Source organism: Stenella coeruleoalba (assembly GCF_951394435.1).
Source record: "Stenella coeruleoalba genome assembly, chromosome: 7".
In the NCBI taxonomy this organism is placed as follows: Eukaryota; Metazoa; Chordata; class Mammalia; order Artiodactyla; family Delphinidae; genus Stenella; species Stenella coeruleoalba.
The window spans coordinates 18,739,490-19,027,847 of record NC_137153.1 but is presented as its reverse complement, the minus strand read 5'-3'; the positions used below and the strand labels follow the sequence as shown (position 1 = coordinate 19,027,847).

At 44.1% G+C, this 288,358-nt stretch overlaps 4 protein-coding genes across 11 annotated transcripts; 1 reads left to right on the top strand and 3 right to left on the bottom strand.

Annotated features, from left to right (window-relative positions):
• Positions 1-14,073: 14,073 nt before the first annotated feature.
• On the bottom strand, positions 14,074-59,083 carry CCDC25 (coiled-coil domain containing 25). 4 transcript variants are annotated; one of them, XM_079925622.1, is made up of 10 exons: positions 58,968-59,083; positions 54,189-54,236; positions 48,401-48,440; positions 43,667-43,718; positions 37,507-37,582; positions 33,386-33,489; positions 32,981-33,183; positions 23,721-23,766; positions 19,854-19,908; positions 14,074-18,920 (listed from the first exon to the last, which is right to left on the bottom strand). In XM_079925622.1, exons 1-9 carry the CDS (start codon positions 58,993-58,995, stop codon positions 19,879-19,881), a joined length of 627 nt encoding a protein of 208 aa, XP_079781748.1. In that variant the 5' UTR covers positions 58,996-59,083; the 3' UTR covers positions 14,074-18,920; positions 19,854-19,878. The 4 variants fall into 4 exon arrangements, 3 of the variants coding, with proteins under 3 accessions (XP_079781748.1, XP_079781747.1, XP_079781749.1); XM_079925621.1 differs by having other exon boundaries at positions 14,074-19,908; XM_079925623.1 differs by lacking the exons at positions 54,189-54,236; positions 58,968-59,083 and adding an exon at positions 50,542-54,149 and having other exon boundaries at positions 14,074-19,908.
• Positions 59,084-59,926: 843 nt separating this feature from the next.
• ESCO2 (establishment of sister chromatid cohesion N-acetyltransferase 2) lies at positions 59,927-87,786 on the top strand. Of its 3 annotated transcripts, none has more exons than XM_079927094.1 (11): positions 59,927-60,577; positions 61,707-61,775; positions 62,542-63,370; positions 66,671-66,764; positions 72,278-72,335; positions 75,075-75,201; positions 76,305-76,436; positions 77,605-77,694; positions 78,391-78,534; positions 82,795-82,970; positions 86,295-87,786. In XM_079927094.1, the coding sequence occupies exons 2-11, from the start codon at positions 61,723-61,725 to the stop codon at positions 86,425-86,427; spliced, it is 1,836 nt and encodes a 611-aa protein (XP_079783220.1). In that variant the 5' UTR covers positions 59,927-60,577; positions 61,707-61,722; the 3' UTR covers positions 86,428-87,786. The 3 variants fall into 3 exon arrangements, with proteins under 3 accessions (XP_079783220.1, XP_079783219.1, XP_079783218.1); XM_079927093.1 differs by having other exon boundaries at positions 59,927-60,738; XM_079927092.1 differs by lacking the exon at positions 59,927-60,577 and having other exon boundaries at positions 61,296-61,775.
• A 12,015-nt stretch (positions 87,787-99,801) lies between these two features.
• PBK (PDZ binding kinase) lies at positions 99,802-128,257 on the bottom strand. The gene is made up of 8 exons (XM_079926602.1): positions 127,731-128,257; positions 124,435-124,512; positions 119,624-119,717; positions 115,058-115,200; positions 114,206-114,375; positions 111,726-111,855; positions 101,281-101,457; positions 99,802-100,645 (listed from the first exon to the last, which is right to left on the bottom strand). The coding sequence occupies exons 2-8, from the start codon at positions 124,490-124,492 to the stop codon at positions 100,446-100,448; spliced, it is 972 nt and encodes a 323-aa protein (XP_079782728.1). The 5' UTR covers positions 124,493-124,512; positions 127,731-128,257; the 3' UTR covers positions 99,802-100,445.
• Positions 128,258-155,927: 27,670 nt separating this feature from the next.
• On the bottom strand, positions 155,928-281,121 carry SCARA5 (scavenger receptor class A member 5). Of its 3 annotated transcripts, none has more exons than XM_079927777.1 (9): positions 280,763-281,121; positions 276,805-276,925; positions 256,363-256,491; positions 212,773-213,447; positions 202,537-202,617; positions 200,378-200,476; positions 198,408-198,464; positions 176,286-176,480; positions 155,928-156,416 (listed from the first exon to the last, which is right to left on the bottom strand). In XM_079927777.1, exons 2-9 carry the CDS (start codon positions 276,917-276,919, stop codon positions 156,403-156,405), a joined length of 1,365 nt encoding a protein of 454 aa, XP_079783903.1. In that variant the 5' UTR covers positions 276,920-276,925; positions 280,763-281,121; the 3' UTR covers positions 155,928-156,402. The 3 variants fall into 3 exon arrangements, with proteins under 3 accessions (XP_079783903.1, XP_079783905.1, XP_079783904.1); XM_079927779.1 differs by lacking the exon at positions 155,928-156,416 and adding an exon at positions 162,854-165,844 and having other exon boundaries at positions 280,763-280,774; XM_079927778.1 differs by lacking the exons at positions 155,928-156,416; positions 176,286-176,480 and adding an exon at positions 193,497-193,921.
• Between the last annotated feature and the right edge of the window lie 7,237 nt (positions 281,122-288,358).

The window sequence follows — 288,358 nt, the reverse complement described above, 5'->3', positions numbered from 1 at the left end:
TGAAACTATGTAAATACCCTATTCTTTGCCAAACTTTCAATTCTTTCATTTACATATTTATATCAATATGGACTCTAGATTTCCTATTTTATTCCATGGGTTATTATCCATTGTGATCACTGTTGACTTTGAGGCTCAAATTGTCCCAGATATGGCCAGTACGTGCCCCTTCAGACTAGCTTCTGTGTCTCTCTGACTTGTACCCATTGTATTCCAGGCTCATCTTGTACTTTGCCTGTCCCAGCTGTGAAATAAGTCATTTCTCCAAAGAACACAGTTTCCTTTACTGTAGAATAATACTTAGAAACCAAGATCAGGATGCTAAAACGGCTTATTGCTTTATGGGGCATCTTCATTCACAGGACTTCTATCAGTGGACAGAGCTCGGGGAGATTAAACTTGTACACGTACACACACATCTATATTTGTCTCTATGTCTATATCTATTTGTGGGAAATAGTGAGTTCAATTCCGATCCAACACTACAGGGTCCATTCTGCTTTCCCTCCTTCTGCATTTGTAACATCTTTCTCCGGGGGGTTAGGCAATCACTCCCATTATCCATAATATGTTTACTCATTTGGCCAATTTCCCACAGCGTCCCATAGCTGCTTCCACTTCCTCTCCTATGGCAAGCCCTCTCCCCACCCTACTGGGGCTCTGACACCCATTCCAGGCTGCAGCCACTGACTGTCCCCATGGGCACTCTCCTCATCCGCCCATGCTCCAACACCCAGCGCCAGGCTGCTCCTCCACACAGGCACCATCCTCGTCCCAGTTGGCTCTGACCACACGCTGGCAGCCCACTCTTCCGCAGGGACACCCTCTGCACCCCAGGGCTCCCCTATCCTGATCCCCCCCAAGCGTGCACCTCTTCCTCAGCTGCACCTCATGGCTTTAGGGGTGAATTGTTGAACAAGAGAAAAGAAGACAAATAAAGGAAAGAGTTAGAGGACAAGAAAGAAAGAACAGTTACTTTTTTTGTTTGTTTGTTTTTAACAGAGAGGAAAAACTTCTGGAGTATATATACTTCCAATCCAAATTTAGAAGTATATAATTTTACTTAACTTCTTTGATTTCATATTTTTATCCTTTTTCTCTTAAGCTAAAGATCTTGATTCCTAACCACATCAAAATGATTATTTACTCTACCTTACTATATGTTTAACAGTTTCAGACTAACAAAACCAATACTATTGCAAACAATATGATTGGTGAAAAGAGTTTAAGATCTTTTAGAGTTCTTTTTATCCTAAGGTATTCCCCACTAAGGGTGTACAGTCAAATTACTATGTTTAGGTCATTTAAAATAATTACTCTCAGTGTGGTTAAGCCTCCAACTCAAAATGCAGTTGTATATTAGGTTTCATTTTGCTTTTGTATTTTCAGGATAACTAGAGAGAGAAAAGAGATTTGAGTTGGTAATAAATTTTGGCAGAAAGAACACTCTGAAGGAGACTAGTTCAGGATGGGTGGAGGATAGAGGGGAGAGGTCCAAAAAGTTATGAGAGGGTCATAGAAAAGGACTGAAAAGCCACAAAAACCATATAACCTCTTTGGAGAGCAACTTGGCAATATCTACCAACATACATTTGATACTTTACTACCATGTAATATTTATCACTTACTGTGGACTTAGCATGTAAGTCTGTGTGTAAAAACATTTGACTCAGAAACCCATTTCTAGGGATCTATCCCAAAGACACACTGGCATAAATATGAAAAGATAACGTGTTCAAGGCTGTTCAATGCAGCACTATTTGTAATAGTAGAAGATTAAGGATAACACTAACATCCATCAGGATGTCAAGAGACTCATGAGGACATAGGGCCGTGAAGGGGCCTGATAAACCAGAGTTTGAGGAAGCAGAAACCATGAGGAAACAGAATTTACGAGGGAGAAAGAGAGAGAGGGAGGAGAAAAGAGTCAATTTGACTAGAAGCTTCATGAGGCCAGGCAGGAATCGTTCTCAGTTTTAGTCGCTGGAGTATCTCAAACACTTAAAATGGTGCTTGGCACACAGTAGGTGATCAATAAGTATTTATCAATATACTGATAAATGAATAAGGTAGCAAGGTGGGGGAGAAAGAGTAGCACTGACAGAGAGACGCAGGAACAGAAAACCATGCAGGGCACAGAAAGGACACTAAGTGAGCAGGTTTTCCTCTCCCAGCCAGCCCACCACGTTCTAGTGTGCGTGATGCAAAGTCTCCTGGGATCCAAAATCCAACTCAGGGGTTGAGATAAGTTCTGCCTTTTTGTATATTCTACCTTTTGTCTTCTAGAAGTATTAGAATTAAAAAATGTGGTCAGGGCTTCCCTGGTGGCGCAGTGGTTGAGAGTCCGCCTGCTGATGCAGGGGACATGGGTTCGTGCCCCGGTTCGGGAGGATCCCACATGACGCGGAGCGGCTGGGCCCGTGAACCATGGCCGCTGAGCCTGCGCGTCCGGAGCCTGTGCTCCGCAACTGGAGAGGCCACAACAGTGAGAGGCCCGCGTACGGCAAAAAAAAAAAAAAAAAAAAAAAATGTGGTCAAACTTCTGGCTTTTTTTCTGTGGAATAGAAATGATTCCTCTGTGCAGCTTAAATGTGCATTTCTTCTATTATGAGTAAAGTTGATCAGCTCTTTATATGTTTCATAGTCACTTGTATTTTTTGTTTTCTGTCCCCTTAATGTCCTTCTTGACATCCTGATTTGGGGGAGCTCCATATCGCCTTTGGGAACAAGATAAGCCCGTCTTATTTACTTTACGACATAATTTGGTTTTTATGGTTCAAAAGATAATAGTAGACAGGCACGATAAGGTGAATGGTAAGTAAAGCAGCTTCCCAAACAATTCCATTCTAGGGTTCTGCTCCCTCACCTCCACTCCATACACACACTTTCCCCAAATTAGCCCAAACCTCACAAACAATAGGAAACGTATTCATTCCTAGCAACACCATCTGGCCAGTTAGTCTCACCGTCTCCCTCACCCCACCCCCTCTACCAACTTGTCTCCTTCTGACTCAAGATTGCAACTTCAACTCTTGCCTGGATCTCCAGCCTGCCAGACTGCCCTGCAGACTTCAAACTTGCCAACCAACCCTCACAATTGTATGAGCCAATTCCTTAAAAAGAAATATAAAAATATTTACGTGTGTGTGTGTGTGTACACTGGCTGAGATGGCCAGTAATGGTGAGTCACACAAAAATGGTATTTAGAGCAGATGGCAGGGAAAACCCAGTGGTTGCCTATATGCATAAGATTGAGCAAATAAGCAAATAAATCGATGGTAATGGGAGTCAGGTTTCTCACTGACAGAGAAAGTAGGTGTAAATATGAAAATGGGAAGTGCAAGAATAAACCCTGTAGTATGGATTGAAATTGAAGTATCAGTGTGAATTCATGGTTTGATAGATAGATAGGTAGGTAGGTAGATAGAAAGACAGATAGATAGGTAGATAGACAGATAGGTAGATAGATAGAAGATAGATTAAAAATAAACGGAGATGAAGAGGTACATGTGCGTTCTCTGTAGTACTGTTGCAACCTTTCTGCAAAGTTGAAAGTGGTCCAAGATAGAATTACAGAGCTCCATAGAGACGTAGACACAGATACAGGTATAGAGATGTAGATGGATATATAGATAAATATATATATAGATGATCTATATATAGAATGGATATATATATAGGATATATATATAGAATGATACCCCCCCCTAAAAAACAACTAATAAAAGGGGTAACCTAGGGCAGCTGGGCATGGGAGAAAGGATAGATGCAGTCAGGCAAGAGGATAAGACTTTTCAATGTAGATCTTTTAACATAATTTTTATTTCAAACCATGCAATAGTATTAACTACTCGAGAAATAAACCACATTTAAGAAGTATAAAACGCAGCTCTGACCATGTCCCTCCACTGCCTGAACCTTATCGTGGCACTTGGTTGCGTCTGCCTGTCTGTCTGTCTGTCTCAAGTCTTCCTTGTTATTCTCCTCTCCAGTCACACCCCTCAGTCCTGCCTCCCCAGACCCTCCCTCAGGTTCTATTATGACCACAGACATTGATGGGCACCAAGTACTCAACGCTGGGCCAAGCCCTTGACTCATGGATTATCTGATTGCAAGGTCCTCTGCCCCTATGGCCTTGGTTCTATGGCAGACCCTCTGCCCAGAACACTCCTCCACAACCTGGTATGTTTGAAGTGATCCTTTGAATCCCAGATCAAATGCCACCTTCTTGTGGAAACTTCCCTGCCCCAGGCTACTAAATTGCCCCCTCCTCTGAGCTCTCAGGGCGCTTTTTCATCTAGTCACTTGTCAACTTCAGGAGTGTCTTTGGGAAAAGTCATCTACTTCCCAAATCCTTAGGCAGTGCCTGGAAAGGTCAGGTGTCCCAGGCGAACATTTATCTAATTCATCTGGACTGAGAAAAATGTTCCCTAAAACATTAGACCAGCAGTAAAGACCTTTTCCAGGGAAAGAATGGATTTCAAATGAATTTGGGAGTCCTGTGACTCATAACAGAGACCTAGAGACCAGAAGTTTGAGGAACTCCCATTCCAGCTCTACTGTTTTCAAAACCTAAGTTGGATCAATGGTAAAACTCTAGACCCCCAGGGGAGTGGGGAAGTATTTCTTGGGAAAAGTATAGAGAACAGTGGAATGATTCATTTACACCACAAAAGATGCAATACCAGATATGTAAGCTTCAGCTTTTCACCAGCTGAAGACAGAAGGACTGGGGGTGCGTGCTCCACGTCTCTCCACTCTCCTTTAGGACTAATCAGAATTTCAAAACACCTAGATGACTGTATAAAAGCAAAAATCTTGGGCTTCCCCGGTGGCTCAGTGGTTGGGAGTCCGCCTGCCAATGCAGGGGACATGGGTTCGTGCCCCGGTCCGGGAGGATCCCACATGCCGCGGAGTGGCTGGGCCCATGAGCCATGGCTGCCGAGCCTGCGCGTCCGGAGCCTGTTGCCCCGCAATGGGAGAGGCCACAGCAGTGAGAGGCCCGCGTACCACAAAAAAAAAAAAAAAGAAAGCTTACGCCCTTATCTTCTCTCCCCTTCTTTGAAGTAAGGTGTCCGTACTCTTATAACTAACTTCAGAAACACAGAAAAAAATTCCTATGTTCTTCTTTGGAAAGCGAAAGTATAATCACTTTCCCTCACTCTAAATCAGCTAAGCTCAGAGATCCAACAGTGTCAGGACATTAATAGAAGATCGTTATGTTTGGAATGTCATACCTTAGAAAGTATTTTAATGCGAAGAAAAGCTACTTCACCTGCAAGAAGAAATGCAGGTTGTTCCATTCTGGGAGATTTTCAGGACGTGGAGTTTTTGAAGACAGAGACAGCAGCAAGCTTGATCCTATCCACACAGGGAGAGACGGGAGGGGTAATGATGATACTTCTCAGAATGGAGATGACGCCTAGGCTGGGTGATGCTGAGCAAACCACTTTACTTCTGAAGGTCTCGGTTTTCTCATCTGTTTAATGTGCATAATAGCGAAGGGGCCTTAAGGATTAAACAACACTATATTTGGCACTATATATAGGAGGTGCTTAGTAAATGTCTGTTGTTTATTACCCTGTTTCTGTCTTCAAAAACTCCATGTCCTAAAAATCTCCCAGAATGGAACAATGTGCATTTCTTCTTGCAGGTGAAGTAGCTTCTCTTTGCAATTGGAGAAGCAAATGTAGTCAATTACAAACTGTCTCCATTCCCAGCTGCCTTTAAATAGCCAACCCTCCTCGCTTATTTAGGATTTCTGCCATCAAAACGTCTTGGGAAATAAGAGATAAAAGACACAGTCCTTACTCTCTGGGAACGAGTAATTGCTTACAATTTACTTTGAGAAGTGGAAACATACAGGTCATTGCAAAGAACCAGGGAATAGAGAGGAAAAGCAGGTGACTCAGCCTAAAGATGGCTTCCTGGAGATATTTGAGCTAAGTCTTCAAGGATAAGCAGGAGTCGGCCAGGTCAAAGGAAGAGAGGGGCCAGGGCTCTTCCCCAGGAGAGAGCAGCAGCTGGGGAGGTTATGGAGGTGACAGGAGACACTTGGTGCTCAAAGGCGGAGCTTCAGCTGGGTAAGGAAGGACACCTAACCCTCTCTGTCAATTGAGAATCAAGAAGGGCCAGACGGTCCTGATGCTGGAGGCCCAGGCTCCAGCCTTGCCCAAGGCAGCAGAAGAGTCCAGTGAGTAGCAGGAGCTGCGTGGAGCCAGAGCCGTGCACACGCTCTCCGGGCCCAGGTTTCCACTTTGTCCTTCATGGGAGCTTTAGGCTCAGGTCTTCCCAGACCCTCTTTTGGGGTGTGTATGGAGGGAATAGGCACCCTAGGCAGGACCCTGTTCTCTCCCCACCATGCTGAAACTGCACACCCTAGACTGGGACTCAAACTCACAACCTCCCAGCTGAAATTGCACACCTGGTCTCAGGACTTAATGAAGCTCAGGTTCTTTATGTCTTGTCGCAGAAGGAATTCACTGAGAGGTAAAGTGATAAGAAGTAGATTTATCGAGAGAGATATATAGGCCCCATAGACAGAGTGTAGGTCATCTTAGAAGGTGAGAGAGGCCCTGAAATATGGGGTAGTTTTTTTTTTGCGGTACGCGGGCCTCTCGCTGTTGTGGCCTCTCCCGTTGCAGAGCACAGGCTCCAGATGCGCAGGCTCAGCGGCCATGGCTCACGGGCCCAGCTGCTCCGCGGCATGTGGGATCCTCCCAGACCGGGGCATGAACCTGCGTCCCCTGCACTGGCAGGCGGACTCTCAACCACTGCGCCACCAGGGAAGCCCAGGGTGGTTAGTTTTTATGGGCTGGGTAATTTCATAGGCTAATGAGTGGGAGGATTATTCCAACTACCTTAAAGAAGGGATAGGAATTTCCAGGAATTGGGCCACCGCCCACTTTTTGGCCTTTTATGGTAGGCCTTGGAATTGTCACAGTGCCCTTGGGTGTGTCACTTAGCATATGCTAATGTATTACGATAGTGTATAATTAGGCTCAAGGTCTACTGCAAGTCAAATCTTCCGCCACCTTGCGCCTATTCGGTCCTCAATAGTTTATTCATATGTCATTCTTTTAAAGGTTGTGCCCTGCCCACTCCCCTCCTGTCTCAATCCCAGCCCTAGTCAGGTCCTGCCCCTTCCTGGATCTCTCCAGCAAGGCCAAAGGTCATCACCCCCCCCCCAAACCTCTGGGAAGAGGAGGGATTTCTCCCCCAAAACAGGCCCATTTTCAACCTCTCCAATCAGGTCGTTGCAGGTCTTTCCTAAGCCCTGGTTGGGAATCTTGCCTCGTTCTCCAAGTTTGGGGCCTGGTGGGCCTGGGAGGCAGGTCAGTCATGTATGGATGTGTGTGGCAGGGGGGGTGAGGGTAGGCCATTCTTTTGTGCCTACGACTGGGTAGCTCCCAGTTTGGGGCAGCCTGAAGCTGATACCGTTTACCAGGAGGCCCTCTTTAGGAAAAGGTGCATAACATTACAAATGCAAAATTAGACACAGACCTTGGAAGGGGGTCTGTGCAAGTGAGGTGACCCCACACATTAAGCATCATTGGTTTCATCGCAAGCCCTCTAAGACACTCACCACATCCTCCACCCACTTTGGGAGTGGGGGTGGGCTGCAGAAAGAGTACAGGCCTAGGACCCTGATTCAGTCCAGCCTCTGCCCTGGATAATCAAATCAGGGCATATCTCTGTTCTGGCTGACCTCTAAGGTACTTCCCAGCTTCATGAACAAGGCCACTTAAAAACCATCCAAGTCCCTGTTACCTTTTTTGGAAGCTCCAGCCCATCTTACATTAAATGCAATAAATTTTTTTTTGGCCATGCCACGTGGCTTATGGGATCTTAGTTCCCCAACCAAGGATTGAACTCATGCCCCCTGCACTGGAAACGCAGAGCCCTAACCACTGGACATCCAGGAAATTTCCTAAATGCAGTAAAATGTATTTAATTAAACATAAACCCATTAAATATATATTTGGATTTGCTGTAAAATTTGGAAGCTGTTTTTAAACTTCACTTTGGGAAGTGTCATTCATTCAGCAAATATGCATTGCATGCTCACTCTGAGTCAGGCCCTGTTCTAGATATTGGGGTACAGAGTTAACAAAAACCCCTGCCCTTATGGAGCCTATGTGGGCTGGGGCCCAAGAAACAGATACAAAAAATAGATAGTGTGGCAGATGGTGATGAGTGCTGTGGAGAAAAATAAAGCAAGAGATTAAAAAAAAAAAAAAGCAAAAAATAAATTAAAAAATAAAGCACGGATGGGGATGGGGCTGGCTTATTGCTCATAAAGGCCCTGGAGTTTGGTGGTCAGTTCTGACCTTTGGCAATGACTGATGAAAGATCAGTCACTAATTGGGATTAGTGGTGGCCTCTGATGAGACAAAAATCAGTGAGACTGGGTGTCTTGCCAGGAATACTCAGGACTCTGGAGCTCAAACTTAATTCAGGGATGATTCAGCGGTTCTTTGGCTTTGATTAACTCAAATAGTTTACAAATGAGTCCAATTTCTCAATAATCAATGAGCATTGCTAACTTAGAAGTTTGAGATGAAATGTTTGTATGCTAAATCTAAGCATAAGGATGGCAGACGACTATTACATTTGTAGACAGTAGTTGAACATGTATTTGTGTGCTGGTTTCTATTTGAATTTGGTAGCCCATCCATGCTGTTAAAGGTCTTAGACATTTCGTCTGCCCTGGGAAAGCTGGCAGGAACTGTGCTGAATGGGTGACCTGCCCTGGTAATGACCTCCTCCCATTGGGGCAGGTGCTCTTTGGTCGTGAAATTGAATAAAGACACAGGCAGGCCCTGGGTGCAGGGCGCCCATTGTTTTTGTTCACATCTACCCTGGGCTTCACATCTCTAAAAGGGAGATCGTATTCATGAACTACCATAGGGTAGTTTGAGGTTTCAGCAAGGTCACTCCTGGCCCTCACAGAGGGCTGCCAACTCTTTTTTAAAGATTTTTTTTTTTTTGATGTGGACCATTTTTAAAGTCTTTATTGAATTTATTATAATATTGTTTCTGTCTTATGTTTTGGTTTTTCGGCCATGAGGGATCTTAGCTCCCCGACCAGGGAATCGAACACACACACCCTGTATTGGAAGGCGAAGAGTTAACCACTGGACCACCAGGGAAGTCTTAGGCCTCCCAACTCTTGGTGCCTTCAGCTCTATTATCCACAAAGCTCTCTTTGAAAAACCATCCATCAGCTCCCCTGCTACATCCTGCAACTCACCAACCGGCCTCCGCCCCCCTCCTGAAAGGTTGACTCCTGGAACTGCTGTCACGAAGCCCCGACCTTCCAGCTTTGTCACAGCGAATTTTCGTTCACTCTCAAACCCTTTCTCTCCTTCACCCTCCTCCTTAGCCAAAGTGGTTCTCCCCTGTCCCATGGGGTCATCTCCCACTGCCATCACACTCTATGGCCATGCAGGGAACTCTGCCTCATTCTCTGCTGAGACCTCCAGGCCCCGAACGCATCACCATCCCCTGCTCCTCCTTTGAAGTTCATCTGTTTCTGGCACTTTCCTCTTCAACTCCAGTGGCTCTGGCACCTAATGTGAGCCTGGCGCCCTGACCTGGTCCGTGGAGCTCGCCTGCCTGGGGATGCCCCCCCCCGAGCCTGCTCCCACCCTGACATCAACCCTGGGTCCGTCTTCAGCGGCACGCAGCACCCCTTCCCCAGGCCACGTCATCACCCTACTCTGTGTCCATCCTCCCGGCCTCACGCTCGGTGGCTTCCCTTTCCTACCATAACCATAACCCACTCAGCTCTCCGCAGACCCCCAGTCACATCTCCTGTCCCGTCTCCCCCGCCCACTCCACTTTCATGCCGTCTGATTTCCTTCCCCTGAGGGCTGGAGCCCCTCAGCACTTTAGATGCTGCCCTTGCCAATGGCCTCAACTCTTCTCAGTTTACCCCTCCGCCCCAGACTGTCCTGTCTTCTCTCTCCTCTCCTGTTCCTTGGCTGGGAGTTGGCTGGTGGAGAAAGTTATCATTCCATGCTAAATGGACCGACTACGAAATCATTCTAACTCTGCCACTTCTTCGGCAATCTGATCCCTTTTCCCATAATAGCACGCTTTTCATTACTCCAGGGACTATCTCAACCTTGGCCTTCCGCTCTCAAATTCTTAATACCGCGCCTATTGCCAATTTCTTAAAATTACTTCACCTACCACCTTCTGGAAGCCAATCTTTAAGAGCTTTGTCCTCTTCGCATCTCTGCAGTAAAATGCCTTCCTTGTTTTAGGGGATTAGTTGCCTCTGATTCTCTCCAAGTCCTAACTTCCTGGTCCAGATCAAGGACACTCCAGGTATTGAAAACTTGCGAAGGGGGGGGTCTCTCAATGCTGTTTGAGAACTTGGAGAAATCATGGAAAGCAACAGGTCAGAAAACATAGTTCTGATTTTTCAAAGGTCGAAGGCGATTTCCCACAACTATAGGCTTGGTGGGCTTGCCCTCAATCTCCGACAAAACCATGGAAACCAAAAGCCTGCTTTATGCTCTTTAAGAAACAGTAGAGCAATGACTTGGAGCCAATACACGTTCTCTAAGCCTCATTTTGACAAGTCTGCTGGACTGGTAGATCAGGAAAATGTCATAAATATAGTTTATCTGGATTTCAAGCAAGGTTTTGTGCGGGGGGTTTTAATACTAAAATATAGTTGATTTACAATGTTGTGTTAGTTTCAGCAAAGTGACTCAGCTATACATATATATATATATTCCTTTTTAGATTCTTTTCCAGAATATAGTTCCCTGTGCTATATAGTAGGTCCTTGTTGTTTATCTATTTTATATATAGTAGCAAGGTGTTTTTTGATAATCATGTGAGCAAGTAGGAAAATACCGTCTGAATTAAAGTAAAACTAGGAGAACTAGTTACTGGGTGACTGTGCCCAAAGAGTGCTAAATAATCCATTAATCTCAGTCAGAAGGGATGTTTCTAGAAGTTTGCTGAAGGTACTACCCTGAGATTTACCCATTCAACATTGCCCAAAATTTTTTGGATGATAATATAGAAGGAATACTTACAAATATGTAGATAATATTTATAAAGGGTTAGAGGAGATAATTAAAGCCAGAATTAACTCAACGCTAACAAGATATCTTTAACAGAGAAAATTAATTAAACACATAATATTGAGTGAAAGAGGCAAGTCATAGAAAAAAAATCACAATAAGATTCCCTTTAGGGGCTTCCCTGGTGGCGCAGTGGTTGAGAGTCCGCCTACCGGTGCGGGGGCCCCAATCAAGTAACTTTCTAATAGTCAAATGGCTTTAAAAATTCATGAGCTTCCCGTCTCTGGATGCATTCACGCCGAGAATGGAGGAGCTCTGTTACGGGTGGTTGGAAAGGACACAGAAGAGTACGATTGGTTGAAATAATCTTTCAGGTCCCTTCCACCTCCACGGGCTACGGTTCTATGAAATTCCATGATTCAGTGCAACTTGTGCATTATGCCTGGGAAGGAAAGCGAGAGGCTGATTCTGAAACAAGAGAGATTTGTTTTCAAATATAAGCCTTACGTTTTGACAACTTTTTTTTTTTCTTTTTGGCTGCACCACGTGGCATGCGGCATCTCAAACAGGGATCGAACCCGCGTCCCCTGCTGTGGAAGTGTGGAGTCTTAACTATTGGACCACCAGGGAATTCCCCCACCTTCTTTTTAGATCGATACATGGCATTGGTTTAGAAGGTTCGGGCACCTTCTACCCCGCATTTCTGAGAATTCAATGGCCAAGAGCTTTGGGACCCCACCCCCACCAACAGAAGCATCTCTTTTCCTGATGTGCTTCAAGATTCTTGGCGCTGGAGGGGTCCCTGAGGTCCTGTGTCAACCTCCCATCCAACTGCAGGAATGCAATATGGGCTCAGAGGGACACCTGGAACTACAACCGAACGGAAGCTGACTCATGCTGTTCTCTCCTGCCACCTTCTGGCCCTTCCCTTCATCTCCTGCTTCTTCAGAATGCTGGAGGTGTCTACTCAGGATAAAACATTTCCAGGAGGCCTCTGCCACCCAGAATTCCTAGAGGGGAGGGACCCTTCCTATAAGGGGAAAAGCTTGGAGGACTTCCAGTGGTTCTTGCTAAATCTAGGAAAAGCATAAATTCACAGATGACAATGAATGGAAGAGACCTTAGAACTCTTCTGACCCAGAGCCCTCAAACTGATAGCCCATGGGCAATGGACAGCCCATGGACAGGTCTGATTGGATCTAGCAGTGCTGAATAATTTTGAGCTACCATATACACATTTGGAAATTTGACTTAAAAGCCAGATTTGTAATGTAATTTGCTATCAGATATTCGTGAAGTCTCAAAACTCAGAGCAGTAAGTAGTTGAGTATATCCACATTCTACCTGCAAGACACACCAACAGCCAGATTACAACAGTGCTTATCCCAACGGACCCCTCCCATTGGCTCTTGTAAAGGAGGACCAAGTGGTAACCCTCCTTAAACCTACCTTTCTAGCCTCTGCCCCACCCTTAGAGGAGCCAGCTGCTGGGGGGCAAGGGGAGCCCAGGGAGAGCTGGAAGAGGCAGAGTGAAGAATCAGACCTGAACCAGAAGGTGGGTTGAAGTTTGGAATCCTATTTGTGGTTAAAGTTTGGATTTAAATGATACTGGAATTTTTTTAAATTTATTTTTTATTGAAATATAGTCGAATTACAATGTTGGGTTAATTACTGCTGTTCAGCAAAGTGACTCAGTTATACATACATATTTTCTTTTTCCTATTCTTTTCCATTATGGTTTATCACAGGATATTGAACATAGTTCCCTGTGCTATATACAGTAGGACCCTGTTGTTTATCCATTCTATATAAGACTGGAATTTTTAATACATAAAAGGAAACTGTAATTTAAAAATGTAACTGTTCCTATCCTGGGAAGCGGTCAGAAAGTCATGGAATCTGACCTATTCATCCAACATGTCATCCAAGGGTAGGGAAAGCAGACCATTGTGGAAGGTGAAATTAAAATGCTCTTCTTTTTCCCCTGTCAAGTTCAGCTCCTTCAAAGAATGTTCTTCATTGGCTTGTCTTATGGAACTTGATTTCCCTGGAGCAATTCGCAGCTGGAGCTCAGCGGCAGCTGCCCCCTTTAGAAGAGCTACCCACACGTGGTGCGCACACGCTTGCCCACCCCGCCTCACGGGCCCTCATTCCCATCACCAGCCTGCCCCCCGTAGCACTGGGATTTATAATCCTTCCTCTAGTCCTATTCCTTTCTCCAGTGGGCAACAGGAGGCCCAGAGGGGTCAAGTGACTTGTCGTTAAGTCACATAGTAAAGGAGCTGGGTTACATCCTAAAATGCACACTCCTAAAGGTAAAAAATCTAGGGTGAAAATGGTGTACGGCTCCCGTTCCTTCATGCTATGGGCATATCCTCACCCACGCTAGATCTTCTCTCCCGTCCTTTCTGCCATAGTAAGAAGAGGCGCTGGGATGCAGGGTAGCTAAGGTAGCAAGCTGGGGGTGGGAGACAGAACCGAAGGGGGGCTGGGGTGCTGACATCCCGAGTTGCCTGAGGCCAGTCCTGTTCCCACCCCCTCTCCACCCCAAAGCACAAACTGAGATGAAAGTAAGCAGTTTTCTTTTCCTTTGTTCGTTCTCCACTGCACTCAGATTTTAACTGGAACTCGGGAGTTTACTGAGAGAGAACCCGTCCTGTACCTCCGTGTCCAGACAGAGGTTGTTTCGTGGATGGGGACACCAAGACACCACTTGTCCTCTCGTTCCTCTCCACTTCTGAACTCCTGACCTTCCCCTAAGCCCCAGCGAGGGGTGACTCTGGGAAGGGGCTGGGCATTTTCTCTTGGATTAAATGCCCCACGAGGCAGAAGCATAGAGCAGTCCCCCCATACTCCCCCTTCGCTGAGCCGCTGGTACATCCGGGCTGAGAAGCAGGCCGAATCCCCGAGCTCAGCTGAGTCCAGATCTAGACATTCTGCCTTTAATAAAAAACTGGTACTACTGGTAGCCTCCAAGAAGGGGAACTGGGACCATTTATCACTCTACCCATATTTTCTTTTAAGTAGACTTTATTTTTTAGAGCAGTTTTAGGTTCACTGCAAAATTGAGTGGAAGGTACAGAGTTCCCACGTACCCCCTGCCCCCCTCACATGCACACAGCCTCCCCACCATCAACATCCCTCACGAACGGTATGTCCATTACGGCTGATGAACCTACATGACGCGTCATTATCACCCAGAGTCCACAGTTCGCAGTTGGGTTCACTAGGTGTTGGACATTCTATGAGTTTGGACAAACGTATAATGACGTGTATCCACCATCAGAGTATCATCCAGAGTAGTTTCACTGCCCTAGAATACCTGTGCCCTTTTCTACCTTTTAAATTCTGAATTTCTAATCACATAAAGGGAAATATTTTAAACATTCTTCCCAACTCAGAATCCCCAGAGATCCAGCGGAGTTCAGTGGTGCTTGGAGGGAGGAGTCGACATGCTGAAGTGAGGGAAGGTTTGTGTGTTTCCTTTATCCTCTTTAATCCCTGATATATGAGCAGTTGTCTGGACAGATGTGAGGGAGAAAGAGTCCTGGTAATCAGTGTATTGTCCTGTTCACGAAGGTCTTAACGACAATAAAGCCCTAATCGATCACTGGACTTAAACATGGCAGCGGAACGCTTTCCGCCACGGCAGGAGCAGGACCTCGAAGGGCCTCGCCGAGGGGCGGGAGGCGGGCAGGAACACGGGTTGCCCCCTCCCTCTTATTGAAAAAGGAAACATTTTCCAACCGTAGGCACTAGTACAGCTTTTCCTGTGACTAAATTTAAGCCTTGACTATTTCAGACCTTCCATCCTTTTCCTAAGACTCTTCTTAAAGCAATTCTAGTTTGGAAATAAGTTATGTAAGCCTCACTGGGTGCAGAGTACGTTAACCAAAGAACAAAAATTTCAGAGTTTTGAAGGGATTAATATAACGAAGCGAGGGGCTCCACAACTGAAGATAATTCTGGCAAGGCTGAGACGGATAAAAGGCCATTGCTCGAACTGTATTTTTCTCTTGACATTTCTCAGTCTGCAAATTTAACCTGTTGACCCTGAATCTGACTAAGAGCTAAAACGGTTCAAGTTCCACAGAACAGCCCTCAACACCTGGAAAATCCCATTCTCATAAGCATATCCCAGAAATCATAAGCAAATGTTGACCTTCTCTCTACAAGGCAAAGTGCTGAGGCAGAAACCAAAATGCCAGCAAGAACGCAGGCAGCCAAGCCTTCACCTAGGCAGGATGTGAAACGTCAGGCCACTCATCTTATATTTTTAATGCAGTGGTTACAGGATGGGGTTGATGTGGGATTGAAAAACAATACTGACTTTGGAGAATTCCTTTTTTTTTTTTTAGCCTTAAACACTGACACCCACTCACCAGGGTTGGGTACTAGCAAAAGCTACATGGGATTCTAGGGTGAGCGTTCACTTCCCCTGGCCTCTGTTCCTTGGCTGTCAACAAAAGCAGAAAACGCCTAGTCAGAGCCCACTGGCGCGTGCCAACACAGAGACCTGTTTCTTATTTCATCTGGCACAGTACAGAACTGCAGTCATAACCACTGAGGTGGAGAGCTTGGAGTTCCTCCAGTAATTGACACCATGAAATCGGCAAGACAAAACAAAGCAATCAGTTGTGAGAAAATGGAGGTATGTATATTCTAATGGTAAGCCATGGTTAACACGTGGCGTTAGATAGCTATTTGTATTTTCAGTGGACTCCTGAGTCCACCAAGAATATACACGGATCTCTACATTTTTCTATATGAAAAGTCTGGTTTCAACCTACATTCCCCAGATAGGTTGCTTTACTCAAAACCTTAAACCCCAGGATTCTAGTAGCTAAGGCAGTTAAAACCAAAAGGGCGCAGGTATTGCCTTGACTAGTGACAAACAGAACCCAGCATCCTCTAATAAACATTTAAGAAGTCAAACATGCTTTTTATAGCTGGGAGCAAAGCCTGACTGTTTCTGTGGCTCCTTCTATCCTGATACCTCCTGCCAACATACTGGGTAACATTAGAATAGGCACTGTCACAGAAGGGGTGACTCTATAAACAGAACGCTGGCCCAGAGATACGACATTCATCAGTGATAGCATTCCAGCAAGTCTACATGTTTTGCACCTCATTCCAGGGTCAGGGTCTCAGGCAGACCCCTAGGAACTCTAGGGGGGTGGGGAATGAGTCATAGACTTCAAATTCTAGGGCTCAAAGATCACGGCCCTCAGGCTCTGAGTTCTTCAGTTCTCTTCCTGGAATTCTTGGGCCATCTTCCCTTTACTGTAATTTGCTCTCTTCTTCCTGCTAAAGGGCAAAACTGACTGCTCAAAGGGCATCATCTCAGGTAGCCGAGAACCTCCTTCTTCCTACATGCCTAAAATAATTACACATCCCATCAGTGAGACTGCATCATGGAGGAGAAAAGTAAAAGTGAAATCCCCCCCACACACTTGGTTCTTCTCAAACTATCAGCTTGTATTCTAGTTTACATATCATTCATCCAGAACATGATAAAAACGTGGGTGGCATCATGCATGTCGTTTGTGAAATGATATAACGCACACGAGTCTCTTGCCCTGTGCTGGGCCCATGTGCACTTGGCAGAGAAGAGCTCTCACGAAGCCCAACTTGAACGTGAGCCTGCTGAAGCACCCGCCGTGCTGTCCTCATTTCCCAGCTGTCACACACTTGCTGGAGTTAGATGGGTCAAGATGGACATTTAGCTTGGAATTTAAGTTTCTGATTTTATACTTTTGAGTACAGCTGGATATTTTCACAGTCTACTTTAAAATCCAAAGGTTGCCCACTCAGCTTTACTATGATCATTCTGAGTATGGGATTTATTATTCACAATGCTGTACTTCAAATCAGAGAAAAGCGGCTTCAATACCACAGCTCGGGAAAAACTGGAAAGTGTTCCATTTCTCCATCCTGCTCAGTTTTTCCCATAACCTGTTCCAGCTTGGAAGACGAGAGTTTCCCGTCTCTGACGGACGCAAATGTGGGAAGAGGAGCTTTGCTCCTAAACAAGAGGCTAGAGCTGAACTCTCCTTCTCTAATCTTGCTGTATGTGTGGCTCTTACCTTCCTTCCCAAGTGGGGGAAACCATTGGCACTGAAGAGTTAAAAGGTTCACCAAAATCTGGGCTTCAGAAAGTGTTAAAAACAGCACAACAGGGCTTCCCCGGTGGCGCAGTGGTTGAGAGTCCGCCTGCCGATGCAGGGGACACGGGTTCGTGCCCTGGTCCGGGAAGATCCCACATGCCACGGAGCAGCTGGGCCCGTGAGCCATGGCCGCTGAGCCTGCGCGTCCGGAGCCTGTGCTCCGCAACGGGAGAGGCCACAACAGTGAGAGGGCCGCATACCGCAAAAAAAAAAAGACCCAAAAAACAAAAAACCCAGCACAACAAAGAGATACTGAAGGGGTTCAACTACAGCTTAGTGCCTACTTTGCTAAGGTCAAAACCTCCTATATTTTGGTAAACATCCTAGTCTGTTCCACCACAAGCTCTGTGACAAACTTCCCCTTGCCCAAAGATCATGACCCTAGGTCAACAAAGGTGGATAAGAAATAAATTCTCAAGCTACAGGAATACAACAGAGTTTGTGAAGTAAATTAAATGATAATGTGAACCTCACCTGCACGCAGATCAGAGTAGGGAAACTGAAGGCAGAGCTGGAAAGAGAAATCCTCTCTATGCATGATTTGATCAAGGACACAGCTCATAAAATTGCCAACAATTTGGAATTTTCCTACAGGAAGTTGAGGAAACATGCCAATAGCAAGAAGTGAGATGACTTCAGTGCCAAGTTTGACCGGTTGGCACTGAACCAATGTCCTCAAAAGAAAAGGACGAAGCTTCCTCTGGGACCACGGGAGCTGGGGAAAGAAAGCTACCCACCGCACAGAGGTGGGAGGAGACCACCACAGAGCAGCTAGAAAGGTTTGAGCGCCAGGGATTCAGAAGAGAGACCTTGACATTTGAAACCAGTGTCAGCTGAGAGTTAGGACATGTGTACGACGTGGACCCCAGGATCTCTCACACTAGAGTAAAAACAGATGTATTCTTCAAAAGCTCTCCCCGTATATGTTATCATGTGCGGTAGAGAGGAGTCCTTCTTAAGCAGCAGAGAGAGCTGAGGTGACAGCGGCGATGTTAGAAGCAAAGTCTCCCCATTCTAGACATTTGCAGCAGTTTGCCTACAGTAACCAGGCAGGAGGGCCACCTAATTAAAGAAGCACAGTTACTAATTTACACTCAATCCAGAGTGTGTCTGAGAAAGGTCATCCACTCTGACCCAGTGGGCATCTGGGGGAGAGACACATTTATCAGTGAGGCAGGAAGATTACCCCGTAGAACCTACCAGTTTAAGCCTATATAATAGATGAGGTTTTCACAGCCCGATCACCCTCAAAACTAGTTTGGGGAAGGAAATAACAAGCTAAGAATTTATATATCAGTATCCTCCCAAATAAAAAAACGAGTCTTTATTATTACATTTCCAACTCATAGAACTCCAGGCTGAATATGACTGGACATATATACACACACAATCACAAATTTCTGGAGTCATCTCCCACACCCCTTCTCACAATTTGGCCGAGTTATGTCTCAGGAAATCTTCCAGTTCAACCCCATACACCAGCTTGGGATAAACAGAAACCCTGAAGTCTTGTGGTTTTACCCGCCACTCCAAAGTGCTGTTACAGGTGGAATATCTGCTGGAGGAGGTATTTTTGCTGGGTTAGAATACAGCTGCAGACTCTGCGTGTGGTTAGAATGTGCGTCTGCATGCCTTCTGACCTGCAGGCTTTGTGCCTTCCCCTTTCATTGTCTTGTCCTATCTCTTGCCACATGGGTTGCCTTGCAGGCTGTAATAAAAATGTATCTTCTATTCAGAATCATCCTGGAGGGCAGGTGGTGCAGATGGGTAGGACGGCTACATATTAAGTTACTGAGTCTACAATTGAGAAATCTGCACTCTGGGGTTCTAACTCAAAATAAATATTATTTCAAGGTAAATAAACTACTTGGCTGGCTAGTGAAATGCTTAATTCTTTCTAAAACCATAACTGCCAAGTAGACTTGTGCTTTATGCTACATCCCAAGACAAAAATCAGGTAACCTACATCTTCAAAATGATCCACAGAGCATCCCTTCCTATTTCTCCCCTCACTGCTGAGAAATGCCTCTGGAGCCTGAAGTTTAATATACGCAGCTGGGGTTACTCGGTGCTCAGGTAAAAATCGCCAAAAGGCCCAACCTTGATTAACACCAACTATTTATTTAAGCCTGATGGTACCTGGATGGAGGCTCTCAATGGGAAAAGGAAGGATGTAGCACGTGGAAGCTTGGACGAGCTGAGGGCAGCTCTGCTAACAGACTCACAGGGCACAATGGGACATGACCATTGAAGCCAGCAACCTTCTGAAAACATCACTATCACCTTCAAAACCCATGCTTTTTTTTTTTCTAATCAGGAAATCGGGGGTGAGGGGAACATTCCAAGAACAAGGGCAGCCAACCTTCATGAGGTACCAGGACATGCTCTGGCAAAAATATTTTCACCTTCCTAAAGTTATATGCTGTCTTCAAGTCCAACTATATTGTGTACGTGTGTGTGTGTGTGTGTGTGTGTGTGTGTGTGTGTGTGTGTGTATGCTCCTTTTCTGAAAGCAGAAAAGGGAACAATTTTTTTTAACTCCGAAGTTGGTAATATTTGTAGAATATTATTTTGGTTGGTTGTTGTTTATGACTCAGAACACAGATGAAATCAAAACTTCTGCAACTGTCCCTAAATTCACATCTTTAAAAGGTCCTTTTCTCCATTCACATGAATTCATCTGAATCATTGCCGTCCTGTAGGAAACAAAACAGTGAAACCATAAAAGCCTTCGAAATAAATAACTTGATTAAAAAAATTTACAATTAGTATTAGGTAACAAGCCTCCTTATGCCGAACTGCAGAATTCAGAGTAAAAAGTAAAATAATTATATTCACTCATTTCTTCTCTATCTTTAACTGCTAGTTGTTTAGAATAGCTACATTAGCAGCTATATTCTCTAAGGTGTCATTACATGGCCTGGATTGCCCAGCAATAAGAGACCAATGATTCCCAAATTAAGAAGTAAGGCCCAATGACTTAGTATAAGATGTAACAAGAGTGACCGAAAGGAAACGTAACTCTTCCTTCAACAAATATACCATAAAATGAAACCAAACAAATACTGCCTCAATGTTTTAATGCCAACAAAGCTGCAAATATGCAAAAATATTTTTGACCTAAATTCCATTACTTTGAGCCTCAGGGTTATCACGTATCTGTTATTTCACAAGATGGCTTCTTTTCTTTTTTTTTTGCGGTACGCAGGCCTCTCACTGTTGTGGCCTCTCCCGTTGCGGAGCACAGGCTCCGGACGCGCAGGCTCAGCGGCTATGGCTCACGGGCCCAGCTACTCCGCGGCACGTGGGATCTTCCCGGACCGGGGCACGAACCCGTGTCCCCTGCATCGACAGGCGGACTCTCAACCACTGCGCTACCAGGGAAGCCCTTTTTTTTTTTTTTTTAAACTGAAAAAAGTCAGCAGGAAACTACAGGCTAGGTATCAAGTTAGCTGGCTTGCCAAGCTTTTGATGAAAAACATCTTACATGATGGTGGTATATAGTGTAAACAAGTCCTGAAGATCAAGTACAAAAGTAGAGCCCCAAACTCCTTTCTGGGCTACTGCACACGCTAAGAAAACTGCTCTGGATGCCAACATTCACTAATAATGTGACTTCCGGGACATTTGCTTGAAAATGTCATAACTTGAACACAACACTGTTTTGACTTCTCTCTCTTTCCCGCTGCTTTATACCTCACTTGTTAGAGAGGGAGAGGACTTACGCTTATAGGTATGCTATATGCTTTTCTCCTTAATAACTCGTATTAAAGATGGGCAGGGAAATAGGAGGAACAGGTGGAAAACAGTGATTTCTGTGAAGTCTGGTTTGATCTCTAGTTTCATTCAGCAGGCTTCTCTGTGCTTCTCTTCAATTAGCACAACGAACTGAGGCCACAGTAAAAATGCCTTGGATAATTGTACAAAAAGAAAACTAATGTTTGTAGTCTATCCACGCACCAGAACTCTGACTCCCTGAAAGTTCTAAACTGAAATAACAGCATTAGGGATGTTGAAAGAGTCAGCCTGCAACTTTGAAGGTCAGCTTTAGATGCCAAACACTGAGGATGTTTGTGTCCCCAAAACTCACTAAGATAATGTGGCTTGGGGCCAATCCAAGTAAATTACTCCCTATAAAGGCTGTGGGTTAGATCTGCAGAGTTGCCATGTGTCTGGGGATCTGTGTTTGGGATTAAAGTAACGTTTAAATATAAGCTGCGATCCAAGACTTGATTTGGACAATTTTTGTATTTTAGATTCCCTTTAAGAGTCAATATGTTTTTCAGCGTAGCAAAATAGGTTTCTTGTCATCCACTTAAAAAGTGATATGCAAATAAAATGTCAAAAGTAACTGCTGATGGTTCCTGATGCCTAATTTAGAAAGATTAGAAAGAAATTATAGATTGAAGAGAATTATTCTACATAGGAGAGCAAAAACTCAAAATTAAAACCAACCTCAGAGTGGAAGACTAATATTTTTCCTGATGAACTTATATAAGCTAAGTTAAAAATTAAGTCATATCTTATGTAAACACCAGCCTTTGACTGAAAATCAACTGATCATGAGGCCAAAGTGGATCAAAAAAAGGTCTGCGTCCCCTTAACAGAAGACAGTTACAAAGAGAATGAAAGCCCATCCTTTTGAAGTATGGGGAAAAGCTGTGTGAGTCCTACCACTGAGAGAGAGAGACAGAATGGAAACACCCAATGCAAAACTTCTCAGAAATTTGAACCCGATTCCAACCTGGGCCTCAGGAACAGAGGTAGCAGCAATGGGGGAGAGAGGAAAGGCAGAAGGGTTAATAATCCTTTGGTCTACAAATCTGACTTCCTAATTCTGGACCTTTTAACATCCGTAGCTATATTATGGTGGTGTTTGTATACATATGTATATTTGCGTGCGCACACGCGCGCATGTGTGTGTGTGTTTATTTCTTAATTCCAAAACAACATTCAAACTTTGAAAATCCATGATGAAAATGCCTAAGGTCATAACATAATATACGTGCCAGATTTCTGCTGAAAAGTTGTCTCTAAATAACAGGAAACTTCAATAGCAACAACAATCACAACAAAGACATTAGATTTGGGTTATGTTAAAGACTTCTGCTCAACTGTTAAACTGTTTTCTAAGAATAGTTTCCAGAAGGGATTAAATACGTCTCATCTTCTGATACTGATACTCTGTGTGTAAATAACAACTAAGGACTACAAGGATAAGAAATAGTAATGACCGTTTATATTGTCTAAGTCAAAGAAGAACTTTCACACACGTGACCTTGTTTAAATTTCAGAACAGCCTCAGGAAGTAATATGTCTCCTTTTATTGCTGATGAATACTCCTTCTGAGAGGTTAAGTAACTTTATTAGTCTTATCCAATTAGTAAATGACAGTTTAAGTGTCTAAACTTCAAATTCAAGGTTCTATTTAATTACATAATGCTACTCTGGAATTTTTCAGGAATAAATTATGAAGATACATCTCTGACTCATAAAGGAGACTCATAAATTTAGTTTTTCAAAGAGACAGGAATAAACATATTGTTCTTATCCATTTTTAGAAGGATATATAGCTATGAACAAGGTGTAAAATCCTATTAACAATTATAATTCATGCACTGAATATGGGGTTTGGCTAGGTAACCCTTAAGGGACCTTAAATTCTGTTATTTCCAAGCATCTAGAGCAGTTCTGTTTAACAGTATTTTTTGCTGTGACGGAAATGTTCTATTTCTATACTGTCGAATATCATAGCCACTAGCCACACATGGCTAGTGTGACTGAGAAACTGAATTTTTAAATTAAATCAAATTAAATGTAATTTAAATAGCCACATGCAATGAGTGCCCAGTGCACTGGACAACACAGATCTAAAGCATCATACATTATACTATAAACATTCAACATAGCAAATATATCCACCTAATTTCAATTTTCCGCAAAGACTGTTCAATAATAGCTAAATTGTACTATCTCTAGACACTTCAAAATAAATTTTGGGAAAGACACGTGGATCACCATTTCCCTTTATCGTAGGTCCTGAGGAACATGAAGACAACCAATACTGCTGTTTAGACTACAAATAAGATCTTTTGTTTCATTTAACTGAAGGTGATAATTTTGTCCTCGCTCAATTACAATATAGAATCTACGGTCACATTAACATAGAACAGTAATAGATAAAGGCACTTTTGCATGCCTGCAACTAGAAAAGAGGGGAATGGGGAATGGGAAAGTCCTATAAATACTAACAGACCTGCACTTCACAACAGACAAAGTGTAACAATCTCTTTCCACGAGGTGACCTACTTAAAAACAAACACAAGGCAAAGTCCACAGGGAAGGGGGGGCGGTCAATGTCTAATAGAATCCACCTGAGTGTATGACTGTTGCCAAACCACGTCAAGCCATCTGCAACATGTGAACCAACACCGGCCAGAAACTCGGTCATTAAAAACTTAGTGAATTATTTCAAGGCACAACATTAGAGCAAAGAACTTGAACATACCTGATTTGAAGACATATTCTCAACTTTCATTAGTGATGAATAGCTCCTAGAAGAAAAAACACATTTAAAGGTTATTTGGCTGCCAAGTAAGTATCTCATGAACCTTTACCAGGTATCTAGCAATGCTGAGGGCCTTTCGAAGAAAATATAATCCCTGCTGAGCTCAAGGAGATTGCAACATATAAAGGATAAATATCTATGACAATAAATAACATGTGCACTACACTTTATAGTTTACAAACACGCTTGCTCACTCATATCATGTCACTTCCACAATAACGGTGAGGTGGTGGCATTATTCAGATGAGGAACTTCATCTATAGCCAAGAGCAGACATGATTCAGACCTGAAGTACACTGTCCAGACTATAGATCTACAGGAATTCAAAAGAAGAAACACATTAGTGTGGAAAGGGCTGTCGGGGTACTCTTCTCAGATGACGTGTAACCCAAACTGAGCCTGACAAGTAGGGAGGATGACTGAGGAGGGCAGATGCAGAGATCGGCATGAGCAAAGGCAAAGAGATGGTACTTACAATGACATTTCAAACCAACTCAAGTGGAGTCTGAAAGCCAAGTAGCGGGAAATCAGGCCGGATGTGTGGGGCTGTTACCTTGTCCTAACTATGTGAGTCAAAGCAGTGCGATCAGCAGGAAGCCACAGTACATGATTGAGTAGACAGATGAGATTCGACAAGTATTTATTAAATATCCATGATGTATAAGACCCTGCGCTAAGCCTGGGGAGAAAATGGAATGGGAAGAAACGAGAAAATGATGAATAAGACAAAGCCTAACCCCAAAAAGCTTATCAGGAAAGGAAATAAGACCTATTCAGTAGTGGCTACATAAAAAGTTCTAGTAAAAATGCATAAAGAGACAAAGGAAAGTAAGACCACATAATACCAGTGTTTTAAAAAGTGTAATCCGGGGACTTCCCTGGTGGTGCAGTGGTTAAGACTCCGTGCTCCCTTGGGACTTCCCTGGTGGCGCAGCGGTTGAGGGTCTGCCTGGCGATGCGGGGGACGCGGGTTCGTGCCCCGGTCCGGGAGGATTCCGCATGCCGCGGAGCGGCTGGGCCCGTAAGCCATGGCCGCTGAGCCTGTGCTCCGCAACGGAGAGGCCACAGCGGTGAGAGGCCCGTGTGTCAGGAAAAAAAAAAAAAAAAGACTCCGTGCTCCCAAGGAAGGGGGCCTGGGTTCGACCCCTAGTTAAGGAACTAGATCCCACATGCATGCTGCAGCTAAGAGTTTGCATGCCACAACTAAGGAGCCGGCGAGCTACCACTGAGGAGCCTGCAAGCCACAACTAAGGAGCCGGAGAGCCACAACCAAGGAGCCTGTGAGCCGCAACTAAGGAGCCCATGTGCCACAACTAAGGAGCCCACCTACCACAACTAAGTAGTCTGCCTGCCACAACTAAGACCCAGTGCAACCAAACAAATATATTTTTAAAAAATAAATTTAAAAACATAATCTGTAGCAGAGACAAGAGAGGGAGAAGGGCAATTAAGGCAAGGAGACCAGTTAATGACAACGGTACTTACCATTTACCAAGGACCCTTTACTTGCTAGGACCTGTATTACGTGCTTCATAAATTACTGCTCATCCCCACAACCACCTCCTAAGGCAAGGGATAGCAGCAGGCCCACTGTACACGCAGGAGTTACGGAAGCTGTCCAAGGTGTCACAGCGAACAAGTGGGGAGGGAGGTTTTGAACCCAGATCTGACTCCCAAGTTTATAGTCAGGCCATCGTGCTCCAGTCCACCGCAATATCCCACCTTGAGGGCATGAACGCAAGGGGTTAACGGCTGTGCCGGTAAGAAGGGATAAATCTGAGAGGAATCAAAGATGACACCAAGGTTTCTAGCCTGAGTGATCTGAAGGAAATAATGTTACAACTGAGAGAAATGGGAAAATGTTGCAAAGAAGATGTTCTTGGTTTAGGACAATGTCACACTTGAAGTGATGGTGGGACAACCAAGTAAATATGAACTGTAGAAACTGGAAACTGAGGACCGGAGGGAAGGAGACTTGTCACGGACAGAGACAATGAGCTGGGAGACACCCAGAGAGAGATAGTAATGATGCTTGTAAGAGTCAGTGATATCAATAAGATATAAATGGACAGATAAGATCAATAAGTTGCATGAGCAGAAAGAGAAAGCCATGTTGATAAAAAAGTAGTTAAGAGCAGAGAACCTCACTTCCAACTTTATTTTAAAATCACCTGTGAAGATTAAAATATCTTCAAGCGCCCAGCTGTGGGCATCTACGAGCCAGGTTCAGGAACCACAGGGTCCGAATTTCCACTCGTATGAAAGCAACACACAAATTACCCTTCTTTAGGCCACATACCTCCTCTGCGCTCCAACCCATTAATCCAACTGCCTGCCTGACTTTTTCGGGGGATGCCTCAAAGACACTTTCAGATTCCTATGTCCATACCCAACTCATGGTCTTCCCTCCAACCAAAAACAGTTTGGTTCCTTTCCAGCATTTCCTAGCTCAAAGAATAGCACCACTATCCATTCCATTTCACAAGCCAGAATCCCCGCAGTCATTCTTTTCCCTGCCCCTCCTCTGAATCCAATCTATTTTCAAATCCTCGTCCAGTTTTGAAAACTATTTCTCATTGGTCCAGTTCTCTCTGCCTCCACATCACCACCACAGCCCAAGCGACTAACTCTGTCATGTGGACAGCTACTGGCCTAGCCACTCCCCTACCTGGCACCCTTTCCAATCAGGTCAGTCACATGACCTTTCCAAAACACAAACCTCATCACACTACCCCTGACTTAACACTCTCCAGTGACCTCATAAAACCCTCAGCCTGAAGACAAACATGACCAACAAGGCCCTGCTGGACTAGCCCTTGATCCCTGGGCTCCCTCTGCTCCAGACGTTTGGGTCGGCTTTTAGTCCTGTGATGTGGTCTTTGCACACACGGTTCCTTCTGCTTCCGGTACTCTTTCCACTGCCCCTGCCCTTTTAACTAGCAAAATAGTTTGGATCTTAGCTCAAGCATCACTGTACCAAGGGAAGCTAATTTCAGTTACTCATTCACCTGTAATGTACTGACGAGTCACTCACTGCATGTGCAAAGCACAGGGTCGCATTCAAGGAGATACAGGAATGCAGAAGTGCTGCTTTGAGGGAGCTTATGATTAAAACAAAGACCTGTGGCACAACACAGCATTATTTATGGAAGGCAGCAGCAGTAGTGTGTGAGAGAGAAACAACAGGAGGTACAGTGAAAGCAGCCACTTCTACACCTGACCATACCATCCTTTCGATCACTGGTCTCACCATTACCTCCTTGACACGTCGCCAATAAACCCTTCCGACAAGTTTTCTCCTTCCTAATATCCCAGGAAACCTACAGTCGTTCCTTAGCACTTACAGCATGAAATTCTGGACTAAACAAAACCTTTTAAGTCACTCTCCAATGTACCTAGTTTTTCATTCTTTTATTTGCCTTTGAATCACCTTGACTCAGGTCTTGCCAACCTGGGCATTCTTTGCCTCACAGGCAGCAAGCTACAGTAGAAGTGTGGACTTCAGAATTACAGACTTGAGTTTGAATTCCTGCTTTGCCACTGATCAGCTATAAACTTTCACACGTTAACCTCCTTGCTAAAGTAATCTCTGCCCCCAAATCAAGTTCATGCCAATTCTCAGACTGACGACATGCTTACCTGTGACTTGCCATCTTACCTGGGTCTTGTACTTTCCTGACTTCAATCACCTGAACCTCAGGTTCCAATTCTGATCTCTGAGACTCCCAAATTTAAATATCCCCATCTCAGGTAAACTCAGGCCCCACCCTTGGTCTTTTCTGATCTGGTATTGACTTGCTTGTTTCTTCCGGTTTCAATGTTCAGATGGTGAGCTTCATTTTGATGTTAATAGATGTTTGTTACAGTATGACAAAAGCCAAGTAAGTGAACACAAGATTATACCCTGAGAAAAGCATAATTTGAAAAGAGACATGTACCACAATGTTCACTGCAGCACTATTTACAATAGCCAGGACATGGAAGCAACCTAAGTGTCCATCAACAGATGAATGGATAAAGAAGATGTGGCACATATATACAATGGAATATTACTCAGCCATAAAAAGAAACGAAACTGAGTTATTTGTAGTGAGGTGGACGGGCCCAGAGTCGGTCATATAGAGTGAATTAAGTCAGAAAAAGAAAAACAAATACCGTATGCTAGCACATATATACGGAATATTAAAAAAAATGGTACTGATGAACCTAGTGGCAGGGCAGGAATAAAGATGCAGACGTAGAGAATGGACTTGAGGATATGGGGGCAGGGGGCAGGGGGGAAGGGGAAGCTGGGACAAAGTGAGAGAGTGGCATGGACATATATACACTACCAAATGTAAAACAGATAGCTAGTGGGAAGCAGATGCATAGCACAGGGAGATCAGCTTGGTGCTTTGCAACGACTTAAGAGGGGTGGGATAGGGAGGGTGGGAGTGAGGCGCAAGAGGGAGGGGATATGGGGATATATGTACACATATAGCTGACTCACTTTGTTGTACAACAGAAACCAGCCCAGCATTGTGAAGCAATTTTACTCCAATAAAGATGTATTAAAAATAAATAAATAAACACAGCAGGTAAGCAGTCTGTAACCATGAATCCAACTACTGAGATGAAACTGACTACGACACATTGGAGGGAGCCACGGACACTCTTCCACAGAATCTGTGGTGTCCCCTGGGAGACTCACAGGTACCTGCCTGAAGGACCTCTCCAAAAACTACATGGAAACTGAGTAGAAGCTGTTCTGCTTCTCTAACTTTCCAGGCAAGGTCACTTCTAAGGCTCTGACTACTGTCAAAACCTATGTAGACTCTCTTTTGCTACATCCTCTTACTCTATGTATGGCTTACAGTGTAGCAGGTACGGAAAGAACATGCCATGTGAGGCTTCCTCCCTACACCTAACCCTATACAAAGATTCTCTAAACTAAAATCCCACGAGATACTAGGCTGACAGGGCAAGTGTGAGCTAAAAAGCTGTCTAAAGAGCTAACGAACAAGATGGGTAAGTGAGAATTAATATGTGAAGCCTAAATAAGGGGAACTTTTCATTATTGTGTGAATGAATAAAATGGTTAATAGAAGATGTTAATATACTGCTATCATTTAGCCTCCACACTTTGGCATCCTCCCAAACAATCTAAATATTTCTTCAAAAAACTACCTAAAAGGATGATCTTTATGTAGACCTATCTACATTATCAGATCACTGGAATTTCTGCACACCGAGGACAAGGGTAAAGTACTCATTTGCAAGAACAAGATGGAGTTCTGTCTCCAGGGGCTGCTGCTCGTTTCATCTGAGAAGGAAGTTGGTGCCTTCTGTGTTGTGGGCTTTCTTCTGTTCTGATCCCGAGGCTAATGGATATACTCCTGACTAGAGTTCAGAGAACCTGGACTATACAATGACAATTCCATCCATTTTTTTTCTCCTGGTAGAAATTAGAAATGAAAAGCTTACTGCCATTCCTGTTCAGAAAGTTGAAAAAAGGAGTCTAGAGTCTAAATAATGGCTTTAGAATTGGAAAGAAGTTGGATATCTTCTGGGTGTGAGGCTGTTAAGGATTTCTTCCCTGAAATCATCTGGAAGCACTGGGGATACTGTCCAGGATGAGACTATCTTCTCAGTTTGTCTGTAGAATCCCCTGAAGACTCAGAAGTCAATTTTCTTCAGCTATCACAGCAACTAAATTGGACATTCCTTACCAGATGGTCCAAACAAAAGAATCAACTGTTGGTGAAATTTAATGGTATTTTCCTTGTCAGAAAGGCAAGTGAAAGACTTCAGAATGAGAAGATTTTGTAGGCATAGCCTTTGATCTCTCGGGTGGAAGAGTCAAAGACAGAAATTAAAATGATGCTAGCACTGCAAGTGTATAAAAACAGGTTATAGAACAAGTCCGAAGCTTAGAGCTTTTTGCTGGAGTTTCACAGAAGCTGCGGAATGGACTGAACAGAGGGCAGAAGAGAGTGGTAACAGTGTGTGTGAGCTTGAGAATCAGACCGAGACAAGCTACGTGCCTCTGAGTGAGTTACTTAACTGCTCCTCAGTCTGTTTCCTCTTCTACAAAAGGCAGATGATCAAAACATTTGCCTCACATGGCTACTGTTAGGATTAAATGAGATAATGCAGTAAAGCACAATACAGTGTTGGGCAGATGACAAGTGTCCAAAAATGTTAGCTAATCTTTCTTATTGAATGTTATAAGTAGGGACTTCCCTGGTGGTCCAGTGGGGAAGACACTGCACTTCCAGTGCAGGGGGCCTGGGTTGGATCCCTGGTCTGGGAACTAGATCCCACATGCATGCCACAGCTAAGAGCCCACACGCTGCAACAAAGATCCCGAGGGCCACAACTAAGATCCGACGCAGCCAAATAAATAAATATTAAAAAAAATATAAAGACCTTACAAGTCTAAAAAAAATGTTGTAAATAAATTAAGTGACATTATATTTCTAACATATAATATTATGTCTCTAAACAACATTACGGTAGAGTTTTAAGAGGCACAAAAAGGCATGTTTTCAATTTTTTCTCCACTCCGCACTAAAAGCAAAAAGAATAAACTAGTCTAAATCCTGTATCACTCAAAATTCCACACATTTTTCAAAACTAATGGTATTGGTAATTTGTCTTTCACTCACAACACAAAATGGACTCACAATTCTACGTCAAATTGAACGTTTAAATCTCTGCATCAGTCTGTCTCATGCTGGCAGCTTATAACTTGGGGTAACACTTCCGGAGTTCTCCATTTGAATATTGTATTGTAAATGCAGTCACTCACCCTGTTTTAGCAGAACCCCCAACAGGGACGCGTGCATATGGATAACGAATAAATACCAGTGCTTGATCATAAAACCTCCACTCTGGCCCAATGATCTTTCTAATAATCCAGGGTATTCCAAGGAAACTAGGTCAGGACAGGGCAAGACAGCTCATATTGATCCTATGCCCTTCCCAAAGGAATCAATAACTTTTTTTTTTTTGGTATACTTATCACAAATGCAATCTATGGAAAATAGTGGGAAAAAATCTAGGAATTCTGTGACTAGAAGTGGCAGGATTAATTTCCTTCTTTCTCAAAGAAAAACTGAGGCCCCTTCAGGTATAGTACTATGCATCTACGGAGAGTCAGTATAGTAGGCAGAATAATGATCTTACTCAAATGTCTACATCCTAATCTCCAGAACCTGCGAATATGTTACCTCACATGGCAGAAGGGACTTTAATTAAAGATCTTAGATGGGAAGGGGTGGGATAGGGAGGGTGGGAGGGAGGGAGACGCAAGAGGGAAGAGATATGGGGATATATGTATATGTATAGCTGATTCACTTTGTTATAAAGCAGAAACTAACACTATTGTAAAGCAATTATACTCCAATAAAGATGTTAAAAAAAACCCAAAAAAACATAAAACTATACAAAAACAAAGCTCATACGTATCTTCTTTAGACTTCACCCTATGGAAATTTAGAGTTGTAATAAAGAGAAGACTATAAATTGTCATGAAGACTGCTTGACACAGTGAGAATGGAGCTGATAACTTGGCACTCTGAAAAGGCATGGAACCTGTCTTGGTGAATAATACTGAGGAATGGAAAAAGAGAGTGGATAAGGTAAGATGATGAAAGTACAATGGTTCATTGTGTAATACAAGCAGGAAGAGAAAAGTAGTTCAGCTCTAGAAGTTCTTGTGAACCTGAGAGCATTGAGATAAATGACATTTGCAAGGACTTCTGGGAAGATGCTGAAATGAAAGTGCCCGGAATGCTGTCCAGCTACTACTCAGCACTATTTTTCTAAAAACCAATAGATTCCAGAATTCATTCCCTTTCTGTTAATAGAGTTCCTGTGATTTCTCTCCATTTGTGTCCAATTCACTTATTTAAATTTAATTTAAAAGAGGTTTGATGTTCAATTTACAAAACTGAATAAATTTTATCATTTTAAAATAAAATTAAAATTAAAAAAGATCTTAGATGGGGAGATTATCACGCAGTATCTGGGTGGGCCCAACGTCATCACATTGGTCCTTAGAAGCAGAGAAGGCTGTGGTCAGAGAGGGGGCCGTGACTATGAAGGGGCAGAGAGATGCACTGTTGCTGGCCTTGAAGAGGAAGGAGTCACAAGCCAGGGAGTGTGGGTGGCCTCTAGGAGCTGGAAGGTAAGCAGATTTTCTCTTAGAGCTCCAGAAAGAAACACAGCCCCGCAGACACCTTGATTCTAGCTCAGTGAGAACTATTTTGAACTTCTAACATGAAGAACTGTAAGATGATAAATCTATGTCATTTTAAGCCACTAAATTTGTGGTAATTTGTTATAGTAACAATAGAAAACTAATACAATCAGTATTTTCATGGCCTTATACACTAGAATTTCAGGATCCAAGATGTGTTTTAACTACTATTTATTGTTTAAAAATGCTGTGTTTTGGAGCAGGCCTCTCCACATTAATTACTTTAAACTTTCGAAATCTATAAAAGAGAGGTTTTAAAAACAGCTTTTAAGAGTTACTAACACTGGCCTTTAGAGCTGAGACATTTTCATTCAAATACCATAGCTAATGTAAAACACTCAATATAGTATCTCTTCTTTACCTGAAGATGTTTACAAACCAAACTAAGATTAAAATTAGTTATTTTATTTTGTACACTCTCATATCCTGCCCCTATAAAAGGGCAATTCATTTGACCAACACATTAGCATAAATGCCTTATTCTAACTCATTCAAGGCTTGGAGCTCGTTATATGTCCCTTCATCTACCAGAATACCAGAATACACTTGTCCCTCGGAATCCATGGGGGATTGGTTCCAGGACCCCCCTCAGATACCAAAACCTGCGGATGCTCAAGTCCCTTATAAAAATGGCATAGTATTTGCATATAACCTACATACATCCTCCCATATACTTTAAATCATCTGTAGATTACTTATAATATCTGACACACTGTAAATGCTGTGTAAATAGTCATAAAGGTAAATGCTATGTCAACAGTTGCCAGCACAAGGGAAATTCAAGTGTTGCTTTTTGGAACTTTCTGGAATTTTTTCCACCCCCAAACATTTTTGAACCATGGTTGACTGGATCCGTGGATACACAGGGCCAACTGTACCATTCTTAAGGGTTAATCCCTAATTAAATCAGCAGTGCAGACTCTCCAAGGTCAACGTCAGTACCTTAACTCCAACATACCTAAGTTCGTCCATCTCCCTCTTCTTTTTCATCTCTTCCTTTTCTTTCCTTTTCATTTCCTGAATCTGGGCTTTCTTCTCATTCCTCTCTTCGCGGTCTCTGCATTCTTTCTCTGCCTCTAGGTCTGGGAACCGCTCCATTTTGGTCTTTTCCAATCGGTTCAGGATCTCATTCACTTTCTTCTCTACTGTCACAATTTTCACCTTGAGGGAGATGGAGAGAAAAAAAAATACTGAATCTTTATGTTTTTTTTCTTCCCCCCAGAATAGGGCAGGGCTTTCCAGCAGCTTAGCAACCCAGCTTGATTCCCTTTAGGAAAGAGACATCGCGCTGAGTCCTCAACAGCAGAGACAGACACCCACTCAGCGCCAGGGCACTGCCACCTCCGGTGATGTTCACACTTACGTCCTTCTGCCTGTGAAAGCCTATCTGTCCCACATCCATGTCGGCCGTTTTCTTCAGGTTAGACCACGGGGTATAAACCACATTGACGTTGTTCATCTTGCAGCCTGCCAAGAGAGACTGTCTTCAACATGTGGGGAGGAGGACGCTGAGCAATGCATCCCCTCACCCACAGTTGTCACCATAATCCAACAAAGGAAAAGGCTGAGAATGAACAAGCCACCAAGTGTTTGAAACCACAAAATACTTTTCTTTTAAAAAAGAAGCCACCCACAAAGGCAAATGGGAAAGCCGACCAGCAATTCAAGCTAAAGTATTCTGATGAAAAGCAGGGTCAAGAGATCAGCTTCAGGGATCTTTGAGACTCTCTAAAATTGAATGCAAATTTTATTGTATGTGTTTTTAAACAGAAAAGGACCAAACAGGTTTCCTCAGATTCTCAAAGGAGCCCTTGATGTAACAAAGGGTAAGCAGCAAGATAAAGTGATTCAAGACACCGGCTTCTACCCTGCACTACCACAAACCAGCTGTGTCGCTTTGGGAAAATCCCCATGGCTCCTGGCGTCTCATCTGAAACATGAGGAAACTGGACTAGTTTAGTAGAGCTTTTTGGTTTTTGTTTCTTTAGCTGTGGAACCTCTTTTACCAAAGAAAACATAACAAAGTAATCAAAGCAGAGATGCTCTGGAGGAAAGGGGTGCCAGGTATCCTGCTCACCCCTCCTCCTCTCCCCTCACCACCCCCACTTCGTGTTTCCCCTCCACCCCTGACAGCCTCCCAGGCGGCTCTGAGAATCACAGTTTAATCACTGGTCCAGTGCTCTCTAAGGCCCTTCTAAATTAGATGGCAATACATTTCAATGGTTATTAAGTGACCATGTACACTGGGGAAATCTGGTGAACACGACCTTACCTAAGCGATCAGTTAACATCGCCAAAACTGAGGCAAACTGGCAGCATGTGCCTCCTGACTGTAATGCACAAGACTTCACTTACATAGTATTCCTGCCACAAAATGCGTAATGTGGTCCTACTGAACAGGAAGCATCAGACCAAGCCAAAGCGGTCTCCACTCTAAAAGTGTCAACGTCTTGAAAGACAAAGAAGTGTCCAGATTAAAGGAGACCAGCGATACATGACAAGTGAATAGAACGTATGATCCTGGATCAAAAAAAAAAAAAAATGCTATAAAGTGACGGTAGTGGGACAACTGAAAAAACTTACATATGGACTCTGTATAACAGTATTCTACCGATGTTAAATTTCCTGAATTTGATCACTGTAATGCAGTTGCTTACGACAGTGTACTTCTTAGGACATGCTGAACGGTCATGACGCCTGTGATTTTCTTTCAAATGGTTCAGCTAAAAACACATTGCGTGAATTACAGGGAGAAGGCAAACAAATACGGAAAAACTGTTGATTCTAAATTTTCTTTCAACTTTTCTGTAGGCTTGAAATTTTTTTCAAAATTAAGTAAAAAAAAAAAAAAATCTCCATGTGCAAGGCACTGTGGGAGATACAAACACGGATCAGATGATGGATCCTGCCTTTGAAGGTTAAAGGAAGGCAGATAAGTACATAAATAATTTCAATGAAAATTAGAAGTTATCAAGTGATATTGGAAAGATACAGGTAAAGAGTTAAGGGAGTTCAGAGAGGGCAGTGGTCACTCAAAGCTGGAGGAAGGAAAAGGCTCCGTGGGAGAGGTTAAGTTCCTTAATTCTTAATTTCTTAAATTCAGCTTCCTCATCTATAACATGAAAGTAATATCTTACTTCAGTAGAGTTGATAAATGAACAATTTGTAATGTTCTTGGCACAGTGCCAGGCATGTAACTAACATTCAATGCTAGCTGTTATTACTATTACTATAACTACAGTGTAGCCCTTGAACCTTAGCTCGAATCTAGACATGTGATGACTGAGCAGGAGTGTAACACTGAGGGCAGAGGGAACAATACAAGCAAAGGCACAAAGCAGGAAACCAGCAAATATCTGCTTTGGCTGGAGTATGAAATACATGAAGGGAAACAAAGTCTGTGGTCAGATCAGAGATGCTTAAATGCCAGCTTAGGAAGTTTGGGTTTAACTGTAGAGGCAAGGTGAAGGGTGTCACAGACAGTGTCTAAGCTTTTAGAAAGTTTAATCTGGCAAGAGATTATAAAATGAATAAAGAAGAGGCTGACCAGATTCTATGACGACAAACAGCGCTGAAGGTGGTCAACCAGGGAGGGAAATATTTTAGTAACACAGTGACGCAAATGTAGTGTACTTAGCAAATCTCACAGCAAAGACAATCTTCTTCACTCCTCAGCATCCTCTGCTATTGACTCCTGAGAGTGAGACGCTTGGGCTTAGCTCCTTATGAGTGAGCTATCCCTGTGGAAGGCTGAAGAGGAGAGAAGAGTGATTCAGTGATTCAATGACTCTTCCTCTTTTCTGTTTTCTTTAGAACTAGTAAACTATAAAGGGATTAAGAAGAAAGAGGCCGGGCCAAGAATAAGAGCAAGAGTCCAAAGCTCTTTTAATAAATTCACATCTGCTAGCCAGGGGCACGAAAACACATTAAAGAGGTTGCAACACACAAGGAAGGAGGATAATGACGTAGTTTCAATTTTTATTATTTTTCTTTCCATAACCAAAGATTTTAACTGGAAATCTGAGGAGCTCTTCTTCTACTCATAAAAATGCAATGTCCTAAAACTAACTGCAATTTAATGATTTATGGAGTTGAAAATGAATGGCTCTGTAAGACAAGACTTCCAGTTTCTTTGGCTAGGCACCTGATTCAGTAAATCTGCCGAGTGAGATGCAGGAAACGCAGCCTAAGTGATGGGGGAGGGAGCACACTGCCCAGCTCTTCTATAATCACCAGCTCCCGGTACCTGCCGTCGTCTCTGGTCTGCCCCATGCTTATCTTCTATGCAAACCGTATTTTTTCCGAACCCTCTGGATCACCCCTCAATTTTATATCAAACCAAACTTACCTCTACCTTATCTAGGTCCATGTCCTACAACTAAAATCCACTCTACTAGCTCATTTCTAGCAGAATACCATCACCCAGCTCCCCTTTATAACTGCCTCCTCCACTCCATTAATTGTCCTTCTTGACCTATACTGACTTGACAAATTAAATCTTGTACAGTAGAACTAAACCAGCACCAAGGCCAATACTGCAGGTCCTACTTAAAACATGGAGGCCAATTGTCTCAACACTCTTTGCACATTAGAATCACCTGGAGAGCACTGTAAAAATACTGATTCTAATGCATCACCCTAGACATATTATTTAAGATTCTCTGGGAGATAACAAGATCAACGGACTTGACACCTTCACAATTTACAGAGAGAAGAAAGTATGGAAGGAGAGAAGGAAAGAAAGAAAAAGTAGGAAAGAGTAATTGGGAGACTTGGGTTCTAGAATCTAGTAAAAAGTAATGGAAACAAAGACATCAACCAACATTACAAATAAAGCCATGAGACACATCTCTTGCTTGGCAATTAACACAATGTAATTTCCAAAAGTCTTTCTACAAGTAACGTTAGGGGTAGGCAGGTCTAGACAATTTTCTTTTTTTTTAATTAATTAATTAATTTATTATTTATTTTTGGTTGCATTGGGTCTGTTGCTGTGTGCGGGCTTCTCACTGTAGTGGCTTCTCTTGTTGTGGAGCATGCGCTCTAGGTGCACGGGCTTCAGTAGTTGTGGCACGTGGACTCTAGAGCTCAGTCTCAGTAGTTGTGGCGCACGGGCTTAGTTGCTCTGCGGCATGTGGGATCTTCCCAGACCAGGGCTCAAACCCGTGTCCCCTGCATTGGCAGGCCGGTTCTTAACCACTGCGCCACCAGGGAAGCCCTAGACAATTTTCTATTCAAGGTAAAGAAAACAGGGTAAAAAAGGCTTGAGATAGGGCCATGAAAATTAGAGGGGCTGGGAGGTTGGCTTTCAGGTCTCTGACAGGTAGTGCAACTGCCATCTTAAAGAACAAAACAGGGGAAAGGCATATTACATGTCATTCCCTTGACTCAAGCTAAAGTCAGTAATATGTTCTCTAAGATGTAATCCATTTCAGACACAGAGAAAGTGGTGCTAATTCTGAAAACACCTCTAGGAAAACTGACCTTGAATGCTATTGGCCTTCACAAGATGGGCACAGTCCATCAGTACTTCCTTTGGAATGTCTTCTATTTTCTCCCCCTGAAACACAAGAATAAACCAAATGGTCCACTACCTTGTCACTGATCAATACTGGAGCACTTTTATAGGGCTTTGCTACCTTACTAGGCACCATTTTATTAAAAGCAGAGGCTCTTCAACTGTATTTCAAAACATTGAAAAACGAAGTCCATTGTGGAAATGTTTAAGAGAAGGCAGTAATATGGAAAATCCTGACTTAATAAGTGGGGAAGAAAACAGGGTATGAAAGAAAATTACTAAAATATTAACTGTATTTATGTCTGAGTAATTTTTCCCTCTTCTCTTTCTTACTTTTAGAAACCTTGTGGAGAAATGGTGCCTATTTTTGGCAATGGGAAGTCTTCTTAGCTGAGGTCCCTACAAACTTGCTCTCAAGAGACATCTTATAGTTTTGGGTCTCCATGATCTGGTAGGTCATCTACCCTCGGCATTAGTCAGGAACCAAGCTCCTGGTGTGTTAGATATAACCTTCTACTGTAAAAGAGAAAAAATACTGCTTCATTCTCTTTACAGATACTGTATCAAAGTCAAAGCTGAATAAGCAAAGCCATTCCAAAAGAATAAAAATATCTGAGGCAAGAGCTAGTGGAAATCAACTCAGCACTTGGCTGTTAGGCATGGGATTACTGAAGCACTTCTGTCTGGGAATGCAATGTTTTATCTACCTAAATAGTTGAGATAAATTAAGTTTATTCCATTAGGTTTCTCTTTTTTTCCTTATTTTAAATGTTTCAAAATGGAAATCTCAATTACCTAAATTTTCACCAAAAAATACGTGATTTAAGTTTGTCACTACGTTAACGCCACATCTCATCCTGTGAGATTCCCTGACCACTTAAACAGAGGAATCTGAATTTACCATCTTGATAACACAAGGTCATCATCATGAGTATCAACCTTTACACTAGGCTCTAATATAGTGATAGTGATGCCTTCAGGGGCATCTAAAATACACAGAAGCTGACTGACCCTATACTAAATAAATCAAATAAATAATTAAAAAACAAAACAATAGCTACCACTTTTTGAATATCTGCTTTTTGAGTGCTAGGTACACTAAATAAATGGCCATATGAAATGGATAGTACTACGCTCACTTTGCCAATGAAGAAAATGAAGTTTAGCGAGGTGAAGCAACTAGGCCAAACTCCCCAATATCTAGTAAGTGACAGAGCTGAGAGATGAGCCCAGGACTAACTAAAGCCATGCTCTAACAATTGGCCCCAGAGTGTGGTGCTTATGGAGTTTCTGTGGAAACGTACAGCTTCTTGGTCCTTGATATCAGGCTATGTCACAACATCCCTTCTTGCTACCTGTACCTATTGCTTTTCCTGAAGCAATAGCCTCTTCTTGTTTTGCTACTTCTAATATAATATGAGCAGACCAAATAAAATAAAATAAAATAATTCAGCTTAGCATTATGCATAAAGTCAGAGTAAACAAACTCTGCGTGGAGAGTGTAAGGTACTCTCCACATGTAAAGGCCAGAATTTCGACTGTGGGCTTTGTGCCATCTGTGTTAATGAGATAAGCAACCTCTTGATAAGTGAGATTTTTTTCTATAGGTTTCCAAAAATCAAATAAGCCTAGGAAAAAAACACTTGTTGAATATCCATGATCTTCAAGGCTTGGGTTGAATTCACCTGAATTTGACAAAGAAAGAATGAACACACATAGTGCTTAGCACGTGCTAAGCACTGCTAATAATGCTTAACTGAAGCATTATTCTAAATGCTTCAGTTATGCTAGCTCATTTAATTCTCACAACAACCCAGTAAGACAGGGACTGTCAGCTCCCTTTTACAGATGAGGAAACGCGCACAGCTGAATAACTTGCTCAGCGTCGCACAGCTGGTAAGCAGCAAGGCCAGGATACAAAGCTGGCAGTTTGGCTCCAGAGTTTGGGTTCTGAACTACTTATACTTAGTCTCACTGCATCTCCAACACTTACTTGGTACCTACTAAGTGCAAAGGGCTATGTCGTTTACTGCAGGAGATCAACCAGGTAAAAGTTCCTTAAGGAGCACATATTTTTATCTAGCACATGATGTGCTTCCAAAAGAAAATGAAATCAAACTCCTGTTCAAACAAGGTCTAACTGGTGGTAATGTGAACTTGGGACTACCCACCGTTACTTCCATTTTCTGATGCAGCAGAACCCAAAGGAAAAAATTTAATCTGAACCAAAAGAAAAGTTGGGAACACCATACTTTATCTTCTCTAGACTTAAAATAGTTCCAAAATGGCAAGAAGTTGCCTAGGAAAATTCAGAATTTTGTTCCAGCAAAGAGCTCACAATCTTCCTTTTTTTTTTTTTTTTAACAACACAGTTCTCAAAAATATAAATAGAATAAGTAAAGATGTGGTAGAATGTTTTACCTTGTTAGTAAATTAAGGAGTAAATATTATAAGCATAATGAAGTAGCATCTTGTATTTATTAAAATGGTCAAAAGGTTGCTATTTTTCTGAAGTTATACAAACCCAAAAAGTTTTTGGAAAACCTATATATATCAGGTAGCATTTTAAACCAGCATAATATTTTCAAAGGGCAATCTGGCATAAAAGGAGTTATCAAAATGTTTTTATATTTTGACCCAGTAATTTCATTTCTGAGAACTACTCTAAAAAAAAAAAAGAAAGAAAAGAAAAGAAAAATAGAAAGTAGTTCATTAAAAAAATATTTCTTGTTGGGGATTCATAACGCTGAAAACTGTAAACAACTTATATTCTGACAACGGAGCTTTCAAATTAACTGTGGCATATTATCAACTCAAAGCAGCCAGTCAAAACAATAAATATGAAAATAATGCAGTAACGTGAAAAAGTTTGTAAACTGTCACTTTAAAAGTAATACAATCTTTTTGATATCGAGCTCCAAGAGCTGTTCATGTATTTTGGCGATTAATCCTTTGTCCGTTGTTTCATTTGTAAATATTTTCTCCCATTCTGAGGGTTGTCTTTTTGTCTTGTTTACGGTTTCCTTTGCTTAAAAGCTTTTAAGTTTAATTAGGTCCCATTTGTCTTTTGTTTTAATTTTCATTACTCTAGGAGGTGGGTCAAAGAAGATCTTGCTGTGGTTTATGCCAAAGAGTGTTTTTCCTATGTTTTCCTCTAAGAGTTTTACAGTGTCTGGTCTTGCATTTAGGTCTTTAATCCATTTTGAAAAAACCATAATTCAAAAAGAGACATGTACCAGTGTTCAGTGTAGCACTATTTACAATAGCCAGGACATGGAAGAAACCTAAATGTCCATCGACAGATGAATGGATGAAGAAGATGTGGCACATATATAGAATGGAATATTACTCAGCCATAAGAAGAAACGAAAATGAGTTATTTGTAGTGAGGTAGATGGACCTAGAGTCTGTCATACAGAGTGAAGTAAGTCAGAAAGAGAAAAATAAATACCGTATGTGAACACATATATATGGAATCTAAAAAAAAAAAAAAGGTTCTGAAGAACCTAGGGGCAGGACAGGAATAAAGACGCAGACGTAGAAAATGGACTTGAGGACACGGGGAGGGGGAAGGGTAAGCTGGGACGAAGTGAGAGAGTGGCATGGACATACATACACTACCAAATGTAAAATAGATAGCTGGTGGGAAGCAGCTGCATAGCACAGGGAGATCAGCTCAGTGCTTTGTGACCACCTAGAGGGGTGGGATAGGGAGGGCGGGACGGAGGCTCAAGAGGGAGGGGATGAGGGGATATGGGGATATGTGTGTGCATATGGCTGATTCATTTTGTTGTACAACAGAAACTAACACAGCATTGTGAAGCAATTATACTCCAATAAAAATGTATTAAAAAAAGTAATACAATCAACCAGGGGAAGCCAAGGTGGAATGCAGACTGAGACAAAAGAACCTAAGTGTGTGACAGACATCACTGAAAGGCATGAGGTGGGGAGGGCAGGGAGCAGCTGACAAGTAACTTTGAAAAACAGCATTTTGAATGGAAACTGTAATTGCACTGTACTTTAGTTGATAAAGTTGTTTCTTATGGGGATACAGGCTAACAAATCTGAAACCACTTCCATATATACTGGATTCAAATAAGCAAATGATGGTGGATGGTGGGAGCCAGGCTTCCCACTGTCTGAGAAGGAAGTAATAGATAAGCAAGGAAGGAATGTGAGAAAGGCCCCTGTAGTAATGGGTTCATCAGAGACACCAGTCATGTTTCGCTTACTGTAGATACAGAAAAAATTATGCATACGAATTACTAACACGGGTTAGTATACATACACCTATTTCCTAGCTCTGTCACATGAGAGGGCCTAGAAGCAATGATACTCTAGTAGCAATGAGCACACCCAGAGTCCAGATCTTGATTTCTAAATACCATTTCCCAATAAAAGAAACCAAAGTTCCTCAGAAATGGCTGATCCTAGAGCTGGAGCAGGGAGAATACAAGATGAGCCTGGAGCATCTTGAGTCTCAGAAAGTAAGGAAGTGCTCAAAAAGTAAAATGACAGGAGCATGTCAAAGGAACACAAGAGGGCTTCCCTGGTGGCGCAGTGGTTGAGAGTCCGCCTGCCGATGCAAGGGACACGGGTTCGTGCCCCAGTCCAGGAAGATCCCACATGCCGCGGAGCGGCTGGGCCCGTAAGTCATGGCCACTGAGCCTGTGCGTCCGGAGCCTGTGCTCCGCAACGGGAGAGGCCACAACAGTGAGAGGCCCGCGTACCACCAAAAAAAAAAAAAGGAACACGAGAGTCAAGCTGGAAGAGTCAAAGCAGGGACAATTTTAGCAACAAAATGACACAGTACTGGATTATAACCCAAAGTAAAAAGTAAATGTGTGAGTCCATACTGATATAAGTAAATGACTGAGTTAAATACATGGGAGAGAAGAGACGAATCTTCCTTACAGAAGAATTCCAAACAATATATGCAGGTACTCCCCACACCAGGACGTGGAGCTCTCCCCCTTGAGTACAGGCTGGACTTAGTGACTTGCTTCCAAATAATAAAGTATGTGGGGAGAAGAGCAACTCTTTAGTGAAAAAACCTGACAAACATTACCCTGGCCAGGAGATCAAGGTTAACACCATCAGTGGTAAGTCCTATTAATGCATATACCCCTGACATGATGGGATAAGAGCACTTCACCTCTGTGCTATTGTTCCCCCAAACCCGTAACTCCAGTCTAATCATGACCTGATCAGTACTTCTCAAACTGTCAAGGTCATGAACAAACAGGGAAAGAGTGACAAACTGTCACAGACCAGAGACTAGGCAGACATGACAACTAAAATGCAATGTGTGACGCTGGACCAGATCCTGGAACAGAAAAAGGACATTAATGGAAAAACTGGAGAAATCCAAATAGAGTGCAGATGTTAGTTAATAGTGATGCATCAGTTCTGGTTTCTCAGTTCAGACAAATCTACCACGGTAATGTTAAGATGTTAGCAATGGGGAAAACTGGACATGGGGTATATAGGGACTTGTACTACCTTTGCAGCTTTTCTGTAAATCTAAAATCATTCCAAAATAAATATTTTTAAAAATACTCATAACAATTATCCATCCCTATGATTCAACTACACAAAAAACAATAGATGGATATAAAGACAGATTGGAAAAACAGTGGTTTTATGTGACTAGGGAACATTAAATCTTTTCCCTTTACTACGATAATGCTGTTTTAAACCTCCCAAAGCAGCCCCTGATAACTAGGAACATATATGCCCTTGGTGAGGCAGGAGAATCACATGAGTCTGAAAAAAAGGAACTACAACATGATCTTCCTAGAAGAAGACAAAGTCCAGTAGTGTCAACTGAAATGGCAGGGAGAGAGAGCAGAGGTGACACAGAGCACACCTCAGCTGGCAGGACAGGGCAGTGCTTCTATCTGGGAAATATGTGCTGTGTCCCCTTCCAAGCCTCAAAAATCACCAGCATTGCCCTTAGTGATTTCCTGGGTTGGGGGAAGACATCTCTTCGTTTGCTAGTTTGTAGACTTTTGTACATATTTATTACTCTAAACAATTTATTTGCCCCCAGAAAAGGACAGAGGACAAGATAGGATGCTCATCACTACAGAAAGTCACGAATCCATGTTTAAATCCAGTTACCTTATGTAATCGAAGGTATACATGAGCCGAAGAGAGTTTGTCCACATGAAACCTACAAAGAATGAAAACCACTTTTAGCACGAGGTACAAGATAACCATCTCCTCAGGCCACCTGCATTTATAGCATCCCAATCCAAAAATATTAATTCAGTGCCTACTGCACACTGAGCACGATGGGGGGCAGAAAACAGTCACCACCTCCAAAGAGCTCACTATCAACTGGGAGAGGTGAGAAAAACATGGAAAGATCTGCAGCTGTGTGAGACTAAGTACCAAGACGAGTACAGGAGGCAATGAATGTTAAAAGCCCAGGGAAGGGTGATTTTTCAAGTGAGAAAGAGCTATCAGTGACCCAAGGCTTCAATGATGAACTGAGACTTGGTGGGTCCCAAGCTGAACCACGGGACTTAGAGCAAACACGGGGAAGGAATTTTAGGTGAGAAGAGAAGGGAATGAAAGAAGTCAGCAAGACTCCAGGGTTGCAAGCCTGGGAGACTCACAGGACCACTGACAGTAACATCTTACAGTTGGAGAGGGAGCCAGTTTGGCAAAAAGATGACAGGTTTGGTTTGGGAAATGTTGAGTTTCAAGCGATGGCAAAACAATCCAAAGAGAATGTCAATCACGGAGATGGAAGAGTCAGGTGAGGACTGAAGCAGTAAGCAGACCACATCACCAAATGGGTCAGACCAACAATTCATCCAGCCTTACCTCTGACAATGACACTAATACGCGTCTCCTGGGAAAGCATGGTGATTGCCCTTTATGACGCTGTCCTAAAAATATTCAGAATGCCCTCTCACCCCAGTATCCTAAATATACCTTTCATTAAGGCTCTATCATTCACCAATTTAATTAAATCTTTTAAAACTTACTTCTTTTTTCACCTAGTTCAACGTTTGGGGATTTTAAGTTTTGCATATTTACAATTCACCAAATGAAGTTGACCCGCTCTTTCCAACACCCAGAGAGGCCTCCAGAATGCTAGTGATTTCTGTTAACTTTTCTCTTCCTTAGTCCTTTCCTTTCCAGACTGAGGAATGTTCAGTAAAATCCTAAGGAGGCAACGTCACGTCCCATTATGTATTTCTTTAGACATTTTCTTAGCATTAATGGATTTTTTAGAGCTGAAAATGGTTACACACTCATACCTGGTCCAAGAAGTAGGCAGTGTGATTCTATATAAAGGTCAAGATTTGCTGTTTCTCATGCCCTCTTTAAAAAGGTTAAGCATCTTGCTAGTCACTTTGGATAAAGAAAATGTTTACACATTTTTGGCAGTCTATGATGACTCTAGGTCTTATGCCTAACCATTAGTGACAGCCAGAAATGAATACAACATCTTAGTTTGATTTATTTTTCTTCTGCTGGTTCATTTACTTATTTGCATTCCCACGTAAGAGATTCCTACTGATTATCATCTGCAGCTTGGCGTTTTCCAGCCAGAAAATGTGTTTTTTTGAAAATCTGGAAATTATACCTCACTGCTCTGTTTCAGAATCTTAGGAAAATACCCCATTAGTAAGCAAGCTCAATTGAGAAAACTTCTCCCATTCCAATTTGTTTTAAGTTCTCTATTTACAACAACTCTTTCCTACATACCCATAGTAGCTTGATTGTATTCTGATTTTCCTTAAAGGTCTCTGATGTGGAATTTTATCAAAAGACATACACAAGTAGTTTAATGTATATACACACTGGGTTCATACATAGGCAGTCAAAGTCAAACACACCCGGGAATATCACTGCTGATTTACACCAACTTCAGGCTTGTAGGTACACCTCTACAAAGTGCAAGGGGAATGCAGGTCCCAACGGTGCTTTGGTTGAAATGTAAAACGAACAAAAAACTCAGTTCTGTAAACAAACTATTTTGAGCGAGTTTCCTTAAAAAACCTTCCAAACCTCCCAAAATGCTCACTCCAAGTTTAAATTATGCCCACCAGTTCCCTAGTTCCCTCTCTTCCTTGTTATCTTCCTCTCCCTGCTTAATCACTATTACTCTTTATTGAATGCAGAGACTAGAAACATGAGCATCCCTGACCTGAGAATGTAGAGATGCACGGGACCCCAAGCTGGGTCGTTTAACTCCTTAAAGTGGGGTCTCTGGAAATACTACTCATTAGGGGGTTTGGAAGCAGTGAACACACACTCTTTGTATTTTCCTTTGTTTCAAATGAATTTAGTTCCACTCTCATTTAATCCTAGAAAAATTCTTTGCTTAAAAGCACCTTAGGAGGTTTCCTGGTATAAACTGAGATGTTGACATTCCCAGAGGTTAAGTTCCAGGTTGAAAATCTGCCCTGGAATGTAGATCAACTGATTCATTCTCTGCACGCCCAGGAATGTTTCCAGGATTGACAGTTTATTAACTGTAACAGGTCTTGAAATTTACGGCTATGCCAGCTCACATCTGACCTAGGATAGCTTCTGGAAATAAAAGTCAATCACTTCCGACAACAGACATTAAATCTCAAGATTAAAGAGTGTCGAAATGGCTGTTGGGCAGCTATAGACACCAGTCTGGTAAGTGCCTTCCAGAAGTCTACCTTAACGAAACGAAAAACCCAAGTCATGATACATGAGGTGTAGGTTGTAAATTGGAAATTTCTCTTCCACTTAATTTTTTTTTAAATGTCAAGTAAAAGGATGTAGTGAACTGACTTTCATGGTGCATCTGAGTATGTAACCTTTCCTATGCAGGTATTTCTGCCCCAAACCTTACAGCAGGTAACTGCGTAACAGGTGTGATCATCCTTATCTCTTGTGACAGATCTGGAGATCTTTGGGGCCCTAAGGACAACTGAAATAATCCAGCCAAGGGTGACAGGTACTCAAAATGGAGATGACCAGAATGCAGTTACTGTGAAGAAATGTCCAGCAGAGATCATTTCCAGACAGGCAGAGAGCTAGTCAATTAGAAAGTCCACATCTATTGAACACTTACTATGTGCCAGGTCCTACGCTAGGTAGTGGGACAGAGCAGTAAACAAACCGGATGGATCACTGTCCTGGGCTGGGCGGGGGAGGCAGGGGAGCAGAGCTTATAGTCAAGCGTCCTAGGAAGGTAAGCAGCACCCGATGCAGAAGCCCTGAGCAGTGCAACCTGCCCACCTGAGGTATGGGGGCACCAAGCAGTGTCTACCTTCATGACATATTTGAGTTCAGAAGATGGGCCGCTGTGCTGGAACAGGGGGTTGATTTTTTTTTATCAGCCTTTAAACTTCCTCAGGTTTCTAGTGCCTCTTGGTTCCTGGAGTGTGGACTTCAGAGAGGGCAGACAGCCAGGGAAGCACTTCCACGGGGTTAGGAGGCGGAGCCTTCAAAATGAGGTAGGCTGGAGCCAGAGAGGCACCCTTCAGTGGGCTCCTGCAGGTAGGCCCGGGGATCCGAGAATGGCTACATCTAGGGAGTAGCTTAAGTTAGTCTCTGGGCAATATCTTTCCTATCAGATGTCCAATGCTGCATACCTTACTGAAAATCAGTCAACTCTTCTAAAAAGTGGCAGCCTAAGCTCTGTCACTATAGGGAATTAAGTGAAGGATCTGGGCCCAAACAGCCTGAGGGAAGACAGAAACAGGGATCTAGAACTCGAGCTGGCTGGGGGCCAGCAATGACCCGAGTGGAACTGTTCAGTTTCCCTTAGCCTGAGTTTCCTCATCTGAAAAATGGGCATGATATTGGTAACTATTTCACAGGGTTGTAGTAAAATGCAATGTGTTAGTGGAGGTAAACACTCAACAGGATCTGGCCTACAGTTTATGTGTTTGGTCAATGTCCATTACTACCATCACTAAAGCCAACAGGATCCGAGTGTTTCTCCTCAGAGACGGCATTTGGTAGGGGGGTGTTAGGAGTTGTAGAGACCATATCCCGCTCTACAGTAGGTAGAATTAGGCTCCAGGAGAGAGACATCACAAGGGTTAGAGGGAGTGGTAGAAGCTGCAGCTAGAAAAAGAAAGCAAACTGAGTATGAGAGCATTACATGAAAGAAAAAGAAAGTAGCAGGAATCCATGAACTCCTCACAGGTTTTGGGTTTGAGCTGTAGAAAAGCCCATATAGCATCCCAAGGCAGTTAGAAAAAGAAAAGAATTCAACTAAAATGAAGGGTTTTTTTTTTCTGCATTTGTTTTGTTGTTTTTTTAGACTGGGTTTGGTGAGCAGCAACATAAAATTATCTTGGAAGGAGGCTAAGAAAGAACATATTATCATTTTTGAAATTTCCATAAATTCTTTTAGAAAGAAGGGGTAGGGGCTGGATCAAGCCAGGGTTAAACTCTTTGTTGAGAAGACAAAAGGGAAGCCAGTCTGTGTTTTCTTTAAAGCTGGACCTGGTCAGATGCTCTACCTATTCCACCGACGTGGAAGCTTGCATCTATTTTCTTCACTGCTTCTTGTGAAGCCTGTATCCATCCACTCAAAAAGAGCGGTCTGAGTGTGTTAAGTGCAGTGGTCTCAGTAACCTACTATGAGGAGACACACAGGAGGTAAAAGCAAGCCTATGTTCCTGAGACCTTTGCAGTGAGGCCCGAGATCTAGCCCTAAAACCTCATTCCCAGTTAACGTGGTAATTATAAATGAAGGGAGCTGGCAGTCAGCTATTTACCACTGAATATTCATAGACAAAACGCAACGCATGAGTTCCTAGTTTTAATCATAGGAGTCAGGTGGTTGGTCAAGGCTAAGAAAGTAAATAATGATCCATAAAAAGCAGAACCAAAATTGCTACTTACCAAATATCTTCAGGCCAGCCATACTTTATCAGATCTTCATCTGCAGAGACAGGAGAACAAAGAAAAGGAAAAACAAGAGAAATGAAGGTCTTAAGGGATACAAACTACTATGTATAAAATAAATAAGCAGCCAGGATATATTGTACAGCACAGAGAAATAAAGCCACTATTTTGTAATAACTTTAAATGGAGTACAATCTATAAAAATACTGAATCAGTAATGTTGTACACTGAAACTACTACAATATTTTATTTATTTATTTTTAATTTTAATTCAGTTTTAAAAGTATTCTTTGGTTCTTTTATTTATTTATTTTTTGGCTGCGCTGCACAGCTTGAGGGATCTTAGTTCCCTGACCAGGGAGTGAACCTGGGCCCTGGCAGTGAAAGCGCCAAGTCCTAACCACTGGACCGCCAGGGAATTCCCTAACATAATATTTTAAATCAACTATACTTCAATAAAAATAATTTTTAAATTTTTAAATAAAAGAAAACTAAAAACATGTTTTAAAGAGAAGGTTAAATGAAATATGCCAAAGTTTATCATAAGTTGGGAAGGGAAAAAAAAAAACAATCTTTTCCACAAAACTTTTTCTCTCCCTTAATAAAGAGTAATTCAAAGAGGCTTTGATGATTGAAAATACCAGAAAAATTTTTTTGATAGTTTTTACAACTGGACGATTATAATCATAATTTTGTATAACATTTATAATCTAAAGTTCAAAGATATTTCTATTTGAAGATAAAACTAACACTGGCAAATCAGAGCAACTGAGATGTTAGATAATGTCTTAGAAAACTGATTCACTATAACAATACTTATATGTTAAAATGGTTTTGCTACAACTTTAAAACCAGTGGACTGCATTTTACGCCTTAAAAATAAAAAAGCTTCTCAATTATAAAATTGTAGAAAATTAGGGAACAAAACAAACACCAGAAATACAAAAAAGAAAATAAAAATCACCTAAAATTCTGTCACATATGAAAATAAAAATAGAAGAAATAGGTAAAAGTTAAAGTAACTGTCTCTGAGAGTAGAACGTGGGTATTGAAAAGGATGGGGTAGAGAACTGATGTTTTTTACTATAAGCATTCTGTTATTACTTGAACTTTTTTTTTTGCGGTACGCGGGCCTCTCACCGTTGTGGCCTCTCCCGTTGCGGAGCACAGGCTCCGGACGCGCAGGCTCAGCGGCCATGGCTCACGGGCCCAGCCGCTCTGCGGCATGTGGGATCTTCCCGGACCGGGGCACAAACCCGTGTCCCCTGCATCGGCAGGCGGACTCTCAACCGCTGCACCACCAGGGAAGCCCTGAACTTTTAAACTATATATTTGTTAGATAAAAATAAAAATTTTAGAAGTTCTTTGGAAAAAATGACTACTTGATTCTATCATATGGATAAACTTTTCTGTTGTTGACATTTGGATTGCTTCTAATTATAAATGCTTCAGTAAATACTTTTTAAATAAATATGTCCATACTCCTGATTATTTCCTTAAGGTGTATATCTAAAAGGTGAAGTATTCATTCAAAACATATGCATATATATGTTTGTTTTGTTTTGTTTTTTTGTTTTTGGCTATACCACATGGCTTCCAAGATCTCAGTTCCCCGACCAGGGACTGAACCTGGGCCATGGCAGTGAAAGCGCCAAATCCTAACCACTAGACCACCAGGGAACTCCTACGTATGTATATTTTTAAGGCTAATGATATATATCTCTACAGAAAGGTTATCTCAATATATACCTCTAATAGCCATATTAATAATTAGTAATACAGAAGCATTACTTAAATTATTAAACCTAAAGTTAAAAATTGTAAGGTAAAGTGATTCACATATGATGATTTAAAATGTACTCAAGTATATATAAAATGTACTCAAGTATATATAAAATGTACTCAAGTATTTAAAATGTACTCAAGTACATAAAATGTACTCAAGTACATATAAAATGTACTCAAGTATTTCCAGAAAAGTACATATAAAAAGTACATATAAAAAGTACATATAATGATAGAGTACATATAAAAAGTACATATAAAATATAAAAGTACATATAAGTACATATAAAAGTACATATAAGTACATATAAAATATAAAAGTACATATAAGTACATATAAAATATGTACTTACATGATGATAGAGTACCCTCTTGGATGAGGGTACTCTAAGCAACTGCAGACACCTTGAGTTTTCTGAAGGGTTTTCTACTAGCTTAAGTAAGAAGCTGAGCAAATAGCCGGCCAGTAATCAGAAAAAGGGAATTATAAAAACCTCTTTTCCTCATTTGGGCAATGTTTGGCTCCCTGGTGACACCTGCTGGCTAATAAAAAGAACACACCTGAAAGCTTTTTAGAGAAAGTGACTCATTCAACTTAAAATTCATTTATGTTCCATCCAGCCCTTAGCCTGAAGTCATCAAGGCTATTAGAAGTAAACGTGATGTGCTAGGAGCACTGGAGAACAGGCAACTCTAAAATGTAATACCAGGCTTCCCTGGTGGCGCAGTGGTTGAGAGTCTGCCTGCCCATGCAGGGGACACGCAGGGGACACGGGTTCATGCCCCGGTCCGGGAAGATCCCACGTGCCGCGGAGCGGCTGGGCCCGTAAGCCATGGCCGCTGAGCCTGCGCGTCCGGAGCCTGTGCTCCGCAACGGGAGAGGTCACAGCAGTGAGAGGCCTGCGTACCGCAAAAAAAAAAAAAAAAAAAAAAAAGTAATACTGTTCTTACAAAGCAGACTAAGAGAGTTGGATAACTCTAAGAGTGCCTGGGGAAAAGTATTCTACATACAGATTTTTTTTTTCCTACATATACTTTAATGACAGCAAAACACCACTCTAGTGGGCTCCAGACAGAATCTAAATTTATATCTGCAGACATAAACTCTGTATCTAGATTTTATCTGTAGAGAGAAATTCCTACAACGGAGGTTTAAAGGATTCATTCTAGCCCATCCTAACCCACTCTTCCACGAAGCCTTCTCAGCTCTCCCTAACCACATTTACCCTCTGCCCCCTCTACTTCTACAGTGTTTGCTATTAATATTACTTCATTTTGCCCCTACTTTTGTTTAATAGACTTTACTTTTTAGAGCAGTTTTATATTCACAGCAAAACTGACTGCTATTTGGTTTTGTATGTGCCTCCACCTGAATGAACACTGAAAACACAGACTCAATCTTCCTCTTTGGATACTCAGAGGCTGGCACATGGCCTCACACAGATCAGTCCCAGCGAATAGGAAACTACAATGGAAGGGAAAAGAGACACGGTGGGAATGTCCCCAACACAGCTGCCTGTGTCAGCAGCACTGGTAGCCCATCAGTGAGCACCGGAATCAAAGCAGCCTTTCGCTGTAAGACATACATAAAGCTGTCCCCGCCCCGCCAGGGCTGCACAGTGCAAAACCCGCACGACCTCGGCTTTAGGTGTCTCTCAGGAACCTGAGTCTTGGGTTCACACCCTTCGTGTGGTAGAAGGGAAAGCAGACTTGGTCAGGTTTGGATCCATATCTACTGCAGATAACTAGGACTCCTATAACTGTGCCTTATTGTTCAATGTAATATAGGGAGACAGTATCCCCTCCCCAGCTATGTTCATCAGGAGGACGCTATGAGAAAACTTATCCATGACAATTCACGGGTTACTAGGAGAAATATAAAACTCAAGTATTAATATACTGCAGACAGCTTCTCCATTAAGTCACAACCAGAGTCAATGGCATAAATTCATTATAAGGAAAAAACCGTTTAAAAATTAGTTATTTTATGCTATTGGTTTTTTCTCTTGGCTAGGATGTGACAGTCTTGCTTATACTGATTCTGCTTATGGTTATAGCAGGGTTTGAAACTGTTACATAGATCTGATTTATAATTATATAGTTATATAACTATATCACATTATTGTATTTATAACATTATATATATTTTATGTGATGTATGTGTATATACACCAACTACATATACTTAGCATGTGTAACTATACATACAACTATATGTTTTTATAAAACTATATGCATAGTTATATCTAAGTTATATATAACTTATCACTGTTCTTTGACATCTTTTCATTTGGGGCCTTATTTCATTAATCAAGTGTCTCATACTGAAGAATGTTATACTTGTCTCTTTTAAAGGATCAAGTTTAAACTGTCAGTTACAAACTGCACCTAGAACAGACACCAATGGTTTTAGAAAAGGAAAAAAAAAAAGCAATACCTGAGGGTTAAAGAAAAGTAACTGAAGTGAATCAGGCAGCTCTCAGACTACTGAGGCAGAGTCACCCAGGCCTGGAGTATTCCCAGGGGAGAAAGGAGGTGGCTTTGGGGAGCTCCAGAGCTCCAGAGAGAACCACCAGTTACTGAGCGCCCACCGTGGGCCAGGCACTCTCCCCAGGCTCTTTCATTTAACCTTCACAGCCCTGCAAGGCCGATACCGTCCCAGGATCCTCTTCTTACATCTAAGAACCCAGAGGTTCAAAGGGGTTAAGTAACTATGGCTAGTTTGCTGAAGAGCGGAGACTTTAACCCAGACTGGCCAGACTTCAGAGCTGTCTTTTCCAGACATGATGCTACCCTCAAGAGAAGAGCAACTGTGCTTTTCAAGCTTGAAGAAGAGGAATTCTGTCACCTTCTCCAAGCTCCCTTGTTGCAGTTCTTTCCTCCCTCTTCAGTGTCCCACACCCTGAGGGTCAGTGCTGTCACCTCCCTGCTCTCTCTTTTTTAAATAAATTTATTTATTTTTATTTTTGGCTGTGTCGTGTCTTCATTGCTGTACGCAGGCTTTCTCTAGTTGCAGAGAGCGGGGGCTACTCTTCATTGTGGTGCACGGGCTTCTCATTGTGGTGGCTTCTCTTGTTGCCGAGCAAGGGCTCTAGGCGTGCAAGCTCAGTAGTTGTGTCTCGCGGGCTCTAGAGCGCAGGCTCAGTAGTTGTGGCGCATGGCTTAGTTGCTCTGCGGCATGTGGGATGTGGGATCTTCCTGGACCAGGGCTCGAACCCGTGTTCCCTGCACTGGCTGGCTGATTCTTAACCACTGCGCCACCAGGGAAGCCCTCCTCCCTGCTCTCTTGATCAAGAAAACTACAGTTCCCTTTCGGCACCTCCCGCCACTCATGCAGTCAAAAAGGCGATCCCTAAATCAGTGTTTTTCTTGTAAACTTTAGATCAAATGCATTAGTGAGTCAGAAAATTAATTTCGCAGGTTAAGACTAATTTTTTAAAAATGAGATAAAACAGAAAATAGAGGGCACAGAAAACAGTATGGGTATTTTTTTGTAAGTTTTTTTTTAGTTAGGTGAATGTTTGTATCATTTAGTCATAGGAATGTGCACAGTATGAGATAACGTGTTTTATTCTGAGTGGTCAAGAAAGCACTGTTAACATTTCAAGTCAAAAAGAACCATCTTCTGCCTCAAAACAACCAAGATATGTTTCTTAAATGAGGTAAAAATGTAAAGAAAATGATCTTTTCAAAGTCCAAGCCACAGATTATTTTTATTTGATGAAAACCAGCACAAGTTAACCTCTAATTCCTGTCACCCTAAATCAAACGATACCACAAAACTCTTTGTAAAGTAAGATTCTAATCAGCCACAGGTGGTCCAATTAGCTCAACTATTATCTGATATAATGAAATTCTAAGAAAGTTAATCCTTTGGAATTCCTTATAACAAGTTAGATAGTAGTTAACTGAAAACTCATATCCAACAAGCCATTGGGAGAAAAGGCAATTAACACTTACCTGCTGGAAATTTCAAAATCAAATGCTTTTGAAAACTTACTTTCATATTTATCCTTTCCCATGTAAATAGTGTAAGCAGATGAGTTAACTAAGACAAAACAAAAATAACAATAGTTAGATAACTTCAACACCGACACAACTGTTTGATGGGAAAAACAAGTGACGAATGCTTATTAGGGGTCGGCAAAACATTCATGGCCTGTAGGCCAAATCCAGCCCTGTTTTTGGACAGCCCTTGAGCTAAGAATGATTTTTACATTTTTAAAGGGTTTAAAAAAGCAAAATGAAGAAGAATAAGCTAGAGAGACCGTATGTGGCTTACAAACTCTAAAATACTGACCATCTGGGGAAGGTTTACCAACCCTCATTAAAAATGGCTACTTTCCTACTTTCTCAGGGATTTAGTTCAATGCAATTCCAGTTCAGTCCTATACTTTTGCCTTCTTCAAAATAGTTTTAAAAAAACAACGACCAAAACTCTTCACCTCAACCATTTAAAAATAGGTTCCTATACTTATGCAAGTTTTATTTTTCATAATTTGATTTAGTTATGTCCAAGGTGTGCTGCAAATTATAATAAGCTCCCTATCACATTCAGGGGAAACATTGGCTCTCAAGCTTCTTCTAATCAGTGGCTCTGAACCCTGTTTACACGTTAGAATCACCTAATTTTGCCCCAGCTCCACCTAAGACCAACCAAATCCAAATCTCTGGGGATTGGGGTTTTGCAAAACATCTCTTTTTACAGCGATTCTAAGGTGGAGTCAGCATTAGGAACCACTACCCTAAATCAAAAACAATATTCTGGGTATGGTTTACCTTAGAAATGACATTTGCTTTCCTGAGCTAGTGTGTTTTGATGTGGGCATCCTCCATCTGGAATCAGTTAGGTTTTGTAATTGAAATTCTAACTGGGTCCTGGTTTTCCGAGCTAGTCTACCAAAACCTGTTAGACCCCGTTTGGACCTAGACTCCTGAATTAATAGCCACTGAGCCTCTGCCTACAAAGCCTGACAGACAGGTACAAGCTTGGGCCAGGCAGTCTGCTGGCTGTCGCTCCAGAGAACTACCGTGTGAGTGGAGCTCTGAAGGCTGGGAAGCAGCACTCTTCCATTTACAGATTCTTAAATTCAGGATTGCCTGAACATTCAGAATGAGAAGCTTCTTAAATGATCAATCATAGCTGCCTCTCTTGGGGACAGAAAACTCCCAATTCCTTCAGTTAGCAGTTATGGTGACTACAGTCCATAATTACTTGGAAATAGTTGAGAAAAATAACTTGAAAGAAGAGAATTTTGCACTGACAGCTGACAGAAATACTTGTCTATAACAGAGCATTATATTAGCTTGATAAGCCCTTTGCATAGCATATAACAAATGCCAAGTGCAGGAGTACAACTAAAAAGTGTTTCAGATCCTCTCTGTACATTGTTACATGGGTACACCCTTTTGAGCCTATAAATGTCACCACTAGGAGTATATATCCTACTAATTAATACTCCGTCAAGCAGTGATGTTCTTTTTACAACTTAAACACTCATTAGTTAAGACTGGTTATACACACTATAGAATATCCATAAACAAAATACCATGTACCCATTAAAAAGAAAGGATAGGTGAAGAAATTAAACAGCAGAACAGTATTTTTGTGTATCTATATATAGTAATATTCAATTTGTAAAAAATAAGTAACTGTGTATACATAAACATGTTTACATATATATTTTTAATACACGTACCCATTTTCTTTATACTGTGCAAGGATATATATTTAATTGTTAACAACAGTTACCTTGTCTACTTGCTTATAAAATGTATAGATGGTTTTTGTAATCAGAACAAACGTAATTTTTTAAAATGATCGAAATAAACAAAGCTGTCTCTGCAGGACAAGCTATCTAAATTACAGCCAGGAGAATGACAGATGGTTCTTTGGATGGTTGACCTATAAAATGAGGTGATTAAGAACATAACTGCTACAAGCCCAAACTGAGGGGCATTCTACAAAGTAATTCTTCAACTGACAGTGTCAGTGTGAGAGACAAAGACTGAGCAATGCTCCAGATCAGAAGATGCTAAAGAGTAATGAATGACAGCGGAAAGCAACAATGATTTGTAATTTTCCTTTGTTATACATTCACCACTAGGACATTGATAAAAACTGAATAAAAGCTGCTGATTACATACTAGTATTGCTGCAATGTTAATTTCCTGATTTTGATAATGAAGAATGTCTTCTGATAAGAGAATATCCCTGATTTTAGGAAAAACACCCCGAAATATTTAGGGGTAAAGTGCAACTTACTAACAAACGGTTCAGAAAAAAAAAATCTGTGAGTGTGGGGAGAGAGTTGGGTGGGGAGGGGAGCTGGAAAAAGAAAGAGAAAGGGGAAAAGAAGGAGATAAGGTATATGTGGTAAAATGTCAGAATTTGGGGAATCTGAGAGAAAGCTATAAAGGAAATCTTTTACTATTCTTATAACTTTTCTGAAATACTGAAATTATGTCAAAATAGAAAATTAAAAAGGAGCATGACTGCTGAGTAAGAAATCTGAATTAAGCTCCCATCCATGTTAGAGGGATAAAGGAAAAGTAAATTGAATTATTCTAGTATTTTTGTTACTCTCACCCAAATATTAAGGTTGATTAGTATGGGAGCTAGTTATCTTGAAGATACCTGATACAGGTGTAGCAACCAGGCCAACTTTAGAGGCACTGTGATAATTTCATAATTTACAGAACAATCTATCTTGAGACAGATGCTAGTAAAAGGTACTAAAAGTACAAGTGAAGTTAATGAGCCATGTGAAGGTAATCTGTGGGTCCATAAATCAGAGGGGCTTAAATTTGACACTGGAAATATAGCAAGGCTAATGTTTCATTATTCTCTTATGAGAGTGTGAAAGAATAAAACTAAGCAGATTTTAGTTTGAGATACTAATTTTAAAAGGGAAGGCAAAAACTTTCTATTGAGATTTTCAATCCATTTTTTTAAAAAGTTTTTTTGCAGTAAACCATCAGTTGCTTGAAAAGCTTGGCTATCTATACGAAGTCATTTCCTGCAGATTCTGTATGTTCAAGTTGTTTTCTGTACTAGGATATATACAGTTTTACTACTATCTTACTGGAAGTTATAATTTTTCCATTAACTTTGCAATTTTAAAAGCTGCACAAGTGCAGATTTATTAGACTTAGAGGCCAAATATTTTTCTGACAGGAAGCAATTCTGATGTTACAATGGAAGCCAATGAGAAAAATATGATCCCCAAATCAACTGAAGCACTCTGTTCTATTAAGGGCACCTGCGTGTGTATGACTAGCACTCAAGGAATTTAGAATCACTTTAAGGAGAACAAAGCAGCCAGCATAAAATACATTTAGTACCTATATGGCCTGCCTATAGTTTTCATTCCATTGCTGGACTTCTACGGGTAACTATGTTGTCAGGGACTCTCATGAGAGGCTACGAAGAGACACTCCAGTTATCTGGAGGGGCAGGACAGGACAGAGGGAGGATGAAAATGCTATTAGGGGCCTATAATGATTTTTCAGGCTAGTTTGAATTCTGTTTCTAGTGATTTTAATAATATGGGTAAGACAAAATTAAGCCTATAGAGACAAAGAATAGCTTACGGCACACCGTGGAAGCCTAAACTACTGAGAAAAATGAGATATGATAGTATGACGGAGTAGCAGGGGAGGGGGTCTGTGAGTTAGAACTTCCCTGGGCTTCAACGTTCTCATCTCTAAAGAGCAAGTACCACTCTACTGAAACCCACACAAACACTGTGCAGCTAGTTTCACTTAAATCTCACCTTTAACAAGTAGGCAGAGACAGTAGCAACAGAATAGAGTGTGCTAGAAGTCAAAAAATATCATTCATTTATTCAATAAGTATTTATTGAGTAACTATTATGAGCCAGGCACTACACTAGAGAAACCAGGAGATCCTCTCCCTGCCCTCAAGGGGCTTACACTCTATCTCAAGTAGACAGAGTTTAATATCATATAACAAATGCAATGCCAAAGGCATACATGGGTGTTAAGGGGATCCCCGAAGAGTTATATCTAAGCAATCCTGGGGGGGCGACAAGGCGGGAAAGGCATCTGTTAATGACTGGCGAGGGCTGTCTCAGGGGGAGAAGCAGCTAACTGGGGGGTTGATTGTAGGCAAAGAGAACAACATAAGCAGAGAAATGAAGACAGTATTTCCTGGGAACTAAACACACCCTTTCCTTGCCTGCCAAAGACAAATCAGAAACATTATCATGTCACTTTTCAAGATCTGGGACATCAACTCTGCCCAATGAGTGGCTGTATCGCTATTCCAGAGTCTTTTTATGGCTTTCTGTAACATCCAGGCCCTATAACCCTTTCCTAGAAGGCTAAGGCGCACTTCCGGTAAGGCAGAGTTGTTGGCAGATGTCTCCTTTCTTTCTCTATGCGGGCAATTACCAGGGCGCAGCAAGATTAAAGGTTACGGGGGTGGGTGGGGAAGGGAAGACTTGGGATAGGGGTGCGAAGAAGTCCACAAACTGTCCAATTCCAGGTAGCGACAGGTATTTCTGAATAAGGGGAAAGAACAACTCCCGGAGGCAAAGACAGCAAGGGAGATGGTGCCTCTACGCGCCCCCAGGCCCTGACAAGGGGGCGCACGGGGTGGACTGGGACGGACACGGTGGGGGGACCATGAGGACGCGGGAAGAGGCACCCACTGCCGAGGAGGCGCTCAAGGACCAGGCTCAGCGGCGGCCTGGGGGTTTCGGCTTCGGAGCCCCGCGGTCGAGCAGGGACCCGGGAGGTCTCGGCGCCCACTCACCGCTGCTGCTAGTGAAGTAGAACACCATGATCCCGGCGGCGGCACGGCGACTCCAGCGCCGAGCAGCGGCACTTAGCCCTGGAAGATCAAGATACCGGAAGCGCGGAGGCCGCGTTCCCCGGAACTCCTCCGCGCACTTCCGGCGGACGTCGGGCAGTGTCATAACGGCGGCTGCTGGCGGGCTACCGTGTCGGCGCGCTCAGAGCTCAGCTTACTAGGGGATTGAGGGGAAAGAGGATGGAGCCAGGACAATAGGTGATTGGAAAACTGCGGGGAAACTCCGTCTTTCTAAGAGAAAAATGTCATTCACTGACTTTATTTTCAGAACCTCCACCCCGTGAGCGGTCAAATTTTGAGGCTTAGCTCTTGGTCTTATCTGCCTCCTTTCAGCCGCATCTGGCCTGCCTGAAAGTAGAAACCTGTTGTCTTCTTCACAGCTAGGCGTTCACTGAGCCAGTTACGGTACTTGGCACTTAGTAGGAGCTCATTAAATTTTGAGTGAACCCCAATTCCTCCACTATTCTCATTCTAGGTCCATCACCTACTGGGCACATTTGGTGCTGCACTTAACCTTAGCTGTAAGATGAAGATGAATAGAGCTGCTAATTCACAGGCTATTTTGCCAGGGTTAAATAAGTTAATGGGCAAGACTGGGCAAACCTCTGAACCTCAGTTATCTTCCAGATGTAAAGTGGGAATGATCTGACTCAAGGGAATTTCCCACAGCACTTAGTTTTGACCTGACTATTTCTCTTAACTTCATCTGACCGACTTCATTCTGCATCACTTAACTAAATTTATTTAGAACTAAGAAAGTGCCAGAGACTGTACCAGGAGCTGGTACACAAAGATAACAACAGTAGCTAATAATCAGTAAGTGCTTTAGGAATCTTTGGGCTTTGCAAAGGAAGAACCTAGCTCTGTCCTATAAATAGTCATTGTTTTCAGGCCCTCAGTTTTATTCTCTGTAAAATGGGAATGATGATACATATCTCATAGACTGTGGTGAAGAGTAAATGAAGTAAAACACATCAAATGTGCAAGAATGCCTGGCGCATAGATGTTACTGTAATGATTTTTTAATTTAACTTGAAAAATGAAAAAATGAGCTGGAAACCTAACGTATTACTAGTTAAAAAAAAAAAAGTAAACTAACAGTAAAGCTTCAAATGTGAAAAATAACTGCCTCGAAATCTTAGAGAGGCTACCTTACAAAAACATCTTACACTAAGTGACCTTAGAATGTGCCTGGACTTCAGAGTTTAAAATATAAAAACCTCAGTTTTATTCTGCTAAAAACTACAATTCCCAGAATGCATCTTAGATAAGGCCTCCGGAATGGAGCCCGGCGCGCCTCACGGGATTCTTGAAGACTTGGTTTCGGAGAGAAGAGAGCTTTTAGCCTTGCAAGGGCGGGAGAATCTTGGAGACCGCCTTTCGGGTAGGCGGGGCAAACGCTAGTGCACAACCAATCACCGAGCCAGCCCCTGGACGCGCTGGGAAGCGGCCAATCGGAACTCACCTACTTCTGCCTGGACTGGCGCGCGAGAATTTGAATACAGTCGGGACCCCTGGCTCTGCTGAGGAGAGGTTGCCAGTCCGAGGGGCGGGTAAGTCCTGCGGAGGGTCGAGGCGTGGGGTGGAAGAGCCAGGAGACCGGGAGGTTCTGTGGAACGTGGAGGTGAATGTCAAGGAAAAAGAGCTTGTGCTCGGTGCTTGGCGCGTTCGCGGCTGGAGACCGAAGCCAGCGAGCGGGTGTCCGCACTTCCAGGTCACCGGGTTTCCATCTTTCTGACGCCGAGTTTTCTCGTCTTTTTGCTGAAAGCGTTTGGGGACAGAGGCGCTTTTCTCTCCTACCTTTCCTCATTCAGCCCCGGAAGGGTCTTGCCTTAAGCCGCAGCTCGACACGAATTCCCAGAAACCCAGGTCCTTCTGTTTGTTTGAAGCCAAGCTTGTGTAATTTTTTTTTTTAAATATACTTCATCCGAAGGAAGGGGAAGGGAAAACGCTATTGAGCAACATACCATCTGCCCGAGAGTTAACATGCGTGATTTTGTTTACCCGCAGTCTTAGGAGGTCAGAGTATTTTGTAAATAAGGAAACAAGCAGCTCCTCGACTAGAAAAATGAGAGAGGATTACGCTTCCCCGTTTTCTTGCTTCTGATGAAAAAGCTAGAGACGGTCTCTGCCTTCTTTGAACATGTAGGCTTTTGAGAAAGTCAAACTAACAACAAGAAAATGTGCTAAACGGATACCAAGGAGGTGCAGGATGGAATGGAAGCCTAGGGCAAGAGCATCTAACAGCGGGAGGGGTAGGGGTGAGGGCAATGGCAAGGACAGCTGCCCAGAATATAAAGTGATTAAACTTGGTATGGGTTCATCAGGCTAATTGAGGGGAAAGTGTGTCCTGAAATGGGGTAAAATCCTTCCTCAATAGGATCATTTTCCGGCTTGAAACATGTAGTATTCCTGCTTAATTAGTTAATTAAATTGTACTGTCCCTGCTGAATTAGTTACTACTGTGATGTAGTGTTTCTCCTTTTCTTTTTTTTTTTTTACCTTCATGGTTTAAACCTTTATTAAAGTGATTTGCTTTTTAAACCCATCCCCCCTTTTTTGGATCTTTATGGACCATTACCCATCTGAGAACTCTTTCAGACTTATAAAGTATAATTTTGATTTACTGATTTTTATACACATTGGATTAATTTGGTTATTATATTGTTCTGTTGCTTTTAGGAGTTCAGTTAAGAAGATGTCAACTTTAACTCCAAGGAAAAGGAAGCAGCATTCTTTGAACTGTGATAAGTGAGTCTCATCCTATGAGTAGAAACTGTTAAAAAAAGAAAAATTCACCATCTTGCATTTTTTATCTCCTCTCTTCTATCTCTAAGTATTTCCATTCTTCCATTCACCTACTCCTTGTGGCTACAGTAATACTTTATATTCTAATTCTAGTCTGGAAATACTGTAAGCTTTCATAATTCTTTAAGGCCTTTGGAGGGACTCAGAGAAAGGGCTGTTTCCTATGGCTTGGAAATGTGGGTCAGATCTTTTATTACCTTGCTCCTTTCTGCTCTCTTATGTAATATTTAACATACTGTTTTGCATATAGTAGATACTCATCAGTAAGCAATCCTCTAAAGCTCTATACTCTATGTCATACCAGAGATATATATTATAGAACAGCCCTAAGTGGTCAGTTTATTACATAAAATTAATCATTTTAGGGAAATTATAGCAGGTATATGGCCAAAACTTAGAAATAGGTTTTAAAACACACACACACACACATATACATATACGTGCATCTCAAAGCTTCTCTGTAAACAGTGTTTGTTTTCACAAACATTGGAATCTTAGTTTTGAAAAATATTCAAATGCTTTGTTTGGTAAAGACAGAATTTGAGAATCCTGCTGTTAAACTACTAATGTATATGGATGGATGTTTGGTGGAGAAGATGCATTTTTAATATGCCTTACAGGTAGAGCTGTTTATTGCTTAGCAGTAAATTGACATAGAAATGGAAGCAAAATAACTATATTTATCAATGGACTGTGTTTCTTTTCATAGCCTATTATCAGAAATTCCATCAAAGAAATTAATTTCGGACTTTACTGAAAATATATTTCCATCACCTAATAAAAAGCACATTTGCCAAAGCAGTGATAAAAATGAAGGAAAGATTCATTGCTCTCAACAGGGCCATTTCATTTCAAGTCCACTCAAAACGACTAAAACTAGATTGCCGTCTGCAAATCAAGGTTCACCATTTAAATCTGCTGTGTCTACCATATCCTTTTACAACAAAGATAAGTGGTACCTCAATCCACTGGAGAGAAAGCTGATAAAAGAGAGTAGATCTATTTGTCTAAAAACTAATAATGAAGATAGATCGTATCCCAGTGTGACAGGAAAAATGCAGGGAAAACCAGCCTGCTCCAAGACGATGAACAAAAAACCACAGAAGTGTTTAACTGCTAAGTGTCAACCAGGATATAAGTGCATCAAGCCTGTGTCAAAGAATCCTAAAAATTCCAAGCAAAATCGAGTGGCCTATAAGCCAATTGTGGAGAAAGAGAATAATTGTTACTCAGCTGAAAATAATCTGAATGCTCCTCGAGTTCTAAGCCAAAAGGTCAAACCGCAAGTTACCCTCCAGGGAGGAGCGGCTTTTTTTGTTAGGAAAAAACCCTCTCTGAGAAAATTGTCCCTGGAAGATAAGCCATTACTGGGACTCACCCAAAAGAATAAATCAGAAGTTATTGAAGAGTCTGATGTGGAAACTGTCAATGAAAGAAGTTTTGAGACAAGGCAAGTGCCAAAGTGTTTGTTAGTAGAAAAAGAACTGAACACTGAGCTGCTGAGTGAAAGAAGCAAAAATGAAGAGAAATTAATAAAGGTAAATGTAAATATATCACTTTAAAAACTAAGCTGGCCATATAACAGAGCTTCAGTATACATTGTATATATGTAACTTTGAACAAAATTTGTTTTTCTTTTTTATAAATTTATTTTATTTTTGGCTGCGTTGGGCCTTCCCTGCTGCACGTGAGCTTTCTCTAGTTGTGGTGAGTGGGGCTACTCTTCGTTGCTGTGCGCGGGCTTCTCATTGCGGTGGCTTCTCTTGTGGAGCACGGGCTCTAGGTGCACGGGCTTCAGTAGTTGTGGCTCGCGGGTTCTAGAGCACAGTAGTTGTGCACGGGCTTAGTTGCTCTGCAGCATGTGGGATCTTCCCAGACCAGGGCTCGAACCCATGTCCCCTGCCTTGGCAGGCAGATTCTTAACCACTGTGCCACCAAGGAAGCCCAAAATTTTGTTTTCTTTACAGTCTGTAGGACTGCTTTTATGAAGCCAAATAGTATCATCACTATAAAGAATTTAGAGACAGGGTAGAAAGATGGGCTTTTCCTCCCTTTTTTGGCTTACGGAAGCCTACCAACATTTTCTTGGCATTAAGGTTTACATCTCGTTAAGTTCCCTCATAACTGTGGTCCAGAGAAACTTAACTTTTACTTGGTAGTCTGTTTTTAGAAAGTAGAAATAACAAAATTCAGGTAGTAGATTTCCAGAGAATGAGCATATTTTTGTTTGTTTGTTTCAGCTCATTATTTAAAGTACTAGCTTATTCTAGAAAATTTAGAGAATACAGAGAATATAAAAAATATGTATCTTCTGTAATCCCACTACTTGGAGATGATCACTGTGAATGTATAGTTGGGTTTTTGTTTATTTTACATAGTATGTTTTCATGGGTGCCATTCTATGCCTTTTTTTTTTTTTTTTTTTTTTTTTTTTTGCGGTACGCGGGCCTCTCACTGCTGTGGCCTCTCCCGTTGCGGAGCACAGGTTCCGAACGCGCAGGCTCAGCGGCCATGGCTCATGGGCCCAGCCGCTCCGTGGCATGTGGAATCTTCCTGGACCGGGGCACGAACCCGTGTCCCCTGCATCGGCAGGCGGACTCTCAACCACTGCGCCACCAGGGAAGTCCTCTATGCTTTTTTGATTGTGCTCCTATTTGTCCCAGCTGGCCTAGACTAGTGCTGTCTGATAGAATACCAATACACGTAATTTAAAATCTTCTAGTGGCCACATTAAGATAGTTTCTAAAAAGTTTAACGCAGTATGTTTTAAATGTTACTGTTTCTATGTTATCAATATAAAAAGTTATTAATGAGATATTTTGCATTCTTTTTTTGTACCAAGTCCTTGAAATCCATGTTTATTTCCACTTGCAGCATGTATCAATTGGGACTAGCCATGTAGCAAGTTCTCATTAGCTGCTTGTGGCTGGTGGCTACCATAACAGACAATGCAGGTCTATACCTTCTATTGTTGACCTCTTGTCAGTAAGGAGAGAAAGGTGGTTTTCTTCCATGTAGCCAAGGGCAGAAAGTAGTTGAGGCAACAGGCCTTAAGAAGGGCTCCCAGTTTGGCGACTTCCGTGTCTGTGGTGACTTGTTTATGTTCATCACAACCCTTGCAGCTGTAGGCTTTCACATACACTCTGAGGCTCATATACTGCTGAGCAATTCAAACTCTCTCTGTAGTCATTTCCCTCCTCACCTCCTCTTATTGTTCTCATTGCCTCCTCCCAAATTCAACCCCAGTTCCTACCTCTTGTAGTCACCTACATTTCAGATCTCAATGGCAAAGATTATAATTGGTGGCCAGTGGACCAGGTCCAGCCCATGGATGTTTGCTTGGCCTACATAATGTTTAGAGCCAGCATTTTTTTTTTAAATGTAAGGTAACAGATTTCTGGTGTTTCATGAAAAATTGAACTCTGGCAAAGCTAAGCCCACATTCCTGCATGGCAGTAATCTCCTGGAACAGAGTATCAGGCTACCATTTGACAGGTATGAGCTCTTCATTTCCTTCCACTAAATCAACGTATGGATACATATCTAGATCAGTCCAGTTTTGCTGCTAATTTCATTTACCTGCTGCCCTTGTAAGCATTTCTATCAAGTATTGCCAAGTATATTGTTAAATGGAGCGTGTTCTTGCTTGCCTAAGCCATAACAGCAATTCTACTAATTCTTCATCTTGTTTCTGACAAACAAAAACAAAAACACCCCTATATCTTGATAGGGGTTTTGGGTTTGGGTTACAGGATATATAAGTTTATGAAAAATTCATCAAACTCTGTATCTGTGCATGTCAGTGTATATAAATATAACTCAGTTTTTAAAAATCTAGGGCACAACTCAAGCTAAAATTAATTCTCAATCCAATGAAGCAAAGTGCATGTAGGGGAGGGGTCCTCATTAGTATTCTGCATATCCATTTGATAATGAAGAAACAGTCTTGTTACAATGACATGATGATTTCTCTGCAGTACTCTTCTGACTTTTTTTTCTGAGCTTCATTTTAAGGGGTTAGGTTTTGGGTTCTGCCTAGTTTTTAGTAGTTTGAGAAGCTGGGCATTTGTGCATCTTAAATTTGTGGAACTGGGCTCTGTTCTCTCCCTAAGGTTTTGTTAAATACCCACTACTAGTATTCATCTCTGCTAGACGAGGGTGAATCCTGTCTTTCATTAGAGGGTGCATAACCTTTCCCCAACTCCTTATGGACCCCTGAGAAGTGGCAAACTGATGGGTTGTCTCACCTTTTCTGAGATGTTATGATGTTGAATGAGTTCCTCTTTAAAGTTTTTTCCTTTTCCCCCAAGCTATGTATTCTGAGTCTCACCAAATAAATAGTGTTAGTCTCTGCTACTGCCCCAAAAGTGGGAGTTTAGAAGCCTCTCCAACTACCCCAGAATGTTCTTTTTCTTTCCTTGCCTCCCTGATTTTAAAGCTTGTGACAGAAGGTTGTTCCTTTTCAGTTTTGCAGCTGCTGGGGAAATTTTTGCTGTTTTCACTAATTTTGTTGTTGTTGTTCAATTCATTTTTGTAGAAGGGATGTTCTATAATCTTCATTCTGTCCTCTTTGTCAGGAAATAATACATTTTTGACAGGATGACAAATTATGGACTTAAATATGCACACTCTGTCTTTTAAAATATTACATTTAGTAGATATAAAAAGAATTTTCCTTAAAATAGACTGAAAATTGAGAATTTAAAGTCATTATGAAATATAATTCATAATAAACTACATACTCTGTTTTAGAAGCAGATCTGTTGGGATTTATTCACTAAATAGAAAATGATTAAGAATTATAGGTTTCCTTAATTTTACTTATTCATTATTTTCAGGATGCATCAGATAGAGTCATTTCTTCAAGGGAATGTAAAACCGATGAAAATAAGAGTTTTTCTTCAGAGGAGTCTTTCAGTGAGAACAAGGCAGGTAAGTAAGAGAAAAGTTTTCTTCTCAAAATGAGTTTATTTGCTTGTAATAATGCTTCATTACATGTGTCAATATGAAATTATATACAATAATATTTTGGTTTTTTTAAATATTCACTATCTGTGACCTGTATCTTTGTGTTTATTTTGGTAACACTGTTTTCTATGATAAGCAGTGCAGTGCATTTTATGGAGGAGACAAAGAGACCTTAGGCTGGAATTTAAGACAAAATACTGATGATTAATTGGTCTGTGAGATGTGGCCAAGTTACTTAAGCTCCCTAGGGCCAGGTGTTCTTATCATACATACCCTACCTACCTTTTACCCCCAAAAATAGGAGGGAGTGAAAACAATTTGTTATATATCTATGATCAAAGCCCAGTTGTAAGCAGAATTTAAAAGGCCATAAAAGGGCACTGAATTGGGCATCAGGAACCTTGGGGTTTTGTCTAGATCTGCCACTAATTAACTGTGTGATCTAGGGAAGAAATCTCTAAAGTAAGGGGTTAGTCTTAATTTTTAAATTTCTCTTAGTCCTGAAATCCTATTATTAACTTATGGTGTCACTGTTCACTTAAACAGTATTTACTAAACTATGAATATATAAAGAGGTTGATTAACATTCTACTTACCAGCCAGATTCTTTGTAACTTTAACTTGTTCATTATATCTATAAATTTGGAAATAAATTAAAATTCTAGAAGTAGATATGCAGAATATAGTGAGAAACTGTAGCTCACAGGAAGAAAACAAAGATAAAACTAAAAGCAAAATAGCCCTTAAGAGGATCTAATGATATAAGGATATATCGAATGATGATTCATAATGGTTATTCTGAGATATACTGTTAATAACTAGTACTTATTAGCTGCTGAATATGTACCAGGCAGTGCTAAATGTTTAGTATGCTTTCTGTTTTCCATGGGTTGTGCTATCCCTGATATGACAGAACATGTAGCAGAAAAATAATAACGGCTTTTCATTTACAATAGTTATAAAATTTTCTTTAAAAATAAATTTATTTTAGTACATTAAGTCCATTTAAGGACTTTTATTTAATAAATAAAATATAATACAGATGGTACAAGGGACTTCCCTGGCGGTCCAGTGGTTAAGACTCTGTGCTTCCACTGCAGGGGGCACAGGTTCGATCTCTGGTTGGGGAACTAAGATTCTGCATGCCACTCTGCATGAGCAAACAAACAAAAATAAGAACAGATGGTACAAGCATATGGCAAAATTCACAAAGGTAGTAAACAAATGATAAAACCTTATTACTTAATAACTAATTTATCATTTAATTCTTACAACAACCCTAGGAAATAAGTTTGTATGACCATTTCACAGATGAGGAAACAGACTTAAGGTTAAGTAACTTATCCATAGCAGGTCAGGTTCTCAACTGTCTTGGCCTTGTTTCTAGAGAATGAGCTCTAATTATTTTTCAGTGCAAAGTTAACAGTTTGCTCTTTTACTAGATAGCATACTTTCAACGTACTATTTTTCTCTAATCAACTACTATTTAACTTTTTTCTTTCTTTTCCTTTTTTTTTTTTTTTTTTTGGCCATGCCACGTGGCTTGTGGGATCTCAGTTCCTGGACCAGGGATTACACCTGGGCAGTGAAAGCTCCGAGTCCTAACCACCAGGGAACTCACACCTTTTTTCTTTTTTTTAATAAGCTTTTTATTTTGTAGTAATTTTAGATTTACAGAAAAGTTGTAAAGATAATACAGAGAGTTCCTGTATTACCCTATTTCCCCCTTTGTTAGCATCTTAAATTACTGTGGTACCTTTGTCAAAACTAAGAAACTTAGATAATTGGTATGTTCCTATTAACTAAGCTCTAGACTGTATTTGGATTTGATCAATTTTTCCATTAATGTCCCCTTTCTGTTCTAGGATCCACCCTGGGCATCATATTGCATTTAGCTGTCATGTCTCCCTAGTCTCCTCTGGTCTGTGATATTTTCTCAGTCTTTTCTTTGTTTCCATGTTTTTCACGACCTTGACATTCTTAAGGAGTCCTGGCCAGATATCTTATCTGGATGTTCCTGAACCTGGGTTTGTCTGATGTTTTCCTCATCATTAGACTGGGGTTATGGGTTTGGGGGAAGAATGCCACTGAGGTGAACTGCCCTTCTCACCACATCGTATTGGGTGCTGATGTCCACACGACATTACGGATGATGTTAACCTCTGTCACTTGGTGAAGGTCAGGTTTGCCCTATTTCTCCACTGTAAAAGTTACCCTTTTTCCTTTCCCAAACTCTATTCTTTGGAAGTAAGTCACTAAGTCTGGCCTGCCCTTTCAGGGAGGGGTGGGGATTAAGTTTCATCTCCTAGAGAGGAAGATTTTTCATATATTATTTGGATTCCTTCTTTTTTTTTTTTTTAAACAATGTTCCCTTATTTTATTTTTAAAAATAATCCTTTATTTTTTATTTTTTCCTAGATTTATTTTTGGCTGCATTGGGTCTTCATTGCTGTGCGTGGGCTTTCTAGCTGCGGCGAGCGGGGGCTACTCTTCATTGCGGTGCACGAGCTTCTAATTGCGGCGGCTTCTCTTGTTGCAGAGTATGGGCTCTAGGCGTGTGGGCTTCAGTAGTTGTGGCTCGCGGGCTCTAGAGTGCAGGTTGAGTAGTTGTGGTGCACAGGCTTAGTTGCTCTGCGGCGTGTGGGATCTTCCTGGACCAGGGCTCGAACCCGTGTCCCCCTGCATTGGCAGGCGGATTCTTAACCACTGAACCACCAGGGAAGCCCAATGTGGATTCCTTCTGTAAGGAAGAGTTGTCTTTATTTTACTTTTTTAGCTGCGTCGGGTCTTAGTTATGGCACGTGGGATCTTCATCGTGGCATGTAGAATCTTTTGTTGCAGTGCACGGGCTCTTCGTTGTGGCGTGCAGGCTTCTCTCCAGTTGTGGTGTGTGGGTTTTGTCTCTGTAGTTGTAGCGCACAGGCTTCAGAGTGTGTGGGCTCTGTAGTTTCTGGCACGTGGGCTCTCTAGTTGAGGCGCACAGGCTCAGTAGTTGCGGCATGCAGGCTTAGTTGCCCCGCGGCATGTGGGATCTTAGCTCCTCGACCAGGGATTGAACCCTTATCCCCTGCACTGGAAGGTGGATTCTTTACCATTGGACTACCAGGGGAGTCCCTATTTATTCAATCTTTAAATAAATAAATGGACTCCTGGATATTCATCAGTATGCACTCATTAATATTTTATATTTTGGGTTAAAATTTAATACTACATTATTTATATATTCTGTTGCTCATATTGTTTCAGCTTTGACCATTGGGAGATATTTTCAGGTCAGTTCTCTTTGACCTGTCCCCTTCTTTTACTTTTTGAGCACTTCCTTCTTACTTTCTGTCACTACAAGATGCTCCCAGCTCATCTTGCGTTTGCCTTGACGCAGTCCTAGACTTGGCCACTTCTCCAAGGAACCCTAGTTCCTTCTATTGGGGAATATAATTTAGAAACCAAGTTCTGGACTTGGTGTGCTTGTTGCTACTGGAGTGTCGTGGCTCCTAGGCCCTCTCAGCAGACAGAGCTAGAAAATATCAATATATGTATGTATCCTAATCCATGTATACACACACATCTACAATTGTTTGTGTATCTCTCCATGTGTACATATGCTAAAGAAACATAAGTTCAAACTTGATGTCTCTGACTAATCCAGTCCCTCGGGTTATCCCTCCCTTCCTTCTTTGTTTGTCTGTAACTTCTCTCAGACAGTGAGAGAGCTGGCTCCTCCCCGTCACTGTGCACCTACTTAGTTAAGTACAGTCCCAATATACCTGCAGGGCAGTTTCAGTATTAACTCATTCTCCTGTGAGAAACAGATTTACCAGCGTATACCATTTAAATACAGTCCTTTTGTCTTTAGCCTTCTAATTTCTAGTCAAAACGTTGTTTTGTAAAGTTACTTAGGTCATCTTTCCTTTCTTCCATTGTCTCCTTCAATGCAGTTCTCCATGCAGTTCTAATGCAGTTAGATTCATTTGTCACAGTCTGCATTCCATCTTGGGATCCCTCAACATCATGGTTGATTTTTTTTTAATACATACATTCAATTTTACTCTTTGTTATATATAGTTCTATGGATTTTGCAAGTGCATAGAGGCATGAATCAACCCCTCCAGTACCCTACAGAACAGTTCTCTCATCCTAAAATTTCCCTTGTGTGTATCCTTTGTAGTCATCTATTCTACCCTTCTTCATCCCCCTGGCAACCGTTAATCTGTTTTCTGTCCCCATGGTTTTACCTTTTCCGGTAAAAATGTCACACAAATGCAGTCGTGCAGTAGGTAGACTTTTGGGTCTGACTTCTTTCACTTAGTAAAATGCGTTTAAGGTTCATGTGTGTTGTTGCATGTATTAATAGTTCATTCCTTTTTTTTTTTGCTGAACTATGGAATTACCATACATAGTCTGTTTATCCATTCCTCCATTAAAGGCCATCTTGGTTGCTTTCAGTTTTTAGCAATTATGAATAAAGCTGCTATAAACATTTGTGTACATGTTATTCTGTGGACATAAGATTTCATAACACTTGGGTTAACACCTACAAGCATGATTGCTGGGTTATGTGGCAAATCTATGTTAAACTTTATAAAAAAACTGCCAAAATGTTCCATAGCAACTGTGCCATTTTGCATTCCCACCTGCAATGAATGGGAGTTCCTGTTACTCCCCATTCCCTCCAGCATTTGTTATTGTCAGTTTTTTGGATGTTAGCCATTCTAATAGGTGTGCAGTAATAGCTCATTGTGCTTTTAATCTGCATTTCCCTAATGACAGATGATGCAGAACATCTTTTCATGTGTTTATTTGCCATCTATATGTCTTTGGAGAAGGGTCTGTTCAGATCTTTTGCCCATTTTTAATTGGACTTTTTTTTATTATTGAGTTTTAAGAGTTCTTTTTATATTCTGTATACAAATCTTTGATCAGAAATATGATTGAAAGTATTTACTCCCTAGTCTGTGGCTTGTCTTTTTATTCTCTTAACAGTTTTTGCAGAGCAAAACACTTAAATTTGATAAAGTCTAACTCATTTAATTTTTCTTTCATGTATTGTATGTAAAAAATTATTACCAAACCCAAGTTCATGTGGATTTTTCTTCTAGAAGTTTTATAGTTCTACATTTTGCATTTAGATCTGTGATCCGTTTTGAGTTAATTTTTATGTGAGTGTTGTCATCTTTTTTGAATGTGGATGTCAAATTGTTCCAGCACCATTTGATGACTTTCTTTTCTCCATTGAATTAACTTATGTCTCTTTGTTAAAAATCAGTTGACTGTATCTGCGTGGGTGTTTCCGGGCTCTCTATTTTGTTCCATTGATCTATTTGTCTATCCCTTTGTCAATACCATACTGTCTTGATTACTGTTAAGTCTTGAAATCAAGTAATGTGAGTATTTTGGTCTTATAAACCTTTAAACTCTTATGCTTTAAAGCTTTAAGTTTATTCTGCGATACAAATTATTGTCACCTTTTTCCCTACAAGTTTCTCCTGAGACCCTTGTCTATCCCATCTTCACCGTGTCTTCAGTCAACACAAAAAGGTAAGTGTCACTCTTATTTTAATGTTCAAGGTTTAACTGTGAGTCCACTGGGTCTCTTTTTCTTTCTTACACTATTTAATTTGGAGAACACTGTTTTTCTTCCCCATTAAAGAGATATTAAGAATAGAAGATGAAATCAGATCCTCTCATAGAAACTTCTTAAGAACTTGAAGAGCTGAGAGAAGGAAAAGACCTTTGTGGACTTGGATAGTAATAATTGCTACATTTTTATATAGTACCTGACCCATAATAAGTAGTTTATATCCATTATTTCACTTATCCCCACAACAACCTAGAAGATTGATGCTATTATTACCATTTTCAGCTGAGAAAACTGTTTGTAATCCAGCCACAGTTGCACAGCTATTAGTTGGCAGAGCCAGGACTAGAATCCATATTTTAACCAAAGCCCATTAGGCTGTATCGCCTCCCCGTGTGACAACATATTGATAATAGTTCATGTTTAATGGGCGTTTACAACCTCATGGTGTAGATACCATCATTACCCCATTTATAGATGAGGAGACTCTGGCCAGAGGAGTAAGTAACTTGCAGCAGCTTAATGCTGTTATAAATCCCAGCTGAAGCTACCACTATCCTGCTCAAAACTAAAACTGGAAGTGCAGGAGGCATGGGTACATGTGAGCATAAGTGTAAAAGCTCTGAAAAAGAAGTTTCTTATAGTCTGAACGTCTTATCTCGCTAAGCAGCTTTGGTTCTCTTCTTCCTATTTGATGATAAACAACTAAAGGTATTGAGCAAGGTACTTCCTATGTAAGTTCTCCTACTCTTAGGGCATCTCACCCTAAATTGCCTTGGAGATTGGGTTGGGTGGGCAACTTTTCCGCTTCAAAGTCCATATTCCTAGTTTTTTTCACCCTTCCCTTTTCTCATCTGTCTTCTTTCATGACTATTTATTGAGGATTGAAACCTACCACAATTAGCTAATAGCATATAAACTAATTTAACGTAGCATAAGGAGATATTAGGAGACTGTTGATTGAATCATTTGAAATTTGCTCATTATGTAGGACCTAAAAAATCAGATATCATCAATTTCTTGTGGTTTAATCTATGAGTTTTACTTTAGGTAGGTTACAGATTCTTTGGATTTGTAGTCTCACGTTTGGCAAACATTTATAGAGTACCATGTGGTATTGAACTACACCGAGTTTTAGAGATGTGAAGGTAAATAACACATGGTCCTGCTATCAAGGAAGTTATGGTTAGAAGAGGACAGGCATTTAAACAAATACGTATAATAAACTGTTAAAATTGCTAGGATAGAAGTAAAGAGATTGCGGTCACGCATGCAGAGATGGGAAGAGCTGAGGTACTTAGCAAACGTTGTATAAGGGGTGGAGGGGGTCAGCGACCTAGACAAGTGTTTTTTATATTACAGGCATTAGTAGTTTATCAAATCAGTTTAAGGGTATCACATCTAGCATTTTTTTAAAATGGAATAATGCATCTCTCACGTAGTAAGTGTATTTAGTGAATCCTTTTTTTTTTTCAGTTATATATATGTATCTGTATTGGTCATTATGTGAAATATATTTCTCACCATAGGTTTGTCAAGTCAGTTTGAAAGCCATTTTCTAGTCAGATGCTAGCAAGACACCTTGGGTTAGCATAAAGCGTTAGATAGGGGCTTTTTTCCAGTGTTTTTTCATTTGTCAGTGTCAGCTTCTGTTTGAACCCCTTGCATTGGGTACTTGGTTTTTTTCCTTGCCTCTACTCTCTAGGGATTTCTATTTCTTTCATCCTTGGAAAAAGGTCATTTCATTATAAGGCAAGGGTTACAAACTCAGTGCCTACAGAGCCAGCCAGGCTGGGCAGAGACGAGCCAACTGGAGAAGCATGCCCCACCTAAAAGAGCATGTGCTGTGTAGCTCTAACTAGTAGATTCTTTGATGAAACAGAGGTCTAATGATCTTACAGTGTCTCTTGCAATGTTGGAAATACCCATTTTTAAGTGGAATCTCTAGATTTTAAAATATTGGTAGCTAATCCAAAGTTTTACACTCTGTGTGAGTTGATCAAAACATTTGCTAGCTGGTTTTTGACGAAGGGCTCCTGTTTGCAATCTCTATAAGCCAGTCCAAGCGTTCTCTCCTAATGCGAAAAGGTTGCCTCGACAACATCTATCCAGCCGATTTTTTTTTTTTTTTTCTCTAAGAATTTGAGAATAGTAGGGTGCTGCTTTAGGCATGCAGACTAGCGAGTGTATTAGCCTCACACTCACTGACCCCGTAAAAAGTTGTTGGATCATAATGTGCTGGTGACTGACTTCCTGTGGGTCTGTGAGATTCAGTATTAGAGTCTACTTATCTGCTATGGTATTCCAGGAGTTTCTTTATGCCTACGTGGGTCCTAAGGTTTGATAAAGCAAGAAAAGATTAAATTTTAAGGGTGACATCAACTTACAAAGAAATCCTGCATATATGCAGCTGATACTGTAGATGAAATCCCTTCGACGTGGTGTTAGAAGACAGGGATTTGAGTCTTTCTGCCATTCTTCACTAGTTACTTTACCTTGAGTAGTTTACTGATCCTGTCTGAGTGGGCCTCAGGTTTCTCATTGTTTCTAGCCCTATTACTTCATCAAGTTATGTCGATAGAAAGCCCTAAAAATTGCAAAGTCCTCTGCAAATGTTATATACATTTCTTTTCTTTTCATTATAATTTGTCAAATATTTTTAAATTATTAAATAATACTTACCAACTTTCTACTTCAAGATCTCTAGTTGAAGAACAGTCTTCTGTGGGATCCGTCACGTCTACTAACTTCTTGAAACAAATCAATATACAGAAAAATACTAATACCAGAGATGCAAATAAAGAAACAAAAGACCAGCTCGTCATTGTGAGTAAATTTAAAACAAAGCTCCTCCTGTACATGGCTCTCACATATAGAACCTGAAGTCTGACGTGTTGTCTAAGCATAGTTACTGGGGGTTATAGATATTCTGAGTTTGTAAATGCTACCTTTGCTGTAGTGGCAGCATTTAAAGCTAATCAAGTACATTTTTGAACTGATGGTGTTGGGCAGTCCTAGCAACGTAGTAGAATGCTGATGAATGAGCTGCCTCTGGACAAGGAAAATTATTATTGATCTATAAAAGACTTAATGAGAATAGCAACATTGCATTAGACATGGGTTTGGCAGACTATGGCTATGGGCCAAATCTGGACCAAGGTCTATGAGCTAAAAATGGCTTTTACATTTTTAAAGGGTTGGAAAAAAAGAATATGTGTGTCCTGCAAAGCCTAAAATGTTTACTTTCTGGCCCTTGGTAGAAAGTTTGCAAACGCCTATATAGACAATTCAAAATTTGGTATTTTTCAGTAGCATTAAGCAATGCCTTATGAGATACAATGGGAATTAATAAGCCTTGACATTGAATATCCCTGAATTCTCTATATTCATTAATTTATCTGTGCTTTTCCTGAACTTTTACTATGTATTTTACTTATTTTTTATCAACTCTTGGGGAAAAGACTTTCAGACTCCTAACCACTTAAGGAAAAAATACTATATAATGAATGTATAAGTCCTGAAATTTTTGCCCTGCCTCTTTGAAATGAGGCTTTTTTAGGCCTCTCGTATAAGAGCTTAATAAGGAAGTTCCATTGTTCATCTTAGCTATAATATTTATGATTTAATCTTATTGCTTCTTAGAACTATGGGTCCAGCTAAAGAATCTTGATTTTTTTTCCACTGTCCAAAGAAGCAGTTTCACTTCTTTCATCACTATTGCATGTTTAGGGCTCTTCTCATTCCATCTTGTTTGTGCTGAGAGAGAAGAAGATAGAGTAACCAGACTTCATTTAGTATTTCACCTGTGCCAGCATAAAAAAAAAAATGAGGACAAATTTGAATGAATGGACAAATTTACATGAACTAAATGTAGAGCTAACTGTGATGTGTTTAGATAGGCTTTTTTTTTTTTCCTCTTCCAATTGTAGGACGCTGGTCAGAAACATTTTGGAGCCACCATGTGTAAGTCTTGTGGCATGATCTACACTGCTTCCAACCCCGAGGATGAACTGCAGCATGTTCAGCATCACCACAGATTTCTGGAGGGAATCAAATATGCAGTAAGTAAAAAAAATAGTCGTTTGCATTTGTTCTAAAAAGTGAAGCTGCTTTAAAAGATACATTTCTTTTGCCTAAAAATGGAAAGATCTATGTGTCCAAAAATATTTCATCATCTGCAATTTTGTTGTCCTTAATATTAGAGACTGATGTATTTAAAAGTTAAGTTTTAATAAAAGTGCCACTTCAAACCTGCTGTCCTAATATAAGAGAAGCTATTGTTCTAGGTTGAGTGAACACCCTGCATCCTTACCTCTAGCTTTCAGAGCTGAGCAGTCAAGATACAAAACTCAAAGACTTGAGGAGTTTCTCCTTTCCTCACTTTAGTTTCTTCTTTATAGATAACCTTAGAAAAACGGCTTTTCTACGACTTCTCCAGGCTTTTTCTTTACTGAGAAGAGAGGTCCCACCTCTTCATCAAGCACCCTCCTACTCCAAATACATCCTACTGTTGGCCTTATCTTTATGACTACACCTGCTACTCAAATGCACTCCCTTTTTCCCCTATTTTTATTGCTGTAGGTCATGCCTTCATAATACTTTTAGCCTTATTTATTAAAACTCTGCTTGGTGACTTCCCTGGCAGTCGAGCAGTTAAGACTCTGCGCTGCCAGTGCAGGGGGTGCAGGTTCGATCCCTGGTCAGGGAACTAAGACCCCACTTGCCGCTGGTGCGACCCCCAAAAAAAAAAAAACCCTCTGCTTATCCCACTCATGCCCCACCTTCACACCCCTAATAATTCATTGTTTTTTCTCTATATTCCTATGAAGGGCTCTTATTTGACTTCAACTTATTTTATAATAGATTGTTTACATGTCTCCTGATAGGGTGTCAGCCCCTGGAGGGCAGACACTTTGTTTTAGGCATCTTTTATTTCCCTTACCACATTCCTGTAGTTGGGTTTTATCTTTTTTTTTTTTTTTTTTGGTGCAGGCTCAGCGGCCATGGCTCACGGGCCCAGCCGCTCCGCGGCATGTGGGATCCTCCCGGACCGGGGCACGAACCTGTGTCCCGTGCATCGGCAGGTGGACTCTCAACCACTGCACCACCAGGGAAGCCTGGGTTTTATCTTTTTTATATCATTCATTGTCCATCTTTTTGTTCTCTCCAGACTATATTATTTTTTTTCCCTCTTCAGATTAAACTGTGACTTTTTTTTTCCTTTGGCAGGGCTGGAAAAAAGAACGTGTTGTAGCAGAATTTTGGGATGGGAAAATTGTGTTGGTCCTGTCACATGATCCAAGTTATGCTATCAGAAAGGTGTGGAACATTAGTTTTTCTTTTCTTTTTTTAATTGAAGTGTAGTTGATTTATAGTGTTACTTTCTCAATCTTTGTTTTCCTCCTACTCTCCCCATTCTCTGCCAAGAAATCAACCTATGTTGAACTGTGAAATACCTTTGCTTATAGATAATCTGCTGTACTTTGGTACAGTTGTAAGGAAGACTTTCATAGTACATCATACAAAATTAAACTTACAGTTACAAGACAAAGGAGTGTCAGGTGGAGATTAAAGAAAACAGATAAGGCTCTATAGCTTATCTTTTACCTACATCTTCAATTTGTGAGAGAGAAACTAAACTTTTTAATATTGAGAAATTAACGGCTCCAGAGTCTAATTCTTATGTTGGTGTTGCCTTTGTTTCTTGGGCTGGATGTTTAGCCCCAGTGAACAATGACTAAAGCTGAAAAAAATCGTCCTACTCCTTATCCCTCCCAAGGGTCTGAATTTCTGTCTGCTGAAAGCAATCTTTAAAATAGTTTCTTAAAACCCTGTTTCCAAAGTGGCAGAAACATGCATCAATAGTGAAATAATTTTGGGATTGTGTAAATTTAAGAAGTAGAGATAAAAGAGGCTAAACTGATGGTAATCATACTTTTTGTGTATATAGATATGTATGTTTTCTATTATACTTTTTCAAACAAATTCACATTTTTTGGTTTTTAACATCATTAGGTCGAAGATGTCCAAGAACTTGTCGATTATGAATTGGGCTTCCAGCAAGTTGTTCCCAGATGTCCAAACAGAACCAAAACTTTTCTCTTTATTTCTGATGAAAAGAAAGTAGTTGGGTGTTTAATTGCAGAACCCATCAAACAGGTATCGTATATGTCTAATAAGTTGCTGGTATAATTTGTGAGCAAAATAAAGTAGTTGGGAGAAAAGCATTTAAGAATGCTACCATTAATGAATTTTTCCTTCTAAAATATCCTTGACCATATAGATAATTGAAGTCATTTTTTTCTATTATATCTGGTATTTTGCCTTATATAAGCAGGATAAGTCAGTCTTAAGTTCATGTTGTCTTTTATATACCGGGACTATAAAGTGTAGTATTTTAAATAAGCTCAGTTATTGAACATGTGGCTTAGTGCAGGTTAATATATTTGGCAAAATAGTCCTTACTTGTGCCTTAATTAGAATCTACTTTGGATACTAATTAGCAGTGTTCTAGCAGAGGAGCAAACAATAGCCCATGGGCCAAGTGTGGCCCTCCACCTGTTTTTGTAAATAAAGTTTTATTGACACACAACCATGCTCATTCATTTCCATATTAATCTGTGGTTGCTTTTGTGCTACAAAGGTAGGGTTGAGTAGGTACAAAAGAGACCACGTGGCCCAAAGAGCCTACAAGTATTTACAATTTGACCCCATACAGAAAAAGGTTGCCAACACTTGTTCTACAATAGAGATATATAGTTTTTGCCTTTCAAGGAGCTTACAGGGTAATCTTTAGCTAGGAAGACTTATAGTTCAAATGTGTTCTTTGAACCTGACTTTATAATGTACCACACTTATGTCTCCTTCCTTTTAAAAATATTTATCTGTCTCAGTACATCTTGAAATTATGCTTAGTCCTTTTTATTATTTGAATTTTATTAATTTTTTTATACAGCAGGTTCTTATTAGTTATCTACTTTATACATATTAGTGTATATACGTCCATCCCAATCTCCCAATTCATCCCACCACCAACCTCCCCCAACCCCCGCTTCCCCCCTTGGTGTCCATACATTTGTTCCCTACATCTGTGTCTCTATTTCTGCCTTGCAAACCAGTTCATCTGTACCATTTTTCTAGATTTCACATATATGCATTAATATACGATATTTGTTTTTCTCTTTCTGACTTACTTCACTCTGTATGACAGTCTCTAGGTCCAGACACGTCTCTACAAATGACCCAATTTTGTTCCCTTTTATGGCTGAGTAATGTTCCATTGTATATATGTACCACATCTTCTTTATCCATTCGTCTGTTGATGGGCATTTAGGTTGCTTCCATGACCTGGCTGTTGTAAATAGTGTTGCAGTGAACATTGGGGTGCATGTGTCTTTTTGAATGATGGTTTTCTCTGGGTATACGCCCAGTAGTGGGATTGCTGGGTCATGTGGTAGTTCTGTTTTTAGTTTATTAAGGAACGTCCATACTGTTCTCCATAGTGGCTGTATCAATTTACATTCCCACCAACAGTGCAAGAGGGTTCCCTTTTCTCCACACCCTTTCCAGCATTTGTTGTTTGTACATTTTCTGAATGTGAAGTGATACATGCCCATTCTTACTGGTGTGAGGTGATACCTCATTGTAGTTTTGATTTGCATTTCTCTAACAATTAGTGATGTAGGGCAGCTTTTCATGTGCTTCTTGGCCATCTGTATGTCTTCTTTGGAGAAATGTCTATTTAGATCTTCTGCCCATTTTTTAATTGGGTTTTTTAATATTGAGCTGCATGAGCTGTTTATATATTTTGGAGATTACTCCTTTGTTGATTTGTTTGCAAATTTTTTCTCCCATTCTGAGGGTTGTCTTTTCATCTTGTTTATAGTTTCCTTTGCTGTACAAAAGCTTTTAAGTTTCATTAGGCCCCATTTGTTTATTTTTGTTTTTATTTCCATTTCTCTAGGAGGTGGGTCAAAAAAGATCTTGCTGTGATTTATGTCAAAGGGAGTTCTTCCTATGTTTTCCTCTAAGAGTTTTATAGTGTCCGGTCTTACATTTAGGTCTTTAATCCATTTTGAGTTTATTTTTGTGTATGGTGTTAGGGAACATTCTAATTTCATTCTTTTAATGTAGCTGTCCAGTTTTTCCAGCACCACTTATTGAATAGACTGTATTTTCTCCATTGTATATCCTTGCCTCGTTTGTCATAGATTAGTTGACCATAGGTGTGTGGGTTTATCTCTGGGCTTTCTATCCTGTTCCATTGATCTATATTTCTGTTTTTGTGCCAGTACCATATTGTCTTCATTACTGTAGCTTTGTATCTTACTCCTTTTTATACGTGCCTTCCCTTTTTTCCCCTCATTTCTACCATCTTTCTTATTTTCCTTTTTTCTGCATTTCATCTCATATATATTTATACACACACACATATACATATATAGTCCCTTGTGTGTTTATCAGACAATAGAGAGAGAAAAGCAGTTGGTTTGTACTATGGGCTGTAAAAGTGATTAACTTGGCCTTTTCTTTCTTTGATCTTTTTGTTTTTTAAAATAAATTTATTTAATTATTTTTGGCTGTGTTGGGTCTTCGTTGCTGAGTGTGGGCTTTTCTCTGGTTGTGGCAAGCAGAGACTACTCTTGGTTGCAGTGCGCAGGCTCTCATTGTGTTGGCTTGTCTTGTTGCAGAGCACGGGCTCTAGATGCACAGGCTTCAGTAGTTGTGGCTCGCGGGCTCTAGAGCACAGGCTCAGTAGTTGTGGCGCACAGGCTTAGTTGCCCCGCAGCATGTGGGATCTTCCCAGACCAGGGCTTGAACTCGTGTCCCCTGCATTGGCAGGCGGATTCTTAACCACTGCACTAGCAGGGAAGCCCACAATCTACATTTACCGGGACGTAATCCCATCATAAGTTGAGGAAGATCTGTATAGCCAACTAACTCATACATATACTCTTCTATTCATTCTCATTTCAGAAGCAAAGTTTTCTCAGTGGGAGTTAAAACTTAATATACACCTATCAAAACAGCCACAATAGAAAATAGTGACAATAGCAAATGCTGGTGTGGATGCAGGGAAACTAGATTTCTCATACACTGTTGGAGGGAATGTAAAATGTTACAGCCCCTCTGGAAAAAGTTTGGCAGTTTCTTAAAAAACTAATCATACATTTACCATATGACCCAGCAATCATACTCCTGGGCATTTATCCCGGAAATGAAAACTTATGTCTACACAAAAACCCACACCTGAATGTTTATAGCAGCTTTATTTGTAATAGCCAAAACCTGGAAACAACCAAAGTGTCCTTCAGTAGGTGAGTGATTAAACAAACTGGTACATCCATACAATGGAATATTACTTAGCAATAAAAAGGAACAGACATGATATATGCAACAACTTGGACAGGTATCAAGGGCATTGTGCTGAGTGAAAAAGAGCCATTCTCCAGAAACAGAGACTCAGACGTAGAGAACAAACGTATGGACACCAAGCAGGGAAAGTGGTGGGTGGGATGAATTGGGAGATTGGGATTGACATATATACACTAATATGTATAAAATAGATAAATAATAAGAACCTGCTGTATAAAAAAATAAATAAATAAAAAGCCATTCTCAAAGGGTCACATTCTGTATGAGTCCATTTGTATGATATCCTCAGAATGTCAGAATTTTAGAGATAGAGAACAGATGGTGGTTGCCAGAGTTTAGGGATGGTGGGGGGCAGGGAAATGGGTGTGATTATAAAGAGGTAGCAAGAGGAAGAGCTTCGTGATGATGCAGTAGCTCTGTATTTTGATTGTAGTGATGGTTAAATCAGTATTCAGGTATGATGAATTGTCATGGAACTATACACACACATTGTACCCATGTTAATTTCATGCTTTTGGTGTGGTACTATAGTTACGGAAGATGTAACTATTGGAGGAAATTGGGTGAAGGATACATGTCCTCTTTGTACTATTTGTCAACTTCCTCTGAATCTATATTCAAAATAAGAAGTTTAAAGAAAAATTTAAACACCAAATTTCATAGTTTATATGCAAAAACCTTCTTTAGTGTTATTAGTTTTTTATAATATCAAATGTACATTTTAGGATGGAGAGAATGGGAGAAGTTTATGTACTTTATTAGAAGTAAGAGTCTTTTATAATTTTTTTAAATCAACACAAGAAAGTTTCACAATGGTATAATACACTAGGATGTGGGGATATCTCAACACCACTAGTAATTTTTAAGTGTTGTATGACTATAAATGGGCAAGAATTCAAGAAATAGCAAAGAATTTTAACATTTTTGTGAAGGTAGGGTAAGATTAATTTTAGGTACTTAAATTTTGTTTAAAGAATGGTTTTTAAAAAGAAATGTGAACTCAGCTGTATTGTTAGCTCTAGATGCTTCTGCGTATCATTGCAGGCCTTCCGTGTCCTGTCTGAACCAACTGGTCCAGAATCCCCAAGCTCTAAAGAATGTCATAGGGCTTGGCAATGTTCAGATGTACCAGAACCTGCAATCTGTGGGATAAGTAGAATTTGGGTCTTCAGATTGAAGAGAAGAAAGCGCATTGCAAGACGACTGGTAGATACTCTAAGGTAAGAAATAAAATAAAATGGATTAGACCCAGATTAGCTTTCCAAGAACCTTTCCCGGCTCATGAGCCAAAGGGAATGATGTTGGTAAGACACTTCTATATAAATACTACCAAAGTCAGGCTAAGGCAATGCTGGCACTGAAAAAAAAAAAAAAAAGAACTAGATATACTCAATTGTGGGCACAACATTCCAAGTCTGAAACATTCTAGCCCAGTGCTTTTCAAACTACCTGTGGTCAAAGACTGGATTTTGTTACAGACCAACACATTAATAAAGTAAAGATAAATTGCTAGGAAACAAACAAATGGAAAAATGGAAGCCCAGATTTTTATTAGATTCAACAGATGTAAAATTACATTTAAATAAATCTATAAAAACAAAATATAAGTTTAAAAAAAAGAATTTTGGGGACTTCCCTCGTGGTCCAGTGGTAAAGAATCTGCTTTCCAATGCAGGGGACGTGGGTTTGATCCCTGGTCAGGGAACTAAGATCCCACATGCCACGGGGCAACTAAGCCTGTGCGCCACAACTATTGAGCTCATGCGCCTCAACCAGAGAGCCCGCGTGCTGCAAACTACAGAGCCCATGCGCTCTGGAGCCCACGCGCCACAGCTAGAGAGAAAACCCGAACACTGCAACCAGAGAGAGAAAACCCACGCACCTCAACAAAGAGCCCACATGCTGCAACTAAGACCCAATGCAGCCTAAATAAATAAATAAATATTTTTAAAAAAAGAATTTTAGAAATTGTACATTAAAAATATTTTTTATAAAAAGAATTTTAGAAATTGTACATGTTTATTGACCATGTGTGACTAGGTAATTAATAAAGACTTACTGTAACTCACAAGTGTAACTAAATGTAAAAGTAAATTAGCAAGACAGCCCACAGAATGAGAAAATATTTGCAAATCATTTATCTAATAAGAGTCTAGTATATCCAACATATATAAAAGAACTCTTACAACATGCAAAAAGACAACCCAATTTAAAAATAGGCAAAGGATTTCAATGTATTCTATATTCTTCCAAAGCAGAAATACAAATGGCTGATAAGCATGTGAAGCTGTGCTCAACATCCTTAGCTATAAAGGAAATCACAAATCAAAACCATCATGAGATACCACTTCACAGCCACTTGGATGACTACACGAAAACAAAGGGAGAATAACAAGTGTTGGTGAGGATGTGGAGGAAACTGTAATCCTTGTATGCTGCTGGGAGGAATGTAAGATGCTACAGCTGCTGTGGAATCTAGTCTGGCAGTTTGTCAAGAAATTAAACTGTTACCATATGACCCAGCAATTCTGCTCCTACAAGTATACTCAAGAGAAACGGAAGCATCTGTCCACGCAAAAACTTATACATGAAGGTTCATAGCAGCATTATTCATAATAGCTAAAAAAAATTGTAAACAACCAAATTCATGATTAATGGATAAACACAATGTGGTACATCCATACAACACTACAATAGGATATTCAGCCACAAAAAGGAATGAAGTTCTGATACGTGCTACAACATGGATGAACCTTGAAAAGATTATGCTAACTAAAAAAAGCCATTCACAAAATACCCCATGTTATTATATGATTCTGTTTATAGAAAACATCCAGAAGAGGCAAATCCATAGATAGAAAGTAGACTAGCTGTTCCCAGAGACTGAGGGAAGGGTGAATGGAGGGTGACTGCTAATGGCTACAGGGTTTCTTTGGGTGATGAAATGTTCTTGAGTTTTGTGCAATTTTTGAATATACTAAAACCACTGAACTGTGTATTTCTAAATGGTGAGTCTTTGGTATATGAATTCTCCCTTTTAAAACTACAGTATGCACACTTTGTACTAACACTGTATGTTGGTACTTAGTTGATAATGGGACAAATGAGTTTGCTTCTTTCTTGCTTGTTAATTACCTAATCTAGGTTAGATAGATGAGTTTCACAACACTTACTCTCTCAACCTCTATCTTTAAGATAACAGATTACAAACCAATGACTCCACTTTGACAAAACCAAGGACCACACTTTGAGTAGCACTATTCTAGCCTTTGGGTTCCATACACTTTTTAAGAAAGAACACCAAGACCACCACAGGGCTGCAGTCCTAGGCCTCAATCCTAGGCCCCCACCATACCTTACAAAGGGGAGCAGTGAGAGAAGTTGGTGTCTGTAAAGATTTTATTTCATAGTTAATTGTGAAATACCTCTATTTTCTATATTTTATGTTGAGATACATAAATTTGGTATGGAGAATACCAGTATATAACCTGGTATGTATTTCTTAATAACAAGGATATTCTCTTATATAAGGACAGATCAGATATCAAATTTGGGGTATTTAATATCCCAATATAATGCTATACTATCTAATGTATAGTCGATATTTCAGTTTTGTCATTTGTCTCAAATGCCCTTCATAGCATTTTTTTTCCTGTTCAGGATTACATATTGCATTTAGTCAAAATATCTCTTTAGTCTTCATCTTCCTTAACCTGGAACAGTTTCTTAGCCTTTCTTTGTCTTTCAGGACATTGAAGAATTTGAAGACTACAGGCCAGTTATTTCATAGACTATCCCTCAGTTTTGTTGAATTCTTTCAGCTATTTCAGTTTATTGCTTTTAATCCTAGTTGAGCTGGATCAAGGAGAGTTGTAGTCAAAATGCAGATTAGTTTTTGCCTTCTTAAAGCTCTGAGTGTGTGATGTAGTTGAAAAGAATATAGTTATTGGTTAAAATAATTTTTTTTTTTTTTTTTTGCGGTACACGGGCCTCTCACTGTTGTGGTCTCTCCCGTTGCGGAGCACAGGCTCCGGACGCGCAGGCTCAGCGGCCATGGCTCACGGGCCCAGCCGCTCCGCAGCATGTGGGATCCTCCCGGACCGGGGCACGAACCGGTGTCCCCTGCATCGGCAGGCGGACTCTCAACCACTGCGCCACCAGGGAAGCCCAAAATAATTATTTTTTTGTTGTTATAACTACCTGTGGCTTTTAACTAGCAATATTGTCTCATATTAGTTGCTTACTATCACGGATCACCTAGAGTCAACCAGATGGTTTGTGTGGCTCCCTTTGCCTCTTGGCAGAACTTTCTGGGCCTTAGTTTTCTCATCTGTGAAATGATATCATTAGACTTCCACCTGTAAAATACAAGGCATTGAGTCATTTTACCACTTAATAAAATAATGTTGGTTTTAATCAAGAATATGTAAAGAGATTGAAATTTTTTAATTGGATTGCTTTAAAATATTGATATAATTGTGCTTATGTTTAATCAAAATTTTAAGTTGTTTCCATTGTTAAATTATCTTTTTTCTCTTTTTTAGGAATTGCTTCATGTTTGGCTGTTTTCTCAGCACGAATGAAATAGCATTTTCTGACCCAACACCAGATGGCAAGTTATTTGCAACCAAGTACTGCAACACCCCTAATTTCCTTGTATACAATTTTAATACTTAAAGCCAATTTCAACTATAGAACAGTTACTATATGGATGAGTTCAGACAGCCCATTATCATAAAATACAAACTATTTAACAAATATCAAAATAAAAATACTAAGACACACACACATATACAGAAACCTGCCTCAGTTTTGTTCCTTATGAATTGAAAAGTCAGGGGTAAATTCGTTGAAAATTATCTAGGGATGCAAAGAAAGGAAAAATCTTTGGATGATGTATACTGACTAGCACTCTGAATCCTTAGTTATGAAGCTTGGTAGCTATAGCTGGAAAATACTTTCCTTCTATGTAAGAACATTGACAAAGCAAGGTGGTTTTCCACAGAAATGTGACCACTTATCATTTATAAAGCACACCTTGGGGCCAGACTTTTCTCGTGCCTGATCAGAAGCAAAGAGGAGAATTTAAAGACAGGCAAATAATTTCCATCCCCATTTTTTTAAAGGTAATTCCTGAATTCGTACACAAAATTCTCACTTTATAGGCACGTGGCTGTAGCAACTCAGTTTGAGTATATTTAAAGTATTTTGAGTTTCTAATTTGTACCAGGGAAAGATGGTAAAGAGTAAGATTTCCATATCCTTTTGTATAGAATTCTAGAGCTTAATATTTTTATCTTTTTAAAAATCATTAATCAAAACACACTTGTCATCAGATTTAATTAAACTTAGTAATTGCACTATTGTCATTTCATTAATTTTTGGTGTTTGAAAATGCTAATTGTGTTACTTTTCTTTAGTGAACTTACTGCTGGTGATTGATGTCTAACAAAATGGATACCCAGTTGGATTAGATGATTCATATGATTACATTTTAAATGTATACTAACAGAACCAAGGTTAGTAAATAAATATATTGAGGCTGATGGGCCACAGAACATGATGACATTATGTAAATACACCTAAATATGCACACATTTTTCTGGTATAATTCTTGGATACTTACTTTGAAAAGCAAAGAATTATTCAGGTGTTTTTCTTATTCTACAAAACTCATGTCATAACTTCTCTCTGGCAATAACACTCTAGGGAAGTAGTGTCCAGGTTGTAACTCTATGTAGAATCTGTTCCTCTACATTCTTTTATTTGCCTTTAGTGGTTCAAAAATTTAAAAGCCTGGGTTCCACAAAGACTGTGGAAGTGTTAAAATGTGTGTAATTTTACAAACATTTTAATGCTATTTTCTGCACTGCTGTGTTTAAAAATTGTCTTAAATATTTTATTTTAAAAATTTTATTAACATTATTTTGCTCAATGCCTTTATGATGAATCAATTAAAGTTCTTTTCAATATTTTATTCAGTTGAATGTACTGATTTTCATTTTAAATTACAGTTTGTGGTTATAAAAATAGTACATGCTCTCTATGAAAAATAATCATTGAAAACTATATCCACACAAAAACCTGCACAGGGATATTTATAGCAGCTGTTGACATAAAACAAATAGACTGCCAGTTATTTCTCCATCAAAAATGGGTTTATTCGAGATTAGCAAAGAATTACAATTCAGGGTCTGTAACCAAGTTGACCACGTTCTAGTCCTCAGCAAAAAATTGAGGGAACTCTTTTACAGAGAGGAAGAGGAAGTTGAGAGGGCAGTAGTAAACAAAGAGTCCCGCACTTATCATTGGCTGAGTTGTGACAGTCTCTCATTGGCTGAGCTCTAGCCAGGCAAGAAAAGGTCAGCTTTCTCTTATGCTCTATCTTCATAGGGCAGAGAGCTCCCCCTTCTGGCCTCCCAACTTTATTTTTTTATAATTTTATTTTGATTAGAAGTCTGTTTCTAAAATATAATTTCTATTTATTTTTGCCACACAAAAGTATCGCTGGTCTCTGCAATATGAAAAAAAATTCTAAAATAATCTACATGTTGACCACTTCTCATTACATTTTTTAAACCTTTTTTTTCCATTTTATTTATATTAAGTATAGTTGATTTACAATGTTTCAGGTATATAGCAAAGTGATTCAGTTTATGCATATATATATATATATATATTCAGTCATATATTCTTTTTCAGGTTCTTTTCCATTATAGACTTATAAGATATTGAATATAGTTCCCTGTGCTATACATTAGGTCCTTGTTGTTTATTTTATATATAGGAATATGTATCTGTTAATCCCAAATTTCTACTTTATGCCCCCCACCTTTCCCCTTTGGTAACTATAAATTTGTATGCTATGTAGGTCTGTTTCTGTTTTGTAACATTTGTTCATTTGTATCATTTTTTAGATTCCACATATAAATGATATTTGTCATTGTCTGACTTACTTCACTTAGTATGATAATCTCAAGGTCCATCCATGTTGCTGCAAATGGCATTATTTCATTTCATTCTTTTTTTATGGCTGAGATGTACCACATCTTTATCCATTCATCTGTTGATGGACATTTAGGTTGCTTCCATGTCTTGGCTATTGTAAGTAGTACTGCAATGAACATTAGGGTGCATGCATCTTTTTGAATTAGAGTTTTTGTCTTTTCTGCATATATGCCCAGGCATGCGACTGCTGGATCATGTGGTAACTCTACTTTCAGTTTTTTAAGGACGCTCCACACTGTTCACAGTGGCCACACCAATTTACATTCCCACCAACAGTGTGGGAGGGTTCCCTTTTCTCCACACCCTCTCCAGCATTTATTATTTGTAAATGTTTTGATGATGGCCATTCTGAACGGTGAGGTAATATCTCATTGTAGTTTTGATTTGCATTTCTCTGATAATCAGCAGTGTTGAGCATCTTTTCACATGCCTGTTGGCCATCAATGAAGAAACCATCAATGAAAAAAACTGGAACCTACCAGAAAAGATCTAAAACTAAAGACATAAAGAAGGAACCACAACAAGTTGGGTAGGAGGGGCAGACTCACAGTACAATCAAACCCCATACCCCGTGGGTGGGCGATGTACAAAATGGAGAAGAATAATATAGCAAGGTTTTCCCACAGACGTGGCAGTTTTGAGCCCCACGTCAAGCTCCCCAGCCCAGGGATCCGGCACTGGGAAGACAAGCCTCCAGAGCAGGTGGCTTTGAAGGCCAGCAGGGCTTAACTGTAGGAGCCCCATGGGACTGGGGGAAATAGAGGCTTCAAGCTTAAAGGGTGCAAACAAAATCTCAGGCACACCGGGAGACGGGGTGAAAGCAGTAATTTGATAGGAGCCTGGGCCACACCTACCTGCTGGTCTCCGAGAGTCTCCCGGGGTGGGGTGGGGGGGGGGGCTGCAGCTCATGCTGGGGACATAGACACTGCTGGCAGACATATGGGGGAACCGCCAACCTTGGGGACGCACTTGGTGGCTGCCATACTGACTCACTAGCAACAAGACCCAACCCCGCACAACGGCCTGCGGGCTCCAGTGCTGGGAGCCTCAGGCCAAACTAACTGGGTGGAGTCACAGCCCCAGGCTGCCTAAAGACTAAAGAGCACACAGCCTCCTGCAGACACCTCCCCACGAGACAGGTCCCAGCTCACCAGAGGAACACCACCCAGCTTTAGCCACCAGTGGGCAGGCACCGGCCCCTCCCACCAGGAAGCCTGTACAAGCCGCTAGATAAGCCTCACCCACTGGTCTGTGGCCATCTTCAAAAAGTACAAACAATAAATGCTGGAGGGCTTCCCTCGTGGCGCAAGTGGTTGGGAGTCCGCCTGCCGATGCAGGGGACACGGGTTCGTGCCCTGGTCCGGGAAGATCCCACACGCCGCGGAGCGGTTGGGCCTGTGGGCCATGGCTGCTGAGCCTGCGCGTCCGGAGCCTGTGCTCCACGACGGGAGAGGCCACGGCAGTGAGAGGCCCGCGTACCGCAAGGGAAAAAAAAAAAAAATGCGGGGGAGGGTGTGGAGAAAAGGGAACCCTCCTACACTGCTGGTGGGAATGTAAGTTAGTACTGCCACTATGGAAAGCTGTATGGAGGTTCCTTAAAAAACTGAAAACAGGTACCAAATAATCCTGCAATCCCATTCCTGGGCATGTATCTGGAGAAAACTCTAATTCGAAAAGACACATGCACCCCAATATTCATCGCAGCACTCTACAATAGCCAAGAGATGGAAGCAACTTAATTTCCATCGACAGATGAATGGATAAAGATGTGGTGTGTATATATACAATGGAATATTACTCAGCCATAAAAGAAAGAAAGAATGTCATTTTCAGCAACATGGATGGACCTAGTGATTATCATACTAAGTGGAGTAAGACAGAGGAAAACAAGTCAGACAGAGGAAGACAAGTACCGTATGATATCACTTATATGTGGAATCTAAAATACGATACAAATGAACTTATTTACAAAACAGAAATAGACTCACAGACATAGAACACAAAACTTACGGTTACCAAAGGGGAAAGGAGTGGGGATGGGGATAAATTAGGAGTTTTGGATTAGCAGATACACACGACTGTATATAAAATAGATAACCAAGGACCTACTGTATAGCACAGGGAACTATACTCAATATTTGTAAAAAATAAATCTGAATAAAGTATGGACTTGTTAATAGTAATGTATCAATATTGTTTAGTAATTGTGATAAATATACCAATGTTAAGATTTTGACAATAGGGGAAACTAGGTGTGGGGTTTATAGGAATTGTCTTTGCAACTTTTCTGTAAATCTAAGACTTCTTTATAAGTTTATTTTTTAAAATGTACAGTTCAATGAGTTATCACAAACACCTTCATAACTACTACCCAGATAAGACATTTTTCACAAGGAATCTCAGATTGAACTTTTTAAGAAGTTCTCAAGGCCAACAAAGCCACACCAAGGGTGTGTCATAGATTCATTCTGTCTGTGAGATCTATAGATTTGGGTGATAGAGATTTGGGCAAATTTCTCTCTTCTTGAGATCCCCCCAAATTTCCTGAGATTCCTGCATCCATTAGGAGGTGGTCTTCCTTATTTACCAGATAAAGCTGCTGGAAACCTAAGTTTCCAAATTCTGAAGGGATCAGGTAGAGAGAAAAGGTAAAAGTTTCAAATCTACCAACAGAAGTGTAATTTAAAGGCTTCCTTATATCTGGAAAACACAGATTAAAAACCAGTAATATTTCAGATAAAAACCAAAAATTATAACCATACTCATAAGTTCACTCAGTCCTATGTGACTTCCTTGATCTTACTCTTCTGTTAACAGTTTTATGAAGCCATCAGGTTTTCCAGAAGAATTCTTTAATTTCTTACCCAGTTCAGCAGTATGATCTGAAGGTTATCAGAAACCTGTACTTGTCAAAAAGTCCTTTCTATGAATCTTCTTGAAGATGAAGCATGTTTGCAAAAACACCGGAGTAAAATAACTCTATAAATGACAAAAAACTTCCATTGAAATGTCAAGGTTAAAGACCTGATTACAATGCAGCTGACAAATAAACTGGGGTACCTCTGTGACACACAACAATTTAAGATAATAACTAGAATTATGACTGATATCACTTACCAGGACATACCAGAAGTTTAGGAGTGCCATATTAATTTCTAGAATATCTATATTAATAACATTTACCCATACAATACAACCTAAGAAGTTTTATCACCACTCATTTGACAACACTTAATGTAATATAACATACCAAATAAGCCTAATTCATTTATTCCTCTCCCTGAGATGGAGATAAAAATACTTTTAGGTGTTCCAGGGACCCTTTGGAAAACCTCAAAGTTAGCTAGAGTTCAAACGAACTTCATTTAGAATTTATCTTTGGGAATTTTGTCAAAAATACCAAAAAGCTTCAAAACACCTGGTCAAATAGGATCATACATCACTGTGAAACAATACCCATTCACAGCCAAAACCCAGATCAGGACTTGAACCCACGGTCTTTTAACTGAGATCACACACCTGGTCTCAGGACTTAATGAAGCTCAGGTTCTTGATGTCTCATCGCAGAAAGAATTCAGGGAGAGACAAAGTGATAGGTAAGAAGTGGATTTATTTAGAGAGAAACACACTCCACAGACAGAGTGTGGGTCCTCTCAGAAGGCGAGAGCAGCACCAGGGTCTGGGGTTGTCAGTTTTTATAGGGGTGGGTAATTTCATAGGCTGAGTGGGAGTATTCCAGCTATTTGGGGGGAAGGGGTGGGGATTTCCAGGAATTGGACCACTGTGCACTTCTTGACCTTTATGGTCAGCCTTGGAACTGTCATGGCACCTGTGGGTGTGTCATTTAGCTTGCTGATGTGTTACAATGAGCATATACTGAGGCTCAAGGTCTAGTGGAAGTTGACTCTGCCATCTTGGACCTATATGGTTCTAATCAGTTTATGTCGTGTCCTCAAGCTATGTCATTCTTTTAAAGGTTGTGCCCTGCCCTCTTCCCTCCTGTTTCACTTCCATAACTTTCTGCACCCATAGTACTCTGTCACTTTCTTTTTCATTCAGAAACAGTTAGCTCTAGAACAAAAACCATCCTTTTTTCCTTTAACAAAATGCATCTCCATTCCTCATACCTTCTTTTACTGAAAACATGCTTCCCATTTTCCTTGAATACTGAAATATTTCCCTTATAAATCGTAACCTTAAAACCTTAATCTATAGCGAAAACCAAGAAGTAATTGTGTACTGTTTGTCATACCAGCACTTCCCGATTGGAAAACTTTCGCAAGATATGTGTTAAACAAACCCAAACATCTTTAGTTTCCCTCTCATAAGAAGACAAAAGTAGGTAATCTTAGACCTGCCCAGCAGTTAATGTTCCAGTATTTTATCCTATTTGAAATAACCCAGAGAGTGAATGAATTATCATAGTTTAACTTAGTTTAGTTTCAAATAACCAAAATCTGGATATACTATCCTTAAAGCAGATATTCCCAAAACACAATTATTCCTAAAGAGTTTACCTAGAAGCTCTTATCTCATTTACCTTATTTTATTTACTTAAAAATTTCATTATATTATTTTTCTTGTTGACAAACTTTCTAACAGGAATACAGTCTTGATTTCTAGTCAAGCTAGGCACAATAAAAGTATTATACTTAATGTTGATGACTTGAAAGACATGTCTATATTAATGAAACTGAAACCCAGCAGGATCCAGTGGGGCCTTCCCAGGTACAAATCCTTTCCATGTCCCCTGTTTCTTGTTTGTAGGAAATAGGCTTCTTTCAGCCTCTGTGACCTTCCTTGAGTTCCAAAGGGCAGATTCAAATAGTTGCTTATGAGAAAAGGGAGGGAATGCAGAAACAAAGGAGGAGCAGTCAAGAAACAATAGTGCAGGGTCCTGGTTCCTACTCAAGGAATATACATAATAATATACCTTTGAGTTCTTCTGTAAGAAATAAGGCACCACCCAGGTAGAGGATGGTAACTTCAGGCTGAACACAAGATTCCTGGAACACTGCCCTGTTACCTCACCACCAACCAATCAGAAGAGTCTGCACACAGTGGATGATAACGAAGATTCTGACCCCTTTCCCAAATGATTCCCCCTTTAAATTTTAAACTTTCATGGTGGAGCAGTCTTAGAAGTTGGTTTTTGGACAGGAGTCCACCTTCTCCCCAGGTTGCTGCCTCCTGAATAAAGCAACCTTTCTTTTCCAACCAACCCTTGTCTCTCGAGTATTGGTTTTTGAGCTCAAACAGCCAAACGTGAGTTTGGCAACAAAACCAACAAGCTTAAGCTAGCTTCAATACCAGACATCGATTCAGTACTATTTCCCAGGTCACGTGACCCTGAAATTCATTCGGGCCAGTTTCCTTTTTATTTCTGAGTATACAAGTGCTTGATTTCCTTTAAGCCAATTAAATAGAGTTCTTTTACAAATTAATTTTGGCAATACCACCCATCTACAACACACATATACAGATATGCACAAACACACAAACAGACCTCATAGTTGCCATTCCAAAATTTCAGCCCGGAGTCAGGTGCAGCAATATAAAACTCATCAGTTACAAAAGAGGTTGAATTCAAACTGGTGGGTTTCTGGCTGATGGAACAAACCAAGGTCACCTGTCTAGATGCCTAAACACTGTTACTAATATTTATGGAGATGATACAAGATTTCTATTTGTCCTTGACAACTCAAGTCCCAAATTACCTATCCCCCTTTCCTGAAATTTGCATTTTGAAAAGATGGCGGACATAAGGGTTCCTGGAGAAAACCAGGTAGAATATTTGCACCTCAAAGATATAGGAAGAGAAAGGGAAGTTCCTCCTTGGATGACTGTTCCCTTAAGTCCAGAAAAAAGATTATTTTTCAATACTTACAAGCCTCTTAAAATAAATAGAGGAGATTTGGGGAGTGGTAAAAGGATTTACCACTTTTAGATTATTTCTGGAGCCACACCTCTGGTCCTGTAAAGACTAGATCTGTAAAACAAGTACCGTTGCTTTTAATTCCTCAGAGAACTGAGTGGCCACCTCAGTGATAGCAAAGGACTGACATACCCATTCACCTATGTTGGGATGTTTTACTTTCTCTCATTTAGCTTAGGGGAGAAGCACCCACACCCCCAAAAATAAAATTCCTGTCAGGCTCTGAACATCAGCTATGGTCAGCTTAGTCAGACCTGTGGCCTCCTATTTTGGTAATCCATTTACAAACAGTTGAGGATCCTCCCTGGGTTTAAGAAATTCTTTAACTATGGCCCTCAGTTCAGCTTTCTATCTGAAGAGACTGCCTACAGCCTCAGGTGGTCCGATTTTTTTTTTTTTTACATATATATACATTCTTTTTCCTATCCTCTTCCATTATGGTTTACCAGGTGGTCCCATTTCTAAAGGTAGCCATTTAATACTGTCTTCAGAGTGGAAAGGCAATTCAGACAGATTTCTAGAATGAGTACTCAAAGAAGGATAGAGAGGAGCAATAAAGTTTTAGGTACCTTTTTTTTTTCCGACCACACTGCGCAGTATGTGGGATCTTAGTTCCCAGACCAGGAATTGAACCTGTGCCCCTGCAGTGGAAGCATGGAGTCTTTTTCTAATAAATTTATTTTTGGCTGCGTTGGGTCTTCATTGCTGCACGCGGGCTTTCTCTAGTTGCAGTGAACGGGGGCTACTCTTCATTGTGGTGCGCAGACTTCTCATTGCGGTGGCTTCTTGTTGCGGAGCACGGGCTCTAGGCGTGTGGGCTTCAGTAGTTGTGGCACGTGGGCCTCAGTAGTTGTGGCTCTCGGGCTCTAGAGCACGGGCTCAGTAGTTGTGGCGCACGGGCTTAGTTTCTCCGCGTCATGTGGGATCTTCCCGGACCAGGGCTCAAACCCATGTCCCCTGCATTGGCAGGTGGATTCTTAACCACTGCACCACCAGGGAAGTCCCTTAGGTACCTTTTATATCATTAATCTTTCATCAGCCTTATACAACGAATCTTTCAATGAGGACGTTTTAGAATTTTGAAGCCTTTGGGGACTTCCACATACCAATTAAAATAGTTTAAAATAATTGAAATCATTTAAGATGAGAGCTCTCTAAAATTTTAACAATTTAGAAGCTTCTCCAATTCAAAAGATCCAAGGAGCTAGCCTAACAAATTTTTCCCTGCTAATCTAATTTTAGAAAAGAGAAAAACACTTACCACTGTTGTTTCCAGTAGACCCTGCAGTCACAGATCCAGAAGACTGCTGGCTTTAACTGTGCACTCAAAATTGTTTTGGAGTGCCAGCAGAACCCCAACTTGGCCATTTCAGGGCCCAATTTCCTTTAGCTCCCATTTAAGCACTTGCAAGCAGACATAAACCCAGCTGGTATTCCCATAGGTGGCTGTTTGCATGGGACCTGTTTGGCCATTGGGGCACAATTCCCACTATTAATTTGGTAGCCTAATTCAGATATGAGATATGAGATATAATTTGAAAAACTTTCTGAGGACACTGTGCCTCTGAGTCTAGCTCCCCAGGGACTTACCCTTGGGTCAGTTTGACTTCTTTTATGTGGCTTGGTTTCTCCCTGTGACAGTCTAAAACTGCCATGTGTGCTCAGAGCACTAGATTATCATCCTCTGTCACGTCCCCCAGACGAGCAGTATTTAATGGTTGTAGCGGGTCTTCCTTATTCTTCAGAGGTGACTAATTCAGTCTCTCATTTCACTAGGAAAAGTTTTGTTCAGACCATATATCAACTCATTTTTTTCAATTTAAGCCAAATTTAACAAAAACCCAGCCACCTATGTTTCCCTGGGCCTCTTGCCCAGAGCCTCTGTGTCCTGCCTAGGAAATGCACTGGTGCCCTGTAAGGCCCAAGGCCTAATTAAAACAGCTCAAATAAAATTTTCAGGATCCTCACTCAAACAGTAATATCCAGATATCAGGAGAACTCACTGGAACACCTGAGGAGTACCGAGAAGTCTGTGGGGCTCAACGGGCACATGCTGGTACCGAGCGCTGGTACCGGGTAGACTCCAGGTGCCCTCTGATGCGTATCTCTGATATCCTGCCAGCTATGCCAGGCATGTAGAAAAGTTAATCAGTCGATCTAAGAAAGAAATGGAAAACTTTATTGGACCCAAATTGAGGATTATAACCCTGGGAATAGCATCTCAGAAAGCTCCAAGAACTGTTCCATCTGTTAGAAGTCAAAACACAGTTACAAAAGTTTTTTCAGACAGAGGTCTCTACATTAAAAGACATATTATTGACAGTTTACAAAATCCAGATCTAAGTGTCCTCGTGGCCACTTACAACATTAAGAAGGAATGTTATCTTTTAAGGAGTTGTCTTGTTGATGCTGGGAGAATATTGCTCTTTACGGTTGAGCAGGTATTTCTGCTGATGGGGGAGGTTTGGTCGATGCATAATGCAGGTATGCAGTGTGCAGTGGAGGGGAGAGAGGAGGACAAAGGGCAGAGGACTTTTTTTATGTTTAAATTTTTGTCTTGCCCTAAAATATGAATTTTATTTCACATCTCTAAGGGCACGATTCCCATTCATGAGGGTCACCCTCATGGCCTAATCACCTTCCAAAGGCCCCAGTTCCAGATACCATCACAGTGGGGATTAGGCTTCAATATATGACTTTCAGTGGAACACAAACTTTCAATCCATAGCTACTATAAAATGATGTTTACTATAGCTTCCTTGCTAGATATGGACACCCTTTCTTACATTAAGGAAGTTCCTCTCTAGTCCCAGTGTTCTAAGATGCTTTTAAACATCTTGAAGTGATACTGGATTCTATCAATATTTTTATTCCATCTTTTGATTTTTCTTGTGCTAATATGGGGATTACATTGTTCTTTAAATGTTAAATCAACCTAGCCTTCCTGCAACAGACCCAACTTGGTCTTGATGAAGTTTTTCCTTTTTATGTTACTGGTTTTGGTTTACTAATATTTTGTTTGGGAATTTTCATGTGTTCATGAATGAGGCTGGATATCTACAGGATCTGCAGTGATGTTTCCTTTTTAATTTATGACATGTCTTTTTTGCTCTCTATATAAGTCTTGCTAGGGCTTATCAATTTTATTTATATTTTCAAAGACCCAACTTTTGGCATTGCTGATCCTATTATATGTTTGTTTTCTATTTTCTATGATAGGTTTTGTTTTGTTTTAAAATTTTTGCTCATTTATTTCTTTCTATTGGAAGGGAGACTTACTTTGTTTTTCCTAGATTCTTAGCTGATTTTTCAGCCTTTCTTTTCTAATATAGCATTTAAGACTATAAATCTCTCTAAGGACAACTTCAGCTGCATGCCACAAGTTATTATATATAGTATTTTTGTTATTTAAAAGTCAGTTCTAATTTTATTTTAATCAACAAATTGTAGATTAAGTAGGTACCATGAGGCATGAAAGAACAGTCTTCTACATTTCTTAAGCAAGTGCTTATTATCTCCGTTTTATAGAGGTACAAACAGGTTCCTGGAGGCCTTTGTCTGGGAGGTGAGAAAGCTACTTCAGAGAAGCCTGTTTTGATTTGCCAATTATAATTAATTCAGCAAAAAGATTAATATTGCTATATCCTCAACCCAGTCACACGTAAATCTTTCCTAAGAATGAAGCAAATGACCAAAAAAAGAAGGTAACTCAAGAAGAGACTTAAAGAGCAAGTTCCAGAACAAGAATTTTAAAAGTTTTCTTGCCGTTGGTAGTAAAATCTCTGCAACCTTGTGTTGAGGGTCTCAAGGCCCTATCTAGACTCAAAGGAAAAAGCAGGATGGGATCGCTTTGTAACGTCTGCCACAGACAAGTGCTATGAATTTGCTGGTCCAGTCCTTGGGTGTTAGTTTGTTTCCATTTAGATATTCCGACTACAGGAACTGGAAATAATTATTCAAGGAAAAGTATTTGTTTATGTATTAAAAAGAACGTTGCAGTTCATGAGAACAGGCTAAGAGAGAGAAACTCCTTTGTCAGCTTGGCAGACCTAGTGAGAAGCAACACAACATATAAGTTAGTCAGGATAACTGATGTCAGGATGCAAGTGTACATAAGTAAAATTTTTCCATAAATCAGTCGGTTTTCCATTTACTTTCTTGGCACTTTAATGTTATTTCAATAGAAGATAAGCCATTAATGATCTGTATAGTACTGCTTGGTACAATCTCATACTAAAAGGAACCCTCCATTGAATTCCAGAATTGTTTAAATCTTAGAGAGCAGTGGTTCTTAATCTAAGATCCCCCATGTGACAGTAATTTTTAGTCTACGCATACCACCTAGATTCACAAGCACAATCAATAACTGAAAAATCTCAGGGAACTGTGGCTCACAGATAGAAACTAATGATTCAAATCACCCTCATTTTACAGATTAACAAAATAAGGCCAAGAAAGAGAAAGAAGCCTACTCACTTTCACTCAGTAAGTTTAATGACAACATTCAAATCAACGGAGTACCAAATAAGATAATACACCTTCTGGTAACTAAAGTGTCCTTTACTCTATATTGTTCTATTAGAGTTTTATTATTTTTACACCAATACTGTGATATGCTTAAGTACAGATTAGTAAATAAAAAAAATTTTTTAAGATATCAGTACAGAAAATACATTTAATAAATTAAAGCAAAACCCAAAGATATGGCTGGAGCCAAGAGAACAAGAAAAGCCTTAACCAAAAATGTTTAGAAATATCCAAGGAGCTACTCTTTTGAGCCATATCCCAGGTCTCTGGTCTCAGTGACCTTATTTAATAAGCACATCAGCCAAGAAACGCCAGCAAAAGGTTTAATGTTTTAAAAGATAAGCAGGGCTTCCCTGGTGGTGCAGTGGTTGAGAGTCTGCCTGCCGATGCAGGGGATATGGGTTCGTGCCCCGGTCCGGGAAGATCCCACATGCCGCGGAGCGACTAGGCCCGTGAGCCACGGCCGCTGAGCCTGCGCATCCGGAGCCTGTGCTCCGCAACGGGAGAGGCCACAACAGTGAGAGGCCTGCGTACCACAAAAAAAAAAAAAAAAAAAAGATAAGCAAATGTAGACCTATTTTGTAATACACAAAGTGCTAATTTCAATAGATACATTAAAATAGAGAATATCTGAGAAAGATCATTAATAAAAGTAATAGTCACTCAATCCAAATTAATGTTAGAGTTTACAGCACTTTATTTTTTTATTTTTTATTTATTTATTTTTTTTGTGGTACGCGGGCCTCTCACTGTTGTGGCCTCTCCCGTTGCGGAGCACAGGCTCCTGACGCACAGGCTCAGCGGCCATGGCTCACGGGCCCAGCCGCTCCGCAGCATGTGGGATCTTCCCGGACCGGGGCACGAACCCGCGTCCCCTGCATCGGCAGGCGGACTCTCAACCACTGCGCCACCAGGGAAGGCCAGCACTTTATTTTAAATCTGTATAAACAAGTTCAAATACTTGAGTAGCTAGTTTCTTAAACTTTATAGAAAACCCTCTATAATCTCAAATGCTTATTAGCATAAGCATACACGAAACACTTTTATAATAGAAATAGTCGTTCAAATGTTAAAAAGGTGCTATCTATGGTCCTAAAATAGGTCACTTCTGAAAAGTCTAATAATTATGGGTCATCGTAATAACTATATAAATGTATTATGGTAAACAGAACAGCTATACACACAAGCTATACTTGAAGCTCCGGTAGTCATGTGTATGAGGTGATCACAGGACATCCATTTCCAAAGCGTCAACTACGTGCGCAGCAGAAGGACGATCTTTAGGGTCTTCATTAGTGCATACAGAGAAGAGCTCAACTGCTTTCTGGTACGATTCATCCAGTTCTTCCATATTAACAGGTGGCCTAGTTCCCAAAGCTGCGTAGTATGCTTCATCATCAAAGTCACTTTCATCAAAAGTTTTATCTGCTCATGAAGGAGTTGGAGATTGAAACAAAATCACTTTAAATCATGGAAAAGCTTAGCAACTGCTCAAATTCACTCTCCTGAAATAAGAATTCATCATCCAGTATGCTTTTCATTTTACACAGGCAGTCTCTTCAATTGTCCTGCCATGGTGTAGATTAGCTACTGTCAGGGAATTTTTTTTTTTTTTTGGCCGCACACGTGGCATGTGGGATCTTAGTTCCCCGACCAGGAATCTAACCTGTGCCCCCTGCAGTGGAAGCACAGAGTCTTAACCACTGGACATCCAGGGAAGTCCCTGTCAGGGATTTAAAGGCTACTGACCCCAACCCTCTTACTGCCGCAGCTTTCCAATGATTTTCTCAGGCAATTGGAGTTTTTAAGGTAACTTTTTGCTCCTCTGGATTTTCTCAATTTACCTCCTTATTCTCATTTACTCTACATCTCATTTGTATGAGATTAAACAAGGATGGTACCAAATTAATCATCAGTATCAATATAACCCACATCTTGTGCCACTAAATCAAACTAATTGCTCTTAAATTTTAACTTAATAGAGAAAATATAATTTTATAAGCTGTTCTTTAGTTCAAACTGAAGAGATTGGGATTTATATTAAAAATATGCAGTTATACCTTCATCATCATCATCATCTGGAAGACTAATGTGTGGAATAGATAAAGTCATCATTTCCCACAGAGTAAGGCCAAAGGCGAATATGTCTGCCTTGTCAGTAATAATACCATTCTCCTCCAGCGCTTCCTTAGGTTTCCAAGGCTCAGTGCCAATGTAACAGGCCTCAGGGTCAGTCACTGAAAGAAGTAAAATACAGGCAAGATGGTCATAAGGGCTAGCACCAGACACCACTAAGAAAGGCAAACAACCCAAAAGAACAATGAGCAAATTTAACAGGTTTTTAAAGGTTAATAAATATAGCCAGTAAACATGAAAAATACACTTAACCTTGTAAAAAGAGTCTTCCCCTATCAGATTGTTAAATATTCATAAAGCTAGTCAGTTGGCAAGGGTGTAGAGAAACAGCAATTCTCTTAGAGAGGGGTAGGAACATAGATTGTGGATGTCTGGAGGTACAGACTCTGGAGCCAGATTGCCTTGCCTGGGTTCAAAGACAAGTGCAAGCACAGATCACAAGCTCACAGATCACAAGCTCTGTGCCTCAGTTTCTTCATTTTTCAAACTATGCTGTCTTTCAGCTGAGAGAATTACCACTTCTTTGCTTCTATGATTGCTAAATCAGGGAAAAGGGAGAGTGGAATCACATAGTGGCTCTTAAAGCTTCTCTGCCCAGGAAGGACATAGGTCCACTCACATTTCCATTTAAATGTTAGAGTCAACTTGTCAATTTCAATGAAAAGGCCAACTAGAATTTTGATTGGGATTGGACTGAATCTCTAGATCAGTTTGGGAAGAATTAACATCTAAACAGTATTGTGTCTGTCAATCCACAATCATGACGTCTCCATTTACTTAACATCTTGTTTAATTCTTTCAGTGAAGCTTTATGGTGTTCAATAAAGAGGTCTTGGACTTTTTTGCAAAATTTATTCTTGAATATTTTATCTTTTTGGTATAGCAGTCTCCCCTTATACCTGGGGGATACATTCCAAGATCCCCAGTGGATGCCTGAAAACTATGGATAGTACTGAACCATATATACACTATTTTTTTTCCTATACATACACACCTATGATAAAGTTTAATTCATAAATTAGGCACTGTAAGAGATTAACAACAACATAATAAAATAGAACAATTATAACAATAAATTGTCATAAAAGTTATGTGAATGTGGTCTCTCCTTCTGTCTCAAAATTATCTTATTGTACAAATTTGATGCCTTTTTCTTCTTAACTATGCACTTATCACACACTATGGCCATAACTTTTGCAGTTTGAGGCGTAACAGCAAAAGAAGTATAAATTTCTTTTTCCTTCTTCACAATTTCATGGACAGAAGATTCATCCTTACTGTAGATCTCAGCAACCTCGGCATATGATTTTCTTTTCTTTCTTTATTAAGTCGAGAACTTTCACCTTTTCACTTAAAAGAAGCACTTTATGGCTTCTCTTTGGCATATCTGAATTGCCAGCATCACTACTCTCTCACTTTGGGGCCATTATTAAGTAAAATAAGGTTCACTTGAACTCGAGTACTGCCATACTGGCAACAGTCATCTGATAACCGAGATGGCTACAGAGTGACTAACGGGCAGGATATGCTGGACAAAGGGATGATTCACTTCCCAGGTGGGATGGCAGGATTTCATCATGTTACTCAGAACAGCGAGCAATTTAAAACTTATGAATTATTTATTTCTGGAATTTTCTATTTAATATTTTCAGACTGCAGGCAACTGAAACTGGAAAGCAAACCTGTGGATACTGGAGGACAGCTATACTTGTAAATAGAAATCTTAAATTCTTCTTTTTTTCATTATTTATTTTGAATATATAGAAATATAATAGCTAACTTCATTTATTGGTTGTAGTAGTTATTCTGTAGAATACTTGAGTTTTTCTACCTAAACAATCATATCACTGTAAAATATGAACAATTTCATTTCTTCCTCAATCTTGATGCCTTTTACTTTTTTCTTGCCTTATTTTAATGGTAGGACTATATGACAGTGTTTAACACTGGTGAAAGCAGGCACATAAGCCTTGTTCTGTAAGTACAATGCTGCCCGTAGGTTTTTCTGTTAGATACCCTTTCTGAGGCTAAGTTCCCTTCTATGTCTAGTTAGCAATTTTTATCATGAACAGAAGTTGGATTTTGTTAAATGCTTTTTCTGCTTCAATCGAGATGTTTACAAATCTCAAAACAGTTTTCAAGTTTGTTAATATGGTGGCTAGCATAAACTTCTGAGTATTAAAATAACTTTCCTTTCCTGGGATAAACTCTTGTTGGTCAGATGTACTATCCTTTTTATATACTGTTAGATTCAATTTGCTAATATTTTGTCAAGGATTTTTGCACCTATGTTTGTGAGTTGGTGATTTTCTTTTTTCATGAGTATTTGTCAGGTTTTGATATCAGAGTTATGCTGGCCTCAGAACAAATTGGTCAATGGTCCCTACTCCTCTATTTTCTGAATAATTTATGTAAAATCGGTGTCATTTCTTCCTTGAATGTTTGATAGAAATCAGCAGTGAAAACATCTGGGTGTTGGGCTTTCTCTGGGGGAATGTTTAATAGATATAGGGCTACTTGGACTTCCTATTACTTCCTATACCAATTTTGGTAAATTGTATTTCTCAAGGAAATTGTTCTCTTCATTTAAGTTGTCAAATTTGTTGGCATAAAGTTGTCTGTAATGGCCTATTAATCTTTAAATGTGTGCAGGATCTGTAGTGATAACCTTTCTTTCATTTCTGATGTTGGAGATTTGTGTTTTTTCTTGATCAATCCAGCTAAGGATCTGTCAATTTTATTATCTTTCAGAGAACCAGCTTTTGGCCTTATTAATATTTTCTCATGTTTATTTTTTATTTCATTGATTTCTGCTCATATATTATTTCTTTCCTTTGACTTACTGTGGACCTGTTTTGCTCTTCTTTTTCTGGCTTAAGATGGAACATAAATTATTCATTCAGATCCCTTCTTTCTTCTACTATAATCACGTACACAGCTACAAAGTTCCCTCTCAGCCCTGCTTTAGCTATACCTCACACATTTTGATATGTACTGCTTTCCTTTTTATTCAATTCAAAATATTTTCTAATTTCCCTTGTCATTTTCTTTGACACATAGGTTATTTGAATTTCCAAATACTTGGGGTTTTCCTAGACATCTTATTGTTACTGGTTTCTAACTTAATTCCATTGTAGTCAACAAAGATACTCTATAATTTCTTCCATAATTTTATACATGTTCCTTTTCATATTTAAAAATCTTTACTTCTGCTATGACTAGGATAAACTCAAACACTTACAAACAGAACATTCACTTCAGAGTATATTGTACTAAAAATGGAGTTTTTCAGTACTTGATTGCTATAATCTCCATTTCCTCACAAATAAGGTTAGAGTGAAAACAAACTGAATTAATATAATTCACTTTCAGACAGGAAGTAGAAAAAAAACACAGGAAGCCTGTTTAATGGAAGAAGCTTATCTTCAGAGCTAAAGGAAAGTCTGCCTTGAGGGTCTCAAGAAATTTACAAAGAAAGGGGAGAAAGAAGGAAACTAACATTTAGATAACTAAAGGGGCAGACCAAGAAGGAAGAAACGAAGATACAGAAGTCAGGAAATTGAAGATTCCAGTCAACAAGCACTCATTCATTCATTCAGCATTTTGAGGAAATCTGCCTAAGAAGTAAGTGGGCTCTATCTGAAGATGAAGTGAGAACAATGATGCCAGACTAGAACAGTACCCAGCATTGGGTGGCCAGAACAAAATATGTGTCTGTGACAGCCTTTTCACTTAACCCAGCTTTAGGAGATAAAGTTTGGAAGGCAGTCATGTCCTGTATAAGCTGCTTGAAGTTTTCCCCCATATCACCTCACATCTAAGAGGCCCTAATGGAATGCATGACAGGGTAAAGAGTCTACAGACATGGTCCACATGGGCAGTGACACTGTGGCAATAAGGAAGGATTCATACCCCATTCTAAATAGGTCAAATTCCTACAGGGATCCACCATGCTAAAGAGTAGCTTTCTAGAAGTCTGGGTCTAATATATCAGTTCCAATTGGAGACTCCAGCCAACCACAAGTGTACTTCCTATATGTCCACTTAATACATTTCTCCAAGTCTGTGCTTAGACTTTAAACATAATAGAAGTGGCTCTCCCACATATGTTACTAATTAAGTTTACTTCTCTGTGAAGATAAATTTTTCTGACAAAAGTTTGATGAGATCATAAGTCAATGGTTCAGTCATTCCTTCTTGTCAACACAAAAACAACTTAAATATTTTATTGCCCTTTATTACTTTCAAAGAGTTTAAGCGGACATTACCTTTTTCAGTTCTCACGGACACAAATTGAAAACTGATGAAACTGGAGGTTCTACTCATCCTTCAACTCTCAGCTTAAACATTAATTATTTAGGGAGGCCTTTCTCAACATCTAGGCTGAATTGTGGCACTGTCATGTTTACAAAATTCCTTACATCATAATGGTCATTATACTTTAGTATTAGTTATTCAAGGACTTCTTTCCATCTAGATTATGAGCCCCAAAAGGGTAAGGACTGTGTCTATCCTTTTTTCCTCTACATTTATAGTTCCTAGCACAACGCCTGACTGTACTTAGTATTAAAAATATTTGCTAAATAAATAATCAACCTGGAATTTACCACTGTTACGATTTGGGCTTTTTACAAAATACCCTGTGTATATTATAGTTGTGAAATATGTGACTATATTACCTATTAAAACACAAAACTTTAAAAAATTTAGTATTTTTTAAACTTCTCTTAATGTGTATGTAAATACATACTTTAGGTGCTATTTTATCATCTGTTCATCTCACTTAACATATTTAGATATATTTCCATGCCAACGAATGTAAACCTATATAATTTTAATGGATATATGGTATTCTATTGTGTGGTGGTACAATAAATAACACCATCCCTTCCTTTTTGATGGACATTCTCTTACATTCTTGCAAAATCTGTTCTGGTACAATGTGTATTTTTCTAACACAAATTAGCTCATACACAACTAGTAAAAAAGATTAATTATGTGATTTGTTTTCCCCAGTATGTTAATGTTATCTTTTAAGTGATTAGGAGTAAACTTCCTCACAAAGAAAAAGCCTTAGCCCGCAGAAACGCCTTCCCTCAGAGCACTGCTTTAAGAACTGCTGTGCTGACTATAAACTATCTGGTGAAGCTGAGAGTGCAAGTAAAAGCGCTGCCAAGACATTTCCCCCAAGCGTATAAATACTTTTTTGTTATTATTATAATTTTTTATTGAGGTATAGTTGATGTACGATATTATATAAATTTCAGGTACACAACATAGTGATTCACAATATTTAAAGGTTATATTCCATTTATAGTTACTATAAAATATTGGCTATACTTCCTGTGTGTACAACATATTCTTGCAGCTTATTTATTTCATACATAGTAGTCTGTACCTCTTAATTCCCTACCCTTATCTTGCCTCTCCTCCTTTCCTTCTCCCCACTGGTAACCACTAGTTTGTTCTCTATATCTGTAAGTCTGTTTCTTTTTTTGTGATATTCACTAGTTTATTGTTTAGATTCCACATGTAAGTGATATGATAAATTTTTATAGAAAAAGCCAGATCAAATTTTTAATTTTAATGAAAAGTATCTATTGAAAATAAACACCCTCATGTTTACCTTCAAGGAAGCACAAACCCAGGGTTCGTGGCTACACAACACTGAATGATACTGGGTGCTAGTGAAGATCTAAGGTGTTAGTATTTTTACTAGGATTGTTACTATTTTGGGTATTGCTTTGTTTTCAAGGTTGCATGGGTTTTGATTCTTCTGTTCCAACTCTATTTCTTCTATAAGCGTAGTTCTAGATTTTGACTTTTCCAGAAATTAATATACCAGGTTATTGTAAAAAAAAATACCTGCACTGCCCAATTATTTCTTTGGAATGTGTTCTTGGAAATGAAATTACAGGATCGAAGGGCATAAACATTTTTAAGGGTTTTGTTTTTTAGAGAAATACTTATTTCCAACTGCCCTCTGAAAAGGCTACACCACTGTGGTAGTTACTAGTGCTGTAGGTCAAGCAGTTCAGGCTCTCCACTTTCTACATGCACAGAAGGACCACCTTCTCGACACACAGAAGGACCACACTTTCTGGCCTGTCATGGCTGGGTGAAGCCATTTGACTAGTTCCAGTCAGTGACTTGTGAAAGAAGTGACTTGTGTCATTTCTAAGCTGGAGCATTTAATTGTTAGTGCAAGACTTTCTAGGGTGGCACTGTCCAACAGAACTTTCTGTGATGATAAAAATGTTCTGTATCTGCATTGTCCAATATGGTAGCCACTAACCACACATAGCTACTGAGTACCTGAAACGTGCCTAAAGTGGCTGAGAAAATGAATTTTTAAAAATTTTAAATATTAATTAATTTAAACAGCCATACAAAGCTAGTGGCTACTGTAGTGGACAGTGCAGCTCTAGAGTTTTTTTTACCTTCCACACAACGATGGCAGTATTCCATATAGTGGATGTCCTAGCAGCTTAGGTCCTAACATGCGAATGACATGGAACACAGCCCTAATGGACATGTAGCTTGAATAATAAGCCTTGGTTGAAGGCACTGAGGTTTTTGAGGGTCTATGTTACCATAGCAAAACTTATCTTAACATGAATGATACACCAATTGCAACTTCTACGTAGTGTATGAGAGTATATTAATCTATACTGTTGCTCATACTAACATACAGAAATTTTTCAAAGAATTTTCAGTAGTCATAACTTTTTTTAAAAAAATGGTTTCTACCTCTGGTGTCCTTCTTAAGCCCAACATTAAGGAAATATTTACCAACAATTTTTTCTGCTACTTTTTTTTTTAAATCTTTGATCTACAGGGATTAGAGTGTGAGGATAGAAAGCAACTTTCTCTAAAATGACCAGACACCATCATTTACTGACTCAACTACCTCTTTCTCACTAATACAAAAATGTCACCTTTATCATATAACAAATTTTATATATTTGGGAACTATCTCTTGACTCTTATGTTAAAATTTTCTGCCTAGTTTGGCATGAGTATCACGGCTTTAATTACTATAGCTTTATAATACTTAACATCTGGTCAGGAAAATTCCTACTAACACTTTTCACAGAATTTTCCTGGCTGTGTTTGAACATGTATCCTCAAGGATAAATTTTACATTCTCTTTGAAATGTTCTACAATAACATAGATCATATTGGGATACTATAGAATTTATAGATTTTCTCACTCATTAATTTCTCCTTTCTTTTAGGGCTTCATTTTTTTTCCTGATTTCAGTTGAATACTCAATTTCATAAAGGTTAAATAATGAAAATGTTTTCCTTTGGTACTTTTGACCATATCAAATAGGTTTTGATTTGTTCTTACATTCTCATTATTTTCTAAATAGCGTGTAACTGGAATTTCACTTCTTTTGGCCAAGAACTATATACAATTATATTAAATTCCTGAATTTTTGTTTCCAACCGTACTACCAATTTCTATATTTATAGCACTGAGGATAATGAATGTTAACCTTTAGTCTATTTCTACTTTTTGTAATCTGAGATTTTCTTTTGTAACTTAACTAGTATATGGTCAATTTTGATAAATATTCTAATGCATAGAGATTAAACTTATTATTTACTCAGATATTTTACATCTTAGTTTTGTCTATTAGATCTATTAAGGATTGAGAAAATTATGCTAAAAAATCTTACTTTTATTCTTTTTGACAATTTCTCCTTTTATTTGCTGAAGTTTCAACCTTGTACCAGTTATTTAGCCTAAGGGTTCATGCCAGTTCTATCTTTATTAATGATTACAGACATCATTATAAAGTCAATCTATTTATCTTGGCTTTTCCCTTCAATTCAACTTGTAGACTTTAACTAGAAATTAAGATGTACATAAGTTCGAAACAGTATCATTAGCCTTCCCTCTACCTTATATTTATATAAAGAGGTAAATTTAAATATTATTTATTAAATAATATGTTGAAAGCAGAGGCTTTCTCTTTAAGGCTTTTGCTTTTTTGTTTTTGTTTCTCAACAAGAACATATCTTAGATTCCCTACAGTCTCTTCAGCAAGTGGTACTGGGGAAGCTGTACAGCTGCACCCTGTCACACCCACTCACCATTCACAAATATAAACTCAAAATGACTTAAAGACTTAAACATAAGACAAGACACCATAAAACTCCTAGAAGAGATCATAGGCAAGACATTCTATGACATAAATCGCACCAATGTTTTCTTAGGTCAGTCTCCCAAGGCAACAGAAATAAAAACAAAAATAAATTGGGACCGGGGCTTCCCTGGTGGCGCAGTGGTTGAGAGTCTGCCTGCCGATGCAGGGGACACGGGTCCGTGTCCCGGTCCAGGAAGATCCCACATGCCGCGGAGCAGCTGGGCCCATGAGCCATGGCCGCTAAGCCTGCGCGTCTGGAGCCTGTGCTCCACAACAGGAGAGGCCACAACAGTGAGAGGCCTGCGTACCGCAAAAAATAATAATAAAATAATAATAATAATAAATAAATGGGACCTAATCAAACTTACAAGCTTTTGTACAGCAAAGGAAACCATAAACAAAACAAAAAGACAACCTACAGAATGGGAGAAAATATTTGCAAACAATGTGAATGACAAGGGATTAGTTTCCAAAATATACAAACAGCTCATACAACTCAACAACAATAAAACAAACAACTCAATAGAAAAATGGGCAGAAGACCTAAATAGACATTACTCCAAAGAAGAAATACAGATGGCCAATAGATACATGAAAAGATGCTCAACATCAGTAATTATTAGAGAAATGCAAATCAAAACTGCAATGAGGTACCACTTCATGCTGGTCAGAATGGCCATCATTAAAAAGTGTACAAATAAATGCTGGAAAGGGTGTGGAGAAAATGGAATCCTCCTACACTGTTGGTGGGAATGTAAGTTGGTGCAGCCACTGTGGAAAACAGTATGGTGGTTCCTCAGAAAACTAAAAATAGAATTACCATTAGGATCCAGTAATCCCACTTCTGGGCAAATATCCAGACAAAACTATAATTCAAAAAGATACATGCACCCCTATGTTCACAGCAGCACTATTCACAATAGCCAAGACATGGAAACAACCTAAATGTCCATCAACAGATGAATAGATAAAGAAGATGTGGTACATATATACAATGGAATACTACTCAGTCATGAAAAAGAATGAAATAATGTCATTTGCAGCAACATGGATGCAACTAGAGATTATCATACTACGTGAAGTAAGTCAGAAAGAGAAAGACAAATATCATATGATATCACTTATATGTGGAATCTAAAATGAGACAAATGAACCTATCTATGAAACAGAATCATGGACATAGAGAACAGACTAGTGGTTGCCAAGGGGGAGGGGCCTGGGGGAGGGATGGAGTGGGAGGTTGGGTTTAGCAGATGTAAGCTTTTATATAGAGGATGGATAAACAACAAGGTCCTCCTGTATAGCACAGGGAACTATATTCAATATCCTATGATAAACCATAATGGAAAACAATATTCAAAGAAGGTATTAAAAAAAAAAGAAAGAACATATCTTAAATTCCCTGAGAAGAGAATGGTCAGTATTCACAATAAAGAGAGAATGAGGTGCGGTGGGCCAAGGGGCAAAAAGCAGAAGACAGGCCTTAATTAGCACTTTTCTTTCCTACTCCCACTCCAGTTTCTTCTAGTAGTTTCCCAAATCTTGTCACTATGCTGATGCTAAATGAATTCCTTTACAAAACCTTATAAAAATTTTGTTTTCTATTCCCAGATCTTTTACCACTTAAAAATCCCAATCCAGGTTAGAAATAGCTCCCCACATCTTCAATTAAAATATATACTAGTGAGAAACCAATAATTTATATTGTGTGTGTGGCAAGAAAGGGGGCTAGAGGCTGAGTAGAAGAGAGACATAAAAGAAGGGATTTTTTTTATTGTACACTTTTTATTCATAGTTTTTGATTTTTGAAGAATGTGAACTTATTACCTTTTTAAATATGTAAAAATTAGAAATTTAAATACTGTATAAAAGCAATTTTAAAAATCAGAATTCTTGGTACTTCCCTGGTGGCACAGTGGTTAGGAATCTGCCTGCCAACGCAGGGGACATGGGTTCGAACCCTGCTCCAGGAAGATCCCACATGCCGCAGAGCAACAGAGCCCCTGCACCACAACTACTGAAGCCCCCGCACCTAGAGCCTGTGCTCCGCAACAAGAGAAGCTATCGCAATGAGAAGCCTGCACACCACAACGAAGAGTAGCCCCTGCTCGCCGCAACTAGAGAAAGCCCACATGCAGCAACAAAGACCCAACACAGCCAAAAATAAAAATAAATAAATAAATTTATTTTAAAAAAACTAGAATTCTACTTACCGGTCATATTTTCATCCAATGGTAGAGAGACTCCTACATCACAGATTTTAATTGTTTCAAAATCACCTTTAATAACAACATTTGAAGACTTTATATCTCCATGAAGCAGTTTCTTGTCTTGGTGCAAATACTAAAATAGTGGAAAATTTAACACATCTGAGCAAAAAATACAAACTAATTAAAAAAATATGATAACTCTCAAACAAAAATAACTTGAATGCCCGTCCTAACCTACAGGCTTATATCTGTCCATCATTTCAAATTATTCGAAGCTAGAGAAGGGACCATCCCAAGCTGTCTTGGTCTGCTATACTGACCAGAAATCTGAAAGATTCTTTGGAAACAGATGTCTATTTATAGATAAGCTAACTTTTAATTTTCAAACCCACCTCACATACTTTTACATCAAAGATGCTACTGCAGATTTCAAAATATACTACAATTTACTTGAGGCTAGTAATTTTTAGAAATAATTTTGTAATCTTCACAATGGCACAGGGTTTCCTCAAACAAATTGTTGAGATAATGCTACAAATAATTCACAAGCAGAAGATGAAGGAGTAACGTAATCTAAGACTATATTTTGTTTTACACATTAACTCTTTCTTAGAATTGACAAGTGATGATATTCATCCATAATCAAAAACGTCCTGCAAAACTGTTATTTTTTCATTCATCAGCATTTGGGCATCTACTGTGAGCTGGGCCTGAAACTGATGCAGAAACAATTCTTGGTATTTAACTTGGATCACTTACTGTGCTTAATTTAAATGTTGCTGACCATAAATTGAATATGCTCAAATATATTTATAATGTAATTTATTTATTCCATTATACACATTTAAAATAATTTATTAAATAATTCAAATTATTAATTTAGTTCATCCTACCTATTTAAAATCAGTTTTTCTATACACATATTAAAATATATATTTAGAAATATTGCCTTTTTCCAGTTTCACATTTCATGAAACAACTTTATTTGAATTCTTAACATGCAACTCTGACATCAGTATCATTACATAATCTGTTTTCTGAGTCATCCAACAATTTTCTGGAGCCATAATTACTTAAGTTATTTAGGATACAGAATTCTTTTTATCTCTTACTTATTTCTTACAGTATGTCTACTCAAAGGCACAATAATTTGTTTGCATAACATTGAGAGCACTTTTTTCACTTGACCTATAGATGTACATTCACCATGTCCAAAACTTAGTATCCCACAAAAAAATCTTTGAAAGGCTTGTTTATAGCAACAGAGGGTTAGAGTACACCCCCAGGAATGATGACTAAATTTGTTTAAAATATATTAGTCCATTTAACTAAATCTAACACGCAATCTCTATAAGGAAAACTTCCTGACGGGTTATTTAAGGCTGTGTGAAGGTGTGACGGCCTCTAACAATACTTTGCTGATCAAAATAAATAAACAGTGCACTCTTCAGTGTGAGAGATTCTATAAAGACTTTAACTTAAAGCAACTCCCTCTTTGGGAAAAAAAATTCCACCTTGTAATTAGGTATATTAGTATCTGTTCATCGACAGATGAATGGATAAAGATGATGTGTATACACACACACACACACACACACACACACACACACACACACACACAGGAATATTACTCAGCCATTAAAAAGAATGAAATAATGCCATTTGTAGCAACATGGATGGACCTAGAGATTATCATACTAGGTAAGTCAGAAAGAGAAAGACAAATACCATATGATTATCACTTATATGTGGAATCTAAAATATTACACAAATGAACTTATTTACAAAGTAGACACGACTCACAAATATAGACAGCAGACTTGTGGTTGCCAAGGGGGAGGCTGGGTAGGGGAGGGAAGGATTGGGAGTTTGGGATTAGCAGATGCAAACTATTATATATAGGATGGATAAATAACAAGGTTCTACGGTATAGCACAGGGAACTATATTCAATATCCTATGATAAACCATAATGAAAAGGAATATATAAGTATAACTGAGTCACTCTGATGTACAGCAGAAATTAAACACAACATTTTAAATAATAAATAAATAATTTAGTTTCTTCAGGTCCCACAAAAGTAATTTGAAATATAATAGCATGGGATTCCCCTGGTCATCCAGTGGTGAAGAATCCACCTTACAATGCAGGGGACGCAGGTTCAATCCCTGGTCAGGGAACTAAGATCTCACATGCTGCGGGGCAACTAGGTCAGCACGCCACAACTACTGAGCTCACGCCTCAACTAGAAAGCCCGCATGCCACAACCTACAGAGCCCACGTGCCCTGGAGCCCACAGGCCACAACTAGAGAAGAGAAAACCCACATGCCACAACTAGAGAGAAGGCCAGCCGCTGCAATGAAAGATCCCGCATGCCTCAACAAAGATCTCGTGTGCCACAACTAAGACCTGACGCAGCCAAAAATAAATAGATAATAAATAAATCTTTAAAATATATATATATATAAAATAGCATAGTTACCTTTAACCCTCTTGCCATATTCAAAGCAACTTTTAAAATTATGGCTGCTGGAAAAGGATCTCGGCTATCTCTATTTCGTTCTTCTATTAAGTCATTCAGAGACTTTTCACCTCCGTATTCCATAGCAAGACATAGACTACCATCGCTAGCTTTAGTGAAGGCACGGTAACCTTAAAGAAAACACGACATTTTGTTACTGGAATAGGGAAGAACGACAGTATTTAAGTTTTTTACAGTAATGTGACTGAATACAGATCTGGATTAACACTGTCAAATATAAAATGAAATAGCTATTACTTACAAAACTCATTCAGTAGATCTAATTTAAAATGCCTTCAGTGTTTGCCAATAGTATCACAAATTGAGATATTTTTTAATACTCAATGCCTTCCTAAATATAATGGTTTCACCAGCCCTACTTACATTAACAATTAAAATAAGGAAATTATGTAAATGAATATATTACATTCCTGAATTCTCCATAGTACCAGCACCATAAATGACTATATGTACTCCCATGAAGTTTTAAATATCTACTTAAGCATCTAAGAACATATACTAATTTTTTTTTTTTTTTTTTGGCCAAGCCACACGGCTTGCAGGATTTTAGTTCCCCGACCAGGGACTGAACCGGTGCCCCCTGCAGTGGAAGCACAGGGTCCTAACCACTGGACCGCCAGGGAATTCCCACTAATTTTTATTTTAGAATGTTCATATTAATTTGATTCTTGCCAAACTCCATCACTACCCTCTTCATTTTTATTAGTGAAACCAGTTAAGATATTATATAAACCATTTCTGGATAAACAGAATACTATACCAGATACTGTTACCAAATAAATCTAAACTTACCTATAATGTTTGGATGATTAAGGCTTTTCAAAATCTTAGCTTCATCAGTTAGTCTCTTTTGATACATACTCTGATAATCATCATTACATCTAGGATTAATCTTTTTCACAGCCCAAGGAGAATGAGACAAACCTCTTGGAGATCTTAAAAAAAAATTAATCAAAAATGTACAGAAAGATTAATAACCATAATACATTCCAAATGACTAATAAGAACTTCCAAGTTTTGAAAAGGACTTAATAATAATTTGTTGTTTTTTTAAAAAAAATAGTTAAAATATTTTAGACTATCAACACTTCCGTTATACATCCTCTTTAATTGGGTACTTATATCTGATAAATCTATTGATTACAAGAGAAGTCTGATATCTATTACTGGAAGGGAAGGGTTAAAAAGAGAAAACTAAAAGGAAAAAGATGAAATGTTATAAATTTTAAACTTCAAAATTACTACAGTATTTTCTAATTTTTTCATTCAAGCATGTCAAACTACCAACTACTCAAAAAGCACTTAACTATATGTACCAAATATGAGTTACAGAATGTTAAAGTAATAAAAACTAAATATCTAAGAAACAATCTAAAGAAGATATACATTTGGCTCATATATAACCATGCAAAGAATAACAGAATGTTCTTCACCAACAAATATTGTGCCTCTAACAGACTTAGCAATTCATCTTATATACCTCTCACCATATACATGTGTTTAGGGAGATAATAATAAACATAAAAATAAGAAAAAATGTAAATTTCTATTTTCTAGGAAGATTCAGCTGTTTGAAGAATATTTAAGGTATAAATGTTTCGAGGTCTAAATAAACAAACAGGTAAAACGAAGTCAGGGAAAGGTTTGTTCACCTGGTAAGGTAGGCGTTTATGAGTATGGCAAATTACAAAGGACAAAATGTATGCAGCATACGGGCACAAAAGCTAGTCAAAGAGCCTCAAAAGTTAAAGATTAAAAGTTCAACCATAAGGTAAAACAACAGATTGAACCAAGAGCCCATTTAGCTCTGTACTACCTCATGAGCACAGCTCTATGATTGCAGGACCTCTGTTTAAAATCAAAAAACATGTATTCAAAGGATCACTAGATTTCTAAATTCATATATATCTATCATGCATAAGTCTATCTAAATTATTCTTAAACCTCCAGTTTTAGATAACAATAGCATTTGGGGATACCTCTTCCATCTCATTTTAATATGAAAAATATATTTTTCAAGTTTCAAGGGGTACCCCATAGCTCTCGATTATTTAGAATTCAGTGAGCAAGTCCATCTTCACCTTTTCCATAACATATCCTAACCTACAGAATGACAAGAATGTATTTACAAAATCTGAATAAAATTTTGCCAAGTTAAAAGTTGGTTCACTAAAATACTAATAAAACAGGCAAATTTCTGTTGAGACTGCACAAAGAAAAAAACAAAAGGAGACACAAATAATATTGCAAACAAAAATGGGGACATATTCAGCAGAGATTAAAAAATATATGTGAATAAATACTAAAACTTTTAAGGCCAATATATTTAAAAGACAAAATGGACAGATTTATTTTAAAAATCTAAGAAAACTGATAAAAGAAAAAATGTAATCAAGAGTTTAAAATTTTCCCTCAAGAAACACAAAACCTAGATAATTTTATAGGTGAGTTTACTAAGTTTTAAAGGAACACATTATTCAATCCCATACAAACTGTTCCAGGGAATAGAATGAAAAAGGACTATGAGTTTAAGATAACCTTAATAAAAAAATCAAACAGGGACAAGGAAAATCACAAGGAAAAAGGAAAGGAAAAGGAAAAATCACAAGCTAATTTTACTTATATCAGAGATGCAAATATTCTAAACAAATAGTAAAATGAATCTATCCATTTACTAAAAAATAATAATACATCATAGCTATGTTAGGTTTTATCTAGCAATGCAAATTTGACAGTAAAAAATGTAGACTTCTGAATTGAAATGATAGCCTGAACATACACATATAATTTTGATCCCTCTCAGGCACCTCTAAAATAAAAACAAATGAATACTTTAAGACATACACCGAATGACAAGGATGGAAATAATGAAGAGGAGACAACAGCAACAAGCTGAGCCCATGGAAGCTTGAAAAGCAGTTGAAAGTAACTGACTTTAACAGGCCCAATGAACTTCTTGAAAGTTGTTTTAAAAGCAGGTGCATTCCTAGATACGATCCTCGATTCTGTATCAGCAGGCAGCTGCCCATCCTCTATCCCCCAGCTTCTGAAGATGGAAGACTGGCTTTGAAAGGGGAAAAAGCAGAGGGTCTTTAGCCTAAGGTTGACTGACGTAGTTGAGAACCTGTGAACCATACAGGAACAGAGTATTTCACGACCGAATGCACCCTAAATGCTCAGTGAGTTTTCACCCGTGTATATACCTGTGTTATCAACACCCAGATCAAGATATACAACATGTCTAGCATCCCCACAAGACTAAAGATGCCATCTTAAACAGGAAAACTTTCAGCTAATTAATTAAAAACAAGACAGACAAAAGTGAAAAACTCAACGGAAGTATCAGAAGATGAAGTTGGGGAAATCTCCCAGAAAACAGAACAAAAAGAGAAAGAAAATAGAAAAACAGACCAAAAAAATAAATAAAATAAAGGTAGATTAGAGATCAGTCGAGTAAATCCAACATCCATAATAGGAGTTCCAAGACAGAGAACAGAAAAACAGGGGTGATGGGACTTCTCTAGTGGCGCAGTGGTTAAGAATCTGCCTGCCGGTGCAGGAGATGCGGGTTCAAGCCCTGGTCTGGGAAGATCCCACATGCTGTGGAGCAACTGAGCCCATGGCCACAACTACTGAGCCTGCGCTTTAGAGCCTGTGAGCCACAACTACTGAGCCTGCGCTCTAGAGCCTGCGTACCACATACTGAGCCCACGTGCCACAACTACTGAAGCCCGTGTGCCTAGAGCCCATGGTCCACAACGAGAAGCCACCGCAATAAGAGGCCCCCGCTCGCCGCAACTAGAGAAAGCCTGCACGCAGCAATGAAGACCCAACGCAGCCATTAATCAATTAATTAATTAATTAACTTAAAAAAAAGGGTAAAATGATCAGCAAAGTAATTTTAAAAAATAATTTCTCAAAAATTTAAGAACAGGGATTTTCAGTTTCCAAGAGGCCCACATCCATGCATGTCATTGTGAAATTACAGTGGGAGGAACAGATAACATAGAACAGATACATAAAAAGAATCAGTAGTCAGAAGGGCTTCAGAATTCTCAACAGCAACACCTGAACAATGTCCTCAAAATTCTGGAGGAAAAGTACTTCTGAATGAGAATTATAACCCAGAAAAACAAAAAAGGCCATTCAAGTATGAGGGTAAAATGAGAACGTTTTTAGAAATGCAAATTCTCAAAAATGTATCTTCTGTGCATCTTTTCATGGGGCGCTACCAAATGTCCTCAACCAAAATGAGATGTAAACCAAGAAATACTAAGACATGAGATACAGAAAAACAGAGGATCCAGTTCACCAGAGAAGCAAAGGAAATCTCTAGGCTACCGGTAAAGGAACATCCCAAGCTAACAGCGCCACCCTGAAGACTGGGAGGCTCAGGCAGGAACTGCTGTTTTCAATCAGTCACCTGAAGCTTCCTAATTAAGTCACATACAGTATAACTTTGTTAACAACACACTTCACTTTTTAAAAATATTTTTTAAAAGGGAGAAAAATAAGAATAGCCATGAACCTGTGAGAAATTTTTTCTTTCAAAATAACTTAGACAAGCGTTTTAGACATTAAAAAATGAAAGTTTACAAAACTTATAGCATACAAACACACAAAGGGGGTGTTTAAATTGCAAAAATGCTTCAAGAATACCCACTTATATATAACTGCTATGCTATTCTCAATTCATTAGCTTTTTATTACAGTATTTCTATTTGGAAACAATATAAACCTAGAGAAGCTAATGACCTGCTGGGTTGGACTAGTCAGGCTGATTCCGAGAACACATTAAGCAATACAAAATGGCTTAATTGTTTGCCACTTAATAAACATGAAAATAGGTACAGAGTAATGAAAAAACAAACAACTTTTAATAAAATGTGTTTGTTGTCATGTGTAATATTATTAGCTATTAGCCCCTATTCTATTTCATTTTTCTTTTAATACGATTTTCCTACTTTAAAATCACATATTTGTCCTTCTTACTTAACAATGATGACATAAGAAATAAAAAAACTTTTGCTTCTTTAGAAGAGAATATCTTGAGAAGGCAACTCTCCAGACAGAAGGGATTAATAATCACTGATATCCCCCAACACTGGTAACACACAGGAACCCCTCTCCTCTGTCCTCTTCCCTTCTTAAACAAGCCAAGGAAAAATTACAAGGTAAATTACTTCTTTAATAATCCATCAGGAGGAAGCTAGGAGAAAAGTATACCAGGCAGAGCTCCGGCAAAGTTATGAACATACCCCAAATCTAAATATTTGAATTTTCATATTCCTTTTTGTCTCCAAGTACAGTGGAACTATGGTTCCATGTAAAAACACTCATCTGAAATCTTATACTCACCTTTTCATGAGGTAGACATTTACCCCAGTACCAAAGCCAAGCTTCTGCATAAACGGAGAGGCAGGAATATTTATGCATGGAGTTAAACACAATGCTAAACGTCAGAAAGAGAAATAAAAGATAAAATTAGTATTTGAAAAGACGTCTACAGATGCATCCTACCATTCTCAATATATTATTCTTAAAGAGTATTAACTGGCAAAGTCTTGGAAAGCAATTTGACACTATCTATCCTAATTTTAAATGGATACCCTTTGACCAAGTCTACTTTTAGAGCTCGATCTGACAGTAACACTAAAGCAGGGGTCAGTAAATGGCCTGTTTTTGTATGGCCCACAAGCTAAGAATCGATTTTTACATTTTGAAAGCCTTGTTAAAAAATAGATAAAGAAGGTCTCTTGGTCAAATCCTTAGACTTCACGACTCTCTTCCAACATGGCCCAAGACAACTCTCCAAACAGCACCATGGCAACGAAGTGTAGACACAGCTGCACCAAATTTACAGAAGATCAACTGAAAAGCCTCATCAATGCTTTCAACCAAAAAACTTACCCAGGTTATGCTACCAAACGAAGACTTGCCTTTAATAACACTGAAGAGTCTAGAATACAGATTTGGTTTCAGAATCGAAGAGCTAGGAACTGATTCCAGAAAAGATCAGAACCTGAGTAGGACTTAGAATCAAGCCAAGATCACCCTGAAAGAAGATTCAAAGTAGAAAAGACAGACAGTGTCATATCAGCTACACTCCTCTCAATTACACACCCTCATCAAGGCATTTATGGACCACCGTTATCATGGGATTGATTCCAGAGAGCAACTTGCTAAAGAAACCAGGGTTCTAGAGTCAAGAGTTCAATTCTGGTTTCAAAATCGAAGATCTAGATTCCATGTCCAGAAAAAACGAGAAATTGAGGAGGCCTTAGAACAAAGACAAAACCAGGGACAAGATCTCTGAGTTAAGAAAATTCGAAGTATAGAAAGTAACTACACAGAATGGCACCAATCTCACTAGTGACTGTCTTATTTCTCTGGAGCCAGAACAGGGGAAACATAGAGACAGATTCAGTGTACTTGATTGTCATCAGTCTGGACTCCAAATCTCTCTCTCTTCCTGGGAACATATCCTTCTAAACACACCTCCAGCTTCTCCAGAAGCTGAGCCTTTCAGAGACGGTAAACAGGACTTCAGGAAGCAACAACAGATGTAAGGCACCACGCAGCCCTACTGACTTAGTCTGGATCCAGAGTTCAGCAGATTTTGAGGACAACAAAATAAACTTTTTAATATCATTTTTCAGCCATCATAGTAATGACTGATTCAGGCAAAAATCATAAAAAAAAGAAGAATATAACAATAGGGTTCCTATGTGGCCCACAGAGCCTAAACTATTTACTATCATATATGCATGCATATACATGTGAATATCGGTATGTGCTTTTGTGGTTGCAAAAAGACAAAAAAGCCTAAGTATTCATCACTAGAGTCATAATTATAGTATATCTATATTACAGAGTATTATACAGTCATTAAAAAAGATGAGATAGAGGAGTCCTACTTTTGCTAATGAACAATTAACTGCTCCCAGAATTGCTATCTTGCCATGAACAACTAGAAAGTTTGACAAGATATAATGGTTTCCAGATACTTGACAACTGGCAGAGCAGGACTGTAAACTCTGAGAGAAGAGAAACAAATGAGGTGAGTCCTATCATTGACCTAACTTACTGCTTAAAGGTAGTTTCCAGGCTGCAGTGCAAAGAGACACAGCAGAGGCCTTGTCAAATTGAGGAGATGGAGATTAGAGGTCAACAAGATTTAAGTAGCTAGAATTTGTGGAATAGAGCACTAAAGAGGGAGCCAAAAAGTGGGAGAAAAAGCTCCAGAGATCTTAAAAGAGGTCTCTCTTTGAGCGTTTGGCTAAGTACTTACCTGCACATAGAATGGACAGAACCCCCCAAAGCTGAGGAAAGCACCAAACGCACGCAATAGGTTAAACAATTACCAGAGATTATACAGGTCTAGGAATAGTTCAATTACCATCAGCCAGAGCATGGTAATTCTCACAGTATTGAGTGAAGTCCTCTAAAGAGTCACTCTTAGTGGTACAGCTACATTTTAGCCCATGGAAAAAGTTTAGAACAAAGCTTACAAGCAAGCCTCAAAAGAAACAAGCTAATGTGCAGGTGACCTAACTGGACCATAACAAAACCACACACCCTTCAAAGGAATAACAAAATCTAGCACTCAACAATATTAAATGTCCAGCAGCCATAAAATATTACCAGGCATGAAAGAAGCAAGAAACCATGGCCCATCTCAGGAGAAAAATAAACCAACAGAAACATACCACAAAATGGCAGTCATGTAGAATTAGCAGATAAGAACCTTAAGATATAATCTCCAAAATATGCTCAATAATGTAAAGGAAAATGTGAGCATAACAAGGAAAGAAAAAGATGTAAAAAAAGATCCAAACGGAACTTCAAGGAATGAAAAATACAATGAATAAGAACACCACCTTAGAGAAGCAGAAGGAAAAGTAACTAAATTTTAAGACGAAGCAACAGAAACTACCAAAAATGAAGCACTGCGAAAAAGATTAGGAAAAAAATAAAGAAATCATCAGTGAGCTATGAGACAAGAGCAAAACAGTAGGTTTAAATCCAACCATACAGAATTACATTAAGTGTAAATGGTCTGAACAGTGTTGTCCAATAGAACTTTCTGTCTTGATGAAAATGTTCTATATCTGTGTTGTCCAGGAAGGGAGCCACTAGTCACATGTGGTTACTGAGCACTTGAAATGTGGCTAGCAAAACTGAGGAACTAAATTTGTAATTTAATTTTATTTCATTTGAACCTAAATTTAAATTGCCACATGTCGCTAGTGCCTAAACATTCCAATTAAAGACAGAAGTTGTCAGAATGGATAAAAACAAAACAACACATAACTACATGCTGTCTATAATAAATTCACTTTAAATATAAAGATATAAATATGTTAAAAGTAAAAGGTTGGAAAACATATACCATCAAAACACTAAACAAAATAAAACTGGGTGGCTCTATTGATACCACATAAAGTGGACTATGAACAGGGTACAACAATAACCATCCTAAACGTATATGGTACCTAATAACAAGTTTCAAAATACGTAAAGCAACAACTGATAGGACTGGAAAAAAGACACATCCACAATTGTAGCTGGAGACACTCCTCTCTCAGTAATAGAATAAGTAAACAGAAAAATCAGTAAGGATACAGAAGATTTGAACAAAACAACATAAACAAGTCAACCGGCTTGACCTAACTGACACTTATGGAACACTGCACCCAACAACAGCAGAAAATATCTTTTCAAGTGCATGAAGCATCCACCAAGATAGATAAACCTCTAGTCAGTCTGATCAAGAAAGAAAGAAAGAAAATATAAAATACCAGTACCAGAAATGAAAAAAGCGATAGCACTACAAATCCTACCAACATTAGAAGGGCAATAAGAGTATATCACAAATAACTTTATGCCAGTAACTTTGACAACTCAGAACAGACAAACTCCTTGAAAAAACACTAACAGGGCTTACATAGGAAGAAATAGATAACCTGTATAGCCCTACATCTATTAACTGTGAAGTCACAGTTAAAATTTTTCTAATATTTTAAACTAAAAACTCCAGGCCCACATGGTTTTCCTGGTAAATTCTACCAGTTAAGAAATACTGTCATTTCTACAAATACTCTTCAAGAAAAAGAAGGAAACACTTCCCATCTTACTTTATAAATACAAAATACCCTGATACCAAAACTAGACAGACACTCCATACAGTCAATATCTCTCATGAACATAGAAAATATTAGCAAATTGAATCAAGCAATACATTATGGCCAATGTATTGGCTTTACCCCAGGAATGAAAGGTTGGTTTGAGATTTTAAAATTAACATAATTTACCACATGAACAGTTTAAAAAGGAAAACTTTATCTTAACAGATACTGAAAAAGCACTTGACAAAGTTCAATACCCATTCATGATAATAACCAGGAATAAAAGGAAAATTCCTCAACCTGACTAAGGGCATCTTGGAAAAACCTACATCTAACATAAATACTTCATTAGGAACAAGGCAAGTATGTCTTCTCATACCTCTTTATTCAAATATATACTGGAGCCAGTGCCGTAAGGAAAGAAAAGAGAAATAAAGTAACACAGACGGGGAAAAAAAAGTAAAACTGTCTTTATTCATCTACATTACCACCTATGTACAATATCCCAAGCAATCTACAAAAAAGCTAATAGAATAAGTGAGTTTAGTATGGTTGCAGGACACAAAGTCAATATACAAAAATCTATATACTAAGAGCACAAAACATTTTCTCCTATGTTATCTTCTAGATATTTTATAATTTTGGCCATTTTTGCATATGATGTGAGCTAAGGGTTGATTTGCATATGGATATCCAATTGGTTTTATTTATTGAAAAGATTACCCTTTGTCCATTGAATTGCCTTGGAAAATACCTTTCTGTGTGTGAGAGGTGGAAAGGTAAAGTAGTTCCTTAATGGTCCAAGTTAAGTTGGTTCTTCACCAGGGAGAACCTACAAATCTGTTAGAATGTCAATAAAATTAACTCATAGATGACCAAACTCTGGCCTATAAAAGAAGTCTTATTTCTTAAGATCAACATTATAAAGATGACTTATGCTAAAATTGTTCATGTGTGATAGATAATAATTAAAGGATCAAACTATAATAATACAAAGATATTTCTGATAGCAATAACAAAGAAGAAAGGTTTATATCTTACCAGATTTCTTTTTTTCAGATAATCTGCTTGGTGTCTTGAAATTATTGGTTTCTTCCATTGTAATAATCACTCAAGGTCCTATGATGAAAATAAAGAGAAAGTTACACTTTAGTTATAAAGAATACATCTTTCATTCATGAAGAAAAAATTCCTGTAATACTATCACTCATTTACATAAAATTTGAGAACTGAAAAAGACCATCACAAATATTTAGTCTGATTTTATTTACAATTAGAAAACTGAAACCCAGAGAAGTACAATTACATACCCAAGGTCATGCTATTACTGATAGTGGGTCTTTTGTTTTAGTTAAAAAATAATAATATGCACACGGTTAAAAAAAAATCACCTAGTACCCTCCCACACTTCCTGGGGGTAGTTATGAACAGGTCTTTTATATCCTTTTAAGAGATTGGCTATGTAAGCAGCATTATTCACAATAGCCAGAAAGAGGAAACAGAAATAGCTATCAGATGATGAATGGATAAACAAAATGTGGCATACAATACACACAATAGAATATTATTCAACAGAGTACATAGTCTAATATGGAATATTATTCAGTCATAAAAAGGACTGTAGTACTAATATAAACTACAACACGAAAGAAACTTGAAAACATTATGCTAAGTGAAAGAAGCCAGACACAAGAGGCCACATATATGATTGCTTTTATACAAAATGTCCAGAAAAGGCAACTCCATAGACAGAAGATAAATTAGTAGTTGCTATGGGCTGAGGGGAAGAGAGAATGTGGAGTGACTGCTAGTGGATGTGTGCTTTCTTTTTTGGGGTGACAAAAATGTTCTAAAATTAGGTAGTGGTTTAATATATTCAATTCTGTTCCAAAAACCACTGAATTGTACACTTTCAAAGAATGAATTTTATGATATGTGAATTGTATCTTAATAATTATTTTTAAATTGTTTTTGAAAATAAAGTGTACATACTGCATACACAAGCAAGTTAATCCAAGCTTTTTATTTCTTCTGTAACATATTTCTTTAAAAAATCCTTTTTATTAAAAAATTTAAATTCATTTTTCTTTTTAAAAAAAGCTACATTCCATATTAGATTTACTATAAAGCAAACTGTTCCAAGCTGAAGATGTGTATTTGTGGGATATCAGCATGTATATGGTATTAAAGCCAAGAGACTGGATAAAATCACCTAGGAAGTACGTATAGATAGAAAACTGAGAGCTCTGAGGAATCTCAACTTGAGAAATGAAAAACAAACAAAGTAGCCTGAGAAGGGCCAGAAAAGCAGGATGCAAATAAGCCCGGCAAGAATGGTGTCCTGGAAATCTTACTGCCTTCTATGTCTCACTGCCTTGCCCCGCTCAGCATAAGGCAGATTTGATATTGAGATAGACTGGGACCTCGGATCTTTTACCGGAGTGCTTGCACTTGCACCTGGGGCAATTATGACCAATATGATACCAAAAGGCCACCAACCAACTGCCACTTCTAAAGTGCCAAGAGCAAAAGCAGGGTACTGTGCGTGATCCCTGCACACAGCACCGCCAAGGGGGGTGGGCACACCACCTAAGCCACGCCTCTTGCCCCACCCACCCATCCGCCCCCAAGCTCACCCTATTTAAGGAACCAGCCCACCCTCCTCAGGGAGCGAGCAGGGGCACCTGTTACTTGTTTTTGCTCCCTCATGCTACAGCATGAGTCCCAATAAAGCCTTGTCTGAATTCCTTATCTGGCCTCTTATCAATTTCTATTGATAAAAGAGTTCAAGGACCCGAGTCGATAATAATAGTTAGAAGCAGCACGAGTGTTAAAAATAAAACCTCCCTTCAATTAAAAACACCTAAGTTGGACTTCCCTGGTGGTGCAGTGGTTAAGAATCCGCCTGCCAATGCAGGGGACACAGGTTCGAGCCCCGGTCTGGGGAGATCCCACATGCCGCAGGGCAACTAAGCTCGTGAGCCACAACGACTGAGCCTGCGCTCTAGAGCCCGCGAGCCACAACTACTGAAACCTGTGCGCCTAGAGCCCGTGCTCCGCAACGAGAAGCCACCGCAATGAGAAGCCCGCGCACTGCAACAAAGAGTAGCCCCCGCTCGCTGCAACCAGAGACAGCCTGCACGCAGGAATGAAGACCCAACGCAGCCAAAAATAAAATAAATAATTAAAAAAAAATTTTAAAAACCTAAGTTTAAACAGAAGCCTTTTAACATTTCATTACATTCTAGGACACTCTAGGACTCAGTCCCAACCTACTTGCACCTAAATATATCCTATACATTCCACAGATGTCTGAGGCAACTTTTTTCACTACTACACAGTTTAGGCCTTACTCTACTGATAAGTGGCTTCCGGCCACTGGCCCTAACTCTGTTTCAGATTCTGTATATATTGTATGTACACATTATATATATATAAACTGCTAAATTACCGTACTAATCTATTTCAAAAAGTTCTTAGGAAGCATAAAATTGTAAACATTTTAGATGATGATACGTTAGAAATAGGAGTAATATGACTCTTGGCAGAATTTCATAGTTTGTCGAATACCTAGGGTATTTTTAAAAAGTCAAGTACTGTTTGAGAAGCAATACTAAAAAGTGGACAACAAGCTAATCAACAGGTCTACTGGATCAGAGGTCAGTAACTTTTGGACCCTAGGACCAAACAAATACTGGATACTACTGGCAAAGCTAAAGTGTAGCTAGGCAGCAGAAAAAGGAGGGGGGAAAATAAAGAATGGGAGAAAAAGTAAAGATAACTGAGAAAAGAGAAACAAAATAGACGAAAAAAGTAGAATGAAAAAGAACGGGAAAGTTCTGATCACATTATTTCTAAGGTCCTTTACACCTGACACCCTCAGTAGGATACCCGGAGGTAAAGACGCCCACTGTTTATCCCCGGACCCAGGAGCTTACAGACACAGGCTGTTAAAATCCTTCTTCCACCCGCTCCGGGGCTCACGGTATCCCTTTGTAAAACAGTGACAGCTTGCTAGAGCAGGGCTTCCCATATCTGTCTAACCACCGCCTTCTCGTACGGAGCTTCCATACTAAGTACAACTGTTAAGCTCTGATTCGAGAAAAGGGCAATTTCTTTCTTGAAATCCCCACCTAACCCCATGATGCAGATGCGCACTCGGGTCGCTAAAATGATTCCTAAGATAATTCCCCGTTCAACGCCAAATTCCCAACGTCTTCCACCTGCCTTCCAGGCCCCCCAGCTGTCAGGAAAGCAAACGCAGAGGCCTAGGCTCGGGGTGGGTCAACCCCCCGCCAGGCCCACGCGCGGAAAGGACCCGCAAAAGCTCCCCTTACCGGAGCCGCGCGGTGGGACGAGACGTCCAAGCCAAAGCTGTCTTGAAAATTGGTCCCGATTGGCCCCCGACAACACGCCGCGACCGCCTGAACTTCCCACCTGCCAACACAAGCCCTCGGCAACTGTCGTTGCGATGGGAACCCGCCCGGCTTTCAAAAGCGCGCGCACCGCCCTTACGTCTGCCGAGAACTACGGGGTGCCGCGAAGGACATACCAAGCCGTATTCGCCGTTACTTTTTTTTTTTTGCTCTTTCCATTTTGCTTAGCGATCCCTTTTACTACCTAATTGGAATGATTTGAAGTCAAATTAAAGGAAGAGAAGCGCAGCAAAGGACAAACTGATTTTTACAGTCACTGTCAGCCCTTCAGAGGGACAACTTTAGTTAAAAAGAAGACATATGCCTGTACTTAGGCTGAACTTCTTCCCCAATTACGAACACTGCGCCCAGAATGTGTAATGGTTATTACATGCATTTTTTTTTTTTTTTTTTTTTTGCGGTACGCAGGCCGCACTCTCACCGCAACGGTAGAGGCTCTCACTGTTGTGGCCTCTCCCATTGCGGAGCACAGGCTCCGGACGCGCAGGCTCAGTAGTTGTGGCTCACGGGCCTAGTTGCTCCGCGGCATGTGGGATCCTCCCAGACCAGGGCTCGAACCCATGTCCCCTGCATTAGCAGGCAGATTCTCTTTTTTGTTTTTGTTGTTTTTGTTTTTGTTTTTTGTTTTTGCGGTGCGCGGGCCCCTCACTATCGTGGCCTATCTTGTTGCGGAGCACAGGCTCCGGACGCGCAGGCCCAGTGGCCATGGCTCACGGGCCCAGCCGCTCCGCGGCATGTGGGATCCTCCCGGACCGGGGCACGAACCCGTGTGCCCCACATCGGCAGGCGGACCCTCAACCACTGCGCCACCAGGGAAGCCCAAAAGGCAGATTCTCCACCACTGCGCCACCAGGGAAACCCTTACATGCATTTTTATTACAGATTTATTTAGCCTCTAAACACTGTACCTAAAAATTGATTAGCCTCGAGTAGTAATCATTTTTGGCTGAGACGAAAAATAGATATTCAGAAATTTTGCTAACTCTTATAATCACCACATTCATTTCACAACAAATATTTAGAGAGCACCTACTATATGCCAGGTGTGTATTGAATGCCCACTGTAAAGGATATACTGTAGTAGTCACTAAAAGAGACACACAAGACGATCAAGTCACAGAAACCCCTCCTGCTCAGGAGGATCTTAGAATCTATGCGGTGGGGGAATGGGGGAAGGGCGGGGAAGTACCCTAAGAAAGAAACACACATACAACACAACACAATACAAAACAGACTATGATGTAGGTTACTATGATCGAAAACCACATTGTTATTTCAAATGAGGAAACTATGGCACAGAGAGGTTAAGTAATTTGCCTAAAGTCACAGAGCTAACGAATGGTTGAGCCAGGACTTGAACCCATGTTAAACTTGGACTTCCTCTTTAACAAATGTGTTCAAAACGTCTTCCGCCTTACACACACATACACACCCCTCCACCTCCAGGGCTTTCCTATTTTGGGCCACCCTCTCCTACGCAGAGATGGTCTCATTGCACCTTCCCTCTATTCTCATTCTAATTTTTTTTTTGCGGAGGCATAGTATAGACCTCATCGTCTTTTTTAAAAAAAAAATACCTATAATTTTTTATGCTTTTTATTAAGTTCTACATTTTTACAAGCCCTCTGTTTTCTATTCTTACGGCTAATAAAGTTCTGCCAGAGGCTTAGAGCTTCTTAATTAACCGCTGCCTGTGCGAAGTTAACTCTAGGGAGATGAGGATATTGACACAGGTGTAAGATGAAGCAGAAAATATTCACAGGAATGAAGGCCCTTGGGTAAAGGCTTATAACGATACTGTTCCCCATCTTGTAACTACAAAAGTACCTCCAGAGATTATCTGAAGAAGCATCTGAACTTCACAAGCTTAATGTTATTGCCTATGAAATGTAACCACTAATCTCAAAATCTTGCACGCCAGTCAGTTGTCAGGGGAAACAGCTTCCAACCTGAACGGGTTATTTCTCCCAGTGAGTAAATAGCCTGGATTTCTTGGCGTAGGCAAAAGAGACCCAAACTCTGTATTTGACTCTTGGCTGGTTATGCCCAAAGGAATATCTGCATCCTCACCTTTTTATGGAGTAAACTCCAACTTCTGCTCCATTCAGGGCCTCCCCTTTTGAGCCTAGTTTAAAGGAGAAAAAAAAAGGATACTAACTTCTGTTTCCTCTTTTCTACTGCTGATACATTTCAATTCTCTTTGAGGCCATACGGATGCTGGTGATTGGCTAGAAGAATGGTGGGAACGTCTAGGGAAGAGGAAGAAAAAAGTGAAAATTTCAAAATTTCATCTTGTTACCTCTGTCTATCCAACAAGTCAACATGTCCCTAGGGTGTTGCTCTGGCATCCTGAAGCCACTGGGTCCACAGCCGAGGCCACCTGAGTGCCCGCCCCCCAACCATGGTGCTTCTCTTCTGGGTCCCAGTTTTAGTGAATGGCTCCTCCATCTATCCCCACATCCTGAGCCAGGAGCTTCCCTTTCCCTTAACCCATCCAAGTTCTGACAACTCTTCCTTGTGCATCTCTTAAATCTCTTTCCTCCTCCCCATTCCACCTTCCTCTGCCTTGGACTATAAATTCTTATTTCTCTGCACTGATGACCCCAACAGCCTCCTAATTTGCGCCCCCTGAGTCCAGTCACTCCTTGCCTCCAGTTGATTTCCACATTGCTGCCTGGTTAATCTTCCTGAAATGTAGATCTGGAAATCCTTCAGGGTTCCTCATTAACTTCAGGGTGAAAAACAACTTCTCTTAGCATCTGGCTCTGAATGTCTCTAGCTTGGGTTCCTCCAGCTCTGAAGCTGGTCTCCAGTTACACTAAGTTAAGGTAGTTCCCAGAACACGCATGTTTTCTCGTGTCTCCAGCACAAGCCCATGAATTCCTCTCTGCCAGGAAAACCCTTCCCCTCTTCCTGGCTGGATCAGTATCTCCTGATCCTTCAGCTCTTAGCTCAGGAGCTGCCTGTCCCAGGAAACACTCTCTAATGCCCCCAGTCCACGTGATTCCTCCTCCAAGCTTTCAGAATGCCTTCCGACTTTCCCTGTCCCAGCACATAACCCAGTGCATTGGAATTTTCTCTCTACTTCTGTCTTCCCCCACTAGAGTGTCAGTTCTATATCCCGCCCCTGTCTGCCTAGGTGAGTGCTCAGAAATGTTTGGTGAATACATGAGTGAATGACAAGATGGATAAACATTGGTGCATATAGAATTTATCTGTCCTTCAGTGACACAGAATGTGCCAGTTTGTCTGGAAGCTGATCCTGTTACTGACCTGGGTTCTTGACCTTCCTTAATCAATAGAAATTGATAAGAGGCCAGACAGGAAATTCAGGCAAGGCTTTACTGGGGCCTCCTGCTGTAGCAGGAGGGAGCAAAAACAAGTAACAGATTCCCTTGCTTGCTCCTGGAGCAGGGAGCGAGCTGGTTCGGGTGGGGTGAGGGTAGATACAGGTGCAGGGGTCAGCCGGGAGAGGTGGCTTAGGTGGTCTGCCCACCCTTTTGGTGGAGTTGAGTGCAGAGTGCATGCTCAGTACCCAGCTTGTGCTCCTGGCACTGGGCTTTTGCTCCCAGCTCCTCAGAAGTGGCAGTTGCGTTTTTGGTCTTTTTGTATCTTGTTGTCCATAATTTGCCCTAACTGTGCATGCACACAGCTATTTTTAGTCCCATACAGTTTCTTTGTATTTTGTTGCCTGAGGAGACGTTTGTCCAGGTGCAAACACAGCAGAAAAGGGTCCCAGGTCCCAGGTCCCAGCCTGTCTCAGTCCAAGCTGATAACTTAAATGTCTTAGCAATGGTCCCTGAATCAATGTCTGCTGATTGTTATGGACTGAATGTCTGTGTCCCCCTAAAATTCATATGCTGAAGCCTTAACCCCCTACTGTGATGAAATTTGGAGGTGGGCCTTTTGGGAGATAATTAGGTTTAGATGAGATCATGAGGGTGGGGCCCTGGTCCAATGGGATTAGTGTTCTTATAAGAAGAGACACCAGGGACTTCCCTGGTGGCGCAGTGGTTAAGAATCTGCCTGCCAGTGCAGGCGACACAGGTTTGATCCCTGGTCCAGGAAGGTCCCACATGCCGCAGAGCAACTAAGTCCCTGTGCCACAGCTGCTGAGCCTGTGCGCTAGAGCCCATGAGCCACAACTACTGAGCCCATGTGCCACAACTACTGGAGCCCATGTGCCTAAAGCCCGTGCTCTGCAACAAGAGAAGCCACCACAATGAGAAGCCCACTCACCACAACGAAGAGTAGCCCTGCTTGCTGCAACTAGAGAAAGCCTGCATGCAGCAACAAAGACCCAATGCAGCCAAAAATAAATACATTAAATAAATAAATTTATTTTTTTAAAAAAGAAGAAGAAGAAGAGACACGAGAGAGTGCTCTCTCGTTCTCTTTCTCTGTCATGTGAGGACTCAGTGAGAAGGTGGCTGTCTGCAAGCAAGGAAGAGAGCTCTTGCCAGAACCCAACCATGTCAGCAGCCTGATCTCAGACTTCTAGCCTCCAGAGCTGTGAGAAATAAATGTCAGTTGTTTAAGCCATCTAGTCTATTATATTTTATTATGGCAGCCTGAGCAGACTAAGACACTGATCAGATCTGGAAGTGGTTAACTCCAGCACAGAGGAAGGGAAAGAAAAGAATCAGAAGGAAATTGAGGAGTTTTTGCTCCCATATATCTTCTCATTCTTATATTTACCAGTTTTCCCAATAGCTTCTCTTTTTTATTATTATTTTTAAATTTATTATTTATTTATTTTTGGCTGTGTTTGGTCTTAGTTGTGGCACACAGGATCTTCGTTGAGGCAGGTGGGATCTTTGCTGTGGTGCGTGGGCTTCTCTCTAGTTGCAGTGCGCAGGCTCTAGGGCGCGTGGGCTCTAGTAGTTTGCAGTACTCAGGCTCTAGCTGAGGTGCGCGAGCTCAGCAGTTGTGGCACCCGGCCTAGTTGCCCCTCAGCGTGTGGTGTCTTAGCTCCCCCGCAGCATGTGGTGTCTTAGTTCCCTGACCAGGGATTGAACCCGTGTCCCCTGCATTGGAAGGTGGAGTTTTTACCCCTGGACCACCAGGGAAGTCCCTCAATAGCTTCTCTTTTGACTGCTAAAAACAGATGACTCTCCAAACTGGATTCCAAACCCTCCATTGTTCAGTGGACTTGTCTAAAATCTGAACGTGTTCATAATGGAACCACCCTGCTTCTCCTCCCCATCACTTCCAGCACCAGAGTCTCAGAGTTGAGAGGAACCGTCGACATTGCTTTGTTGGGCTTTTCAAGATGTGGAAATGCCTCTGTGTCATCCCATTCCAGGGAGAGGACTTCAGACATGCCATGCAGCCCACTGCTTTTCACACAGCCCTAGCTTTCAGGAAACTCTTCCTAATATTGGAACAAAGCTAGCCATATCATCACAAACTCTAGTTTAATGACAACATTTAACTAATATTTTGGAGGCAACTACTGTATGCCAGACACTGGGCTACACACTGAGGAACCATCATTGGGTGAGATCAACAACTCGGCCCTTTTCTTCATAGAGCTTACCATCTATTGGAGAAGGTAGACAATGAATGAGGGATTAAAGCACTTGCAGATGGTGGTCAAGACTGTGGAGAGTGTATGCAGGCTGCTGTGATAGAGAATGATGGATGGTAATGTAGAGGAGTCTACTCTCATAGCGTAGTCAGAGAAGCTTTATCTGAACAGCTGACTTTAAACTGAGATTTCAGGGACCAGAAGGAGCCAGTCGCATGAGGAGCCAGGGGAAGAACCTTCCAAATGGAGGGAAAGGCAAGTGCAAAGACATTGGAGAGTTTGGGGGACCAAGAAGAAGGTAGGGTGGCTGGGACATCGTGGCAGGTGGGTGAAAGTGACCCAGGATGAAGTTGGAGAGGTAGGTGTCCTCTTAGTGTAAGAATAAGCTACTGAAGAATTTAAACAGGAGAATGACATGGTCTGATTTTTAGTTTAGGAGGATCACTCTGGCTGGAACATTTTTTTAAAATGATGCTAGAGAAATTGGACATCCATAGGCAAAAAAAAAAAAAAAAAAAAAAAAGGGAAAAAGAAAAAAGAAGAATCTTTACCTAAACCTTATAAAACAATTAACTGAAAACAACATTATCCACACCTAGATATATATACAACTGAAATGCACATATGTGCACCAAAAGACATGTACATAATTGTGTATAGCAGCATCATCTGTAATAGCCAAACTGGGAAACCACCTAAATGTCCATCAAGAGAAGAAAGGCTAAATAAATGGTATTATATTCATGCAGTGGAATACCATATACAGCAATGTCACTGTCTGCACCAACTGGAATTAACCTCACAGTGTTGAGCAAAGAAGCTAGATACAAAAATATAATACTTCATAATTCCATTTATAGAATGCTCAAAAACAGGCACTATGAAACCATACTATTTACAAGTTTAAACTGGCAAAAAAAATTTTTTAAAAAACCACCAAAGTGATGACCATAAAAATCAGGTTTGTTGTCACTTAGGAGGAAGGGGGTGAAAAGTGACTGGGAGGAGAACAGGAAGTGCTCCAGGAGTGCTAACATTCTGGCTCTCAATCTGGGTGATGCTACAGGAGGGTTTGCTTTGATAAATCATTGAGCTGAATGCTTTGTTTTGAGTGTTTTCTGTATTTTTGTTATATTTTACAAAAAAAGGAGCTTAAAAAAAAAAAGGAAAGGAAGGTGAAGAAAGCGCGTGATGGAAGATGAGCCTGGGAAGTTGGGCTGTACATTGGACATAGTAAGTGGGCTCTGGTGGTAAATTTGAAATTTCCAGTGAGATGTACTCAGTGCAATTTGGAAGACAAAAGTGAGACAGAACCCCTTTCCTGCCCTTTCACCTATGTCCCCTGGCAAGCAGAGTTGTGGGGCTTGGGGTTTCAGTAGGTGTGTTCTAGTGCCTGGTCACTTACTCTGTGGGCGTTGAAAGACACCTGCAGTGGCAGTGGTGGTTTCTTGACCCCTGGATCACAGCTATGGTGAATATCCTTGAACATGACATTCCCAGCCTCAGCTTCCTGCCTGGAAATAGGCACAGATATATAATCCTCATAAAGGGAAGAGGGAGAATGAATAACACAAACAGTAATACAGTCCACCACGGTGTCCTAGAAATCTTCATAACTGTGTAATAAAGTCCCTCATGGCAAAGAGCTGGGAAAACATGGACTCACATGTAAAATACAAAACATAAAACTATAAAACTTTTAGAAAAAAATGTAAAACACAAAACTATAAAACATAAAAATGTAAAACATATAGCTATAAAACTTTTAGAAAAAAGTATAAAACTATAAAAATTTAGAAATACACTGGTGATACTTGAAGAAAAGTTTCAGAACAAAGGGCTAGGTGAAGAGTTTATAGACTTGACACTAAAGGCATGGTCTATAAAAAGAAAAAATGATAAAATGAACCTCATCACAATGAAAACCTTTAGTTCTGCAAAAGATCCCATGAAGAGGGTTCAAAAACAAAAACAAAACAAACAAACAAAAACAAGCTATAGAATTGGAGAAAATATTTGTGAACCACATGTCTGGAAAGGATTTGTATCTCAGCTCTTGTATAAAGAACTCGCAAAATTCAACAGTAGAGAAAAAAACAGTCCAGACTGAAAATGGGCAAAAGACATTGTAATAGGCTGAATGGTGGCCCCCAAAGACATGGGGTTCTAATCTCTGGAACCTGTAAATGTTAGCTCATTTGGAAATAGAGTCTTTGCAGATGTGATTAAGTTAAAGGATGTTGGGATGAGGAGATTATCCTGGATTATCCGGTGGGACCTAAATGCAATCACATGTGTCCTTATAAGAGGAAGCAGAGGAGACTGACACAGACACACAAAAGAGAAGGCAGTGTGAAGATGGAGCAGAGGGAGATCTGAGGATGTTGATCTTAAAGATGTGGCCTTGTGGCCACGAACCCAGTAATGCCGACAGTCACCAGAAGCTGGAAGAGGCAAAGGACAGATTATCCCCTAGTCACCTCACTCATACGCTTCATTCCACAAGGATCTGAACACCTGCTAAAGCCTGCTGCTGCCTCTTAGATGATGTTTCTAACTATCGTGTTTTCCCTTTCCACTTAATCTCAAGGAGAAGCCACTTTTGGTTTAATTTTTGTCATCTGCTTCATGAATCCACCTGTGGAAGCAGGGAAGTGGTAAAACACTGGGCGAATATGACATCTTATTATAGTTTAATTACTTTTGGTTTCATACTCTGCTCCCTTCCCCCAAAGGACAGTAAAAGGGTGTGTCAGTTCAGATGGATGGTGATGGCAAGATGGAAACACTTAAGGATAGAAAAGAGAAAACAGGAACGGGAATATCGGTGAACTCTTAGAAGGTAATCTGCTTGTCTGGAGCATCTTCCTAACATGAGATCTGAGACAGGGGTGCAGCTGCAAGCATGGAGCAGAGAAAGAGCTGGGAAGCCCTCCACACAGCTGCCTGTTAGGAAGACTGGACTCCTCTAGCTTTTGCTCATCCTCAATGGCTAAAGATTTCCACTTTCAGCTCTGACTTTTCCTACCGCCCAACAAGAAATGAAACTTTGCTTGTTCTGGAAATATGGGGCTTGAAAAACAAGAAGTGCTTTGGAAAATGTGCTGGGATCTGAGTGGCTTATAATTGATGATTTCCTTCCTCCACTGTGGTCCAGCAAACCGGGAAGATGTAACAGGGAATTCTAACCCTCCCTCAGGGAAGACGCCTACTTAATGCCTAACGAAGATCAGTATTCCATCCTCTGTGATTGTGTAAGACTTCAGGACTGGTGCTGACATCTGGCCACAGTTTCGGCACCCTGACTTTGTTTTTGCTCTAAGATGTTCTTTGCTTTCTAATTCAGCCAGAAAACATTTTCTTGAGTTTCAACTTCTTAGGGTGAATCAATACAGTGAATAACAGGAAAGAGGTTTCGGTGGTTTACATTTCAACTACTCAATACCTACCTAGAATGCATAGAGAGTTTAGAGGGAATGGAAGTCCTTCTGCTTACTGCATGCTGTTGGAAATTATCCTGCCAGTAGAGCAAACAGCATATACTAAACAGATTGAGTGAAGAGCAATAAACCAGCTGTACTCAAGACATAAGAAAATGATAGGTTCGGGCCCTTGCCTCTGGGGATGGAGTTAAATGGAGAAGCTGGTCGCGCTGTACACACATACCACATATTAAAACCCATGAAGCAGAGCTATAAAAACAAGCCCAGAGCTTGTTAGCACCGGGCTGCCCTTAACCAGAAATCACTTTTCCAGCAACATGATACACCCATTTTTTCAAAAATGGTTGCTCCTCAGGTGGAGAGCTAGGTGGATAAGCAGAAGGGAAGGGCCCCCCAAGACCTCAACACCTATAGGCCTTCGTGTGTACCTATTAATATTCTCAGCACAAATTCAGCAGTCCTGAATCAGAGAACAGTCCTAAGCTAGGTATATAGCTTATTAAAATGGCTGCTGTAGTGAACAGGACGGAGGGAGGGAGGGAGCTAGCTTTTATTTATTTACTTATTTGTTTGTTTGTTTATTTATTTAGACTGTAAGCTTGAACTAAGTGGACTTTGATGAAGCTCTTCCCTGGAAGTGGTCAGAGGGATTTTGCTTTAAGAACTGCTCATGAAAATTCCAGAAGTGGGTCAACTCCTTCATTCACTTGTTCATTGAGCAAATGATCCTGAGCCAGGTGCTGGAGGTTAAAAAATTGAAAAAAAAATAAAAACCCACCCTGCCCGCAGGGAGCATATAGACTAGTGAACAAACAGATACAGTAGAATTGTGATAAGTACATAATGGGAGTCTGACTCTACTTAAGGTGTGGGAAGATTTCACTGATGTGGGTCTTGAAAAGTAAGAAATTTGCATGGCCATCCTGATTGGTGGGCAGAAGGGGAGTGTCTGGGATCTCCAGGCAGAGGACAGACTATGTGGCGGCATTAGAAAGGATGCATAGTCTTAGAGCAATAAATAGCAAGGAAAAGTGACTAGGAAAACGGGTAGAGGCCAGATCATGGGCTTTTCTGATGGTAGGATTCGGATTTTGTTTTGTAGGTATTAGAGAGCCATACAAGGCTTTGAAACAGGAGAGTTATATGGTCAGATGTTAGATGGAGAAATCTCCTTGGTACATATTGGAGAGGGGCAGACAATGGGAGATTGTTGTCAAAGTCCAGATGAGAAATTAAGAAGGGTTAAACCGGCTGGTGGCAGTGGGCTGGAAGGGACAAAATTAATCAGGGCAGTGTATGGAGTAGAAGAATCAACTTGTAGGAACTGTGAAGACTCTAGAGGCCTACCACCAAAACAAAAGGAAGTTAGTCCCTCAAGCAGAGTATCAGAACATGTTCAAAGGAGAAAAAGGCCAAAAGGGCTTCCCCAGAAATTACTCCTCTGTGATGGGGGAACAGGCAGGGAGCTGGGAGGAAAGGAAGCTAGCAGAGGTATCCACTAAGCTGAATTGACATCACCTTGAGTTCACATTGTTGTTTAGGCCTAAAAATCCAATAGAATATAGTTAAAAATTGCAGGCCAGATCAAGACTGAAGACATTTTTTGTTTGTTTGTTTGCATCTTCTGCAAGTTCCTTTTTAAAAAAAAGACTACTTTGGGCTTCCCTGGTGGCACAGTGGTTGAGAATCTGCCTGCCAATGCAGGGGACACGGGTTCGAGCCCTGGTCTGGGAAGATCCCACATGCCGCGGAGCAACTAGGCCCGTGAGCCACAACTACTGAGCCTGCGCATCTGGAGCTTGTGCTCCGCAACAAGAGAGGCTGCGACGGTGAGAGGCCCGCGCACCGTGATGAAGAGTGGCCCCCACTCGCCGCAACTAGAGAAAGCCCTTGCACAGAAACGAAGACCCAACACAGCCAAAAATAAAGAAAGAAAGAAAGAAGCTTTCATTTAAAAATAAATAAATAAAATAAAATAAATTAAAAAAGACTACTTTGAAAAATGTATTTAGTTTAACGCGTGTTGAATCAAAATTCACATACAGTGAAATGCATAGGTTTTTATGTACACTATTGATAAATTTCACTTCTTTCACACACAATACACAAATGTATACGTCTGGGTAATAAACACTGCAGTCAAAATAATACATTATTTCTGTCACCCAAAAAGTTCTCTCTTGCCCCCTTCCTGATAGTCTCTACCATCCATAGATAACAATTGTTCTGATTTCCATCATCTAATTAGTTTTACTTGTCCTTGAATTTCATATAAAATAAGTCAGACAGTATGTACTTTTTCTTAGCTGAATGGATATCTCACAATTTCTTTCTCCCATTTTCTGTTGATGGATATTAGAGCTGTTTCTAATTGGGGGCTACTGTGACTATAACTGATATAAATATTATTGTACAAGTCTTTTTGTTGACATATGTTTTCATTAGTCTTGGGTAAATATTAAAATTGGAATTTCTAGGTCATGGGACATGGGTATATTTAACTTTATAAGGAACTGCCAAACCATTTTTCCAAAATTGTACCATTTTACACTCCCACTAACAATGTATGCTTTTATTTCTAGTGCAAAGTGGTATTCTATTGTGCTTTTTAATTTATATTTCCCTGAAGATTAATAATGTTGAACATCCTTTCACATGCCTGTTGATCATATTGCTTCTTTTTTAAACTGTCTGTTGAAGCCCATTTTTCCATTGGGTTGGTTGTCTTTTTATTATTGAGTTGTACAAGTTATTTATATACTCTGAACACAAACCTTTCATTGGCTGTATGTAATGCAAATATTTTCTCCCAGTCTTTGACTTGTCTTTTGATTTTCTAGACATCTTTCAATGAACAGATTTTAAAATCTTTTATGAAATCCTATTTACCAATTTTTCATGGTTAGTGCTTTTTATGTCCTTTCTAAGAAGAGTTTGCCTCATCCAAGTTTGCAAAGATATTCTCCTAAGTTTTCTTCTAGAAGCTTTATAGTTTTAGTTTTTTTTTTTTGGTCGCACTGTATGGCATGCGGGATCTTAGTTCCCTGACCAGGGATCGAACCTGCGCCCCTGCAGTGGAAGGGCAAAGCCTCAACCACTGGACCGCCAGGGAAGTCACTATAGTTTTCGCTTTTAATTTGGGTTTATGGTCATCTCAACTTTTGTGTATGGCAGGAGATAGGGATCAAAGTTCACTTTTCCTGCATACATGTCCCATTCTTCCAGCACTATTTACTGAAAAGACTTTCCCCTTAGTGACTTTGTCGAAAATTAATTGATAGTATATATGTAGGTATATATCTGAATTTTCTAATATGTTCTTTTGATCTAGTTGTTTGTCCTTATGCCAAAATCATTTTGGCTTGATTAACATAATATTATCACAAGTCTTCAAATCAGGTAGTAGAAGTCTTCCAACTGTGTTTTTATTATTGTTTTGACTATTCTAAGTGCTTTGATTTTCCACATAAATTTCAGAATTATCAGTTTAGACAAAAAACTGTTGATATTTTGATTGCATTGCATTGAATCCATAGAGCAATTTTTTTTTTTTTTTTTTTTTTTTGTGGTACGTGGGCCTCTCACTGCTGTGGCCTCTCCCGTTGTGGAGCACAGGCTCTGGACACGCAGGCTCAGCGGCCATGGCTCACGGGCCCAGCCACTCCGCGGCATGTGGGATCTTCCCGGACCGGGGCACGAACCCGTGTCCCCTGCATCGGCAGGCGGACTCTCAACCACTGCGCCAACAGGGAAGCTCTGTTTTTTTTTTTTATATCTCAGTATTATTGATTAATAATTTAATTACATTTGGTCAGAGAACATACTCTGTAAGATTTTTTTTTGAAATTTACTGATACTTATTTTTAATGACCCATAACTTGGTCTATATTAGAGAAATTTCCATGTGCATGTATAGAAATAGTATATTCTACAATTTGGATTGGATTACCCTATAAATGTCCATTAGATCAAGTTGGTTGACAGAGTTGTCCTACAAATAGGACAGCATATATTCTATGTATATAGTATCTATTCTTATTGTTTTTCTCTCTCCTTGTTCTATCAATTATTTAGAGAAGGGTACTAAAATCTTGAATTATGATTGTAGATCTGTCTCTCTTTTTTTTTTTAGTTCTGTTAGTTTTTGCTTCACGTGTATTAAACCATAAGTGGTGGCACGGTTTTTTTCATCAGGAGGCACATATGTCTGGTTGTCTCTCTTTTTATGATGTTAGTAGTTACTGATGGTTAATCCTTTGATCCATTAATTTATTGAAGGTTACAAAATGGTGATATTTTAATTCTCTCATTTCTTCTTCATTTAGTAGTTTCTTCTCAAACTACTATTTTGTTAATCAGTTATACTATTTATATAACTGCTCATTCTTTCCATTCATACACCACTTTTCAAAATAATGAATTGGTTGCCAATCATCTTTCTAAGGTGACCACTTATGGTTTTTAAAAAATACCATTATAAATACATGGATTTGAACAGATTTGATGGATTTTAATTCATTTCAACTATAGTCCTTACTGACACACCGTAACATCTTTTGCCGGTGGAAGACTTTTCCAGTTGCCTCCTGATTTTTGTTTACATGACTTTAATAGTTTTTGATAGTTTCATTTTCAATTGATATGACAAGACGTTTCAGACCCATCTCGTACATTTCTCACCCCAGACTTGGTATCGGCCATTTCTTCAAGAAGCACCCATGTTTTTCTTTTTAAAGTGGGATATTTCAATACCACAATCTGGGTGCTAGGGATGAATCTTGCTTTTGGTTTGGTCACTGTTTCTAGGTCTAACTGTTTCTTAAACAGAGTTGCAACCAATTTTCTAACTTTAGCCACACATTCACCCCCACTTTCAAAAGTCATTACTGCCACTGACTCCTAAGCTTTTTGGGAATTCTGTAGCCTTCTCCAATCATGGTTATCATTCAGCCTTTTCACGTCTGTTAAGTCATTCACTTCTTGTCCACCAGCTTCCCAGTTTGTTATTGCTTTTGTCTCCCCTCCTGTTAACCCATTCTTGTAGGTTTATGCCTGCAATAGACAAAGTCGCTTTATTCTTCTTTCATAAGGGCATTAGGAGGAAGTGAAAGAAAAGACATGGGTCCACTTTCTCATTTTTAGCTCTGAAACTCTCCTTGACCTTTGTATTCGTTGTTCAAGTACAGCCTTCATTACTACTTAGTAAACATTTGTGGAAGAAAACTGTCCTCTCTTGGGCTTGCTTTGTGACAAGATGGGTCAGTCCAGGACATGCTGGATGAGTTGTTCCTAGACACTTTCCATTTCTCCTCATTCCCGGACTTTGCCTTGCATATTCCCTGGCAATCGCCTCATTATTTAAGTTTTAGATCCTGAACTTGCGTTCCCCTGAATTTCAACACATATCTGGTTGATCTGGACTTTCTGATTCTGTCACGCTTAGAGCCCCTTCTTGCTTATTCATCTTGCTATTGACTGACTAGTCACCAAAGTTTAATCCGGAGCTCAGATTCCCGGGTGAGGCTACTGGTCAACGGTAAGCTGCAACAGAAACGCTTTAGCTGAGTAAGACCTGAACATGCTGAGTTTTAAGGCAGGTAGGTCTGCTCAAACAGGAAGAAAGCTTTAGGAAAGAACCATTCTCATCCGTCTATAAAACATGGAATGTCATTCAACCCAGAGCTCCTTTGGCTTAAAGAAAGTTGAGCTCTACTCCGTTGAGCTCTACTCCCCACCCTAAAGCCCAGGGAGGAGACTTTTTGCCAGAATTATTATTTATTTCAAAACATTTTATATTCTGAGGAAGAGAAAAAAAGACATCTACATTATTTGGTTTGGAAGTTATTTTGCTTTGCCCGAGTTATTCCTCATCTTCCAAATAATTTGTGGGATGAGGGGATTACCTGATATCTCATGTGAAAAGGAAAAAAGGAAGAGGAGAATAACTCTCAAAATTCTCTGGGGAAGCAACATGCAATTAAAATTGGAAAAGGAGGCAACAGTGACACATTCCATTTACTTGCAGTAAACACTGTGTAGAGGATGCCTTGACCACAGAATCCACAATGCCAGAAATGAAGGCTGACTCCTTTTCTCAAATGTGACATATTTTCTTCAGAATTTTGCTATGATCTTTGCTATGACTGCCCCATGTCACTCAGTTACTGGAAACCTACAATGCCAGTTCTTTGCTAAGTGTCTTTGGCAAGGCCTTTGCTAGTGTTTAATCACAGTAAGAAGGTTCCAGAGACTTTATTAGCTGTATAAAGAATTATAGAGATATTAGCCTAAGTTGGATGAAGCCCAGAGCAGCTGTACTGCTCTTCAAGTGCAAGAGAATTTCTCAGAGATACATTATGCTAACAGAAAAGTATCCTGGGATTTAACCTTTAAATTATGTTAACAATGAACATAAGTGTTCCTCGTTTTACAAAACAGCTGTATTCCTGAAAATAGTTGTGTAAATCTCCCATCTCATACCTACTCTTACTTCCCCTTTGAATACATTGTAATTTCCAGAATGCTTAATCTCCATTTATGGCTGAATGTCAATGTACATACTGTTATCTTTCAATTCCTCTACTTCTCCAAGTTTCCTTGACAAGTACTTGAATATAAAAAATGTAAATATACTCTGATAGCTATGTATTTAGGAGGTGTTTATTAAATGTTTTGGTAAAGTGAATATTCGCTCAGTATATTTTGATTTTTACATATTGATAGGAATTAAGTCTAGGCTTTATCCAAAATGTATGACTAGGGAAGGGGTGCCTTGCAAAAACAAGGGAGCCCACTAAGTTTGCCATTTTTATTTGTTTAGCTTGCAAATTTCGACGGTTCCCAAATGCCAATTTTCCAATCAGTCTGTAACAAAGCTTCCACAGGACTACCATTAAAAGAGTAAAAAGGGGGAATAAATGACCTTTTAGAAGGCTAAATGCATTCAGTTTCAAAGATTATCCTTCATAATCCTGAGATTATGGCCTCCTTTCCTTATTGATGCTCAAATGCCCTCTCAGATCTGAAATGGTGATGGTTTGTATAGATGGTTTTTCAAAGATGTCCTTATATGGCAAATATTAAAAGGGGGCAACCCTACAACAGCCTCCCAATATTTTTTGGAAATTAACTGATCAGTGAAACTCACAAGTATGGAATCCGCTGGTTTACTTAACCTTCTGAAATGTATTTGCCTGTAATTAATATATACTGGCATGAGGTACCGGGAGTGCTTTGGCTATGCATAATTTATGGAAGGAGACAAATATGCTCTTCCTTTTGAAAGTAAAAATAAAAAGATTCCACTGTTGAGGGCTTCCCTGGTGGCTCAGTGGTTGAGAATCTGCCTGCTAATGCAGCGGACACGGGTTCGAGCCCTGGTCTGGGAAGATCCCACATGCCGCGGAGCAACTAGGCCCGTGAGCCACAACTACTGAGCCTGCGCGTCTGGACCCTGTGCTCCGCAACAAGAGAGGCCGCGATAGTGAGAGGCCCGCTCGCCGCAACTAGAGAAAGCCCTCTCACAGAAACGAAGACACAACACAGCCAAAAAAAAAAAAAGAAAAATTCCACTGTTGAAATGGGTGTCATCAATGTATTTTCTATTAATCATTAAATATCATCCTTTTCAAATTAATCTAATTTTCCATTTATTCCAGTGCTTGATTAGCCAACAACACTGCTTCTCAAAGTAAATTTTGTAAGGGCACTAGTTCCCTGTGTAACAGTTTTCCATGCTGCATGACAAATTACCACAATCTTAGCAGCTTTAAACAACAAACATTTAGATTTCCACCTCTAGGATGACAGTGTTGAGAGCTCTGCAGTCTCCAGCAAAACAAGCATAACTAGTGAAAATTATTTCTTAAATCCTAATATTTAAAGTCTCTGGAAATCGTCCTTAGGGTATAGAGCAAATGAAGAAATACTTATTCAAGAAAACCTGGTAAAACTTGGCGAGAACGGCGAGAGTCTGTAGTATTTGAACCATGACTCATCCCCTCCCTCCCTCCTCCCAGCTCAATGGGACAAAAACTCTATTCCAGGCAGGTGACGCCAAGAACACAGGGCTCCCTCTTCTCCCATCTCTCACTTATGGGATATGGTATCTTCCTGGCAGAGGCAAGCCATTGGAAGTTCTCGTCAGCCCCAGCTATGCGCTGGTGAGGAGGTTGAGAAATCAGAAACCTCATGCACGGCTGGTGGAAATACTGCCTTGGAAAACAGTTTGGCAGTTCCTCAAAAGTTTAATCATAGAGTTACCATATGACCCAGCAATTCCACTCCTGTACATATACCCAGGAGAAATGAAAACACATGCCCCCCAAAAAACTTGCACACAAACATTCGTAGCAGCATTATTCATAAGAGCCAAGAGGTAGCAAAAAGAAACGCTCATCGGTTGATAGCCAAATGTGGTATAACCACCCAATGGCATTATTCAGCAATTTTTAAAAAATGAAATACTCATACATGCCACAACATGGATAAACCTTGAAAACATTGGGCTAAGTGAAAGAAGCCAGTCACAAGAGACCACATATTGTATGACTCCATTTATATGAAATGTCTAGAATAAACAAAGTTATAGAGACAGAAAGGAGGTTAGCGGTAGCCTAGGGCTGAGGGAATAGAAGAATGGTGGGTGACCGCTAAAAAATATGGGCTTGCTTTTGGGAGTACTGAAAATATTAGGAAACTGATTATGGTGATGGTTTCACAATGCTGTGAAGAGAATAAAAACCAAAGAATTGTATGCTTTTAAGTGGGCAAATTGTATTGCATGTGAATAAAAGCGTTAACAGAAAAAATCTACTTGACCCAACATTTATCAGCTCATGTTTTCTGTGGATCAGAATTCTAGGCATGGCTTAACTGGGTAGTTTGCTTAGGATCTCACGAAGCTACAATGAAGGTGGTGGGCAGGGCTGTGATCATATCTGAGGTTGGGATCCCCATCTAAGTTAACTTGGTTGTTGGCTGCATTCATGTCCTTGCCATTGTAGGACTGAGGTCCTCAGCTCCTACAGGCTACCTACCATTCTTGCACATGGCCCTCTCCACAACACGGCAGTTCGCTTCTTCAATGTCATTTACAAGCTTTGGTGATTTTGAATAAATGAGCTAACCTATGTTCCACTTTCTTCATTTGAACCTGGTAACAACAACAACAGCAACAATAAAAATAGTAGCTGCTTACCATGGTTGTTGTAAAGATCAAATAATATGCCTGGCTCCTCATATCAGTCAACAAATCATAGCTGATACACTATTAATAAGCACAGGATGGTAACAGATGTGGCATAAAGAAAGCGTTCTATGGTTTAAAAACAAAAGTTTGGAGGATCTGACTTCTAGAATGATGTAGTAAAGAAAAAATCTGGTCCTCCAAAAAGCAATGAGAACACCAGTAAAAATTACCCAAATCAACATTTTTATAGCTCTGGAAATTAAAAGTTTGCAATGATCCAATAAATGTTTATTAAAAGGAGGAGAAGGGGGAGAGAAGAAGCAACTGAACCTCAGTAAGAAGAATGAACTTTGTGGTGTTTTAACTTGTCCTATCCCATCTCCCCCTCCTCAGCTCCATGGTAGCCAACAACAACGATGGTAGGCATGAATTGGCAGGGGGGAAACATGTCTGAGGTCCCCTAAAAAGCCCCATCCCCAGGGAACTGGCACTATTTGACCTGACTGGCAGTTCCTTGGAAACACCCACTTGCAGGGCTTGTCTTTATCTGATCTGACTCAGAGTTTTCTCAGTGTCAACAGCCTTTTCCCTGGGGCATTTGTTGAAAATAATTAGTGGCAATGGTTTAACATCACAGCTGCCTAAGGCAGCACTAACAGTGGGAGCAACGAAGCAGCTGCCCAAAAACATAAAAGGAAAAGCTGGGGAATGAAATATCCATAGGGGTCTTTGAAAAAGCTCTGACACATTCCTGGGAATCTAGAAGGCCGCATACGTGGGCAGGGCTGTGCACTTCCCCAGGAAAGTCCTGAGAAGGCTATAAACTTTCACCTCTGGCTGACCTTGAAGCTCCAGGCAAGCAAGAAGTGAAGGCCAAGGCAGTGTTACAAACTGCCCGTCAGAGCATTGAAGGCATTTTCCAACACACACAGAGCCTCTAGACAGAGGCTGGGAGACTTTAAGGTATTTAAGGAAATCTCTATTTGATGAACCCTAAACTAATCTAGCAGACTTCAATGGCAACACATTGAGTATAGACTTTACAGAATTCATTTAGAAAAGTCACTAAACAAACAGTAACAATAACAACAACAAACGGCAACAGCAAAAAAGCCCAGGGGAGGGGGGTACAATTTTCAGAGTCACTGTATTACATAATTTAAATATCCAAGTGTCCACAAAAAATTGTGAGACATGCAAAGAAACAGGAAAGTATGACCCATACACAAGGAAAAAATAGCAGTCAACAGTAATTATCCCTGAGAAATACCAAATGTTGGAATTATTGGACAAAGAACTTAAAAGCGATTACAAATATTTTTAGAGAACTAAAGGCAACTATGTTTAAAGAACTAAAGGAGAGTATGAGAACAATGTCTTACCAAATAGTAAACATTAATAAAAAGATAGAAAATATAAAAAAGAATGACCACAACATTGTAAATCAACTACAATAATAAAAGGAAAGAAAATATAAAAAGAATAAAACAAAGTAAGAGAGCCAACATGCTCTTCCAGAAATACCAAAAGGAGTCCTTCAGGTGGAATGAAAGGGTACTAGGCAGTAACTTGAATACGTATGAAGAAATAAAGAGCACCGGGAAAGGTAACTACATAGGTAAATATAAAAAGGCAGTATAGATATTGCTTTTGCTCATAAGTCTCTTTTTCTTCTATCTGATTTAAAAGGCAACTGCATAAACAATCATTGTAAATCCGTGTTGATGGCCACATGATGTATAAAGACATAATTTGTATGATGATAATAACAGTACAAAGGAGAGTGGAGGAAATGGAGCTCGCGGGCTCTAGAGCGCAGGCTCAGTAGTTGTGGCGCATGGGCTTAGTTGCTCTGTGGCATGTGGGACCTTCCCGGACCAAGGCTCGAACCCATGTCCCCTGAATTTGCAGGTGGATTCTCAACCACTGTGCCACGAGAGAAGTCCTGGATTTTTGTTTTAATTTGAGGAGATAATGGCCTTAATAAAATTAAACAAATTTCTTTATTTCTCAGAGCCTTGAATAAGCTTTGAGATATGCTGGTCTACCTCATTCTAATGAGTAAGTAATACGTCCTATCTTGGAGTCAAATTTGGATACACTTCTGGTCAATTTTGTGTCAGAACTGGTTTGTGTACAATACTGCACATTTTGCTGTCAAAATTTCCTTCGCTTCTTTAACACTATTGTTGGGTTTCTGACTTTTTTCCCTTGCAGCTCCCCCCATATTGCTACTAAAAAAATGTTTTCCCAAGAGGAACACATTATTTCTTCCATGGTTTCCTACTTCTCCTTTTCTTCTTTCAAGTGGCATAGATAGGAAGGTGAAGAGTAATTACACAGTATAAAATTCCTGATGATGAGAATAACCCAGAGACAATTCTTAACAACTTTTCATTTTTCTATTATAAAACGAGCGTCTCCAGTGTTAGCTACCAAGGTGCTATGTGTACATAAAACACTTCTCTACAGCTTGTTGCTATCAGCCACCTACAATTTTTGCCCTCTCCAATTCAAACCATTCTGTAAAAAACATTTAAATGACTTTTAAAAACAAAGCTACAATGTTATTTCAAGTCAATTACTTGGTTTTACATCTTAGATCATCTTATCTTTTCATTCTATGCTCTCTCCCAAGGCAGCCTTATCTATTCCCACGGCTTTAGTACTGTCTAATTTATGGTAAGTGCTAACAGCTTCTAATTCTATATCGCTAGCCATTGGGTTGGCCAAAAAGTGCCTTCGGTTTTTAAGTAAAAAATAAAAGACACATTTTTCATTTTCACCAAGAAGTTTATTGAACAACGTATTCACCCTTCTATTCCACGACCTTCCGCCATTTTTTAGGCAACTTCATAATTCCATCTTCCCAAAACTTTTTAGCTTTTCGAGCAGAAAATTATTCCAGGTGCCTTTTACAGTCTTCCAGGGAATTGACATTTCTTCCATTGAGAGAATTTTGTAAAGACCGAAATAAATGGAAATCTGAAGTTGCAATGTCTGGTGAATACAGTGGTTGAATCAGAATGTCCCAGTCAAGCTGTAACAGTTTTTGCCTGGTCATCAAAGAAACATGTGGTTTTGCGTTATCCTGATGGAAGATTATGCATTTTCTGTTGACTAATTCTGGACGCTTTTTGTCGAGTGCTGCTTTCAGTTGGTCTAATTGAGAGCAGTACTTGTGGGAATTAATCGTTTGGTTTTCTGGAAGGAGCTCATAATAGAGGACTCCCTTCCAGTCCCACCATATACACAACATCACCTTCTTTGGATGAAGACCGGCCTTTGGTGTGGTTAGCGGTGGTTCATTTCACTTGCCCCACGATCTCTTCCATTCCCCATTATTGTACAGTATCCACTTTTCATCACCCGTCACAATTTGTTTTAAAAACGGAACGTTTCCATTACGTTTAAGTAGAGAATTGTATGCGGAAATATGGTCAAGAAGGTTTTTCTTGCTTAACTTATGTGGAACCCAAACATCAACGCGATTCACATACCCACGTTGGTGCGAATGATTTTCAACGCTTGATTTGAATATTTTGAGTATGTCGGCTACCTCCCGCGGGGTGTAACATTGATTGTTCTCAAAAAAAAAAATTGATTGTTCTCAATTAATGTCTCCATTTGATTGCTGTCAGCTTCAACTGGCCTGCCCGACCCCGTGGAGCATCGTCCAGCGAGAAATCTCCAGCACAAAACTTCGCAAACCACTTTTGACACGTTCAGTCAGTCACAGCACCTTCTCCATTCACGACACAAATCTGTGTTTGCGTTTCAGTTGTGTTTTTACCTTTTTTGAAATAATAAAGCCTAATATACCCAAAACGTTGCTGTTTTTCTTCCATCTTCAATATTAAAATGGCTACGCAAAAATTCACCAATTTTGATGTCTTTTTTTAAATGCACACTGATATGAGAGCTGTCACAATACAATCTAACAAAATTGTTTCGAATGAAGTTAAAGACAACTAAGTGAGCCATCTTACAGAAAAAACCGAAGAAACTTTTGGCCCACCCAATAAATATTTAACTATTGCACTGCCTCCCTGATTCCTCTGCCTGAACATCTCAAAAGAACCTCACATTCTACATGGCGTCAAACTGAATCTGTGTGTTCCTCCCACCTCCACTCCCTGCCACATCCAAAGAATCACTCCTGCTCTGATGTTTTTCTACTGATGCTTCCAGAAACCTCTCCTCCACCTTCTACCTCAAACCAATCAACTCCTATCAATTCTACATTCTTAATATATCTAGAATTTGGCCCTCTCTCTCCATTTCTAATGCCACTTCCTTTCTCCATAACACTGTTATCTCTCCTGGATCACTACAATTGCCTCTTATCTCTTACCTTAGATTCTATTTGGCAAACACATCTATTACATTTTCATACCACTAATTTATTTATTTATCTATTATTGTTGTTATTATTATTATTTTCTTGGCCGTGCCATGCAGCATGTGGGATCTTAGTTCCCTGACCAGGGATCAAATCCGCGCTCCTTGCGTTGGAAGCTCGGAGTCTCAACCACTGGACTGCCGGGGAAGTCCCCATACCACTAATTTAATTGTGCATTATGATTTCAATATGTGAATTTGGGGAGAGGGCACAAACATTCAGACCATAGCACCAGCTATGTGACTTTAGGCAATTTACCTAACCTGGATGTGCCCCAGTGTCTTTACCTACATAATGGAGATAATAATAACAGCCTTAACATCACAGAGCAATTACAAAAGCCAAATCAGATAACACATAAAGCTGCCTTAAATTAGGTTATACTATGCAAATGTAAGGGTCTATATTCAAGCAAATTATCCTTGATTGATTAAACAGGTTTAAAACCATAGAATAATCAGTCATTTACTAGGATGGTGGTTCTCAAATTTGAATGTGTTTTAGAATCATCTGGAATGCTTATTGAAACACAGACTTCAAGACCCCCTTCTTCAGGGTTTCTGATTCAGAAAGTCTAGATTGGGGTCTGGAAATCTGCATTTTTAATAAGTCCCCAGGAGACACTGATTTTGTTAGTCCAGAGACCACAATTTGCAAAGCACTGTCCTGTTCTAAGAGGATAGGAAATTTTCATTCTTGTTACAAATTTTGGTGTGTGCCCTGAGGGAAAATGGCAGGGGGCTATGAAAGCATTTTTTAAAAAAGAACCTGCCCTGGTCCAAGGGGATCCCAGAAATCTCTGCGAAGGGAGGAGCATTTGAGCTGAAATCTGACACACGGGCAGCAGTTAAATCAATGTAACAGGGTGGCAGGTGGAAAGAACTGCTAGCTCCAAAGGAAAAGCATGTCAAGGACTCTGAGGTCTGATGGAATTTGGTGCTTCTGATGGAGCAAAAGGCCGTGCTAGAGTTCGGGAGGTGGAGGTGGGGCGTCAGTGGAGGCACCAGGGCGAGGCTGGGGAGAGAGGAACAACCAGACCATGTGGATTTTGAACTTCATCCTAAAAGCAGCGGGAATTGGTGGAAAGGTTTCCATCAAGGGACTGAAAAGACCAAATTTGTGTTTGGTCTTCTCTCTGCCTACTGTAGAGAAAATTGATTGTAGGCAGGCAAAAGTAGAAATGGTGCAACCAGCTAGGAAGGTACCGAAGTTGCCCAGGTGAGTTGGAGGCGTGGGCTAAGGCGTGGGGTGGAGAGCTGCAGCCAGGGTGGGTGATGCAGTGGGTGGGGCGGCAGCAGAGGAAGCTGTCGGCAGGCCACCTGGACCCTGGCATTTCTTGTTCACTGCACCCGAGAGGACTGAATAACAAAGGACTACTGTGTGATGGTGGTCATGGATGGAAGGGGATACAGGATTTAGTTTTGAACATATTGTATTTTAATTGGAAAAAATTCACATAGAGTAAAAATCAGGGCTTTTTTTTTTCTTTTGGAGGGTATACACTTCTATGAATGTGGGCAAGTGCATAGACTCACATAACCACCACTACACTGAGGATATATAACAATTTCATCTCCAAACATTCCCTCAAGCTGTCCTTGGTAGTCAAATATTCCCCTTACTCCTAAAACCTGGCAACACCCGACAGAGTGTTGGTCCTTGTAATTTTACTTTTTCAAAAATGTCATTTAAGTGAAATCCTATAGTATATAGTAATCTTTTGAGTCTGTCTTCTTTCACTTAGAATAACGCATTTGAGATGCATCTGTGTCGTCACGTACAGCGATAGTTCCTTTCTTTTTATTCCTAAGTGGTATTGCCTTGTATGTACCCCAGTTTGTTTATCCACTCACCCACTGAAGGACAGCTGGGTGTCCAGTTTTGGATATTTGTGAGTAATGCTGCCAGAAAGATCCATGTACAGTGAACATAGGTTTTCATTTCTCTAGAGTTGCTGGCTTGGATAAGTATATAATTAATAAAAAAAACTGCTAAACTATTTTCCAAAATGGCTGTGCCACTTTGCATTCCCACTGGGGAAGTTATGAGAGCACCAGTTACACTGTATCTTCATCACTACTTGGTATTGTTTGTTTGTTTAGAATTTTGCCCATTCTAGTGGGTGCATAGTGGTGTGGGTTTAACAGTGTTGAATGTCTTTTCATGTACGTATTTTACATATGTATATTGTCTTTGCTGAAGTGTCCCTTGAAATCTTTTGTCTAATTTTTAACCAGGTTGTTTGTTTTCTTCTTGGTGAGTTGGTCATATTGCATTTGATAGGATTTGGTGAAATCTTGGTGACAAGGTCAGCCCTTGGAGATATAAGCTTAGGGTTCAGAGATGTCTGGTCTGCAGATGGACATTTGGGAGTCAGGGGCATAGAGGTGCATGATAGTCCAAGGAGTGCTAACAGAACTGAGTCTGGAGAAATTCCAGCACCTAAATGGCCAGGGAAAAGGGGGAGCTCACAAAGGAGACTAAAGATAAGAAACCATAGAGGGTGAGGGAAACTAGAAAAGTGTAGTGTGAAGGAAACCCGATGAGCTTGTTCCAAAAGAAAGATGGTGGACAGCAGAGCTGAATGCTGGTGAGTGAGCAGGTGTAATAAAGACTACAAAAGGCCCATTTTGTTTACCAACTAAAGGAAAACTGTTTCTCAACTCACGACACTTCTGACACCAAATGTGTGTGTTGTCCACACCAAACATCTCTCCAGTTCTCTGTAGATATCACCTGGTGTCTCACAATTTAATTCAATTCAGACACTAACTACCTGGGGTTAGTGCAGACCCCACGGGTTAGGGGCTCAGTCCCCCAAGATGCCAGTCTCAAGTCTGGGCCTCCTGTACTCCTGACCCATCAGCTATAAATCAAGGGTTCCCAGGACTCCCCTCCTGCAGTTTGGTAATTTGTTAGAACGGCTCACAGAACTCAAGGAAACACTTTACTTACTATTACTGGATAATTATGAAGGATAGAACTCAGGAACAGGCAAATGCAAGAGATGCACAGGGCTTCCCTGGTGGCGCAGTGGTTGAGAGTCCGCCTGCCGATGCAGGGGACACGGGTTCACGCCCCGGTCCGGAAGATCCCACATGCCACGGAGCGGCTGGGCCGGTGAGCCATGGCCGCCGAGCCTGCGCGTCCGGAGCCTGTGCTCCGCAACGGGAGAGGCCACAACAGTGAGAGGCCCGCGTACCGCAAAAAAAAAAAAAAAAAAAAAGAAGATGCACAAGGCAGGGTATGGTAAGAGGCAAGGGGCTCCCATGCTCCCTCCAGGCGTGCCACCGTCCTGGCACCTCCCTGTGCTCACCAACCCAGAAGCTCTCCCAATCCCGTTGTTTAAGCGTTGACATATACACACTACTAACTGTAAAATAGCTAGCTAGTGGGAAGCAGCTGCATAGCCCAGGGAGATCAGCTCGGTGCTTTGCGATGACCTAGAGGGGTGGGATAGGGAGGGTGGGAGGGAGGCTCAAGAGGGAGGGGATATAGGTATACATATAGCTGATTCACTTTGTTGTACAGCAGAAACTAACACAACATTGTAAAGCAATTATACTGCAATAAAGATGTAAAAAAATAAAATACAATAAAATTTTTTAACTCAGAAAAAAAAGATTTTTATGGAGGTTCCATTATGTTGCATGACTGATTAAATCATTGGCCATTTGGTGATTAACTCAATCCCCATCTCCTCCCAGAGATCAGGGTGGGGCTGAAAGTTTCAACTCTCTAATCAAATGACTGGTTCCTTTGGTAACCAATCCCCATCCTCTGAAAGTCACCTCATTAGCATAAACCCAGGTAAGGTGGAAAGGGACTTACTAAGAGTACCAAAAGATGTCCCCTCTCATCTTTAGCACTCAGGGAATTACAAGGGCTTTAGGAGCTCTGTCCCAGGAACCAGCGACCAAGACCAAATACACACATTTCACAGTGTCACACCAACACCGAAGTCACTGGTAAGCTTAGGATTATGTCAATGACCCTCAAGGGGTAGGTGTCAGTGGGAAGAAGGAAATGGAATCAGCAGTCATATCTTCAGATTTGGCTTTAAAGAGACACAGAGGGTAGTAACTGGAAGTAGGATCGAGGAAATTATGTTCTTAAGCCCTGCTAGAATTGTAGAATTTCTAAATGAAGACTTGACTCTCTTCATTCACTTACTCAACACTTATGAAGTCCTGCTAGGTGCTGATGAAACACAGCTGAATATGATCAAGGTCCTAGATGGCAAACAACTAGCTCTGGACAGCTGGCCTGCGTCTGCGGGTCTGCCTCCGTGGGGTCCACGGGTCAACCAACTCTGTATAAAACATATTCCCCCGCAAAATCCAGAAACATAGGTTTGAGCTGGGCGGGTCCACTTATACACCGATTTTTTTTCAATAAACACTACAGTACTACACAATCCAAGGTTGGTTGAATTTGCCGATGTGGAACTTTGGATATGGGTAGCTGACTGTCAAGTTCACAGCTAATTTTCAACGTCAAGGGTTGGCACCCCTAACCCCAGAGTGGTTCAAGGGTCAGCTGCATTTACATAGCATTTACATTGTGTTAGGTTTTATAGGTAATCTAGAGATGATTTAAAGTATATGGGAGGACGTGTGTAGGTTGCATGCAAATCCCACACCATTTAATATAAGGGACTTGAGTATCCTCGGGTCTTGGTATCCATGGGAGATCCTGGAACCAATCCCCCACAGATACCGAGGGATGACTCTACAGTTCCTGAGCAGAACAGACAGTTCTGTGGGTGACATTAAGGTGTAAGAGACCCCTTACTAGCATTTTTCTTCTGTTTGTGAAACCTATACAGGTTTGGAGGTCATAAAAAATCGGAGCTGGAAGGGAACTGAGAGATCATCTAACAGCCCTTTCATCTTACAAATGTAGGAATTTGGGTCCCAGAGAGGTTAAGTAGCTTGCCCAAGGACGCACATCTAATAAGTGGCAGATTCAGGAATAAAGCCCTTATCTTCTGCTTCCCAATTCAGGGAATTTTCCACTACTCCAGGCCAGATCATACATACAAGTGTCAATTTCTGCACTTGTAATTTCATAGAGCTGAACCATTACTTTAAATGGTAATGTTAATGAATTCCATGAGTCAGTGCTTATTTTCATATTGTGTCAATTAATTGTGGTTTGGGGGTAATTCACTCCAAGGCCCTGGATTATAAAATGCAGCATCAGCTGTTTTTTCAAGGTAATTCATTCTAAAACTTGGACCAAGGACACCTAATGTAGTTCAGAGTTAGTTGAATTCGTCTCTAAGTGTCCTCGGATCAAAAATCAAGAGTCCTGTTTGTTTCCCCCATACCATGGCTATAGGGAAGAATTGTGGCATTGGGCTGGGGTGGAGGGGGGTTCCATGGAACCTGGGGAAGTAGGTACGCTGGGGAATGTAAGGGTCAGGCTTGAGGTAACCCCGCTGTAACCTGGTGGGTGATGTGCTGTTGTGACTGTTTTGGGAGATGGCCTTTCTTTGTAATTGCAGCCAGAGATGACAGTTGGAAGAACTAATGGGATTTCTGACCCAGACTTCCCTTCAGCAATCTGGACTGGGCTCTTACCATCTGGAAAATATCAATTTCATTTGGAAACCAAGAACATCATCTACCTCATCTAGAACTAGTTACTTCCCCAGCCAGGAGTACAAGGAGGTCAAGGAGAAACAGGAAAAAAAAAAAAAAAAATCATTCAGTTGTACAGAACAGCCATTTTGATGCCCAAGGCATTTGGTAATCAGATGAATCTTCGGGCACCTCTGCCATCCAACCTGATCACTTGAGCTCATCAGAGGAGGCAGATTAGACTGCATTGCTCTATCTAAGCAGCGTGGCCTTGGGCAAGTGATGTCTTCATTAAACGTAAGAGCTGGAAAGCCTGTCTGAGCTCAGGTAGTCTATTGTTACCGACCAGGAAGCCAGATTTAGAGAAATGAAACATCTTGTATTACTTACATTTGTGGAGGTGCCCACCTTCTCTCTGTGCCCTCAGGCTTCCTCACCTGTAAAATAAGGAGGTTGAACAAGATGACCTCTAACACCCTCTCCACCTCTGGCATTCAATGCCCTGAAAGTTCCCGAGAGTCCTGCTACCCGGCAGGTGCAGTGGTCAAGCAGTCTTGGGCATTACCCGGGAAAACAGACCTGTGGAATCTCGGGTCCCAACCAGACCTACTGAATGAGAATCTGCATCTGAACAAAATCCCCAGGCGATTCATATGCACGTTAGAGTCGTCTTTAGAAATCTGGTTGATTTTGGCCCTAGATAGTTTGCGTTCTTTCCCTAAGGCTTTCAAGCCTCATTCTCTCAATAGCCTGCAGGTGTCACCAGAGAGCCAGCAGTGATCTTACTGGAGAGGCGGGAACTGTGTAGAGTTTTTATTCCCCTTTCTTTTGTGTATTCTACCCTCCTGCCCTTCAAGTTCCCGTACACTCTTTGGCCTGTTATCCAGTAAGCTGGAGAAATGGGCTGCAAAGTGTATTTTGCAGCTGTTCACACTACAGGTGCTTCAGTGTCTGCCCTTCCAGAAAAGAACTGGACTTAGGGGACCTCTTGTTTCACGAGCAGACTCCCATGGAGTGATTTTTTAAAAACCCCAATTCTGTGTTTCCTTGACAATTCAGGCAAGTCTGTGGCTGATACTCTAACAATGTAATACTACAATGAGTATACTTTATTTTGGTCCCAGAATTTATTTATTAAGGTATGTGTATTGTATTATATTATCGATCAATTCTCACAATTTTAAATTATAATGACCATCTTTCCAGTAAACCAAAGGCTGAAGTCTTCCATGTTATTATATAAATGTTATTATGCGTATAACCCTTTAGATCTTTTTAAAAACACTTTTAATTTAACATATTTTTTAAAAATCCTTGTAACACAAGGTGTGTAGGATACTTCAATTATAGATGATGATCTTGAGGCTGGAGTTTCATCTCGTACCTTGTGGAAATAAGACTTGGATCCAGGTCTCCTGATTCCATATTCTATAATCTTTCTACTTTACCAAATGGCCTCCCCTAACTACAGTCAAATTTCTGCTCAATGAATGATGTCAAACTACAGTTGCTCACCACTGAGGTGTTTAACTGGGGGGATGTAACATTTTTACCTACTGATTTTTGTTTGTTTTTGTTTTGGGCCGTGCGGCATGTGGGATCTTCGTTCCCCACCAGGGATGGAACCCATGCCCCCTGCGGTGGAACTGCGGAGTCCTAACCACTCCACCACCAGGGAATTCCCCTACTGATATTTTTCTGAGTTGTGTTAATTCACCAGCAATAACTGATTAGATAATGGAATTTCCAAAGATCTCCTTATGTCTGTGGTTGGGAAGCTGCTACTGGGAAAAATGTACTTTAGAAATAATAATATCCCAAGTACTGTGGGATGGGGTAACAAAGCCAATACCCCCTTGTCCCCTCAACCATCCCTCCACCCAGCCCCCAACACACAAGTTCTCTTTCTTCTCTCTCTAGTTTAGAAAGGAGAGGGTTTTTCTTCCTGCCTCTTTCTATTCCTTCTTTTCTCCGATACTAAGCACCTAGTATTTATCAGACCTTCCAGCAGCTGCTGATGACACAGTGGGGACACTGTGGGTGCTGATGTGCTGATGACACAGTGGGTTCCTGCCCTCATGAAGTTGACAGTCTACTGAGGGAATCAGATACCAGACAAACAGGAGTAGTGATGTGAAAAGGAAAGAGCAGGGTACCACGAGAGTGGATAATAAGGAGACATACCCTAGAGTGGGGCTCCGGGAAGACTCCCCCAGCAGCACTGATATTTAGGTGGAGAGCTGAAAGACAGCAATGGTAGGGAGTGGGAGTGGGGCCGCGGAAGGAGGAACTCTCTCTGCAGAGGAAATGGCACACGTGTCGGGACTGTCAGGTAGACTGGAGTGAAGTGGCAGGAGACGGGCAGTGGGACAAGATGAGGTCAGAGAGATGGCCTGGGTTCAGATAGTCAAGGGCTTCATGGTCCAAACACAGTACTCCCTGCTCCAAAATTACTGGTGATGAGTCCACCTGTTTATATATTTCAGTGGGAGCATCCTGCTACTATTCATATCTTTTGAGGAGCTTTAAAATATACATTGGGGGAATTCCCTGGCGGTCCAGTGGTTAGGACACTGTACTTCCACTGGAGGGGGCACGGGTTCAATTCCTGGTCGGGGAACTAAGATCCCGCATGCCGTGCGGTGCAGCCAAAAAATTAAATTAAATTAAATTAACATTGGGATATAATATTTCATTTTTTTAAACATCAGAATTAAGAGTGTACCTAAAAGTGATCAGACGTCAGAATGAGAGACTGCATGTTTACATCTCTTTCTGTCTCATAGTTATTCATTCATGCATTTAACTCGTACTAATTCTAATAGCTTGTTCACAGTCTAAGTTTTCTGTGTGTATATGATCATGTTTCCTATGTATATCACCTGCAAGTGCTTAGTTTTGTGTCTTCCTTTCCACTCCTCACACTTTTAATTTCTTTTTCTTTTCTTATTGTGCAGGCCAAGATGTCTGGCACATTGCTGAAAGGTAGCAGAGTTGGCTGGCATTTTTAATCTTGTTTCTGATGTTTGAAAGGAAAGTTGCTGATATTTACATGTAAGTATCTTTGCTACATGCTGATATTTACATGTAAGTATAGTTGTTACATGTCTTGTAAGTATAGTTGTTACATGTCTTGTAAGTATATTTGTTTATGAGGAATTCCTGTCTATCCTTATTTGCAAAGAGTTTTTATTATTAATGAATATTGAATTTTCATTTATTGAGATAACCATTTACTTTTTCTCCTTTAACCTGTTAATGATTTACATTAGTAGATTTTCTAATGTTAAACCAAGTTTGCATTCCTAGGATAAATCCAACTTGGCATGTTGGACAATGCTTTTTATACTTTGCTGGATTCCATTTGCTAATACGATGTTTAGGGTTTTTGCATCTATGTTGATGGCTGAGATTGGCCTATAATTTTTCCTTTTTCATGTGTTTTTTCTTCTTTTGTTATGGAGGTCATTCACGTTTCATATAATGAGTTTCATAAAATTATCTTTTTCTATCATCAGGAAATATTTGTGTAAGATTCCCACACTCTGTTCTTTGAATGTTTGGTACAGCTTATCTGTTCAACCACCTGCAGATTCTATTTCTTTCAATGTCATTGCAATATACACTACTATCTATAAAATAGATAACTAATGAGAACCTACTGTATAGCACAGGGAACTCTATTCAATGCTCTGCGGTGACCTAAATGGGAAGGAAGTCCAAAAAAGAGTGGATTTATGTATACACATAATGCATTCACTTTGCTGTACAGCAGAAGCTAACACAACCTTGTAAAGCAACTGTACTCCAATAAAAAAAATAAATTAAAAAAAAGTCATTGCACTAATTCAAGTTCTTGGTGCCATTTTGGCATTTAAAAATTACCTGTGGGCTTCCCTGGTGGCGCAGTGGTTGAGAGTCCGCCTGCTGATGCAGGGGACACGGGTTCGTGCCCTGGTCTGGGAAGATCCCACATGCCGCGGAGCGGCTGGGCCCGTGACCATGGCCGCTGAGCCTGCGCGTCTGGAGCCTGTGCTCTGCAACGGGAGAGGCCACAACGGTGAGAGGCCCGCGTAACCCCCCCCAAAAAAAAAAAAATTACCTGTGATGTCACCTCAATTTTCATCTAAATTTCATCTAAGTTTTCAAAAAATTCATAGACATAAAGTTGTTTATAATATTCTCTTGTTTTCTTTTTATTCTCTGCTACGTCTCTACTTTGTCCTTGTTTACATTCCTAACATATTCTTTGTTTCACCTCTTTTTCTTCTTGATCAGTTTTGCCTCAAATCTATCAACATTATTTGTCTTTTTAAACTTCCAGCTTTGGCTCTGTTCATCCACAATTATGTCCACTGTTCACAATTTATCTATCCATTCACCTGTTGCTGGGCACTGATGGACACACAAAAAAATACGTTTTTGTGTATTAGAAATAAAGCTTCTATGAACATTAATATATCAGGTCTTTGTGTGAACACGTGCTTTTATTTCTCTTCCATAAACACCTACGACTGAAATGGCTAGATTGTATGGCAGGTATATAAGTAACCTTATAGAATTCTAGTACTATCATTGCTTGTGTTACATAGAGTGTAGTGTTTAAGACTTCTCGGATTCAAGTCCTAACTTCTTCATTTACTGTGGGATCTTCTCAGTGCCCGAGTCCCCCCCACAGAACTGGAATGATTAGAACAGAACCAGTGGTTGTAAAGATTGAAGGAGTTCATCCTTGTAAAGCCCGCAGAACCTGTCCCACGTTAAATGCTAAAGGGATGTTAGCTATTGTTTCTGCTTATGTACTGCTATTTGGAATGAACGGGCACGTGTACTTAGTGTTCAGTCATCCTCATTTCCTATTTGTTGATTATTTGCATAACCAGAGCCACCTATGCTCTTGTTAACTCATTAGCAATGAAGATGATTTTTTTAAAAAACAATTGAGCTATTTGTGTTTTGTATAAGTAGCATGGCAGGCAACCACTGTTCCCTTACCTGGGCATTTCCTGTTGTTAGATATTATTGTTCTTGTGTGGTTAATGTTATACTGAAAGCCTGTGAAAAGGATATAAGAGCTAGAAGGCAAGCTCCCTGAGGGCAGGGACCAAATCAGTCTGGTCCTATATCTCCTATACCTGGTCTGGGCCTCACACGTGGCAGAGACTCAATAATTATGGATTAAGTGAACATGCAGATGAAGGAAGGGCAAGAACTTTGTCAGAACCATTGCCCTGGGTTTCCACCGGGAGAGAAAGGTGATCCGTTGTGCCTGTTAAAGTGATCTGTATCCGTCAGCAGCAGAAGGATGAGGTCTTCCCCTGGGCCCAGAATGAGCTCTCAGTGACTGGAGGTCCTGGAGGCAACAGAGCCAGTGCACTCGTTTCTGCTTGTTGAAGAGAACAAGATGGGAAATGAGAAAGCACCCATGATGTAGACACAGGCAGGGGCTGAGAGGCAAGCGGGCCAGGCAAGGAGCCAGGACATTTTTACCGGCTCTTGGGGACCACAACTCAAGTAGTTTTTGAAGGATCTAAGACTTCCGTTTTGGAGACTTGTCTGTTTGAAAGCTGTTTGTCTCTTTCTGAAATTACTTCCTCGTTGCTCATCCTTAGTTTAACTGGGCCAAGTACTGAGGAGAAGCATGCAAGCAGCCCCGGGGAGCTGACCTTTGGAAGGAGTCTGTGCGGTCGGGGGCCGTGAGAGAAGGTGACAGGGAAGCCCTCTCCCCACCTGGAGAGCCTCTTTCCAGAACTAGTCTCCACCAGATCCTCATGTCGTGCTGAGTTCTAATCACGAAGTCTCTTCCCTTATGATTCTCTCCCACCAGAAAATACCCACAGGGCAGACTTCTGCTTTGGGCCATAAGAGAGTCCTTACCAGAATCATCCTCCTTCTGTCATAACTAGAAAATTGTCCAAAATACTTGACAAAATATTTTCAGACTTTGGACTACAGGTAGCATAAGTCTTTGCTCCTTGAGAAAAAGATAGCAAGTGAGGTGAGCCTCCCCTGGCCTAGGTTCCCTGCTGACTGCGGCCAAGTGGCAAACTCGCGGAGGTGAGGAGAATTGAAGATTGGGTAGGCCAAGGTGGCTGGAATTTGCAGGGCACAGTATCCGAGAGTACAGAGCTACGCAGAGAAATTTCCAGAAAGGTGTATAGGGTTCCCTCGAGTTGTCCGCTGAATACCAATCTGTGTGAACCCCAGGAGGCCAGCTAGAACAACTTCTGAGGAAGGCATCATTACCAGAGCTCATACAGAGCTGGGAATCGTTCAAGTTCCCTCCAGCCGGGGTGGGAGGATGACCTGGGGGACTGGGGGTCCTCCCAGAAAGCTCCTTAGCCTATTCTAACTGGGGGCTGAGCTGGTGGAGAGGATTCGATAACAAAGCTCCAGTCAGTCAGAACCCATCTCGGCTCCCAGAAGCGAAAGGTGGAGGAGAAGGAGAGGAAAAGGAAGGGAAAGATGTTCCACGGAGGGTTGAAGGGAGAGCGCTTCTAAGAAGAGAAAGACAAGTGATTCACACAGCTGACATCTTACAGAAATGTTAGAGTAACTGTCAGAACACAATGTAGCTGAAGAAACCACGGTGCCTACGGTGGAGAACGGCGTAACTCCTTTCCATAATTCAAACCCACTACAGTGGTTGGCTTGACCACAACACGCGAAGGCGCCAAAGGTCGGTTCTCAGGTATCTGAGACCAGGGAAAAGCAGTGCCTTGTAGACATTAGAGTGGAGAAGAAGGGCCACCGTCCTTCTCCATGGGACTGAATATAGAATGGGAACCACAGTGATTTGGGGGTGGGTATCACTGGACTTTTTAGAGAAAACCAGGATGCCTCCTTTGTGCATTTCCAGAAAGTCCACTTTTCTCTGTTGACTTCCTTTGGCAAACTTTTATGGCCTACAGGAAGCTTGGGCCATTAGGTTTTCCCACAGGTGCAGCTATGAGTTTGTGGCCAGGACTAGGCGGTGACCTGGGCCATCCCCACACTCTCCCCGGGTCCTGTGCCTGGGAGTTCATACCTCTCACTGGGTGACGAGGCCCAGTGACGTCACAGACCTTGTACCAACTCCGGACGGTCTTCTTATCTGTGAATGGAACTCCAGATGAGAGCACATCCCCGAGTAAGAACTCTGGAGAAGTGAGGAAATAGGTGTTCTTTCCTTTAATGACTATGAAAGCAATTCTCTTACAAGCTGGGCCATGATTATTGTTCTGCTGCTTGGGACCCTTTCCTTAGGTTACCGAATAGGGCTTAAGACACCATGTGCCACCATGTTCTTGGTCTAGACTGTGGTTACTGACCTCTGGAAGTATTAAGACAGCTTCTCATAAGCCACCCATTCCACCAATTCCTGCTGAAAAATTATCAGACGATCCAATTTTCACCCGTCCTCCCCACGCTCACCGGGTTTTCATGAGAAAGAATATGAGGGGAAGCTTGTTAGCAACATGTTTTTAGCTTTATTGAAATTCTTTCTTATAAAAGGTCTGATGTATTTTAGGCCTGGCCTAATTTCCTTTAGTCCCTGAAATACAGGTCCATGGTTATTTTATTTCCATGTCCTCTTAAGTAGGAATGTAAACTAGTAGACTTTTATTTTAAGGTTCAGACACTTATCACCGTCGTTTTTCTTTGATGTAAAGCAAGACTTGTATTTTCCCGAATGAAAAGACCAAGTAAGAAAGTTATGTGGGTCTGCGTTGGTAGGATAACTGGATTCTTTGCCAGAACGGACTTGGGAATTTACATCGTTCAACGTGACATCTTTCCACCTTGAGTATTTTCTTTTTTAATGCAAAATTTGTGGTGTGCTGAGCTATTTATAGTAAAGAGTGCTGTGTTCATATATGCATACATATATTGGCTCTGGGAAAAGATGCATGAGTACATGCGTGTTATGTAAACATAGCAATTAGTCAGAAGGAGAGTCTCTGATTGTTGGGACATTAATGAATAACAAGCATATGGTTCGCAAAGAACAACCAATAGCACATATTGGTTCAGTTGTCAGCCAGGAACTTTGCTGGTCTTACACCCAGAGGGTCCCAGCTGTCACCTTCCCCAGGCAAGCGGTGCTCACCAGATAGGACAGGCGATTGTGTATCTGAGGCCTGACTGAGTTTGTGTCTCCCTCAAGGGAGGAGGGTCTGCCCTCACTTGCTACCATGTAGGTCCCCAGGCCTAGAACACATATATGGCCCAGTCTGACCTCCTCCTCGTGTCAAAAGCAGAATATGATCTCCCCATCACTAGGAAAGGGGTGCAGATTGAGGACTTGCAAAGGCCCACGGCCTCTTCTTCCCCCAGAGATTGTAGGGAATCCTCATTTCCTTTCAATCTTTTTTTTTCTTTTAATATTTATTTATTTGGTTGCAGTGGGTCTCAGTTGAGGCAGGCGGGCTCCTTAGTTGAGGCTCGCGGCCTCCTTAGTTGCGGCTCGCCGGCTCCTTAGTGGCGGCACGTGGGCTCCTTAGTTGCGGCATGCATGTGGGATCTAGTTCCCTGACCAGGGATCGAACCCGGGCCCCCTGCATTGGGAGCACGGAGTCTTAACCACTGCGCCACCAGGGAAGTCCCCTCCTTTCACTCTTACAGGCTCCATCAGGACATGTGTTCTCCTGACCACAGGATGACACCCAAAGAGGCCTGGAAGGTTCCATACCATCACCTCCAAAGAGCTCCGAGACACAGGCGACATAGCTTCAACCCTGACTGCCAGATAACTGAGGGCTGATCTTGGTTTAACCCAGACAGCCCCCATGTCCCCCTCCAAATCAGCTTTCCTCCTGTGTAGATGGGTGCCCTGGGAGCCAGTCCTGTCTGACCTTGAACTCACACCCTGTGGGGTTTGGAGTATGTAACCTTCTAGTCACACCCGTCCTGCACCCAAGCTTCTTGCTCGAGCCTGGCCAAGACACAGGAAAGTTCAGGTAGCAACAGTGGTCTCAGTCATTCTCGATCTGACTAATAGGTCAGGTGAAGGGGTCAGTTGAATGCTACCTGGCGGTGACGTGGTACCCACACTAACGTGACTTATAGGAATGCTGCAAAGTGATAAACGAATTTAGCACCCAAGATACTATGTAACAGCACGCGTGGCAGTCACTCAATAAATGTTCCTTTCACTCCTCTTCTCTGAATCCAGACTGGTTCCTGCAGGAGATTCGCATTTCCCTCTGGCTCCTACAGCTGGCCTCTCCTCTATGTCAGTTCCCCCAACTAACAAACGCTGTGCAGAGGCAGAGTAAAGGGGGAAAATGAATCACTCAGTATTGTCTCTGGCTGGTCAAAACTCTTGGCCTGAGGTTTGGGAATAATCTGCAGACTAAACGATCTGGGATGCCTCCCTCCCATCTTCACGGATGCATTTGTGGCCAACATTTATCTGTAACTCACAGACCACAGAGAGCATGGATACGGAGGCCTGATGCATGGTGTTTTAGAAGACTTGGCAAAACGGCGATCCAGTTGACCGGGGCTCCATGCAGGAACCCTGGTGGAAGGGAGAGACAGGCAGTAGATCCTAGAGTTGTGCTTTGGAAAAGATGTCCAAGGAGAGGAGGATGACAGGCCACCATGGGTCCTGGGATGGGAATCCGGGGGTCTGGGGGTGCTGGGCGGGGAGGCATGGGTCAGGGGAGCCCCGAGCGATGCCCCCACCCCAGGAATGCAGGAAGGAGGCTTGGCAGCTGGGTCCGGACCTTGGGCTGTGCCCACTGTCAGTGTCTCTTGCATGTCACTCCAGCATCCTCAGCGTGTCCGCAGTTTGTCACCCCCCATTTGGAGAAGCTGCAGCGGAAGATGCTCTCCTCCGTGCCCTTGCAGGCGACATCATCCATCCAAATCCTCCCTGTGCCTGTGGAGACAAGTCAACACGATTTCTTAGCGGAGATGCAGGAGGGCAGAACAGACAGGAACACTGCTGTCTGTCCTTGACCCGGCTGTCCCAAGCTCTGCTGTCAGTTCTCAAATCTAGTGGTTTCCATCTGCCTTCTCCATTCCACCAAGACCAAATACTTCTTTTCTAGCTCAGTTTCTTGAGGGCAGAATAAGAATAATTGACAGTGGAGACGGTGGTATTTACTGAGTAGCCCCTAGGTGTCAGCATCTTACACATACGACCTTCATCCATTCTCACCATGGTGCTGTGAGATAGCATGAATAAACCCTTTTCCTAGATGGGAAAACTGAGGTTCAGATGGCAACTGGTGCAAGGTTGCTCAGCTTGTAAGTGGCAGAGTCTGAACTCAAGCCCAAGTCTTGCTGCCTCCCAGGCCATGCTTTATACGAGACACTTCATAGCTTTTGAGATACGATATCTTGCGGCATTTGTTGATGAATATTCAGACGGGGCCTAATCAGAAGGACAATGTTAGACAGACGCTGGGTTGGACAGATCCAGTGCCCCATAAGTATCTCAAGTATGCCAGTACCAACATTACCTTCAATCTTTTGAAATTTAAAGCAGACGGTCTCTTTCTATGAGCTCAAAACATTGGTACTCGGAATGACAGGGGATCCCAGAATTTAACATTATAACCAGACATCTATGTAATGACAGGCAGAAGCATCCCTAACCACAAGTAATTAGGTCAAGTTCCCAAAATACAAGGTCCCTACGACAATGTAGCTGAGTTTTGCCTGTCTGTTCACTCAGCTCTTAAGGGGACCAACCTACTGGTCTGAAGATGCCCATGCAGGGGAGCCTTTAGCTGGCTTTCCCAAGATTGTACCTGAGTCTCAAGAGACATAAACTTGGCACTGAGGTCTCTTACTGAATGTCAAGGGACTAGGGCAGCTGGGTGAGGCTCCAAGGGAATGGAGAGGGCTCGTCTGGGGTCAGAGGGGTCAGTGGAGAGGGGAGAAGTCACCTAGAGCCCCGCTGATGAACGGGCAGGGCCATCACCCATGGTTCAGGTGGGCTCTCTGGGCTGATGGCCAAGGAAGGTCTCCAATGGCGGGAGCTCACTTGGGAGCCCTCTGGAAGGATGCCTGAGCTTTAGGAAGCAGTAGCTTAGAGCTTCCCTGCACAAAGCGTGGTCCCGGACCAGTGGCATCAGCATTCCCCAGAGCTTGTCAAAACTGCAGAACCTCAGGCTCCACCCAACACCTACTGAATCCAAATCTACCTTTGAAGCAAGTGGTTCTGCATTGAAGTGTGAGAAGCAGAAATAGGTACAGCAGAAATAGGGCTTTACAATAAGTAGAATAAATCTCAGTTCAAGTCTCATTCCCATCTAGGAAGACCATTTCAGTTGTAAAACTGGGAAGGGATTCCCGAGATATGAGACTTTTCGTGCTAGAGCTGGGTAGGTTCTGGGTAAACCGGGATGGCTGGTCACTCCAGCACCCTGACTTGTTAGGTCTCTGAGCCGGAACCAAAAATCATGGGGTCAAAGGTCATAAACTGGGTTCCAACATTACTGACTGTGTCAACCTGGGCAAGTTCAACGAGGTAACATGTATTCCTGTATTTTGTTTCTTGTGTTTTTTGGGCCACACTGCATGGCATGTGGGATCTGAGTTCCCCAACCAGGGATGGAACCTGCACCCCCTGCATTGGAAGGGCGGGGTCTTAACCACTGGACCACTGGGGACGTCCCAAGAGAATATTTTTCTTATTTTTGGCCACACCATATGGCTTGTGGGATCTTAGTTCCCCGACCAGGGATTGAACCCGGGCCCTCGGCAGTGAGAGCACAGAGTCCTAACCCCCGGACCACCAGGGAATCCCCAGTCCCTGTATTTTAAAGGGCTTTCAGATGCACCAAAACCCTATACAAAAGGTAGCTCAGGGATTAGTACTGTGCCCTGACCCTACCCCCGTTTTCTCCCTGTCCCGACTCTCATCAGCCAGACAACCTCTCCTTTTAGAGGAATTGTCAGGACTAATTCTTAAAACCCTTAAAACTGTCACTCACCCTTGGATTGCGTGGGAAACCCCTTTACAAAGAGCATCAAGGGAGCACCTAAACCATTTTGCTGCCCACGAAATCGACCGCATGAACTAAGTGGTTTGGACATATTTTTTATGCCGAGATGTTCAGCATCTGTTGTCATGGGAATAGCAAGCAGTGAATTCAGGAACAGAGCTGGGAGGAGAGGCCTCCTTCTGCTGTCTCTTTGGATGTTATTTCTTCATCAGAGCCTCTTCCCTAGCCGGATACAGCGTGCCTCTTACACAATAAGCCCTCTGAAGCCGAGCAAAAATTCTCAGATTAAATGTCTCCTGGAAAACACATCAGTTTACAAATTACCCTTCCTTGGGCTACAGGCCCAAGAGCTCTGTGGGATTAGTCACATCCAAAACAAATAAAGGAGCAAATGAAGGAGACCGACAAATACAGAACAGGCCCCAAGGTTACGAGCCCAAACGCATACACAGGATCACAAGACCCCAAACTCTAGCTGGTGTTTGGCTAGGGAGCTCTGGCTAACATCCAGTCACGGAAGAGCTAATAAAATGAGAAAAGCGTTGTTAACTCAGCAGCGAGTATCTACAGTTCCTGGGACATCGCTGAAGGGCCTATGAACCCGAAGACCGTTTCTGCTCCTTGCCATGTCAGAGGAGCTAGCGCTGTCATGACTCCAGGTACCAATCATCCTTTTAGCTTTAGAGCTGACGCCTGATACTCAACGTGTGGCCCAAGGACCAGGAGATCAGTATCACCTGGGAGGTTGTTAGCAACACAGAGTCTCGGGCCCACCCGGACCCGAATCAGAGTCTGCATCTTAACAAGATCTCCTAGATCCAGGCATGCGTTCAGGTCTGAAAAGCCCTGCTCTAGATTAGGTCTGCTCCTCCGCAGGCTTTCTGGGAGCTCCATAAGATGCCCCATCAGGTAAGCGGGAAAGGGGCTACTCTGCTCCTCACTGTACAGTCAGAAAAATTAAACAACAGGGTGAGGTTTTTACCTTGAGGGGGAAAAACTGGGATGAGAGGCCAGGTCTTCTGACACTTAGAGCTGTTGGAAGGTGATATTGTTGGCATGCGTAAGTGGAGATTTTATTCTATCCTTATTCATTCATTCATTCAACAAGTATTTTTTTGTTTTGTTTTGTTTTTTGCGGTACGCGGGCCTCTCACTGTTGTGGCCTCTCCCGTTGCGGAGCACAGGCTCCGGACGCGCAGGCTCAGTGGCCATGGCTCACGGGCCCAGCAGCTCCGCGGCATGTGGGATCCTCCCAGACTGGGGCATGAACCTGCGTCCCCTGCACTGGCAGGCGGACTCTCAACCACTGCGCCACCAGGGAAGCCCCAACAAGTATTTAAGAGTCTACTCCATGCTCAGCACTATTCTTGGTGTAGGGATTACATCAATGAACAAAAAATGATTAAAGAAAAACACTGTCGGTGGGAATGTAAACGGGTGTAGCCACTGGGGAGAACAGTATGGCGATTTCTCAAAAAACTAAAAATAGAACTACTATATGACCCAGCAATCCCACTGATTGAAACCAAAAACCAAAGACACTAATTTGAAAGATACACGCACCCCAATGTTCATAGCAGCACTATTTATAATTGCCAAGATATGGAAGCAACCTAAGTGTGCATCACAGATGGATAGATTAAGAAGCTGTGGTATATATATACAATGGAATACTACTCAGCTATAAAAAAGAATGAAATGTTGCCATTTGCGGTAACACTGATGAACTTGGAGGGCATTATTCTAAGTGAAATAAGTCAGACAGAGACAGACAAACACTGTATTATATCACTTATAAGTGGAATCTAAAAACTACAGCAAACTAGTGAATATAACGAAAAAGAAGCAGACTCACAGCTATAGAGAACAAATTAGTCGTTACCAGTGGGAGGGGAGGGGCAATACAGGGGTGGGGAACAGGGAGGTGCAAACTATTGGCTGTAAGATAAGCTGAAGGAGGTATTACTGGGTTGGCCAAAAAGTTCGTTCGGTTAGTGAAACCGTTGTTCAATAAAGTCCTTCGTGAACATGAAAAATGTCTTTCATTTTTACTTAAAACTGAACGAAGTTTTTGGCCAGCCCAATATATAACATGGGGAGTAGAGCCAATACTTGGTTATAACTGTAAAGGGAAAGCAACCTTTCAAAATTGTATAAAAACAAAACAAAAAAATCTCTGCTTCATGGGACAAACATTTGAGCTGCTGCATGTTTGAGTAATATTAATAGAAGGAATTGAGGTAGGAAGTAGATGGGCCCCTGGCCTGGACAGCTGGTGTTTGTCAAGGGCAGTAAAATTGAAGCTTTGTTCTTCCCCAGACACTCCAAGGACAAAGTTAGTGGCAAAAACTGAGCTCTGCTGAAGTAAAGAGATAAGATGACTACTCCTGAGGTTAAGAAAAACTCCCTGACTGCACAGGCACATTAAGACTCCTTGGGGGGGTCAAAAAGGAGGGGGTGCCACCCCATAATAAGTGATGCCAAGACCCCCATCGGCCTCTGCAGTGGGATCCATCTTAGCAAAAAGTTAGCACGCATGTTGGGGAGAGTCCTGGGACAGGTCAGGCGTGGAGTAAGAAACAAGAAATTGGCCAAAGGTAAACAAAGACCCGGAAGGTCTGTCCTAAATAAATGATTTAGATCACCTCTTTACTGCGCTCATTAGAAGACGCCTACACCCTTTCTCTCCAGGTGTGTATTTCTGCCTTGCTTCAGTCTCTGACAAACAAACCGTTTCTCTGTGTGCTCTCCCACTTGTTGTGCTGTGTCTCTAATAATAAACTTTGTACGTGCTTTTAGTTTTTGCCTCCTTGAAACATTCTGGCTTTCAAATGGGGGCAAGAGCCAGGGCCACTTAGCTTCTAGCCTCTGGCCCCTGGTGGTCCAGCGGCTAGGATTCCTGGTTTTCATCCAGGCTACCCAGGTTCAGTTCCTAGGCAGGGAACTAAGATCCTGCTTCAAGCCACCACTCACTGCTGTCTCTCTGAGATCAGAATGAGTTACACTGATTCCTACAGGCTGCCATCTGAGCCTCACACAGGGACAGGCAGGATGGCTAGCAAACAGATATTTAAGAGGTAGGAAAACTAAGGCTCCAGAAAGGTTAAGTGACCTGTCCCACGACTGTTAAAGGAATGAGATCATGACCCAGGCCACTGACGTCCTGCCAGTCCAGTCCCCGTTCCTTATAGAACCACATACACGGCACACAGCACAGATCACTAAACCAGGAGGCTGCAAACCCAATTTGACCTGCTGCCTGCTTTTGTAAATAAAGTTTTATTGGAACACAGAGCCTCCCTGCCCCCAGTCTGATTACATTTTGTCTGTAGTTGCTTTTATGCTACAACTACAGAGCTGAGTAGTTGTGAGAGCGACCATCTGGCCCAGAAGCCCAAAATATTTACTCCCTGGCCCTTTAATGTTTGCTGACCCTTGCACTAAGCCACCTCCCAGTATTTGAATTTTATTTTAGAAAAAAAGGGCAAAACAATGCTAATCATATAATTAAAAGAGAACACTCCCAATTCTGTCCACCCACTCCCACCTACAAATCTGTATGCATTTGTACCCCTCCTCAGCTCCTTTTGTCTGTCTCAAAGAAAGATTTTCTTGGCGGGCTCAGGACTAATTTCCCAGCAGTGCTACGGTGGTCTCACGCCCTCCATCTCCTCCTGGACCCTTGCTCCAGCCATCACCCTCCATCTTCCTGATCTGCACTCATTCCCTCTCCAACAGCTCTTGGACCCATTTAAAATTAAAAAAAAAAAAAATCTCCAAGTCGTTCTCATTTGGGTCTTTCCTTGCTTTTTTCCCAGGGAAACTGATAATTCAATTATTGAGCCCCGTCCAGGAAAACTTTTATGGTGCCAGACCACAGAGAGCACTGCCAGGGTGCGGCAGTTCCTTCTATGGCTCTGGGGAGGACGCAGGTTTGGCAGGCATAGAAGTTCCTTCCTTCCTTCTTCCCTCGCCCCCTCCTCCTGTCCCTCCTTCCTCCCTCCCACATTTATCCAGTACCTATCACGTCCCAGGCACAGTCCTGGGTTTCGGAGCTCTGGCCTCAAGGTGTTCCCACATACCCCAGCGATCAGGAGCATGTGAGAGGTACGCGCAGAAGATGCCACGGGAGCAGAGGGGGTATCTACATCACGGGCTGGGGTGGAGCGGCAAACTCCCCTCCGGAGGTGATCATTGAGCTGACTTTAAAAGCTGAGGAGGAATTAGCTAGGTGAAGAGGAGGGAAAGGCACTCCGGACCCAAGGAACAGCATGTGAGGGGATACGGAGCCGGGAAACAGCTGTGTGAGCTCAGAGGCTACACGTGGGCGCACGCAGCTGTGTGAGCTCAGAGGCTACACGTGGGCGCATGCGCCGCCAGAGGCGGGAGGTGTGTGAGGACTGGCCCTGGGCACTAAGCTAAGGAAACCAGATTTGATCCTGAGAGCAGGAAAGACCCACTGAGCATCGGGCAGGGGAGTGACAGAGGCAGGAGCGCATTTTAGAAAGATCCCTGGCAGCCAGGAGGGGGACAGGGGGCGGCAGCGTGGGAAGCAGCTCATGGAGGACGCCCCCATCTCCACCCAACAAGCAGCAAATAAATGTGCACCGCAGGGCCTGCACTGTGCTAACTGCTCACCGTATGTGATCTCACTTCGAGTTTGCAATCATCCTGCGAAAGTGGAGGGACTGAAGCCTGGAGAGGTTGAGAAATCTGCTCCAGGTCACCAGCTAGTAAGTGGCACATATGGGACGCTAGGTTGGCTTTGACCCAGAGACTGAGCTCCTAGCCACTGCTCTACCCAGCCCGAGCTCCTACGGCAAGAGCAGGGGGAACAGAGAGGAGGGGACAGAGTCAAGGGACCAGAGACGTTGACACTGGTAGCATCTGTTAAGACTCAGGGACCCAGCAGATAAGGGACACGGGAGTGGGTGAGGGTGCGAGAAGGGACGAGTCTGCAGTCCTGGCTGGCAGGGCAGGAAGCACAGCCGGAAAAGAAACAAGCGTGGATGGAGAGCGGGGCCGGGGGCTTGGGAGACTCCGTGAGGCTGAGGGTGAGCAGACTGGGATTGGGAATCGGGGCACCTGCATGACGCGAGGCTGTGGTCAGAGGGCCCTTGGGACCTGATGCAAACCCCGCCAGCTGCCAGGAGAGGCGGGCTTCCCCTCCCTCTGCCCCCAGCTGCTAGGGCAGCATAGCCCTTCCAACAGTTTAGAATCTGTGAACATGTCTGCCTCCCCCTCTAAACTGCATGTGCTGAGGTCAGAGACTAGGTTGACTCAACTCTGTGCCCCGGGTGCTGAGCCTAGTGCCTGCCCATGGCAAGAGCCAGAAGCTGCAGCCGGGCTAGGAGGATGGGTGCCAGGCAAGCCCCATCCCTTCCCCGGCCCCCATTTCCCTGTGTGCACCCATGAGTGACACCTGGCCTGCCTACCTGTCCAGGTCTCGAATATCACGTGACCTAAGTTATTGGATGATGATGGGAAAGTACGGTGCAAATTTGATGCTGATGTGGAAGCGAGCCTGGCTTCCCACTGACTGGTTTAAAGACTTGAGTGGTGGGAATTCCCTAGCAGTCCAGTGGTTAGGACTCGGCACTTTCGCTGCCGTGGACCCGGGTTCGATCCCTGGTCGGGGAACTAAGATCCCACAAGCCGTGCAATGCGGCCAAAAAAAAAAAAAAAACCCGGTGGCAATTGTAGAGCTTCCCTTCACACCACACAATACAAAAAGCAAGGCAGGATGAAAGAGTCTTAGGCTAACCCTGCCCATGACATTCAAATGACCTAATGTGGTTTCATTAAAAGAGTTTATGATTTTTCCCCTCCAAAGGTTTACTTCCACTTATTAGGGAGAAGCCCTCACTGGAGCCAAAAAAGGAAAACGAGGACCGTTCCCACTGTTTCTGTTCCTCATGCAAACAGAAATGGCAGTTTTCCTTGAAGAAAACAGGCTGAGACCCAGCACAGAGCTTTAGATGGGAGGGAAGCGCTCTCCCCGAGTGGGCTGCCCTCCGTGGAGCTGGACCCTTTGAACTCCCCACGCGCTGGCCTTGAAGTCGAGAGGCCAGGACGCTGGGGTCAATGTCTCCGCCAGCTGTCACAACACATTTCACAGGAGTCACTTCAGTGAGTGTGATTGTCTTGTCTGCTCGGACTGGGTGGCTTCTAAACAACACACAATTATTTCTCACTGTTCTGGGGGCTGCAAGTCCAAGACCAGGTGCCTGCATGTTCCGGTTCTAGGGGAGGGCCCTCTTCCGGCTTGTAGGCTACTGTACGTCCTCACGGAAGCAGGAGGGAGCTCTCTGAGGTCCCTTTTATAAGGGCACCAGTCCCATTATGAGGGCTCTGCTCATGACCTGATCACCCCCCAAAGGCCCCACCTTCTGATACCATCACATCGGGGCTGAGGATTCCAACCTATGAATCTGGGGGGGCGGGCAACACAAACATTCAGTCTGCAACAGTGACTGAGGTCTAAGGGACAAGATTCTGAGCCAGGATTGTGGCACTCCAAAGTGGGCGTGAGAAGGAAGGCAGCCGTGGGGAGCGGAGAGTTCCGTGGCCAGTTGGGATGTGACCCGGCTCTATGTCCCCATCTGAAAAGGATGCCCCTCCTCTCACCACGAGGCCCTTTACCGTTTAGCACAGTGGGCTGGGCCCCCATGGTCTCAGGTAAGACAGCAAATGCTCCGTGACACAAGTAGCCTCCATAGCGGGGCCAGCGGCCCCGCCACAGGTCACCAGGGGACCTGGCAACTGAGTGTGAGTGGGTCAGTCCAAATCCCTCCCCACACCTGCCAGAACGCAGGTCCTCGTGACAGCTGAGCAGAAGTATTGCACATTCCAGGGGCCCAAGCTGGAAGGCACATCACAGAGTCTGTAAGGCCCTTTAAGTTAGAGCTGGGACACCAAGATGCAGGGTGGAGGGGCAACAAGATCACACAGTCGGGCGCAGCACATTATTATACAGGTGCAGGGAGCACTGTCTTCAAGCAGGTGGGACCATTGTTTTCGTTGTAAGTCAACACAGGTTTCTCTGAGTTCGAGGTCCGATGAAGGGCAAAGCATTTGTGACGGTGAGTAGTTATGTCTGAGTGTGCATGTGTGGTGTTCTGTGTGTGTAGCTGAATTGTTATGGGCTGAATTGTGTCCCCCCCAAAATTCCTATGTGGAAGTCCTAACCTCCAGGACCTCAGAATGTGCTTGTCTTTGGACCCAGGGCCTTTAAAAAGGTGATTAAGGATAAATGAGGTCATTAGAGGGGCCCTAATCCAATATGACTGGTGTCCTTCTAAGAGGAAGAGACACAGACCCACACAGAGGGATGACTGTGTGAGGACACAGGGGGAAGGTATCCCTGTACAAGCCAAGGAGAGAGGCCTCAGGAGAAACCAGACCTGCCAACACCTTGACCTTGGACTTCTAGCCTCTAGAACTGTGAGAAAATAAATGTCTGCAGTTTAAGTCCTATAGTCTGTGGTATTTGTTACAGCAGCTGAGCAGACTAATACAGAGAACTAGCCTGAGGGGAAGACACAGTGCTGTGGATAGAGACTGGAGCTGGGGTAGAGCCAACCTCTTTGCAATCGGAAAGGGACAGATGGTTCAAATCAGCCGTCTGCCCAGGAAGGGTCTGCACCTCTCCCTCAAACTCTCCTGTACCGTCTAAGCCTGTCAAAGGAAAGCAACCAAAATGGTGAAGACTGCCAAAATCTTTTCCCCTGAGGATGAGATGAAGTGTTTGGAGATCCTCATCTGAAGAAGAAAAGACTCAAAGAGGAGCAGGGACAGCCAGCAGAGTGGATAAGAGAACGGACTCCCGGCTACCTGCTTGGGTCTGAACCTGGGTTCTGCCATTCGCTAGCTGTGTGACCTTGGACAAGTTATCTAGCCTCTCTGTGCCACCGTTTCTGCATATGGAATATAGGGATGATAGCTGTACCTGCTTCCTAGTGTGGTAAGGATTACGTGAGTGAATATTTTTAACATGTTTAGAACCGAGCCTGGCACACAGACAGTGCTATCTAAGCACTAAATAGTAACAAAAATGTAATCGGGACAAGTGGGCATGGGATTAGATAAGAGCCCTGAGATGCAGGGCTGAAAACGGGGGCCAGTAGGAGACCAGAAAAGCAAGGGAGTCAATTCAAGGGAAGGAAGAATGTTCGAATAAGCAGAACTGTCTGAAGACAGACCAGCTCGCTTGGGGGCCGTGAGCATCCCGTGGTCATGGCGGGAAGGATCCAGGCAGAGCCCGGCTGACACTGGCAGGACTTCTGTCAAGGGGATGCTGGACAGGAGGGCAGGCCTAGGCCTCCGGGACCCTCGCCCCACGTTCTCCTCCTCTGGGTGCCCTACCTTGTCCGAACTGAGCCGTCCGGTGCACGTCCTCGGCGTTGGGGAAGCCCAGCATGCGGCACACCACGTCTCCGTCCTTCTTGTCCCAGCCGTCATCGCACACGGTGCCCCAGCGCCGCTCATGGTACACCTCCACGCGGCCCTGGTGTGGGCCCGAGCCATTCACCAGCCGGACCATCAGGGCCTCCATGCCACCTGCCGGGAGCAGCGCAGGGTCACGGGTCACTACCTGAGCTGGACATAGTGGGGCCCCGCCTGGGGCCCCCCCCGACTCCCCGCCACCACCCGGCATAGGAGAAGGGAGCTGGGGCTACAGCTGAGGTGGAGCCGGCAGCCAGAAGAAACCGTGGTGTCACCCCTGCCCGTTATCACCCCTGCCCGTCTTCTCTCCACCTTTTTTTTTTAAATAGACTTTATTTTTTTTTAATAGTAAAATTGAGAAGGAGGTACAAATATTTCCCATAAACCTCCTATCCCCCCACCCCCCCATGCACAGCCCCCTTTGCCACTATCAACACCTCCACCACAGCGGTAATCTGTGAACCCACAATGACACGGCACGATCACCCAGAGTCAACAGTTTACACTAGGGTTCACTCTTGGTGTTGTCCATTCTGTGCTTTGGGCAAATGTCTAATGACATGTCTCCATCATTACAGTGTCCTACAGGGCGGTTTCACTGCCCTAAAAAATCCCCTGTGTTCCACCTGTTCACCTGCCACCCCACCTCCGAACCCCTGGCAACCACTGATCTTTCTCCTGTCTCCATAGTTTTGCCCTTCCCAGAATGTCATATACTTGGAATCATACGGTATGTAGTCTTTGCAGATTGGCCTCTTTCACTTAGTCATATGCATTTAAGGTTCCTCCGTGTCTTTCATTGGCTTGATAGCGCCGTTTCTTTCTAGCACTGAATAATATTCCATTGTCTGGATGTACCACAGTTTAGTTATCCACTCACCCACTGAAGGACCTCTTGGAAGGAATTATGAATAAAGCTGTCACAAACATTCCTGTGTAGACATAAGTTTTCAACTCATTTGGGTAAATACCAAGGAGCGGAATTGTTGGATTCCTCTCTACCTTTTGACACCTGGTGACCAGCAGTCAGGTCTGCCGGAGCGGATGGTGAAGGGGAACAGAGGAAATCAAGGGATGGTCAAGGCTTTGTGAACAGGTGGCCCTGCTGTGTGCTTTAGTAGGTGCAGAGGTCCCCCTGTGTCTCAGCACAGGGCTGAGACACTGTGCTGAGTGTTGTGTTGTCTCTGTGCTGTCATCTGTGTCCACCTCCCCACTAGGCTGTCAGCACGAAAGTGTTTGAAGCCAGACAGACCTGGGTGTGAATTCTGGCTCTGTCCCTTACTACCTGTTAAGTGGGGGACAGCAATTCATCAAATCTTAAAAGCCGCTGTTGTGTAAGGCCCATCACTATTTTCCATGCTACTAAGAAGGAAGAAGCTTTGCCAGTTACAGTGGCAGGCTGTACGTATTGCTACAGGCTTCCAGATTTCAGAGATGTTAAAATATGTGTCACAGAATCAGTGAAATACAGCAATAGGTGTAAAGAGCTTAGAACGGCGCCTGGCACATACAAGACTCTTCTTTCTACCTGAACGACCTTAAGAAAGTGTTCTAGACTCTCTGAGGGCATTGCCCCACTGTGACATGGGGACAAAGCATAGGGCTGTTTTGCAGACTAAGTGAAATGACCTGTGTTAAGGGTTCAAGCACGGTGCCTGGAACGTAGTAGGAAATAAGCAAGTCCTAGTTTGCAACCCCCGATCCCCATCTCTGGTGGCTGAAGCCCTGTCACGTTCATCTATGAACTCTGTTCAGCACAGAGCTTGGCTGCAGGAAATGTACAGTAAACGTCTGCTACATGGATGAAAGAGTGAAGATTCATTCTTTTGCATTACAAAGCAAGGCATTACTTCTCCAAGGGGAGCAGCTGAAAAAAGCCTTTGGATCATCTCAAAGCCAGGGTTTGGCTGGAGACTTACAGCATCAGGGAGATACACACCATTAGTGCCAGAGCTGGGATGGCAGCTTGGGTCTACCGATGTGTCATCTAAGGTCCTTTCGCCAACCTGTCCGCCATGCCATGAGTTGGGGTGGGGGGCAGGTATCTTCGCCCCTCAGGGACCTGAGCTTGACAAGATATTGGAGTGTTGCCACTTTTGCAGCCAGAAGCCGTCTGGATGTGTGGGGTGGAGACGGGTACAACTGTGCTGTGACACAGGGACAGGTGTGTGATACGATGCAGGAAAACCCTTCCACGAACTGCCAGCGAAAATAGCAAACCGGGACTTCCCTGGTGGCGCAGTGGTTAAGAATCCGCCTGCCAATGCAGGGGACGTGGGTTCAATCCCTGGTCCAGGAAGATCCCAATGGCAGGAGCTACCGAGCCTGTGCTCTAGAGCCCATGAGCCACGACTACCGAATCTGCATGCCACAACTACTGAAGCCCGCGTGCCTAGAGCCCGTGCTGCGCAACAAAGACAAGCCACCGCAATGAGAAGCCCGTGCACCGCAATGAAGAGTAGCCCCCGCTCGCTGCAACTAGAGAAAGCCTGCGCGCAGCAACAAAGACCCAACGCAGCCAAAAATAAATAGATTAATTAATTAATTTTTAAAAGCCCTTATCTTAAAAAAAAAAAAAGAAAGAAAATAGCAAACCCAGTCAAGTTCTGCTCCCAATAAGTACTGCACCCTTGGACTATGTTTTTGTCTTTCTTTTCTTGACCGGCTGGGCTAGGGAATTCCCTCTTCTAATGACTATGACTTGGCAAAGACCTTTTTTTTAAAAAAAAATAAATTTATTTATTTATTTTTGGCTGTGTTGGGTCTTCGTTGCTGCATGCGGGCTTTCTCTAGTTGCAGTGAGCAGGGGCTTCTCTTGTTGCGGCGCACGGGCTCTAGGCGCCCGGGCTTCAGTAATTGTGGCTTGTGGGCTCTAGAGCAGAGGCTCAGGAGTTGTGGCATACGAGCTTAGTTGCTCTGCAGCATGTGGGGCTTTCTCGGACCAGGGCTCGAACCCGTGTCCCCTGCATTGGCAGGTGGATTCTTAACCACTGCACCACTAGGGAAGCCCTGGCAAAGACCTTTATAGGATCCTGGAGGAAGTGGCAGAATTGATAAACCCCGTATCTGTGTCACATGGGAAAGGAGAGGAATTAGAACTGGCTGCGTGTCTGTTTTGAGTTGCCCAGGCTAGGAAAACCCCAGAATATTCTGCACAGGGGGACCACAGAAGTCCCCAGGAGACCACACCCCTCCCAAGATGCTGCAAGAGTACGGTGTGATGGCATGGAAAGGCTCCTGGAAAAGTTTAATTCCATTTTCTATGCCTCCTTCATCCCTGACTATTCTCCCCACATGGGTTTGCATCCTTCATCCCTGACTAGTCTCCCCACGTGGGTTTACAAGCTCCAGCCCGGTTATCAGAAAAGGCTGAGGATAAGCAAGAGAGTGTAGGAATCCTGGAGACACAAAACACAGAGAGAAGCAGGATGCAGAGGCCAGGTCTGAGACAGGGACGCTCCCCCTGGGAGCAGTCATGACAAGCTAACCTGGAGCCAGCAGCAGCAAAGGAGGCCTGGCCCCGGGACAGGGGTTGGCCCTGGTGGGTTAGCCGAGGCTGAGATGTCAGCCTTGATTTCTCCCAGGCCCGCCTCACCTCTGTCACCACACTGTCACGGTGGCAGTGGGCCACGCCAGGCCAGGAGGCCTCCAACAGCAGCCCCCGTGTGGGGTCATCAGTAGAGGGAGAAGGGGCAGGAGGATGCTGTGTGTCCCAGAGCAGGCCAAGCAGAGTTCAGGGGAAATAACAGGAAGAGGCTGGGTGGAGTGTGGGCAAACAGGGCTGATGTTCAGAGCTTCCCCCTTAATGTCTCCACTCTGGCCAGCCTGAACTCACTCTGTTCACTTCTTTGTTTTGCCAAAAAAGTGATCATCTATTAGGGGCTTTGTCCTGTTCTAGGAGCTATGGATACATCCATGAACAAAGTCTCTGCCCTTGTGGACTGATATTGTAGTGGGAGAGACTAGCGATAAAGCTAGGAAACAAATAAAAATATAACTATGGCCACATAGTGATGCACAGATGGGAACAGAAGCACAGGAAGGGAATGGAACGTGGAGGGGGCGCCATCTTGGACGGGTAGACAAGGAAGGGAATGGATCGTGGGGGGGCACCATCTTGGATGGGGAGACAAGGAAGGGAATGGATCATGGCGGGGGGCACCATCCTGGACGGGGAGACAAGGAAGGCCTTGAGTGTTGACCTGAATGAGCAGAGGGAGAACATGGACCTCCCCCCACCCCCCATCTCAGAAAAACCCATGTCTGTACTCTGGCCTAAGATTTTCATGTCCTTTAAATCTCAGCTTGAATGTCACATCTCTCAGAAAGCCTTCTGTGGTTCCCCCATACCTGGCTACAGCCCCTTCTGTGGACATACTTATCACTCCATGTAATAATTTCCTGTTTACTCGTTTGGGACACTGTAAGCATTCTGAAGACAGGTCATGTGGCCTGATACAGTGCCTGGTATATCAAGACGCCCAAGCTGGGCGAAACGAAGGCATGCACGAATGAATGCACTAGGACAGTATATACCCCAGTGGACAAGTCCTGTCTAGTGGACACAGCTCCCCAGAGCCAACGGCTTTCGTGGGAGCCTGAGGAGAGTCAGCATCAGGGTTACCAGTGTTTCCAACACCCTCTTTATTACAGCACAGCCCCTTCTACTCAGTCCCCTCACTGATGGCTTCTTTCGGTGGGACGGTCCTGGATCCTGGACCCAGAATTCAAGTTATTGGTGCAATGACCGTACATTCCAAATGAGAAAACAAGGCTGTGGTCTGTCATGAGATTATAGTGAGTGCTGAGGGAAATCTGGAGAGCGGCACTTGGATGCTGAAATATTAGAATTCCCAGGAGGCTTCAGTGTATATGCAAGTGGCAAAAGAATATTTGGAAACAGATCAACTTCCAAAAATTGGAAACATATGGTAACCGTAATTACGGGACACAGCGTCAGTCCTGGTCTATGCCCCATGCTCCCCACACATCAAGCAAGGTCATGGCCCCCATCAGTCCTGTGGCTTCGTGTGCCCCCCGCGCCCCGCACACCCAGACCCCAGGGTTGGCTCATCGAGCACTGGAGTCTGTTCCTTTTCACTTGTTCCCAGGTTCCCCCCGATCCAGGGCTTCTCCCTGGATGGAGGCTGAGCACAGTTCCCTGCCCACGGGATCGGCAGATACTGCATGCCCCGGAAGAATCAATGAGGCACATCTTGGTCTAGCTCCATCTTACAGAACATGGCACGAAGCTGTAATTTTTAAATCCTTTCTTCCCCTTAACAAAAGCCCATCCCTGTGGATACCTTCCTCAGGAAAGCCGTGGCTGAGAGCTGACCTGATTATGATGCAAACTGCCCCAATTCAGGGAATCAGACAGAGGTTTGGGTTTCTGCGGGCAGAGGGTGTAAACTTTGCTTTTTCCCAGCAGTTTCTGCCCTAGAGCAAAGCTTTCCCACCAAGCAACCAACCACCTATGGGAAACGCTCTTACCCCACGGCTGTGTCAGCCCGACATAATCAGATGTGGTGTCTGGGAGGCTGCCTCAGCCTGGTACGTGCCCCCCACCCCCTTACACTTCTTGTCAGTCCAGGGAGCTTATTCCGTAGACACCCACCCAGAGTGCTCCCCAGGGAGCGTGTGGGTCTATTTGGGGTCAAGAAGATGCCTCTCTTTGCACATGACAGTAGAGGAAGATGGAAGGCAGGGGTTTTGACTGTACAAAGCCCAGGCACTCCTAGGCCAGTAGTCAGAGGGGATGGCCCAGGTGGGGGGCAGAGGACCTTAGGCTGTCACAACTGCATGTGACTTCCCCTAATAGCTGCCCTTGACCGACAGGCCTCTTTACTTTCTTCTTAACCGCCCAGCTCGGTGAGCCCTGGGAAATCCTTCCCGAGAAAAATGTGGACCCACAACTCCACAGAACCCAGTCCGCCAAGCGAAGCTCATGTGGATATCTGAGTTTGATTCATAAAGGGAACCCCCTGAGTGAAGAGAATATCAAACTCTTTCTCTTGTTATGGGGTCCCTACTCTGCAGACTGGAATCTACCTGGACACGTGCCTACGGTCTGTAAGTGGAGAGGACAGTAGCGACCGCCAGGCTGGCCCACACCCTGCTCTCTGCAGGAAGAGCCCTGCCCGCATTCCATCTCGGGTCTGGGAGACCCAAGCTGAAGGGAAACACCAAACGCTGTTCCCCACCTAACACCTGGAGGATGAGTGGAGGGTTTCCTGACTTGATAGCTTGTCCCAAGTCCTAGCCCACTAAGTCCTGGGCACGAGTTCTTCCTCATACATCCTATAGCAGGGATTCCCCGATGTTCTTTTTTCCCTGCTGCCCCAGATTTGGGGTCAGAGGTTCTCCCTTTTTCTACAGAGAAGCAGAGAGGAGGCCCTTCCACCAAAGCCTCGACGAGCAGCATCACTGTAACTAACAGAGAAGGAAGCTGATGCGTGGAACTCAGGGCAGGAGACTGGTCCTTTCCAGCTGGGTAGCCTCCTTGCTCTCTCCCAGATCAGAGGGTTCAGTCACCTCACCAACAGGTTTCCCAGAGCATCAGTGGCTCTAATCCCTGCTCGGAGCTTCCTGCCTAGCTGCAGGGCCAGACCCCAGAAGCCACCTCCTCATTCCCTGACCTGCTCTGCTGACCCTGCCCATTACCCAGGCCACTCCTGGGACCGACCATGAGACCCTCATCCACCCTCCTGCAGCAGGATCGCAGGTCTGCTCCAGTCCTGACCCGGCCCCTCAGTAAAGAGGGTGGGGCTGAGGCACAGAAGAGGTCAGATGGTAGAGAAGAACAAGACATTGTGTCTGGGTGAAGGAGCTTTGCATTTTCTGGAGATATCTCTAGCAACAACTTCCTCACGCGCAGTTGTAGGCTACAGATGTCACCATCATTTGGTGCGTGGAGTTACTTTTAGGTAATCGTCACACAGTCTTTAGGCTTTTCTTTTTCCTTTTTTGCTGCACCGCATGGCATGCGGGATCTTAGTAGTTCCCTGACCAGGGATTGAACCCATGCCCACTGCAGTGGAAGCACAGAGTCTTAATCACTGGACCGCCAGGGAAGTCCCTGGGCTTTTCTAACCATCACAAATGATGGAGAAGCCTAGAATTTCCCAGCTGGCAGAGACTTGGAGACCATCATAACCCAAACTCTTCATGTGATACACAAGGGAACAGAGGCCCAGAGAGGTGCTGTGTTTGCCTAAGGTCATCCCACAGTCAGCAGTAGAAGAGCTGGGACTGAACTTGAGACTTCACATTAGAACCAGTTCTCCATCCATATCTTCCTTTCTCTCCAAGTCCTTCATTCTTTTTTTTTTTGGCCACGTTGCGTGGCTTGTGGGATCTTAGTTCCCTGACCAGGGATTGAACCTGGGCCACAGCAGTGAAAGTACCAAGTCCTAACCATTGGACTACCAGAGAATCCCCTGAATCCTTCATTCTTCATGGGACCTCTGGGCTGGGGTCCACTAAGTCGGCTTCACGACTTTGATGCAAGATGTCTTTGGATGGAGGAGTCCCCTTAAAAACAAATGACTTTAACCCTTGAATAGTAATACTTCTACCCTAAATGCACAGAAACAATTTGGCTTCTCCTAAGTCTTCCGGGAGTTCCAAGATGGCAGGAATACCCTCGTGAAGCACAGCTACTGCTGAGTTTGTAGATGAAAATGAAGATGTCGCTGTTTCCAGCTGGGGAAAGGATAAACCTGTCTTAGCTTTCGAGAGAAGTGATAACATTCCATTGACATCCAATGTGATTGTACTTCCTGTGCACAGACGTGGGGGACTGAATCTGCATTACCTTTGTTAATTCTCTATACAACGTATGTATTTCTTTTTTCAGTTACTCATTTACTTATCCATCCAGACGCACTTATGGAATCCCTACGATATTCCAGAATTGTACTAGGTGCTGAGGATGCAAGGACAGATAAGTATTGTCTACCCTTGAGGCACTCCAGTGAACTAACAGCCTAAAATGGTTAAAACCACAGAATGTCAGAGCTGGTAGAGACCTCAGGGACTTCCCAGTCCAAACCCCTCATCTAGAGATGAGGAAACTGATGTTCAGAGCTGGGATGCCAGACCCCTCTCTTTCTAGACCACTGCTCCTTCACTGGCATTGGCATTTTCAGTACCCTCAATACTTAACATGATGCTTGGCCGGCTGAAAAAGCTAAGTCAATGTTTGATGACTAGGTGGGATGAAGGGCAGATGGGTGGATGGATACGTGACTTTGTCAGGGGATCCGATCAGAATCCCCAGCTGAGTACCGCATGGTTCCTGTATCTCTCTGGTTCTAGGTGCCTGGCTGTTCAGAATGGGTGCGGTGTCTACCCACTGAGCCCACCACACCAGAATGAAGACCGTGACGGGGGGCCCTGACCCCGGGTTGTATCTATTTGTGCTGCTTTTCTGTAGATCATTCTAGACTCCCTGTTACTGGTTGATTTCTAAACATGGATTGACCCAGTCATGGGGACACAGAGGGTTGGAACCTGCTTCTTCTCTGGACACAAAAATGCTACAAGGCAATTCCAAACTGCCCCTGCTAAGTGCCACCAGAGGGGATCTGGGGTGGGCAGCGTGGGGTAGGCGGGAGGGCGGTGAGCCAGGAGGAGGGCACTGGCAGGGGCCAGGCAGGGCACGCTGCCAGCGTTCTTCTTAAGCCTTAGAGGCACTAGGACACTCTCTTTTCCTCCTTTCTTCACCTGTCACACTCACTTCCCAGGGTGCTTGGGGGGATCAGTGACAAAGACCCTCTCCTTGACCAAACCCCCAGTTTCTAACAGCTCCAAGCTGCATCCCTAGGATGACCCTAGCCCCCCCTTAAAGTGCCTGCCTGAGAACCCTCAAGGCTGCTAAAGGAATTTACTGTTTGTTCCAGCCACCATCTGAAGTCAGCGCCCTGTCTCCCAGCCTCTGTGGGAGGGGAGGGGCTTAACTTGAATCAGTCCCAGTTAGCAACCCAGATGGGTTTCTCAGGGACCAACCCCCTCCTGCTTTTAGTAATTTTTCACGTCCCTGACTCCACTGAGTCCCCACTCACCCCTCACTCCCTCACTCTCCCATGAAAATGCCCAGTCACCTCTGTACGAATCAAAGTTGAACTCAATTCCCCTTGATCTCATTGCCCCACTACATATAGTATATTACTGATTAAGATCTGTCCTGACCACTTTAGCACCCAGCTTTGCTTATCTTTGACATCAGGTGTGATGAGACTGGCATTGGCTAGACAACATGTATGCCATGCTCACAGCCCATGGGCACTTCCTTTCCCATGTGTAAGGCCATGAGTGATGGATGGGTCTGGCTCCGGAGTTCGGTCCAAACCACTAGAGTGATGTAGCAGGGTCACCCAGACCCTCTCAGGAAGCTGAGTGGGGGGAATATGCAGAGAGTTGAGAAGCAGCAGAAGCAAAAAGAGGCAGGGACAGTGGAATTAACAAGCTGTGCTGGACATGAGACACTAGAGTGAAGACATGAACCCCAGTCCTGAAGCCCCCAGAACTGCCTGGGATTCTGAAAGAACTTCCCCTTCCAGGCTCTGCAAGGCCCGCTTGTATTATGAGCCCCAGTCTTCCAGTCTTCCCAGGTGTCCTTACCATATGACCCCATTACGTGAAGTGACCCAGTGAGTCTCTGGTCCTTGCTACCAAAAGTGCCCAAAGAGAGCACCTGTGAGTCCCACACACCCATCTGAAAGCTGCTTAGCTACTTGCCTCTTCTGCGCTCGGTGGATTGGGGAATTCGGATGGAGGAAAACATGGTGGTGGGGATCCCTGTGGGAGGCACCAGGGGAGAGGGGAAGGAGGCTGGCTCGGGACTCAGGAACAGGGTCTAAGTCCTGGCTCCACTATACAACCAGATAGGACCCCTCTACACTCACCCTCTTCTTAAAATGGGTAAAATGGTGATGGTTGGGAGCAGTCGCACACGTCAAAGACTTGGCACACCACGGGCACCCATTACTGTGAGCTCCAACCCCGGTCAGCCAGCACTTCGCCCAGAAACATGTGCGTCAGCTCTGAGACGTCTTCATGAGTTGCTGAGTTTGGCTCGGATACCAGTAGCCCCATCAGGGGTGTATCCTTGAAAGTCTCATTGCAAAGCCAGCCTGCTGCCTGGGGAGCGGGAGCAAGGGGGGGCTCATCCCTCCAATTGGATTAATCTCCTCCTAACTTCCTCTGCTCTCCCCAGGGCTCAGTTCCTGGCTTCTTAGCATATTAGGGGAGGGGGACAGGGGCGTCAGCAGAAGACTGGCTCCTGCTGTCAGCAAGTTTCTGCTCACTAATGCAAGCTGGATGTGATTCGTTAGGCAAGGCCACTCCGGAATGGTCCAGGAATGTGAAGCCAGGGCTGAGGCCACTCTGGGGCTCCCAGCACATATCTAACATGTGGGGATTCTTTTCGAAAAAACAAATAGCTTTGCTCTCTTTGCCTTGTAAATGTAGATGTAGGAAAAGCAAGGTCTTAGACAAAGCAGGCTGGGTCTGCTCCAGATTCCCCTGCTTTGGCGTTGAATGCCTGAGCCCCAGAGCTGGAAGGGACGCTGGATGTTGGCCTTGAATCCCCCCTCCCACTTCAAATACAGGATTCCTCTCCACTCTGTACCAGGCCTGACAGCTGCTCATTCTGCCTCTGGGGATGGAAGGGAACTTGACAGTATCTCTTGGGAATCCATTCCAGGATTTTAAAACCAACATCTGGTTTCACTCACAGGGCGCTGGCATCTCTGGAGGGCTCCAGTGTTTTTTTCATCCAATTACTTCCTACCTTATTTTACTCTATTTGCTTTGGGTTTCAGGGTTATAATTGGGGGGCGAGATGCAGAATATCTTCCTCTTTCTCCAGCATCTGGTGGGAGCACAGCCGAGGGAGTGGCTGCATTATTCAGCCTCTCAGTGGGTCCGGGAGGACAGCTTAATGACCAGTAGCTACCATCTCGGAACTGGTTTCCAGGGTTGGGGCAGCCTTAGAACTACCCACTGCCTATGGGGCTTGTCTGCACCTGGCTCAGAGCCGCCCCAAACCTAGCACAACAAAGGCAGGTCCTGGGTGCCGCCCGGGAGAGATTTCAAGTCAAGGGTGGACGGTGAAGGGAACTCACGTACACTCAGTCCCCACGACATGTCAGGCCCCGTGCAGAGTTCTCATGCCCACCCTCGCTCATTTACTCTTCACAATAGCTCCATGAGTTAGGCATTATGACCCTCACTTAACAGAGGAGAAATGGGCCCACAGAAGGCAAATAACTTGCCTAAGGTCACACAGCTGCTCTGAGGTGGAGCCAGGGAGAGCAAAGGCCTTTCATTTGCAAACCACAGAGCCAACTGTCAGGCTGAACACTTCAGACGAATATTTAATAACAGCCCATGCCATATGTAAAGTACCTTTCATCTATCTCCCAGCAGCCCCCTGGGTCTGTAGGAATTCGTGTCTTTAGGAGTAAGGGAAAGAGCCTGGGACTTAAAGCAGTGGTTCTTGGCTCTGGGCTTCATGTAAGAATCACCGGGGTGCTTCAAAATCTACCAGCGGGGAATCGGGGGAGGGACATTTTTGAACAGTTGGCAGGTAGTGGAAATGCCCAGCCAGGCCTAGAAGCACTGTGGGAGAGGATGGATCTGGGATCAAGCCTGGGCTACACGACTTCACAGTAGTCAGGTCACCTCCTCCAGGAGGGCCTCCCTGACCTGTGGCCCCCATATGCGCTTCCCACAGATGAGAAGTAGTCCAGCACCGCTCCCTTGGCCAGCCCGCATGCCCCACCACTGGAAGCTCCCAGGAAGTGACAGGCATTCAGCATCCTTGTGGTTCCCAGTCGCAGTCCCACTTGCAGGCAGAGACCTAGCACATTGCCATCAACAAACGGTACTGAATAAGTGAGTGGATGAATGAATGGTTGAGGGGCTCTAGGAACAGAACTGATCCCTAAATACCCCAGAACCTGCTTGGTTGTGCATCAGGAGGGCCCAAAAGCCCAGGGAACTTTGCTTCTCAAGAGAAGAGAGGGGGAGGAACCCAGCATAATACTGAAACCTCATAGCTCCTTTAGGTGTATTTATCCTGCCTTCTAAGCCCTGCCAAAGCAAAACAAGTCGAGAGAAAGGAGGTTGTGGAGAATAGAAATAAACACATGGGGCTGGGAAAATAGGCTCTGATTCTCTGCAGCTGCAGAGTAGAGACCTGGTGATAATCTAGACCAGCTGCCCTTTAAGGAAGTTGAACTTTTCTTCTCCTGTGAAGAAAGAACTCCCCATGCCCCCAGCCAGCCTGCAGCGCAAGGGCTCTGTGCCTGCCTAGACGGGGCACTGCTCTTTCCCCTGACATCCACAGGAAATGGGGTCTGTATGGGAAGGACAGGAGTCATCCCACAAGCCTAAGGAATTTCCGGTCAGGCAGGAAAAGCGATGCTGGAGGGCATCGCTTTTAAAATGTGGTCAGGCCTGCAGGTGCACTTTATAAAATGCTATTTCCTAATGGCAATCCGCTCTAAATATGGTGATTTATGCCTCTTCAAAGAACTTTTGTTAGCCGGTCTTATTTGATCTTGGCAGTCCTCCTCTAGGGTGGTGGGTGTGATACCCATTTTACAGATGAGAAAGCGGAGACTCAGAGAAGGAAAGTGACTTTCTTAAGGTCACAGGACAAAGTGGCCACATCTGGGTCTCCAGCCCCACAGGCCACTGTGCTGTGTCTTTCATTGGGGGTCACATGGGGGTACTCGGGACTTTACTGGACAGAAGGAATAGCAGAAGTATCTCCCAATTATCACTGTACTTTTTATGCTGGATTTTTTTCTTAACTGTTGACTCTCCCACTGGTCTCCCCATGCATATTCCTCGGAAACCAGGAGTTTGTCTTGGCTGACTTTGTTCCTCTAATGCCCTAGCTGCGGTCGCCTGGCTCCTAGCAGGTGTTCAATGAAAATGGGTCTGATCAAATAATAAACGAAACACTTTCCCTGCCCAGTCCTGAAGCAGAGGCTCACCCCATCCCAGTGGGAGGATGTCGCTAATGCCCAGAAGCTCTGCTTGGAGCTGGATTTGTAGGAATTTTCTGGGCGGCCTGGGTAGAGAGGTGAGTCCTTTGCCTTGCTTTTGCTCCTGGGCCTCTCAAAGGGCAGGGAGGGGTCAGAGGGGGTCAACAGGCCTTTAGGACTAGAAAGAAATGCTGTAGAGCCAGGAGAAAGGCCACGATCCTGAACCCTCATTTTGTCACGGGTAGAGCTGAGAGGAGGTGCTGATGTTTACACAGCAACCCTCTAAAGGCTTCACGGACCATTGCCTTAGCTCTAGGGCTCATGACCAAGACCAGCGGGCTTTCCTAAGAAGGCTCTTTCACACCCTTTGGCTTCGTTCACCGCGTCCCCGCCCTTCCCTGTTTCCTCCCTCTTGGTACTGCTCTCTTCCAAGTTCAAGGTCCGAGACCCCTGGCTGGGATGCTTCCCCATCTGCATATTCTAAACCCTTGAAGACATACCTGCTTGTATACTGGGTCCACCACTTTCTAGCTCTCTGACCTTGGGCAAGTAATTTAACCTCTCAGAGTAGTCTCCTCATCTGTTTTAATGGGATAATGACACATACTTTAAAGAGTTCTGAAATATAAGGAGCTCAGGGACCGGGATGGTCAGTTCTCAGTAAATAGTACTGAGCTCAGTATAATTCCCAAGGATGGTGCCGGCCACTGCAGCAAAGGACTGGCCCAGCCTTTGAGTCGGTGAAGCATCAGCCGTGAGCTCCCCCGACCAGGGCATCCACAAGACCTCCCGGGACGTCCACAGGCTTTGCCTACTCTTTGTTCCATCAGAATTCCACAATGGCACTCTTTAGAAGAGCGGCTGAAATCCAGCGCTAGGGGAAGTAAGTCCATCTAGACCACTGTTTCCAAGTACACCCCGAGGGGCTTTTCGACGGGCAAAGGACTCGAGAGGAAGTGGGGCCATGAAGTTAATGCCGTAGCAGCTAACTCTGATCCAGTTACATCAAAAAGACACGGCAGCGGGGACCTCCTGGATTTCATCTAGTGCCTGTAGCACGTTTACCACCCAACCTAAAACGAGTGAGTGCAGGGTCACGGGGATTACAAACAATTCCTGAGCCGGTTGAGTTGCTTTCTCAATAAACAGTTCAATCATTCCTGGTTTTAACGTACGTCTCAAAACTTTCCTCGTACAAAACCCACATCAAAGGCCAAAACTTCAGTTCTTCAGTGGTTCCAAGGCGTTGTTTTTGTAGAAAATGCCTCTCTCACCCTCGATCTGAGGTTCGTATTCCTACAAGTTTTCTTTAGGGCAGATCCCAGAAACCGACGCCTGTTGGCCAGGGAGTCAAGGATGTTGTGGTCCTGCGGGCTCCCGGGGGGATGGGCTGAGCAGTGCCAGCTGAGCGTGGGGCATGCGAGACGCGCAGACGGTGCTGACACGCTCCCTGGATCACTCATCATAAAAAGGACAGGTGCTTAGGGGACAGACTGGATACCTCCACCTACAAGAGTAATACCCACCAGCCTAGCAGTTAAAAGGAGCAGACTCCAGCTGCGCCGCTCCAGCGCTTGGACACTCACTTTCGACATAAACGCCAAACACTGGCTTGTTCATTTTTCTCCCCCTGGCCCTCAGCGGGCTCCTGCGTCTGTTCACTCAGCATCTATGTATCTAGAGTACAAATACTGGCGGGCCTGTTAAGGACCTCCTAGCATCCTCTGCTACTCGGGGACAGCGTGGATTCTCCAAGGGGGCTGCGTTGCTCCGGGGCCCAAGCTGCAGCTCTTCTCTCTCCGTTTTACAAGCCGGTAGTGTCCGTGGATCTTAGACAGCGCACCTCCCCTACCACATTCTCCCACTTCGCTCCCTGGCTTCTTAAAGGAGCCAGCCCTTGTGTTTTTCCAGGCCTTCCTGGATCTATTTGAAGCCATAGAACCCAAGGGCCGCTTGGGTTCAACGGAACTGAGCTGCTTTCTGGGCAGAGCGATTTGAAGCTCTCCTGGAAGGGGTCACTAGGAAGCTTTCAGGAAAAGTCACTGGATTGGTTTTTGGAAGGCTTAAGGTAGACTCTTGGCAAAGCGGGGCCCGATCCCATCCTTCGCACAGAACGGGAGAGAAAAGAGGAAATTGTGGCTGCAGAGGCTCAGCGAGTGGCCTCAGGGCCACACGGCCGGGTCTGGAGGGGACTCGGATCTCAGCACTGCTGCTCCACAGCCCGCCCGTCCCCTCTTCTTCTCAGGAAACGGGGGTTTCTGAAAAACAGGTCTTTCTCAAAGCAGAGCAGCTCAACCAAGAGCAGGCGGAGAGGCAGCGGGGGAGCCCGGCCCTGAACGAGGACCTTCCCGTCGGGGGAAGGGCCAGCCGGCCAGGTGCCGGCTTTGGCTGAGGGGCTGAGGGCCATCAGGGATGCCTGGGGCTCCGTTGTCACGGCCTGGGTCCTGGCTCTAGCCTGGTTCTCCGCTTGGCCGGTCACCTCCCACTGTTGCCATGTCACACCCTGCTTAGAGCCCCTCTGGGTCGCCCAGAGACCAAGTCTGCATTCCTGCGCACAGATCCCTGAATACCCCTCTGGCCTTAGTTTTTGCTTCTTGCTCCGCAAACCTCTGCTCTACCAAACGCTTCGGGTTTATCAGACAGTGCTCTGCCGTTTCACGCGCAGTTCTCTTTCCCTGGAATTTCTTCACCTTCTCCAGGCATCGGCTGGACACCTACTTGCCCGTCAAGACTTGGGTCAAAGACACCTCATTGAGTGACTCCCTTTGTGTATTCGCCTCCTAAAACCCTCACCATGCTCTCCTAGGATTGTCACCTGCCAGCCTGGGAGCTCCTCAAGGTGAGGCCAGGCCTTCCTCATCTGGGCTCCCCAGCCTTCAGCCACAGCCTGATCTCCAGCGAAGCCTCCATGAATGTTTGCTAAGTAAGTGAATAACCGACGCTCTCTCGCCTAAACGTTTCCTTCCTGCCACACGTGTACCTTTTCTCTACGACAAAAGTGAGGGCGGCCCCCTCACCTTCTCTTGCCTTGGCCCCCTTCCACAGCCAGCTCCGTGCTGTGCCGGCCGGGTTTCTGATCCGCGGGCTTCAGGCCCTGCCCCTGCTCAGCTTTCATCTGGTGCCCAGTGTTCCCCATTTTCCACATCCTTGTGCTCATTTCTCCCTCTGGGGTGTCCCCCACTCTGCTCCAGCCAGCACAGGAGACAGTGTTTGCTGTGGGACAATTTTTCTCCGTGAGTCTTGTGTGTCTGTGTATTTTCAGTCACCAGACATAAGCGTAGGGGGAGAAACATTTAAAAACCACTTTTCCATCCCCACCCACCCTGTGATGTTTGCATCTGTCAGAGATTCGCTATGTGAGGATAAAAGAAGGGACGAAGGAAGGCACAATCGCTTAGTCACGAAGAACGCGGAACGCCCACGAGTGGGGAGGCTTCACTGGCAGAGGCAGAGACCCCCATCCCCGGAGTGAAAACTTTAGTCTGGCCTATCCCAGAGCCACCAAGGCAGGGGAGGCAGTTAAGGCTTGGTGAAAGAGAGAGCGAACTCTGAGACGGGGAAAAGTCTCTCAAAAGTAACTGAGCATCTAAAAAATACAGCAAACGAGTGAATATAACAAACAAGAAGCAGTCTCAATGATATAGAGAACAAACTAGTGGTTGCCAGTGGGGAGAGGGAAGGGGGAGAGGCAATACAGGGATAGAGGGTGAAAAGGTATTAGGTATAAAATGGGCTACAGGGGGCTTCCCTGGTGGCGCAGTGGTTGAGAATCCACCTGCCAATGCAGGGGACATGGGTTCGAGCTCTGGTCCGGGAAGATCCCACACGCCGTGGAGCAACTAAGCCCGTGCACCACAACTACTGAGCCTGTGCTCTAGAGCCCGCAAGCCACAGCTACTGAGCCCGCGAGCCACAACTACTGAAGCCCACGTGCCTAGAGCCCGTGCTCCACAACAAGAGAAGCCACCGCAATGAGAGGCCTGCGCAACTCAACAAAGAGTAGCCCCCGCTCGCGGCAACTAGAGAAAGCCCGCGTGCAGCAATGAAGACCCAACGCAGCCAAAAATAAATAAATAAATTTATAAAAAAAAAAAAAGGGCTACAGGGATGTATTGTACAGCATGGGGAACAGAGCCAATATTTTGTGATCACTGTAAATGGGGGATAACCTTTAAACATTGTGAATTGCTTTGTTGTACACCTATAACTTATACGCTGTTTTATATCAACTATACTGCAATTAAAAAATAAATTTAAAAAAAGGGAGCATTGCTAAGGAAGACATTAGCGCTTTCATATTAAACCCACTAAGGATGGTGGCCCATGAGGACCCCATGCTGACGCCCACGTCAAAGGCCAGAGAGAATAAAAGAGTAAAAGATAATCCAGGATGGTAGCAGGACTGGAGGTAGGCTCCAGCGTGGACACACCCGATCTGCGTCCTGGCTCTGCCCCTGATGAACGCCGGTGGCTCTGGGCGGGTTCCTTATCCTCTACCCTCAGCCTCCTGATCTCTCGAACAGGGCCATCATCATGCCTCCTGAATAGGAAGGACTGGAGAAGTAAGTGAAATGTCAGGCACAGAGACTTTACTCCCCGGAGTACCAGGTACAAGCTGGTGAGAAGTCTTGTGTGAGCGCTTAGCTTTTCTTGGAAGTGTGGTTTACTTTTAAACCATGTTGTTGCTGGGGCATTAAAGTTGTATAAGGAATAAGATGTACACGCAGTTGAGTTACTAAAGAAATATCATTATACATAAAAGGTCCAGTAGCTCTGTCTCTCAGGCCTGAAAGAATGCTATCTTCTGGTGCTCAAACAGGTCCCCTGGGGCACCCAGTGCCACCAATTCTAGGGACAGGGATGGGCGGAAGGGAATTCACAGACTCCAAAGGACGGTCTTTGCCTCCCTTATTCTCAAACAGAGATAGAAGGAATTTCGTGGCAGTCCAGTGGTTAGGACTCCACGCTTCCACTGCAGGGGGCACGAGTTCGATCTCTCGTGTCGGGTAATTAAGATCCTGCATGCCACGCGGCGCACCCCCCTCCCCCAAAATGAGTACCTGTTAAAACAGAGATAGAGACAGCTCAGTAGCAATGGAAATAAAAAAAAAAACCTGTCTAGAAACCACCATCCTGATCATTTATTTTGAGCTTATACTGCGTGCTGGGGTGCCCACTGGTTCCCCTCCCCGCCAAACACACACAAACCTATTTCCCTAAGTGTTGAAAACACACACAAGGTGTTAAACATTTTTTCAAGTTTTCTGAGATGCAACTGATAGCTATCAACAAGCACTGGCTTGGAATTTACCCCTGGGTCATTCTGCATACTTTTTTCCATGTGAAACCAAATTGAGGAAACGTATTTAAACAATCTGAATTTATATCCTGCTTGAAATTCACGCTGTGGGACTTAAACAAGACTGGATCCTTTACCCACCCCTTAGCTGCAAAAATACTATTTATTTTTCTTGCAAATGGACCATATATGAGGGTAAAACAAATGTCTTTCTGTCTTGAGATGTGTATATGTAACTTTTTTTTTTTTTCCTGGCGAAACGCTCAGAAGCCAAACATCTAACAGAATGACTGATATCACCCTTGCCTGAAACAAACAACAACAAAAACCCTTTACCTCCTATATAGCACAGGGAACTCAATACTCTGTAATGGCCTATATGGGGAAAGAATCTAAAAAAGAGTGGATATACATATATGTGTAACTGATTCACTTTGCTGTACCCCTGAAACTAACACAACGTTGTAAATTAACTAGACTCCAATAAAAATGAAAAACAAACAAACACCTTTACTTCTCATCAAGCAGAAATCAACAGCTCTGTATTCTAGCCCCAATTTGGCCATGACCTAGCCGGGGGACTGTGGGAATTCTCTCCAGCTCTCTGTTCAGAGGACCGTTCAGTGGGCTCAAGGGTGGGAGAGGAGTTGGTTTGAAACGCCATCCAAACCCTGTGACTCTAAAACCCTATGACTCCAGGCCAAAACATGGGTAAACAATTACAAGATCTTGTTCTGAAAAAGTTTAATATTTACTTAAAACAGGGTTGCTGAGAAGTCTTTTCTGTAATGCCCTCTTCAAAGAAAAACCCCTAATTTCCAATTCTGACCTGAGGCGGGGGTCTTTGTCGTTTTTCTCATCAATCCCTTTAATGTAGTAACATCCCCACCTGCTGGAGCTTTAGGCTTTCGCTGCTAAAGGTGGGAGGTGTTTGGTAAAGGTTCCAGGCCTTAGGTGCAAGCTGGGCTCCCAGAGGAGGATGCCTCCTCCACTATATCCTTTTTTGAAGGAGGGTGGAGCCCTGCGCTGAGAACTCCTTCTTCCCACCCACTGGATCTCACGGTGGGGCTGCCCTGGGCCCAGGGAATGACTAAGAACCCCCCAGAAGCGGGCACTCAGCCTGGGTCAGAATTTCCACACTTTTCTGAAAGATGATCCCTGGCTCCCTCTTCAGAACCTCAGTCCCAGGGATCCAGTGAAGGCCTCTGGGACCAGAGTTCCTTAGAAACCTAACCAGGAGTCTGACTACAGTGTGGGTTTGGCATAAGCAGAGGCAGGCCAGAGGGTGGAGGCCATGGGAAGGCCCAGGTCTCAGCCCTGAATTGCTTCAGCGGCCCTCCTTCAGCCTTAGGCCCTTCCATCCATATCTCCAAGTGGAGGCATCTCTAGGGGGTTTAAGGAGCCCAACCCTCCTCTTCAAGATCAGGGGCCTGAGCTCTCATTCCAGAATCAGAGAAGGCCGAGGCCTGGATTTTCCGTCCAGCCTCTGCCTTGGGTGTCTCCTCTCCCCATTCCAGGTCTCTGCGAGTGGGAGATGGATGCATGGCCGTCCAGCCTGGTGGTTCTGCGATCCCCATATGTGTCCCTTGTGCCTCCCACGCTGTGTACGGCCGCCCGTCGATGGGGCCATCCCTGTCCCCACTTTCCAGCTCCATCACCAATGGAGACATTTTGGGGTCTTGTGAGGGGGCTGTTACAGCATCTTCAGGGCAGTCCGCGAGGAGGGCCATCCAGAGCTGACATGGGCCTCTTGCGGTGCAGTCAATAGGCTCCAGGGTCAAGTGGATTAGCTGCCCTTCCCCAGGCTCCCCACCCGTGCCTGGGGGAGCGCCCCCAGGTGGCTCAGCTCCCACCCCCAGCATCCCCCACCCCCCCCAGCCACGCACACACAGCGCCCCTAGCCTCAGAGCCCAATCCCAGTGCAAAGCCCACCCAGCTGAGCCCACAGAGGCAAGGTAAACAGTGACGCGAGCATCCCTGGGGTGCATGGCGACTAACCACCATCACTCTCCCAGGCTCGGCTGGCTCAGACCACACCATCCCGAGTCAGCTGGAGAACAGCTGTCAGAGAGTCCTGACAAGCACCCCTGGGTACGCGGGCAGTGTTTCTGATTCCCCTCTCAGAGGTTACCTTTCCACAGTCCCTCCCTTCCTGCCAGCCAGTCAGGAGTTATTTATTTCCCACAGCTAAATGCCACGGTCCTTCTCGGCTGCCTTGGCAGCATTCCGTCAGAAGCAATCAACCAATGCAGCAGAAGGCAGCATTCAGGAGTCAGAACTATCACAGACATCCTAGATCGGATCTAGACCCCCTTCCTTTGCCTTCGACATTTTCTTTTGGCTCCTGCAGCGTCCCGCAGATCTCATCTAGCCGGGTCGCTCCCAGTTAAGCCCTTGGCTATCCTTGGAAGGGACTCTCCGTAATGCTAGACAGACTGCGAAGCACATAGACTGCTTTGTGGATTACAGCATCTAAGGTAAGGTGGGCATGTGGAGTCCAGGGTAGACACAGGCGTACCTCCTCCTCAGGTGCACCCATCACTTTAGAGCGACAGAGAGCTGCCACCTACACTTTTCCTGTTTGATCCTTAATCACTGCCCCGGGAAAGCAAAGGGTAGAGGAAGTAGGAGGTAAGTTAAAGTTTCAGGGACCTTGGAGAAGGGCATTATTCAACAGCAAGGTCTCCTGGTCCTGCATGGCTGGGATGGAAATGTCATTTTAAGGACCCACTGAAACCGAAGATCAGCCTTCGAGAAGCCCTCAATCTGGGTCCAAAGTGTGCATCCACAGGGGTATCTGTCCCTTGCCCCAGGCCTAGCCTTCTTAGGCAGCCCCACACCAGGGCCCAGATGCCCTGGAAGTGGGTAAACTGCTTGAGCGTTCACCCAGATGGCAGCATTTCAGAGCCCAACAGATACTCTATGGTGGTATTTTTTTGAGTCTTGGCTAGGAGACTCTATTCACTGAAACTTGGCTGGGAGGCTCGCTCTTTTCTGGCGCTCTCTCCAAGGTTCTACATGTAGCCCTTTGTGGGGGAAGTAAACCCTGGAAAAGAGCGTCATAACTAGATAAGCTGGCTTCCCTTGTAAACATTTTAGGAAGGACCCTCGTTGGAAAGACGCCCATTCCTGGCCTCGGTGGTCTTCCAGATAATGAGATTTCCAGCACCACTGCTCAGTTAGTGGCAGAGGAGGAAAACAAACAGGATTCTGCTTCGCCTCTACACTTTTCCCCATGAGGTCTTGCTGAATTTTAACAAGGTCAGTAACTGAATTTTAGCAAGCATCTCCAATGATGTAAGTCTGTCTAAATTGGTGTATTACATAGGATAATAATAACAAACACTTACTGAGTCCTAACCACGTGTCCTAACCACCTGTTACATGGATTAACTCATTTAATTCTCTACAATGACTCTATGACATAAGAATGCTTCTTCTCCCCATTCTATAGATGAGAAAACTGAGGCACACATTACATAGTGAGGCGGCCGGAAGGGAGCCCATGCAGTCTGCCTCCAGTCCCTCCCACACAACCACTGGGTTTATACCATGTCTGGAAATGTGGCCTGTGCCCCTGGGGTATAATTCTCTCTTGCTGGATCAACTGAGCCCTGGAGTGGACAGGGAGCTCCTTTGACACTGGAGCCCCAGCCTCCAGCCACCGAAACTTGGGTTGCTTGGGCAACAGCTACACCTGTGCTGACACAGAATCCAGTGACCCCAACAGAATTTCCTTACTGGCATCCCCTGTTCTGTCTCCTTTCTCTCCTTTCTCTCCTTTTGGGCCTCGGTCACCTGAAACAGAGGAGGAAAACGGGCATTAGAAATGGAAATAAATCCTAATTGTAAATAAAGTCTTACCTGCAGGAAACATTAACCCAAGACCAGAGAAATCCTCAGGGAGGAGCCCGCAGCCCTGGAGGGCATGCATGGCTGAAAGGGTAAGAGCTTGGGCCAATTAAGTTGCCTACTCTGGTCCCCCTTGGAAGCAGGGTGGGTGGGCACCAAGCAGAGAAGTTTCATTCCCTCCTAACTAAAGCACAGAGGAGCAGCGCAGCACAGACTAAAGGAGTACATGGTATCCCACAGGAAGAAGACAAAGCAAAGATATTCCTATTAAACAGCCAAAGTTTCAGAAGTCCAAATCCAAGGTTGTTCTAATAAGCACGGAAAGAGAAAAGGGGGGGAGGGTCTTCAGTTACAAAGGGAGACACATAGGTTCTATGTCAGGCAGATTTATCAGTGGAGGAGGCTATAAAACACGGGGGAGAGTTTCCAGGGAATTGTGGAATTTCCTTCCCAGGATATGGTTAAAACAACACAGCTTTTTTCTCAGCTAGCATCCCACTCTACAAAGAAGTAGAAGGGTCCTGACACCACTCAAGGGGACATTAAAATGACCAGGGAATTCCATCCAATTGCCTCCAGAAAGATATCTGCAAATCAAAAGCTTATGGCATATTCTCTCATGAAAAAAAAGCAAGCCAGCAAGTTCCAGGGAAGGATGCCTCATGTGTTCCAAGTTTTGAAAAAAACAAAAGCAAACATATATGTAAATATGAATGTGCTTGGAAAAGGGTCTGGCAGGATGTGCTCCAAAGTGTTTACAGTAGTTATTCTGAAGAATAAGCCCTTAAGAGACCTAGGGGGAAGGCACTCACTTTTTACTTTATACTTTATACATTTCTGTATTGTTAAATTGTTTTCAATAAGCATGTGCTGCTTTTGTAATGTGTTTTAAAATCGATTTTTTTAAATGTGGATCATAAAAGGAAGGAAAACCTCAGTCTGTTTAATCACCAACCAGAAAGTAGAATAAAAGTTCCCAGTGATCCTAGATTAAGAGGTCATCCTAGATGTGGGGTGGGAATGATTAATAGTACTTTTCTTTTTCTTGGTTTTCATTTTAACAAGTGAGAGAGCCTGGGGAAAGAGTATCCGAGTTCCTCTTTTTCTTCTGCAATGGTGCTAAGAGGTCTGGACACTCTTGAAATGAACGTGGAAAGACGGGACTGACTCTAAAGTGGGATTCCCTGAAAATGAACAAGATGACTATTAATGGGAAGGAAAAAAAAGTCAGAAGAAACACTATTGGCAATGGAAATCTGAGGACTGATTAAAGTTTTAAATATTTGGGGAATAAAAAGAATATGAGGAACTGTGAGGAATCTGGCAGTATTGGGGGGAGGAGGCCATCCTGGGTCTGTGTTTCTCCTGCAAGCCCGCTCTCCTGGCCTGGCTTCCTCTGGTTACATCACCGAGCTGCAACCAATAGTAACACTCCCTTGTATTTCTACAGCGCTTTGGAGTTTACCGTGTTTTCACTCATATACGTTCCACGTAATCCTCGTGACAGCCCTGTGAAATACGGTATCACGAGGCTTGTTAGTTTGGGAATGAGGAAACTGACGCTTAATGGTAATTCCCTGGGCAGTCCGGTGGTTAGGACACGCGCTTCCACTGCAGGGGGTGCGAGTTCCATCCCTGGTCGGGGGAGCTAAGATCCCGCAAGCCCTGCGGTGCAGCCAAAAAGAAGAAAAAGAAAAGAAAAGAAAACAAACTGATGCCTAATGAGATCAAGTGACTTGCTCAAGGTCACTCAGCTTGTCAGTGGAAGAACTAGAATTTGAACCCGGTCCACACTCCAGTGCCCACATTGGTGCGCGGGGGCTGGCGGTGAGCGAGGGTGAGCTGAGATGTGTTGTTACCTTTGAACCCACGCATGCCCATTGGTCCCATGGCTCCCAGCTTCCCTTCGTCGCCCTTGGGGCCGGGCAGTCCTGGGGTCCCTCTCTCCCCTGGCAGACCTGGGGAGACAAGAAAGTTTTGGAGCCTCAGACTCAGAACTGGAAAGGCCCCCAGAGGCCATCGTCTGGCTCAGTCACAGACCTCAACCATGCATCCTCCTGCTATCCCTGCTTCCTGATTCTTCTGAGTTAAAGATGCTACAAAGACAGTGTCCAAAAGGTCAGCACAAACCCTCCCCGTCAGCACCTTTTATCCAGTGAGGCTGAACCCCTCCCCCCGAAAGGTCCAATTCTATTGTGAGTGATGGTGGAGGTGCCAACCTCATTCGGAAGCTGTCTCTGTACCTCTAGCTTTGCTAGAGATTTAGACTTGCAAAATTTTTTGGAGCCTTTTGAACGTGGCAGGCACTGTTCTGGGTGCTTTCCATTACGTATCTTATTTAATCCTCCCCATAAACTGAGGTATTATTTCACCTGTGTTACCAATGAGAAAACGGAGGCCCAGAGAGGTTAGGTAACCTGCCCATGGTCACACAGCAGAGAGCGCTGGAGGCAGGGTCCTATCCCTGCTTGGTCGGCTTCATCTCAGCTGGATGAAAAGGGCTTACTGGTACTTGGGGTAGGAGGAAGATTAAATCACTCCCCATCCTATGTAAGAAAAACCCAGCAAGGCCCCTTCCTTGTGGTAAACACAGGGAAGCGTAGAGCAGGGGAAGGTAGGCTGAAGAGGAGGCAGGAAGTCTGCAAGCTCAGTAACTGGGGCAGACAGGCTGCTGTCACATCAGTCCCCAGGGCTCCTGGCCACAAGGCCCCGTGGCACTGGCTGCACGTCATCATGGAAAGCCGGAGTCAACAAGTGGTTTCGCCCAGTGAGGCCTCGGCCCTGGAGGTCTGACCTAAGCCCACAGTTATCTCTGCAAAGCAGGGCACTCTAATTAACTAATTAATTTTACTTTCCTGCTTCGAATGTTAGTTGGTTTCCTTTGGCCTTTTTCTATGACACGGAGAAATCTGTCTCGCACTTACGATTCCTCCGCCGTAAACATCAAACGGCTGGAAGAGGATGGGGGCCCCAAGAGGGTGATAGCGCCTCAGACGAGGGCTTGATTTATTTTTTTCCCTAACGCAACATTCCTGGAGCCCAACAGCCCTGCTGCCACGGCATTCTGTGTCTCCTGCAGGATATGCCCAGGAATCCTGCATCCTGTCACTGACTAAGGCAGAAAAGGAGGTTCCACAGCTCTGGGAGCCCCTGGGCATCCTTGATTCTGAGTTTAGGGAGCTGTGCTGAGAGGTGGAGGCCAGGCCGTGGGTTCTGCCTCAACCAGCCTCTGCCTCTTCTCCTGTTCTCAGCCTCCTTAGAGACTTAGGAAGGGGGTGGTTTGGAGGTATAATTCCTGACATAAATAAGCCGACACCTTTCCCCTGATAAACCTCCCCTTTTCTTACATCACTTAGAAGACTCTACACTCCCTTAGAAAAACGCTGCTCACAGCAGAGGCTGGGGAATGGACAGGCTGGGATGCAAAATTTGGTAAAGTAACAGAACGGGAACTCCTGAGACGAGGCATTTAAGTCGAACACACCCTTTCCAGAAGGCCCCAAAGTACCCTCCCTGCCAGCTCTTGGACCCTCCGGGCTGTCACTAGTGCATGTAGCAGGGTGGAGACGGCATGAGAGGGCAGGTATCTACTGACCGGGGCAGGTTCTGCAGGAGGTAGGGGGTCAGGGGCTGGGGACTCAGGAAACACTGAGGGGACACAGCATACTTGATGGGTTGCTCTGGATCAGGGGACACCCTCAATACCTTCCAATGGCCCTGGTCACAGGGACCCTGGCTGCTGGGGTGGGGAGTGGCTTCAAGGAGTTGCGAGCCTCGTGTGTACCCTTTTTCTTCAGGTCCTGGTACTCTCTATGGAAAAAGATTTGCTCCATCCTACTGTTATACCAATAACCTCTTAGTCTCTTAACAGAACAGGGCATCTGAAGCTGAGTTGATTGGGCACTGTCCCAGGAGCCCCATCACCGATCCCAAAGAGAAAATAGAGGGTCAGGGATGGATAGCAGAGCCCCTTCCCTTCCTGGTATGTCCAGTGCCCTCCCAGGGGCCTCCCCATTACCTCGAAGTCCAGGTAATCCAGGGGTTCCAGGCTTGCCTTCTTTCCCTTCATCCCCCTGATCGCCTTTGGGGCCCGGTGGTCCTGAAAGGGTTGCAAACAGCACTAAGGTTAGAGGATGGCTTTCTGGAGTAGGTCACCTGTGGAGGAAACTCCCTCCTAAAAAGAGGAAGGGTCAGCATTATGCTTTATGCTTTGGATAAACACAGGGCTCCATCTAGTCCAGCCGTGTGTGTGCGTGTGTGTGCGTGTGTGTGTGTGTGTGTGTGTGTGCTTGCACTGGGGAGGTAGGAATCAGGGAAAGCTTCCCGGAAGAAGTAACATCCAAAGTGAAATTGCAAGGAGGAACAGAAGGCGGCTAAGTAAAGAGAGGAGTGGGAGTGTGTTATGGACTGAATGTCTATGGCTCCCCTAACCCAACACCAAATGCATATGTTGAAGCCCTAACGTCCAATGTGCTGGTATTGGAGATGGGGCCTTTTTGGGAGATGATTAGGTTTAGATGAAGTCATGAGAGTGGGGCCCCCATGATGGGATTAGCGCCCTTCTAAGAAGAGACCCCAGAGAGCACTCTTCCTCCCTCCCTTCCTCACGCTGGTACCGATGAGCATGCTTTCTCTGCCATAGGGGGGCACGGCAAGAAGACAGCCATCTGCAGCCAGGAAGAAGGCTCTCATCTGAACCCAACCCTGATCTCAGACTTCTAGCCTCCAGAACTGTGAGAAAGGAACGCTGTGTAAGCCACCCAGTCTGTGGTATTGTTGTAACAGCCTTAACTAAGAGGAAAAGGAGAAAGTTCCAGGCGGAGGGAACAATCCCTATAAGAGCTTAAAGATAAGAAAGAGATCTGTGAGTCATGATGGGATTAGAAACTGGGGGTGAGGGTCCCATGATGGGATAAGAAGGGTGAGAAAGTGGAGGGTCCTGGAGGCCTGGTGTAAGTGTGTTGAATTTGACCCTGAGGGCACCAGAAGCCACAGAAGGGGCCTGAGAGAACAGTGTGGTCATATCTGAACACGAGGAAGACTGCTCAGGCTGCAGTGTTGGAAAGGGATTGGAACAGAGGGAAAGCAGAGGCAGGGAGGTCAAGGAGGAGGCTGCACCCCAGGTGCGAGGTGGCGGAGCCCTGTATTAGGGATGTAGCCGTGGGGAGGGATGTGAGTAGCTGTTAGGAAGTAGAAGAGACAAGAGACAGACCTTGGCTAAACTAGGTGAAGGCAGGGGAGGCAGCCAGGATCAGGTTCAGATCTCTGGCTTGAGCACCTGGATGGAAGAAGAGGTTTCTAATTGCTACTTAGCGGGGCTTCCTTCCTGGGTGAGGGTCCAGCATCACGGCAGGGATTCTAGCTTGTGTGATCAGATTCAGTCCCCACATGCTGGGTGTTGAGACTACACAGCCAACTAGCGAGTGAGGGAGCCGTGGTTTCAACTCAGGTCTGCCTGGCCCCGCCCACCCTGCCCTGCTCCTCATGTAGACCTCCTGCCATTCCCAGAATGCACCCGAACCTTCCCGCATGGCAGCCTGCTGTTCCCAGACTGGCGAGCCAGGGGGGCCCTCCTTGCCAATCGCCTATGGCTACCTGCCCCTCAGGGATGCTCATGACCACCTTCTTGGCCAAACCTTCTCTGATCTATCATTCCTGCTGCAAGTGGGCATGGCCTGTTTGAATGCACATCCTGGGTGCCACTTGACGTTTATCTCACACTGCCTGGTCTTACAGTCACGGGAGTACGTGTTCTCTTTTTCCTAAGAAAATGGCCATCTCCCTGAGACAAGACCACATCCTTGACATCCCCGTACTGGCTGTGAAGATCCAGACTCTAACTTTCCCTGCTCTGGCTGCTCGATGAGAGAAAAAAAAAATGACCAAGGAAAATGCCCAAACTGTATTGCATTGGGTGGAAGTGTGTCCCCTCCAAGTTCACGTCCACCTGGAACCTCAGAATTCGACTTTCTTTGAAAACAGGGTCTTTGCAGATGTAATCAGTTAAAGATGAGGTCCGATTGGAGTAGGGTGGGTCCTTACCCAATGACTGGCATGCTTATAAAAAGAGAAAGCACAGACAGCTGGGCAGAAGGCAAGGTTACCATGGAGGCTGAGACTGGAGTGATGTGTCTACAGGCCAAGGAACGCCATGGATGGCTGGCAACTTCAGAAGTCAGAAAGAGGCCGGGAAGGATCCTCCCCTAGACCTTTTGGAGGGAGTATGGCCCTGTGGACACCTTGATTTCAGACTTCTGGCCTCCAGAACTGTGAGAGAATAAACTTCTGTTGTTCTAAGCCACTCAGCTTGTGGTACTTTGTTATGACAGCCCCAGGAAACCAAAGCATGTACACTCGCAGCATAGCAGTCATGTCTTGCACAATAAATATCTGATGAATGAATGAGTATGTGAGATCAGAGGGTGTTAATACACACGAAACAGCCAGGTGGCCAAGATCAAGATGTACTGATACATTCCCCAAGTTGACACTGTCCGCAGACCCTAACCAAAGTTGACAGCTGTTGAAGCATTCAATGGCATGCGTACAGGGAAAAAAGTAATCAACAGTTGAAAAATGCACAAATCATTACACAACGACTCGTGAGTTACACAGATCATTTAAGGGGGACTGGGGTTTGCAGTCATCTTCCTCTTTTCTAGGAAGAAAAGCAAAGTAAGACTGGCCATGGTGACCTCGGTTTTTGGACAACAGGAACGGCTGGGAACACGTCTAAGATTCTACAGCAAAGAAAGATAGAGTACGGAAGCAAATGAGCTTTAACAATGCCCATTCCAACAATCTCCTGGCCAGGTCAAAGCTGCAGCAAAGGGAGCTGAGAGCGGTTCCTGGATCTCTGTACGTCACGGGCTGTCACTGGGCTGTCACCCTCCCCCTGCCCCCAGTCCACTCCATCCCTTTTCACTCTTCTCTGCTCCCTCCAGGCCTCCCCAGGGGTAACCCAGCGCTCCGGGAATCAAGCAGGTCAAGGATACCATGGACCGTTCCCTCCATTTGTTTTATTCGCTCTGATGTGGGTGTGACCCAACATATGGACCTTCCCGGGAGTAATTCTGGCAAAGGGAGGATGCTGCCCAGTGGCCTGACCCTGATGGTAGGGCATCAAGGTGGCAGAGATCATTTGGAAGGTGAGGTTTGAGGATGGATATGGAAGATCTTAGGTTCAGGTCCCGGTTCCACAAAATCTAAGTAAAAATCCCTTCCTCTGGCGTTTGTAGTGAGGAATAAGCGAATTCAGTGACATGGTGGATATCAACAGGCTTGGGAAGCCTTGAGTGGCAAGGCCAGCCCTGACCATCTGTACCTGACTTTTTGTAATGCTTCATCAGAACTATTTGGAGATGGTTATTCCAGGCTCTGAAATCACCCTTCCAATGCAGGGAGAGCCACATCCAAAAAACATCCTACACATGGAGAGTTTTTACAACAGAACTAAGTGGTTAGTGAAGGCCTTTACTAGAGATTAACTGGGAAGAAGCCGGGGTAGACAGTTAAGGTGGGTGCTGATTTCCAAGCCTTAGTCATGCCCTCAGGTGGTACTGGCCCGGCCGACTCAGAAGAGCCTGGAATGCGGCCAGTCTGAGTCTCATGGGGCCATGCTGCCTGGAGCTCTGAGGATCAAGTGCTCCTTTCAACCACTGCTGCCCATGGGTGATGCACTCTTGGGATCTGACGTTTTGTCATTTTCTCAGGAATCCAGCTTAACAATCTGGAGCTTTCTTGGACTCCTCCCTTTCCTCTGCCCAGCCCCCTTCAAGGCTGTCATCCAGGTGGTTCCCATGTCATGTGTCTCACTCCTTCCTCACTGCCTCCCTCATTGGCTCCAGTCTCTCTCCAGCCCACTGTTGCTGTCTGATTAATCTCATCAGAATCGAGTGAACTCAGAGCCCTTGGAAGCCCCTCACACCATAATGGGCAGCCCCCTCTGTTGGAGACCCCCTGAAAATCATTCCCAACCTGACCCCTTCTTCTGCAAACTCACAGCCTGATGCTTCTCGACACAAACTCTCTTCCACCTCAGCAAAAACGTTCTCCTCGTGGTATCCCCAAATACTAGCCAAATCTTTTCCTTTCTAAGAGGCCCATCACTCTCATCCCTGAAGCTCACCTTCACACTCACCCCTCCCATCTCTGAGGGCACCAGGGCAGAATCCCCAGGTCTCAGAACTGGAAGGACCCTCAGGCATCACCATGTACAGACTGCTCAGGGGAGCACCAGAGCCTGGTCAGGCCACCCTGTGCCCACACGCCAGCCACGGTCACTCCCCTTGCACTGTGGTCCCCAAGGAGGACAGGCCTATCTAAAGGGCTGGAGCCCCACTCTCTGTGGCCCTGGGCCTCACAGAGCACCTGGCACACAGGAGAGATTTCAAGGAATGATTTCTGGGCAGTCGTGGAAGCTGTTATGGTGTCAGTGGTCCCAGTGGTCCCCAGATGAACATTATTTTAAATTTTTATTAAAGCATAGTTGATTTACAATGTTGTGTTAATTTCTTCTGTACAGCAAAGTGACTCATTTATATATATATATATATATATATATATTCTTTTTCATATATGGCTTATCACAGGATATTGAATATAGTTCACTGTGTTATACAGTAGAACCTTGTTGTTTATCCATCCTAAATATAATAGTTTGCCTCTGCTAATGTCAAACTCCATCCCTCCCACATCCCCCTCTTGGCAACCACAAGTGTGTTCTCTACAACTGTGAGTCTGGTTTTGTTTCATAGATACGTTGATTTGTACCATATTTCAGATTCCACATATAAGCGATATCTTATGGTATTTGTCTTTCTCTGTCTGACTTGCTTCACTTAGTATGATCATCTCGAGGTCCATCCATGTTGCTGCAAATGGCATCATTTCATCTTTTTGATGACTGAGTAATATTCGGATGAGCTTTTAAGCTTCTCAGCTTACGCTATCATGTCTCACCTTTTCTATCACTGGAGCAGGCCAGGGCAGAGGTGGGCTGGGACAAGGTGAGCAGAGTCCACTTCTCCTCAATCGTGGAAACAGTCCAGAGCCCCTCCACTGGGCTTCCGGTCCTGGGTGCCAGCCCCTCTCTCCCGCCACCTCCCACAGGGGGCACTGGGAGTGAGAGGAGGTGGGGAGGGAACCTCCTGGCCCTGGGCCCGGGTCCCCCTCAGAGCCTGTCCACTGGTCTAGCCCACCCCCCATGCCGCCCCCAGCACAGCTCTGCCCTCGCTGGGCTGCCGTGAGCCGCTCCAGCTGGAAGCACCTCCAGCACAGAACAAAGGATTTGGGACTGAGCGTTTGGGAGAAACACCAGGATTCTTCTGGGGACCAGCCAATGGGGAGGGAAAAGCAATCCGTTCTCCCTTCCCGGATCCTGGAATGAGAGACGGGGTGGGGGACTCGTGTGCTGGAATCTAGACAGTGCCCTGCCAAGAACAAATGATCATGACGGCTGACGCCTCGGGCCCGAAGCCAGCAGAACGGTGACCAAGCTCGTAATGTAAACACCACTGCAGAACCACGCTAGTCCTGGGGCGGCTGCCAGAGGTCGGCTCCCTGCTTCCATTGCCCTGATGTCACTGGGGCTCTGCATTCTCAGTGCTGTGACGTTTACAGTATCAAGAGCTCTCTCACTTCATTTCATGCATCCTCTCTGGGACCCTGAGCGTGTGCATGGGGCCGTGGCCCAGCCTGCAGAGCCAGCTTTCTTCTGAGCCTCAGGCAGAGGGCTGGTGGGCAAGGCTGGAGGCAACTGCTAATTTCTACAGCAGGCGTTCCATTCCTCTCCCAGCAGAGCCCCCTGCAGCCTGCCTCGGGGTTGGGGAGGGCGCCACCAGTCCATGCTTCCTAGTCCGTGGTGGGATAGAAACACCTCCGTTCACAGAGACGCCCACCACCTTCAGGGATGCACATCCCTGTGCACCAGAGACCAGGGCCCACCGTTCTAGCCTGGAACACAAGACCCCATTCCCATTATGAACATTTGTTGAGTGGGACGCTCTGCTCTACTAGATGGTGTTTTTTCTCAAAACAGCAGCCCACAGGTAAGTCTGCTTTGTCAATTTGCTCTCATGAATTAAGAGATGAATCTTCTAGCCCAGCCGAGGCACTGGCTGGGGATTTGATGTAGGCAAGTCATTTCCCCTCTCTGAGACTCAAGGGCCTCAACTACAAGATGAGGGCAGTGGACTAGGTGATTTCAGAGCCCTAGTGTCACTCTAACCTTCTGTGAATCTATAAACACCCATGTAGCGAACTGAGCCACCTGCCTGTGGCTGGGGAGTCTTGCCTTCAGGCCTTTGCTCACACACTGCCCCCTCCTGGGATGCCTCCCCTGTCTGATCATCTAAGTTCTCTGCTTCTTCCAGAGCCACAGAGAGATTTCAACAGACTTGATAAATGCTGAAAGTCCAAAGCAGAAAACAGAAAGCCCCACTGTGAATGTACACAAAAGACAAACCGAGAGACAAAGCTCATAGAAAACTGTGTAACGAAGTGAGAGAATGAAACCGTTTGGGGTCAAGCTCAAGAATAACAAACAAGCTCATATATGAAAAATATACGTAGTTGGGGTATTTGTGGATTCTGAGCCAGGAAAGGGCAAAGTGCGTGCGTGTGTGTGTGTTTAAAGACTAAGAGAGGAACTGCACAAAACTAGCAAAGAAAGGCCACTCAGACAGCAGTGTAAAAATGCAGGAAATCTTCTCTGGTAAAACATCCCTTATCTAAAAGCCAGGGTAGAGTTCTGTGCTGTTGCAGTTGAATGGTAATTACATTCATATATACCCAACAGAACTCTCTTTAATCATACCAGTTGGGTCCCTAACAACCATGGGAGAGGGAGGTGGGAAGGGGAGACACCAGCCACAGTGGTGGTCCTGGGAGATAGAGGGGCCGAATGGTGTTCATCTCTGAAGAGCCAGCAACCCATCAATAATGCCAAGCTTGAAGACCGGAAGGCAGGTCTGGGCAGAACCGAGATGAAACTTCAGTTCAAAGGAACCAAGTGTGAAACTTCATTTCAGAACCAAAGAAAGACCGCTTAGAGGATTCCACCGGAAGAACCATGGCAAATGCATGACCCAGAGCCGCTTCAGCGCGAGCCAAGGAGAGGGACTCAGAAATTAAAGAATCAGGATGCGAAATGTTCGGTGAGGCCAAAGAGGCTGCAACCAGCAGGAAGCCTGGTGATGTCTGTTGACCGGAAGAAGGAAGGGGGAACGCCTGGTAGGGCCTACCCCCCAAACACGGGAACAGACCTGAGGGACCACGCTCCCTTCTCACTTCATGGCTGCTAGCTGGTCTCTCTCCACCCCAGAAAGCACCACGGTCAGTGAAAAAACATGGTTTCTGAGCCAGAAAGACCCACTTTAAATCTTGGCTTTGTCACTTGCCCATTGTGTAACAAACACTGGGAAAGTTATTCGAGTTTCTCAGCTACAAAATGGGTTCAATAATATCTTTTTTTGCAGGATGTGAGGATGAGCCGTCTTTAATGTCTACTTAGAGAATAAATGTCGACAAAATGTCTGGCTCGTGGTAGGTTCTGATTCGGTGTCGCTGCTATTATTAAGTACTGAACAGACTGGGGAGGTCAAGGAAATGAAAAGATGGGAAAAGCTAAGACCCCAGGGGTGTGGATTTGGAAGAAGACATGCTACCGCCTGCTCTCCTTTGACTTCTGAGACATGAAACCAAAGTGACCCAGGACAAGAAAACTGATCCAATGATGGCACGGGTTCAAAAGATGTAACAGCTGTTCCACAAACATTCCTCGAGTTCCAGCCACATGTATCACACTGTTAGGTGCTGGGGGACACAGGGGTGGACAGCTGAGGGTGACTGGCTGTGACAGATTGAGCACTGGCGTTGAGTTGCAAGTCGTGGGCTGGTGACTGAAGGGCACATTTAAAACGGGTGAATCCGACGGCATGTAAATTACACCTTATTAAATCTGCTGCCTACAAAAGCCCTGGGTTGGCTCATTTCTAATTGTGTGTCCTGGAGTAAAGCCTGGTATTTTCTCCTGCAGCCTCAGCTGCTTTTCTGCAGGAATCCTCCCCGCTCTCCATAGTGAAACCTGCCTTCAACCAAGCTCGTAGCTGGTGATGGGGACACACTTTAAAACAAAATAATGTTCTATTATTATTAACTGGATCTGGAAAGTACCATGCAAATATAAGTGTCCATCATGACTACCTTCTGCTCTGATAAATACAGAATCCCAGAGAAGAGAGACTTCGGTGAACTAGAGAGGCCAGCGGGTTCCTGGAGGAGGTGGGTTTGACTGAGATGGGAAGGATCAGTGGAATTTGGATCACGAGGAGGAAGAAGGAGGTTGTGCAGTGGAAGGAGCCGCTGGAGTAAAGCTAAGGCAGTGGGAAAGGTGGGCTGTGTCTCTGGGGCAGGGATAAGACGTGTCCCACTGGACTGGATGCCTCACATAAGGCAGGGGATGCAGGATGGCCGTCTGTGGACCATGTATGACCCACAGATAAGTTGTATTTGGCCCACAGAGTTAAACAATTAAAAATTTCTAGAGAGTTAAACAATTAAACAGAGTTAAACAATTAAAAATTTCTAGAACATTCCATGTATCCAGTTTCTCCGGAAAAAATGCGAAGACCTTATCAATGCCAGGCCAAAACGGGCTGGACCTGCCATAGCCCCTACTACTCCCCTGACACCAAAGTCATTTTAGGCATTGACATTGCTCAACTGCAGACAGTTCTGTTTGTAACCCCTGGTACAGGGGACCAGTTAGAGGAGAAGGCAGGAAAGACAGGCTGGGGCCAGGGATGTGATGGAAGGCACATCAGCTCTGGGATCAGAAGAGCTAGGGTTCAAGTCCTGGCCCCATCACCTCCTAGCCTGCAACTGTGGGCAGCTTTCTGAATCTCAGCACATTCATGGTTGTTTTCAAAAGACACTCTGTGAGATACACTTGGCGCCGCCGTACCCGACATAGTTGGTGTTCAAAATGGTATTAGCATTGTCTACTGTCAGCCTGAGGAGTTTTTGGTGAACCCCGCAGACCTGGGTTCTGAGCAGGGGCTCATGCAGGAAGAGTACCTTTCATGAACACTCTGACAGTGACATGCAGGGCAGACAGCAGCGGGAAGGAACGGGGGAGAGGGGAGCGGGGGAGTGGTCAGTCAGGGGTGCCAGAGAGGAAGGTTGGCTGTAAAAGTGCTGATGTTGGTGGACCCCGAGCGAGAGTCCGAATGGAGGCCCGTGCATTTTTGCCATTATATTCAACAGTGATAAATGAAGCCAACACATTGTTAAAGAAAATAAAACATGTTCTTCTACCTGGATGAATATATAGCTTTATAACAGCCTGGAAGGCCAGGTTCAAATTTGGAATTGTCCAACTTTTTGTAGCTCCACCATGTGTACGGTCAGGCCACCCAAGATGGCTGTTCTCTTGCTCTCTGAACATCCCCTGCCCAACGAGTGTCTGCTTCACCTACACCCTAATCACGTGACTCATCTTCCTCCATACTTGCCTCCGCCCCAGCTAGTGACTGTTCTTATCAAAGGGGCCTTGAGGGGCGTGACCCTCTGCTAGTTTCCCTGGTAACCGATGAGCCCACCTGACATCAATTCCCAACTGGCAATCTCCCCTTCCCCCCGCCCCACAGAGAAGACTGCCGCCTTGTCCTGCCCGCCTATCGGACGCACACGGTGGGGTGTCACTCCAGGACCTTGCTTCAGACGTGTAAACTCCCCAATCCATTAAACCACTCATGTCTCTGTTGCTGACTCCAGGCTCTTTCTTCTGTCTTAAAGCTGGGCAAGTGCAGGCCTTGTAGGCCTGCGGGGCGCAGCCCAACATCATGGAACACCATGCAAGGACCAGGACACTGCGGGGGCGCCTCCCTGTCTGGCCTGAGCCCCAGCTTTCCTCCCCAGCCCCAAACTCTTGGAGGCTCCGGCTGGCACATCCAAGCTCTGACCACCCAGGTCCCCAGGAGCCATCTTGGCCATTCTCATGCCTAGGGGTGCAGACAGAGTGCACTGTCTGGGGCCGGGGGCAGCAGGGAGGAGGTTTATCCCGTGCGGGCCTGGAAATGGGTACAGTCCGTTTGGGCAGAACACTCCAGGGTCCTGGAGGGCAAGACTTCATGAAGGGGGAGCGGGTTCAGGGAGGGAGGGGAACTCCCGGACCTTGGGGAGGCAGGTGCGGGAAGAAGGCCTGAGCAGGAGGGCGCAAGCAGCCCCCAGGGTCCCGGGCGGTCGGCTGTACCTTTGGCCAGGGAGATGTTGCGCAGCGCGATGGAATGCTCCCAGTCCTTGAGGCGCAGGTCCTCGGTGACGCTGTTGAGCACGGCCAGCTCCTGCTTGAGCTGCAGCTCCAGGCTCCGGTGCACGAGGCGCATGCGGCGCGCGTCCTCGCTGGCGTTGCTCACCAGCACCTGCAGGTCCCGCAGCCGCGTGCCCTGCAGGGCCACGTCGTAGGACAGGCTGAGGTTGAGGCCGCGCAGGGCGCCGCCCACGTCGGCCAGCTCGTCGCCCAGGGCGCCCACCCGGCGCGCCAGCCCGTCCAGCAGGCCGGCGTGGCGCCGCAGCAGCAGCTGGCTGCGGTTGCTCTCCACCTGCAGTTGGTAGAGCTCCAGCTGCGCCGCGTCGCTCTGCTGGGCCGTGCGGTCGCGCAGCAGAGCCACCGCCTGCTCGCTCTGCGTCGCCTGCGCCTGGAGTCCCCACAGCGCCCCCTCCAGCCGCTGCACCGCGCCCGCCAGCGCCAGCAGCGAGTCCGACTGGTTCTGCAGCGCGTCCTGCGCCTTCCACACCTGCTCGCTCAGCTCGGCCTGCAGCGGAGCCTGCAGCAGCCGCAGCTGCAAGTCCCGGAAGCTCTCGTTCAGCCGGTTCACGTTCCGAGTCAGCGCCTTCAGGTCGTCCGGTGAGCTCCGGGGCCTGGACACTGCGGAGGAGGAGGAGGGGTGGGGTGGGGGGGGCGAGGTGAGGCGGCTGCGGAGGCCCCCGGGGCCCAAGAGGCAGGCCCGGACAGAGCCCGGCAGGCCGGAGGTGCTCAATAAACGACAGATGAAGGGAAATCAGACGTGGCCATGGCTGAGCGCCTCAATACATCCCCGGCACTGTGCTCAGCCAGTGGTCCCCAAACGTGTTTGCCCATGAGAATCACCTGGCCAGGCATCCCACCTGTCGAAATTGTGATTGGATGGGTCTGGGAGGTGACCCGGGCTTTGGAATTTTAAAAAGAGCCCGAGATAATTCTAAGGTGCGGATGAGTTTGGGAACGGGGGACTCATTATGGATGAGGTTGAGCCATAAGACATTGTCTTTTTTTTTTTTTTTTTTTTGCGGTACGCGGGCCTCTCACTGTTGTGGCCTCTCCCGTTGCGGAGCACAGGCTCCGGACGCGCAGGCTCAGCGGCCATGGCTCACGGGCCCAGCCGCTCCGCGGCATGTGGGATCTTCCCGGACCGGGGCACGAACCCGTGTCCCCTGCATCGGCAGGCGGACTCTCAACCACTGCGCCACCAGGGAAGCCCCGACATTGTCTTTTTTATATTTTGGAAATGATCAGACATCAGCGGTTCCACGTGGCTCACCCTACAGTATTGTGTGTCATCCTTTCCATTTTAGGAGAGAGGTACCCTTATTTATCCCCTTTTAGGGCAAGAGCTGTTAAAGTTGCCCCAGGCAGAACAGCAAGTAAGAGGTGGAGCCAGGATTCCAACCCAGAGGGCTTGCTTGCTCCGGAACCCAGATGCCTCCCTCCAAGTCTGCTAGGGAACTGCCTGAAGGGACCGCGGCAGCAGCAGACTCGGCCAGGCTCTGGGCGACACTGGTAATTCCCACTCCTGAATTCAGGGTCCCATTCCCTCTGGGTGGGTGGAGATGCTCTTACATCCATACCCTCCCTTCTCTGCCTCTGACTTCTAAATCTCCTATTTCCCTCCTCAGGCAAACAACCCATCTCAGTGATCTCCCACCCTTTCCTCTTGGCGAGGTTTCCTTTTCTTGGTTATAAGAAAAGCTATTTCACAATACGAAGGGGAGGGGTGTGCATCTTAATCATTATAAGCTAGCATCCGGTGTCTCCTGGAAGCTCACGGACTGCACTCAGGTACACTACAAACCCTGGTGCATCCTGGGATGTCTAGGGATGCTTGTTGGTTTGCTGTGCACTCTCCACAGCTGTCTCCCGCTCTGCTCTGCAAATCAGAGAAATGGAAACTACTAGTGGGGGGTGGGGGGCAGGGTAGGAGATGGGGGCAAATGAGGCACAGAGGGAGTTGTGCCTTGGGAATCTTGGAATGGAGCCGAGCCGGGGAATTTGGAACACAGCTTGTTCAAGCAATGAGAGGATTTGGAAGGGGAAGGTAGTTTGGGAGGGTGCCGGGACTGATGCTTCCGGAAGTGCACAGCATAGATGGTGGCCACTCTGGAGGAGATAAGTCATTTCAGATTAGATTCAGAGGCTCACAGTGGTAGCTGGGCATTGGAACCCCACTTCAAATTCTCCCTCGAGACTTCCCTGGTGGTCCAGTGCTTCCACTGCAGGGGGCAAGGGTTCGATTCCTGGTAGGGGAACTAAGATCCCACATGCTGCACGGTATGGCCAAAAAAAAAAAAAAAAAAACCGAAAACCAAACAACAACAACAAAAAAACAAATTCTCCCTCACTCAGCCCTTTAATCTCCAAGAAAAGCATATGCCCAGCCTCTGCATATACCCATCTCTCCACCTTCAGTTAGTTCTAACTGTTCAAATGTTCTACATTCCGTCCAGACTTGAAAGTTGCCTCCCTGTAATTTCTATCCACTGATCCTGCCCTCTGAGATCACATAAAGCAAGTGAATGTTTTTTTTTTCCCACAAGACAGGTCTTCAGCATCTCAAAGATGGTTATCACATCCCTGCTACGTAACAATGTTTCTGGTTTAAATCTGTAGTTCTTTCATCTGCTGTCTCACAACAAGCTTCTAAGCCTCCCTGTATCCTGGCTAACCTCTTTTGCACATACTCAGTGTGTCAACATCCCCTTACAGGGTGCGGCTTGATCCAAATTTGATTTTTCCATGATGTGGAAAGACTGGGCAAAGTATGGGAGAAGGATCGTCAACTTCATTCTGGGCATAAGACTCTCTAATACGGCCCAAAGTGGGTCTTTCAGACTTTCATCATAGAAGTTAGGTCTATGCAGTCATCTGTAAAAAGTTTCCCCAATTTACAGATAAAAAGACTGAGTCCGGGAGACTATTCGTGATCTGCCTAATGGCATGCTTCCTGACTCCTGGTGCAGTGGTTCCCTCCATTACTCCGCTACTCTGGAAAATTACCTAAAGAGTTGTCAATACAAGTACAGGTTCTGGGGAAATGAATCCATGAACCAGTCACAGCCCAAGTGACCACAGGAACTGTCTACCTAAGAAATCATTGCAGTCCGGGATTAGATCATGTGTTTGTCCAATATTCGACCCAGATTGCTTGACAAGTATTAGAGAGAGGGCAGTTGGAAAACAGAAAGCCCAGTATTTTAGTGGCAGTCTCTGCTTTTGATGCTGCAAAGTTCAAAGAGATACCGCAGCTTATCAGAAGTAGTAAAACACTGTGAGTTTTGTTAATTCTGGTTTTAAAATTGGGATTGTGAGTGACTAAGAGTAACAGTGCAACTGCTTGATTTAAGACCCCATTAGCTCAGGCCGGCCAGAGGCAATGCCATGAAGGAGGCAATCTCCTTTAAACTCACTCTCTGTCAGCTCCCACCAGCCCACCCCTCCTTCTATCTTCAGGTGGTCCCCACGCCCAACTGGTGCCCTGTGCCCTTGGAGGCTCCTGGCCTTGCCCATCAGCCCCCTCCTTTCAGAACCTACCAACTTTAAGACCCCTTCTCTCTGTCCAGAAAACTGGACTGAAACCTGCCCGTATGGTAAAGGCTGACAATCAGCTACCCCCTCCAGGAGGGTTCATTTGGGTCTTTGATTATTGTTTTTTGCACAACCAATATTAACATAAATTGAAATAAAAGAAAAAATTCTTCCACCATCCCACAGTCTCCAACAAAGCCCACTGGTTTTCCTTCCATTTCCTTCTTCTAGTTCCATCCATGTGCATACCCAATCTTTACGATTTGATTTCTGGGTTTTTTTAATTGGTGAATGATTATTTTACAAATATTCTCCCATCTGTCATTTATAACTATATTTTTGACGGCTGCCTAAGCGTCTGTCAGGGAAACGTCTTGTAATTTACCCATTCTCAATCATGGAAAAATAAACACAGAAAGGTCCCTCCTTCTTTTGAAATGTTTCCTACCAGTAAATTCCCAGACGTTGGATTAGTAGAGCCAAAGTTATAGACATTTTTATGACTCTTAAAAATTCCAACCCAATCACAAAAGAAAAAGAAAAAGAATAAAAAACTTCCAGCCAAATCACATCCCCAAAAGTTATACCTATTTATAGGTATATTATAGATTTTTTAAGTGTGCCAGTTTCAGTGAAACCTCAGTGTACTCTTACAATTTTCATATTGTTAATTTCACAGATACAGAACGATACCTTGTTATTTTATGTTAGTACACTTGCATTTAAGAAATGGCTGTTTCAAGGCAATGCATTAGCTCAAAAGAATGTTACAGGCGTTTTAGGTACTCCAGCTAATGAGAACAAAATTATTTTGAGGGGTTAATACTCTTCAGGCATCCAATCATGCCGTGGAAGCCCAGCGCAGCTTCCCCCTTTTGGGATCACTTACCTACCCCAGAAGTGAATTATCTCCTTCCAACAGTCACAGTGTGTTCTTAGCTCACGTTACCCCCACCCCCTCTCATCCGCCATTTAATTCCTTCCAGATGTTCGCTGTCCTCAACAGGGAACAATTCTTCCTTGAGTGTGACTCTCTTAATTCATGTTTATGCAAACAGTTCATTTATCTCTCTGCCTGCTGTATTTACTTTGAATGGGCTTTAACTATGCTTCAACTTGCATACTTTCACAAGGGGAAAATAAGTTATAGAGTAACAATAATAACTGGTATTTCCTGAATCCTGTGTGCCAGCCACTCTTCTAAGTGCTTCTCGTGTTAATACACTTAATTCCATAACAAGCCTATGAGATAAGATCCTCATATTCCAAACGAGGAAACTGAGGCACACAGAGCTTGAGTAACTCGCAAGGTCACACACTGGTTGACGGAGGAGACTGACTTTGGGCTCGGGCAGTTTGGGTCCAGAGTTCCCCTTGCGATACTGCCGAAACGGTGGAAGGCACAGAACAAACTTTTTAACAGAGACACACAAATATGGAATAAACCTTGCAGGTAATGAGTTCCCCGTCATAAACCCAGGCGGGAGTCAGACTGCTTGGCAGGAATCATGGATTCTAATTGGGATTCTGATTCAATATTAATTGCTGAATACTAATGAATGTGTTAATATACACTTTATAATAATATATGAGTAACGTATTAATGTCTGTCTCAGGCCATGCCCTGGGCTCGGTGGTTCGCATAGACACGTCTCCTGCAGCCTTCCTACCCACACCCCAGCCCTGAGATGTCTCCCTGTTCCATAGTTGTCTTCTATATTCATCAAAAAATGATCACATGCTGGTTAAGTCAAGGTGCCCCAGATGTCACTGACCAGAGAGGATGTCTTCCCCCAAAACATCAGGCACACCCACAGTGCCAGCGAGGAAGGGGAAGTATGTGTGAGTTGGGAGGAAGAAAGCTAAGTGTTCTGTTTGCGGTCTGGTCACCTAAACCTTGGGCATTGGTGTTAATAACCCTTTATCTCTGTACAAAATTTCACATCCATTACCTCCCTTAATTTTCACTAGAACTAATCTTGGGAGGTAGGAAGGGCAGGTATTCCTAATCTCATCGAAGGGTGAAAAAAAGAGGCTCAGAGAAGGCAAGAGATGCCAGAAGCATGAAATAAGGATGTGATGGGGTCATCTGTCCCTCAATCCAGTCTTCTGTCTTCCATACCTGCTGCAGGGAAGGTCAGTCCCATACTGAACTCCAAAGTCTACATGGGGAAGCAGGGCAGGAGATGGCATTTATTAAGCACCTACTGTATACCAGACTCGGTTCTCGTTTCTTGCTAGAAGTGGCTTCCTTTCCTCTTCCCAGCACACTTGTGAAGTAGGAATTCTGCCTGTGTTCAGATGAGGAAGCGCGAGAAGGTGGCAGAGCATGAAAGGAAGCTCAGGCTGCTAGGACTCTGAAGGCCCTGCTGGCCCCCCCTTACCCCCCAACCCCCTTACACAAAACAGCAGAAGGCATCTGCCTCCCTTTCTACCCAGACCACTTGGGCAGAGGCCCTGCACCGGCCCAAGAAGCAGGAGGGACTTGTTAGAGGCTTGGGGAGGGGGGTGGCACGAAGAAATAGCATCCAAGTTTGATGGAGGTCCTTGGGGAGGTAGATGCTAGAACACTGCCAAGGGCCGTACAATTCTCCTATGGTCCTCCCAAGCCTACGGGCAGACGGTATCACCATTTCACAGATGGAAAATGGAAACTCAAGCGATGAAGTAAGTAACTCAAGGCCATCTGTGAGTAGGAGGTGGACCTGCCTGGCTCTTTCACTGCCCCATGCAGCGGTCCTGCCTTGTCTTCATTTAGGCTGACAGAAGGAAGGCGGGTATCAGAATTCATAGAGCATCACATTAAGGGCAGAGATGGGAAAGGATGGGGCTGAAATGAAACTGCAAGGTAAGCATCTCAATTTAAGCACCAAGAAAAAGACAGGGGCTTTCTTTCAGGAGGTCTGCAACACAGGGTTGTATTTCCTGAGATCTGGAGACATGTGACTTTAATAGAAAACTAATTTAAAAGTGGAGCATAATATTCATTCAGAATTGCATAACGAAGAGGTTATCAGTAGACCTTTAGCACTTAAAGTGATGCACATTTTCACTAGGGCCCCCCTGTTTCCAAGAGGTAGGAGGAAACCAGGGCCAACCTCGTGGTGTGTGACCAGTGCAGTGACACACGGCGCCGCGTGCAGGAGGGCCCCGTGCTTGGGGCTTACTGCTCTGCAGTCACTCTCTTGAAATTTTGCATAATTTTATCTTCGAATGCGTGTTTTGTAAGTGAAAGGCTGAGGCAGGGGAAATGAAGCAGATTGGGGAGGGAGGGTATTAGGGGACATTCATAAGGACCCAAAGAGGAGGGCAGCAGATTGGTACATTTGGGGTGAGCTTATTGCCTTATTTGTTTTTAAGAACCACATGTCCTCGTTCCTAGCTCAGCAGGATGTCCAGGATAAACATTTATAGTCTGGAGACTGGCTTCTCCTTTGTCTGTGGCCTCACCAGCCCCTGCTCACACAGGAGGGAGCCGGGAGCTTGCAGCTGCAGCTCAGAGCGTCAGGAGGCCCTTTGAGAAGGAAGCCAGACAGACTCTCCGTCTTTGCACAGGTGGTCTGAGTTTTTTGATGCCCGGTCCATCTGAAGACTCATCAACCATTGGCTCCCGGGGCCACAGGCTTTGTCCACATAGGTGTGACCTCCTGAGAGCCTACCTGCAGTGGCCTTTGTCAGTTCAGAGGCTGGTAGGGCTCCCTAAGTAAGCAAGCACAGGTGGCCAATTCTCCGTCTTACAGGCAGGATCCAACAAACAGGCATGAAGGATGCAGACTACCTGCCCCCTGGAACGGTGGGTTGGCTGCAGCCCAGATACCCATCCTTTACACATAGACCCTGACTCTGGCCCATGGATGAGCACAGACTGGGAGCTGGAGGATGTATGGAGTGCAGGCTGACTGGAAGCCAGCGGACAGCCATGGATATCCATATTAGGATGGCCTGGTACAACCTCAGAGGAAGAAAAATCCCACCAACATGTTGATTACTTTCCTCAGAGGTGTGGTTGGCTATTCTGCGCTCCTGGCATAAGCATTCCCTTTGGTGGTCCAAGCAGATGGAGTCTCTGATAATTCACTGTTGATTACTGTGGAAATGGGATCCAAGACAAATTATAACTCAGAAGGCTCCTCGTGGAGAACATATCCCCAGGATTCCCGTTTCGGAGGCTAAAGGATCTGAAATTAATTATTCCCAGCAATGTCAGGAAACCCAGCATTTTGATGGGGCGCATACGTCTAATAGGAAAGAGACCAATTCTTTGTGAATTCATAAATGGAATTAGGGACTTGCTATTTAGACAAACATAGTGGCTAGTGCAGAATCTTGCAACCTGGTAGCTGGTCAGTAAATAGCTATCAGATGAATAAGTGAATGATTGAAAATGGAGAGTGGTAGGAGGCACAGAAGTGCCCACATCTCTTCTTAGAAGAGCTTGGAGGACTTCCCTGGTGGTCCAGTGGTTAAGCTTCTACTGCAGGGGGCACAGGTTCGATCCCACAGGCCATGCAGTGCACCAAAAAAAAAAAAAAAAAAAAAGCCTGGACCAGTGGAGGAGACGGGGGCAGCCCTTGGGCCCAGCCTCGCTCTCTCTTAGCCCACCTTTTACTCTGGCCAGGGCTACAATGACCAACTTCAGGTGGGTGTAACCCGGCAACACCCTACTTCATCCACACCTCCGATCTCTAGCTGTCTGCCCCCAGGGCTTCTGTGACTTCTCAGAATCACGGCAGCCACCTGGACCTCATCCATGCATGGCCTTGCCACTCAGGGTAATCCTGACCTACGCAGGAAGCAGCTGGCGGATAAACACTCCTCACAGACAGACAAGTCTGCAGCTTTGACTACATAGCCCCTTGCAAGGTCCTGGAAGCACTGAGCTCTAGCCGCCACAGCAGAGACCGGCTCAAGAATACATCCTTCTAATTGTTTTCCCTCCTTTCTGATCCCTCCGGTCCCCAACTCCTGCTTCCCAGGATCACTTTTCACAATAAACTACCAAGCCTGTGTCTCTGGCTCTGATTTCCAAAGAAATTCCAGGCTAAGGCAAGAAGCATCCCTTCTTCCCTAAGCATAAAGAGGCCAGCTGTCTTCCCATCTCCCTTTTTGCAGATTCCCTGTTCACATCCTGATTCCCTGTTGTCCTAAGAGCTCACAAAGAAGTTTGAATTGGGGATATTCCTTTGTTTGTTCAGGCATTAAGTCATTCAATACATGTCTGTGAGGTACCAACTCACTGTATGGGTTTGGGCAGCAGTAAATACACAGAAGTCTAAAATGTAAGCTTTCCTATCAGGAAATTTATCATTTACTTAGGGAGAAAAGTACACACAAAAGGAACCTGTTTTAAAAGTCTTCTAATGTGTTTCCAAATGTTCTTTGGGAAAAGAAAACCCAAACCCAATATTAAGATTATCTGAAGAAGCTGAATGCAATGAGTGGAATGAGTGAACTTTCTTTAGTAGTCTGGAGTGGCTTCTCATCAGATCCTCTGCCAGCGGTGCAGAGTGAATTGCAAAGAACAGGACCTGGAGAAGGTGTGGAAATGTAGTAGGAGGCTGTGGTCCTGGTGGCAGAGGAGGGCCTTGGAGCAGGGCCATGCCTGTTACGACAGAGAAGAGGGACATAAGAGACACGATAGAGAAGTAACATTGTTAGGACTCAGTGGCCTCTTGGAACTGGAGGTTGAAGAATAGGAAGGCTGTAGTACTGTTGAATGATATGGTATCAGCCTGGAGGAATCAAAATGCTATTTTGTGGGGGGCGGGAGGGGGTCTGCTTTTTAAAAAATTGAAGTATAGTTGATTTACAATGTTGTGTTAGTTTCTATATAGTTTCAGAAACTATATAGTCTTTTTCAGATTCTTTTCTGTTATCGTATATTACAGGATATTGAATATAGTTCCCTGCGCTATACAGTAGGTCCTTGTTGTTTATCTATTTTGTATATAATAGTTTATATCTGCTAATCCCAAACTCCTAATTTATCCTTCCCCCACCACCTCTTCCCTTTGGTAACCATAAGTCTGTTATCTATGTCTGTAAGTCTGTTTCTGTTTCATAAATAAGTTCCTTTGTGTCCTATTTTAGATTCCACCGTATGATAAGTAATAGCATATAGTATTTGTCTTCCACTGCCTGACTTACTTCACTTCATATGATAATCTCTAGGTCTATCCATGTTGCTGCAAAATGGCATTATTTCATTCCTTTTGTATGGCTGAGTAATACTCCATTGTATATATGTACCATGTCTTCTATATCCACTCATCTGTCAGTGGACATGTAGGTTGTTTCCATGTCTTGGCTATTGTAAATAGAGCTGCTATGAACATTGGGGTGCATGTATCTTTTCGAATTAGCGTTTTTGGTTTTTTTTTTTTTAGATACCCAGGAGAAAAATTGCTATTGTTCTATTTTTAGTTTTCTGAGGAACAACCAGACTGTTTTCCACAGTGGCTGCACCAACTTACATTCCCACCAACAGTGTGGGAGGGTTCCCTTTTCTCCACACCCTCTCCAGCATCTGTTATTTGTAGACTTTTTTATGATGGCCATTATGACTGGTGTGAGATGGTACCTCACTGCAGTTTTGATTTGTATTTCTCTAATAATTAGCAACGTTGAGCATCTTTTCATGTGCCTATTGGCCAACTGTATGTCTTCTTTGGAGAAATGTCTGTTTAGGTCTTCTGCCCTTTTTTTTTTTTTTTTTTTTTTTGCTGTACACAGGCCTCTCACTGTTGTGGGCTCTCCCGTTGTGGAGCACAAGCTCTGGACGCGCAGGCCCAGCGGCCATGGCTCACGGGCCCAGCCGCTCCGCGGCATGTGGGATCTTCCCGGACCGGGGCACGAACCCGTGTCCCCTGCATCGGCAGGCGGACTCTCAACCACTGTGCCACCAGGGAAGCCCCTGCCCATTTTTTGATTGAGTTGTTTGCTTTTTTGTTATTGAGTTGTATGAGCTATTTGTATATTTTGGAAAGTAAGCCCTTGTAGGTCACATCATTTGCAAATATTTTCTCCCACTCCATAGGTTTGTTTTTCTGTTTTGTTTATGGTTTCCTTTGCTGTGCAAAAGCTTATAAGTTTGACTAGGTCCCATTTGTTTATTTGTGCTTTTATTTCTATTCCCTTGGGAGACTGACCTAAGAAAACATTGGTACAATTTATGTCAGAGAATGTTTTGCCTACATTCTTTTCTAGGAGTTTTATGGTGTCATGTCTTATATTTAAGCCTTCAAGCCATTTTGAATCAAATTGCTGTAGCTAACCAACAAGATGACAAAATCAAAACTCAACATAATCTTAATTGATGTGAAATCTCAGCTGAAGGCAAGAGGATTACATATAAAAGGGACAAATGTGGTATATTGCATTTACAATCAGACTCTCAAAGCGATCCCTGGATTCAACATTAGTTAGCTCATCCTTGTCAAATTCTTACCAACACCTCAGACCTTCCATGTACCTGTGCTACTTAATCCTCAGAACGACCTGTGAAGTAGGCATTATTTATTATCCCTGTTTTAAAGTGAGGAGAGCTAAAGCTCAGAGAAATTAAGTAAACTTCAGAGGTCTTATAGCTAAGAAGGGGCAAGCCAGAGTTGGGAGCTGGGTGTTTTGATGCCAACTGCAGAGGCTCTCCATCAGACTCCTCTTGGCTTCACATCATTGTGGGGGAAAAAAAAAAGCACTCACCATGAAAACAAAGTGGTGTGACATTATAATCAGGGACTGTAAATAAGATGATTTCTTGTGGTTATTCTAAGCTGTACCTGTAATCACCCTGCCAAGCTTCAGTGGGCCATCCAGGGAGAGGCAGGTCTAAAAACCATTCTACTCATGGATATGCTTGTTGTTATCATGGTTTCTTTCCTTTTTTTGTCTTTATTTTTTATTTTATTTTTTCCTTCTTTTATTTAAGCATTTTTTAAAAGACAAATAAATGGTATATTAGTTTCCTTGGGCTGCCATAGGAAAATACCACAGACTGGCTTCCCTGGTGGCGCCATGGTTGAGAGTCCGCCAGCCAATGCAGGGGACTCAGGTTCGAGCCCTGGCCCAGGAAGATCCCACATGCCACGGAGCAACTAAGCCCATGTGCCACAACTACTGAGCCTGCATGCTGCAACCACTGAAGCCCATGCGCCTAGAGCCCGTGCTCCGCAACAAGAGAAGCCACTGCAATGAGAAGCCCGTGCATTGCAAAGAAGAGTAGTCCCCGCTCGCCGCAACTAGAGAAAGCCCACGCACAGCAACGAAGACCCGACACAGCCACAAATAAATAAATAAAATAAATTAATTTTAAAAAATACCACAGACTGCATGACTTAAACAACAGAAATTAGAAATTAATTGTCTCATAGTTCTGGAGGCTGGAAGTCCAAAATCAAGGTGTTGGCAGGTTTGATTTCTCCTGAGGCCTTTCTCCTCAGCTTGTAGATGGCTGTGTTCATCCCATGTCTTCATGGCCTTCCCTCTGTGCATGTCTGTGTCCTAAACTCCTTTTCTTATAAGGACACTAATCATACCGATTTAGGGCCCAACATGGTGACCTCATCTGACTTTAATCACCTCTTTAAAAGCCCTGTCTCCAAATACAGCCACCTTCTGAGGTACTAGGGGTTAGGCCTTCAACATATCAATTTTGAGGGGTACACAGTTTAACCCATAATAAGTGAGGGCCTTTACTAGAGATTAACTGGGAAGAAGCTGGGGTGGAGAGTAAAGGTGGGTGCTGATTTCCAAGCCTTAGTCACATCCTTAGGTGGTACTATCCTGGCCAACTCAGAAGAGTCTAGAATGCAACCAGTCTGAGTCTCACGGAGCCAGACTGCCTGGAGATGTGAGAACCAAGCCCCTCTTCAGATCACTGCTGTCTTTGGGTGATGATGCACTCTTGGGATGTGACAGTTTCATTTACAAACAAAAATCTAGTGGGGAATCTTCTCTATACTTTAATGGGGTTTGCTGGTCCTTTATTGCAGTTATTTCTACAAAGTAGCCCTCAAAGACTTACAAATGGAATATAGTTATAAATAAAGACCGTTCCTGACAAATTTAGACCCTTATTCTCAAACCACACATGGAAAGGAGAGTCCCATTTAGAGAAAAGTGACTTGCCCCATGGTACACGCTCAGTGATTTTCCCAGGCACCTTTCTTTGTCATTTAAGCTGGAGTCCCCATAGATATACAATATAATAAAACCCCTAAGCTATAATGAAGCAATCCATCAAGAAGAAGGGGTTGGGGTGTAAATATTGCTCTTTTAGAGCCCAGAGTTGACCTTATCTCCAGCAGTTTTCATTCTAGTTGAAAAGGAAAGTAAAACAACAACAACACAAAAGAAAATGAAAAAAACCTAAAACCTAACTTGCTGGATTTCACTTAATGCACGGCCCTTCTACATACATGGTACCCACCCATCATAGAGCGTAAACTCCTCTCTAGAATCTCATGTCATCACTGGGCTAGCAAATGGACCATTCACATTTTTTAAAAGATACAAATAAGTGTTTGAATGTTATTAAGACATGAGACAGTTTCATTGGGTCATGAATAATTCACAAGAGAGGGAACTTTCGTATCAGCACTTATTGATTGCTGGACACTTGACCACGTGTGGAATATCGGATACCCACCCCAATCTTTTTTTTTTTTTTTTTTTTTTTTATAGCAGTCCTCAGAGTTAGATGCTGTGGGGAAACTTAGGGGTTTGGTCTACAGGCAAGATACTTACATCAGTGTGAAAATTTAATGTATGCGGTGGAATAGGTACTTTTGTGCTTCACAACCTCATACGCACTGTCCCTGCTCCCTGGCTCACCAAGGCTGGGCCCATGGTTGGTTACTGGGGAGATTAACTGTGTGGGTTCTAAAGAGATGGCCCAGCGTGGGTCATCAGAGCTGGGCTCTGTGCTCAAAGGTGTGGACAATCTGTTTTTCAATCTGGCATCACGGTTTCAACCTCCAAGGCTGCCTTTTCCATGCCCCCCGTGGGACCTCTTGTCCCAGAAATGTGCACTTCCAATCTCAGCAGGAATCAGACAAGAAAGTGGCAACATTGGGCCTTAAAGGTACCTTGGCGGGCTTCCCTGGTGGCTCAGTGGTTGAGAGTCCGCCTGCCGATGCAGAGGACACGGGTTCGTCCCCTGGTCTGGGAAGATCCCACATGCCGCGGAGCGGCTGGGCCCGTGAGCCATGGCCGCTGGGCCTGCGCGTCCGGAGCCTGTGCTCCACAACGGGAGAGGCCACGGCAGTGAGAGGCCTGTGTACCGCAAAAAAAAAAAAAAGGTACCTTGGCGACCATGTGGATGCCCCTCCCTCTTTCACAGATATGAAAATAGAGTCCTAGACAGAAGGACCCTCTTGCCCCAGGTCACACAAGTAGACAGAGGTGTAGATGGGATGACTAATCCCATGGTCCTTCCACTTAACTGAACAGAAGAAGAGAGAAAACTAATATTAATGACTGTCCACTCAGTATTGGATAGTGGGCTGGGTGTTATGTATTTTATCTCATGTGATCCTTTGAGATCGCCGTTCGTATGTCCAGTTTCACAAATGAGACGTCTTCTGTACTGTATCTGTGAGGATACATACAGGCATGCCTTGTTTTATCATACTTTGCTTCATTACACTTTGCAGACACTGTGTCTTTTACAAATTCAAGGTTTGTGGCAACCCTGCAACAAACAAGTCTATTGGCACCATTTTCCCAACAGCGTTTGCTCATTTTGTGTCTCTGTGTCACTTTTTGGTAATTCTTGCAATATTTCAATCCTCCATCTCCCGGCAAAAAAGATTACAACTCCCTGAAGGCTCAGATGATGGTTAACATTTTTTAGCATTGGAGTATTTTTTTTTTTTTTTTTTTGCGGTACGCGGGCCTCTCACTGTTGTGGCCTCTCCCGTTGCGGAGCACAGGCTCCGGACGCGCAGGCTCAGCGGCCATGGCTCATGGGCCCAGCCGCTCTGTGGCACGTGGGATCTTCCCGGACCGGGGCACGAACCTGTGTCACCTGCATCGGCAGGGGGACCCTCAACCACTGCGCCACCAGGGAAGCCCGCATTGGAGTATTTTTAAATTAAGATATGGACATTGTTTTTTTAGACATAATGTTATTGCACACTTAATAGACTATAGGATAGTGTGAACATAACTTTTATATACACTGGGAAAGCAAACAATTCGTGTGACTCGCCTTATTGCAATATTCACCTTATTGTGGTGGTCTGGACCCAGACCCACACGATCTCTGAAGTATGCCTGTATATATAATTATTTTCCGTATATTATGATTTTTGACTTCTTAAGAAACCTTTTTTGGCTGGGGAGAGACAGCTCTTCCTGAAGCTAGCCAGTTCTTAGAGATGCAAATGACCCAGCGGGGAGCATCCTTTACTGTCCAATCTGGAGCCATACATCCTCTCTCTGGCCCCAAGAGGCAATATTCCTCTGCCTTAATCATCCCAGGGCCAGGTAAAAGGCAACTAGAGACCACCTCTATAGCCCGAAGTCCACCAAAATTATTCAAACTAGCTAATCCTAAATTGCTTACCCTGCCCTGCCTCATCTTTCTCACAGAAACCCCGAGAAAGGCCGTGGCCTAACTGTTCCCCTCACTCCTGTCTTCTGCTTCCTGATGCCCCTGATGCTTCCCCATGTGGCCCTGTGTGGCCTTCGTGCCTCCTGTCTCTGGGACCTGTGAGTACAAGACACTTGGCTTGAGCCTCTGTCTCCCCTTGTGGCCACACATGCCTGGCCATTTCATAAAAGAATACATGACATGTTCATATCCCCGGTTCTACAGATGAAGCTCAAAAAAACTGAGCCGCTTGTTCGAGAAAACACTACGTGCAAATGGCAAATCCAGATTTAAACCCCGGAGTACGTGCCTTTTTGCTCTGCCCCATGTGCGGTCCATCCCTCTGACGCCAGCAAGAGCCTCCTGATGCTGGGTTAGAGGGGCCCCCTCCATCTCTCCAGTCCGCCTCCCAGCCACAGTCACATGAGGCCATAATCTGAAATCAGGGAGGGCAGCGAGCATGTTTCTGTGTTTCTATCTTTCTGGACAATTTGTTCCGTAAGTGCTTGTTTTCAAACAGCTCAATATGAGTCTCCTAGGGTTTCCACGCAGCTTTGGGTTGGAGTCCTGTGAGCTCTCCCCATTGGCTGATTTTCTCAGATCCAACTTTCTTCACTTCTTGAGTCTGTCATAAAGTATTTTGAGGAGGTTGAAAATTATTCCCACTAATAAACATGTGAGGAATCTGAGCCAGACTTGCCAGGAGTCTTGGCACTTACTGAGTTTCCTCTTTTGGAACACGAGGTTTGCAGCCAATGTGTCAAATCTCTTACATCTTTGTTCTTCAGAGCTCGGACTCGTGGTGCAGTTAGATCATGGATTGCTTTGAGCTGAAAGTGACCTTAATAATCATCTACGTCTCGATTTCAGACGAGGAAATGAAGGCTGAGAAAGGTGATATGAAAATGTCCCAGGTCATCTAACAATGGGCGGCAGAATCAGGGCTAGTTCTCATATATCTTGAAACCCAGTTCACATCTCTTTCTACTATACCACACTGTTGCCCAGGAAATCAGAATAAGGCATCCATCCATCCATCCATCCATCCATCCATGTAAATCATTATCAACAACAATGCAAAAGCATTTTCACCCAAGCAGGCAGAGTTTTTCCAACTAAAAACATTTACACCAAGAGTAAGAGTTACTTTGAAATATTAATTGGTCCCCAGAGTATCTTGCATTATTAGATCGGATATTGTTAGTATTACAAAAATATTTACTACTGCAGAAGAGTCATATGTAATCGTGCCAGTGACAATCACCAATCATGATGTGGTATTATGTGGGTTCAGCGCCTTTTCTACAAAAGGGAAAAATTTAATGACGACTTTTAACATATTGTAATTAAAAAAAAAACACTGCATGTATCTCACATGTACAATTGTTCAAAAACTGACATCTTGGTGTGAAGTGCAGATTATATAAAGGAAGTGGATTTGAGAATGTCATAGACTCTGAAAACTGGATGGGTCCTTACACGTAGATTAGAAAGGAAGGAATATCGAACTTAGAGTCCAAAGACCTGGGTTCAAGTCCTGCCCACCACTTCATTTGCTGCTCTTGGACAGGGAATTCATCATTCTGAGTCGCTCCCTTTTCGTCTAAAAATAGAATTAACAACATCTATCTGGGGGGGGCGGGGGGGCATTGTGAGGACTAATAAACTCTAATTGAGCACTTATTATGGGCCAGGCACTGTGTTGTGTTTTATGTAGATGTTATCTCATTTGAGGAAATCAAACATGTGGGAAGAAAACCCCAGCTCTATTGCAAAGGCCTATTCAAATTCAAGCTATCGGTGTTCAGGTAACCCTCTACTCTACGTGCCTTCCCTTCCTTCATTGATTATTGGATTAGTTGACATGAATATTCATAATAGTACATCGAAGAGTTGTATACAGCTTTACATCATTGTATACTTTTCACCAGCACTTAATCTCCATTTACATTAGAGGAAGAACTGAGGACAGTGAAAAGAAATGGTTTTTCCACCATCAGCCAGTGACAGCCAGGCCTTGAGATGAAGTCCCACCTACATTTGTCCCTCATCTTCCTCCCGTTTGTAACTCTCTGGGGTCCCTGGGGGTGAAGAGGGTGAAGACCACCCCCCCGCCCCACTCCTTCTCCTGGGACCTGGTATCATGGGGTACTTTCCAAAGAGACCCAAACACTGATCCCCCTCTTTTCTACCAGCGCCACCGAGCTTGTCGGCTCTCCCACCAGGAGGGGACCTGCCACTGTCCTCAATGGGCAGACTGATCCTAGTAACCCGACCTCCTCCGTGAGCCCTCCTCTGGCTACGCCTGAATCACTGCTGTGCCCGGATTCAGAGCTGCTTTCAAATGCCCAGGCCTCTGGGGAGTTTTTCTACTTTATACTCATCAGTGACAAACCCCGGGTAGCTGCGTCCCCCTCCTTTCCTTGCTCTACTTCTTGGACCCCGTAGAAGAATTGTGCTGACTTGGCTTATCCTTCTGCTGTTGGAATACACCTGGAGTTGAACTGCCTTGAGTGGGACGGTAGGCTGGAAAAAATCCCCTTAGCTGCTACTCAAAACTTTCTTCACGCTCCTGACGCCCAAGCCTACTTCATCCCTCATTCTTAGAAGGAACTCTGTACGTACTTTACCAAGGATATGAAAGCCACGAACTCTATGTCCTCTGCACCTTGCAGCCCTGCGTGCGCATTGTTTCCTCTAAGATCAGGGAATTCCCTGGTTGCCCAGTGGTTAGGGCTCCGCGCTGTCACTCCTGAGGGCCCAGGTTCAATCCCTGGTCAGGGAACTAAGATCCCGTAGGCCACTCGGTGCAGCCAAAAAACAGAAAACACATTGTTTCCTGTAAGATCAGAGTGAGAAGCATCCCTTTCCCTTCCCAAGGAGACCCGCTGCCTCTACCCTCCGTGTCGCACCCCTCAGCTCCACACAGGAAGGTCAGTGGTGGGGACGGAACGTAGAGTGCCTGTGATTCCATCAAGGTCTCAGGCACGGCTGGAGCACCGAGTGGGGAGAGAGGGTGGGGTGTTCATGGATTTTCTCCTAAATAACGAAGACTCCGCACAAGGTAGTCATTTTAATATTTGAAGACAGATCCCCTTTCCTTAAAGTTTCAAGGCCCATCACTACCAAAACCATTCTCCTTTGAATGTGTTTCAGCTTGTCTGCAATTAGCAGTAAATGTTTAACAACTGGTTCTCCAAGGGAAAAACAAAAATCCCTCTTTGCAGCACTTGCCAATTTCTGAGGTGTAAATACTCCCGCTATGGCCTACATCAAGCTACCGAGAGGACATCACAGTTCAGAGCTGGGGAAAGACACCTGTAATTGAAGCCGGCCTCAGCACTCCAGGGTCTGTGTCCACCTGTAACTCTAGTGTCACTGTGGTGGGCTAGGAAAAAACACCATTTTATGACCAGCTTTGTGATAACTGATTCAGGCAATAGTTATCAGTGGATGATAAAAATCACTGAGTGAGAGACTGTTGGGAAACAGTATATCTACACAGTATCAAAGAGTCTCCCACAGATCACTACCTAATTAGAAAGGAAATAAAAGGTACCTTTACAGTAGATGAAGACCTCAACCAAGTGATCAAATTTAACATCATCAGTAAAGGAACAAAATGACATAATATGCCCCGATGCAATTCACTGAGCAGGATTTATGAAATAATTCTGCCGCAAATGTTTAACTGATATCTAATCACGGGGAAACAAACAAACTCAAATTGAGGGACATTATACCAAGCAACAGACCTGTGTTCTTCAAAAATATCGTGGTCATGAAAAACCATCGGTGGCTAGGAGTTATTTTAGATAAAAGAATGACTAAAGAGACATGGTAACTGAATGGGTAATCCTGGCTTTGCAACCGTGTACAAGCCCGTGTGTCTTTGCCTTTTGAAGTAAAATGCTGACTTAGGAGTAAAGATTGGGAAATGTGAAGATGGAGAAACAGAGAATAGCCGTTGGGCTGGGGAACCAGTAACAATTTAGACTATAAATCTGCCACATCGCAGAATCACTGAACTCCCAGTTCCCTGAAAGATACAGATAAAGGCCTGACTCACATTGCTAAGTTGTTTGTACAGGAAGCCGACCCACCAGATGAAAACTGCTGACCACAGGAGCACGGATCCCTAGACTGGTTGAAAGCGGAGGGTAGATGATGCTTGAAACTTCACCTTGATGCCAGCCAATCCGAGAATGGTCCACGAGCTGATCACGCCCTGCTGCTTGAACACTATAAAACTCCTCACTACCCACCTCCAGGGTGGGTCACACAGTCTTGAGGGCATTAGCCTGCTGTGCTCCCCTGTGCCTGCTGGCAAAGCAATAAAAGCTCCTCTTCTCAGGCTTCCTTGGTGGTGCAATGGTTAAGAAATCGCCTGCCAATGCAGGAGACACGGGTTCAAGCCCTGGTCCGGGAGGATCCCACATGCCGCAGAGCAACTGAGCCCGTGTGCCACAACTACTGAAGCCCGTGCACCTAGAGCCCGTGCTCTGCAACAAGAGAAGCCACAGCAATGAGAAGTCCGCACACCGCAGCGAAGAGTAGCCCCCACTCGCTGCAACTAGAGAAAGTCTGCGTGCAGCAATGAAGACCCAACGCAGCCATAAATAAATAAAATACATTTAAAAAAAAAAAAGCAACTCTTTTTTACTTCACCCAGAACTCTGTCTCCGCCTTTCTATTCAGCACCAGTGAACAGAGGCTGAGTTTCAAAAACAGCTTTGATCCTGCAGCAGGTTAAAATAAATGCTACGGAAGCAAGTTAATTATGGACGATCTATTTACGATTGTATTGTACCTACATTACATTTCCAAATGTAAAAACTCTAAGTGGTGATATAATAGAATTTCCTTGTTCTTGGAAATCCATACTAAAGTATTTAGGGGTGAAGTTTACAACTTACTTTCAAATGGTTCTACAACAACAACAAAATAGTACTAATAACAATGAGAGAGGATAGGAGAGAGAGAAAATGTAGCAAAATGTTAACAATTGAAGCACCAAGATAAAGGGTATATAGACACTCATTATACAATGTTTCCAACTTCTCTGTAGGTTTAAAATGTTTTTCAAAATAAAAAACTGAAAAGACAGGAAAAAAGGACAAACGGGAATTGCAGAGCTGCCTAGACTACGTGGAGCCAGACAGTACTGTCACCTCCCTTATTCTACACACTGCACCGCTATTAACATGACTCTGATGGCAACAGCTTTCGGTGAGCAGCTGTATTATACAGGTACTCATTCTGCCAACCTCAAACCCTGAGTCTCCCTTTAAAATTCCTGTCAATTGCACCTTCCCTATGCTGGAACACAAGACCTCATGCTCATCCAGTAAGATTCTCAGTTTTGGGCTATCTCTCTGGGTTTCAGGCTCATTTTGGACTCTGAGCCTGCATTCCTTTGAATGGAATACAGATCTCTGTGAACTGCAAGAAACAAGACACATGTTATCTGGGGCTGAACTACACGCAACAAAATTTACTGAGCACACAGAATGTGCAAAGCAGTGGACTGGGTACAGAGAAATCAGCAATAACTAAATAAGATGTGATTGTTGATTTCAGGCTTCTGGAAGGTAAGAACTAAGCCTTACACACCCTTGGTCACCCTCTAGTATTCCCGGAGCGTGTAGTAGATACTTGATAAATATCTGATGTGGCTTCACATAGGTAAGCAGGAAAAAGACTTAAAGAGCCAGTTTCTTAAGAGATGCTACAAGTAATAATCAAATGTATGAAAAACTTTATGGGATTATTAGTTATCAGAGAAATGCAGAATAAAACAAAATGAAATCTCTCTAAAAATAATGGGACATCATGCTGGCAAAACTATGGTGAAAACTTGTACGTTTATATATTGCTGATGACAATATCAAATACTTTTGGAAAGCAATTTGCCAAAATATATCAAGAGCCATAAAATTGTTCACATCCTTTGTCCAATAATCTCACCCCTGGGAATTACCCTAAGGAAACAGTCCAAAAGAAGGGAAATGGGAAAGCACAAAGAAATTCACTGTATCCTTGTTTGTAGGGGTAAAAAACTGGGGAAAGTCATGACTGAACCATTTAGGAATAATTAAATGATTATACATCCACTTGGTAGACTTTGATGAAGCCCTAAAAATGACAGCTATGAGGTCTATTATGTAACAATGTGGGAAATGCATATGCTTTAATATTAAGCAAACACACACACACAGATCAAGACTGGGATTCTTAAAAATAATTGATTTGGGGGGCTTCCCTGGTGGTGCAGTGGTTAGGAACCTGCCTGCCAACGCAGGGGACACGGGTTTGAGCGGTGGTCCGGGAGGATCCCACATGCCGCAGAGCAACTGAGCCCGTGCGCCGCAACTACTGAGCCTGTGCTCTAGAGCCCACGAGGCACATGTAGTGGCTCTGAGCCACTACAACTACTGAGCCCACGTGCCACAACTACTGAGCCTGCATGCCTAGAGCCCGTGCTCTGCAACAAGAGAAGCCACCTCAACAAGAAGCCGGCGTACTGCAACCAAGAGTAGCCCCTGCTCGCCACAACTAGAGAAAGCCTGCGCTCAGCAACCAAGACCCAATGCAGCCCCCCCAAAAATTGATTTTTTGTGGTGGAATTATGAGTAATTTTTATTCTATTTTCTGATGGTATTATATTTGAGTAAAAGAAAGAATTTAAAATAATCATCTATTGAATAAAGGAGGAAATGATTGTGTTAGGGGCTAACTCATGTGCCCCCGCCCAAAAGTCATGTGTTGAAGTCCCAACCTCCGGTACCTTAGAATGTTAACTGTATTTGGACGTATTTTAAACTGCATTTTAAAGAGGTGATTAAGTTCAAACGGGGCCATTGGCCTTGATGCAATATGACTCGTGTCCTTATAAGAAGAGAAGACACCGGGGGCAGAAGAACACAGAGAGATGACCTGGTCAAGAGGCAGCAAGAGGGCGGCCATCTGCAAGCCAAGGAGAGAGGCCTCAGGAGAAACCAACCCTGCTGACACCTTGATCCTGGACTTCCAGTCTCCAGAACTGTGAGAAAATAAATTTCTGTTGTTAAAGCCACCTGGTGTGTGGTATTTTGTTATGGCAGCCGGAGCTAATACAGACTGTTGTAGACAACCCAGCCAGGCAGGGGTCACCGTGCCATGACCAAGGATCTGGCAAACAGAAGACCAGATGTGATGGACCGGTCATTATCGACACTCCAAGTGTACCCAGGACCACAGAGACTCTCACGAGGTCCCCTTTACCCACTTTAGCCCAGTGGGTGGAATGTGTAATTTTCAGGCAGTGGCTCTAAAACTTGCTGCGAATCAGAAGCACCCAAGTCACTCTGAGGTTATAGCCTGGAGATTCCGACTTAGGAATGGGCTGGGCCCCGGCAAGCTGCATTTCTAATAACAACCCTATCCCATTTCTCTTTCAGTGACATTGCTGTACTGAGAGCTGTGGGATGATGAAAGTTTATTATCTCCTTAGCTTTTGGTTTTCTTCTCTAATTTCCTTCAACCTCTTCTGTCTCTCCCAGCAAACAGAGGGCCCAGGTGGTCAGAATGTCCTGCTGAACTTTCAAGTACAAAAATCCAAAGGGCAAGCAAGTTGCGCTTCTGGGGCTACTCCCAACAGAATTGAAAACATGGACTCGAATAGATATTTGTACACCCATACTCATAGCAGCATTATTAACAACAACCAAACGGTGGAAGCAGCTCAAGTGTCCACTGATGGATGAATGGATAAACAGAAAGCAGAAGATATATAGACACACACAACCGAATATTACTCAGCCTTAAAAAATGACATCAATCCTGTCACATGCTACAACATGGATGAGCCTGGAGGACATTAACTATGTTAAATGGCACTGTCGATGCCACTTACATGAGCTTCCTAGAGTGGTCAGATTTGCAGAGACAGACAGCAGAAAGGTGGTTGCCAGGGTCTGGGGGGAGGTGGAAATGGGGGGTTGGTGTGTAAAGGGCACAGAGCTTCAGTTTGAGAAGAAGAAAAGCGTTCTGGAGATGGATGGGGGTGAAGGTTGCACACTGTGAATGTACTTAGTGCCACTGAACTGTGCACTTTAAAATGGCTAAGATGGGGCCTTCCCTGGTGGTCCAGTAGTTAGGACTCCGAGCTTCCATTGCAGGGGGGCACGGGTTTGATCCCTGGTCGGGGAACTAAGGTCCTGCAAGCTGCTTGGTGAGGCCAAAAAAATTTAAAAATAAATAAATAAAATAAAGTGGTTAAGATGTAAGCTTTACTTTATGTCTATTTTACCACATTAAAAAAAAAATTCTAAAGGGGAGCTAAAGAGAAGAGCTGGGGTGGGGTGGATGAAGCCTCGCCTGGGTCTGGGGACTGATCCCCTGGGGTAAGGGCGGGGCTGAGGGGCGAGTCTGGCAGGGTCTCAGCGTGCACCCCAGGCAAGCATTACTCAGGCTCTGCCCGGTCCCACCCAAGGCCAGATGATAAATGGGCCGACCGGGAGCCACTGATGCAGCCCCAGCTCAGTTTTTACAACTGAAGTTTCAGGAACTGGCCTGGGGCCCATGGGCTGGAATCGTTTTCCCTTCCCCCATCTTCTCTGCCATCAAACGTAAAGGAGGAGGGGCCTGGGGCCGGCCCTGCTTTGGGGAAGGTCAGGACCCCGGGCCTGCTTTTTGGCTCATTGGGAGAAAGAGTACAGCCTGGGGCCTGTGTGTTTGTGGTTTGTGTGCCTGGGGACTTGAGAGCTCTTCAAACTGCCTATTCATCTGGGGTTTGGTGGGTAACCTTCCCAAGTCCCTCTCCAAGGAAGAAAAACAAACAGTTGAGAGCAGGCGGCTCCAGCTGCGGGACATTTTCCAAGATTGAGAGGGAAAAAAAAAAAAATTATTCCAGACCAAACGCTTAATTAGATTGAAAGCAGTGGGCTGCGGAAAGGAACAGGAACGTCTCCATCACACCCTGTTTTATCGAGAAAATTTAAAAATCCATCCTTGAGAGTTCGTGCGTTTGCTTTACAGCCCTTTTTGTAGATCTGTTTGTATAATGTGAGCTAGAAAAGCAGACATTAGAAAAACCCGCATGGCCAGGCTGTGTGAACAGACACAAAGGGATGGAACTGTGGATTGGCTTGGAAGTAGCCATCTTGGTGAAAAACCACCCCCCTTGTCCCTCATGACCGGGTTCCTCAGTTTCTCTACCTACCTCTTGCCCAGAGGCCATGAGCTGTGGGAACAGAGACGAGGACCTGAGCCCCAGGCCTGTGTTCATCCTGCCTGGCCCAGAGATCTGCTTCCAAGCTGAGCTGCATCCCCTTGCTGGGGGCCAGGTGGAAACCGTGTGGACGCTGCACGTGCGCGTGGCACGAGCTCTTGGCCGGAAAACCCGAGTCTGAGCCCAGCTCAGACCCCAACCATGGGTGCCAGTTAAACTTCATGAACACCTATTCACCTGTGGGAACTAGCAATCTCACTGGGCCTTTGTTTTCTCATCTGTAAATGGGGATAATGGTATCTACCCCACCAAGTGAAATGGTGGATGGAAAATAGAATATGACTGTGATGTAATGGTGGCCGGGGTGGTGAAGGTAGCAGCTGCCGTATGCCAAGGTGGGGGACTCGGGCGCCACCAACTGGGCAGCTGGGGCATCAGGCCGTAGTTGCCACGGGAAAGCTCAGAGAGAGAGGAAGGTGAGAAGAGGGCGTAGCAGTGATACGTTAGCTCACCCCCAGCCGACCCGCTTCCGCCTTGACCACAGCCCCTTACAGAGCTCTTCCTGGTGGAAACTGTTATGCTCATGGTGTCTGGAGCCGAGTGGGAGCACCCCTGCCTGAAGCCTGACAGGGTTGCAGGTCTGCATCCTCCACTGCAGGCGGCCTGGGTGAGGACGGCCGGTAGGCACAGGTATGGCTCCTGCAGAGGGGCTGGGGGTGGCGGTGGGGTGGGACACTGGCCCAGCCGAGGAGAGCAGAGCTGCTGCAGGAAGAACCAGAGCCGGAGGCAGCAGGCTGGTCCGGGGCAGGTCTGGGGGCACCAACGGGGTAGAGACCAGGAAGGTGCAGCAAGTATGTCTGAACATCCTTCCCCGCTGCGAGGCCTGGGCTGAGAGCATCCCCTCCACCGCCCCCCCCGACCCCCACCTGCTGGTTGCCTCTGAGCAGAGTCCCTGCAGCCAGGGGAGGTCCAGAACCCCCGAGGAGGGGACAGGCTTAGCACATGGTCACTGCCAATTGGAGGCCAGCCTCGAGCTCAGAGGCAGTGACACCAGCACATTCGTAGCCATTAAATCACCCATGTCTGGGCTTTGGTGAGAGCCAGAACTTGGAGGTGCCAAGAACACGTACGCCTCCCCAGAACCTGGTCCAGGCATTGCCTGGTGAGAAGACCCTCACCCTCCCACCCCTGTGCGGTCCTGCACCACTGCAGGCCTCACACCCATGCCTGGGGTCAGTCCAACATCCAAATTCCACCCTCCCATTCCCCCAACACCTGCAAACAGCTCCTGCTTTGCCACCCTCTGGCCAGCAATATGATCTGCTCTCAGCAAGACTGTCCAAAAGCCCTGGGAGAGAGCTGGGCCTTCAGGGCAGGAAATTCCCCAGCACCAGGTCCCTGGGGCAGGGCCCAGAGGGAGGGGTCAAGGGCTCCAGGCAGGTATGCTCTCTTAGTGCCGAAGAGGTCTTGCCTTGTGGGATCGAATGTGGTAGGATGAGGGACTGAGTGGGTCCCTTTAAAGTATGGGGACAGGGCAGGGGCTCCAGCCCAGGTGCCTGGATCTCAAAGCGGCACTAACCTTGTCCATCTCAGCAATGCCCAGAAACCCCGATGCTGACTCTTTCCCTGGAATATAGGTTAAGAGATACCATGGGTGCACCCACTCAGTCTATCCAGCTGAGATCTGTCACAAAACACCTATCTGAGTGCTCAGCTCCAAGAGGAAAAACTAGGTTAGCGTGCACTAAACAGCTTATCCTGTAGCCCACACCGAGAATTACCGTAATATATGGTGTACTGGGACTCCTTCCCAAGAGGAATTGTGGGCACTTAAACACACTGTCTCGCTCAAGGATCACCACGTCGCTCGGAGGATGGCACTAGAAGTGCCACTTACTGAGAAGAAAACTGCAGCTCAAAGAGGTTAAGTAATTTGCCGAAAGTCACAGAGTGAAAAAGAGCAGCTTGGGACCGGAGCCCAAGTCCGTATAATTACAAAATCTAGGCCAATGTGGATGATACAAAGGTATTCGCATGTGGCCCCTGCCCTCACAGAAGGCACAGTTTAGTGGGGAGTCATAGAAACCACCAGCCTTAATACAAGAGTGAGATGAAAGATGGGCTAAATGGAGGCAGAAGGGGGACACCAGGGGACCTTTTCCGAGCTGATGGGACGTCGAAGGTCTAGTCCAGAAATTATCAACCTAGAGTCCCTGATATAACCTCTAAAGGGCCTCAGAGTAGAAATGGGTTTTCTAGGGAACCATCCGTGTGCCAGGTGATCAGGTCTCCAGGCTTCCAGGCCACACAGCTAGTGACAGTGCTGAGGCCGGACCACCAGTGTGGAGACCTGTCCTCCTGGGGCAGCTGCTGACTTGCCCACGGTGTCCCGGTGAGGCGGAAGACAGAGCCCACTCTAGAATGTGAGTGCACCCCGCCAGTCCCCCGAGAACGCTGCACTGGTGTACTTGAGCTGGGACCAAGGAACCCAGGTCCTTCCTCTTTCCCACAGGAGTGTATTGTATATGTGTTTAATTTTCTGTATATTACAATGTTTTGACATCTCTTCCTGGCTGGGAAGGGACAGCCCCTCCCTGGGCTAGCCAATTCTTAGAGATGATAGCAAGAGCCCAGCCTGATGCATGCCTATGATTTGCAAACTAACCAACCCAGAGCCGCACCTCCTCTATCTGGCCTGTGCACCCCAGGAATCAATTTTCCTCCGTCCTAATCATCCCAGGGCCAGGTACCAGGCAACTAGAGGCCGCCCCGATAGCCCACAGCCCACTGGAATTATTCAAAGTAGCCAATCTTAAACTTTTTACTCTGCCCTTCTTTCCTTTCTTTGATCCCCAATACAGGTCATGACCAAAGTACTCCCCTCATTCCTGTCTTCTGCCTCCTGAGCGCCCTGATGCTTCCCCATGTGGCTCTGTGTGGCATGTGTGCCTCCCGTCTCTGGGACCTGTGAGTACAATACATTATGTTTTCCTCAGCCTCTCTGTCCTTTCCTCTTGTGGCCGTACCTGACTGACAATATCATGAAAGAATATGAAATAGGGAGTTTCCCTCGAGATTCAGCAGAAGAGGAAGCCCAAAATGTTTTCTTTCTTTCAATGCTTTTCACCAGCAATGACTTCAAAGGTACTTCCATTCCCTGGTATACTGGATCAAATAGCGTCATGTCTACCCAGAACCTGTGAGTTGGCCTTATTTGGAAAGTAGGTCTTCACAGATATAATCAAGTTAAGTTAAGGTCATACTGGATTACAGTGGGCTCTAAATCCAATATGACTGATGTCCTTACAAGAAGAGGGAGTTTGGACACAGAGACACAGGCACACAGGGAGAAGGCCACTTAAAGATGAGGCACATATTATAAGATGTAGCTACAAGCCAGTAAATACCAAGGATTGCTGATAACCACCAGAAACTAGAAAAGACAAGGGAAGATTCTCCCCTAGAGCCTCCAGAGGGAGTGCAGCCCTACCTGCACCTTGATTTTGGACTTCTAACCTCCAGAACGGTGAGAAAATAAATTTCTGTTGTTCTAAGCCACCCAGTTTGTGGCACTTTGTTAGGACAGCCCGAGGAAACAGATAGACCCGGGGAGTCATTTTCTGATCAGCTCAAAGTTGGAATATGAGGGTCGGGGTAGAGATCCCAGTTTGTATGGACCAAGTCCTTGGAAAGGTGGAGGACAGTGGACTCTTTCTGCCTTCACTGCCATCACCTAAGGGCATGGGCTGCAGACCCAGCAAAGTGCTGCTTCCCTTGGGTCCTGAGTCCTCAGCTGGTTACCAAAAGGGCAATTAAGCTACTTCCTCTATTTCTCACAAGTAACAAGACCTTCCTTGTAGACCCAACAGTGACAAACCATTTACACATAGTTAAGACAGAATAATTAAAAATCTTGTCCTTCCATGTAAATTGGTGCAATCTTTCCCTAAAACCTTAAAGACATATATCCACTGTGACCCAGCAATACCACCATCAGGAATCTATCCAAAGGAAATCATTGGACCGTTATGATTTACTTGCTATATGGACAATGGCTTATGTGCAAGCATTATTTATTATAGCAAAAAACAGTGAGACAGAATGGATTTTTTCCCTTCTCCCTTCACCCTCTTCCTCATTATGACACATACCCAACTCCTTTTGGGACCAAGCAAAGGCCAAGGTTGGGCTAAGAAAAGGGGTCCTTTGTAAAAGGCCACAAAGAGAAAGAAAGGTGACAGGAGTTCCTTTTTAGCATAATAGTCCATGGGGAAATTGCTTAGAGTAGGTCATTTTTGCAGGAGAAGGTCTGATACACATAGATATCTGACCCTGAAGCAGATCCAGTGAGGGATGTTTTTCTTCATTCTTGTTTTGGACTGAATTGTGTCCCCTCCAAATTCATACGTTGAAGCCCTAACCACCACCACACCACCCCAACTGTGACTGTATTTGGAGATAGGACATTTAAGGAAGTAATGAAGATTAAATGAGGTCATAAAGTGGGGGCCCTAATTTAATAGGACTGTGGCCTTATAAAAAGAGAGAGACACACCAGGGATGTGCACATAGAGGGAGGACCATGTGAGGACACAGTGAGAAGGCGGCCGTCTGTAAGCCAAAGAGCGAGGCCTCAGAGAAAGCAAACCTGCCGCCACCTTGATCTTGGACTTTCAGCCTCCTATCTGTGAGAAAATAAATTTCTGTTGTTTAAGCCATTCAGTGTGTAGTATTTTGTTATGGCAACTTGAGCTGACTAATACAATCCCAGTCCCTCTTTCTGTAGTCTAGCCCAGAGGGAAGCCAGATGGCCTGAAGGCTGACATCCAGGACCAAAGGCTGTGAGGAAGCGGTAGGATGGGGTGGGGTGGGATGGCGGAGGAGGAGGGGCCTATTGGGCCAGGTCATCCAAGCAACCGAGCAACAGGGAGGCTCCTTGAAATGTCAGGAAAGGGATGCTTAGATGGCCCCAAAGTCCAAAGCAAATGGGCACAGATGACATGCTGCAGACGCCCTTTCCTCTCTCCACCTGGGGGAGGACCAGGTGGGCCACTGGAGCCTGGGCTGACAAGGGCAATCCCATGCCCTCCTGAACTCTGCCAGCCACAGAACAATGTCACCATTAATCAACTGTTGCGTCCTGTCCCTCATGCAGAGTTGGAGACATTAGTGTCCAACAATGGGGATTTGGTTAAAGAAAGAATGGTACACCCATAAAATGGGCTTCACATCTTAGATGGTTATGTTACCAAGCAAGGTGAGGAATAAGGGAGGCTGGGATAAGGAGAAATGGTGAGTTTGGGTTTGGGACTGTGACTCTGAGGTGCCTGGGTGCCCTCCATGCGGAGCTCTTTAGAAGGCAGTTGCCTGTAAGGAAGGACTTAGGGGCTCAGGGTCCTCAGAATGTGCAGGAGGTGCTGGAGGCTGTGAAAGTGGACATATGTTAGGGGACACAGGTCACGGCGCTGAGGCCTGCTCCTAGCGTGGAAGGAGTTGGGCGTGCACACGGGGGAGAAGTCACAGATAAACAGATGACCTCATGCACTGCTGGTGGGAACGTAAAGTGGTACTGCTGCTATGGAAAACAAGTAAGGAGACGCCTAAAAAAATTAAAAATAGAGCTACCTTGTGATCCAGCAATCCCACTTCTGGGCATATATTCAAAGGAAATGAAATCAGGATCTCGAAGAGATATCTGTTTATTGCAGCATTATTCACAATAGCCAAGATGTGGAAACAACCTGAGTGTCTGTGGATGGATGAATGGATAAAGAAAATGTGGCATATACATACAATGGAATATTACTCAGCCATTAGAAAAGAAGGAAATCCTGCCATTTTCAACAACATGGATGAACCTGGAGGATGTTACACTAAGTGAAATAAGTCAGAGTACTGTATGATCTCACTTATAGGTGGAATCTAAAAAAATTAAACTCATAACAGCAGAGAGTTAAAGAATGGTTGCCAGGGGCTAGCGGGTAGGGGACGTGGGGAGATGGTGGTCAAAGGGTACAAAGTTGCAGTTATGTACCATCTAAGGTCCAGCATGGTGACTATAGTTAACAATACTGTTACAACAGCCAAGACATGGAAGCAACCTAAATGTCCATCAAAAGAGGAATGTATAAAGATGTGGTATATATATATACAATGGAATACTACTCAGCCATAAAAAGGAATAAAATAATGCGATTTGCAGCAACATGGATGGACCTAGAGATTATCATACTAAGTGAAGTAAGTCAGACAGAGAAAGACAAATATCATATGATATCACTCATATGTGGAATCTAATTTTTAAAAAAATGATACAAATGAACTTATTTACAAAACAGAAACAGACTCACAGATTTCGAATACAAACTTATGGTTACCAAAGGGGAAACGTGGTGGGGAGGGATAAATTAGGACCTACTATATATAAGATAGATAACCAACAAGGACCTACTGTATAGCACAGAGAACTCTACTCAATATTCTGTGATAACCTATATGAGAAAAGAATCCAAAAAGGAATGAATATATGTATAACTGAATCACTTTGCTGTACACCTGAAACACAATATTGTAAATCAACTATACTCCAATAAAATTGAAATAAATTTAAAAAACAGTACTGTACTGTACACTGGAGATGTGCTAAGAGAGTAGGTCTTAAGTGTTCTCACCACACAAAAAATCTTAACCATGTGAGGTGATGGATACATTAATGGCTTCATTGTGATGACCTTTTCATAACATATATCAAAACATCACATTGTACACCTTAAATCTATATAATTTTTGTCAATTACACCTCGATAAAGCTGGGAGGCGGGGAAAGCTAAAAGCAAGAAAAAAGAAAAACAGTTTAAATGGAAACTTGGAGCATTTGATTTTATCCCCAAAGGAAGTAGAAGTTATAAACAAACAAACAAAAATGAGCCAAGCAGAGAGCTTTGAGAACAAAGGGAGGCACCAGCAAGCATGTGCCTGGTTCTAGATGACAGCTGGCACCCCTGAGGAGGGTGCACAGGAAGACAGGGCTTCCCGGGGGACCAGGAGCTTGGGGGGATCTGGAGCCTGGGATGCAAGTCTGTACTGGGACACAGAGGCATGGGAAACCCTGAGCCAGACACCCCCTCCCTGGGCCTCAGTCTCATTTACAAAGTTGAGGTCAGGACTACCCCTTCCCAGCCCTGGTTTTATTTGTCCTTCGGCCTCTCCCTTGCTCTGTGCCCTCGGGGCATTTGTCCAGCTCGCCATCTGTGTCCCCTGGTCCCGGCCTCCAGGAAGCCTCTACTGGCCGCCATGTAAAACCAGGCAGGGGCAGCACCCACATACGTTTGGAGAGAACTGAGGGTGTGTTGGTGAATCCAGGCCAGTCAGAACTAGGCTGGTTGCTGTGTGTTGTGTTCCTGGGGTTATAGAGAGATTCCCATGGCTTTTTTTTTTTTTCCATTACGCAGGCCTCCCACTGCTGTGGCCTGTCCCGCTGCGGAGCACAGGCTCCGGACGCGCAGGCTCAGCAGCCATGGTTCACGGGCCCAGCCGCTCCGCGGCATGTGGGATCTTCCCGGACCGGGGCACAAACCCGTGTCCCCTGCATTGGCAGGCAGACCCTCAACCACTGCGCCACCAGGGAAACCCTCCCATGCCTTTTTTAAAGGGTGGTTTTATTAAATCACCAACAACATTAGAGGAAACTGAGAAAGAGGAATGTGTGCCAATAAGCCTCACTCTACCACAGTTGTTTTCATTCCTCCAAGTTCCCTTCCACCCTTTCTCCTTTTATATGCACATCTGCTTGCACAAATGCCCTGGAGCCTACACATGCAATTGGGCAGTCTTTTCTCCCTTGACATGATTTCATAAACGTTTCCCCATGTTGCTTCATAGTCATCATTTGGAATGGCTGTGTAATATTCCTTTGTGTTGACTTACCAAAGTTTAGCTAAACAATCCCTTAGGGTTGGTATTTAGGTTTCTTTCCAGTTTTGAGTGATGCTGAATAACATTGCTAGGAGTTTTGAGGTTTTGTCTTCCTTTGTAATCATTGCATTGAGTCAAACGCAGGATTTCTGAGCCAAAAGGTACTAACTGCTTTTATAGATCCTGAAAGGACACGATGACTTCCTCAAGGCAATCTGCTTGTTTATTCAGGCTGGAGGGCCACTAATGGTCAGGGGACAGGTGTTAATTTGTAAATCAGAGACACCTTTCCTCAACTCCTCCCAGAAAGATGAGGTTTTTTTCCAAAACCTTGGCAGATAATATGCTGAAATGTTACACAGAGGACAACTGGCCAGACCCGGTCGTCATTGACAACAGCAAGAAGGAGAAACAAAGAGCTTTGCAGAAGGACTCCCTCCCAGAGTGACTCAGCACAGCTAGGGCTCCGGATGATTCCCCAGCTTCTCCACCCTCGGAACTGGCACCATCGTCTCCTAGAAGTCACTTCAGACAACTTCACTGCCCTCCCTCATGTTCACGCAGGTACTAAGTTGGGGTGGAGGTTCCAAAGACCCCACATAGAGATGGGGATCTTGTGAAAAGGAGGGCTGCCTCTGGGTAGCCCCCCTAGATGACAGCTGAGCCCAGAGCGATGCTCTCATCAGAGAGGAGTGCGGCAAGGGACCATTGGGAGAGGCCACCCATGTGCCCTGAGCTGGAGCAGAGCCTGGGCCTGCCTGTCTTCTGCGATTTCCCGAGGAGGGGAGACTGTGGAATGAGACCACCCCAGCAGGATGAGCCGGGAATACGCCAAGGGGGCACACCCCACCCCCTGCCCCAGTTCCCCGCATCCCTTGGTTTGCTCTGGAAAGGATCTTGGGGAACGTGGGGCTCCCGCAAAGGAGCACAGAAAAGGGCAGGAGCCCAGGGATACCTGCAGCCATCAGTCCATGCTGGGCTGCTCAGGTGGAAGGGCAGCTGAGGCCAAAACACTCGGTTTCCCAACTCTGAGGGACTTCTTAAGGATGGATGGCACGGACCCCCTGGTATAAACCAGGCATTGTGCCAGACATTTTATGTGTTATTTCACTGAATCCTCATAATACGGATAAGTGATCATTATTATCCCCAATTTAATGTTTTGTTTAAGGAGGGTTAAATAATTTCCCCAGATCACAGTTCATAAATGATCAAGCTGACATCTGAACTCAGGTTTGCCTCGTTCCAAAACTTCTGTTTCTTTGCTCTATACTGTGTTTATAGTTTATCTTTGCATATCTGCTCTTCCCGTTGCTATGATCTTTATGGCAGGGGCCTCTCTTCATTCCTCTTTGTATCTCGCTGTGTCTAACACACTGCCAGGCACGTTGTTGGCACTCAACAAGCGTTTGTTGTTTTGGATTTGATGCGCGAGGGCTCCAAGCCCCCGGGCGGGGGCAGACGAGGCAAAATGCCTAGGATCGTTGCAGAAATTCCAAGTTTATAACTCCTTCTCTCCAAAAGAGCAAAGAATGAGAGCTTGTTGGTGGTTCAGCTTCAATCCCAGGCCACACTCAGAGCCATCAGTGAGTGATGAGATCTCTCTGTGCCCCGACAGCTAAGGGCACAGAGAGCAGAAGATAGAACCAGAAAGCAGAAGGAAAGGCAGGTTTCACAGGTGCAAAGGCTGCGCCATGAAGAGGGAGTTGATAGCTGCAGAAGGAAGCAAGAGCCTAACTCAAGCCCATTCCATCTTCTTTTCGCTTAAATAAGAAAGCTCTTTTCTTAGGAAGACCTGGGTGCTGCGTTCACAGTGCCTCTAAAATTTATTCCAATCCTGGCTTCTGCGAGAGAAATCAAAGCAATTGACAAGGCTCTCTTGCTATTTTCTGTACAGATATGGACGAATGAGGGCTGGATTGTGGTACGGCTGATGGGAGTTATTTTTTGTTTGTTTGTTTTGCTTCGTTTTGTTTGGCCGTGCTGCACGGCTTGTGGGATCTTAGTTCCCTGACCAGGGATCGAACCCAGGCCCTCAGCAGTGAGAGCACGGAGTCCTAACCACTGGACCGCCAGGGAATTCCCCAGTTGACGGGAGTTATTCTCGATTACAATCACCTAACAACACTGATGATACTTAACTACATGCCATGGACTACTGTACGCAGTTTACACGGATGGATTAATGTAATTCTCACCGCAACACTTTGAAGTGGAGAGTGTTATCACTTCCACTTTATAAATGGGAACACTAAGACTCAGGAAGCTTGAATAACTTGCCCAAGGTCACACAGTACGTGGCAAAGCCAAGATCTGTACCCTGGCAGTCCGACTTTAGCTCCCATGCCCTTGGACTGTGAGGGGTAGGTAGTACCTCCAACTGGAGTCCGGGGTAAGAGAAGTCCCAAATTCACACATTCCCATGGTCCTGTCCAGGTTCCCACTGCCCCACTGCGGGACCACAGGTGGGCACAGGCAACTCCCCCGAGCCTGTTTCCTCATCCAGATACTGTGAACTCTTTTCTGGAGTCCTTCGATTGTTAGAAGGATTAGATGACATCATGTATGTGAAAATTCTTTGAAAACTGTGAAACACAACACAGAGGAGAAAGATTAAAGGGTTAATTAGTGGTCAGTACAAGCCTGGAGGGGGAGGTCGGCAAACTTCTTCTGTAAAGGGCCAGGGAGTAACTATTTTAGGCTCTGCAGGCCATCTGGTCTCTGTTATAACAACTCAGCGCTGCCCTTGTAGTAAGAAAGCAGCCGTAGACAATACACAAATGAACAGGCACGGCTGTGTGCCAATAAAACTTTATTGACAAAAACAGGCAGTGGCTGGATTTGGCACTTCATCAAGAGGAAGGATTCTAGGGGATGTAGCTGAGTAGGTCCTCTGCCCTGTCCTATCTAATTATTGTAACAGTTTGATTGAAGACCCAGAGAGCATATTGCCAAGTTTGCAGGTGACCTTCCCCCGTGCCCACTTTTCTCATTTCAGGGGTGGTTGGAAGCCTCCATCAAAGTCAAAGAGATATGAAATGTCTCCCATGCAGGGCAGTGGAATATTTTGTGGAGAAGTCAGGATGTCAAACTTCCTTCTTCCTTTTCCTCCCTCTGCCCTGGAGCTAAGGTGAGGCTGGGGGTACTTCTGGGGGAGCTCTGACGGCAAGGCCCACACAGCCAAGGTGGGTTGCAGGAGAAAGGTGGTTTCTTAGGTGGGGTTGGTCTAGGTTTAAGGAAGAAGTCTGGTGGAGGTCTGTGAGGTGTCCCCACCTCGCCTCACAGGACGGTAGAGCACGTGCCTAAGCTGGCGTGCCTTTGGTCATGTCCTCCTGGGAACCGTCCACGTGGCGGCCGGCTGTGGGATGGGGATCGGGTTGGGATGCTGGCTCAGACACGACTGATGACACAAGACTGAGAGGAAAAGTTAAGTGACAGATGTCCGAGTCTGGATTCAGACTCGTCCAACAGGCTGCAATACTTGGCAGAAACCTGTGTGATGACATGGAATTGGGATCAGTAACAAGATCTGCATTTAGGTGAAGGCAACGACAAAATCAACCAAAAGCTGGTTGTACTGATGTGGGACAGAGGAGCCCTCGCGAGGCAGTGTTTCTTTTGAGAGAAATCTGGGCTTGGGGTGGGTGGGCAGTGGACATGATTATTAATGGCTGCCTAGTATTCCATCATTTTGACGTGGTATCACATGTTACTATGAGTCACTGGTGGGAAGGCTCATGAAAATTTAGGCTACGTCAGCCTAAATTTGATCTGGAGTGTCCAGATCAAAGTTCGTCTGGGAATTCCCTGGTGGTCCAGTGGTTAGGACTCCGAGCTTCCACTGCAGGGGGCACGGGTTCGATCCCTGGTTGGGGAAATAAGATCCCACATGCTGCATGGTGCGGCCAAAACAAAAACAGAAAACGAAACAGACCAAAGTTGGTCACAGCCCAGCAAACCCCGTCCTGGCCAGGCCACACCAGCAGTCCTGTGTCTATTCTGTTTACCACTAAAACCTGGAGCTCGTTGGGAGGGGCTGGGAGGATGTCCATTATGTTGAGGTGTTCAGTTTAGGCCACACATTAAATGAGCATCTACTATGTGTAGGACATCCCGTTAGGCACTGGGAATACGGAGATGAACAAGACACGGTGCTTTATTGTGAAGAGCTTTCTTTTGGACTAGGAGGGGAGCAGGCACATAAAATGATGACTTCGATATAATGTGGCGAGATCAGGGCATCTCACAGAGGCCCCCAAACCAGGTCTCCCAAGCGACTGTTGCTGAGCCTGGTATTTTCAACTCCCTGGGATGAGGAGACAGCCTTGTTGTGAGCTGTTCCTGCCAGAGAAACTAGAAACAGCATGTGTGGGACAGTCAGGGGTGATTAGGCAGGAGTTCCCTGTCACTCGTGTCTGTTCTTCCATAAGAGCACAGTACCTCTTCTGTCTGGGGAGTCGGGAGGGAGATTCCTGCCCTGGGAGGGAGGTTGTTCAAGGCGTCCCCTGAGGCCCCTTCCAAGGCTCAGCTCCTGAGTAGCACCGCAGAGCTGGCTCGCCCGCAGTGCTGGAAACACTGTCCTGTTTCTTGGCACCCTGTTCCCTGGCATCCTGTTCCCTATGCTGCCACAGCAAGTGCAGGGTCCCTCAGAGTCTCCAGGCTTCCCCTGTCAATTTATTGGAACCATGTGGACTCTGAGCACATCCCCTCCCACTGCACCGAGCACGCCTAGTTCCCTCTGTTTATACACAAAACCACTGGGTGCTCAGGCTAAATGAGGAGGTTTCTAATCCTTTGCTATTCTGACAGAATGTGCCGGGCACGAAGAGTTTTCATGCATGGATTAATTTCATCCTCACGGCAACCCTAGGGGGCTAGGTACCATTGTCATTGCATGCAATAGGTGGGGAAACTGAGGATTTGAGAGGTTAAATGATTTGCCCCAAGATTACAGAAACATTCAGAGGCACAGCCTGGACTTGAACCCAGAAATTTACTCTCAAAACCCACAAGCCAAAGAGAACATAGCTACTCTCTTAGGATGTTTGAAAGACACATAGAATAATAGAGCTATCATTTAGCCCATTGTATTTCAGACTTTAGTTTGTACCCCATTCGTGGATCATGAAAAAAATGTGTGAGTTGTGACCATTGTTTGTTAAGTGAACAGAATAGAAAATCATCAGCATTCATCACACATTTAAGATTATTTCAGTTATGAATATATGTGTGAAATAGTTGTCATGTAAAGTGTATTTCTTAATGTAGGTCATGGTCAAAAAGTTTGAGAAACGCTGATCTCATCCAACCTGCTCATTTTGTAAATGAGTGTACAAAGGTTCAGACAGCAAAGTGATTTCTCCCGAGATTACAGGGTGTTAATGGATGAAGTGGGACTACAGACCCAAGTTTTTCTGACTCTCAGTTTATGTTATCAAGCTTAACTGACTGCAGAGAAAACCAAGAAGAAGCAAAAGTCATAATACTGACAGTAGGCGTAGTACTACTATGATAATAACAATAATAGCTGCTACTTTTATCATGTTTAATGTGTGCCAGGCGCTTCTCTAAGCACTTTAGATATATTAACTTATTTAACTCTCATAAGAACCCAAAGAGGCAAGTACAATTACTTCTCCCATTTTCAGATGAAGAAACTCAGGCAGAAAAATTTATGTCACTTGGTTAACATCACATAGCTGGTAACAGAGAATGGGGAATTCAAACTCAAACAGGCTGGCTTCAGAGTCCGTGGTGTTAACCAGCATAAGGTACTACATGACCCTCTCTATCCTAATGTTCTCCCTAAATGCTGTAATGCCAATACAGTCGATACCATGATATGTGTGTCTTAATATAATTAATTACACACATACTTCTTCTATTAGCCAAGGGTACCTGATGGTGAGTCCAAAATATCTAAAGTCCATGTCCTTTAGATATTTGGCTAAAACTGAAATCATCGTCTTTTTTCCACAACTAAGACCCCCTCTAAGGTACCTTGTCTCGTTCGTTCATTCGTTCATTCACATATTTAAAAAATCATGCACTTGCAGAATTGAATAGAGTAGGCAGAGTTAATTTTAAAAGACAAAACTGGGCATAATACCCTTCCTTGTTCCAAAAAGGATTAAGGCAGTTTATGAGGATACATAAAATATTCTAAAATAACAGTAGATGAGAACAAGATAAAGGAAGAACAAGTTAGAGACACTAAGTGAAGGTAAGAATGAGACTAGCAGAAAAACATTTTCCTGGAGGTCCATACACTTGCTGTGGGTGGACCAGAGATGTCTCCAGGTTTTCATTTTAATTGCCTACAAATCCACACATCTTACAAAGGGATGACAATTCGCTCTCAGCTTGCATTAACTACCGCCCCAAAAGTGATTTTAATGACTTTCAGATCCACAGTCTCCTTCAGGTAAAACAAACTAATTCCTCAGGAACAGTATTTCTCCTTCTGAGACTAAGACAGAAAATACTTTCTCCACGGGTCCTCTTAGTTGATGTTATGTAACAGAACAAACAATGTCCTCAAGGGCACCCTCACAATAAGCACAGGATGAAATCACATGTGCTGTTTCTGACAGAGTGTCCCAGAAAAGGCTGAGGGCATCACGCTCTAAATTCCAAGATGCACGATAGTATCAGTAATCTGCCGTATCAAGGGATGTGGGCTCTGAGCATGCTGTTCCCAGATTGCGACAGACCTCCTTGAAACAACGTGATCTAAAAAGGGGGGTGCTCAATTTAAACAACATTTGGGTCACTTGGTGTTCAGCTCTCCCAGGCTGAGGCTGCCCCAACCCCTCCAGCTCTTGAGAATCAGGCTCTCCTTTGCAGAATTTGGCACGGAGCCTTAGCTACATCACACTGTCCTAATGTGTACGTGTGTTAGGATTTTAAATCCTCCCAGAGCAAGAATTACATCTTTTATTCCGTAGCTATAGACTGAATGTTTTTGTTCCTCCCAAATTCATATGTTGAAATCCTAACCCCCAAAGGGATGGTAGTAGGAGGTGGGGCCTTGGGGAGATAATTAAGTCATGAGGGTGGGGTCCTGAGGATGGGATTAGTGCCTTTATAAAAGAGACCCCTGAGAAATCCTTAGCCCTTTCTTCCATGTGAGGACACAGCAAAATGACAGCCATCTATGAACCAGAAGTGGGCTCTCACCAGACATGGAGTCTGCCAGTGCCTTGATCTCAGACTTCCCAGCCTCCAGAATTGTGAGAAGTAAATACTTGTTGTTTAAGCCACCCAGTCTGTGGTAGTTTGTCAAAGCACCCTGAACAGACTAAGACACCAGGGCTTGCTCTGTTGTCCTAAACCCACTGAGCACTCATGCACAAGTTAAGTACTTATTGAGGATGTTGATGGCAATGGCTGACTGCTATTAAGAAAGGATTAAATTAAGGCATGATAGGAGCCCTTAGTTCACCAGGAGCTCTCCCTGGTCCAACTCTATAGTCTGGATTGCTGTAATGCTCCAGCTTTCCACCAAATTAGATCCCCAGATGTTGACACGTCCCCTTTCTGCTGTTTCATGTCACGGTGGGAGTTCAAATTCTTCAATGGAGCCATGACAGGCAAGGGGAGGAAGAGGTAGTTCCTGATGACCACCCTTTGTCACCACAGTGATGTCCCACAATAGTCATGGATAAGGTTGAACCTCCTCTAACCCTTGAACTCCATCACAGAGGACATCTTCCATAAAGTGCTAGATGGAGGACCTCCTGACCACATGACCATCCAATCTCAATTCTCTTGTTCATGAACTTAAGCCTGAGAGTCTTTACTGTCCCCAAATGAACACTGGAACAGAGCAAAAACATAATAGGAAATCATCAGTCCAGGTAAAGTGGGTTGAAGACATAGAAAGGCCTAGAGGAATTTGGGAAGAATGGACTGATGCCACCTTCTTGGGAGATGATGGAAGACTGTGGGCATAGAACCCAGTGATGGTGTGGGAATATCAGAGGAAAGCTCCCAAGAGGATGCTGGTCAGGAATGTAGAGTTAGGTGGCGGGTAGAAAGCCCAAATGAGTACACAGTTTGGACAATGGCTGGATTAACCCGAGAGGGGATGCTGAGATGTTGCATAAACACAGATACAGTATTTGTCTTTTATTTCGAATACTTGGATAGAGAACGGAATCAAGAGAAATCCCATGAGAAATTTTATGAGTAATATTTTTATGCAGTGAGACTATAATTTGGTAATATTGAAGTAAGAGCAGGCATCTGTACTTCAATCAGATGTTACCAATCAGGTATTCAGACATGGCACTTGGTTGCGGTGGTTAATTTTGTCATCCAATTGTCAGATGTATGAGCTTTGTGTCGACGACGAGGAGGTTTTGAAGTCTAAGAGTAGTTCATACAGAACTCCTCTTGTCTTAGCTAGGGCTGCTATAACAAGGCCCCACCCTCATGACCTAATTAGCTCCCTAGTGCCCCACCTCCAAATACCATAGACCGGGTGGCTTAAACAACAGAAATTTATTTGTCGCAGTTGTAGGGGCTGGGAAGTCCAAGATCAAAGTGCAGGCAGATTTGGTTGTTGGTGAGGACTCTCCTCCTGGCTTCAGATGGCCCCTTCTCCCTGTGTCCTCACATGGCAGAGATCTCTCTCTCTCTCTGTGTCTCTCTCTCCCCTCTTCTTATGTGGCCACTAATCCCATCATAAGGGCCCCACCCTCATGACCTAATTAGCCCCCTAGGGCCCCACCTCCAAATACCATCACACTGTGGGTTAGGGCTTCATATATAAATTTTGGAGGGGACACGATTCAGACCATAGTACCTCCTATGAAAGGTGACCTCAGTAGGACACTGGAGAGCAAGTTCTGCCCCAAATGAGGAAGCAGCCACAGCAGGACACCTAAGAAAAGGCCAGGCTAGCTCTGGTTTACACTGAACCATGCATCTCCCCACCATCTTGGTGTTTTTGAAAAGGAGCATCCCTGGAGGTCTTCAATCAGGGTAATCTGAAGAAACGTCCTACCCAACATCGGGCAGGGCCTCTTTGAAGAACCCTGGACTCATCCACCACATTCCTAAGTCCTCTCCCTAGGGAAGGGGTAGCTGGTGACGATAGTTTTTCACTGGCTACCCTCCTCAAACCTCTCCCAGAGGCCAACATGATTTTCCGGACAAGAAACTGGGAAGGTGACAGTGGCCAGGCCACAGAGCAAAGAGATAAAGTCTGACGCTCTGTTTCATCAGATCAGTTCCAATCCACCCCAAATTTTCATTCCACACAGGCAATCTGGTACTCATAAACTTCAGGTTCAAAGGTAATTATGATGATCAAAATCCTCCCCAGATTTCCACATGGAATAACAGGAAGCAAGGCAATGTTTCCATTACATTAGGAAACCATGCTCCACCCTCCTTTCTGAAACTTCCAGAACATCATAAATCCCATTTGACCTCCAAGCCCGGAGAAGAGCCTCTCTGCATTGTGCTGGGTACCACTTCTTGTTAGAAAGTCTCCTCTATGTTGAATGGGAATTTGTCTCTTTACAAAATCCACCCATTCACTTAGTTCTACCCTCTGAGACCACACAGAATATGTCTGTCCTTTTCCACATGGCAGCCCTTCAGACCCCGGAAGAGAACTTTCATTCCCCTGAAACCCAAGAGATGATGCCCTTCCAGGCCTTCCAGGCCTCCAGAGACCTGCTCCAGGGTCCCCACCAGCCTGGCTCTCTCCTTTAGACCCTCTTCTGTCACCTAAAAATTCTTGTTCAACAGAGTAGTTGTAATACCATAGCCCAGCTTTCCTGCCGGGCTGAAACACTGTCCAAAAATTTTGTAAATTTGTTATGGTCATGGCTGCCAAGCCCACAAAACCCAGATCCCAATCTCTCACTGAGCAGCCCAAGAACATGTTCAAAGAATCCTCTGGCTGGACATCATCCCTTGGACAAATCATTAGTTTCTCTCATTGTTGCTGCTGGCTGCCCCCCAACCCAGGTCAATGGTTGATGGGACAGACACCACCCCTAGTGATGCCCTTTGCCCCGAGTGTGGGAATCTGAGGGCAAAGGCAGCATTGAATATCCCATCACCGGGCCCAAGTGACTAGTCTCACTTGACAGAAAGTGACACGAGACCAGGGATTTCTAGTGAGGGGTCATTCGCAAGGGCTTAGCCTCCATATTACTAGAGTTAAGGGCAGGAATTAAGAGTTAAGTCAAGGACCCCACCCTCTGCACTCCAAGTCAGCTCTGTCTGGCCAGCAGCCTTTCTCTGACTACATTCCCCGTACCCACCCCGGCCTCTCCATGCAACACCCACACTTGCTCTGTGTGCATCTCCTCTGGGTCACCACAGCACTTGTGTGTCAACATCAAAGACCCCATCATAGTCCCTGTCTCATTCTGCCTTGAGACAGGGCTCTACCTCTGTGTTCCCACCTCCTCCCCTAGACTGGAAGCTCCAGGAGGGGAGCCCCTGGGTCTTATTTAGCAGTGTCTCCAATCCTAGCATCCCTTGGCCTCACTGTGTCAAGCCTTATATACCTCCATCAAGGTAGGTGGGAATTGAGCCTCTCTCCCTCTGGGTGGGAGTCAGGAGAGACCACCACAGTCTCTGTCCCTATCTGCTCCACCATCTCCATCACGGTGGTCTGACCTGTGTGTGCGCTGGGCTGATCAAAGCATGGGATCTTCCATCTGATCCCTTCCCGGGTCCATGAGCTCTGCTTCTGGGCTAGAGGACATGATCCAAAGTCCAGCCTGTCACTAGCCTGTTCTACAGACAGAAACTGGGAAGAAGAGCCTGGCTGACCTGGGGCAAACTCATCCCACCCCCAATAATCACAAAGGGCAGCAGGTTTACCATGACCCTGATTAGCCTCAGCAACAAAGTGTCTCATAACTATTTTCATCACATCCCAGGACAGGGGGCCCAGCCTGCTCAGTATGAACCATAGTGCAGAGCTCTAGGGAGGCCCAGTGTAACGCACAGCATCACACTATGAGGCGGGACAAGGCAGAAGCCACCTGGAGCAGCTAGGTCTCTACTCAAGAGATTTCCCGTGCTCATATAGCCCCTGCCAGCTCCTCACCCCACACAGAGCAGGCAATGTTGCTCAGACTCATGCCTGGTTGGAAAGACCAGCCAGCTTCCTCCTTTGTGGTTTCCATGGTGAGAAAAGCAGTGTTTGAGTTCCTGACTGTGGGGAAGAAGAGCTCCAGCTCCCCAGTTTTCCCATCTGCTCTCACTTCTTGTTCACCTCCTTAAAGGCCAGGATGGGAAACGATGCTCTTACCTGCTAAGATGAAGATGCCCACGAGAATCAGGAAGACCAGCAGGTAGAGCCCAAGGACGGCATGCTTCAGGGCCGACAGGGAGCCCAGCTGGGTGCAGCAGCCACCCGCCCGTCCTTTGTGGCACGGACCTACACAATAAGGGTAAGAGGAAGAGGAAAAAAGACATTTGAAAATCCCCAAAGCCCTTTTTCTCTTTTGGTCTCATCTCTCCCTGATGCATGCAGATGTCCACATGGAACCTCTCACACAACTTCTGCACATCTGTAATGCAGCTGGAATTGTGGGAAGCTTTTCTGAATCGTGAGAAGCTTTTCTGCTTCTATCTCTCCTCCCATCCTCTGTGCTCACGAACTAGCCAGACAGGCATGTCCACAGCTCACGAGGCCACGCAAACCCACCTCCTAGAGCCAGTCCAAGCCACAGAGAAAGCTCAAATAGGCTGGAATATGTGTCCTTTATAAAGTGTTATTGTCCCATGTGATCAGGAGAAGATGGAGAGAATTTTAGAAAGAGGTTGCAAACTCCAGCTTCTAACAGTGGCCTGGAAGGGATGTGGGCCAGGTGGGCCTGGGGAACCCAACAGTGCATGCCCAGTCTGGAAGAGGTTGCCATGCAGGAAGAAGGGCCGGGCGTTGGCAGATCCAAAAATCACTTCTCCAAACCACTTCTGGCTTCAAGACAAGTCAGAAGTGATTTGGAGAAATCTCCCTTTTTTTTAAGTGTTGACAACTAATTAGAGAAAAAAAAACACAAAAAACAAAAAAACCCACTAGGGAGCGTAAACAAAACAAAACACATTTACGTGCTGGATCCAACCACCAGTTTACAACCTCGGGTTAAGATTTACAGGAAAACATGGTACCTAACTTCATCCCGTGAAACTACACAAGGCTCACCAGGTTCTGGCCAAAATGGAACAGCAAAATATCAGAGTTCTAATGGAACTTACCGATTGTCTAGTACAACCCCTTCTGTTTACAGATGAAGGACAGCAAATGTTAGTGACAAACCCTGGGTGAGGACCCAGGTGCCCTGACTCTGTCCTCTTTCCACTGGACTTCTCCTTCGAGGCAGCCTTCAGATGGCTGGTGCAGAGGCCAGCAAGCTTACCAACGTCCGCCTGCTCTGTCAGCTGACAATGGAGAGGAAGGGATGCCGTCCCACCCTGACCCCCAGCACGGCAGGTAAGAATCTATGGAGGGGGGACTTCTCTGGTGGCACAGTGGTTAAGAATCCGCCTGCCAATGCAGGGGAGACGGGTTCAAGCCCTGGTCCGGGAAGATCCCCCATGCCGCGGAACAACGAAGCCCGTGAGCCACAACTACTGAGCCCGCATGAGCCTAGAGCCCGTGCTCCACAGCAAGAGAAGCCACCGCAATGAGAAGCCCGCGCGCCGCAACGAAGAGTAGCCTCCGCTCGCCGCAACTAGAGAAAGCCCACGCACAGCAATGAAGACCCAACACAGCCAAAATATTAATTAATTGATTAATTTTTTTAAAAAGAATCTATGGAGGGCATTTTTTTTTTCAAAGTACACATGTCCCTATTATGCACATTCTCCACCCCCTGCAAGGGAGACTATTGCCAACAGGAGAACATCGCGCATAGAGGCATGGGTGGGAACCGGAAAAGGCTGACAGCAGATGATGAAATAATTGAGAGTCAGAAAACCTTTGAGGTGCTTCGGAGGCTCCTTGTCACCTCTCAGGTAACACTGCCACCTGCACGGCCTTCAGGAGGTTTGGTGACCACAAGGGAAATGGCGGTGACCACGCTGGTGCCCTGGCTCTCCAGAGGTATTGTTCAGTGAGGAACATTTTCCCACGCATTTACTCCATTTTATTGAAAATGCTGTTGTTAAAACAGCTAAGTAGGACTATTACATAATATTTCCGTAAAACATCGGGTACGATTTGGAACAAGTTGTCGAGAAATACAAATTCAGTTACCGTTCTCATCAACACTTAAATGTTAGCAATTTTTCTAGACTTAACCTGATTTTCCACAAAGACCTGCACATCTTTCTGACTCACCCTAAATCTTTTTTTCCAGAATTTTCTATCTCTTTCCACACAGTAGGATCTATAACCTGTTTTGCTCCTAAATACGCAAGCTTCTTGTAGCATTTTGTCTTTTTTTTTTTTTTTCTCGTGAGAGCCGCTGGCTGGCGGGTTGCAACTCTTAGAGAACAGTTTTTTTCCCTTGAGAGTCAAAGCGGTAGGCATAGCATAGTGTATTATACAAATATTAGTATCTTTATTGCGATGGTTGTTCCAGCTCTCCTCATCCCTGCTTTTCTTGACATAATGATGAGAATAATGGCAGTCTAGCTACTGGGAGGGGTCAGAAGACACCCAGGTTGAAATGCTATTGTCCTTGTGTTTATCCCCAATCCATCTTGGGCTTCTTCATTTGTTGCCTTTGTTTGATCCTCTTCTTATTTCCCTTGAAGGTTTAATTAAGTTTAACCGTATGCTGTTAACTGTTCCAGTTTCACTGAAATGTTCTATTTCTTGTTCATTACAAAAAGAAATCGTTCTCTCAAAAAGATGTTGATATAATTTTTTGCGCATAACTTTTTTATTGAGACACAAGACATTATATTAACACTTTGCCTGAGCTCGAGGCAGTCTGTTTAGTAAGCTGAACATTAATACAGGAACGGATTAAGTGCAAGCAACACACATTCACGGGTTGACTAGTAAGGCTACTTAACGATTTATAAAATGCTAGATTAGTGCTAATTGTCATTCATTTTGAAATTTTTCACCTTGGGGTGGAAAACAAGGCAATCAGGACCCCTTCCTTCCTCTAGGAATGAAAACATTTTCCTAAACCAATCAGTCACAAGAGCAAGGGCTACTTTTCCTTTACTCCCACTAATTAGAACATCATCCCTTTATTGTCAAGTCTGTACTAACTTTCACTATTTGGCAGAATGGGGGAGGAAAATCACACAGCCAAGAAGACTGCTAACGTGCATTTTGCCCCGTTGCTTGCACGTGTATTGCCAGCTCATTGTAAGAGTGGGGCGAACTGCAATGATATAGTTCTATTTTTTCCCCATCAAAAAAGAGTAGTTCCCTTCTCCTCTACCTGAGGCTTCTGTCTAATAGCAAGCACCCCTGGTGACATGTCCCTTCATCAACTTACACGCACAACATAGACCTTCCTCTGAGAGAGCTCAGTCCCCTTAGCAAGACTCAATTACCTTGCGCATTACACAAAATCCATTCTAGATAGAACATAAAAAGGGTTTCAAATAGAGATTTTGCAGAAACATTCAGTGATCTTCCGTTCCACAAGCGGAACTTCATTGAATGTTTCTGGCAAGATGGCTAGAGAATATGATTGTAAGGGAAAGAAGACAATTTAGGGGAAAGACAAGTTACTAAATCTGCCCAAAACACATTTATTGACTTTTTAATATAACATAGCAGCAGCATGTTAGCTGAGTAGACCACTCAAATTATTTAAGCTTGGTGGAAGATTGAAAACACTCCAAAACAATGCAATCAGTAAAAACAGTATGCTCATTTGTTTTTTTAAAAAAGTAAAAGAAATGAGCCATGAAAAGACATGGAGGAAGCTTAAGTGCCGATTAGTAAGTAAAAGACACCAATCTGAAAAAGCTACTTACTGTATGATTCCAGATTTATGACATTCTGGAAAAGGCAAAACTATGGGGACGGTAATAAGATCAGTGGTTGCCAGGGGTTGGGAGTGGGGAGGGATGAACAGGTGGAGTACGGAGGACTTTCAGGGAGGTAAAACTCCTCTGTGTGATACTGTAATGATGGATACATGTCATTATACATTAGTCTAAGCCCATACAATGCTCAACACCAAGAGTGAACCCTAATGTAAACTATGGACTTTGCACGATAATGACATGTCAGTGTAGGTTCATCAGTTGTAACAAATGCACCTCCCTCGTGGGGGATGTTGATTATAAGGGAAGCTGTGCACATGTGGGGCAGGTGGTACGTGGAAACTCTCTGTAATTTCCACTTAATTTTGTTGTAAACCTAAAACTGCTCTAAAAGTTAGTCTATTTTTAAAAAGTAAAGGTTTTTTAAAAATATATATTTATTTGGCTGCATTGTGTCTTAGTTGAGGGATCTTTGTTGCAGCACTCAGGCTCCTCTCTAGTTGTGGCGCGGGCTCTAGAGAGCGTGGGCTCCGTTGCCCCGAGGCATGTGGGATCTTAGTTCCCCAACCAGGGATCGAACCCACATCCCCTGCAGTGGAGGGCAGATTCTTAACCACTGGACAACCAGGGAAGTCTCAGTAAAGGTTTTGACTTATGGATTGTTGGGGTAAAAACTCTAACAGACTTTTATTGAACACCCACTGTCCTACTGTGGTAGCCTTACTGTGGTAGCCAGCCTTCAAGATGGCCCCAGATGATCCCATCCCCTTGTATAGTCTCCTTCTGCATTGTACCAGGATTGGCTTGTGTGACCAGTAGAATATGGCAGAAGTGATGGTGGGTCACTTCTGAGATGAGACAAAAGACACGGCAGCTTCCTTCTTGCTTACTCTTTCTCTTTCTTGAAATATTCATATGGGGGGAAGCCAGCCACTATGTCATGAATACACTATAGAGAATCTACACGGTAAGGAACAGAGGCCTTCAGCCAACAGCCACGTGAGTGAGTTTGGAAGCAGGTCCTCCAGCCAAATCAAGCCTTCAGATGACTACACCCTGGCTGAGATCTTGACAGCAGTCTCATGAGAGACCCTGAGCCAGAACAACCCATCTAAGCTGCTCCCAGATTTCTGCCAGATTGGATTGGATACACATATTTTCTGAGCAGAATTTTGGATCTGAAAAAGTAAACAAAATCTTGGATTTCCTTGCACACCCATGGCTTCCTCAGAAACGGAGTGAGATAATAAATTTTGTTGTTTTAAGCTGCTAAGGTTTGGGGTCATTTGTTACGCAGCAGTAGATAACTAATACACTATGGTAGACATTGGGAAATACAAATATAACAAGCTGTGTGAGGGAGAGATTTTGTCAGTGTCATTCACGTCCAACTTTCCAGTTCCTAAACCAGTGCCTGGCACACAGCAGACACTCAGAAAATATCTGTTGAATGAGAGATGAAGATACAATCACTGCCTTTCAGATGCTCACACCCGAGGGGAAGAAGACATATAAACTGATAACTATCACACAGGTGTGAATGAAGCAGGTGTAGAGGGGCAATATGGCACAAGCAAAGCATGGCACTGCAGAGGCAGTGAGTCCTTCTGTGTTGCAGGTCATCTCAGGGTCTGCCTTGAAGAGGCAGCAACTCAGCAGGGCTTTGAAGGACAGGCTTTTGTAGATGGGCTGAAATCCGTTATCTTTCTCTCCAGCTTTATCGTCTGATTTATAGCTATTAGAAATTTGAAAACTGTGACTTGAAGAAGAAAACTTTCTTCCTCCGTGTGAGAACTGTTCTGAGGAAAGTACCAGACCAAGCTGTTAGTTATTAAACATAGTCGTTGCTTGCAGACATGCTCACACACAGAACCAGATCGAGGGAGAGAATGGCACCAAGAAAACAAAACAAAAACTCTTCCAAGATCTGGGAGAATCAAGAGAAAGGTTTTCATCTTGCAGTGGCCCCCAGAAAGGCGGGTGACATCTCAGACGATCAGGAAGCCAAGAGAAGGAGGCTCAAGAGGTTGGAGAAGACAGTGACTCTAAAAGGGCAAATAGGAACTAAAAAGTACGTACAAAGTGACTTGCAGACTGGGTTCCGAAGGCCAGGCTGGGAGATGTTGTGTGGAACCGTGCTTGGTGATGAATGGCTAGAAGCAGTCCGATGGGTGGTTTCCCCACCGCTAAACACCCATCTACATGTAGCTGCACAACTTTCCCGTAGCTGAGTACCCCTGGGCTATTATTTTCTTTCTCACTCCACTTTTTTTTTTAACTTAAATTTATGTAAGAAGGAAATTTTATATCATCCTCATAAGTGGAAAATTAGTATCTTCCTATTCCATTATTATTAATGGAATAAATAAATGGTACTTATTCCTTTAAAATAAATATCTAACTATTAAAATAACAAATTCACACCCATATGTCACCTTGAATACCACTGTCGTATATAGTCACATTCTGAGAATCACTGACTTTAGTAAAAGTAATTAAATCACAGTTCAATGCAAGTTGTGGAGAAAAAGTTGATGCTCTCCACAGAAGAATTCACTTATAGAGAAGCAAAACCAAACTTTTTAGATGGTCAAGATTAAGAATAATCTAGAAGGTAAAATGTTAAGGATTAAGTGCCATTGAAATAACCACGTCAGAACCTTGCCCTCATCTCTGATACTAACCTCATTATTCACAATTGTCGATTGCCATCTCTCCCTGCCCTGCTGTCTAAAGGTCCTCTGAGACCCACCCATTTCCCTACCCATCAACCAGCACACAGTAGAACTGCAACAAGGTTCTTTGCAAGAACAAAGATATGTGGGGCTTCCCTGGTGGCGAAGGGGTTAAGAATCCGCCTGCCAATGCAGGGGACATGGGTTCGAGCCCTGGTCCGGGAAGATCCCCCATGCCGCGGAGCAACTAAGCCCAGGCGCCACAACTACTGAGTCCACATGCCACAACTACTGAAGCCCGCGCACCTAGAGCCCATGCTCCGCAACAAGAGAAACCACCTCAGTGAGAAGCCACGCACCTTAACCAAGAGCAGCCCCCGCTCGCCACAACTAGAGAGAGCCCGCGCACAGCAACAAGAACCCAACGCAGCCAAAAATTAAATAAATTTATAAAAAGAACAAAAGACATGTGTAAGTCATTTATTTTTGGTGCAAAGACTGGTTCTTACAGCTGTTGTATGCAAATAGTTGACACATTTTTGTTGGCTGAAAAACAAATTTTTGAGCAAAATTTTGGTCTGAAAAAATAAACAAAATCTTGGCTTTCCTTATTCACCCATGACTTGGAATAGACACTTAGAGCCCACATAGGTGAACTGTGCGAGCAATTCATTGGAACTGAACTTAATCCTAGCTGAGCAGCATCATCACGTGTGGTGCTGTTGATGACATCCAGGGGCCTAAGCCACAACCTTGGACGTTCTTGTTCTGATTCAATGATGAAATCATGCATCTATGACATCGAGGTACCCAGTTCTGGAGTAAGGCATTTGTCATATCAAAACAATGTGAAGACACATTTTTGGAAAATCAATTAAAGTCCTTCTATTATCAGAGCTTCGTTTAATTTTTTTTGAACTTTGATTTCTCTTTAATAGGACACACACAAAAGGAGGTGCCTCAAACTATTGTATTATTCCCAGAGGTTAAAATTGTGACGGGTTCCTTTTAATCATGGGAACAAGAGTGCCCCCTAAAGAGCTTTTGCTAAAATACTGCTTCCTGAGGGTGGTGAAGGGCTTGGGAGCAAGGATTAACGAACAGAAAAGGAAAGTTTATCTGAAAACCACTTGGTTCCAGACAGCTGAGCTGAGGATGAGTCGTGAGATGGTCCCCCAATGTTAGTGGGAGCATCAGAACCTCTGGGTCTTTGTTTCCCTGTACTATATTAGGCAGGTGAGGGTCCCTGACACTCACAGGGGGACAAGCATGGTTTGGGGGCTCTGTGCAGAGAGATTCAAAGCCTGCCTCTGGCCCATATTGGCTGGGGGACATGAGAAAGCATTCTGAGTTAGCCCTTGCATCAGTGTAGCCTTTCTTTGCAAAACTGAGCTTTCAATCTCTTAACCATAATTTTAAGGCATTTGGGGAGTCATCTGTTTGAATTTATTTTCCTTCCATTTGAAAAAATACTCACAAATCGCATCTGATAAAAGTGGGTATTGACTTCTTTCCAAAGAACCTGGGTCTAAACGACATTAAAAACAAATAAAAATAAAACAGGATGAAGTCATTCAATTGTCACCTGAGTTTTACCAACAACAAACACTCAGCCATTTTTTTTGTCCTTGTTGTCGTCCTCTTTGGTCCCATAGCTCATACACAGCAGGTGGAGGTAAGGTTTTATGGCTGGGAGGGACCTTGGCGCTCATCCCATCCAGGGATCTTGTTAAACCCTCCCGAGGTTGACTTCCTCATCCTCACTCTGGTTACTCATCACTCACATCGTTCATTGTAATAGGCAGCCCCAAATAACCTGTCTTCGTAGCTGCGCCACTTTCTGGCTTTCACGGAGACCTCTGTTTACTTTTCCTCAATAAAGGGAAGAGGAGGGTGTGAGGCAGGGACATTACAGAGCAGTTTCATCTGACCTGAGTCTAGGAGGGTCCCAAACCACCAGCCGGGGTGGGGTGAGCACCGATCACCTCTGCCCTGTTGGACCACACACCTGGGTCTTCAAGGCAGACAGCCCAGTGAGGGCGCCAGACAAAGGGGACTACAGTCCTCTGCATGATCCGATGGGATCCCATTTCTAAGGAAAGGAGAGGGAGGGATGGTGGAGCTAATTCCATTTAGATGTTATGATGACCTAGGACAGTGTCTCCAAGTACTTCTAGAGATATTTTGTAACTTCCCTGCAATACTTGTTATTTTTTCCGTCCCCATCTATTTCTCAAGTTACTCTGCATAAAAATTCTTGAGAACAATCAGGGGCTTGTGTGCTTATTTACCAGCAGTGGGAAGGGACCCTGGCTTGTGTGCATATAATTTTGCAGCTGGGGCTGAGGGATGAAGAGAGAAAGCCAGGTGGGAGGGGATAGAGGGCAGTCAAGGTGAGCTGGCTGCTCCCTGCAACCCAGGAGGAGGGGAGAGGCCAGGGAGTCCCAGGAAGAAGAAGCAGGTTCTGGGGCTGGGGGAAGATGCCCATACTCTTACCCAACGTGGGCAGTGCATGGATTGGAAGAAATGCTGTCTCAATGCAGGGAGACTCAAAACAACAGTGGGCTCAGGATTCGGCCTAAATAGGGGCCAAAGACCTTCCTCCCGTAGAGTGGCTCTGGATCCCTTTCAGAAAGATTCCCAGTTCCTCTCCTGGCACCTTGTCAGAGGAAATAAATCATCTGATAATGTATTAGCAATGCGGAGGCCAGGGCTCAGCTATTTCCATGTTTAAATCATTACTCTTTCCAGGCTGCTAGAGCAACCTCCCACCCATGCCCTGGTCCACCTTGGTTTGATGAATTGGTTTATCCTCGGGGCAGGAATGGATAGGTTTAATACCCTCCGCCCCACCCCCGTCTCACTCCCCCAGATCCCACCACCAATTGAGTTGGAAGGGCCACCTGGCTGTTTGGTTTTGAACACAGGAAGGCTGAAGTCTCAGCCCATGCCATCTGTACGGGAGGGAGCTGGGACTGTCCCTGAAGCCTCCAGGCTCAGAAGCCCCCAGCTCTGGCCTCTGCACAGGAAGCAGTGCAGGCTGGGCCACAGGTGGGAGTTCAGCAGATCTGAGCAAAGATGATGGCCCTCAGACCCTCTGAACCTCTGTCACCTGCTAAGGCCTAGAACCAACAGTTGTCAGGTATAGAGCTTCATTGGGAAATCATGGCCAATAATGGGATCGTTAATAATGAGAACGGAATTGCACCCATCAGTCAATGAATAAAAATACACATTTGTCGAGGGTCAGCTCCCAGAGAACAGGGTCTGTGATTCATCTCTGGATCCCACAGGTCCTGGCATATAGCAGATACTCAATTAACATCCGTAGGCTGTTTGTAGATAAGCGAGACTAATAAACTGAACACAAATTTCCTGGGCCTTCCAAGCCATTGTTTAGGCTTTTGTAATAACCATGTATTCTAGTTTCTGTATTTGATGCTTTGACATCTTGGAGCCTTGGGATAGGAAACATCCTCCTCTCCACCACTCAGTTCACCTTTGTATCCAGGAGTTGTGCTGTTTCCTTTGGTGATGGAGTTTTGCCCCTCCAAGAGAGGTTCATGATCTCCTAGAACCTAGGACCTAAACTAGATACAAAGAACTTCGGGGCTTTGAAAACTTACCTAGAAATAGAGTAGCCGGAACAACCTTTTTTATATTCCTGGTCACAAACAGAACACTTTACCAGGAGGGCCTTCCTCAGAGGGCAGGGAAAGGACACACCCAACAAGCTGAGGGTCCTGGGGCTGCCCTGGGCGTCCCCAGGTAGGCAGGCTTTTCTTACTTCCACCTGCTGGCAAGACAATGCCCTTTTCACCTTCAGTCTGTCAGCATCCAGGGACCACTCCCGCCCCCACCCCCATAAACCTACATGTGAAAGGCAGCTCCCCCTGGACACACTGGAAATGCTTAGAATACTTAAGATGCCATATTTACATTTTAATAGATGCCCTTAGGTCAGGTTTGGGAGATCATCATAGCTCCAGAGGGAAGAAAGGAATTCCTACATGATATACTGAGGTCAGAATGGGACCAGAGAACCAAGATGCCCAGACAGAACTTGCCGGGCAAAGGGACAAGATCAAGCTCACTGTTACCCGTGCACAAACGATGAGATCATTTTCAAACAGAGACACTGTTAAGAGTGAGTAGTGCTCTATGAATCAACATGCAGGGAGAGCTGAGCGCCGTAAACCAAACGGTTCCTGCGAGCTTCAGACAGGACACTTGTCCCAGTCTCCCCTGTCCTCTTAATCCTTTTCAATCTGCCCCTCCCAACCTGATGGCTGCCATCTGCCGCCTTCGGGTCTCTGGTACGTTCTACCTTCCCAGTCCCTCCTCCATCAATTGGAGAAACTCACCCACACGGAGTGTCAGGAGAGGAGGCCAGCAGCCAGCCCCTCCCTGCAGCCCCCTCTCTTAACAGGACTTCCTAAACACGTGGCTTCTTCTGCCCGCTATGAACATCTTGGGTTGTCTTGACTTGAACTCAATCTCAAGCCAGATAGCAGGAAATAGGAAGGTACCAGGGAACAGGTGGGCTTCAGGACACTGTGCGGAAGGCTGGAACAATCACGGGCCCCCATCGGCTCTGTGGCTGGGCCTTAGGTTAACCAGCATCTGCGTCTGCAGGGCAGGGTCCTGGCCAGCCCTACCCTGCTGGGCTCCCTCTTCATGGCCGCGTTTATATCTTCCAAAACCTACTGCTGAACTCTGCATATGCAGTTTAGACTCCAGCCCAGAAGCCACAGGAGATGGTGGGGGGAAGGGGGAGGATGCTGGGGAGAGAGGGGCATTTCTCTGACCTAATGTCTGTAGAGGATAGTGTCCCAGGCTTCCCTCTGAAGCCATTTAAGACCCTGTCCTTGTGCTCCTGTCCAAACCTATTTGGGTTTATATCTATTTCCTCTTAGAATAATTCATTCCATCTCTCTCCTGCAACAGAGCCATTTATTCCCACGGCCCCGTCCTAGCTTTGTCATTCCCCAGGATGTCTCCACCTCTGAAACCTGAAACTCCAAGAATCCACGCTCAGCCCCTCACCACCAGCAGCCTAGCTCTTGAAAGTCCAGGGTCTCCGAGTCCTGGAACCGCAGTGAACAGGGTGAGCTACGCTGAGGGGCGGGGTTTAAGGACCAGGCAGATGTGGATTTGAATCCAGGCTCTGCCTCTGACTACATGGGTGACCTTGGGCAATTTGCGTCACCTAAGATGTTACCTTCTCATCGACAAACTGGGAATAATAATATGTCCTGAGGTGGGTTTGTTTTGTTTTGTTTTGTTTTGTTTTGCTGTAGGCGGGCCTCTCACGGCTGTGGCCTCTCCCGTTGCAGAGCACAGGCTCCGGACGTGCAGGCTCAGCGGCCATGGCTCACGGGCCCAGCCGCTCCGCGGCACGTGGGATCTTCCCCGACCGGGGCACGAACCTGTGTCCCCTGCATCGGCAGGCGGACTCTCAACCACTGCGCCACCAGGGAAGCCCCTGAGGTGTTATTTTAATTTACCTTAATTATTTTTTTCTTGGACTATAGTTGCTTTACAATGTTGTGTTAGTTTCGGCTGTACCACGAAGTGAATCAGCTATATGTATACATATATCCCCTCCCTACTGGACCTCCCTCCCATCCCTGACCCCCTCCATCCCACCCATCTAGGTCATCACAGAGCACCAAGCTGAGCTCCCTGTGCTTTGGAGACAATGTATTGAAGCCCTGAGCACAGCGTGCTGCCCCCTCAAGGGGAACTATTGTATCATGATCGCTTGTATGTATCACACCGTATCATCACCGCTACAGGACCCCTGCCCCCTTCCCACCACCTCCCTTGGCCTCCCCCGATCTCCCTGTCTCCACAAGAGCCAAAATGATCTCCAGAGCTCCTGGCGCTCCAGGACAAGGCCCCCCTCCCCTTGGCCCACACACCACAGTTGGGAAGGGGGCACTGGTGCCCTAGGGCTGTGTGCTCCTGGCAAGACCCCTATCATCAACACTCAGTCTTGCCAGCAGCTCTGCCCTGAGACCAGCACCCCAGCCTCACTGAGTCCTCGATCCTGACTTCTATCAGCCCCACAGAAGCCCCAAGCCTCCCCCATCAACCACCATAATCCCCAGACAGCCTTGTTTCTTCTCCTTTGACATCTCCCTCCCCATCTGCTGAAACCTTCTCACTGTGGCCCAAGATGTCCCAGCCAGCCAACCAAAAAACCCTGATTTCCCCAACCTCTGCTCGAACATTTCCTGTTCTTTCTTCTTCTAACTGAACCCTGCTTCCCTTTTCTTCTCAAGTATGGATTTCTCTCTCCCACATTCATGCAACTGACCTAAGGGTGCGGTAGGTGGTTTTATTTGCTCCTCGTTACTTCCAGAACCTTCTCTCTCTTCTCCATAAAACTCCCAGCTCTCGGGCTCCCCTGGTGGCGCAGTGGTTGAGAGTCCGCCTGCCGATGCAGGGGACGCGGGTTCATGCCCCGGTCCGGGAAGATCCCACATGCCGCGGAGCGGCTGGGCCCGTGAGCCATGGCCGCTGAGCCTGCGCGTCCGGAGCCTGTGCTCCGCAACGTGAGAGGCCGCAGCAGTGAGAGGCCTGCGTACCGCAAAAAAAAAAAAAAAAAAAAAAAAAAAAAAAAAATCCCAGCTCTCACATCACACGACTGTATGCTTCTCCTCGCGCTAAGGGACACGTGCTACCCTCCCCATCTCTGCGCTCACTGTCGCTCTCTCTCAATCTCCAGTTCTGACTGGTCCTTACCTTCCCTCTCCTAATGGCACGTTCTCCCTCATGCACTCGAAATGTGGGCAAAAATGAGATGGGCTCGGGATGCAAAATACACACCGGGTTTTGAAGGCTCAGCCCGAGTAAACATGTATAAATATCTCCATCGCTTTTACAGTGATTACATAGCGAATTGATACTGTTTTGGATATACTGGATTGAAGCAAATACATTCCTGTATTTAAATTCGGTTCATCTGTGTCTCTACCTTTTTGTGTGGCTACCAGAAAGTTGAAAATTGCACATGTGGCTCACATGACATTTTGATTGGCTCTACCAATCATCAAGGCCCTTTCTTAATCCCAATTTCACGCGTCCCAGGTGAGAGCTACCTCTCAGGTTTTCCTGGTGCCCTCCGTCCAGAACGCCAACTCGGCATTCCCTGACCTCACCAGGACCTACTAACCACGGACCCCACCGTCTTTCCACCACCCTTCCTGTCTCCCATCCAGCCTTCCCTTCTTGTCCGACTTGCATTCCATGATTTACGTTAGCCACTGTCTCCCACAGCCTCCCCTCTCTCGTCCCTCTCTGACTTCCTCTCTCACTCACTGGGCAGCACTCTGACCCTGGTTAAACCTAACTCTGCCACTGCACTGCATCCATAGAGTGGAGCATGGCTGGGAAGGGAAGGACACGCCTCCATGCTCCTGACTTTGCAGAACTTCCTTCCTTCCCAAGGCAGAGTGCCGAAACTCTCCCCTCTAAACTGCACTTCCATTTGAAAATGAATCACATTATAATGAGAGGTCTGTGTCTTCTGGGGACTTTAAGCCCCTTGAGGGCAGGAACCAAGACCTTTTATTTCTGCACTCACCAGCAGCACCATAAAACCCTGTCCTCTTTGGATGAAGGAGGTCCCAGTTCCTTGTGTGGACTCAGGTGCCTGGGGCGAGTGAGGCCATGTGTAGTCTGCACCGAATGCCATCCTCCACCAGGAACAATGAAATGCACCCCTCGACTCTTCTAGCCAACCTCAGGGACCTACTGTCTCTGATGGGGGTACGGGGGTGGACAGACTCACACCTGCCACAGAGCCAGGTGCCCTCGGGACCCAGAATATTTCTTACAGATCCTACTGTACTCTTTGGGGATTAGGACTAAAAGAACTTGCTTGGTTTCCTCTAGTATCTAGTCTTCACGAGGAAGCCCACTAACCCAAACTCTGCCTTCTTTAGCAGAAGGAGGAACCAGACTTAAAACACTGTCCAGGGGCTTCCCTGGTGGCACAGTGGTTAGGAATCTGCCTGCTAATGCAGGGGACACGAACCCCTCGAGCCTTGGTTTGGGAAGATCCCACATGCTGTGGAGCAACTAAGCCTGGGAGCCACAAGTACTGAGCCTGCGCTCTAGAGCCCGCGAGCCACAACTACTGAAGCCCGTGTGCACAACTACTGAAGCCCGTGTGCCACAACTACTGAAGCCTGTGCGCCTGGAGCCGGTGCTCCACAAGAGAAGTCATTGCAATGAGAAGCCCACGCACCACAATGAAGAGTAGCCCCTGCTCACTGCAACTAGAGGAAGCCCGCACGCAGCAATGAAGACCTAATGCAGCCAAAAATTAATTAATTAAATAATAAATTAAAAAAAAAACACTGTCCAGGCCAGGGGTCTCTGAGAACTGGCGTGGGTGCTTCCTGGGAGACCCTGGGTGGCAGTAGCTGTCCCTGACCTCTCTGTCTCCCCCTGTCCTCCATTTCCCCAACATGTGCAGAGGACTCCCCAAAGGGCAGGGAGGTGAAATAAGTGTGTATCAAGGGTGCACTGTGTCCAAGGTGCTCTACTCGGGTTATATCACGTGATTCCCCCACGGGTCCTGTGAGTTGAATAACATTATTCCCATTTTGCAGATGGGAACACTGAGGATGAGAGGGTCAGGGCCCCAGTGAAACAGATGGCCCACTTAAATTAGGAAATGTCATAGAATTTAATAAAGGGAACATATGCAAAGGTGTGGCCAGGGTGTAAGATGCCCACAAGGGACAGAGTGGTGTCCTTGAACTGTAACCACCTCGGTTACAAAGCCCAGGAGGGGAGCAGTTACTGGAGCCTAGAAGGAGAAAGCCCGAGTGGAGAGGGTGGCTTACAAGGGGCTGTGACCTCGGGTGGAAGGACACAGTGGCCCAAGGTGACCCCATAGGGCAGGAGCTGAGGATAAACAGGCAAGCTCCCATCTTCCATCCTCCCCGTCCTGCCAGGGCGGCTCCCCACAAGGCAGAGAGTGGCGAGTGGCAGCGGGTGGGAATGCAGGGGCAACAGAAGACACCCCGCGCCGAGCCCAGACCTGCCAAAGTTCAACATCTTGGCACCTCCCTGGGCTGTCCCCCCTCTTGTGGAGGGACAGTCCCTGGGGCCCAAGAGATCCAGGATCCTTCCTGGCCCCCAGCCCCCCGTGAGCTGGGGGAGCTGAGTGCACCACGGCACCGCATGAGTTAACATCTCTGCTATTCTCCTGCTCCAGTGCCGGATTCTCCAACCTGTAGAGGCCCTGACCCTCTGTGAGGCCCCAGCCAGACCCTCCCAGGAACTCCACTCCCACCCTTGGGCAGCTGCCCGGCAGCCCTCAGCTACGCCAGATGAACCAGGGAGAGGTGATGGATGAGAAAGGAGATGCGGGGACTCCCTTAGGAGAGTAATTTAATTTTATGGGGCAGGGACGCAGGAATGGGGAGCTCAGGCCCTAAACGCAGCAAGCGGCCTGGCTTGCAGGCGTTGGGCGCGGCCAGGCGCATGTGTAACTCATTACCTCTGCGAGCCTCCCATTCGCGGCCGACGGATGATGCTGGGAGCGCGGTGGAGGGCCCGAGGCCACGGGGAGAGAGTGACTGCAATATTTTTCTGACACTAACACCTCTCTCTGGCCCTTGGAGAGGGCCGTGGAGGAGCCAGGCCCGGCTGAACACCACCCACGCCCAGCCCTCTGCCTTTGCGCGCCAGATTGGAGAGGCTTCAGCTGTCTGGGGAAGAGAAAGGCAGGACCAGGGAGGGGGAGGGGCGGAGGCGGGGGAGGGGAGGGGCGGGGGAAGGGGAGGGGAGGGGAGGGGCGGGGGAAGGGGAGGGGAGGGGAGGGGCGGGGGAAGGGGAGGGGAGGGGCAGAGGGAGGGAGGCACAGAGGAGGCGGGGTGAGGTGGGGTCGCAGGCCCAGACAACCCCTGTTTGGGTTTCTGCTCCAAGGGAGGTGTTGGTGGGCCCTGAGGTCAGCGGGGGCTTGGCTGGAAGACCTTGGAGGTTGCGTTCTGTCACGAGCCCACCCACAAATCCCAGCCACACAGGTGGAGCCCATGCTCTGCCCCGCTGGAGACCGGCAGGTGAGGAGGGCCCTGCCTGGGCGTCTTCCCATCCACAGCGGGGCTCGGACACAGGAAGGAGGCGGCGGGGTCCTGAGAGGTCGCCCGGCCAAGGGGTGCAGAGGATGGAGAGGTCCCGAAGGTGTCACCATGGAGCAGGGGTGCGACGGAGAGAGCCTGGAAGGATGTGCGTGGCACCATGCGGGAGAGGGGCAACGTGGCCTGTCATGGCGGGTGCCTAATAGCCCCTCAGCTTCCTTCTCACCTGGTGCGTGAACAGAAGGGAAGGGATGGCGGCAGGTAGGAGGGGAAGAGAAGACGACAGAGCAGAGGAGGGGAGGGGGCAGGGACGTGTAAATAACACCGCGTTTACACCCTGTCTTTAAAGTCCCACCTGCGTTGACGCCTGAGTCATACCTCAATATCTAGACTGAAGTTTTGCAACTTTGCTCCCGCCTGATCCCAAGATCCCCAAGGCCAAGAGGAGGGACCCCCTCGCCTCCCATCTCCCTGTTTTCAAGGGGAAAGTCCTGGGAGGGACTTGGAGCCCCTACAAGGCCTAGCAGACGACACTGCTTTCATTTACTCAAGGCCCGGAGTGTGGGGGATGGGGCTGGCAGGGTCCCCACCTCTGTCCACCTCTGCTTTCCCATCAACCTCCCTCCGCCCCTACCAGCCCCACCCCTTCCTCCCTCTCCTGTTACTCTGTAGAGATGAGAATCAAAGCAGCAAAGTGCCGGGGAAACACGTCAAATCTGGCTTGAATTTCCCCAAGTCGGAGCTCACCATTTTCCTCTTAGAAATGAGAGGGAAGGGGAAAAAAATCAAACCAGAAACCGAGGAGCCTTTAGGTGGTGATTTCATCTCAACACTCCAGTCTCCCCGGGGTCTTCACGGCCGCCCCTCCACCCCCGGCCCCATGTCTGGCGTCCAGGAATGAAGTGTGGAGGAGACCCAGACGATGTGGAAATCAGGTTTAGAATTTATTTGTTCCGCCACCTTTAGATTTCAAGGACCCCTGTGTTTGCTCAGCCATTAGTTTGTTCATTCAGTCATTCAACAAATATTGATACTTGGGAGCACCTGCTGTGCCCCAGGCTGGGAGACACTGATGAACAAAACAGAGATGCCTGCCCTGGTCCAGCCTATGCTCTTCCCATGAGGAACAGAGAGTAAACAGTAAACATGATAAATAAGAAAATGATATAGTATGTTGAGGAGACTAGGACTCGGTGAAAAAGGAAAAAGAGAAGGAGGGAAATGGGTGTGCAGGGGAGGACGGGAGGCCCTGACACAGAGGTGAGATTTGAGCAAAGACCAGAAGGAGGTGAGGGGGACGCCTGGAGGGTCTGGGGGCAGCGTATGTCGGGTAGAGCGTGCCAGCAGGTCCACTGTGAGGGTCAGAGGCTCCTTGGCCACAGTCAGTGCCTGGGTTTTCATTCCCTTCAACGTGGGAGCCTTTGCTGGGCTTTGCTCCAACTCAGGTTTTAAAAGGACCACACCGCAAATACAACATCCAAGTCTGTTTCTGTGCACAGGATTTTAGGACTGGATGGGAGCTCAGAGACACCCCCTCTGCCCCTGTGGAGCACTGAGATGGAGACACTGAGGCCCAGAGAGGGGATGTGCCCATCAGGTCCCATGCCCCGGGGCGGGGTGGGGACAGGGGAGGGAAGAGTCAGCATCCAGCCTACATCTTCCGACCTCTGCTGTCCACACTTCACGGGGCGCTGCGGCTCAGGTGACCCCTGGGACACTTGCTGGCCTGGTTCTAAAACTACCCTCCGACCAGATCTCCCCATGGCTGGGGTTACTGTTATTTTTCAGTCCTGGTCCAAACGGCCTTTTTAAAAATCTCAGGTTCAGAAAAGGGGAGGTAAGATGAGGTCAAGAGAAGGGGGAACCATGGCCCAATGACACTCCCCAGGCCTCTCCCAACCCCTGGGGTCCCCCTGCCATGCCCTTCCCCACTGGCACCCCAGGATGGCCTGGGTGGTCCTGCAATTACCTCTCTGAGCTGTACCCCAGTTCTTTCTTCCCAAATCAGGCCTCTTTCCTGATGGGCCACTGGGGAGAGGGTGGATGAAGGATGTGAAGGCCAGCTTGGCTTTGCTGATGTACTGATGGGGAAAAGCTGAGCATTGGTAGCTCCCTGGGGGAGGGGGGGGGGGCTTCCTCTCTTCCCAGGTGTCATTAACTTAACAGAAACACTGGCCTGTCTGGTGCAACTCAGCTGGTAATGCCTTTCCCCAGCTACCTCTTCTCTTACAAAACTGTATTCAGTCTTTAAGGCCTTTACCAGAAAGGCTTCGCCCTGCTTGACTTTAATAATCACACATGTTTTTACCTGCTTTACATGGTGGGTAATTGTCCCCATGCCAGTCCCTCCCACTGGGATCAGAAGCTCTTGGAGGACAAGGATGGTTTCGTTTCTCTCTGGAGCATCTCTGGCACCTAACCCATAGCGTGACACATTGTGGGTCCTCAAAATGTGGTTGTGGACTGGAATTCAGAGGAAGGGCTCTGATGGGGGGTAGTTTACTAGGGCAGGTGAAGGGCCCAGATCTCCTGTCTCCTCTCCCTCCTGAGACAATCCCTAATCCCTGCCTTTCTGAGCCACCCAACTTCCCTTCCTACACTCAGCACCTCATGGGAGGAAAGATGGGGTTGAGTGAGGGGGAGTCCTTTCTAATTTTGAGTAATTTCAAGACAAAGGCAGTTGGCAGAGTGGAACACAGGAACACAATGAAACATGGTGCTTGAGAAAAAGGTTGAATAAAGGCATCTGGGATGGTTAATTTTATATGTCAGCTCGGTGGGCCAAAGGGTAACCAGATTAAACATCATTTCTGGGTGTCCATGAGGGTGTTCTAGATGAGATTAGCTTTTAAATTGGTGGAATCGGTAGAGCAGATTGTCCTCCCCAATGTGGGTGGGTCTCATCTAATCAGTTGAGGGCCTGAATAGCACAAAAGGTGGGGAAATTCACTTTTTGCTTCCTGCCTGACTGCTGGAGCTGGGACATATCATCTCATCCTCTCTGGCCCTCAGACTGTGATCTACACCATTGGCTTCTCTGGTTCTCAGGCCTTCTGACTCGGACTGAACTATACCACCAGCTTCCCTGGGTCTCCACGCTACAGACAGCAGATCGTGGGACTTCTCAGCCTCCATAGCCATGTGAGTCAATTCCCCATAATCAGTCTCTTTTTGTGTGTAGACATCCTCGTGCTTCTGTTTCTCTGGAGAACCCTAAGACAGCCTGTTTCCATCTCGTTGACCATAAGTTTTTACAAAACTCTCCTGTGAGTTTCCTTCTACTCATCTTTGAAGTGGGGTTGAAGCTCTCATCTCCTATACTCACTGCAAAGAGGAGTGTATTCATTCAGGCAATAAGCATTTATTAAGCACCTACTAAGTACCGAGCTCTGGGCTGGCTGCACAGGAGTTGGCTGTGAGCAAGGTGCTCTGAGCTCCTCTAGAGGAAACTGCATCCGTTGACTCTCCAGGGTTTTAGCAAATAACCAGCCCCCAAAGATGCAGTGCGGTCTGGGTCACTAGGATGGGGCCCCTTCCTGTGCCATGACCTGAGGCCTCAGTCCCAGGAGAGGATGAGCATCTGGAGAGGTGCGTTCCCTCCTTGCAAACACTTTAGGAAGCGCACTGGAGGTTCTGGGTCTGGGCTTCTTGGTTCAGTTGCCTTTTGTGTGACCCCAGAGGAGAGGATGGCAGAGAGGCAAAAGGATTGCTCTAGGGGTCAGGAGACTCAGTGCTGGGGCCCCTCTGTGACCGACGAGCTGTGTGATGCTTACTGCTTTTCTCAGTTTCCGCTAGCTCCTCTGTAAAATGCGTCTCATCTTGCTGGTCACACAGGTGTGTTGAGATGCATGAATGAGAAAACACACAGAAAAGACCCTTCCGAGCACGCATTCCAACCTATGCAGTATTGTGTGTGTGAGTGTCGGGGGGTCACCAGCACCCTGGGGCAATGCCAGGTTCCGGTGTTGGGGGCAGGGCTGATCTCGCGCCTAAGACCGAGCCAGAGGCACTCACCGTCCTCACACAGGTTCAGCTTGGACAGGCTCCTGCCATCAAAGGGCTCCTCAAAGATGGAGCCAGAGTCACGGTCGCTCACGGTGGCGTGCAGGTACATGGCTTTGTTCTCCATCGCGTCCTGCAGCAGCAGGAGAGGAAGGGAGGACGCAGGGGGGAGAGAAAGGACATAAGCTGTAGGTGGAGACACAAATGAGTGGTGACCTTAGCCTGAACACTGGGAAACTCCCTCATCAGCAGGCATCAGTCACCGGATCCTTAGGACCCAAATTCCCCCTCCTCAACTTCCTTGGCTTGGGGAGGCCAAGGCCCTTTGGACCTTTCTGACCATGGGATCCGTCCCCTCCCTTTCATAGGTCTTGGTGGGGCTGGAGCCCTGCGCTGGGGGACACCAAGGGCCATGCTGGGTGGGGCTGGGCGAAGCCAACCCTCTTGACCCAAGCAGAGGAGTTTCCAAGATTCTGGAGTCCCGGGCACATCAGGGAGACTTGGGCTTCTGCTCTGTGTTGGAAATGGAGAGAAACTAGACATAAAGTGGGGGTACAGAGACCACCAGTCAACAGAGCTAAGACCAGAACTGCTCCCAAACCTGGCCAAGGTGGCATGGTCAGAAGGGCTGGGTTCAGGGGACCATAGCAGGGATTCACCCCCATGGGAGCCCAAGGGGCAGGTGGCCTCAGTGAGGTCCCCCAGACACTAAGGTCTGGGCAGCCTTAGACTGGGGAGGGCCCTGGTGTCCGATGGCCTCCTGAGGCTGGATCGCTGGGGCTGGGGGAGGACCCCATGGAATTTCTAGAATGTCCCATCCACATGGGGAAATGCTGTGTATGCTCTTTGAAATGAACCAGCCCCGTTTACACAAGCGTGCACGACGTGATCCCATTTTGTAATATCTACACATGTCCCAAGTACGTGACGGGAAAGATGCTATTCAGAGATGTTCTGGGTTTCCCTGGGTGAGACGTGTATTACGGGACTCTGGGTGGGATTGTGGGGATTTGTGCTTCTTTTCGTTCGCTGGATTTTCTGGGTTTTCTATGATACGTTTGCATTCTTTGTGTAAGAAGAGGAAATCATTTGCGGAGCCAGATCACAAAGTATTTATTTACCTAAAATACTCGATATCCTTTCCCCACACATACGCTCGGTGATCTTGCAAATGACTCTCCACTTTCTGCTCAGTTCCAGCCACTGATTTATGTTGACTTTCGGTTCTGATGCTCTTTGACTATCTGGATATCGAACCCCAAAATTCGCTTTTAAAAAGTGAATTCTTTGGAAGATAAAAGCCCCCCGGGGAGGATGGGTGGGTCCCAGGCCCAGCGTGAAGCTAACTCAACCCTGAGGCCCAGAGAGCCTAGCCAGGCGTCTACCACTGTGAGAAGGGGACAGGGCCTGGCAGGTGGCAATGGGGGGACAGTGGCCACTGACTGAAGGGAAAAGAGGCACCCACCCTGTTCCAATAAACAGGGACGATGGCCAGACCCCCTTGCCGGGCACAGCAAACACAAATCCCCTATTTTCACAACCTGACTTTTCTCCCCAGAGACCTCTGACCTCAGGGCTGACAGGAGGCCAGAGCTGACCAGTTGCCATCCACCTGTCCTTCCGCTGGCCCAGGAGGGATGGCTGGGGCTTCTGCTCTTCAAGTAATGAGATGCCATCTGCCCCGCACACACGGTCATGCACACACACACACACACGCACGCAGGCACACACACTCAGGGTGTTCCCAGGCCCTGTGGGCCTTTCCTCCAGCCAGTGGGAGGGAAGGGTGGAGGGGAGCCTGCAGCCCTGCCGGCATCTCTCTTCCCTGCCCTCCGGGGTTCTTGGAGAGACGGCTCCCAGCCTCGCTTCTCCGGGCTGCAGTTGTGTCCAGTTTGCAAGTCCCCTGATGCTGGCCCTCCGTCTAAGTCCTCCACCCAGGGAGGGCCTCTAGGTGCGGCCCTGGGCAGCTCCACTGCTGCTAAGCTACAGGGGACCCTCCCTCGTTTCCCAAGTGCTCGTGCGGCACCCCGCCCTCTGGCCTCAGTCCTGGGGAGCTGCAAAGCAGGAGGCCGGTGTCTCCTCTGAGAGAGAGAACCTCTCTCTGCCAAAGGCAACCGCAGCTGCCGTCCAGAGCCCGTGGGGTCTCCGAGAACCAGGGGTGGAGGTGTGGAGCCGGGCTTGGCCCAGCTTCCCTGTCTGCCCATCAGCTCCTGGATCAGAGCTGGAATGCGCAGCACATTATCTGGAGTGTGTCTGTAGCGCGGCCCCTCCCCTGCCCCTCCGGACCCCTGAGCTGGTGGAGCCCTGGGGAGCCTGCTGGGAAAGGGGCTGAGCTGGAGGCCAGATGCCGTGCCATGAGATTGGCAGTGTTCAGCCGGCGCTGCTAATGTTTGCTCCTTGGGAATGAAACCTAAGAATGTTCTGTCTGCCCCAGGTTTTATCTGGGGCTGCTTTTCTTTCTTGGGGAATGGGGGGCAGGAATTTGGACCTTCCCGGCATTGGTCTTATAGCCTTTGGGCCCAGCCTGTGCAACTAATTGCCAAGTGGGGTGACGACACAGCAATACCTCCCAGCCCCGCACCCGTGTGCGTGCGGCCCCCGCAGTGCAGACCCTTTGCCTTTGGGACCTCTCTGCTTCCCAGGAGCCCCGTGAGGGAGGCAGGTGGCATCGGTCTATCATATTCCCATTCTAAAGGTAAGCCAACCGAGGCCCAGAGGGGAAGAACCGATGGGTGTCAGAGAGGGTGAGGCTTCCCACCCAGGGCACTGGCTTAGCGCGAAGTTGCTCTGTCCAGGAAGCGTGTGTCAGTCCCTTTTGGTGGCCGCCTTTCGGGCCCAAAGTGATGCAGTGAAGAGGGCCAGGTTAGGTGACCTGGAGCCAGGAGAGCCAGAAGGGAGGGGACCAGAGCCACAGAAACACGGGCAGGGTGGAGACACCAAAGGGACCTGTGGGGAGTGTGGGCTCAGAGGACACGGGGTCCCATCCCAGCTCCACTTCTTATCCCTGGGGAACTTGGCCCAATCAGCTGAGCTCGTTCAGCCTCAGGCCATCACCTCTGTGATGGGAAGAACACACCTGCTAGGCACTTGGTCCCAGCGAGCCTCGTGTGGGGCAGGGCATGTGGGAGGGCTGCATGGACAGGGGCATGCAGGGAGTCAGTGGTGGAGTCTGGTGAGAACCAACAGCTCCTCAGCATTTTCTAATCCTGCCAAGCAGCCAGGTACAGGGGTCCCTGGTCTCCTGAGGCCACCCGCCTGCCTAGTCAGTCCCAGAAACAATGCCAGTTGGATCCCTTTGCGAAAGGCAATCACAGATGCAGACCAGAGCTGAGAGCTGGAGCCTGGTTCTCCAAGTACCCCTCTGGGCAGCAGCAGGACACAATCAATTCTGCCTGCTGAGGGGGTGGCCCAAGCCTTGCTGGGTTCCAGCGTCTAACTCTACCGGGCTCGTAACTCATCAAAACTAAATAGAGATCACCCTGCATGTGGCCCTCTCTGGAGACAGAATCGCTGAGTCGGTTTTAAGCCCTTGCCTCCTCTAACGGTACTTAGTTCACCTAAATCATAACCCAGAGCTGGAGAGGCACAGATGGTTTATAAGTAAGCTCTGCCTTCATACGCTCCACCACTGGACACACCTGCAGGCACACACACACACACACGTAAAGGGACTGTCACCTGTCCCATCTGCCCCCTGAATAGGCTGTGGAGCTGTGACATGAGGCTGGCAGAGTTGCCACTAAAGCGATCGCTTCCTCTGGCTCCCAAATGAGGGCTCACACCCACCAGCCCAGGCATCTGGATGAGGGCCCAGCAGATGCCCCAGGCTGACAGCTAGGACTTTCCCACCCAGCACTAGCACCTCCACGCTCCACATCCCGGGGATGCTCAAACCCAGCGCCCTGTGTCCCCTGGCTGCCTTTAGAAAGCTACGCCCAGGGGCTAGGACAGAGTCAGCCCCAAGACTCACCTGAGGGCTCCCCGTGAGGCTGCAGCGACCGTCCCCTCAGTTCCTGGCATTGGCCATGGTGGCTGGAGAGCTGGCTGCTGCCACCACCCCGAGACCCAGGCAGCCCCTCAGAGCTCGTTCCCACTGCCAGCCAAATCCAGATGGAGTCATAGAAAGAGGCTGCACGGTGCCCAGGGTCTCGGGGGTCACTTCTCCAGGAGGATCAGGTCAGGAGGCAAGACTCAACCTTGTGCCCATGTGGGAGTCCCTGTCTTGGTGCCCCGCCTCGGTCAGCCTTGGGCAGCGCTCGGGAGCTGTTCTGTGGAGGCACCAGCGTCTCTGCTAGATACTGTCTGAGCTGTGAACTGCAGCTGCTCTGGCCGCCGGGCTTTATAAAGTTCTTGGAGCAGTTGCGAGGCTCCTATGGGGTCTGGAACGCGTCTCCCTCTAGTGGCCAATTTGAGCATTACAGCCCCACGCAGGAACACCCGCTGGAACCAGAGCAGCCTTGGTCTTGGGGACTCCACCCGCTTGTTCTAAAGGCCCTGCTCAAGGTATTTTTGGAACGCTTCTAGCGGAATGGCAGCTAGACCTGGCTTATGAGCCGCGCAAGAAAACCAGCCTTGTAAATTTATGCATAGGACGGAATTGGCATTGCTCGGTTCATTCACCAAACTTAGCTTAGAATTACTTTCTGTGTTTTCCTGGAGGCACATCCACTCGTAAAGGACACGGATTGCCTGATTCAGAAGAGGGTTCTGGGAGTGCTGAAGGAACTTCCCAAAGTCAAGTTCAATGCAACTCAGTAAGGAAGCCAGCATTTCTGGAGCACTGACACCGCGCAAAGGTCAGGATACAGAGGTGAGTGAGAGGACACCGCCGGCCGCAGGGGGTTGCAATCCAGGCTGAGAAGTGGGCTTGGGCACAGATAACTGTAAACCTAGCGTAAACCTAAGCATAACTGAAAATGTGTAAAAAAGAAGATTTCACCAAAATGTTAAGAGGGTAATTACCTTCAGGTTGAGGTGGTGATGGCAGCTCTGCCTGGGGGACAGAGCTCTGAGGTGACATTCACGAACACGCTCCCGTTTCTTGGTTACGAGCTCAGCCTTAACCCCTGAGGGTCAGACCTCGTACAGGAGAATAGTTTGCCAAGGCTCAGCTCTCCCCACTGTGCAGCCAGCAAACCACAGCTGAGTCGCAAACGTCTTAGTCATTTGCAGTGACTGCGCCTTCTGACCGTCCCTGGAAGGCAGCTACAATGTGAGGCTCCAAGACTCTGTTTTACAGGAAAAAAAACCCAGTAATTATATCATAATGATGATGATAATAATTGGAGAAGGAAGAGGAAGAAGGAGGGGAGGGGAGCGGGGAGGAAGAGGTGAGAAAAAAACCCTTCATAATATATATGCTGTGCTAGGCAATTCCAAGTGCTTTTCATATATTAACTCATTTAACCTTGACAATAGCCCTATGAGGTAGGCACTGCTATTATTCCCACTTTATTGAGACAGAAGAACTAAGCAATATGTCCAAGGTCAAGAAGCCTGTAAGTGGCAGAGCTAGATTCCACTCCAGGCAGTTTGACTGTAGTCTGTGCCCCGAACAACTCCCCTAACTGCCTCTGATGAAAAAGAGTGTATTTTAGTCACCCATCAAGTCACCAGTATTCCTGGGAATGTAATCTTACAAATAGCAGGAAATGTGCTCAAAACGTTACGTCCAGTGATCTCACGGTGGAGACGTATATATTAACAATGAATGCCGTTGTTGGTGAGACCCTGGTGATGTCCCACTCGTGTGAAGCAAGGCCTTTTTTTTTTTTTTGAATAGAGCTGATTTACAAGGTTTCAGGTGTACAGCAAAGTGATTCATTTATACACACATATATATTCTTTTTCAGATTCTTTTCCATTATACATTATTACAAGATGTTGCATAGAGTTCCCTGTGCTATATAGTAGGTCCTTGTTGGTTATCTGTTTTATATACAGTAGTGTGTATCTGCTAATCCCAAATTCCTAATTTATCCCTCCCCTACCTCCTTTCCCCTTTGGTAACCATAAACCTGTTTTCTATGTCTGTGAATCTGCTTCTATTTCGTAAATAAGTTCATTTGTGTCATATTTTAGATTCCACACATAAGTGATATCATACGGTATTTATCTTTCTTTCTGACTTACTTCACTTAGTATGAAGTATGATAATCTCTAGGCCTATCCATGTTGCTGCAAATGGCATTATTTCATTCATTTTTATGTCGGAGTAATATTTCATTGTATATATGTACCGCAACTTCTTTATCCATTCATCCATCGATGGACATTTAAATTGTTTCCGTATCTTGGCTATTGTAAATAGTGTTGCTGTGAACATTGGGGTGCTTGTACCTTTTAGTTTGTTTTTTTTTTTTGCGCTACGCGGGCCTCTCACTGCTGTGGCCTCTCCCATTGCGGAGCACAGGCTCCGGACGCGCAGGCTCAGCGGCCATGGCTCACGGGCCCAGCCGCTCCGCGGTATGTGGGATCTTCCCGGACCGGGGCACGAACTCGTGTCCCCTGCATCGGCAGGCGGACTCTCAACCACTGCGCCACCAGGGAAGCCCTGGGGTGCTTGTACCTTTTTGAATTAGAGTTTTTGCTTTTTCTGAATATATGCCCAGGAGTAAGATTGCTGGATCATATGGTAGCTCTATTTTTAGTTTTTTAAGGAGCCTCCTTACTGTTCTACGTAGTGGCTGCACCAATTTACATTCCTACCAACAGTGTAGGAGGGTACAAGGCATTTTTTTAACACTCCTATACTGGTGTGCCCTGCCCGTAGGGAAAAGGAAGGATGGGGACTCAAAGGCAGCCCAGGCTATTGGCTGAGCCTCTCCTTACCATTGGTAATTGATGATACAGACATGGAGGGGTCTTGCTCTCTGCATGTGAGACCCACGAGTGGGTACAGAACTATTAAACTCTAAAATTGCAGGAGGAATAAAGCTTAGCCTTTTAAACTCAGTAGCTTCAGGCAAAGGACATGACTTTCTCTCATTAATGCCTGATTTATTTCACTTCTTATAGTGATAAGATTTGTCCATATCGGTGCACATAGCAGTAGTTTGTTCTTTGTATTTTCCTTTGGGCTGAGTAATACTCCATCATATGCGTAGAGCACAACTTGTTTATCCGTTCTCCTTTTGATAGGCATTTGGGTTGTTTCCAATCTTTGTCTGTCATGAATAAAGCTGCCCAAACAGGCGAGGAGACATTTGATAGCAAAGTATAGGAATGACCTGGGAGGTATGTGTTCTAGTGGATGAGAGTCGTGCTGGCAGCTCATAGCTCCGATGATACCTTCTTGCCACCTGAAATCAGCATGGTCCAAAAAGCTTGTTTCCATTCAATGGCAGAAGGCGTTTATAATAGGCATTTTCCACCAGATGGTATTATGAAACTGTGATTACATTGAAGGAGAGTAGAACAAACTTCTGCAGTAGCTGCCTCTATGGATGTGGAAGCCAATGAGGCACATCAGTGTGCTCAAGGGCGTCCTGCTTTCTTTGAATGATTTCATCTGATTGTCCCAACAACTGTCTAGGGCTCAAGGGCGTCCTGCTTTCTTTGAATGATTTCATCTGATTGTCCCAACAACTGTCTAGGGCGGAGATGGGGAGAGAGTTATCATCCTCGGTTTTCATATGGAGAAACCCAGCAATGCTGAAACTGAAGGTCACGACGCTGGGCTCTTGGAGGCAACTTTCACAGCTGTCCTCTACCTCTAGAGCCTCTACATCTGCAGGGATTCCTTCCATACATTCAGTTATTCACTCAACAAACATCTGTTACGTAACCTTCATGCAATGTATTCCAAATATTTCTACAAACATGAATTAGACCCAGCCCCTGTCCTTCAGGATCTCGGTCCAGGGGGAGAGAAGGTATGAGAGCAGAGAGTCACAGCCCAGCACCCCTCAAGGGGCTCCTCGTGGCTTCACGTTGGATGAATCTCAAACCTTCATCCTCAGGCCAGGATTTTCCCCCAAAAGGCTCTTTTTTCCCCCAACAAGAATCTTTTTTAAAAAACTCTAAAAAGTTTAACTTCCTTTTGTAATCTCAGGGAGATATATATATATATATATATATATATATATATATATATATATATATATATATATGACTGGGATGAAGAAGACACAGAATTTTTTTTAAAGTCCCCAGGCAACCAAAATAAAACTCTAAAATGAAACATGGGGAAAAAAACGTCTAAAAAGTTTAACATATCTAAGGAAAAATGGACAAATCATAATCCAATCTATACATTCTTCACAAACTGAATAGAATCCAGCACCTGAGTGTAGAGCAGAACATTCCAAGCACCTCAGAAGCTCCCCTCGTGCCCCATCTGGTCCCTGATGCCCCCGAACCAGATAACCACTATCCCATATTCCATCACCACAGATGGTTTTGCCTGTTTTTGAACTTCATGTCCATGGAATCATTCACTGCGTGTCTGGCTTCAACATCATGTCTGAGATTGTTCCCTCGTGCTTAGCAGTAGTCCGTTCGTTCTCGCTGCTATAAGTACTCCATTGTGTGAATTTCCTTTCTACTGTGGATGGCCATTTGGGTAGGTTCCAGGTTTCGACTGTTGTAAAGAGTGCCGCTATGATCATTCAGTGCATGTCTCCTGGTGAGCAAATGGGTGCATTTCTGTTGGGTATATACCTTGGAAGGGAATTGCTGGGTCCTAGGGTGGCCTGGGTTCAGCTTCAGTAGATATTGCCCAAGAATTGTGCAGAGTGATTGTACCAGTTTACCTTCCTCCAGCAAAGCATGAGGGTTCCAGTTGCTCCGCGTCCTGGCCTGTGTTAGTGATGTTTATCTTTTGTGGAGTCATCATACTGTGGTTTTAATTTACATTTCCTTGACAACCAGTGAAGTTGAGCTCCTGTAACTATACTTACTTAGTTTGATTTTTTTACCTGAACTCTGGACCTGAATTCCCAGCTGTCTGTGCGTCTCCGTCCCTGCCTGATGAATTTGTGTTGACTGTTCCATCTGCCGGGAGTGGTTCCCCCACATGTTTGCAGGGTGAAATCTTGCCTCCTTCCAGTCTTTTCTCAAATGTCACCTTCTCAGTGGAGCTGGCCCTAAGAATTTTGTTTAAAGTCGCTCTCCAGGACCTGCCTGGAGATTCTCCTTACCCTGCTCCACTTATGGTCTTTTTTTCCCATTATCCCAATAGACTTAAGTTACCACATAATTCGCTATGCTTGCAAATGATTACTACTATATTGTTTATGGCCTGTAGAAGCCCAGCTCTGTGAAGGCAACTCACTCATGCATTCCAAATGCCTACACCAGTGCCTGGCACACAGCAAGTGCTGCACAGATATGTGTTGTGTGAAGATCTGGGTTAAGAGCGTTCTACGCACAGGGAGCAAGTAGATTCATAGACCCCAGTGTGGAGACAAAGTGGACAAGCTAGGGGGGCAGACAGGAGGCCTGCGAGGCCGAGCACAGAGAACACAGGAGGAAGGACCTGGATTATTCTGAGCACAGTGGGAAGGCCCAGGCCATTGCCCTTCTCACATCATCCTCTTTTTCCAGCAAGCACAAAGGTCCATATCATATATTTAGTGTTTTTTTTACATATATCTTCACTATAATTTGCTATTTATTTATTTTTTTAATTGAAGTATGGTTGATTTACAATGTTGTGTTAGTTTCAGGTGTACAGCAAAGTGAATCAGTTATTTATATATATATATACATACACACACATATATATTTGTATATATATGTATTCTTTTTCAAATTCTTTTCCATTATAGGTCATTACAAGATATTGAATATAGTTCCCTGTGCTATACAGTAGGTCCTTGTTATTTATCTATTTTATATATAGTAATGTGTATTTGTTAATCCCAAACTCCTAATTTATTTTTATTTTTAAAATTAAAAATTTTTAATTGTGCTGAAATACACAAAACATAAAATACACCACCTTGACTATTTTTAAGTATATAGTTCAGTAGTTAAGTATACCCAAAGTGTTGTGTGACCCTTCTCCTGAACTGTTTTATCTTGAAAAATGGAAACTCCATACCCATCAAATAATAACCCCCCACTCCCTTCCCCCAGCCCCTGGGAGCTCCCATATACTTTGTCTCCATGAATGTGATGATCTAGGTATCTTGTTATTTCTTTATTAGTGGCCTGCTCTACAAAAATATATTCTTCATTAATTTTTACTTTTAGTCTTTTCTTCATGATTTGTTTTTAATCTGGTTCGGGTGAAATATAAATATTAAAAAACAATTTTTGTCCATGGTTCACAAACCAGTGTTTATCTTTTTCTGTCATTGTAGGCTTCATAGGAATGTCCTGGTGAAAAGTACATAATCTCTCAAAACCCAGAATTTACATTTACCGTTTTAAAAAAGTAACTATTGTAGAATTATACAGTGAATTTCGTCAGTTTAGCTCTTGTTCAGGAGATTTTTGGTAAAAAGTAGTTATTGTACACATGAAATGATGTAGGAATTTGGCTTGTGTGGTTTTATACAAGTTAGTTTGATCAATAACATAAATGCTTTCTGGCTTGTCATCTTATTTATCTCAAAGCACCCATCTGATCTTAACTGAAATCCATCAACCACCTCCAGCCACTAGCCCCATCGCCCCCTGCCAATAAGAGCTAAATGTGAGGGGAGGAAGAATGTACCCAAGGAAAGGGGCTTCTGAATCAGAACAGCCCAGGCCTCTGGAGAATCTATGTCTGATCAGCTTTAAGTCATTCCTAGTGAATTTTATTTCCTCCTCCATAACTTTCTATATCCACCCCACCCCCAAATAAGTATTTAATTAAGTATTTAATTAAGTATTTAAATAAGTATTTAATCTGTTAATTAGGAAAAATACAATAATTGTCTTCAAAAGATGATTCAGGGCTTCCCTGGTGGCACAGTGGTTAAGAATCCGCCTGCCAATGCAGGGGACACGGGTTCGAGCCCTGGTCCGGGAAGATACCACATGCCGTGGAGCAACGGAGCCCACAAGCTACAACTGCTGAAGCCCGCTTGCCACAACCAGAGAAAAGCCCATGCACAGCAACGAAGACCCAACGCAGCCAAAAATAAATAAAATAAAATAATTAATAAAGAAAAAAAGATGATTCAGGCACTGTATGCCTGAATTCGGACAAAGCCATAGACTCATAGTGTTGAGTCCAGACCTTTATCTGAGGATTCCTACTTGCATGTCCTTGGGCAAAGCACTAAGTTCTTAGTCTCAGCATTCTCACTGGACATAAAGATAATAACCCCTTCCCACAGGGTAGTTCTGAGGATCGGATGGGATGAGACAGTGACTGTGAGCCCACTAGTTTCATGAGATGTTTGTAGGAGTCCCTTGAAAAAGGGTTCTCTGATCAAAACAAAAGTGTCCTTTTATTGCAGGACTTATCAGAGCCTTTAAGATGCTATTGAGCATGGTGCCTCTCCAAGAGGGGGATGGAGTATTAAGTTTTCTCCCTTTTTAAGTGCACACAGAGAACAGGGCTGGTGTTCTACAGCGCAGGCTGAAGGAAATTCTGAGCTATAATAGTAAAAAGACTTTGTTTACAATT

Excerpts from the sequence above, each read along its gene's own strand:
- CCDC25 (XM_079925621.1), bottom strand. The coding sequence starts at position 58,995 with ATGGTGTTCTACTTCACTAGCAGCAGCG. Across the intron at positions 48,441-54,188 it reads GGGAAAGGATAAATATGAAA|ATGAAGATCTGATAAAGTAT; the intron begins GTAAGTTTTCAA and ends CTGTCTCTGCAG. Across the intron at positions 19,909-23,720 it reads AGAATATGTCTTCAAATCAG|GACGGCAATGATTCAGATGA; the intron begins GTATGTTCAAGT and ends TGTTTCCTACAG.
- ESCO2 (XM_079927092.1), top strand. The coding sequence starts at position 61,594 with ATGGACCATTACCCATCTGAGAACTCTTTCAGACTTATAAAGTATAAT. Across the intron at positions 61,776-62,541 it reads CATTCTTTGAACTGTGATAA|CCTATTATCAGAAATTCCAT; the intron begins GTGAGTCTCATC and ends TTCTTTTCATAG. Across the intron at positions 63,371-66,670 it reads ATGAAGAGAAATTAATAAAG|GATGCATCAGATAGAGTCAT; the intron begins GTAAATGTAAAT and ends CATTATTTTCAG.
- PBK (XM_079926602.1), bottom strand. The coding sequence starts at position 124,492 with ATGGAAGAAACCAATAATTTCAAGACACCAAGCAGATTATCTGAAAAA. Across the intron at positions 114,376-115,057 it reads TAATCATCCAAACATTATAG|GTTACCGTGCCTTCACTAAA; the intron begins GTAAGTTTAGAT and ends GTTTTCTTTAAG. Across the intron at positions 111,856-114,205 it reads ATATGGCAAGAGGGTTAAAG|TATTTGCACCAAGACAAGAA; the intron begins GTAACTATGCTA and ends CCACTATTTTAG.
- SCARA5 (XM_079927779.1), bottom strand. The coding sequence starts at position 276,919 with ATGGAGAACAAAGCCATGTACCTGCACGCCACCGTGAGCGACCGTGAC. Across the intron at positions 176,481-198,407 it reads AGACAGAACAGGGGATGCCA|GTGGCATGGAGGCCCTGATG; the intron begins GTAAGGAAATTC and ends TGCTCCCGGCAG. Across the intron at positions 165,845-176,285 it reads GACGGCTCAGTTCGGACAAG|GCACAGGGAGGATTTGGATG; the intron begins GTAGGGCACCCA and ends TTGTCTCCACAG.